This window comes from Amphiura filiformis, chromosome 2 (genome assembly GCF_039555335.1).
Source record: "Amphiura filiformis chromosome 2, Afil_fr2py, whole genome shotgun sequence".
Taxonomy (NCBI): domain Eukaryota; kingdom Metazoa; phylum Echinodermata; class Ophiuroidea; order Amphilepidida; family Amphiuridae; genus Amphiura; species Amphiura filiformis.
Window position 1 is genome coordinate 53,714,988 of NC_092629.1, and position 275,397 is coordinate 53,990,384.

The following is a 275,397-nucleotide window of genomic DNA, read 5'->3' on the forward strand; positions in this document are numbered from 1 at the left end:
GTCATAATATATAATGAGTAATATTTAGCAACGTAAATGTGCAGTTCATATGCACAAACGAATACTGATCTTTATGATATTCAGGTTTGTGTATATCACATATAACATGTCACATAGGAGGTCATACGTGTTGACCTTCATCTATTGTATTTGTTCATCTGTGTATGGAGAGGAGAAACGCCATTAAAACTCCATCAGTATTAGGGCGTAGTTCAGTGAACTCACCGGATTGCTATTCCAAGTACTTTGATAATACAGAATGAATAAAGGGGACGGCCCAAAACGACATGGGGACGCGATACGCACCAAACATCATGCTGACAAATTGCTAGGTAGTAGGCCTATTGGGTAATAGGCATGATTAAAATAGGAATCCTATACAATACTAGTATAGAAGTCATTTAAAATGATAGTTTTAAATAATAAATAGCTGTTATTTAAAACTATCATTTTAAATGACTTCTATACTAGTATTGTATAGGATTCCTATTTTAATCATGCCTATTACCCAATAGGCCTACTACCTAGCAATTTGTCAGCATGATGTTTGGTGCGTATCGCGTCCCCATGTCGTTTTGGGCCGTCCCCTTTATTCATTTATAATATGTATTAATGGGTCGAGGCGATTGCATTGAAAAACCTAATAACTTATTCATAACAGTTACGTAATCAATCGATAGTGCGGACACTTTTCATTTGCAAACCACCAAAATTCGTGATCTTTTAGCGTTGGAAAAGAAACCACGTGAATAGAGTGCCCTCTCAAGAATATCTACTCTCTGTTCCAGGCCTGGCAATTTCCACTGTTCTTTGCCTTGCAGTGTGCGTACGCATCGTAGTTTGCTCAGGGCACGTGCATTTTAAATCGCCCGCCACATTTCATATAGTACAAGAAAGCCATTGAACAGCGTAGCGGTTCGTTCGAGCATATTGATAGTGGAGTCCCTCGCTTTTGTTGATAAACAATGATGTCAAGTGGTCTATACTCCTATGTGGGTCAGTATGTAGACCCTCCCTCGGGTCCATGGAGAACGACTGGTAATGTAGATTACATAGCATTAACAAGAGCACCAATGGTACTGTGGCTCTGTGCTTTTTGGTGACAGTGAAAGTCGAATGTGCAACAGGTGAAATCATTTGAGTATGTGACATATTACATTCAATGGGTACATCTGGTCGGTTGGTAGCTATCTCATTTGCAGAGCATACAATGATACATCAATTAATTTTGGGAATTACTATTTAGCCACATGGATCTGACCCAAAAGAATCCTGAACTTGCTAAGCATAGCGAGCGGAGCTCTTTTCCAGCACGGCCGGGGGGTCCGAGGCCTGCTTAAGGGTCCCCGGTGGGGTCCAGAGGGTTCCTGCACATTTAGCACCACAGGAAAGGCCATTTCAGAGGGTAAAAAGAACATTTCAAAGCTCCTGGCTTGTTCTACACTTTTAATAAAAAGTGCTTCCTCCTTCCAAAAAACATGCTTTAAAGTTTCGAGTTTCCTATACTTTTATGCACAAGAGACACTCTTAAGAAATGTTTTTTGGCTTTATTACATAACCAATATGGCTGATGTTGATATATGTGAAGCAGATCAATAAGGCAATAATTAACCATTTTTTGTGCTTGGCATCCACTGCCTCCCCCACCCCCACCAACCCATCCTGGGCCTTGACGGTCAGTGTGCTTTTGGTTAAAATATCAGGACGACAAACATTTTAGCAGATTTAGCACCCCAAAAGAGACCATTTTTGACATAAAAACCTGTTTAAGACTTTTTTTTTTTTTTTAATGCTCCCTTCAGCCTTAAAAAGTGGTTTTAAATGTTCAGTTTCCCATACTTTTGTACACGAGAGACATTCTTCAAAGTTTTATTTTGGCCTAATAACATGGCCTACATGACTGAAATTGATATATATAATGCGCAATATAAAAGCAATGATTCATCACATTTTTGACCCCTCCCCCTTCGGGTATGTAAGAGGGGCCACATGGCGGGGGGGGGGGGTCAAAATGCCATTCCTTTTGATTTCTCTCAAAATTTAGCTCATGATTGAGCTGTGCAATAATTATGAGCCCCCCCCGGGGGGAACACTTCCGAACGGCTCGCCAAAAATCGCTTGTCCCCCGTCTCGGCGTACCAAAAAACGCTTGTCCCCCCTCCCGGCCCGCCAAAAATTCTTTGCCCCCCCCCCCTTGAACATGCCAAATTTTTGGGATCCCAAATTCCAAACTTTAAATGGTCTAGATGTATATTGCGAGCGCAGCGAGCAGGAAAATATGCATATTTAAGCGTTTCCGAACCGTTTTCCTAAGCCATTTTAGAGTGTTTTATTAAAAAGGCGCCCGTGAATGCCAATTCCTTTTGTCATCACTACATTTAATATTGTCCTGGTTAACCTCGATTCCTTACTATTTTTGTATAAAGGTTGTGCTTGAAATTATTGATTGCAGTGCAGTCCATTCAATCAAATGTTGTCATAAACCTATTTGATCGTAGTGCATTTGTTATGTGTGTGAGACGAACTGTCTCGGTAGATTGCAATCATGCTTTTGTTGAATGGATTTGAGTATACCGCCATATTTACGGTATGATACGTCATATGCGCAACCTCTATTAATTGGGATAGTTGGCCTATTCGTTTAACATGTTTAAGAAAAATATAGAATTGGAGGACACACGCTTCATAAAAACCTTGGGGTTCACTCATTTATTTACTTTAATTCCTTTTCTTGAAAAAAAAAGAAGTTCAGCAAGTTCTTTCTTTCTTTCCTTCTCTCTTCCTTTCTTTCATTATTTAATACGGGCCTATAATTACATTTATTTCATGTATCATCATTTATGTTTTATTATTAATGTGTGTTAATTAATTATTCATTTATTTATTTTATTTTCGTTGATTGATTTATATATTGCCATTGATCAGGCTTATATAGCTTATATCGAGAAATTATGATTTCTTTCATTTTTGCTTGCTTACTTTTTTGTTTAGAGATTTTTAGATCAAAGACTAATCATATCAGAACCAGAGTATTAATGATTATTGATGCTTAATCAGTCAATAATGAATGAATATCATGCATATGAATTATAAACGAATGCAATTTGTAATTGAATTATAGAATGAATGATTGGTAGATTGGTTGATTGAGAGACTGATTAATTTGAGATTGATGAAGTTATGAGCGGTCAATAACTATTTGGCTGACTGATTGAGATTGCCAGATCTGACACTATGGACCTCAATGGCCTCATCCTAATGACATAGTTCAATAACCTCAATTAAATACTCAATAGTGCAAATTTGACCTCAAGTTTCAGAGTATGAGTTTTGTATTCAAATTTTCAAAGGTCATTCAATGACTATACAAATGTATTGGGGTTAAAGAATTGTGCCCTTATTAATTATAGATGAGCATGTTGTGGATCCTAGTGTAAGACCATGAAGAGGCAATTGAGAGACTGATTATAAATTGAGTGGTTGCTTGACTCGATTACTTGATTGATTGATATTTTAACACCAAGGTACAATGTAATTTGCGAGACTACAATGTAATTTGTTAATAATTGATCGATTGATCGAACGAATGATTATTGATTGATACTTGATGAGTAGTTCAATGATTGACTGACTATTAATTCATCGATATATCAATCTAATAAGTTATTGTGATTCTATTATATTATATTATTATATTGATTGATTGGATGACCATGTCAATTAATTGATTAATCAATCAATTCAATAATGATTTTGATTGTTTTCTTGATTGTTTGTTGAATACTTATTGGACGGATCGTTGGTTGAATGAACCAACGATTGAGTGATTAATCAAAGAATCCCTTGAACTTGAAGAACAGTTTGCATCCATTTTTCGAAAATTGTAGCAACTTTTAATTTTTCACCCCTAGCGTGCAAATTGACCTTGGACCTGTCGAACCTCAAAACTCAATATGTCCTACGTGCGCAAATAATGTTACACTTTTGTGATCCTTAGACCCAGACAAATAATTTGACATGTTTTTAGTGAATTTGGAGCATTTTTGCCCCCCCTATATGACATGAGCATGTAGGGTGTTTGAGGGTCTTTTTTGAGGGTCACGGAGTTCCAATGTATATATAGCTTGGTAGACAAAAGTTTTGAATTCAGCATACCCGAATTAAACAAAACAATTTGGTTGCCAGCTTTTACGCGAACTTGCCGCTTGATGCTTAAATAAGCACATTTCCAAAATAGAGCCAGACTAATATAACAACACTGATTTTACAAAATAAATCAATATGATATCACGATTTAGGCCTACACTGGTCGAAACCCAGCTACTTCAAAAGTGTGAAGTGTTTTGATCCATGTAATCTCATAATCAATCGATTGAGATGACTAGCGTACTCGTCCCAGTTACATAACAGATGCGGTTAAATAATGGGCGGGGTTACCAACCATATTTGGAGTTATTACGTTGTCATTAACTGGGTTGGTTCAGGTCACTGCTTATAGTAATTCGAGTGCGCTGCTGGGGGTAGAGCACGAATCTATAAGGACCAACGCCTGACGGCGTTGACTATAGTGCTAAATATTGCGTTGGTCCTGTATGGACTAGAATCACCGGGCTTCGTTGAACGAATATTTGGAAGGGAGATCTGAAACAGATTGGACCAGTCGAGGATTCAGCGCTCAATGTACTTTCGCGTTCACTAATAATACGAGTATGTTTCTATATTGTTGCACTGACTGTGTGTGTAATCAGTGGCGTCGATTTGTGGATGAAGAGGAATGGGTTTTTGGCATTGAGAAAACTAAGGGGGGGGGGGGGGTACAGGAATAGGGCATTATGTAATTATTTATTGTTACATTATCCAGAGATGGAACTGAACCGAGACTGGGGCCAGTCTGGTCAGTATGGAGCCTACAATTTTTCGTGTAGGCCTATACATACACGGTCTGGATTTTCGCAATTGATAGGAGAAGTCCACGTAGGCCCCCAAAGTTTCTTTCAGATAATAAAAGATTAGATTCCCATAAAGACGAAACATTAATCTTTAGTTGGGACTTACGTAAAATTTACATAAAATTGTCACCATCAATCCAGTGTACATTTCCACTGATTAAAAAAAAAAATTTCATGCATTTATACACTGTGAGTTAGGTGGGGAAAGTTTTTTTTATATAGTTTTTTAGTGTTGGTGGGGAAAGTTTTTTTGTTTTTGCTCATGTAGTGAGTGAAATTAAAAAAAAACTTCCTACCCCCCGAGAATCTAATGGTTCGTCCCTTAGGATTCAAGAGTAACCTCAGCTAAGGCAAAGAAAAAATATAGTCCGGTGGCAGACCAAGGTAGGTTGGTTTTGCCAGTTACAGGTTTTTGATTTTTGATTATTGTTCTATGGGTGGTACAAAATCAGATTCCGAGTGGTGTAAAATTGTCACCCCTGGGCAATTCGAGATATCCAAGGTCAAAGTTTATACAGGGGTCAAAACTAAAAAACTTGGAAATCTTTAATTGCCCAGGGGTGACAATTCTACATCCCCATAATCTCATTTTGTACCACCTATAGAATAATAATCAGCGAAGAAAAACACTTTAACTGGAAAAAAACATCTAACCCGATAAAACAATAGTTTGCAGCCGGACTAATAAATAAATTGTTTGGTTGCCCTTCCAAGACAAAAATCGGTCGGTAGGTCGATCGATCCTTTTTTTTTTTTGCATGGGCTCCTTCTCGATTTTTAGGCCTACTCGATTTTGAAAAGGCTAGTATTGACAAATGTTTGATCAATTTACGGTAAATATTTGTGCGTTTTTGGACTGCATTAAAAGCTATTAAAAAGGAAATGCTTCTTGTTTTTAGTCAAGTATTCTTATAAAATGTTCTTGATACTGTCCAAATTTAAGGTTTCTTTTAAACAAGAGCACCAATGGTGCTGTAGCTCATTTTCCCTAATTAAATATGCAAATTAGTTAATTAATATGCTTAACAACATTTGAGTATTTTTTGTTTATATCAATTACTTTGTACCAAGTTTTAAATTTCTATGATCTTCACACAAAAACCGATTACACCTGTCTCACCTTAATATAAAGCAGGGCCAAATTTTTACGAGCTGCATAGTCAATAAGATAACAATAATGTTAATTGGACCACTAAGTACTTATCTTGGAGACAAACAACTGGGTGAGAAGAAAAACAAGAAACAATTATATTGAGGGTTTAGGACCATACACTGCAAATCCAAAGTGCCTATATTTCAGCAGATCCTCTAAAATTGGTTTGGCAGTAACAATGAGGGATTAATTACTAAATATCTATAATATCTATAATAAATTACTGAGTTTTTCAAATTTGTAAGGCTAAAAACTTCTACGTTTTACATTATTTCGGAAAACGGATTTTTGTGTTTCGTAGAGCAAAGTTGTCCGCACCCCAATAAAACGTCCAATTTTGTTTTGGTTTACGTTAAGGGTGTCAAATTATGTTAATTAGATTAAAAGGCAGGGCAAAGGCAGTGGCAGCGCACCTGCATGCTAATGCCAACACAATACACTAATGTTGACATAGCCTGAATTAGGCCTTCTATCCTGTCATCGGTGTGAGGATATTATGCCTGTAGTCTTAACTATTACATGACACAGTAGAAGCAACTATTACATGACACAGTAGAAACTCAATTAACATCTATTGTTTATTCAACTAATTGATCAACATTAGCATGTATTCTGTGCTTTTATGGAGAACATATAGTTAAAGTGAAACTTTTGAAGGACAAATTAATCAGGGTTGCCAAACCACACCATGAATAGGCCTACTCTGCTTTGTGGTAGTGCTATGTTTAATGTTATCAGCATAATGTATGATCAGGTATGATCATAACTTATATGAAATAGAGTGTAAGGAAATGTGAATAAAATTGTTTCAGCTGCACAGTGGTGTAGCCAGGACTTTTTCAGAGAGAGAGAGAGGGGGGAGGCAAATTTCATGGGGGGGATTGTCACAAATGGGCTAAAGAGTACAATGTACGACAAATTTATCCAAAATGGGCTAACAAATAATAAGTACAACAAATGCATAGAAATCTAAAATATCAGATCAGCCAGCAGGCCACAGGGGCCAAGAGGGATGTGAATAAAATTGTGTTCATCTGCTCAGTGATGTAGCCAGGACTTTTGCAGGAGGCGGGGGCAGCAAGGTACATTTCAAGGTGTGGGACAAACTTGGATGAAAATGATAAAAAATGAGCTAAAAGGTACAACAGATTTGTCCAAAATGGGCTAAAAAGTACTGTAGAAACAAATGCATAAAAATCTTAAATATCAGAGTGACCAGCATCCCACAGGGGCATGACATGATCTAATTGCAATTTCAAGCCATTGATTTATATGGAAAAGATACTAATTAATATTATACTTCTAAGTTCTAAATGATCATCTCCTCTCATACCATTAATCACATTAAATTAAACATTTACATGTACACAAAATGTACCAACCGCGAAACACCCTGACTGCGAAAGACGGGTGACCGCTAGTAGGCACAAATTTAGACCACTATTTGGGGAGTATACAATCCAGAAGATCAGACCTCAAATGTAGTCTGATAAATAGACTCAAAATTAGACACTATAAGCCCAAAACAGCATAGGGTGCATTTTACACATGGGTGGTTCTGGAATAAGAAGCAAACATGGGTAACATTATGGGCTCTTATAAATCATTGCAAAGGAGCAATTTCCAGTTCAGTGAATTGCTAGCAAACAATAAGCATGGATTTATGGTGATGTTATTAATAGTATTATTTGAGCAGTAATTTTACATATAGTTGTACAACAATCAACATTGAATAATAGTTAGTGATCTTAGTGTATATCAAACCAATTGGGAGGGAGCTAGCAGACCATGAATGTGTCTATAATAATTGGTTCCATTTAAGTAATTTTGTCCAGTATCAGTTTAACAAAGGCTAATACTCCAGATTCATATCTAATCTCCAATACTAGAAGTTTTGCTGAATTTAGACGTTCTGGGTTTGCAGTGATAGCTGCTCCATAGACATTTGGGTAATTTCTGCATTCTATATTGTGCACATTTTACACCTGGCAGCTATTGCAGATAGGGTTTTCTTGCCCTAAACCCCTAATGTGTACTTTATCTCTTATATATAAAATTGTAAAAACACATCTAGGTAGGGTTTATGCAATAGCTGTCAAGTGCTTTATTTTTAAGATTATGTATAGGGTAGCTATTGCAGATACGACCTTCTCGATATAATTACTTTCACAACATGTTTGCCTGATCTAATTAAGTGTATTTAATTAGCTCTCAGTTTATTTGCTCAGTATTTTATGACTGCTAAGCCTTTATAGTTGTTTACTGGTCCCCCCAAAACCTCCCAATTGGAAAAATTACACATTATTAGCACATAGCAGCACCATTGAGTTATTAGTTAGCCTTGGTGCAATATCTATGGACTTGCAAAATGTATGGCAAGCAACACTGAAAAGCAAACATTGAAGCCGCACTGAAGCAATTAAAATTCAACATCTCTTTTACAAAATCGCCAGATCAAGGAGTTAGAACAGTGTTTGTAATATGATCAGCACCACAAACAGTCTGTAAAGGAGACTATTCTATGAAATCTGGTAAAAAATTTCGTAAGAAAATGCTCCAAAAATCACACTTTCCGTACGAATTTTCCTAGCTAATTAAGTAACAATCATGAACGATCATGCAAAGATTGCTCCCTCAAATTAGCAGCTCCATTGGTCAAACGATGTAGCAAGAGAAAGTAAAAAACATACAGAAATATGGACTACACCTATAGCTACATTTGCGGCTAAAAAGTGATTGAAAAAAAAAAAACTAAACATATATTATACATATTTCGCAAAGGTCAAAAATTTATCGTGCATACCAAAATGTTCCTCTGATCATATAAGGATTCAGAAAATGTATTTGACCCACCTCCAACTCGTCGTTTCGGAGTTATAAGCCAAAAGGTCAATGGTTAAATGTGACAACGGGTAACATATAAACTCAACCAATAAAGTATCGAAACGATTATAGATGGTCAGATATATCGGGAAATGAAATATATAGCAAAAATTTATTTAATGTATATAAAGCGCAGCTTTCTCCTGCGCATTTTGATAACTCTTTTGTTGCTCTACGATATCATTTGGTCGAGTTATGGGCGCTTGAGTGGCTTCAAGTCGGAATTTGAAAGTTGCACTTAGCTCCTATTCAAGCCAAATGCGTTCGTCACACACACAAAATCAAGACAAAGATGTGCTCGGTTTACTTAACCATGAACTTTACTTTATTTTACTCCTTCGACTTCCAACTTCAATACTTGCTACCCTTTACTTATCTCTGACTTATCTCATGAACTCTTTCTGCTGACATCTCAATACTTGGTGTGCCCACCATCACACACACTCATTTGAATTTGGCGGACAAAAGCAATGGTCATTTATTGGTTACAGTACAACGCATTTGGCTTGAATAGGAGCTACGTGCAACTTTTAAAATCTGACTGAAGCCACTCAGGCGCCCATAACTCGACTAAATGATAGCGTAGAGCAACAAAGGAGGTATCAAAATGCGCAGGAGAAAGTTGCGCTTCATGTATATTAAATAGGTTTTTGCTATATATTTCAGTTCCCGATATATCTGACCATCTATAATTGTTTCGATACTTTATTGGTTGAGTTTATATGTTACCCGTTGTCACATTTAACCATTGACCTTTTGGCTTATAACTCCGAAACGACGAGTTGGAGGTGGGTCAAATACATTTTCTGAATCCTTATATGATCAGAGGAACATTTTGGTATGGGTTTTTAAAAAATGTGTGCAGTTTTGAATTTTGACCCCTGCATAAACTTTGACCTTGGAAATCATAATATTTTTACATGCAACAATTTGCACTTATACTATAAGTTACAGTTTTAAGACTGTTCGAAAGCAGTGCAATATGCAGTAGACTATGTATTATCAAAAACATTTGAAGGTTTGTTTTATTATATTGCGTGTTCATAAAGAGCAGTAGAGTAAAATCGACTGTTTGTCAACCTGCTGCATATAGGCCCTACATCTGTACATAAGGCGCAGAATCCCACATGACAATGAAGAATTTAACAAAGGCCCGGGTCAATATTCTTATTTTGGGTCCTTTTCATATCTCAAAATGCCAAGAAGGTATGACCCCCGGATTGGAGTCAAATGAAAGAGAAAAAAGTAAAGAATATAATAAAAATATTTCCCCACCCGGGGGTGACACTCATAAGACCCGGATCAATATTTATATTTTACGTCCTTTTCATATCTCGAAATGCCAATAACGTAACGGTACTATGACCTCCGGAGTGGTGTCAAATGAAAGAGAAAAAAAAATAGAGAATTAATAAAAATATTTTCTCCACCAGGGGTGGGACTCCTCATAAGACCTGAGTCAAGATTCCTTTTAAAGACCTGGGTCATTATTCATATTTTGGGTCTTTTAACATTAAATATCTCATAAACAAAACAAATTTGTGATCCCGGTGATGTCACATGAAAGAGAAAAAGTCCGACATGTGTGACAGTACATGGAAGCTACGGTGTGGTAACCGCTCTGCAGCACTTCGATCGATGTCTTATTAGGCAAAAAAAAATTGTTTACTTGCCCTCCAGTGGATTTTAGGGGCGAGTTGGAAAAATATGTATTTTTTCTAATAACTCACTACTGTATAAGCCTAGATTAGCATTGGTCATGTGGAAAGATAAATTAATACTTCAGACCGTCAATACCCAGGACATACGTGGTGGATTCTCAAAATGGTCTACCAAAAATCGCTTGCTTCGCCCCCTTTCGACATGCCAAAAAATCTCCCCGCCTTTTCGACATACCCAGGCCAAAAAAATCTTTGCTCCCCCTCCTTTTTGCCAAAAACTACCCAAATACTAAATGACATGACAGATTTTGGGTAACCACAATTAAAAACTTTTGTATTTGCATATTTGAACATATCCTGACATGTGTCTACGTCAAATTTTAGGGCATATCGAATGGTGTACAAATATATGTACCAATAATTGCTTCCCCCCTTATGTCCTGCCAAAAATTCCCAGTGCGGCACTGGAGGGGATTGTAAGCCGACTCTTGATTATTTGCGAACCTGGTTTATTTACTTTTTTTAGTTGTGTGGAGTCCTAACCAACAAAGACGACACAGGACACCAATCTTGAGGTTTTTTTCACAACACTGTAGAGAAAATGTTTAATTACTTTTCATATCACAGTTAAGTTTCATCATCATCATAATTATTTATCACCAAAATAAACAGTACATTATACAATCGTTCCATTACAGAATAATCTTAACACCAACTTATATTGTAATATCAGTTGGACTGATCTACATAATATATTTCCCAATATTTTGTTACACTCATAATATAACAAAATAGCGTTGAAACAACATAAAAGCATCACATTTTTTTTGCATGACAGGCATTTTCAACAATACCTGCTATGCTGATGTGGTCCATATTAATAAACTTTTCCCACCCACCCACCTATCACAGCAAGTTGCTTTTTGTACCCACTCATCAAGAGTCAGATTGGGCTGTTGTATTTGGAATACATACACCCCTTATGGAAGACCTGACTTTAATCGTCCACATACTTAGGGAGTGTGACTTTCAAATGGGGATACCTGAATGGGTGACCCGCATTTGAAATCGGCATCGCCTGGTGTGGACGATTACAATTATGTCTTCCACAGGGGAATAGCCCACTACACTTCTCAATGCAAACTTCACATCTGCTGATGAGGACCGCATCAACAAACTTGAACCCCAATTTTTCAACATACTGTATAGGCTAGTATATATTTTGTTTAGTTAATGGACTGTGTGTGTGTGTGTGTACACAGTGCAACTTTCAAAACTGCATCTTTTCTTAAATACATAATGAACCATTGTTGACCGAATGCAACAATGTGAGACATAAGAATACACCCAAATGTATTAGGAATACAACCAAATGTATTAGAAATACACCCAAATGTATTAGAAATACACCCAAATGTATTAGAAATACACCCAAATGTATTAGAAATACACCCAAATGTATTAGAAATACACCCAAATGTATTAGAAATACACCCAAATGTATTAGAAATACACCCAAATGTATTAGAAATACACCCAAATGTATTAGAAATACACCTAAATGTATTAGAAATACACCCAAATGTATAAGAAATACACCCAACCCAAATGTATTAGAAATGTTTAAGGAATACATCCAAAGCTATTTTCCAAGTCTTGTCTGGGAACTCTGAGCTTGTGAACGCTTTGGTTCAACCTTTAATGTGTATTTTGCCTTTACAGCAAATGAAGAGCTTTGTTTCAAAACCCCTTACATCCACTTAAGCAATTTTGAGAAAACATCAAAAAATCATCAAAAAAATATGGGGGTTTGCAACAAAAGCAGTTTTTGGCGGGATGCTTAGGTAGGATGAGGATCCCGCCAAAACCTGCTTTTGTTGAAAACCCTCTTATATCAGTGATTTTCAGATTATTTTTTGATGTGTTCTCAAAATTGCTCAAGTGGATGTAAGGGGTTTTGAAACAAAGCTCTTCAAATACAGAGGCAATTTTGCAGCAGCATTTTTCTTCAGCGGCAAACATTTGCTGTGGTACAGCGGAAAATATCAACAACAAAGTCTTGAGCGCACCTAATCATTTGAGCGAAAAATCCCTAGAGAACCAAAAATGGGCTATTCCTTTTGAAATCCATACACCCCTATGGAAGACATGACCTTAATCTTCCACACAGGGAGAGTGAATTTCAAATGGGGCTACCTGAATGTGTGACTTCATTTGAAATCTACACTTCCTGTATAGGACATTAAGGTCACATCTTCCATAGGGGTATATGGATTTTATCTAGAACAGCCCAATGCACAATGGAATGGAGGACGCACATTTTCACCAAAACTGACGTCCTGGATGCTTCTGATGGCGACTTCACCAGAATGTATAAAGGAATACACCCAAATGTATTAGGAATACACCCAAATGTATTAGGAATACACCCAATATATTAGAAATACACCCAAATGTATTAGAAATACACCCAAATGTATTATGAACACACCCAAATGTATTATGAACACACCTAAATGTATTAGGAATACACCCAAATGTATTAGGAATACACCCAAATGAATTAGGAATACACTAAAATGTATTAGGAATACACCCAAATGTATTAGAAATACACCCAAATGTATTATGAACACACCCCAATGTATTAGGAATACACCCAAATGTATTAGGAATACACCCAAATGAATTAGGAATACACCCAAAATACATTAGTTTGGATATCATCTGGGCACAAACTTGCAAAACACAAATTCACGCAGAAAACATCATAATACTGTGAACTTTTGTTAACTCAAGTTTTCAGACCTCCGATTTAGTTTTTGTTATAAAAATCATCACAATTTATATATCAAGGGCTTAAACCAGAACTGGCCATGTCCAACATTGGACTATTCCAGTTGAAATCCATACACCCCCTGTAGAAGACATGACCTTAATCTCCCACACAGACAGGGAGTGTATATAAATTTGAAATATTTCAAATGGAACCACCCATTCAGGTTACCCCATTTGAAATTCACACCCTGTGTAGGAGAATACAATCATGTCTATCATATGGGGTGTATGGATTTCAACTGGATATAACCCATTTAAACACAGGCCATAGCCAATGCTCTGGTTCCAAGCCCTCGGTACGCTCAGGACTTTGAAAGCAATTAGTGTTAGGCCATCTTAATTTAACAATTCATCTCAAAGCTCTTGAAAACCTAATACAGAATGCTTTTTTTTAGTTTCTTTTTTTTTTTCTTTTTAAAATTTTTTTTATCTAGTTTTTTAAACAAGAATTGACCACCTTCTCATTTGTCAAGGAAGTCATCACTGTGGACAAGATGAAGAATTTACTGAGATTAACAATTTAGGCTATTTCGATGTCTTACGATGTCAGACGTGATATTTTTGTGTGGTGGATTTGGAAAAAAAATATAACAGGAAAAAAAATCCTGAAATTTACTCAATCCGGTAGGGCTAACGCGCAAAAAGCAAGCGATTTTACTAATGCGCGCAGGGGCTTTGAGACAAACTATTAAATTAAGATGGCCTTATCAAGCACTCTTGTCTTAACAGAATTTGTTTTTACAACTGTCACATAAAATGTAAAAAAAAAAATCAAAAGGTACGCTCTTGATCCTCCTCCCATTGCGCTAATCGATTTTAAGTTCAAACTCCCCCTGTGGAAGATTTTTGGAAATATCTTCCACAGGGGGAGTATCAATTTAAAATGGAATTAGCACATTAACCAACTCTATTTAAAACACACCCTTGTAGAAGTTTCAGGTTAAATCTTTCTCGGAGGGTGTATGAAATTCAAATGGAGATGCCTAATGTGTTCATTCCATTTGAAATTCATACTCCCCTTGTGGAAAATATTTCCCCCTACCTCACCATCATGTGATATTCTTCATATCACAATGTAACAGAGAAGACAAGTTTTCCTTGTCACACAAGTTAATTTCTCTTCCCCATAATATCACACATGATCCACCAGCAGATCATTCATCGGCACTTAATATGATATCTCTTTTGGGCTATTCCATTTAAAATCCACACTACCCCCTGTGGAGGATTTAGCTGAAGTCTTCCACAGAGGGAGTAAGAGTTTCGAATAGAATAGACAATTGGGTAGCTTCCATTTGAAATACTCACTCCAGTTGTGGAAGATAGATAATACAGGGATAGTACGAGTTTCAAAATGATTAACCCTGACCAATTACATTTGAAAAATATACTCCCCCTGTGGAACATATTTCCAAAGTCTTCCACAGGGGTAGTGTGAATTTCAACTGGAACAGATCATTTAAATCGCTAGCAATTTACTTGCCATGGCTGTGGTTATCATTTCTATTTTACTCACACAGAAGGTAGAAACATCAAAACTCTGTAACTGTCTGTTGCCACAGGTTGGCCAACAGTACTGCATGGCATTCGAGAATATATCTTACCCTTCCCAGAATCCTTTGCAACATGATGCATCACCTTATTTCACCAGATGACACTCCTATTACTTTGTGCATTCACTGCTCATGTTGAGAATAGACTGGTGAAACGTGGGTCGATAGTCAAGAAATAAAACAGTTTGCAACATCTGGATGTGCATGCAATGTTCATTGAGGTATGTTTAGTCACTATCGACCCATGTTGCACTGGATAGCAAATCAGCAGATTATTGCAATGGAAGAAATGCATTGTGGGAAGTGTAAGCTATCCTCTCTGGTATGGCATATTACAACCCAAGTTAACCAAAGCTATGGCAAAAAGCTGTGACATGTTAGTATTAACTTAAATATATATCCTGTTATCATATAAGGGATGCCATACCGTCGGTACCTTGCTGTATTTAGACCACACAACACACACCACTATTTTCCAATGTGGGACCAGGTCCAGACTCTGCTGTACCATACAACACACACCACTATCCACTGTTTTCCAGTGTGGGACCAGGTCCCGACTCTGCGTACCATACAACACACACAACTATCCACTGTTTTCCAGAGTGCTCCATCACGTAGTCAGTCATCACTATCTGAGAGTGTTTCATACTGAGCTGACAAAATCTGCGTTGTCTCTTGCCCTCGCGTCCGGCAGCTCCCGGACCCGGCGCAGGAGATGGGCCACGACCCGGTGCACGTGGCGACGGAATGCTACGTTGCGGGTTAGCCAATGACGAGGAGGCGAAATGAAATGGCAGCGCCGAGTATGGAAACTGAGCAGATGGGAAGCCCTGCTGAGAAGAGGATGGGAGGAGCGATTGAGATGGTTGCGATCCGGGTTCCTCTGGTCGTCGAGATGTTGCCGACGATGTTGCCGGTCTTGATCTCTGGTCCTGTGGTTTGCTGTGTGACGGAGTTGCATCTGATGCGCTCACAGGAGGGGTCCGTGGCGGTGATTCCGTCTCTCGCGTTTCTGTACTGGATTGTCTGGGGCTGCCGTGTGAAGGGCGTTGGCTTGTCTGCAGCCCTTCAGATACTGGCTCTTGGCGGCCGTACAACTCTGAACCACCCGAAATTTTGTTCTCGTCTACTTGGAGACCAGGTCCCGATTCCGCTGTACTGGTGCTTTCCCGACTATCGCAGCTCTGTGGAGTGGACAAGGAACTGGACATGTCTGCTTCAAAAGCTGCGCCACGTAGTCGCCAACACGGACTTGCTTGGAGCGCCGCCAGAATCGCTCTACTCGACCTGCGATTCGATCATTCTGTCGATTGATCTGCGGAGATCTAAAGTTATTTCCTTCTGTGGGTTGCCTCTTTGAGGCATGCTGCTACTGCTAGACAGTGCATTGCTTTGACTCCGCCATGGGCGAGCGATTATTTGATGTAGCACCAATACGGTGCCTCATTTGCGATGACATACTGTCAGCGGCTTGCCCTTTGGACTGCTGATAATCGGAAGCACTACTACTCTGAGGAATTGGGCTGCTTCTAGAACTTTCCACTTCGGACATTCCCGCTCGAGATCGGTCAGGCAACATGCCACCATGCCTCCATTTGCTATCAGCCATGCCGCTGCTCACAGCGGTCGACTTTGCATAATTCTTTTTGCCCTCCACCGAGATCCCACTCGATGACGCATCGGGTTGTATGTTTGAACTTGAACCCAGTCCTGTACTTGTCTCGGGAGAGTCTCTTCGGCGGCCTAACGAAGCCGGCCGACTCGAGTCCAAACCCCATCCTTCAGAAGCCTGAGGTGAATTGGATTGTGAGCTATGTACATGAACTCGTGGAAGAGACCCCGCTGACGGGCTCTCGCTACTGTCCGCTTTATTCGAGTCGTGAGGGTATTTACGAGGCCACGGTGGCAGGTCCCCGTGGCTGATTGGTGAGGCCTCGCGACCGGCTTCTGTTGTTGGATTACGCGACGGATTACTGCCGCTGGCAGAGACCATATTACGCGTATCAAACTGTGGGGTCCACCTATTAATCCCGGCACCATTGGAGTGACTATCAGGCTTATCAATAACAGGGGACCTAGATTGCCCTGCTGTATCGGCCAGTCTCGCGTTAGTACTACCTGTCCCCCGATTTATTTTCTCATCGCCGTTACCTGTATCGGGACTGTCGCTAGATCCAGGTGTTCCGGCACGACTTCTGTTAAGCTGCTCTGCTGGACCCGCTTTAGACGAGTGCACGTTCGATCCAGGCATAGGCGAGTTCTCCCGTCTGCTTGTGGCGTCATTCGTGGAACCAACTTCGCTCTCTTGCGACTTTTTCTGATGGTAGCGCATGATCGCTGACACGGAGGACGAAGGTCCTTGCTCTCGCGGCGGACGTACCGTTGTATCTACTGCAGGACCCTCCCCGCTGGCAGCACTTTCATGCTCCCTGTTCCCACCACTCTTTGAAGTTGAGCTACCCACCGTGTGATTATAATCCAATGATATGATAGAATCAATATGTTCCGCTAGGGTTATTGGACGGTTGCTACCTCCAGATTGGGTAGGTTTGCTACCATTCGCAGGATTTCCTGAGTCCGCTTCAGATCTTGCCGCCATCGGGGCCACATTTGATTTGTTAGGCAATTCATTTCCAGTCGACGAAGAGGCCATACCAATAGGCTCTTTGTCTTTGGGAACAGGCTCAATTTCTTGACCACTCCGACCAATTTCTTGACCACTCCGACTTGGTCGTTCTTGTGGCCCGCTCGGTCGGCTAGGCTGAAAATCATTACTGTCCGAATCTGTGCCTTGATCCTGCGCTTCCAACAACGGCTGATTGATGGACCGGGTGATGATCACATCAATCAGACTAGCGGCCGTCAGCGTTGGTCTTTGCGAAGTCTCTGGTTCGTTCCCACTTCCTGGTTTTGGTTTTTGGGTATCCTTTTCAAACAGAGCTGCGAATATAGCCGAAGCATCCTGTTGCATCGCGGCCGATTCCTGACGAGTCTTGTCCGCAGGTCGCCCTTTACCATCCCCATGTTTCGGGGGTCTTTGAGGCACCCTCCCGTCAGACCCTGATGGGCCAGACTCATTTGGTCGTCCGTCTTTAATCATAGGTTGCCGCATGGCATCCCGGGCCTTATCATCTGAGGATGTTGATATCCTTTGCTCTTGGCCATGAGTGACTTGCCTCGCATAGGCAGCTGCAAAGAACATATAACACAAAAGCAAATTACATTAATATACCAACAAATGTGTAATAAAGAAATAGAGCTACCAAATATTTTCAAGTTGTTCTCATTTGTGACCACCAAATTTAAATGGGCTGCAATATTAATGTCGGCATTTCACTTTTTCACATATTAGTCAAAATAAGCTTAACTTTAAATTGATAATATTTCCTGTCCCTTCTTTGCAACGTAGTAAAAAATCAGTAACAGAGTTGGGAAATCTTATATTTTATCAACAAAGGCGAGGGACTGGTCAATCGATATGCTTGAACGAACCGCTACACTGTTCAATCTTATATAAGTTTTTTGAGACGTTCAATGGACCATATCGTGGGTTCAAAACCAGAAAGCTGTAACTCACTATGACCAGCTCTCACAAAATGAGTATGAAGTTGGCTCCTTGCTTGGTGTTCAAAAATTAATATTTCCTCAACAAGGTCTTTGTTTTCTAATTTGTCATGATTAATGGACTGTATCTTCTACTATGGTACACTGGCGACTTTATGCTCATTTTGTGGGAGCAGGTGATTATGAGGCTTTCTGACACTTGATTTCTCAAAACAAGCTCTGCCGACAATACTGCCCATTCTGCCTATGGTGGTCACATTGGGTTTCAAAATTGGCCCATCAGCAACATACATACTTAATGGACTTTATCTTCTACTAGAGTACACTGGCGACTCATTTTGTGGGAGCAGGTGATTATGAGGCTTTCTGACACTTGATTTCTCAAAACAAGCTCTGCCGACAATACTGCCCATTCTGCCTATGGTGGTCACATTGGGTTTAAAAATTGGCCCATCAGCAACATACTAAGAATCAGTTCTGCACACGATGTGGACAGAGCATTAATATTTAGACACTGAATTTCAAATCTAATTCAGCTCTCATCTGCAAGAAAATTCACCTGTACTATAATTATTCCTAATTTTTAGTGTAAGGGATCTGATAGCAACATTTGCACAGTATTTTTTGTGGGACAAATGGGAGACATCCATTCAGGTAACCCAATTTGAAATTCACACTCCCTGTGTGGAAGATTTATGTCATGTCTTCCACAGGGGTGTAGTGATACCTGGAATAGCCTATCCGAAATTCTGGTTTGTCGGATTATAACCTTTCCTTGCAGCCTCTAGACAAATTGCAGTACATTTGATTTTTTTCAACGTCATATCCATATTTCAACCAATGGAAGAGCAATTCCCACCATTTTTGTAGGTTTCCCCAGGTTGTTCTCAACATTCAACGATATTCTCAACTCTATTCCATTCCAAATTTTCTTTACTGACTCACCTTTATCTTTGATTCACCATTTCCTTATGACTCACCATTTTCTTTGTTGACTCACCATTTCCTTTGACTCACCATTTCTTTATTTACACATCATTTCCTTTTGACTAACTTTTCCTTTATTGACTCACCAATTTTTAGACTCGCCATGTCCTTTATTGACTCATTGTTATCTTTATTGACTCACATTTTCTTTGACTCATCATTTTCTTTATTGACTCACCATTTTCTTTACTGACTCACCATTTTCTTTACTGACTCACCATTTCCTTTGACACACCATTTTCTTTATTGACCCAGCATTTTCTTTGACTCACCCTTTTCTTTACTGACTCACCATTTTCTGACTCGCCTATTCCTTTGACTCACCTTCTTTATATTGACTCGCCATTTTCTTTATTGACTCATCTTTTTCTTTATTGACTCACCTTTTTCTTTGACATTGATGGCATTCGCGAAGTTGCCACATCAACCAAAGCAGCAAATGCTTCTGAACCACTTGACTCACCATTTCCTTTGACTCACCATTTTCTTTATTGGCTCACCATTTTCTTTATTGACTCACCATTTTCTTCACTGACTCACCATTTTCTTTATTGACTCACCATGTTCTTTATTGGCTCACCATTTTCTTTATTGACTCACCATTTTCTTTATTGACTCACCATTTTCTTTATTGACTCACCATTTTCTTTATTGACTCACCATTTTCTTTATTGACTCACCATTTTCTTTATTGACTCACCATTTTCTTTATTGACTCACCATCTTCTTTATTGACTCACCATTTTCTTTATTGACTCACCATTTTCTTTATTGACTCACCATTTTCTTTATTGACTCACCATTTTCTTTATTGACTCACCATTTTCTTTATTGACTCACCATTTTCTTTATTGACTCACCATTTTCTTTATTGACTCACCATTTTCTTTATTGACTCACCATTTTCTTTATTGACTCACCATTTTCTTTATTGACTCACCTTTTTCTTTGACATTGATGGCATCCGCTTTAGTCGCCACATCAACCAAAGCAGCAAATGCTTCTGAACCACTTGATGGGTTGCCAGGGGATTTACTATTGCTGCCTCCTCCTGCTGGATGATAAAAACAATTGACATGTTTACTGATTTGTTTACAAGTTTGTTTATTTACTTTTGCTGACAAGTATCACTACTATAATACACTCCATATTTATTAATCTTAAGTGCACGTTAGAATATGACCGTTGCTAGGTCAACTGGATCACACTTTCTTTGTTACAAACCACTGATCGAAATGATCACAACACAAAGCATATGGCATATCAAAATTCGGAACAGGTGTATGAGCCCAGGCATGGAGCAGTAATCAATCGTTACTAATGTGCACTACAACAGCAAATATTCAACAGTGGACCTGCGCTCCGTCAGCGTAAATATTAGTAACCTCCATGTGCGCTGTGTTGTGCGTTGAACAAACTGCACATGTCGCTGGCTCAGATTGTGATCTGCACTTCTGTTATTGATCGACCTGTTTTAGACTGTTTGATTTTTGGAAAGGCAAAGTGCTACAAAATTTTTGAGTTCTTTTGTAAAGTGAAGAGATGAAAGTGATGGTTGTGAATGAAGAGGAAAGTTGTATTTGTTTTTAAACAATATGATAATATTTTACCGATGGAATCAAACAAGTTGAAAATCGATGGTTATGAATGAGGATAATAACTTTTGTATCAGTTATTTTTCGGGTATTGTAAAAAAAAGCCCTCCCAGTAACCGAAGCTCAATTACTATAACCTCTAATTAAGCAGCAATTCCGCATGAAGTGAAAGACAATACTATTGTTTCCAAAAGTTTAAACTGACTTTCAGCACAAAAATTCACTAACCTTGAATTTTCGATGTGTGACACACATCTTCATCAGAAGAAGTCCTAAGATGTTGTGATGGACTTGCCCTTTTGTTGATCATTGGCAACTTTTGGTCTAATGAGGGCGTTGTATAAGGTTGGCAATTCCAGTCCTTGATCGCGATTTAGTTCTGGCGATTTCTTCTTGATCTGGGGGGCCTCCCGCACTAGGCGGGGGTACTCGCTATCATCCTTGGCTAACACCTTTGTGGATTCCCAGTCGATGTTGTGGTGAGACTCTGTTTTGTGCTCTGCAACAGCAGAGGGTTTGCGGCTGGGGCAGTTGACTTGTGCTCCTTCAGTCTATCTCCGAGTTGTCTACCTGTCTGGCCGATGTATGAACTTGTACATTCGCCGCAGGGTATCTCGTAGACCACACCTGATTTTTTCTCAGTTGGAGTGGGATCCTTAGGTGCGACTAATAGTTTTCTCAGCGTACGGTGCGGTCTGAAGCTTGTAGCAACACCGTGAGGATTTGAAAATACGGCTGGAGCTTCTGTGACAACCCCTCTATAAAGGGTAGGGTGATGTAGGTCGACGATTTCTTTCCCTCTACTTGGTTGGCATTAGTAGGAGGGTCAGGAGTGTTCTTACTTTTGTCCTTAGCTTTGGCTAAACCGAAAGTCCAATTGTGGTAACCACAACGTCCTCACGCGGACTTGCTATGTTCAACTTCCTTCACCCTTTCCTCGGGGTCTGTCACCGCTATTTCAGCTCTGTGAAATAATGTCCTGATGACACTTAATTTGTGACCGATGGGATGGTGTGAATCAAAATGGAGGTATTGATCCGTATGTGTAGGTTTTCTGTAGATGGAGATGCTCACGGATCCGTCGGCGTTTCGCAAGACTTTGGTGTCCAAAATGCAAGGAATCCGTCCACTTCCGGTTCGCTGGTGAATTTGATATGCTAATTCTGACTGTTGATATGTTCGGTGAAAATTTTCACATCAGTTTCAAGAATGATAACGTAAGTATCGCCCACATAACGAAGCCACACGGAAGGTTTGACAGGTGAATTGCGTAAAGCAGTGATCTCAAAATGTTCCATGTACAGGTTTGCGATAACCGGACTGACCGGGCTGCCCATAGCACAACCCCCACATTGTTGATAAAATTGTCCTCGGAAAACAAAGTAGGTAGTACTGAGGCAAAATTCCAAAAGTTGTATCACTTGGTCAGCCGTGAGATCTGTCTTTTCTTTCCAGCTGGTGTCCTTCTTTAATAAATCCTTCACTACATCTACCGCGCTCTCCACAGGGATACTCAGAACAAAGCTGATACGTCAGTAAGAAATCTGGATTTCACCCGGCTTGAGACACAAGGTTTTGATGCGCTCAACAAAAGATTCAGTGTTCTTAATGTGATGTTCACTTTTACCAATCAGCACGTTCAAAATCTCTGCAAGATACTTAGCGGATTCATATGCAACTGAATTGATGCTTGAGACAATTGGTCGAAGCGGAGCTCCCTCTTTATGAACTTTTGGTAGCCCATAAAACGATGGCACACAACATGATGAGGGGTATAACTTGGAGTACTTATAATCCGACAAATTACCCTCCGACTTAAAGTCTTTCAGTATTTTGATAAGCTTATTTTGGTAGGTCTTAGTAGGATCTTTCTTAAGCTTACCATACGTGTCACCACTGTCTAACAATGCATTGATCTTCTGATCATACTGTTCAGGGTCAAGAACAACCGTAGCCCTGCCTTTGTCTGCAGGCAAGATGGTAATGCTACGATCCTTTCTTAGCTTGTATAATGCATCACGCTCGCCTTTAGAGATGTTATTTTTTGGTGGTTTAGCAGATTTCAATGCTCCTGTTACACGAGCACGCAATTCCGCCGCCGAATCGTAATCAATACGAGTGGTCTTATTGTATTGAAGTCGCTTAATCGTGTATTCAGTCTCAGTGATAATATCCTCGACCGGTATATCCTTCGTGACGGGCAAAATTCAATCCTTTTGCAAAACAGAAACCTCCGCAGTGCTCAAATTCATGAGGATAAATTCACAACCCACTTATCCTTGTTAAAGTTGGTATCCTTGGTCGAATTTCGCATCCATTCCGGCGATAATTCCAAGTTTTCGTGGGTGATTTTAATCGCTCAAGCTTCCGAATTTGGCGCTGTTTGACCGCAGTGTGTTCGTTCAATTGCGCACGCTCCGTGAACTCACTCACACGATCAAAATCCGGGTCATTTAAATGTCCGCGTAATTCAGATTTTATTTCCTCCTTTCTTTCGCTCAACTGGACGATTTTCTGGTTGTTCTGGCGAATCCTTTCATTCAAAAGAGCTCTTTCTGCGTGTCTCAGAATACTATTAGCCTTATGTCCTTTCACACACGATGATAAACGAAGGCTTTTTGGCGTGATGTGAGAGTTAAAACAGCACAGATTAAATCGTAGATGGTTCCGATATCGCGCGACTTTCCTTGCCGTCCTCTCAAAAGTTCTGACAGAATTCAGGCAATCCTTGCCATAAATTTGTCCAATACTCGAATGTAAGTTCATACGTGCTGGTAATAAACAATTTCCAAAAGTTTAAACTGACTTTCAGCACAAAAATTCACTAACCTTGAATTTTCGATGTGTGACACACATCTTCATCAGAAGAAGTCCTAAGATGTTGTGATGGACTTGCCCTTTTGTTGATCATTGGCAACTTTTGGTCTAATGAGGGCGTTGTATAAGGTTGGCAATTCCAGTCCTTGATCGCGATTTGAATACTATTGTTCCTATTTTTGGAATTTATAATAACTATACTTTCTTTAACTCAAGTCTTCTAGTGACGTATGTGCGTAGTTTGTTGGTACCAAAATTTATTTTAACTTGTTTATCCCCCCTCCCCTATAGACTGACGTGTGACGCCATTGCCTGGCAGTATGCATGCAAATTATGGCAATTTCCATTGTTCATTGCCCTGCAGTGCGTACGCACATGCATTTTAAATTGCCCACCACAATTTATATAGTACAAGAAAGCCATTGAACAGTGTAGCAGTTCGTTCAAGCATATGTGACTGGACGAGGCAAATCAGCCGTAAAGTCAGCCCCGGTCAATTTTGTTTTATTTTGTGTTTAGAAAATATATACCATAAGCTTTAAAATGGTATACCATTTGACTTCAAACGATATCCAAAAGCGGGGTTATGATTTGTTGAACTCTGTTCCTTCGACAAAATTGTTTTTTTTTATCGGTTCTACATGTGTCTCTTTTTCTACATTTCTGGTAATAAATATCCAACAGTCATAATTGGCGGTCATTTCAAATCATCCCCAAGTCAACAAGGTTCAGAAATATCCTCTCATTGTTCATTGTTGATTATACATACCTAGACAAAATACAATGCTTTGTTATCTACCACTTGAACAGGATTTAGCCAAAGCAAACAACGACAAGAACTATTCTATAGAAATAGGTAGAAGCTTATTATCCTCTTCAGCAGTAGTATTATTGATTGATTTAAACAGCGTTTGATAAGATACTTGTCGCAACGAATTGATACACCTATGAATACGACCTTCACATACATTTTACACTTTAACTGAGAATACAATACTCACATATCGATAGACCAGTCCCTCGCCTTTGTTGATAAACAATGGTTTCAAGTGGTCTATTCCAAACTTACCTGAGCTACTATCAGCCCGAGATCTTCCCGCTTCCCCTCTTAGGTCTGGATTTGGCACCCCTGTCGTGATGCTAGGTGGAGGTCTCATCGGAATCCCTCTTGAGATGCTCCCCGCTGAGGAGGCGGCTGGGCCCATGCCCATGGGGAGTCCGCCTAAAGGGCTGGAACCGCGGGTAGGTTGCTTGAAGCGTAGGTGAGATGGCATGCCTGTGAACGAACAAAATTCATAACCTCACGAATATATATGTGATGCACAAGACCCAATCAAACTTATTTATGTTCCGGAACGTGATGTGCGGATACTACAGTGGACCAATATAACATTAGTAACCTCTGCGTAATGTACATATTCTACACAAACGAACAATTTACACACACACGTAACTAACGTATTTGTACATCGAATGATTAAACGCCGTCTGCTATTCGATTTTTTAAAAGGGAAAATAAAAGTTTTTTAAAAACAATATGGTAATATTATACCGATGGAATCAAACAAATTGAAAACTGATCGTCATAAATCGCGATTGACTTTGCATCAGTTATTTTTCGGGTATTGCTATAAATCCAAACATTTTGCTTGGACCTCGGAATATCCTTGGGGGCTGTGCCCCTCAAGATATTCATAGGTATTCAAAACAAAAATGTTCTGATTTTTCACAATTCCCTCAAAATAACTGTTGCGCTCTTATTAACCTGGTTTCAAGCTGTAGCCGTTATCTATTCATATTGTTTATTTCCAAAGGGGTGAACCACAAATTACTTTACAAGGTCCACTATGTAACTTGTGAAGTGCCTAGTAAGGCCTAAATAAATTGTTTGCTTGGTGTAACATAAAAAAAATACGGTAGGTCTGTCGGGATCTTTTTTTTTTTAATAACTGTAAATTGCATTTGATAAAGCCCTTGGAACTTTTTACAAGCCGACGACGGATGTCGGCTTGTTCTGTCTCTTCTCAATTCTTTCTTCTTCTTTCTTTCTTCTGGCAACCAATCAACTGCATCTAGCTTCGCAAAGGATTGACAGATTTCAACCAAAGTTGACCCAAATGACCACTGGTAGGTATGCCCACATTGCTTATTACAGAGGGCCTCATTCAACTCCTACTTGTGACCACAGAAATGGCTTAACTGTGTAATCCCCATAGGAAAATACAAAAATGTGAAATTTAGATGCCAGAAACCTTACGTAGAAAGATAAAAAGTGTCAACTGGTATACTTTGATACAGAAGTTATCATACAGTGATAGTAATTTTTTTTCAAATAAAATCGCTTTTCTGTAAAATGGATCGCCATACTGAAAAATGTTGCATGTACTTGCTTGTTTGTACAGTAATTCATTGTAAGGTACCGTCAATGATGGTCACAGAATTTGGAAAAATACATTTGCCCATAACTTCGCTAATTTTTGTCCTACAGACATGGTTGACCCCTCATTTTTTAAGTTAAATAATCACCTTTCTAAATAAATCAATTTCAATGTGAAATATCATACTTGAAAATTTGATGATCATACCTACCACTGGGCTAGGCCAAACCTTCCATTTGACTTTGACTTCGCTGTGACCTTTGACCTAGCTATAATGGTCAAAAAGGGGATTTCACAAAAAATGCTACTCCTTCCACAAATTTCATGCAATGATCATGTGACTCATGCATATGAATCAACATGTGGCAGTGCTTAAAACTTCCTAAAAAGAATTGAGGTCAAAGGTAATTAAGGGGGTCATTTCCGGTCTGAAAGCTAAAAATATTCAAAAAATCACTGTCTTTACAAAATATATAGCAGAGAGTCGCCATTAGCACACATGCATTGCTACTAGCCAGGGTCTTTAGGATGCCTACAGGTTTGGGGTCAAAGGTCATTAAGGGGTTACTTCCGGTCAAAAACCAAAAATGTTCAAAAATTTTTATCTCAAAATGTAAACAGACCAGAATAATATAACCAACATACATGAATCAGTGTTACCTGATGTATGCATGGTATTTTTATTTTGGGGGTCAAAGGTCATTAAGGGTCACTTCCTGTTTTAGCTGAATAACTTCAAGAATTTTTATCTCAAGAACTGAACATGTTAGAATTTTTTAATTAAAATTGAAACAATGCATTTTGTCGGTGTACATAAGGTTTTTTTTACATTGAGGTCAAAGGTCATTCAAGGGGTCAAAAGGTCAATCAAAATTTTCAAAAATCAAAATCCATGTATAAGTTCCGATTAAGCTGAAATTCACCAGGAATATTTCTTATGACATCCTAAGCACAGTGTAAGAGCAGTTGACCCCATCCGTAACCCAGGGACAAGTTATAGGGGTCAAATTGCGGCTTGTATTCAGCGCCTGTTGACTCTAGTTCTCTACTTTTTTTTTTTAATTTTAAGTTTTTTGTTTGTTTGTTTTTTTCGCCACATAGTCAAATACTCAACCGATGTTAATGCTTACCCTGCCATTGTCGCGACAGACCTGCTGCCGCTGCCTGTTGGGCCGCTTGCTGTACAGCAGCCTGCTGGGCCGCCTGCTGCACCGCAGCCTGTTGTGCTGCCTGTTGCACCGCAGCCTGCTGGGCTGCCTGTTGTACGGCAGCCTGTTGGGCTGCCGCAGCTGCAGCGTACTCAGCAGGGGATGTAGCCTCACGTTGGAAGGGCGACGGCTGCTGATGTGGTCTCTCCGGCGCAGAGTGTGGGGACGGATGAGCCTGGGAGATGTGTGGGCTGAGAGGGGGATGGGGCGAGCCTCGCGTCACAGGCGCTGTCGTGTATGGCGGGTGGATTAAATGTGGGGCTTGGAACTGATGGGCTGCAACGGCAGCGGCGGTTGCTGCGGCTGATCCAGCATGACCAGGTATGAAGACATGTCCATGAGATGGAAGGTACATGATACCACCCTGCAAAAAGTTAACAACATACATTTAAAAAAATAATTTGGAACATATTGATTTCACACCTCGGATGTATGGCAGTAGAAGACAAAAGAAGAGTGGAATAGTAAATAGATTAATCCGATTTGTTGGTAGACTTTATAAAAGATTTCTTTTGAACAAAGCTTTTATCACTTCATCTATCATGGGCGATAAGCATAATCAAGTATCAGGTAGGTCCATCCTTCAAAATATCTGAACTCTAACCCTGGAGAAATGATTGCAACCCATCCTATGTCCGTATCATATGTGCCCATCCACCACAAACTGGTCGTAAAGTCAGCATTTTCCATTTTGAGATACAATCAAAAACAGTATGTGGATTTCTATGTAAAATATAGTAGGAATTTGACCTTTGATGAACCATAACTTCACTTCCAGATGTCCGATGAAGCTGGTTGAGGTGTCATTTTAAAGCTGAAAGTGCATTCTGTCAAAATCTGCAATAAACAGAAAATGACCTAGAGCCGACATTACTACCACTTCGTGGTGGATGGTCACATATACGATATATTATGTGCTGGGACTGTAGCATGGCGACTCATGTCTTGGAGACATACGAGAGTCAGTCAGGTTAGAGGTAGATACTAGGCTTCTCTGAGGTGGTATAGGTGCTCCACAAGGTGTGGCAACCCTTCTAATAGATGGCCAGGTTTGTGAGGTGCGCTGGGACTGTAACGTTTGCTGAGTGGTGACTCGTGTCTTGGAGACATATGAGGGTTGGTCAGATTAGGGGTAGGGGCTTACCTGAGGTGGTATAGGTGCTCCATAAGGCAGTACTTGCATGTGTGGTAACCCCTCTAATAGATGGCCAGGTTTGTGAGGTGTGCTGGGACTGTAACGTTTGCTGAGTGGCGACTCGTGTCTTGGAGACATACGAGAGTCACTCAAGTTAGGAGTAGACACTTGGGGGTATGGTAGCCGTGGTTGTCCCATCTGTTGTCCCATCTGTTGCCCCATCTGTTTGGCCGTCACAAAATCACCTGGAGGGAAAGAAAATGGGGTTATTTAGTATATTGTCTTTACATGTATTTGAAATGGGCTATTCCATTTAAAATCCACACTACCCCTGTGGAGGATTTAGCTCAAGTCTTCCACAGAGGGAGTATGAGTTTTGAATAGAATAGACAATTGGGTAACTTCCATTTGAAATACTCACCCCAGTTGTGGAAGATCAAGGTAAATCCATAATACAGGTGGAGTGCGAGTTTCAAAATGATTAACCCTGCCCAATTACATTTGAAAAACATACTCCCTATATGGGACATATTTCCAAAAGGGGAGGTGTGGATTTCAACTGGAATAGCTCAATAGTACAATGGTGTGCTGATCTCAGCAATCATTATTCAAGATTTCATTTACAACACATATGTGTAACAGCCTAATGCTTTATGGTGAGGTCAAGCTATGGGCTTATGCACTTAGCTAGGGTCTTAGGGCCTTAGCTAAGATCTGTCAAGTGCCTGTTATTTTCACCAAAACTGCCCGTCCAAAATTTGGCCCTGATAACATAAACTAGACCTCTGCACCTGAGAATTCAGGCAGTTCAAATAGCTATTGCTATATAGCTATATAAATTGCAGTTCGCAACACACAGTGGTGTAAGTGAAGGAAAAAATTGGTTTCTGAGAAAAACATGCTTGAAGGATATGTTACTAATAACGGAGTCAATACTCTTCCACTGTTATCTTGCAGTGGCCCGATTCCATTTGAAATTGAAGTTTAAGTTCCAAACTATTAAACTGTATCTTTAAAAAGGAATAATTATTTTAGGATATAGCTAGCTCTAAACTTATACGCCACCACGTGAAATGGAAAATTTGGAAAAATCACTCTATGCCACTATGTGTGGCGACTGACGAATTATGCCATCAACTAGCAAGCACAGTTATACAAAATTATGCCACACTTCTGAAACCTTTCATAATTTAGATATGATTTGTTGATGTTTCATGCCTTTTCTCAAGAAATATTTTTGCTTTAAATGGCAACAACATTGTCATGACATTTGGAAAGAGTCAACAGTAGCTCGTATAATACTCCTCCAAGTGTCTCAACCTCAGCTCGCTTTGAATATAATTTGTTTGCACAGAAATTTGAATTTTCGTGTTTGTCACCAGAATTGAAAACACTACCCCTGTGGAAGATTTGGTTGAAGTCTTCAACAGAGGGAGTATGAGTTTCAAATAGAATAGACAATCGGGTAACTTCCATTTGAAATACTCACTCCAGTTGTGGAAGATACAGGTAAAACGATAATACAGGGGGAAGTTTGGGTTTCAAAATGATTAACCTTGACCAATTACATTTGAAAAACATACTCCCCCTGTGGAAGATATTTCCAAAATTTTCCACAGGGGTGGTGTGGATTTTAAATGGAATGGCCCAATGCTACATACTTGCAATGGTTGCTCCCCGACCTGACACTGAACTCATCTGCTTAGCAGTTGCAAAGTCCCCTGCAAAAAATTGAAAGAAAGGAACAACATATTAAGCAACAAAAACAATAAACTCTTGGTCTACGGACAGATGGACTTGCTAAGTGGGGATCGGTCGGTCAAGATGTTTAATTTTTTTGATCAAAGAGGCTAAATGAGCCTTAAAAATCTTTGAAAACTTAACAAATCTAAACAAAAATTAGAACAAATTATTTTTAAATTACGTTTTTTTATACAAAAGAATTCGTCAAAATAAATCCACTTTGGCCAAATAATAACTGGTTTTTATTGCATACTTCTAAAAAGAATGCAAAATCCGGGGTTTATTTCACTAAACTTTACGAAGATTCATAAGTCTCAAAATTGTTTGTAACTTACGAAAGTTTGATTTCACTAAACTTACTTACGAACGGTACCCTTCGTAATTAATAGGGATTTACTACAGGAATCCTTCGTAAATTTACTTCTAGTATTGGGTATTCGTAACTTTACGAACGATTATTTGAGTTACGTAGGGTTGAATTGGACCCCTGGTTTGGACCCCTTTTTGGAAAACATGACCTTAATCTTCCACACAGGGAGTGTGAATTTCAAATGGGGTTATCTGTAAAGTTGACTCTATTTGAAAACTGCACCCCCTGTGTGGGAGATTAAGGTCATGGCTTACATGAGGGGTGTGTTTTTCAACTGGAATAGCTAAGTCGATATTTACAGGCATGAAATCTTGTCTTGAAAAAAACCAAAAAAACAACTGAAAACCATGTTTTTTTACCATTTTCTGTGAATTTGATTCAAAAATACCCTAAAGGCCAATTCCACCGTTACGGACGTTACAGAAACATGCAACTTGCAACTTTTAAGTGAATAGCACACATGTTTGCTGTTAGGATAACACTTTATTTCTTAGTATGCTACTAGTACACACTCTAATGTTCAATATAATGAAGCAATTTTGTTTTGGCTTTCTTAGTTAATTAGCTATAGAAATTAGAAACGAGCGTTACGGACGTTACGTGAAAGTGCCTGCCTTTTTGAGAGATGGTACATATCCTTAAATCTCCATTCAGTTCTGTGTTTTATTTTTTTCTGTTAACTATATTGAGCAAGCCCTGACTCCATTCTATGTAAACATGAAAAGCAAGTTTGAAATTAATACTCCTGTATCGTCCTACACTGTTGATTTAGCGTTATGGACGTTACATTTTATCTCAAATGTAACGTCCGTAACATTTTTCATAATGAAAAAAAACTGTCAAGGTGCTTCCTCAGATTTTTTTCTTTACTATCTTGAAGTAGGTCTGACATCAATCTATGGAGGCATGATTACCAAATTTGAAATAAATGCTCCTGTTTTGAGCAATAATGTTTCAAAATTTTGTTACGGACGTTACAAAAGGCACTTTTGGCATGGAATTGGCCTAAAAAACAATAACAACAAAAAAAACACGGAAATCAGCTAAAACGATGAAAATTTTCATGCCTTTTATTTCATTAAATTATTTTTAGGTCAGTGTTTCCAAGTGTGAGAACCATTTGTTTTGTCCTTGTCTGTCGGCAATCAGGCATGCACACAAACATAAACACATACACGAGTCCACCCACTTGACAACAAACCTGCGATAGTTTCTTTAGATGTACTGAACGCACTAGTATCACACTGGCCACGAATCATCGGGTTGTTGTAATCACCGTACTGAGCCATATGACGTCCCATCAACAGAGCTGCCACGTTCATATCCATCGGTGAGCCGTGTCTTTCATAAGCAGCTGGAAATAGAAAGCAATTATAACATGTAATTGTGACCCGGATTCACTACGATTTCCAAACCATCATTTTCCAAAATTTTGAGGTCAATTGCACCAGCTGTTATATTAGAAGTGAAATGTTTCACAATGGCCCATAGAACGGTATGTGGTATACCACAATTGGGGATGAGGCTATCGCTTTTTCTTTCCTAACATCTATATGGAATATGTTTTTAGGCCTAAAATTTCACTGGGATTAGGAGAAAAATTTCTTCTCATGCCAAAATCTCCATGTTGATAGGAAAAAGTGGTGGTGGTGGGGTGAGGCTGTCGATCAGGTCACCCATCTTTAATTAAACCTTTAAACAAAATCTCAAAATGAAAATACCTTTTTGTTTTGTGGAATTTTGTTCTATTGTACAACTTACGAGGAATGGCAGTTTATAAAACTACGTAGTTATTCTTAGTGCCAATGTGGACCCTCAAACTAAACACATAACTCACTCAGTACCCTTACAGCAACTGAAGTAAATCATAAATACCTCTTAAAGCATGTGGATCATATACGGGAATCCCTCGTACATCATACGGATGCGGCGGTCGTACCATCTGGTCAGGCCTCATAGATGTACCGTGGATGATAGAACCGCCCTCGTACTGTCCTGGCGCACGAGAGACAGCAGACTCGTAAGTGATGGGGGTCACTCGTTGAGACTCGTGGTTGATGGGAGTGCCTATGTAGAAGGTGTACAATAAGTGTAATTAAACTGTGCATATTGCATTAACATAATATATAGCTATAAACATGCCCCAAAGATACTTTGTGCGCCATTTTACTTAAGGGATCTAGAATGAGCGTTTATTGCGTTTCTACAGTATTTTTTGAGGGACATGAGAGCACCTCAGACCTATCGAATTGCATTCTGAATACGAAGCATGTCTTTCTGATATCAAATAATTTTCATTTTTTTGAAAATCACAATATAATACAAATTTTATGACAAATTATGAAAATTTAATATTTTTCAAATTTTTGATATATAACAGTCCTCAAGTAAATTATATAAATCTAATGATATATTCTTAAAGTGTATGTAGCTGGGAGGAAAAGCCGACGGTCAATTGAAAATTTTGACCTTTCATATTGAAGATATGGATTTTTTCCTAAAAAGACCTAATTTTTTTTGGTGTTTTTGGGATAAAAATCCATATCTTCAATACGAAAGGCCACAATTTTCAATTGATCGTCGGCTTTTCATCCCACCTACATACACTTTAAGTATAAATCATCAGATTTGTAAAGTTTACTTCGAGTACTGTTAAATATCAAAAATATCAATTTTTAATGATTTGCCATAAAATGTGTATTACATTGCGAATTACAAAAAATCTAAATTATTTGATATCAGAAGGCCATTCTTCGTATTCAGAATGCAATTCGATATGTCCGATGTGCTCTAATGTCCCACAATAAATACTGTCCAAACGTTCATACCCCTTCCCTTAAGACTACAAATCCAAAAACTTGTTGCAAAATGGAAAGAAAAAGTCCAATAATGTTCTACACAATTTGATCCCAAATTGGTGTCAACAGCCAAAAATATATGAATGGGGCAAGTCTTGTTCTATTCTCATATCACATAGTGAGAGTTCTAGATTTGCAACCAATCACAAGCAAGATCCATTTAAAGATGCATTACATCATGGCCAATTTTAGTAGGCCAGAAATTGGCCTATCTTTACATAGACACCCGTGTTAAGAATGTTAACCGTAAACCCCATATTGTCAGCCTGCTGCAATAATTGCCTAAGTTATTTTTCTAATTTGGAGAACAAGTACAAAATACAGTTCAAGCATGCACTTATGAAACATATAAACTTATAAACATATTTATTCAATAATCTTTGCACAAAAACCAATGATACAAATTAAACGGAATAATCAGAAATATTATGCATGCTTGAACCATACTTTGCACTTCGTTCTCAAAATTACAACAACAAAAATGAACTGAGCAATTATCGCAGCAGGGTGATAATATTGCATTGTTCAATTACCTTAGAATCTGCATTTTTTTTAAATTCAAAGCAAAAATCTGCATTAATTTTTTAATAAAAAAAAAAAAAGTTTTCACAGCAACAAGATGTGACCAAAATAAGCCCTTTCGCAATTTCAGAAGTTCACTGTGGTTAATATCCATGAGAAAAGAGAGATAAAAAACTCAATCGCCTCCATTGACGAAGCGTGTGATGAACCGTGCCTGAAAGGGATTCCCCAATGATTTTGCTCTCCCTCTTTCACACTACTAGCAGTTTCTAGCTAGCGCATCAATACTTTGCTTGTCTTCTGCAGGTGTTCAGAAGACATCAAGACTCAAAAGTATGAAAAACACACATAGGAAGTGTTTTTTACAAAGTGCAAAGTTCACCCTCATTGAAATACTTTGGCGAGCTTGAGTCTTCAATGTTTATCTCCAATTAATTCCGAGCATATTACCCCCAATTCACTTTGATCCCAAATTGCAGAAAGGGCTCTTGAAGTGTTATAAATTCATTCAATTTTGTAATGCATAAAATAAAGATCTCCGTAAGCCTCACCTCTAGTGATGGATCCCTCTGACGTATGTGCCGATAGCGGCGTTCCCCTTCCCACAGGTGTGGGTTCTCTCCTTACCGGTGTCCCTTGGGTGATGGAGCCACCAGACCCCTCCTGTTGCCTTGGGGACCCCATTGGTGTGGCCTTCATTAGGCCTTCATATGGAGATGATGATGGAGGTCGGGTTGAGTGGCTATCGTACCTACTGTAAAGAGAAGCAATTGTGCACATGTTAACATTTTAGCCTAAGTACAACCTTAGTGGACTGGAATAAGCTAGGTTATGTTGAATGGACAAATATGTAGTTTTCTGGACTTCTCATAATATGTGTATTTGGGCTATTCCAATCGAAATCCATACCCCTACAGAAGACATGACCTTAATCTCCCACACAGGGTGTGTGGATTTCAAATGGAGTAACTCATTCAGGTAACCACATTTGAAATTCACACTCCCTATGTGGAAGATACAGGCAATGTCTTCATACAGGGGGTGTATGGAGTTCAACTGGAATAGCCCATTAAAGCAGTAAGCTTACCTTGTAGGTGATGTAGTGGCAGCAGTGTACACAGGTGTTCCCTGGGTAATAGACCCGGCATGGTGCTGTTGGCTACCCAATGGCACGGCTTCCTTGGCCTTCATCGGTTTGGGTGAGGTCTTGTTGATGAGCGGAGGAGGTGGTGGAACGTTGCTTGATTTTGATGTGCGTGGTAACGGCCTGCTCGGCTGCATCTGTGGCGGCATACCTATAGTACAGAGATTTGTAAATGAAGCCATCAGTTTAACCCTGGTCTTACCAGGGGACCGGGTTGTAGCTACACTCAGCTGCAATGTTAGCATTGGAGCCCACCACTCAAGAGTCCAAAATTGCACAATTATTGAATTGCATGAATTAGTCAAGAATTTGATCAATTTTGACAACAAATTGCCAAATATGCAAGATTTTCATCAAATGCCCAACCAGCACTAAAAATATCCTAGCTACAACCCTGCCGGGGGGAGGGTGTAGTTTTTTAGCAGGTTCGTCATTGGACAAGTTTGGAACTGTCAAGCTTTCGTCAGTAGTAGCCCCGACTTCTTCAGGGCAAAATACCTAAGAATGAGACATGTAGGCCACATCTTGCCTACTGATAGCTCTGAAAAGACCTGTTCACTGAAGACTGCCTGCCCCTTGTCAACAGAGAACTTACGTAGCAGATAAGAGAGGTCTGCTTGTTCTGTTTACAAAGAAGTCGTAGCTACTCTTTACGAAAGCTTGACGGCAAACCCGCTAAAAATTTACTAATTGTTATGAACTCCCATCATAAATGCTATCCACAAAATGCTCAAAGACCTTAAATAACTCTGGCTATATTATATTCTCAAATTCATCCCAGCCGCTCATTTTGGCAGGAAAAACTGACCTGCCAACTTATTGGGGGTAGGTGGGTTCATCAAACATGGAGAGGGGGAGGGGAGGTTGTTGAGGACCAGTGATATTTTACTTATGCTCAAGATTACATATAAGTACTTTATGTGATACTGCCTTCAAACTTGATTAAATTTCAATTCATTTTAGCCAAAAATCTGGTGAAAATTGCATGTTTTTACTATTTTTAGCCAAGATTTAAATAGTATAGATTGTTCTGCCATGATTTTCAAAATTAAGACCGATTCATGCCTACCTGCTGGGACAAGAGCAAACGGCGATGGCGATCCCGCCCGTCCTTGAAAACCCCTGCTGTCTCTCCCACCGCTACTGCTACTCATACCTGGCGGAGACGATACTCTTGGTCTCTCTCGCTCTGACGAGTACGGATCTGCCTCTCGATGCATGCCGTGAGGATGCTCCAAAGGGTGGCGCTGTCCGGGATACGTCGCCGCCTGCCTACCGGCTACGTACGGAGGGTATCGATCCGGATGCGTGCTCCCGATTTCATAAACATCCTGCTGTTGCTGGGCAAGCTGCTGCTGCTGTTGCACTTGGGAGGTATGGGCAATATGAGCCGATATGTAATTAGACGATCCCGTCCGTGGTTTTGTGGTGCTGTCAATGGAGTCGGCTCTAGGGGGCGTTTTGTTGCGGGCGTGCTCAACGTAGTGGCTATCGGGATGTCTACCCTCTTCAGCAGGTTCTTTGGTATCTTTAGTAGATGCAGCGGGGCTTTTGGTAGATTCCGGTAGTCCTGGGGTACTGCTGCCGCTCTCTCGCTTACCGCTGCTTGGACTGTGTGCTTTACCTACATGAAATAAAAGACAGTATTTGTTACTATCGACCCTCATTTGAATGAGGAATAAAAGTCTGAAAGTACAAGAAATCGGTATACTAAAAGTAAAAATTTCAATTTAATGGACACAGCTGCCAACAGCTGTACACGATGCGACCGATTTCATATGTCGCGTATTTCAAAGTACAACACGAACGCACGACCATGGATACAATAATGAAAATACTAACCAATCATGAGTGAGTTGGGAAGGTTGGATTCACTTCCACGTTACGCACACGCGGGCGTTCATCACGTGTACGCAGAGAATCATCAAGCTTTTGACAGCTGTATTCATTCAATTGAAATTTCTAGTATACTGGTTCTCAAGTACCTGGATGTTTCAGTTGTATCACGGCACTGCTTATAAATCTTCTCTGGGGCAGTAGGGCTGACAGGGGATTAAGCTTAAAATTGCCAAGAGATCTAAAAGCTCTCTTTTGATTGGTTACTGAGATGACTATAATGAACCAATCAGGGGCCCTGTAAGAAAGGCAATAGTGTCCATATGGATTTAACTTACCCAGATGCTTATCAATAGCAGAATCAATCAGGTCCCTGATATTGTTCACTCCTCTTGTGCCTCCTCTGCCCAAATACTCTGCAAATGTTATGTTCCTTCCGCTCGACTCGGGCGAGTTATCTCGTTTCCCACCAGCGCACGAATCCTTTGATTCTGGCTTCATCGCAAGTTGCTGCGACGACGACAACCCGCTGACCGACAAATCTTGTGCACGTGCACCAGGGTCCGCCGGGTTACCGGCAAAGAATCGTTTTTCATCACTGGACGACACTTTGTCTCCAGAGGGCGGGTTTCTTGGAGGCGGTGGCTGCGAAGACGAAGCAAACGAATCACCAGCCACTTCGTTAAGCACCATATCCTGATGGTGGTGATCTTCGTCGGCGCTATCGGTGGCGCTTGAATCGTCATCGTCACGCTTTTTATCAGTACTGGCGTCAGGGAGGTCGAGTTCCTCCTTTTTCACGACATCGGCTGCCGATGCTGCTGCTATGCTGCCAGGCAATGTCGGTTCAGTTTTTATTGTCACGTTGCTCCCCCCGATAGCACCTTCAACTTTGATTCCTAGTTTCGTATCAACGTCCCCGTCTTGAGTACTAGACAATCCTGGTTGCGGCAAACCGGAAACATCCGGTTTCTGATCAACTTCCATTTTGATTTCCTTCTTCACCTCTACATGACTACTCGCCAACGTCACTACCGGAGCAGCGGTCGCTGTGGTGACTGTCGTTGCAGCTGTAGTTGGTTCCGCCGTCGATGCCGCCGCCGGCGCCGACGACACCGCTGTCGTAGTCACCGTTGATGTTGACACTACAGTTGAAGTTGCAGACTGCACAGGCGTTTCTTTCCCTTCCGCCTTAACTTTGTCAGATTTCCGCATGGGGTCGTCGTCGTTATCGCTACTGGCCGTGTCCGTGCTGTCGTCATTGCCGTCGTTATCGGCATCGTTGTCATCGTCGCTTGACATCATGGATTCCTCATCGGACATGGCTGTCAGTGTGGATGCAGAGCTCTCTGTAGTGGACACTTTGTGTTCCCGTGCAGCTTGCTGTGATAAAGACAACAAACAACGAATAAATTACGTGCTTGTGATTTTTGTATAATGCCGAAATGGGCCATTCCATTTAAAATCCACACTCCCCCTGTGGAAGTTTCAGCTTAAGTCTTCCACAGAGGGAGTATGAGTTGTGAATAGAATAGACAATTGGGTAACTTCCCATTTGAAATACTACTCCATTTGTGGAATATAATAGGTAGAGACATAATACAGAGGGAGTATGGGTTTCAAAATGATTAACTCTGACCAATTACATATGAAAAATATACTCCTCCTGTGGAAGGTATTTCCAAAATCTTCCACAGGGGGAGTGTGGATTTCAACTGGAATAGCTCAACTGAGTAGCACCCAAGGCAAAGATGCTCCCCTCTGATAACACAGTAGTACATTGGAAATGGTTTCAACGTGGGAGTGTATTTGGCAATATGCTGTGATCTCAATAATAATAATGACGCCATTAGGTCACTGTAAATCCCCCACCCCAGAGATCAGTGCTACCAAGTTTACGTTCATTAGTATTGATACTTTTGGAATCAATTTTACAAAACTTTTATTACAATTTAGCACATACACATACAGAAAGAAAACATGACTGCATTCTGAGTAAGTTCAGGCTAGAGAAAAACTTAAGTCTTAATATCTTAAGTGCCACTAAAACGAATGCTTCCAACTTATATTTTTTTTGAGACTTTACCTTTTCTTTTCTATATTCCTCAAGTAGCTGCTCCAGATTGAATTTACGCTTGTAGTTGAAGTAGAAGTTCTTACACTGCGCCTCAGACTTGGTGCCAACCATCTTGGCTATGGTGGCAAAGTCCTTGCCATGTTGACGTAAACCTGAAAATGAGTGGAAAATATTTCAGAAAAATCTACTACAAGGCACAAAAATTGTAAGTCCCCCTCAATGAGGCTTTGGATTAGAACCAAAGAGAATCAACTCAAGTCGTTCAGCACGTCATCATCTACGTCGCACATTCCTGACTTCTGTGGTGAGCCAGGGGGCTGATGGTCGGCCCTTAACACTGCGAGTGGTCAACGGAGCATGCTGATCGAGTGTCTGTCGGAGGGTATCATTATAGGTATCAAGAAGACTATCGACAGTCAAGTTATTCATGCTAAGGGACAGCACACACAAGTCGCTTTCAGTTGTTACTGCGCGCCTCAATAAAGTCCCCACTTACGCTCGTGCAAACTCACATAAGCGAGTGCGGTCTCGAATTACGCAACGCGCAACTGGCATAGGTTGCTGCGCTAAATTAACTTCGTGCATGCCATTCTAAAAAAGTGCACCCAAATTTTTCATTTAATAAATTCAGGCCCTGATGAATAAGGCAACATAAAGGATTGTGGGTAATATAAAGATGCCGCAATTCTGGGCTTGGATCATTAAAAGTTATGAGAGATCTCTCATTCCGAATGGACCTTTAATGTTCACTTCACCATGACAACATACCATTTCTGGCTACGTCCATTTCTTCCTCAGTCCAGCGAGAAGTTTCTGATGTTCCTGAAGATGTGCAAAGAAAGAGAAAAAAATATTGATATAGAAAAGTATACTTCAAAATCTCTCCACCATGTTAACAACAACAAAGCAGTTTCATGGCTTTTTTCGGCTACATAACCATATTTAAGCTGAATTTATACTCTTTTGCAGAAAAGCGATTTTCACGCATGCTCAATGTTTACTTACATTTCCAGAGCGTCAAGCTGATCAATCGATTCAAATCGCGGAGGCAAAAACGACGTCGCTTTTGCAAGTTGAAGAAACCTCAACTTCCCAGCGATATCGCTTGACACGTGAATGCGTCAACCAATCATATACAACCAACTGGATCTATTATTTTGCTAATTAATTTACCTTTCTCAATTTTAACTTTTGGTGATGAATTAATTCAAAGCAATAATTATTGACAGCAACTCGTGTTTTAAAATATTTTGTGGCATTTAGAATATTTTAATTGTCGTCTGCAATCGCTATCGCCGTGATAAGTATAATGCAAAAGCGACAGGCGATGCATCGCAAAAAGCGATTAATCGCATTTTCAAAAGCGATTAATCGCATCGCTCGGCGATCGAGTATAAATTCAGCTTTACATGTTGGATTCAGTGTTTCTGGATAGCAACATTGTTTTTCAGCGTTTTTAAAAATTGGATTTCCCTAGATAGTGGTAAATTTTTATGGTTATTTGTCTTGTCTTTAGCGTGATATGCATGATCGCCCGGTAGCCTGAATTTGTTTTAAAAAACGTTCCAAGATGGGTTGAATCTGCTATAGAGATACATATGTCCCACAAAAGATAATACCGAGGACATGGTGGCTCAGTGGTTACGACCTTGGACTCATAATCCGAGAGCTTGCTGGATGTGCGTTGGTTCGAGTCCCCGTCCCACCACCGTGTTGCGCCCTTGGGGAAGGCGCTTTGCCTCACCCCACCCAGGTGTAATGGGAAGCTGTTAGGGGTAGTCACAGTCGTTGTACTGATGAATCCTGCACCAATTGTAGGCGCAAACATGGTTCCGACATATTCTAATAACGGCGGAATAAATGTAAAGCGCTTTGAGGCTGTTTACGGCAAAAACGCTATATAAATATCTACATTTATTTATAATACAACCTCAAACAAACAAAAAAACAACAAAACAAACAGCAACATACAAGACGTCATATTCAGAATAGGGAAATCCTGCTGGGTGCTTCGTTAGCGGTGCGATTCTGCCCTACCCACTGTTAGTGTATAAGTACAGCTACACCACCCTTAGCCATGCTTATTTACCTTGCTCATTGTTATCCTGTGGTGTAGACACCACTTCTTCTTCTCCTTCACCTTCTGTTCCAAGTTTCCGTGCAATACGATTGAAACACGCTGCGCAACATTTGGTTATCTCTTCTGTTATACCTGAAAATAAAGCAAAAATAAAATTTCAGCCATGAACTTCCACAAAAAATGTGAACATCCATATCAATAAGATACACATGTCATCTCAGTTACTATACCATTTGATTTAGCACCCTGATGTGGCAGTGACATAAAGTGTTGAGGCAGCCTTTTCGTGCAAATTACATGCAGAATCTATTAGGTCATGCATTTTGAACGAAAGCTAGCAATTTGAAGCTGCACCCAATGAAATACGCACTGAAGTCAATGCCCCATCACTCAGGGTGAAAATGACATAGAAGTGGGGCAAAGAAAGGCAGCTTGTTTCTGCATGAGAAACTACAAGAGGAGAGCCAGCGTCACACAAATGATAAATGAACTCGGATGGGACTTTTGAAAGGGGGTAAATTTCATAATTTCACGAAAAAAAAAAAAAAAATCAAACTGAAATGAAAAACTTGATCTCAGGATCAATGACTTCCAGTTCACTTCCAGGTTTGCCATGTCATTTTCGGCAATTACCAATGGTGTGTGGACCCTGGTAAGCCTACTTACACAAAATAGCATTGAAATTTCATTTTGGTTGGCAAAAATGGAAGGCGGTGTTTATCTGCAGGGGGCGACTATTTAGAGAATATACGGTACTCCTGTTTCCTAAGAAACTTTGTGTGAATTAAACAGGATTCCCACACTCTTATCTAGTCAGAATCAAATAAACAGCATATGGAATAGGCATGATTTCTAGACCATCAACTCTGATACTTGCAAACTAAGATCAGGAGAATCATTGCAAGCATTTGCAGCACTGCACCATACTGGAGTGACCCTGTGATCTGATATAGCAGGGATATCAGCAGGAAGCACAATCCAAATGCCGGTTATTAAAGATGGTTACAAGAAAGACCTCTGTGGCCGACAAAAGATTCATTTTGCACTTACCTAATTCTTCAGATATCGTCACTCGTTGGTCCTCAGGTATCTCGGACCACTTGGCTGGTAATGGTTTTAGTCTCTTTACCCGACGCCTAGGGGTCTTACATGAAGGCACTGGACACCTGTTGAAAGCACACCATGCACAAACAGATAGAGAGGTTATTACAAAGTTAAAAAGTGTGTATTATGTACAAAATAACATTAATATCTGTCCCTCTTTCTCTGTATTTGTATGCATTTTATAACATTTTAATGTATACATATTAAGGGCTCGGATAGTGACGTTTTCACATATTTTTTGTGAGACCTGAGAGCATATATCAGACATATCCAATTGCATTTTGAATATGAGGAATGTGCTTCTGATATTATTTTTTTTTTTTTTAATTTCATGATTTAATACACATTTTATGGCAAATGATTACAAATTGATAATTTTGAAATTTAAAAGTCCACAAAGTTAATTGTATAATCTAATGATATACTTCAAGTGCATGTAGCTAGGAGGAAAAGCTGTCGATACTATAACCAAATTAAGGAATTCTTGGCCAAACTGGAACACTGTGAACGCTAGTGGTTCTGCGATAAACACACACGAATATAGGGCAGGTACAGAAGAAAGTATACACGCGCCTTACACTGCGTACACGATTAGTACACTATACATGGACGCAACACACATGTTCCAGTTTGGCCAAGAATTACTTAATTTGATTATAGTACTAATTGTAGACTATGGGTTCATTGGCTTGTTCTATTTGAAATCTAGAAGATTTAAGGAGAGTTTTCCACAGTGGGAATATGTTTTTTTAATGGAATAATTATTTTGAAACCCATACCCACTTGTTGGCTTAATCTGTATCTTCCACAGCTGAAGTATTTCAAATGGCAGTCACCCAACTGTCTATTCTATTTGAAAGTTGAAACCCATACTCCCTGTGGAAAGCTTTTATTAAATTTTCCTGAGGGAGTGTCAAATTCAAATGGAATAGTCCAATATCTGTATCAAGTTCATCAATTTACATGTACAATCACTATGAAAAACAAAAACCACATCTATTCACCATAGAAGTGATGATGTAACAGGATTATCTACCATAGCAATAGGTTATAGCAATTTTTGAACATATTGCACTGCACTAGTATGTTCATATGGTACCTCTACATTGAATTCTAGATGTCAAAGAACAGGGATAAAGTCCTGGACCGTAATTCTACAGAATATTCATATCATGCTATTTACTCGCACCTGTGAATTAGTATCTTTGAAAAGAGCGGTATTGTATTCAATCTATGATTACAGAGACACACAGGTGATGAGCGCAACCTGCTTGTAGTGCAGGGCGACACATTCAAAAATGTAAATCTGTTACATCATCAATTCTACGGTGAATATCAAAGATATACATATCAATACTGTTACTACATAGTACAACAATTAAGCCATGCATTTTGTCTCCAAAATATACATTTTGCCATCACAATTTGAACTGTATTACGTCACATACAAGGATATTGTGGATATCGAAATGTGGTTTGAGGGGGAGATAAGGGGGGGGGGTTAAGAAAAAGAAAAAATATCCTTGCCACGCTGAAAAATGTTACATGTTATTCTGTCATATAACAAGACCTACAATAACTATACTAAAAAATGCTTCCTGGCTCTCTGCCACAAATAAGTGTGCCACAATCCCCCTCCCATCAAACCCCCCCCATACAGTCCTCCTACCCCCCCCTATCTTCAGCATAATAACCCTACCTGAATGCAACATCACATGACTCCATGTTGGGGTTCCCACAAGGGTCCCTTCACGAGAACTCCCTAAAAACAGGCAATATTCTTTGTCTGTCCCTCCGATTCAAACACTACAACAGTGTATTTTTAAGGCTTCTATATACAGTATTGTTCAAATGGCAAGATTATGACTTTGCATATTGCCTTGTAAAAACCAACACCTATAATAGGACTGGGAAACAGAAATAGAATAACCCTGTTTAGGTACACAGTTCAGTAATTCACATACATTCTGAGAACTTTGCTCTGATGCTGTGTGTTTTGGGTTCGAAGCCTCATACCCACATGTTGAAAGACAGTATTTACATATGTGACCATCCATCTTAAACCGCTTGTAAAGTCGGCAAATTGTATTTCGAGTTACAGTGCAAAATATGCATAGAGATTGTATTCATATGTCCCTAATATTTGTCCGACATGTTTCTCATTTTAGTCCAGTCAAACACCAATCTTTAATCCTATTGTTGAAGAGGATAATAAGCTTATACTTATGTATATCATTAGTAAAAAGCTTAAGTCTCTGTTTGCTTTGGCTAAATCCTGTTCCAAGTGGTGGGTTAACCAACAATTAACAATGAGAGGACATTCCTGAACCTCGTTCTGTTGGGGATGATTTGAAGTGACCGCCAATTATGACCATTTGATATTTAATACCAGCAATGTGGAAAAAGAAATAATGTAGTGCCAAAATAATGTACCCTTTTACTGAAGGAGCAAAGTTTAACAAGTTATAACTCCGCTTCTGGATATCGTCAAATGATATAACATTGTAAAGCTTATGATATATATTTTCTAAACACGGAAGAAAACAAATTTGACCAGGGGCCGACTTTACGAGCGTTTCGACCTGGACGGTCACATATGTGTGCACAATGAGCAAAGACTGCTGAGTGAAACTAGCACACATCCATGCATCACCACCACACCAGCCCTTATCACTTCTCACCATGTACAATCAAGTGCTCAATCAATATGCAACTTTAAAAATCCCGGGCATTCTACGGTACCATTTAAGCGATTTTAATCTCTTAAGCTTTTAGGAACAAGTTTCAGCTGATTTAAAAATCAACTGAAATTTTTTCCTTACAAAAAGAGCACTAACTGATCTAGCGAAAATGTTCCGGGTTAGGAGAAAATAGTGTAGTGTTGAGGCTTTTAATTAATGTATTTGTAATTTATTTTATCTGATTTTCAGTGCCAGTTTTGTAAGATCTTCCTGTAGGACATGGGGTTCGAGAGACCAGATCTTGTGTCCCTTGACTAATGATCAACCTAATTAGGGTTTAAACCTGGTCTGTCATTTTTTTAAGAAAACAAAATACTTGTTTATGGTGCTTGTTCACCGATGATACCCTTTGTCAATGACAAGTGCCCCACTCCCTGCATAAAATTCCTAAGAGATCTGAAACCTCTATTCTGATTGGTTACTCATGATGACTTTACCATGTAATTAACCAATCATGGACTCTGTACAGAAGGCAGTAGTCCCATGGGGCTAAGCGTTATAATTAGGTTGAATCAGTAAAGCCAAACAAAGACTTAAGACAAAATCTTGCTGTGTGAATGACTCAGACTGTGGCTACTTCCAAGAATAGCTGCACTTCCTTTACTCAGTAATACGCACACCCCGGGCACACTAGTAACTCTTGGCTTGTATCCATATAAATAGCATACATCTACATGTGATGAGATATAATTTACCTTATAGTCTACATCACATGCTTCAAACTTATAAGAAGTTACCTCGCTGCAAAAGACTGGGAAGGAGAATAATTTCCTTTGGTTCAATTCTATCTATTTATTTCCATTTTAAAACATCTAAAGATCTTCATGTGATGAAATTAACTTTCTTATATAATGCGTAAAGAAATAAAATCATGAAATATTTAATCTCATGTCCTAAAATTGCCCAAGAAGGTTGGGCCAATGAATCCTGTACTGTACGTACCTGAGTGTGCAACTACCCATGTGCATGCCAAGTTATTTTTGTGTACGACAATCAAGCATGAAATTTGCTTTATATATAGGAAACAGTAGTTACAGAGGAAATGTTTCACTTCTGTATTCAATGTAAACTTTCTTTCAGGACACACAAATTAGGTCATGTGGGCTACTGTGAAGCGGGATTTTTTTTTATAATAATGGGTCGTGAGGGTAATAGAATCTATAGTAAGCAGAGCTGCCAACATTGGAATATGTAAATGCAGAAGATTTCTGCGAAGTGTGAACAAAGTTTAGGATGTGGCGCTCTTGTGCCAAGGCCAGCATCAGCCCTTGTGTGGGATCAGCGCCCCGGAAAGCTCCTGATGTTAGCTTTTTGAGACCCTTAAAAATGCCTTTCCAAGGCTACTCAACCTTTTTGTTTTACAAAAGGACAGGACAGTGGGCGTATAATTTATTTTGTTTTTAGCCACATGGCTGTAAATGCAGAAGATTTAGCCAGATGGCTGCAAATGCAGAAGATTTAATATGTTTTGCAGAAGACAGAAGATTGTCAGCAAATGAGGAAGTCTCCTGCAGGATCAAGAAGGGTTGGCAGCTCTGATTTAATAGTAATCATATTCTCAGTACTTCCTCTACAGTCATGGATTTTCTTGCAATTGATGCACGTGATGTAGACTATGCAAGCGTCGCCAACATTCGGGCACTACCCTGATTGGAACCGACCGTAACAAGATCCTTAGGGCTCTTTTTGAAATTCCCTTACACAGGAAGGTGTGCGCCATCCTGCAGCTTTCCTGTGCTAGCCTTCTTTTGTTAAAATCCTCTGTGATTATAACACTGCAATTAGCCACTTCACTGACTTAAATTAGGAGCGCGCTTTCCTAAGGCGCGCGCTTAGCGAGGGGAATCCTGCCTTCTTTCTGTGTGAAAGCGTGGTAGGGTATTTCAATATGAGCCCTTATGGGTCACCTGCTCCGCCTTTTTTAGATTTTATTTGATTTTTTATCAAATTAAGAGTGCCCTATTTTATAATATTCTAAACAAGGAACACCAAAATGGGCTCTTACAGTCACAATACATACACCCCCATGGAATACATAACCATAATCTTCCACACCGCTGAAATTCAAATGAGGTTAACTAAATGGGAGATTCTATTTGAAATCCACACCCTCTGTGTGCTAGATTACTGTAACATCTTCCAATAGAGGGTGTATGTATTTTAACCAGAATAGCCCATTATGCATACATTATACCAATAACACCACAATGTCACCACCACTGACTACCAACACAACATCGATGCACCAGATGCGTAGAGCAAACAGAAGAACCACCGACAAAAAGCTACAGAGGGCGCTGTGCACATGACCGGAGGGGGGAAAATTGGCAAACTTTAAAACCCCACCTGTGATCGTACCTCCTACGTATGGACCGGCAACGACATCGGCTGCACACCCGCATGTTGGGGGTCACCTCGTGCTCGCTGACGCCAAACATGTCGCAGTTGGTCTTGTTGACGGGCCGCGTTAGGCTGTAGTTGTCCAACGGGTTCTTGCACAGGGAGCAGGTGGTCGGAGATTCTGGATGGGAAAAACGGAAAAATATTTGTCAGAAATGTATGGTTATAAAATTACTATTACTATATATTCGATCAAATTAGCGCCCCCACTGCTTAAATCAATCACTGTTGAGGGTGCTTATTTAAAATGATGAAATACAAGTTAAAATTGGGAATTTATAATCAATAAAATTACAGTGCATCTAAAAACACAATCATTAAAACATAAGCCAGACATTTGAGCTGGTAATTTTATTTCGACATTCTACAGAATTTGAATTGTAAAGGTGCATTGAAAAAGGGGGGGGGGACTTTACAGTTGTCACTTGATAAATCCCATAGGGGTGCTTAATACTTGCGGGAGGGGTGCTAATTAGGGCGAATAAGAAACCATTGCCCATACAGTAGATTTCATGCACAATGTACAGATATACTTTTTACAACAAAAAGAAAAAAGAACTAAAATTTTTAGGTGTTTTTGGGAAAAAATGTATATCTTCAATACAAAAGGTCAAAATTTTCAAATGGATGGCTTTTCATCCCAGCTACATACACTTTAAGTACATATCATTAGATTTATAAAGTTAACTTCGAGGATGGTTAAATATCAAAAATATAAAACATATCAATTTTTAATAATTCAAAATAAAATCAAAATCATTTGATATCAGAAGGGCATTTCTCGTATTCAGAATGCAATTTGGTCTTATGTGTACAAAAATACTGTGCAAAGATGGGTGACCGACCCCTTAAGAAATAAGGGGTATCTTATACATCCAAATAATATGTCCTTTGCAGGAAAAAAAAAAACATAAGTGAAGTTGTTTATATAAAGCTAGAGCAAGTACTTATACCCACAACACAAGTGACAGCAGGTTTCCTATAATAATTTTTTATTATCAAGTTGATTTGTGTTTAATTATTTTCCCCTTTTTTATGCATTTTCTACAACTTATGAAACCTTTCAAAAATCATATTAAATCTTTGGAATATATTTTGTTGAGCAGACCCCTTTGCTACAGTCTAGTAGTAAAGATTCTATACATACATCCCAGGGCCTACCATGGCTATTAATAGTGACTCTAAATCATATGGCTTCATACCTACAGTCTACAAAATGTAGTAGTGAGGTTTCTATACTAGCATAGCTATTAACGGCAAGACCGAATCTCACTGCTTCATACCTACAGTCTAGTAGGAAGGATTTTTTGCATACATCCCAGGGCCTATTAACCCTAACACTGACAGGGCTTTTTGGTGCCGGTAAAGGATAGAAGGAAGTTTTAAAGGAAGAAAATGAACAAAGAAGTTCTCTGTTCCCCTCAGGATTCGGACCTTGGACCCCTTGTGTGCCGGCGACCAGTAAAGGTGTTTCGCTGGCCCAGCTAGTGAAACTGGGCATATATGACTTTAATAGGGTGATGGCGTCAACGCATTACTTGGGATGCATGCATAGTACACACTGTGTGTATGCATTGCATACACACAGTGGCTTTGCTCCGTAAGAATTTTTAGTGTTAGGGTTAATAGCAAGACTAAATCACATAGATTCATACTTAGTTGTCAAGATTAACCTTCCTAATGCTAAAACCAGTGCCAAGATTAACCTTCCTATTGCTAAAACCAGTGCCAAGATTAACCTTCCTAATGCTAAAACTAGTGCCAAGATTAACCTTCATAATGCTAAAACAAGTGCAAAGATTAACCTTCGTAATGCTGAAACCAGTGCCAATACAACACAAATCTCCAAACATTGTTCATAAAGATGAGCATTGTTGTCAAGGGTTTACATGTGCGCAGAGAGTTTAGTTGACTAGTGGTCCAAACTTTCACCGAGACACCCTGTGCTACCGTGTCATCAAACGACTGGTCTATTTTGTAAGTTAGTTTTCAAGCCATATATATTTTTGTGCTTTTTTGCATTTTATGCAGCTACTGCAAATAACAACCCATAAATATATTCCTTCTGTGTCTAAATCAGTGTAAGAAAGCCTAACATCTTGAAGGGTAGGAGGCTTTTCCAGTTAAATCCACCCCCCCCCCACAGAATATGTGACCATCCTCCACAACTGAGCCCGGATGTCGCCAGTGCCACTATTGAGATATGCTCCATTGAACTTAACAATAAACAATAGGAAACAAAGGATTTATTGACTGCTTTATTGATTTTTCACTACTTAAATGTCAAGCACTATAGACATGATATACATCATTTTAAAGCTAATTTCAAGCAGAATATTTTGGTTGAATATCTCAAAAATTATGATTGGCAACTTCAGGGCTCAGTTGTGCTGGATGGTCACATATATGACCTTGTCCTTCCACACAGTGAGTGTTACTTTCAAACGGGTCACCTGAATAAGCAACTCCATTTGAAATATACACATGTCTCTGTATGGGAGATTAAGGTCATGTCTTCCAACAGGGGGTCTATGGATTTGAACTGGAATACCCAAATTTAAATACAAATCAAACAGTTAATTTCATTCAATTAATCTTTATTTAAAAACAAAGGAACATTGTGCAAAGCGTGAACAATTAATCTTGTAAAAATTTTCACTTTGACACTATGCAGGTAACAAATGATTACTGTAGAAGTGGATATTTTCGTGGTACTTTTATTTTCATGCTTTTCGCGTTCCAAGCTTCTACCGCGAAAATAACAGCACATGAATATATTCCTTTTGTGTATAGGTACATACGGAAACAGAGAATCGCAAATTTGAACAGCGGGAAAAAGTTCAAAATGGGCAAAGCACGAAAAATTAATCACATGAAAATTTCCACTTTTACAGTACACAGAAACAGCATCTTGTTTGACTCAAAAGATTGTGTCCCATGTGAATGACAAGGATGGGGTCACCAGCCTTGAGGTCACCGTTTATGGCTATAAATAGCAAGTTGGTTGTTTTGGTTTGTAGTATCAGGCGTACGGATCTTGTGTGGTTGCCACTGGCACGCAACTTTAGTATCAGCACACTTGTCTCAGATTATTTGTCGTGGATGAAATAATAAACATGTTCAAATATGTAGGGATAATGACCTTGCTCATCATATTAAATATGTGGGCTTTTCTTACAATTGAAATGCGAAACAGCAGTACACTTGCTTTCAGAGAGGTATGCTCTGATCGATGCACAGCCCTGTTAATGAGTGACTTAAACATGGCTTTGTGTCCCTTCATGAGCGTCGCTCTGCGCAAAGCAAAGCCGGCTCATAATAGGCCAGATTACGATTGCATAATGATTGAATCAGCCAATCGGAACCGCACTTCTGTGTTCACCAAGTCATTCAAAGCGAGGACAAGATATAGTTTCCCACATTCAAAGTGAGGACATTTTGGCATAGCGAGGACAAAATCCCAGTCCTCACTTTGTGAACAGGTGCACAGGATGACACTCTTTCTGTAGGGGGTATAGGGGGGGTATGGGTGAATTCCTCTCTTTGTATGTGCTATTCGGAGATGTCCTCGCTGTGAAAAATGTCCTCACTTTGAATGTGTGAAACTCACTCTTGTCCTCGCTTTGAATGCTGGGACAGACACACTTTTATACCTATACACACGCTTTTACACACACGTCCTCTCTTTGAATGCCCGCGTACGTAGGGGTGTGTTTATAATGTGTATGCTCTATGTAAACAAATGTTTTTCTCTGTAAGCAAGTACAGCAGCTCAAAAGAAGGAGTATATGTACATTAATATTTCTAGTACTCAATTGGTGGATGTTGGAACAAGCATAAAGAAGCAATAGAATTCTGCCCCCCCCCCAACTATGGGCTCAATTTGTGAACAGTTGAACATGACCTTAATCTCCCACACAGGGGTGTAGATTTCAAATGGAGCTACATTTGAAATTCACACTCCCTGTGTGGGTGATTATGGCTATGTCGTCCATAGGGGGTGTATGGATTTCAACAGTAACAGCCCATTGAAATACATTTTCTATAAACAAGTTTCTTTCATTACCGTGGAAGTGATGCTGTATTGAATGATGACAATACACACCATAGCATGCTCAATTTATGAAAATATTTGGCTGCATAAATTTCTTGTACTGCCAAGAAAAGGTCTTTGTCACTACTTATAACACATTAAAACGAAATAACTGACGAAATGCTCAATTTGTGAACATAATTAGCCGCATAAATTCCTGCTACTGCCAAGAAAGGACTTTGTCGCTACTTATAATATAGGCTACCACGTTAAAAACAAATGAGGAAAAGTTAGTAGTAGCTGCAAAAATTTGTGAAAATAATTGGCCACATAAATTCCTTCTACTGCCAAGAAAGGTCTTTGTCGCTACTTATAATTATATAGCATGTTAAAAACAAATATAAACTGACGAAAGTTCGTTGCTGCAAAAATTAATTTGCCATTCCTGAGGAAGTGTTAATCAGTGATTGGAGACTTGACATTATCCAGGGTATAGCTTGTCAGGTCAAGGTAGGGGTAGACCTGCCTGCCTGCTTGCTTGCCTACGAGAGAGGTAATGACTCATTACTATGTCATGGAGGGTCTAGTCTCCCACACATGCAATTATATTTATAGCAGGAGTGAAGGGGATGTTTATATTGCCTACATAACAGTATGGAAAACTATTTGGTGTAAAAGTAGAGTTAAAGACGGTATAAAGCTGTTGATGGATTGAACTTGATGCTTGTCATCAGGCCGTGTGTCCTGAACTCGCCACCCTTAGCGTTACATGACAAATATTATGAATTTTTACACCAACCGGGTTTCTAATTAAATTATCTCGACAGTCATCAACCCTAAATTAGCAAAAGTATACATTTTTGGAAAGCTGAAGGCATAAGCAATTCAAATATATACATTTCAACTCATTATACAGGGTGACCGGCAAGTTATACAGGGTGGAATAAAAAAGATTTTGATAAAAATGGGCCACTCAATGCATTGCTTATTACCAACTTACAGTAATAAACTGGAAGTAAACAACCTGCATTTGGTTAGAGGATATGGAGAGCCAACTGACTTTGGAAGAAACCAAAATCACAGCTGTTTGGTAATCTCGGGATATAGGGTGTCCCAAAGTATGTTAGATTTTTTTACAATTCAACATATTTGTAACCTAAACATTTTCCCCCTAACCCATACAGAAAAAATATGTCCATATTTATATTCCTCATCAAATTTCCTTCAGATGATAGGATAAGTAATTAAAACTTTACAGTAACTTTTAGATTTTGAAGACATCTGCATTACTTACTACAGTGTTTAATATGACAACAGGTAGTTTTGTATGGAAAAGTTTGTATTTTCTAGAAACCAATCATAAATGATTAAAAACAATTAGTAGAATTGTTTAGCTGTAAGGCCATGAGTCTTTTAGATGCTAAATAGAGTCCAAATCCAATTTAGAGCCTTTACAGAAGCAGATTATGCACTAAAAATACCAATCCCATAGAGTTTGTGTGTACCACATCCCCCACCACCGCCACCCTGTCCATTCTGAATTCTATGAAGTACAGTGTCAATATTAAAAAAGCGAAAGTATTTCTTTTTACAGGGTTGAAAGTGCATTTTATTTAGCAATAAAATGAGACCACAAGCATGACAATAACTTCTTGCTTGACAGAGATATCATCATTTGTTTTGAGTTGACTTTGGCAAAATGTAACGTCGCCACCTTTTTTTGGTGGCGAGCTCAAGACACACGACCATCATACTTTTACATAAAATGCTTCAAGTTTTTTAAGGGCTCAAATAGCAATGTTTGCACAGTATTTTTTTTCTGGGAAATAAGAGCACATCAGGCATATCAAATTGCATTCTGAATACGAGAGATGTCCTTCTAATATCAAATAATTTTTTGAAATTTGCGATATAAATACAAATTTTAATCATAATTTGGTAATTCTGGGTCAGTGATTATTTTCGCTCCTCACTGGTTTTTTTTTTCCAATTTCTTTAACCCCATGAGAACTACCTGCCGATTGGCCAAAAAAAGTTTTCATTATCAATTGGCCCAATCAGAAACATTGTTAGAATAATTTCACCACGCAAAAAAATTGGGCGAATTATTTGCAGAACTCCATTCTGATTGGTGATTTAAGTGAAGATATCATGAAATTGACCAATCAGAGGCAATGTTAGATCGGCAGGTAGTAATCAGAGGGTTAAAGTATCCAATCAACTAACTCACCTGCTCCATTCCCACCCATGTTGCCATCATTGCCACCTTCATCCTCCTTTCCCTTCTCCTCTCCTGCAGGCTTCATGTCTTTGTTACTACTTGATCCCCTGTCAAAAAAAAAAAAAAAAAAAAACATTTGCGTAACATTTTTGTCTACAAATGAAAACTTTGCGGGATTTAGCACACCATAATTCATCAAAAATTCCAAGATTTTTGCAACAAGCATAATGAAGTGTACAAATGACAAGTCAGTAATTCTATTACTTGTTCGTACAATTGGCTCGAGTGATGCTGTCAAATTTTGAAACCCTGGTCAGCATAGGCACGCTAGCAATCGATACTGGATAGCAATTTACACTTTGAACAAGGCCCGACATCAGGGTTAGCGGTGACCTGCTGAGTCCGAGGGTCAAAATTGGCAAATAAAGGTGTCCAGGTATCTAATTCTACACAGACCTACAAACTTCAAGGGCCCAAATCACGGGGACCTGCCAAATCATAGGCCTGTCCCTGCGGGTACGATATTTGTGTCAACTTCCAAATTAAGAATTGACATCCTTTACTAATTTCTGTCCAATACTCACTGGTTGCCAGAGTCGTCCTCTTTTCCCCCATCCTTATCGTCATCATCGTGATTACGATTGATGGTGGTTGTTTGCTTCGCTGGGTAACCCCTTCTTCGTTTCACCTGTGTCTTCCGCAGCACTTCCTTGTAATTGTTCTTCTTTTTGGCCATGTAGTAATACAACACACAGTCGGCTACACCCTGAGGCACACAAAAAATAAAAAATAAAAAATAATGAGCTCTAAATTAACATATTTTGCGACAAAAACATAATGGCCCCCAGTAAGGCCAAAAAAAATATTGTTGTGTTGCCCTCAAGTGGGAAAATGGGAAATTTGGGTCAGACGGTCGGATTTTTTTTTTTTTTTTTTCAAACCTTCAGTTTTTTTTTAAAATCCCCTCATATATTAAATAATGCTTCTTCAATTAGGAAACATTTGTCAATTTTGACTTCTGGATACCTGTTAGACACCAATTAAAGACTAGTCTTTCAATAAAATATTAATTTTAAGTGAAAAACATTGATTTTTTGAACAAATCTGTAAAAATCATCATTCAAAAAAAAAAAAAAAAAAAAAAAAAAATGCCGACCCTGATTTTTCAGGATTTAGGGTTGAGGGCAACACAACAATTTTTTTTTTTTGGCCTAATAGCGGAATGAATTCTGACCATCACTTGGCTCGTCGGATTAGTGTATGTGTGGATGGAGGAGACAAAAACTTCTGGAAGTCTAAGAGGGGAAAGACAACAACAAAACATGAAGAAAATTGTGTGTTCCATCATCATTGTAATGCTAAAAAAAAATCAAAAACTAGTTTTGGTCACACAATCTGAGGTAGCCTAGTAGTTAACATCAGTGGAAAACATATTGTGTTAAATGAATTTAGGTCTTTATATTATCATACTCTATTAATCAAATGTTTCATATGCATGTCTGTGGCTTTATTGGGGGCTGGAAATTTGTGCAAAATATTTTGGTAACACTAAAATAAAATAATGTTAGAATGTTTTAGAGTAAAATATTTTTGAATATTATTAAAACGTTTTATACTTTTATATGCCTTGCCATTTAAAGGGGGGTAACCCTATTGGTTTTGGATATGGATTGTCTTTAAAATTACATAATAATATCAAATATCGCCTCCTTTATGCTGCTTTGTGAAAAACGAGAGCATTTTCAGCGTAAATGTGAATAAATAGCCAAATTTGCAATCCAATACCTTGGTATCGTGAATTGCATTCTGGGCAGGCAATGACGAATGCTGACATGCTGTACAATGCCCGGCCCGTATTGAACGGAAAATGTTTTTTTTTTTTCGTACCGTTTCAGAAAAAAGGAAACAAAATATATTTCCCCTTGCAATATGTACATTTCAAATGAATATAAAAAAGTTTGGGTAAAATGGAGAGGAAAAAACCCTTCCAAGACCGGGTTTTGAACCGGGTACCTCTCGGGTAAAAAACAAACGCGCTAGTCAATTGAGCTATTTAGCACACCACGCTTACCGTTGCCGTTTTCATAACTATATACGGCGCACCGTCTTGCAGTGACTGATATTTCGTTCATAATTCAGTATCGAAGTTACGTAATGTTACTATGTCAACGGGATCACGCGCTAGAGTAATGAACCACGATCGAAATGATCACCACATAAAGTATATGGCACTTTCGAAGGCATACCAAAGTAGCGTGATCCGGTAACCAAGAGAATTACGTAACCACTTCGATGCTGAATTCCTCCCAGAATTCCAAAGTATTTACCATTGTTTACAAACTGGTATACCTGTAAAAACCGCTGTGATTCATGATTTCTCCGAAATACATCGACTTGGAGCGTCAAATTTCAGGATAGTAATGAGAAAAATAGTATCTATTATGTGATACCAAAACCTCATCAACAATGAAAAAAATCGGGGATGATGCTGTCGATCGGGTTACGGACCTTTAAACGTTTTCTGTCAAAAAAAAGTGTTTGCTGGGAAGGTCGTATCCGGAGTCTGTCCAAATTATTAACTATGGGCAATTGTTCACTCAAGTTTTATTCAATTCAATGGACGATAAACCAGAGGCTGTGTTAATAACACTGTTGAGATACGATTATATTAGACTTTTGGGCCACCCTGTATCTTTCTGCCATGCCGTGGCCTTATTAAGAGCCTGTCCTAATTCTCAAGTGCTGCTCTATCTTCAAGTAGAGGTTAGCAATTAGATTTCCTCTGGGCGGAAACCTCACTACCATCAACATCCTCACGTTCACACCTGACTTTAATTGCTAATTACAAGCAATGATTTGTAAGCAAGGGTGTAACCCCAATGGCTGCCTTCAGTCAGATTTTCCATTGATGTTAATGGGCTACTACACCCTGGCCAATTTTGTGCCTATTTTTGCATTTTTTTCAAAAATAATAGCGCATTGGTGACAAGTAATATTATGTATATTATAGGGGCAAGGACTACCACTACTGCACTGGAAATTTTATTTCAGAACAGAAACCAGTTGTGGAGTTACAGTCAAAAATGAGGGAAAACCAATATTTGATCAACAACTCAATAACTACTTGCCTTGAGTTGCTGAATTTTCATTGCAGTACTTGTATTCCTTGCCCCTATAATATACATATCTTACTTGTCACCAATGCACTATAATTTGTGAGAAAAATGCAAAAATAGGCACAAAATTGGCTAGGGGTGTAGTACCCCCTTAACTACTACCTCAGATTGTGTGACCAACCCCAGTTTTGTGCCTACATTGGTTCTTTAGTTTATTGTGTCTGCCACAGTGCACAGTGATTTTCATCACTTGTTCAACAGGTAAATTAAATAATTCTAGGGCGAGCTATGAATGCTAGTGGCTAGGCGATAAACACACGCGCATATAGCGCAGTACAGGAGAGAGAGCATACATGCACCTTTATTTACCTGAAGTGCACTTTTTATTCCCATTGATCCCTGTTGTTTTTGCAGCTTTAGCACTTCTGTGGGCCTTGAAACAGGGTAAGATTTGGCTATCTAACTTTACCTACTTCTAATGCCTACATTTGCTGTTTTTGCCTCCCCCTCTCCATACAGTCTAGTCTGTATTGTTTCCAACATCAAATCGGTGTACCTTGCTCTTTTTCTTTCCAGTTGTTTGTATATTCAGGGTATCCTCTTGTATCATTTACTAATCCTTGATGTGTTTGTGTCCTCATCCGTTGGATTCACCATTCCCCACTTTGACCAAAATCAGATCTTAAAATTTTATACCATACATTAGTTTACAAAGATGAGAGAGCACACAATTTTCTTCCCGTTTCATTTTTGCTTTTCTTTCCCTCTCAAGGTCTGTTCATGCTTCACTGTATCTGCACTGCGATGAGTTGTTACCCGCATTGCAGTCTCTTCCCAAAATACAGCAGTATCCCAATGAAGTTAAATCCATTTTATCACTTTGCATATTAAAAACACAAACAATATGTTTTGTAGGTCAACCATGAATGATCCTAGCATTTAGTTCTTGGTCCAGGGACGGGCCAGGGACACTCCAAAACAAAAACAAAAACAAAAACAAAAAAATTCTTTTTTTTTTCAATTTTTTTTTTTTTTGAAATCCGAGCACATAAAAAATCTGGAAATCCGGATAAATCCGGAAGTGTGACATCTCTGATTTTAACAGGATATGCAGTTGTGTTGAGTTGCTATAGATTGATATATCGGTTACGTAACGCAGATGCAGTGAAGCGGTAACAGACCTTTAGTCATAAGGCGAGTAAGATGGCAGGAGCCATATTTTTTTCCAGTTTAAGGCATTCAACTAAAAAACTGCAATGTTTGGTACTTTCTTAATATGATTATATTGATCTTAGAGCATTTCCAATTTTCCCTAGGTCTTGCTTGCACTTCTTGAGTTAAAGTCAATAATATATAAAAACAAAAGTTTGGCATACCAACCCCCTCCCCCAGAAAAATCTTACACATGGGGGTGAGAATAACACATATCCTTGTATCAATCAAGCCTTGTCATCAGCGTTCAAAATAAGGCGCATCCTTGCATCAAATACCTGTGAAAGTAGGCGCGGACCTGCAAATTTCCTACGCTACGGGCCCGTGTGACCCGTAAAAACTGAACCAAGCAAAGAACAAAAATAATAGGTCCAGCTCCCTGAGTGCACTTTCACTTTAGTTTCCCATCAAGTTTTCAACCCGGGTTTTCAATTTTCTGCAATCTCCATACCATGATCGCCGTAGCTAATTCTCTCTCTTGAAATTTCAAAGGCAATGGTCTGGGGTCAGACCCTTGAAAATTGGTGAGGACTTTTGAAATTTCAAAGGCAAGTGTCCAGAGGACCCTTGGATTTTTTTTTCTTATTTCGAGGCCTGCTTGTCATCTCCATGCATAAAAGCATAAAAGCAGCAGCTATTGCCTTCATAGCATACCTGCATTCCACAGCCACAATTTGAATCAATGACTGCTATATAGCTTGTTTATCTCTCCTCCCCCCTATTTTGACTTGTGACATTTAACACACATATTTGTAGGTGACAAATTGCTATGATTGGGACCAGATGCTTGTATTATTGGGTGGTTTCCCTCCCGTTTTTTCCCTTTTAAATCAATAACCCCAATTTGAACTTCCAAGTGACAGACAGCTGATACTGGGCAGTGGGCAATTCCAGTTGTAATCCATACACCCCCTATGGAAGACATGACCTTAATCTCTGGCACAGGGGGTGTAGAATGTCATTTGAAATTCACGCTCCCTGTGTGGAAGATTAAGGTCATGTCTTCCATGGAGGGTGTATGATTTCAACTGGAATAACCCGATATGACACTTGCTATACTTTGCCACACCTCTAGTTGTTGGTGGGAAATATCCTCGCTGGTAATTTTTTTTTCATTTCATCTGAAAGAATTACACCGACTCTCCTCACATTTCTGAAAACCCTTCAATTCCTCACAAGTGTTGATATCACTTACCTTGCGTTCTAAAAACGAAGCAATCAGCTGGAAGTTCTTCGGGTGTTGCAGATATTTGTCTCTGAAGATCTCTTTCTCTTCTTCAGTCCACAGATTCATTCTCAGACTGTCCTTGTGTTCTTTCATAGGGTCTTCAATTAGACCTATAGGCACAAAGAAAATACATTTAGTATGGTAAAATTATAAAGTTTCTTCAGAAGCCCTGTGATACATTTTGTTTTTGCTTCACATTCAGAAAACAATCAAGAACATTCCCACACAAAGAGTTTTACCTTCCCAGCACTACTTGCTGTTCCCCATTTACAGCGATGCGAACATTTACATCCGGGAAAAGGGACATTTCATACTGCAATCAGAGAGACTTTCAGAAATGATTTCAACTTAGTGGTTACAAAAATAGTCCTTATCAGAGAGACTGTTAAATTTGGTTGTACTGAAAGACAAGGCGGTTCTCGAACCACGAGTCTCGCCTGCTTTCGCAACCGCCTGCTTTTGTGATTACTTTTTGTAGAGGTAAATGAATTTGGCGGTTATTGGCTAGGCACGATTATCTGGCTGATGGTGACTGTGCCCACCAAGTCTCATGCCCATGCAACAGTTGTTACTAAGTTGACCCCTGGTGACCCTGAAATGACCTTCCAAAACTTTGGCTCTAAATGTTGACTGTATCCACTAAGTTTCATACCCACACGACAGTTTTACTAATTTGACCTCAGATGACCCCTGGTGGCCTCGAAATGATCTTCCAAAAATTTGGCTTTAAATGTTGACTGTACCCACCAAGTTTCATGCCCATCACAGGGCCTGTCAACAAACTTATAATAAGAATTTTTCTGACATGGGTTTTAATCAATGTCTTTGGTACAATAGAAATATTAGGTCCAAGACCAAGAAGTATTTTTGTTATGATGAGTGGTGTGACATGGGTATTGTGTATATTAACGACTTTTTAGATCCTCACTTACCAGGTAGTAAATTGTTTGAAGAATTGGTTTTGGACTTTGGTATTTCAAATCAAGACAGAAGGAAATATAATTTTCTCATGAAATGTATTCCCAGTTCGTGGCTTCGGGGTTCAAATGCTGATAATGTTAACATCTTTGATGATATTATTTCTGGTCTTCTTCAGGCTCAAAAGGTTCCAAGGTTTTCTTATTCTATTTTGACAGGCACTATAATGCCACAGAGTCGTATTGATTTTTGGGAAACTGTTGTTGAAAAAGATTCTGATGATAATGGCCATGAAGAAACGGACTGGGAAGAAATTCATTTACGTAACTTTAAATGTTCTATCGATACAAGGCTCCGTTCCTTTTATTTCAAAGTTTTCCATAAGGCAATTGCTTTTAATGATTTTTTATTCAAAATTAAGCGGAAAGATTCCCCACTTTGTGATTTTTGTGATAAATTTCCTGAATCAATCATTCACATCTTTTGTGAATGTGAGCATGTTAAACCTATTTGAGATAACTTTGTTCAAATTATTCAAGATAAACTCGATATTGATTTTTCCATTTCAAATTTTGATATGATCTTTGGGATTAGTAAATATAATTTCATTCCATACTTAATTTTATGTATAAAATACTATATTTATGTTTGCAAATTTCAAAAAAAAAAGCTTAATTTTTTGAGCTGTAAGGCTTTTATTAAAAACAACAGAGAAACCGAGTATTTTATTGCCAAAAAAGGAAAACTTTCTGCCCATTTCAAAAATGGAGGTTTGATTTTTAATTTTTCTTTTGGTACCACGCATGTAAGTACATGTACTGTATCTTATTTGATTTTTAAAGACTGGTTTTCAGATAACATGATTTTTTGAGTATGCTCTTGTATTTTGTTTAAGTTTAAAATGTAGTAACACTTTGTAATTAATGCTGCGTTTGTAATTCTTTGTGATTTTTCTTAATTGTTCTTTTGTATATAAAAACAAAAAATAAAAGCACTGGCACCGAAGTATGTGCTCAGTGGAAAAGAGAGAAAAAAAAAAAAAAAAGTTTCATGCCCATCGACAGTTTTTACTAATTTGACCTCAGATGACCCCTGGTGACCTCGAAATGACCTTCCAAAAATTTGGCTTTAAATGTTGACTGTACCAACCAAGTTTCATGCCCATCCGACAGTTTTTACTAATTTGACCTCAGATGACCCCTGGTGACCTCGAAATGACCTTCCAAAAATTTGGCTTTAAATGTTGACTGTACCCACCAAGTTTCATGCACATCCGATAGTTTTTACTAAGTTGACCTCAGATGACCCCTGGTGACCCCGAAATGACCTTCCAAAAATTTGGCTTTAAATGTTGACTGTACCCACCAAGTTTCATGCCCATCCGACAGTTTTTACTAATTTGACCTCAGATGACCCCTGGTGACCTTGAAATGACCTTCTAAAAATTTGGCTTGAAATGTTGACTGTACCTACCAAGTTTCATGCCCATACGACAGTTTTTACTAATGTGACCTCAGATGACCTCTAAGAGGACCTCAGTGACCTTGACCCACTAACCAATACAAACCGGTTTTGTCTCGGGTCAAGATGCACCCACCCACCAAGTTTGAGAAACGTGCGACTCCTAGTCTCCGAGAAAAACCAAAACTTTAATCAAATTTGTCACACACACACACACACGCACGCACGCACGCACACCCCTACATACGGAAAAGTGATTATATAGTCTCCTGCCTTATCAGGCGAGACAAAAAAAGTGTACTTTGCATGAATTCCCTTTGTAAGGCGACAAAAAATTTTTTGCCGGACCGACCGGCCCAAATTTTCCATTTGTGAATTTTCTTTTAATTTGCTGTATGGATGTAAAATCAGCCCTTTTTTGGCCTTAAGTGGATTACTGTATATGCATGTAACATCAGCTGACATTCTGTGTATCATTTGCTAAGCATCATGATCAAATGCGAGCAATAAAACTCCAGCTCTTGTCACATCCATCTTAGGGAGCACGGTGGCCGAGCGGAACGGGCTACGACTCATAATCGGAAGGTTGCGGGTTCGAGCCCCGGCGACGCCATCGTGTTGTGCCCTTGAGTAAGGCACTTTATCTCGATTACTCCTCTCCACCCAGGTGTGAAATGGGGAGCTGTTATGAATACTGTCCATTGGCGCCGCCCAAAGGTATGAGCATGCCTTGGGCATTGTATGGCAGCTGACATATTCTAACGACGGCGGAATAAATGTAAAGCGCTTTGGTACATGTGAAAGGCGCTGTATAAATACCAACATTTATTTTATCTCTGCACTTACCATTAGTATTGATAAACTTGATCTTCCTCTGTTCACTGTCAAATAACATGGGTGGTACCACGGCCAGGCTGCGTATATGCCTCTCGTTGGCTTCTTGTTCGTTTAGACCATCAACGATTTCGGCCAGTTCTGCGTCGCTCCGTGCTATGTTACCCCAACTACTGCGAGTACCAGCTCTGTGAAGCGATTGAAAGAAGAAATGTGTAAAAAGCAGTGCATGTTGTAGCTTATTCTAAAGTGTGAATTGTTAAGAACAATAATTATAGCTTATGTGCCTTCAGTGTTTTACTTTATGAGACAGTTTTTTGGATCTTGGAGGTAGCCCTTGAATTCTTGTTCACTGTTTTCAGAAAATGCAAATTTATAACCTTTGCCATGTTGTGGTATAGTTTTAAACACTATCAATGCATGCTCATGCATCATTAGAGGCAACTGAACATAGAGATAGACTGGGGTGACATTTGTTCAACTTTGATAATTAGTTTAGTTAGGTTACAGACACACACTCTTTATTGAAGTAATCCTACTATATATTTAGAGGTAACAGTATCTACTGAGGGGCTTATCTTGTTAAGTCTTGTAAAACAGGTGAAGTTATTGAAGCTCAGTATACATTTTACCTTGAGAATCTCTCCTGTTGTTCCCTCTGCTTGCGTATCTCACTGAACTGCTTCTCAAAGAACTCGCGCACTTTGGCATCTTTGGCTCTAGAACACAAATAAAAACAATGGTTGTCAGTCATGGCTTGAAAAGGAGCCCAACACATCGCTTCTGAATATACCTCTGGCGACGGACACGAGTGATAGCACTCCTGAAACCAGGAAAGGACCCATCAGAGGCAAAGAGCTTCAGACCAATATCTCTGCTATGCCATAGCTACAAGCTGTTTGAGCGGCTCATCCTGAACCGCCTTAAGCGTCACATGTAGATGGTCTACTGATCCCTGAACAAGCTGGCTTCCGCCCAGGAAAATCAACAACCAGCCAGCTGCTAAACCTCACCCAACACATTGAGGATGGATTTGAGAGAGGGCAGATCACAGGTGCTGTCTTCGTCGACCTTTCTGCAGCTTATGACACCGTCAACCATCGCCGGCTACTCGCCAAAGTGCTTGAGATGACTAAGGATGTTCACCTCACCAGGCTTCTACAAACCCTGCTCCAGAACAGAAGGTTCTTTGTTGAACTAGGAGGGAAGCGAAGCCGATGGCGCAGACAACGAAACGGACTCCCCCAAGGAAGTGTCCTAGCTCCTCTGCTTTACAACATCTATACTAACGACCAGCCAGTTGACAGCCAAACCAAGCGGTTTATATATGCAGATGACTTGTGCGTAACCAGCCAGAGTACCAGCTTTGAGGTGATCGAAGACACTCTGACAGATACACTGACTGGACTAGGAGAGTACTACTGACGAGAATCAACTCTGCGCAAAACCCAGGGAAGACCCAGGTCTGTGCCTTCCACCTTATCAACAAGGAAGCCAAGTGACAGTTGAACATCACCTGGTCTGGTACCAAGCTCCCTTTCTGCCCTAACCCAGTGTACCTGGGGGTCACACTAGATCGATGCCTATCCTACAAGGCCCATGTGGAGAAGACCAAGGCCAAGGTCAGCACACGCAACAACATCTTGCGCAAACTTGCCAACACCAGATGGGGTGCTAGCCCAGATACCATCAGATCAACAGCACTGGCTCTGAGTTTCTCCACCGCTGAATACGCATGCCCTGCTTGGGAGAGATCATCACATGCTAGGAAGCTAGACTCTGCACTCAACGCAAGCTGCCGCTCCATCACAGGATGTTTAAGGCCTACCAACATGGACAAGGTCTACCTCTTGGCAGGTATCGCACCACCTGACATCCGGAGAGCTGTGGCAAGCAAAGAGGAACGCCAGTAAACAGACCACGGACGTAAGACATCCCCTCTTCAACCACACACCACCAACCAGACGGTTGAAGTCAAGGAAAAGCTTCCTCACAAGCACCCTCCCTCTGCAAACAACATCATCAGAGGCTCGCACTGAGATGTGGAAAGAAAGGCCTTCATCTGAAGCAGCCACCACTGAGATGGGGATTCAACCCACAGAATCACTACCTCCAGGAGCAAACAAAGTCTGGGCAAACTGGAGATGCCTTAACTGCCTCCGAACCGGTGTTGGGCGTTGCAAGGATACCCTTCACAAATGGGGATACATCAGTGGCCCGACCGTGTGTGATTGTGGACAAGAGCCACAGACGATGCAGCATCTGCTGGAATGCCCGCTTTTGGAAGATCCTGTGACGACAGACGATCTGGCGCAATTTTCTCAACGGGCACAAAAGTGTGTTTCTCAGTGGATAAGTACAGTTTGATGTAAGGACACGAAAGAAGAAGATCGGACCAAAGTTATTTAAATAGCCCTAAAACTTTGTACCATTATGGACCTGAAGTTCATGGATTAAACAAAACACCAGTAATGGCATGAATGCGATTTTTGAAATTTCTGACTTTAGCCTGAGTGGATCATATTGGGTCACATATTCAGTAAGCGATGTATTCCAACTATCGGATTAAGAATGATTCCCAACCCTAACCCAAGTATTCATTCTGGATCCGATGGTTGGAAGACATTGCTTACCCACATATATATTCACCATAAACAGGCCCTTCCCTCTGTATATAAGTCTTTCTTTTGAGTCTCCATGTACTTACTTTCGTTTTGGATTATTTTCTAATCGCTCCATCCTCTTCTCCCAAGATTCCATCAGTTGATCATAACGCTGACACAAGAATCGCTCCTGGAGAGGAAAATTAAAAAAGATGCAAACAAAAGGTTCAAAGAACTGTTATTAAGTCACATTACATTACAATTTGCACCTCAATATTCAATGAAACTCTCAGAGTTGGGAAAAGTAAACATGAATACACATTTTGAAATTATAATGATTGCTCTACTACCTATTCCTCTTGCACACCGTACTGCTCCCAATCCTTCAGCTTCATTAATGAGTGCGATTTTGGGACACCAATTATTTTAAGGCATGACTTACTGCACTAAGGGATCAGGAAAACTACATGTTGATAACAGTACTGGGTACTTTCATCGAAATGCTCTATTGATGTCAACCTGGTATTGCAGTAAACCTTTATCGACAATAGCGTATTTTAAGCTTACATCGCGCATCTACTCATGATGTACTGCGTTGAAACGCACTTGTCTCTGATTGGCTGCTGAGGTGACCTGCTGTTGCCGAGTGGAAATTCATGAATGAACTTTGCGCCGTACGCGTTGTTAGCGCCGACTTTGCAACATCGCGGTAGTACACGCTCGTCAAAGGTTTACTGCAAAATATTCTAATATTGCCTGACATCAACAATAGAGATATGCAGTCAACATCACCAATGAGTCTCTTCAAGGTTTGAAGAACAAAAAGCGCAAAAAGGGCAATGACCTTTGCCTTTTCAATTAACATATGGATGCAGGATGTGGTAAGCTGGGATTAACTTTTACTCAATTTTTTTTAACTTCACACTTTTGGTGTTGTTGATATCCCTTTCATATTTCAACAATACCCATCACTATGAACCACAATATAATGGCCTCACCCCAATGGCATAGTTCAATAACCTCAATTACACAATCATATGTGCAAAATTTTACCTCAAGTTGCAGAGTATAAATTTTTGTACCCAAATTTTCAAAGGTCATTCAATGAATGTGCAAATGCACCAGGGTTTAAGAATTGTGCCCTGATAGATGAGCATGTTGTGGATCCTAGTGCATGACATACCATCTGTCAACATAAGCTGTCAACATAATCAGTATAGCTGTCAACATAACACATTTTATATGTGTAACAAGAAAGGTAGAACGTAAATATCCAAAGAAATAGAAGGACATTGACACATTTTAAAGGCCCATTCAGCAAACATTTGCTTATTCTGAAAATCAAAAATTCTGATTTTTGCACATTTGTTAGAAGCACAGATGTGCTATAACATTGCTTGCTAGTTAAGCCGAAAATCAAAGCCATGTATTGAAGACATGCATCTGTAATTGCCCTATACTACTTATGTAGATAAATTAGCTCTTATGTATTTCAACGGGGCTTCAACTTTGCCAATACTGTTGTTTTTCTTGTTGTTTGCCTGTTTGCCTGTTCTTCCATTTCAAAAGTACCTAATGATAATTTTAATAACTCATTCTTCAGTTTTAATAAGCAAATGCACAATTTAATTTTTTTAAACTGTCGCTGGGATCACTGATTGGACCTCTAAGTTATAAAGGAAGCCCCCTGTGTGCATTATATGTTTCCTCGGCCGTCTATCACACTTCAGACATGAAACATTCTATAGGCATATCCCACATCTGGTTTTCTTTGTAACTGTCACTAAAGGGAAGATATCGTACCCTTCCCAGAATCCTTTGCTACATGATGCATCACCTCATTTCATCAAGCGATACTCCCATTACATTTGTACAGGTTCCCTTTGTTTTCATTTTGAGAATATACTGGCTAAACATGGGTCGATAGTCAAGACATAAACAGATTTTGCAAGACCTGGATGTGCTCTGTAATAATTGAGGTACATTTCGTCACTAGCGACTCATGCACTAGATAGCAAATCAGTGCAGAAAATTTAAATGGGACAAATGCATTATGGGAAGTGTAAGATCTTCACTGTGAAATACTGTTAAGTGCAACATTTTTGAGGTACAAAATTTGCTTGATTTGATAAGAACCATTAACTTTGCTGTATGTAATTTTCACTAAATTGAAACATTTCCTTTAAGGCCATATAATAAAAAGAAATAATATTTGCGAGCATACCCATTTCATTAATCCATATCACTCGCAAAATTGGGCTACATTGGGCTATTCCATTAAAATCCACACTACCCCTGTGGAAGATTTAGCTAAAGCCATCCACAGAGGGAGTATCAATTTTGAATAGAATAGACAATTGGGTAACTTCCACTTGCAATACTCACTCCCGTTGTGGAAGAGAGGTAAAGCCATAACACAGGGGGAGTATGGGTTTCAAAATGATTACCTCTGACCAATTACATTTGAAAAAAAAACACCCACATACTCCCGCTGTAGAAGATATTTCCAAAATCTTCCACAAGGGTAGTGTGGATTTTAAGTGGAATACTTCACAGTATTTTGCAAGTCATGACAATCAAGTGCAATGCCACTAATATAAACTCCTAAAAGTTTATAGAACAGTAACTGTACATACACTACAGCCATTTTCAAATACAGTGTATCTACACATCCCCAAATATTTAGGCGTCCCAAATATTGAAATCACAAATTTAGGTAAATATTAATACAACTATAGGTAATAATTCCAATATTGCTCAAAATGACTAATTTTTTCACTGGGTGTGCCTTATTAAGTATATAATCAAATAACAAGCAAACACCTTTACTCATTTATTTGTTTACCTCGTTATTTGTCCGTTTCCTGTGTGTGCCCAAGTTCTATTAAAAGAAAATTTTCTTTTGTCTGCCAAGTTTGAAATCATGGTGTTAGCGACAAAGTAGAGCTGTTTTATTCTTTGCCTTTATATCCAGCATTTTACCCCAACCCCCCCAAAAAAAAAAACACACACACATAAGCAGCAGCTATTTTGCTTGTTATTCATGTACTGTAATCAGTTTGGCATAGCTAGTCACCTGCTGCCCTATATACTGATCAAAAGGACTATTCCACTTAAAATCCACACCCACTATGGAAGACACAACCACACAAGGGGTGTAGATTTCAAACGTGGGTCACACATTCAGCTGTCCCCATTTGAAATTCACACCCCCAGTGTGGAAGATTCAGGCCATGTCTTCCACAGGGGGTGTATGGAATTCAACTGGAATAGCCCATTTTGGAGCAGTCGACACTGAATGGGTGACTCCATATGAAATTCACACTCCCTGTGTGGAATATTGAGGTCATGTCTTCCACAGGTGTATGGAATTCAACTGGAATAGCCCATTTTGGAGCAGACAACACTGAATGGGTGACTCCACATGAAATTCACACTCCCTGTGTGGAATATTAAGGTCATGTCTTCCATAGGGGGTGTATGGAATTCAACTGGAATAGCCCATTTTGGAGCAGACAACACTGAATGGGTGACTCCATTTGAAATTCACACTCCCTGTGTGGAAGATTAAGGTCATGTCTTCCATAGGTGGAGTGGGTAATACAACTGGAATAACCCAATGCTCCATTTGTTGTTGATTAGCTTGAGGTGTTAGATTTTTCACTTTTTGTTTACATATGACTAATAGAATTAGGTTTTTCAGAAAAAATACATCTGAAGTGAGTTAGTCCAATCAGTGCACTTTTGAACTTGCAGTCAGCTTGACAGGCCCAGCTTGGATTTGTTGCTTGTATTAAATATCACTTGGGGGATAGTGTTGTAAAAAAAGCATTAATGGATACTTGTAATGGAAGTTTTTAAAGATTTTGATATCACCCATTTATGACCATCAACCACAAATCGGCTGTAATGTCCAAGTTTCACTTTTTGCATATTCATTAGGATAACATGCCACGTACAGCGTTAAGTGCATTTGTACGAAAGAACATTGTGTTCATGCGCAGAGGACGTGAAAAATACATGTTAACAGTTGCGCAAAGGGTGTAGCAGTTCATCCGTCACACTTCATGGAATGATTGGCACTTAACAGATGATGATGGACTTTGCCACTTTACTGAACTTTGCCAGTTGGTGAACCATCTCTAGTATATTATTACAATCTTGGGCAGAATTAAAGAGACTAGCTTGCGCCTGACGTCACATGTCAATCAAACTCCCTATGACCGTTGATTGGTTAGTAGCACGTAAAAGGAAGCTTTATTCATCTAGTGGAGATCATAGAAGAGGAATCACCGAAAATGGTGAAAAAGGCAACTTTTCAAGGCATTGTTGACAAGGTGCCTACAAGAAAAGTTTCCCATTACTAAGACCCAACTATTGAGACGGTTTGTATGTTTGAAGGCGCAGAATTATAGGTTAATGAACGCGTATTACTTATTGGGAGAGAAATTAGACAAAATAATGCACACGCTGATGTTGATGCGTCTAATGCACGAGCCCCGAAGGGGGAGTGCATTAGACGATCAACATCAGCGCAAGTGCATTATTTTGTCTAATTTCTCGGGCAATAAGTAATACAAGTTTATTAATCTATTTCATACACGAGAAGAAAAAACACGGGATTTTTACTTTTTTTATATAACAAATTATCACTAAAAAATGTTGGAAAACAGAACCAAATATAAATGCATCAACCCGCCCGAAAAATGAATCAATCCTACGCGACGCTGAACGCTTGAAACACTGCTGCGCGTAGTACGCTGGAGTGCACAATATACACAATCAATGCATGTTTCAGACTTTTCTAACAGCTTTGCTGATTGGCTGCTTTGATTTAGGAGTGTATGAATTAACCATAAGGCACACTGTTTTACCAGCCTAATCAGGAACTCAATTTCATCACAGTACTCATAAACAAACCATGCCCGAGTCTGATTGACAGATTACGTCAAACGCAAGTCTTTTTAATTTGGTCTTTGATCATAGTCTGTGGTCTACCTACCCGTTTCTTTCTTGACTCGTTCCTCTTTTTGAAGAACAGAATGAGTCTCTTCCGCATCTCCAGATTCCTGCAGCAGAGAGGGAAAATATATGCATTATAAATTACTTTTATCATTAAAAACTTATATATTGTTAGAAGCTTTTGATAAAGCTGCCCTCGCGAAGTAAACATTGTTGAACAGTGATGAACAAATGTGAAACATAACCAAATCCCTAATTATTCATTAACATATCTTGTAAATTTGGCTACTCCTGGTTGACTTACGTTTTGATGTTTTCTTGATACTGAGGCATGTCTGATGGCTGGTTGTACACAGGCTGAAATGAACACAAATACAAAATTGTGATTAGGTTTGTTTGTTTGTTTGTCTGTCATCCATTCAAAGATGACAAACTAAACCAGGGGTCCTCAAATGAATTCCTTGAAGTGCCACTTTAAAAATTTTGTGAATTCTGGGCACCACTCAAAGGGGGTAATTCTGATAGACAGCGTGAAATAGGGCTAAAATATCAATACAATTGCGTAACTTGTTACCACAAAAATCCCAAAATTAGGAAATATTTCACCCCTGACCAATATCCATGAGAGCAGAGGGAATTGTCAAATGGGTGGGGTTCATGAGCTCATGTTAGGGTCTCTGATGGAGTCCATGGGCAACTCCCCAGTGGGGATCCAGGGGTCTTGGAATCTCTTGATTTCAGCCTCTTTATATGGCCTAGGATTGCTCTACTTGGACATACTTCATGATTAATCAAGGTACTTTACTAGCCGCTGCGTTGAGCTCCATTGAGGATCCCTGAACTAAGCATATAAAGTGCTAAGCAAAGTAAGCCAAATGCACTTGGGAATGTTTCACACAATGTACCATATAATTAAGCACTACTTATTTTGTACCAGACTAAATTTTCACACATTTTACGTTCTGTATCTTTACAAGAGCTGGTGATAATTTAGGAGCGCAAAAATTGAATACAAAAATCAGGACTAGCAAGTCAGTTCTGCACAATTGAAAGTGCATAGTTGTTTACTATATGGGGCATTCATTTATCAAATAGCCTGGGGAAAGCTAGATTTTACTGTAATATCTCTGAAATGCAAAGTAAATATGCATGAATTTGATAACTACTGCCTTTTTGTACAATGTTTATGATTGGTAAATTATGCCATATAATCATCTGAACGACCAATTAAATACAGCGATATTAAATATCAGTATTTAAAGTCCAATCCTCTTCAGCCCTACAGTACCATCATTATTACCATGTTGCTGATAGTGTTGCTGATTGGCTAATAAATCATAATAGTCTTCTTGCATAGGCCTATCAGCAGGCAGTACTGATGGGGTTAAGCCTCTTTACCCCTACCACAATTCTTACCATGTTGCTGATTGGCTCAATAAATCATAGTCTTCTTGCATAGGCCTATCAGCAGGTAGTACTCATGGGGTTAAGCCTCTTCACCCCTACCACAATTCTTACCATGTTGCTGATTGGCTCAATAAATCATAATACTCTTCTTGCAACCAATCAGCAGATAGTATGAATGGGGCTAATACTCTAACAGGAATAAAATTCAAGCCACAAGCTAAATCCTGAAAATATACACGCCTGTGAAAATTACTACTTTTTATAAAACCATTCTCCAGGTACTTAATCCCCTACTGAAAGACAGGTTCCCCCTCAGCAACACCTTATTATTACCATTACAACACTACAGGCAAAGGTCTCTAACCTCTACAGAACACCACTGAGTCACTTGCATCCTGCATTATATGTGTATTATATCTCATCCCCCTCAAGACCAGGTCAATTTGACACCTGTAGGCCCAAGTGAAAGTTATCCTAAAGTGCCTGTGGGAGTGAGGTTGTTATTTGGAATAGATGACTACTCAGAAGAAGGCAATTTATATACCCATGATCCGACTATGATCAGGTCAAGCAACCTTTCTGCAGCGTTGCCAAACCTGAGATTTGGTAGCCCAAATGGGTGACTTTTTGAATTGTCCATGACTTTTGACAATTTCCTGTCCCATAGAAACCAATGGTTAAGAAAATAATTGGGCCACTTTTCAACATTGGCTCCAGCAACTTCGCGTAGTTTCCAGTCCCATAGAAACAATTTGGTTTTGATAAAAATTGGGCAACTTTTCAACATTGGCTCCAGCAACTCCGGTACTTTTCTGTCCGATAGAAACCAATGGATAAGAGAAAAATTGGGTGACTTTTCAGTCATTTGACTGCAGTTTGGGCTAATAATGTATGGCAATCCTGCCTTTCTTGGATATAACAGGATGCCTATGGTAGGGAAGATGAATCATTGTCACATTTGAAAACAATCTCTATATATGCACTAAGGACCACAATGGCCTCATCCCAATGGCATAGTTCAATAACTTCAATTAAGCAATCATAGGGCAAAAATTGACCTCAAGTTTCAGAGTATGAGTTTTTGTACCCAAATTATCAAATGTCATTCAATGAATGTACTAATGTATTGGGTTTAAAGAACGGTGCCCTGATAGATGAGCATGTTGTGGATCCTAGCGATTTAGATGCTAATATTCTGAAATGCAGCTCCAAGCAGTAAGTAAATCATTCCCAATAGTATGCCAATAATCCTTGGACAATGATCCACAGTTAATACATTGGGATATTCCATTTAAAATCCACACTACCCCTGAGGAAGATTTTGGGAATATCTTCCACAGGGGGAGTATGAATTTCAATTGGAATGAACACATTAAGCAGCTCCATTTGAAATTTCATACACCCTCGGAGAAAGATTTAAACCTGAATCTTGCACTGAGGGATGATGAGTTTCAAAGAGCTGATAATGTGTTCATTACATTTGAAATTCATACTCCCCCTGTGGAAGATATTGTGGATTTTAAATGGAATAGCCCATTTTGTAATATGCCGTCACAAGAAACTATTGGACTATTCCAGTTGAAATCCCTACACCCCCTAAGGAACACACAATTTATTTTGTTTTATTTATTTACCAGATCTGCCACCTTGACACTTCTACCAGCATCTTACAAATTGTGGACTATTCTATCTGAAATCCTCCCCCCCAATGACAGAATACCCTTCAGCAACAGACAGCATACATACATCTTCACCTAAACATAGCTATTCTCATTCTCTTTCCCCATAATACACTAAGCGTGTGTACTGTGCATGCATGAGTGAGACCCAACAAGCAGATGACTGGCTGCCAACTACGCTAACTTTAGTAGCCATCAACTCAACTCCAGGTTCCTCAATCCTTGATCCTATAACCACAGTTTCTTGTGAAATGTTTGTGCACAGTACAGTAGTCCAAAATGACTGCAAAATATTTTACCGATAAGGGTTTTGAACCATGTATGATTCAAGTAAAAGTGCATTGACCAGGCGATGCTAAAAACGAGTGTTTGGCATCTGGTATAAAAGCTTATAATTGACCAGTATCGACCTGTATTTTGACTTGTTTTCTTGAATTTTGCTTTTTTAGTGCTTTTAAAAGATTCATTTCTACCACGACAAACTATTTCTGTGCTGGATATATGCAGAATTTAACAACCATTACAACTGAATAAGCAAAGTTCGGCCTGATTTTCCAGCCTGTGTTTACAAGAACGGTCCATTTTCTGGCACATCCAAGCAACAACCCAAGTAATATTCTTTATTTACTACTCGCCAACCCACCTTGAGTGAAAAAGAAATATTGGCACTATGGACCACAATGGCCTCATCTCAATGGCATAGTTCAATAACCTCAATCAAACAATCACGGTACAAAATTTGACCTCAAGTTGCAGAGTATGACTTTTTGTACCCAAATTTTCAAAAGTCATTCAATAAATGTACAAATATATTGGAGTTGAAGAACTGTGCCCTGATGGATGAGCATGCTGTAGATCCTAGAGTGGTGGCTGCCGGCATGAGATTCTCTGTGCGTGTGTGCAATGCACGCATGAGTGACACTTGGGATCTTTCCCCCTGTCATCAATTTGCTTCATTCTGTTCAATCATTTAGTGATTTATGATGAAACAGAAAGGGAATCTTAGCAATAATTGCTGCCTGAAGGTAAATACACTGTGCAAGTGAACATATAAGTAGCTGTTAAACTTTGTGATTTTGAGCTTGTCATTACCCATTTGCTTGCATATTGTCACTAAAAGAAGAGTCAAATAGCTGCCTGATGCGTATTACTCTTGTGTATGGGATTGCACATGAAGGTGCTGTAACAGGTGATTTTGTCCCAGTCACTGGGCCATTCCAGATGAAATCTATACACCCCCTATGGAAGACATCACCTTAATCTTCCACACAGGGAGCGTGAATATCAAACAGGGTTACCTGGATGGGTGCCTCCATTTGAAATCTACACCCTGTGTGGAAGCTTAAGGCCATGTCTTCCAGAGGGGGTATGGATTTCGACTGGAATAGCTCATAGGTTCATTGTGTGTATCATAGTGTTCAAAGGATATTAGTAACAGCCTAAAAAGCTGCCCTATGTGAGATTCGCTGTGCGTGTATACAATGCACGCTTGAGTGCTACACTCAGTGACTGCTGATTTGTCATCACCTATTTGCATCATTGTTTCTCATCAAACCATGGTGGAAATGGAAATAGGTTACAGCACAAATAGCTGCCTTGTAAAAATGTACGCTCATTTTTGTCAATGCTGTATATATGTCTACCAGCTGGCAGAATAAAATTTGCAAAATTGCAATGCTGTTTTCAGTGTTACAAAACTATGACTTGTATGCTGCATGATGCACAAATTTGTGATCTGCTCTCAAAAAAATGAGCACGAAGTTGACCAAACACTATGGACCACAATAGCCTCATCTCAATGCCATAGTTCAATAACCTCAATTAAACAATCATTGAGCAAAATTTGACCTAAAGTTGCAGAGTATGAGTTTGTGTACCCAAATTTTCAAAGGTCATTCAAAGAATGTGCAACTGTATTGGGGTTAAAGAAATGTGCCCCGATAGATGAGCATGCTGTGGATCCTAGTGAAATAACTTTCCGCGATATCCTTATTTTATACCCTTTAAAATCATACCAAACATGTTAGGATGGCTCCTTGCTTTGGTCTTCAAAAATCAATATTTCCTCCACAATTTCTTGTTTTCTGTTGAATTTTGTCATAATTAATGGACTTTTTTCTTCTGCTCTGCCAACTCGAAAGACTCGAAAATGCTAATTTTGTGGGTGCAGATCACATTTTGTTAACATACAGACCTGTCACTAGGATCCACAACATGCTCATTTATCATACATTATATTATACATTCATTGAATGACCTTTGAAAATTTGGGAACAAAAGCTCATACTCTGCAACTTAAGGTCAAAATTTGTACTACCAGTGTTTAATTGAGATTATTAAACTATGCCATTGGGATGAGGCCATTGTGGTCCATAGTGTGTACAGGGCTTACCATGAGTTCACTGAAAAAAATGTCCCCCTACAATTGAAAACTTATCTACAATTGTTTCAGACTGGCAAAGCACTACCAATTTATATGGAGAACCTTAGAGTTTCCCAAAAAATGACATACAAAAGCAAAATTAGGATGCAAAAATAGCAACACAGGTTCTCACCATCAGTTTGGTTGCTTATTTTGATAAGCAGAAAGAAGCCAAGAATGAACTTCAATAACCGGGCTATGTCAACATCCAACACACAATAAATTCAATGTCTAAAATGTTCACATGAAGAGAGCCGTAGAATGAGATATTTATTACTGAAAGTCTGATGTAGTACAAATGGGTTCTAGGCAGATATATATTTGATGGCTTCTTGTATTTTTACAATTTTCGAAGTTTTGAAGTACCGGTATCCAGCATTGCTGGTATGCAATATGAACTTTTTTGTATTATTTATATAATGCGGTTGCCAAATTGCAATCCTAGCTCTTTAAGAATTGGGCAATAGCCAGGACTTGGCTGGAGATGCAACAGTTCAGTGTGCTCCCCCCCCCCCTCCCACACACTGCTGGTAAAATGAATACAGCCTGGACTTCCACTGGGATGTAATGCATCTCAAAAGGGCTGGCCTTTGGAGAGCTATGCCTAATTAAAAAATTACGTAAACATATGTGTGACCCATCCTGACAAAACCAGGAACAAGTTGCATTTTTGATATTTCATGATTTGTATAAAAATGTAAGCACGGGACAATAAGCTTCAAAATGATACCAAAATTATATACATAGCATCGATACTTTTCAAGATATGGATAATTTTGTAAATGATACCTACATATTTTTTGCCTAACTGCTAATCTGAGTAATGAGCTAATTAGTTTACTGCTTTACACAGGATTGAATAGGGATTATCATAGTTCAACTGTCAATTATTGATTAAATAAACATCTTTTAAAAAAAATACTTTCAAGGATTTGAAAGTCCATTCAGTCCCTGGCGACTTGTTCCGGGTTTTGTTGGAGCTGGTCACATATTTTATGTGAAAGTATTCGGACGTGAACATCTAGCCATTGGTTTGTGATCTGTGGTACATTGGGCTATTCCATTTAAAATCCACACTACCCCTGTGGAAGATTTTGGTAATATCTTCCACAGAGGGAGTAAGAATTTCAAATGGAATGAACATATTACGTCAGCCTGCTACGCTTTTTGCCTAAGATATTTTTTGAAATTTTGAGAACAAAGTACAAAATTTGGTTCAAGCATGCAATCTTTGCACAAGAACAAATGATAATGATACAAATGGAAGGGAATTTCCGAAATAATTTGGGCGATTACGTAACTGATGCATTCTTGAACCACATTTTGTTCTTTGTTCTCAAAAGTACAAAAAATGAGTTAGGCCATTAGCTTAGCATGCTGACGATTAGCAGCTCCATTTGAATTGCATACACGCTCTGAGAAAGACCCCCCCCCCCTCCCCCTGGAAGATATTTCCAAAATCTCAAATTTCTAAAATCGAAAATGGACCGTTCTTTTAAATGGAATAACCCATTCCATATGAATCAACCAATGCTAAGTGACTGTCCTTGTTTCAGTGCAACAAGGCATCTGGCATGCAAACTGTACTCTACAAAACTTCCCCTATGCAACAACAGAATATAAATATATCTTACCAGATCATATCTGGGCCCCAGACTGGACAGCATGTTGTGAGCTTCTTCAGCCTTTCTCTGCAATACAATCAAAGAACATAAATTAGTGCTGAAGCAATCAGATCGGGCATTTCTGATTGGGTTCGATTTTGGCCGTATCTGATCTGAAATGGAATAAATCCCTTCATTTGGTGGATTAACCTTCACTTACTGGAGGCTTTTTTTTTATTAAAGGGAAGGAAAGATGGAATGAAGGATGAAAGAAGATGAAGAGAAAAGACATGTTCTGCATTCCGGTTTTGAACCACGGACATGTCAGGTGTGGAATACACTGAGGATACCTAGCAACTGAGGTGGACTAAGCTAGTGTATAGTGATCGGATAATTATGCAATTGGATCATGTGATCTGAATGGTCACTGAACTGTAATACCCTTGGTTCTGGAAATGCCACCAGCACTCAAAAATTGCTAGCTACAATACTGATGCTCTTGTAGTAACTTGGGAGCAGCTGATGCAATACCAGTTGCACCAAAAAAGATTTGGGTTTTTTTTTACTGTACAAAAGAATATACAGGTCTGTATTTTTTCCCCTTTTCAACTTTTCTTTTTCTTTTTTTTTTTTTTTTCTTTTTTTTGTTTGCACTTTAACAGTCCACACTTCAAGTTTAAAACATGATTGAAGTAATATAAAACTGGAATAACCTTCATACAATTTAAAGTTCAATGCATTTTTGACTATGAAATCTTTAAAAAAAAGGAAGAAAAAAAAATATCTTGGCCTAATCAGGGTATTTCCAGTGCTACATTGCCAAATTTAACTTACTCTGTTTTCTGCATAGATAATCTGCACAGTGTTCTGTTGTTTTGGCTCTGGACCACCACTAGTTTCTGGGGACGGTGGTTTTTCGGGTTCTTGTGGCTTAGCAGCTCGCTCTTCCAGCTCTTGCTGTAAGGTTAAAATAAAATCATTCATATAACAAAAGCTCAGAAGACTTGATTATTGTAATCACTAGGCTTAGAGAGAAAACGCAATCTCGCATTTCTTGTGAGTCTTTAAGCTTTAGTCTCTCACCAAGTCTGTTTCATTTTCCATTTGTAGTCTGTGATTCAACCTAAGGATTGTAGGAGTCCAAGCTTAGTCTCTAACGAAATCTCTCACCTATTTCTAGTTCAGTTCTGTAATCTCTAAGCTTAGTCTCTCACCAAGGCTGTTAATGATTATGACCTAATCTGTGATTCAACCTATGGATTATAGGAGTCTAAGCTTAGCCTGTAACCAAGTCTCTCACCTGTTTCTTTTTCAGTTTAGTAATCTGGGATTCCACTTTTGCAATTTCCCTATCAACCCTTTCCATGGATTGTAAGAGTCCTTCTTTGGATAGCTTTGAGGGTGATTCTTGGTCATCGCACGGGGTGGGAGAGACGTTCTCTACTTTTGGTATGAATGGCTCCTGAAAAAAAAAAAAAAAAATAAAAAAGTACAGATTATAGCATGGATATTTAAAACTGGACAGAAACAAGGAATAAATCATAATCTTACATGGTTCCTCAAATTTGTTACCTGTGTTGAAACATGTCTGGCTGTAAGGCCACAATACAACAACTGCACTTCAACAATTCAACAACTGCAATTCAACAATTTAGACTCTTTTTATTTTCATACTTGTGGTGGCCCGGTTTAACTTCAAATTCATTTGTATGTTTGTTCTTATTAACAAGTGCTTTGTCTGTTTGCTGCTTTGTTATTTGGATTTCTGTTGGAAAATTGGCAACATTTACATCTCCAACACTGTTGAAAGATAGTATCAGGAACAGAAAGCCTTGTAACATACAACATTAGGAAGTCGACTTATAATTCTTTTCTTTTTAAAATCATTTATGATTCTTTTTTTGAATCATTTTAATATCATCTTTCATAACAAAAGTATGAAGGTATTATAACTCTATGGTATTACAGGGTGATTTAAAATGAACTGTACCCAACTTCACCCAATTTTTTTTAATATATTTGCGGATATTGTACATATCAAAAAACTATCGTAGAAAGCAGTGATAAGTGTTCTGTAGTAGAAATTTTGAATTTTGATAATAAGTGGTTTTAGTCAGAAGATATCGTATTTTCAAGTTATCATCCCATTTTTAGACCAACACACGTAACTAAGTTTATCTCTGTTCTCCACAGCAGGAACAAAATGCAACAACCATGACTACGTTACATGTACAGCGTAAACCAAGACAAATGTTATTTCAATTATTAATCAATAATATTGATATTGAATTACAATGTCAGGTTTGCAAAGATTACATGTTAAATAATACATGTAGAACAAAGGACCCGCTTTCTTGATATTGTTGAGGGAAATTTGAATTCAAATAGAAATGGTGCTGGTGCAATATCCATACACTCGTAATTGAGACCTGATTTTTTCACCAATATTAGGAAACATAGCTAGCCTACTACCCGATTACAGCTTGCAATATAAAATTACTTAAATGTCGGTAAGTATTTAATTTTAATTGCATTTATTTATCAATTCATCTTATTTTTATTTTGATATAAACAGGCGCAATTTATGTTTAACTAGGCGCAATTTATGTTTAACTGAAAGTGTCTGCGGGTATTTGAGTGAGCAAAATGCTGTAGAACAGATAGTTTGAATAAAATACTCATCCGTGTGCAACATTGTTTTTGGTGTGTTTTCTAAGAATGTACTTTTCTTTAAAACCATCAAAGGTAAAGACATGATTTTTTCACCAATAATAGGAAACATACTATGCTGTTACAGCGTACAAACACAAATTATTTAAATGTTGGCAAGTATTATATTTTAATTTTTGAAGTTGGGTACAGTTCATTTTAAATCACCCTGTACATTCCAGTGTGTCCTATCTATCCTATTAATGTTTATTTTCTCCCATTCTGATGCCTGAGTCATTAGTATGTGACTACACTAATTCCCAGGCATATTCATTTCAGTGTTGCCATGCAGCATCTAATGCACACAACTGGGCTAAAAATAAAAATGTCCTGTGGGGAAAAAAACAAACAAAAAACAACAAGCAACATTCATCAGACTACATCACATGTATTGTAAAACTTGGAAGAGCTTGACCAAATTGTCACAGCAGGTTCTATTCACTTTGCAAACTATGGCGGTTTACTGCAACACCGGTTTACTGAACTACATGTACATGTACGTTCCGAAATTCTCATGGTCACAAATAACACAAAATCATACCACATAAGTGGCGTGATCAAGCAAAATCAGTCTAAAGTCTGGCATATTCAATTTTCAGTTTTCTACATGATTGTACAAAGCATTTGCAGAGTTACATGTTGCAGAAAACCCCATAGAAATTGAACATTTAGTTTTGCAGTTGAAGTGTTTCCAAAACAAAAGACAGCAAAAGAAATTATTTCCTTTGTTGGGCTGCATCTGAAAATCAATATTTCCTACTGATTTTGCTTGATCACCCCACAAAATATTGGCAACCCAGGTACATTTCACTGGTTTTGCTATTAGTAAAGACAGGAAGCTAATTATGTTGGCATTGAGCCAATGCGCTGCTCATACAAAGTGCAAATCCTTACACTTGTAACATCACTTGTAATGTGACCTACATTACAAGTATACTGTTATTATTATAGGCAAAATATCAAATTCTCGATCATGAGAGCCAACGTGGGTACGCAGAGATATATGCGTTTAACGTACTACACAAAGACCACACTCTTACGGTGCAAACATAGCTTTTGAGAATTGACCAATCGCTGTTTTCGAAAAAGGTACATCCTCTCATGACCGAGAATTGGATATAGTCTAAAACACCCGGGGTGGGGGTTCATAGGGATGCGTGGCTCCGACAGGCACATGTAGCACTGTCAAGCTCAGACCTATTGTACATTGTACAGCTAAGGATCACAAATTTTGGTTGATTTAGAGCAGGTGTGCTAACTGTATTTCCAAATTGTCTCACAAAATCTGCTTAATGTGATAATTTTACTGATTTAGTGCTTACTGTGATTTTTCCCATTTTATTTAAATGCCATGTGATGTGTATTTGAAATGAAATGTCTTTTTCAAATTTGCTGTTTTTGGGGTGTATGGATTTCAACAGGAATAGCCCACTTGCTATCCCACACACACAGTCACTATCACGTTACATCCTGGATTGAGGGATTATAAATTTAGAATTACTGTTAAAACAATTCGTTAAATTGCATCCAAAAAGGAAACTTATACACAAATCTTTACTACTAATCATGAATATTTACAGGGCTGAAAGCCAGCCCTTGAAAAAATATCTAGGAATAATAAATACCTGGCCCATTTTGAATGAAAATATAGGACAAGGACACCGGAAGACAAATACAGTGGGTACGGTATCAGAAGTTACAATTGTTAAAAGAGGACAAATTCTTGAGTATACTTTAATTTTTGCATGATGGATACATGCATGATTTTGGAGTCTATAAATAATAAACTGGGCAAAAATAGAGGCCTATAAAATCTACAGGCTGCAAACCTACATGTAACTACGTGCACAGAAATGTCTAATTTTACATGCAAGTGAAACAAATTATTTTAGGAAAAAATATAGTGAGTTGTAGGAAATTTTAAAACAATATAGGAAAATAGGAACAAAAATATATGAAATATTATAGCAGTTTGAAGCCCTGTACATGTATGTGGTGACAAGCTTTTTATGTGATAATGATCGTCGTTGAACTTGAACCTTGGAACAAAAGAAAACAAATACACATGGACACTGCTGACAAAAGTGTACTATTTATGTCTGCATCAGTGTGCTCAGGTGTGTGTTTTTAAATAATAGTATGGGTGCGGGTGTGCTCACTATGTGTATGTTTGCATTAATTTGTGTGGCGTGTATGTGCTGCATCACTCTGTGCAGGCCTCGAAATAAAACAAAAATCAAAGCTTTATCAACAAAACGCTTTTTGTGCTTGCTAAAAATCTGGACCTATACGGTATTGAAATCTAACTTTGCAGATATATCACCTGAGGACCCGTCTATCTTGATTCTTGGTACAAGTATGTAACTTGCGTAATGTACAATGTATTGACAGTCCACCAGAAATGGGCTGTAATGTCGACACTTTCACTTTTTGAGGTCCTGAACAGATTCTCCTCAAAATTAGCTTTACACTGATTAGTGATATTACATGTCCCTGTTGCTTGTTTTCAACTTTTTTTGTTGGTAGTTAAAAAAAAGATTGGAAATACTTTGTTTCTTTTTTTAAAAAAGAGGTTTAACAGACCATCTCAGAACAAGCTCAGCCGACATTACAGCCTATTTGCGGTCGATGGTCACATTACATTCAAAATCACCTCGTCCTTCATTCGTGGGTGTATTTAGTATACAGGCATGCCCTTTTGCCTGCGTTTATTTTCCGATACCAATGCACACATCCCGAAGACAAAATGCTGACCCAGAATGCAACACCTCCTACCAATGCTATCCAAGGTATCGCAAAAACAAACAGGGTTGCCAAACAATTTCCGCCCAAATCGTGCATCAAATGATCAAAAAGTCACCCAATTTTACTCTTAACCATTGGTTTCTATGGAACAGAACACTACCAACAGTTGCGGGCACCAATGTTAAAAAATCACCCAATTTTTTTCTTAAAAACCATAACCATTGGTTTCTATAGCACAGGAAATTGTTAAAGAAGTCATGGGAAAAATCTTCATATAAGTCACCCAATTGGGCTACCAAATCGCAAGTTTGGCAACCCTGACAAGGAACATGACAATAAAACAATACATGGCAGAGGAAGCCACTTGTCATACTATGCTTTCCTGTCCCTAATCCACCTGTCATTGCCACGGCGATGAAGCCATGTGCAATTACCATAGCAACCAAGAAATAATGACCCGTCACTCAAACTACGGACAAACATTAGTAAAGTCACTTTTGTTTTGGATGGAGTCTCTGGACCACGGGTAGCGCTAGCCTCTTAAACTTGGTCCTGGTAGGTCCATAGATTCTTTTTGTAAAGCTACATAAGTAGTTTAGGGTCCCAAGTGCTAATCCTGTTCTGAATATGCTTTTAAACTTCTTCTGGCTCAGGTGTGCACATGTTCCCATGCTGTTCAGCTACTGCAAAAGTGAATTTGCAGTATACTATGGACCACAATGGCCTCATCTCAATGGCACAGTTCAATAACGTCAATCAAACAATCCTAGTACAAAATTTGACCTCAAGTTGCAGAGTATGAGTTTTTGTACCCAAATTTTCAAAGGTCATTCAATAAATGTACAAATGTATTGGAGTTGAAAAACTGTGCCCTGATAGATGAGTATGTTGTGGATCCTAGTGTTTGTCTGATAGCCTGGTCAAATGTAATCATAGCTTAGTCAAGGAAAAAATAATGCCCCAAAACTGTGAGCCAAACCAGATTTTCTGTTTTTGAGATTTTTATAAAAATTTGCTCTCTATGCTTGTAAAATCAGCCATTTTAAAGCCAAAATTGGATGAGTTTGGAGCAAGAGAGGAGATTTATTTTGACTAAAAAAACATGGGCAAAAGAGGAGATTTATTTTGACTGAAAAACCGTATGTGATAGAAAACAATTACCCCCCAAAAATGCAATTTATTTACAGATTTTGATGATTTTTATACTTATATAGATGTTTGTTTAAAATGTGTAGGCTAATTGAAATAAATGACATGAAATGAAAGTATAATGTCTCAAAATTGCAATATGAATAAAACCCTCCCTACCTTTTTAACTTCTTGCTGAGACACTGGCTGTGTCGCACGCTGTTCACTACCCATATGCATGGATCGACGCAGAGGTTTGGCATCAACTTCACTCTTCAAATCCATGGGTGCCAGGCGAGGGCGCTTTGGTGTCATTACATCGCTGTCTGCTTGGCTACTGACTGCCCCTCGAACTGGGTCAAAGGTCGGTTGACGGTAATATTCAGGCCCTCTACAATATAAAAAGCAAACAGTTTTTTATCAAATATTTTTAGCAAATTGTTGCTACAAACAGCACTTTATTTTTATCAATATTTTATACTTTATGAGCTTTTAAACTTTTAGTGAAATGCACAATTTCCATACAGGCATTGTCCAGAAATGATTAAGCATGCAGTTTCCAATAACAAGAAAATAATGAAATGCAAAATACCATACACCAACAGAACACACAAAAATGGTCACAGGATTATCATACAATTGAAATGGTGAACTTTTCCTGCAATTTAAATTTCACTTGATACACTCAGTAAGATTAGGAATTTTTTTAATTTTTAGTGACTATAATAAAGAGTGAATGGAATTACTACCCATGCACCTTTTTCACTCCTTTGTAAATAATGGTAAAATACAGAATAATACAGCATAGAATTACTTTGCAGCAAAGGTCAAAATTATTGAAACTCAAATCTCTTACAATTTTCCTGTATAAACATACAATTTACATACAGCCAATTTTATCCGTCACTGAACATAACTATTTCAGAGCAAAATCTACATTTAACAAATTTCTTCCAAAACCTCCTTTTTAGGTCTTTTTTTTCCATACCCACACCACACAGCAGAATGATACAGTGTAAGACCAAATTAATTTATGGTTATATGTATTCATTTTTGAAATTGAACCCTTACTTTGGTTTTAAGGTCATGATTCATGAACTACTACCATATTGTGCCAACTGTATGCTACATTAAGAGTTGCCAAAAAAATTTCAGCCCAAATCGTGGGTCAAATAATCATAAAGTCGCCCAATTTTTTCTCTTAACCATTGGTTCCTATGGGACAGGAAACGACTGGAAGTCACGGGGGCCAATGTTAAAAAGTCACCAATTTTCAAAAGTCGCGGGGAATCTTCAAAAACCACCCAATTAGGCTACCAAACCGCGGGTTTGGCAACACTATGCTACATTTGAGTATATAAAACATAACATGCATACTGTATAATTTATCACAGCTCTCTAAACACTGCCCAGAACATGCCATAATATTATTTTTAGATGGGAGTACATTGTATAACAGGTTATTAGGTCTATGTCCCCATTGACCCAGATACAGAGCCAGCATAGGAAGGATATGAACAAATCAAAACATGTCAGTGTGCCTACAATGCACACCACATTGAACATGTAGACAAGACACAGCTGGCCCTCTACCTCAATGCTTCCTACATTATTTTACCCTGTCAGCAAAATGCACTTTTTATTTACCATGTTTCCTCGCTAAATAGACACCCAGGGGCATTGCATTTTCAAAACAGGGGGCATTTATTAGAGGTCAATTTTGAACGGTAATTCCCGTTAAAATCATTAGGTAAGCTTAAAACTCACACTGAAATGACGAACTATAAACTTAGGAACACTTGACTTCTGGTTCACTTCCGGGTGTCCGACCAGATTTTCACCGATTATCAACGCTATTATCGACCATGTGTAAAACTTGGTAAGCTTACAACACAAGATAGCATAGAAATATCGGCATTTTTAAGACATCCTGGTTGAAAAAAGTGGTGGGAGGGCATTTATTTGAAGGGGCGACTTATCGAGGAAATACAGTATTTACCCCACAATTGTTAAGTGCTTATATAATCTGTTCCAACTTCAATGACACCCCTGTCACTTTATTAGAGTGATTTGATGAGACAGGTTCCATGTTCAATTCTTAGCAAATCAAGGTGGTTTTTTTTCTTATTTTTTTTGCATAGTGAACCTGAACCTGAATGACATCTTTCAGACATGTACAAACACATGCAGACTACTAGTACTACAGACCATGTATGAACAGTCAAAGTCCCCAGGTGCATTGTATGCTGTGAATTTTCCCATATTCATGAGGGACAATTGTTCCAATTGTACCTTGTGTAAACAATCACGTCAGTGATGTGTGCCTTCGTATGTACACGATAGAGCGTTGTGTACCTTCGCCACGATAAACTGTAAAAATACGCAGTGAGTACATAGCAGTTTTGCCTGTCGCATTTCATGAAACAATCGGCCCTCATTATCAGGTGATGCTGAGACTTTTGACTGCTTGTACGCGGTCTGTTATCTTTTTCCTCCATATGTACAAATGATCTATTGTGAAATGATTGGCATGAAGTGTTACCTATCTCGATCCGTGGGATGGAACTCAGAGAGAAGCGACGGTCTCCTACGTATATTTGCTTGAGCTGCTGGACCTCCATACTGATCTCTGTGATGATCTCTATAATCTACAGCCGGAATGCCCTGAAAACAACAAATCAAACGTGTGTGTAAGAGATGGGTTGTCATAGGGGAACTACTGAAACCTTCTTTAAAAATATTGTAAAAAAAAAAACAATTTCTCAATACATCTCATGCCACAGATCTAGATAAAACTAGGGGTACTAAACTTCTTCATTTTATAATATCGGATAGCTTTGAGTATGATATAATGTATTGCATGAGATAGAAAAATATTGCACGAGTCAAAGACAAGTAAAATATTTTTGCATTAAATGCCCTATTGTTGGTGTTGCGAGGGTAGCCAATCAGCAAAATATATTTGCGCCCACATGATCTGCGCATTCAATGTTTATAATAAACCCTGGCATAATAAATACTGACTTAAAGGAGTATTTTGTGATCCTAGCATCCTCCTTTTATCAGGCATGACACTGCACTTACCTAAAAAAAATTTGTGAATCTTATTTTCGCGATTGCCCAGTCCTTCCCTATGCTTGTAATACATTATTGCATATATTTGCGAGGTGTTATTTTCGCGGTTGGAGCGCTAATCACGAAATTCACGAAAATAAAACCCTCGTGAAAATTACCACTTATACAGTACTGTATTGAATTATGTTCTGCTATACCAGAATGTAATTCAAATTTAATGATATTTTTGCTAAACAAATTAATCTGAAAGAAATTTTGCATACACAATTACACATACATTTAAACATTATGCAGCCAGAGGTTTCCAGTGGTATAAAAATCTGTTTGAGAAAAAGTGGAGGATGAGGCTGTGTATCATGAAATGCCCCTTTAATAATTAGGGCTCAACCAATAATGATCCTAGTACAAATGTACTTCAGAATAGAAATTGAAACAAAAAAATTCAAAAAATTCAACTTTTTTTTTTGTTACTGATATCTGATCCAATACCGATATCGCAAATATCGGGCTGATACGATAACTGATCCGATATAATCGGTTGAGCCCTAATGATAATAATATTTTTTTGTTTCCGTTGTACATGAAGTAAATTTTACCTTTTCGCATTTCGCACGTAACTAATCAGATAACACATCATTTTTGGTTTTATCTCGTCTGGAGTTTTATGTTGACACACATGGCTGCAGCTCGCAGAAATTGAGTACCCAATGGCAATTTACAGAATTATGCTCGATTTAGCAAGATTTTAACAAAAGAGGACACTTTAAGGATTGATTTGGTAAAATACATTGTATTTTTAATACACCAGGCACAAAAAGAAACTTGTCAGTTATAGTCATCCTTGCTGTTCAACAACCTGATAATTTTTGATTATTCTGAAATATACATTTTGTTGATTGGACTATTTGTTGATTTCACCCTATTCGTGAAAATCGAGCAAGAATTGGCCAAGATATGCGCCTCCAAACCCTCAAACCCTAAAATCAAAAGGTGCAATTTTAACGATTCAACTGTGCCTGTTACACAGTGTGTGCTTTATTGATTGGCCCGTGGTGCTTGTGTGGAACACACCGGTGCGTTCCCATTGAAAATAGTTGAAATTGCAACTTTTGATTTTGGGGTTTGACGATTTGGAAACGCATATATCTCGGTCTATTCTTGTTAGATGTTCACAAAATGTATATTTCAGAATAATCCAAAATTATCAAGTTGTTGAAAAGCAAGGATGACTATAACTGACGAGTTTCTTTTTGTGCCTGGTGTAGTTTGGGTGGTGGGCTCTAGCATGAGTGGTGGGCTCTAGCACATGTGAGTGGTGGGCTGTAGCATGAGTGGTGGATTCCACCGCCCACTGCCCTACACTGTAGCTACAACCCTGTTGACACAGTATCACCGTTTTCTTATCAAATATTTCACTTCTGATCATTTCAAAAGCAAATACTCTACAATAAACACAGATAACGAGTGCTCAGACCTTCCAAGCTTATCAGCTTCGTGGCCCAACCTTGGCCTAGCTTCTAGACTAAACTGATGCAATGAGCTATTCCACTTGAATTCTGTACACCCCCATATGGAAGACATGGCCTTAATTTCCCACACAGGGAATGTAGATTTTAAATGGAGTCACCCATTCAGGAACCCCATTTGAAAGTCACACACCCTGTGTGGGAGATTAATGCCAGGTCTTCCATAGGGGGTGTATGGATTTCAACTGGAAAAGCCCGATGATATATTATCATTTTTTCCCGTCGTTGGGCAGGAACAACCTCCTATGTGTTTGTGGCCCCTGAACATGTTTAAAACAAACTTGCCAACCAGTTACACAAGGGGTTTTGCTTTAAACATGTTCAGGGGCAAATGACACACGAGGTTTTTCCTGCCCAAGGATGATATACCGGGTACTATTTATAAAATATTATAGAAGGAAAAAAATCATATTTTGTCTAAAACTGGAAAATTGCATTCCACATTGCAGATCTATAGGTGGTAGGCCTGTGTGTTAGTCATGTGATTGACATGTGACTTACCTGATTTCTTACATGGTCACCTGCAGCTGTCTGGTGCGCATAGATTCCAGCCGCATACTGTGACACAGTCAGAGAGTATTCTGGGGTGGCTCATGGGAGCCATGTCCCACATAGAGGTCCAGTAGGTACCCCTGTGTGTTAGTCATGTGATTCACACATGTGACTTACCTGATGTCTTACATGGTCACCTGCAGCTTGGTGCCTATAGAGTAACTAGATGGTGGCTCATGGGAGCCATGTCCCACATAGAGGTGGTGGGTACCCCTGTGCGTTAGTCATGTGATTCACACATGTGACTTACCTGATGTCTTACATGGTCACCCGCAGCAGCCTGGTGTGCATAGATCCCAGCCGCATACTGCGACCCAGTCATAGAGTAACTAGATGGTGGCTCGTGGGAGCCATGTCCCACATAGAGGTGGTAGCCGCGTGGTACCTCCCTATGCGGTGGACTATGTGGTCTGGATCTCTTGTACGGAGACTGTAGCGCCTCCATTGGCTGCCCACTTGCAGGCCTGGAATGATACACAAAAAGCAAAACAAAGAAGGTTACAATTTTTGTTTTAAAAATGTTACCAAGGAAAATTGTACATTTCAAATGATAGTTACCACCTGGGCTTACTATGCATTTAGCCTATAATATTCTACCAAGTACATTGCATAATTTACAATGTACATACATGTACTGCACTAGGCCCTGCAACATACATTTTTTTGTACATTGGAAAGACCCTTTTATTTCTTTTCAATTTTTCAATAAAAATTTCATGACACTTTGCTTGAACCTTTTTGTCTCATGCATACTTGTAACTAAAAGCATTATGTTTGCCTAGCTGATTTGCAAATGGGCCACATGGATAAATTTGCAATGCTGCCAATTTTCTGTTTTTTTATGATTGCATGACTGTTCACAAACATCATGATTTCACACCATTATCACCAAAAACGTGAAAATACAGTGTTACACACATAATCCCACATGCAGTGTCCATGTTAGCCATACTCCAAGCTAACTATATAGACGGCATAGAAAACAAGCCTGTACATGCATGCCACAGGCAGTATTGCTGATGACACTTTTTACATGTTTTACCGTCCTTTTGGGATGAATTTGGATTTCCAGACAGAAAAAGAGTCAAGGGTAGTAGGTACATGTACATGTACATTGTACTGTCAGATACACTTCTTATTCCTTAGCTTCAGTATGAACATTCTTGAGTAATTCATGTTAGGCTGATGAAAGTTGATGCCGAGTTTCCCGTAATGTGTTTTCGGCAACATAATGAGGCAACTTTTTCATTATAATTCATTATTTTTTCTACTTTCATTTTTCATTATTTGAAATTTGAAAAAGCGAGCATTTATACAGTACCATACTTAATGGCTATTCCCAATTTCCTATACAAATCTCAGTATCAACAATGTCACTGTGGCTGTTAGCTATTAGTACAGGATTTCCAGTATCTATATTGGTTTGTTCTTGGGCTTGATCCTAGAGGGGGAACTAAAATTTTTGGTTGCATCATTTTGAGCAGGTAATTAGTAATGGGATATATACTATAGCATTTGTTTAGAGAGACTGCACAATTTAAAGTAAAAAAGGGACTTAACTGGCATGTGTGCGCAAAAATTTGGTATTTAAAACACTATTTTGGCACATGATTAGGGGGGAAACTGGCTCCTTGAACTTTTTCTCTAGATCTTTGCCTTCCATATTTTTACTTTCATTTTTCTGTCAGAAGGGCACTTTTCTCTTGCATATTATTTGTATAAATTTCCTAACCTTATGTGTGTTTGTGTGTGTGTGGGGGGGGGCACCTTAATTATGAACCATGTAATTCTACCACACCTGCCCCCTCCACCCTGGCTACACTACTGCTAGAAAGTTGTTACTATGGTCACATATATTCATGTAGTTAGGAGATCTCTCTATTGTTGCCAAGTGGTAATTGCATTACTTTGCTGGTACATGGGGAAGTGGGCTATGGTAAGTTGGTACCGTAACTCGTGCTACATTGTACAATTGGTAACTCGTGCTACTGGTAACTCGTGCTACAGTTTTAAATGGGTCATTATTATGTGTTGTATATTTCAATTTCTTATTCTTACTCAAGGCAATACAGTAGAAGATAAATAATAAGTGGAATCAATTAAATTGCCAGCATTTTGTAAATAAAAAAAAATGCATCTCTCGGTAACTCGTGCTACATCATATGCTATGAAAACACAATGAAAGGACAAAATTTACGGGGGTTATTTAAAATGTGATGGATATTTCTTGAAGACCATATTTCATAAAATATACCCGGTATCAAGAAACTATTTTTTTTAAACAAACTGTTAGAAAAATACCGAAAAAAGTTTATAACTTGACCCTTACATCTGTTTGGAATTTATAAAAGTTAAACGACATAGACAATTTTATTTTTTTGAGTCATGTCCACAAATACAATGTGATTTCAACCTGATTTTGACATCCGGACATCGAAATTTCAACCTGATTTCAACGTCAGGTGCACCCACTGGGACCCATGTATGATGCAAACACAGGTCCATGCACTAAGTCTAAGGGGGATGTCATTTACTCATTTTCTTCGGAAGGGGGGTCGGTGATCGGAGTCAATTTTTTGATGACCCCCCAATCGCTGGCTAAATTTTGTATGACCCCCCTATATTGGGTCGAAAATTTTTATGACACCCCCCCCAACACACACACACAAACTCAAGACAAATTTTTCATTGCTGGTACAAAGGCACGGAGCGCACTAGAGCGAAGAAAGTGCGCAGAGTGCATTCAAATTTTAAGTGTAAAGAAGGAGCATGCAAAATTTTTGCATTACCGTACATAACAGCCAAAGAATGTGCGCAGAGCGCGTAAAAATTTGAGTCACCAGCCCTTAATAAGCCCTGAGTCACCAGCCCTTAATATTCTATAACCCCTGGCCCCGTATATGGGACCCTCCTTCCGAAGAAAATGATAGCCCCCTATTAGTCCCAGAGCTGATAAATGGTGCACAAAAAGTGTCTGGCAGATGTCGATTTTTATGTGTTTTGAAGCATTTTAAGTCAAATGAGACATATCTATTGTGAAGAGTTTGGTTATTGTTTTCTGGTGGAATAAGGCATTTCTTGAAACACATTGTTTTAGGCCTAAATTGGGCCACAGCATGTACTGTGCACCAATTATCACCTCTGGACTTAGCAAGCCTCAAAATAAACAGGCACCCAGGAGCAATTTAGCCAATGGTCATAACATTTTGGCTCCTGGTCCGCACCAAAATCATGTGAACCAGGCTCTACATATTATTTTCAAATAGAGTCTAGTAGTTGAATCTGTTTTTGTATTTAACATGTCCAATTAAAATTTAAATCACTCCTAGCTCTTTAAAAATGGCTCCTGGTTCATTAGATAATCACAGGACCAGGAGCCGCTTTTTCCAAATGTGTGGCTCCTGGTCCAGATCTGCTTATTTCGAGGCTTGGGACTTAGTGTATGAAGCCAGTGTTCGAAAAGTGGTTGTCCGATTGAAGAACCAAAATAATGATCGGACAAGTAGTAAAGTAGGCAGTTGTTCGATGGACAACCATAGAAAAAGTCCTCGGTGTAATTTCATAAGCATTACCACAGCCAATTCATCAACGAAAATCATGATAACAACTTTAGTTCCTTTTTTCTCAAAATTAATCCTGTAAATAACATTTTCGAGCACAGATCGTCGATATGCCTGCGGCTCGATCACTCGACAACAGGTCATTTCTAAACTATTTCGTAATCATCATTTGTACACAGTTCTTATGTCGTACGTATTATCAAAACCAATCTGAACTGTAGCACTCTCAGTCTCCGCTTTTGAAGGGATGTTTTTTATCTAATTTTCTTAGTAAATTAATAAATAAATCATATTATTATTCTATTATCCGAATAGTGATTATGGTTGTGCGCCATGAATTGGGGTATTGGAAAAGGTGGAGGTGTTACATTTTTTCATTTTATTTGGGAATTGGGATGTTTTGTCCCAGATCTCAAGAATGGAGAGGGGTACTGAACTAGTTTTGGTCTCATTTTGTTGCTTATTTATCTAGCTCAATGTGTGGAAAGAAAGAACTTCACACTTTATTTACTTCTTGAGATATTGCAATTCAAACGATGTGAAGTCAGGGGTGGAGGATCCTACGGTTGAGGATCCTACAGTTGAGGCATATGTGTTAAACTTAGGGAATGTTGATTTTTAACGCATCACAAATATATTTTTTACTGTAACTTCATAACCCAGCAAGGTATTGAGATGGATTATGTACCATTGTTTTGGTATTTATGTCTAGTTTGAAATGTGACCAGTTTTACTCCAAGTAAAGTTAATTTGTTGCAAGTGTGCTGCATTCTGTGTCATGGTTTCTAGACTTTTCCTATACGTTACTGTACTAGGTATTTATTTATGCTCCGAAATGTTCTGACTATCATATTTCTTGAAGGAGTTACCCCACTGCTGTGAAAGTTAGCATTTTCTTGATGGAAATTTGATGAGGAATTCAAATATGCCACTGGTTTTTGTGTAGGGCCTGGAGGAAAAAGTTTTGATTGATAATGTTATAAAAATCATAAAAATTATCTTAATTATGTGCGACTTTTGAACACCCTGTATCTCAGTAAGGCAACATAACTCATCATTACATGCTTGCTGTTTTTGAAAGCCTACAATGTTTATTAGCACATCTGAAAAGGTTTTAGCAGAATAAGTTTTTACGTTAGTAATTAAGAGACCACTATTATTAGGGGCCCAGATCAACCTCAAGGAGGGGATCGCGGCGCCCTCACCCGAGAGGGTGACGGACATGGCGAGGTGTGCCCGCCTCTTGGCCGAGTCAGAGGCGGCACCCGGTGTGGCATGGATGAAGGTTTTGGGCCTTATGGCCAGTATGGTAGACCTCGTACCGTACTGCCGTTTTCACATGAGGCCTATACAACTACACCTTCTAGCCTTTTACAGGCCCAGTCGGCACCCAATATCCCTCGCGGTTCCGATGTCGGAGATCGCTCGAGAGGAACTCTGGTGGTGGACCCATCAGCCCAATTTGACTCAAGGTGTCAAAAAATTAGAACTCAAAAAATATGCATTTTAGCACAAGTTTGGTACCGTACTATATCCCTGTAGTACTGTATCATGGGAATAACTGATTAGTTTTTTAAACATGGCGCCCTCATATTTTTTTTTTTGCAATTTTTCAAAATGCCAAATTTTACGTAATTTACAGATGTCACAAGTAGGAACTTATACTGTGCAATAACTGATTAGTTTTTCAAGCCTATTAGCTCTTGTCGTTTTCTTGTAATCCCGATTTTTATAAATGGCGGAATTTTTACACACATCAAAATTTTAAGGGGTAGAGAAACATTTTTACATTTTGCAAGTCTTTCCCTTAGTTAAAATGAACAAAGTTAGGTATCAAATGAAAGCCCATTCAATACTGCAGACTGGTAGGTCAACCATCACTGTAGCACCTTCCTATCAAGAGTTATGATTTTTCAAATCAATATTTTTGCCGAAAACGGCTTATTTTGGCATGTCAATTGTCACGAGGCATGTCATATTTGAATGATTCTGGCGCGCAAATGATTATGTCAATCACAAAACAAATACCTGAATCCATCAAATAGTAGGGGAGATTGGGGTTAGTTGAAACATTTTTCACAAAATCATCTTTTTAATGCAAACCGATTACTTTCAAGAAACACTAACCATATCAGTATAAACATATACATACATGCTATAAATACAGCCTTAAACTTTATTGGACCTGCTTATGATTATTCATATAATCCAATTTGAAAATTTGAAAAAAAGTGTTTCAACTAACCCCACCCCTGGGGTAAGTTGAATCATAGGTTGGGGTTAGTTGAAACATGGCTTGTAAAAATTTCAAAATAATTATTATAGTGTTGTTAGGGTTATACTTCCCTTGAAGGCACCCTTTAACATACAATCAGTGTGAAAAAATGAATAAATAAATATGTGGGAGTGCGGGTCAATACTTTGGACACAAGGTGACGAGTGTCACCATGGACCAAAATATGAGAAGCCTAAAATATTATAAAATGTACTTTCTGTGCGCACTTTTTGTTTGTACTATTGCTTTTTAACCATATTTTAAGCAATATTGAAGAAATGGTATGTTAAATTTTTTTTTAAAGTCAAATTTTTAACCATATTTTTCTATGCGATTTTCATGTGTCAACTAACCCCACCTCAAAAGTTTCAACTAACCCCGATGCCTATTTTTACATTTCAAAGTTCATTACACAAATAATAAGAAATACAATAAAACTTTTATTTAACATTATTCTGGGACTTACTACTAGTGCTTATGATACTCAAAAAATAATCCCCTGAATCTTCAAACAACATGGAGATAACGCATCTTTTCTGAGGGGTATAAAAATTAGTCAGTAAGTAAAAAAACAGATATTCCTTTCCCAAGCCAACACTGGTGGGGCATCAGTGCTGTTGCTAATTTGGTGGATGACCCTTACTAATACCTATTACTAGGTGCCAGTATTTTACCAAATTAATTTGTTTGTGTCAGAAAAAATACAATGTTTCAACTTACCCCGCGTTCCAACTAACCCCAATCTCCCCTACCCTCAGCTGATATGTTAACATTTTAAAGCGCCATATCTACAATGTATGTATATTGTAGACTCTATGAGTATACAAAGTTGGCATGTGAGAATTTTTGAAACCCAAAAAGTGTGTTTTTCGGGCAAAATCGGCCACAAATCAACATTTTGTAGCAAAACGATGTACGATGCACGCGTTTTGACAAAAAAATCATGTTCTACAAACAATTTTAGGCCCCTACCCTAGAAAAGACACCTTAGAAATTTAACATAGCTATTTTCACTCTGAGGTGAATTTTTACACACTTTGGCAGTGAAACCTGCTTCAAATCTGAGACCATGTCATATCAATATCATGTAACTGACCAATCAGAGGCAATGTTAGATCGGCAAGTACTGCAGGGGTAGCGTTAACCCCCGATCGTGGGGTGAATGACCCCCTAAATTTAAAAAATATTAATTTTTCACCCTCTATATTGGGAATATGTGCATGCTCGGGGGTGAACTCTGACCCTCCACTTTTGGACCTTACTCCTACCCCTGACTATACCTGATCTCATGTACCAATACACACATGTGTATTCAAGGTCTTAGCTAGCCATGCGTCCACCCGTCTTTAAGACGGCCTAATCTAATTTTAGACGGGTGGATTTAACGGATTTTACAGATGTGATACCTCTAAAACAGATGATTTTAAGGTTATATGAACTTGAGACTAATTCAGAGTGACATGTAAAGGCCAAATCAGGACATATTTGACCCTAGTGACCCTTCCATGGGTATAGACAAGTTGTTTTATATTTGAGGGTCAAATTTTGGTGTCTGCTTGGACGGGTGGTTTCTGATTTCTGGCTAAGACTCTGTGTGTATTGGTACATGATTCGGCGCGTATAAATGAGCAAGTCTGAATTTATGGTCGTTTTTTACTCTGTTCAAAACGTCACATGTACACCAAATACAGCCCCCAAAATGGTTTACTTTTTGTATTGACTTACCGGCGAACACGTAAGTAGTAGATGGAAATGCGATCCTCTAAACATAACTTACCATTTGCTCAAGATATTTTTCTCGCACACTGTGCTGAATGCTATTTGTGATTGACGCCATGTCAGAGCATGTTGACAAATGGCCGTGGTAACACTAGGTTCATGTGGTTGCCAGTTCAACAAACAGAAAAACTTATCAAAGGTGTTGCCACAAGCACAGTTTCACGCTAATGGCGCCCAAAAGTGTGTTCAGCTGCCCGGAAGTTGTATCAAAGTTCATGACATAGTTCACAAATGTCAAATTTTTACGTCATTCATTCGCCATGTTGACATGAAAACATTAGCTGCTGCGAGGTCAGTGTCGTTCAATTTGTTACCTAAATTCCTTTCAGGATATTCTGATTTCACTTATTTATGATGTGTGGCTGTGCGTTTTGAGCTGAGCCCACAAATAGGTGGTATTGTTTCATGTGTGCAACAAACATGGAAATTAACAAGGGTGTATAATTTTAAATTCATGTGCTACATTGTCAAATTTGGTACCAAATTGCCGGAATATATATGTCATCTACTTAAAAGTCACAAAAATGCCTGTTGTTATCTTGTTTTTGAGTAATTGCTAATTAATTAACCCCAAATAGCCATTTTTGCACGGTGGTAGATGAGGGGGAGCAGGATGAGGGGGAGCAGGAAATATGGGAACATTATAAGAGTAAGCTATATAGATCACAATACCCAAGAAATATTACTTTATTGAATCATTGAGTTATATAAACCAAGGTTGAAGACTTTTTTATTCTTAATTGGTACTTAATTTAATATTAAATTTAATAAAATCATGAAAGCAATGCCATTGAAATTCTAAAAGTTGCGCGCAAGATCGTGCTGGAAAATATGGAGTGAAATTTTTGTGTACACTACAAATTTAATATGCTCTGAGTAGAATTAAATAAAGTGCAGGCCAGTAAACATGTATAAAAAATGTAGGATTAATTACAAGATCAAACCTATAGTTTTAATGAGAAAATTGGGGGGTAGCAGAACGTCCAGCCAGACCGATGAAGGTCCAAATCGGTATTTTATCATATGGCATCAGATGAGGGTTTTTTATGGCTACAAATGAATCCTCACTAACTAGATTTGTATTTAATCTAGAGGTAGTGTATCTATAAGACTATAAATGCATCAGAATCAGCCAAAGAGTCCGTTCAACACTGTCATAGCCTCCACAGAAAAGTCCTTTAAAAAGAGAAACATGCGATTTGTTTTCACATTGAGAGAGTAATTTTCATATACACCAGTTGATTACACTCTTAACAATAGCATTGTCAGTTCTCTCACATTCACCTTTCCATCACACCCTGTTGATTCAAGAGAATGGATTCTTGTATACTTATCCATTTGTTGTATTTTAACATCTTTCTCAACATAAAAAAACCTGCGAACCCTGGACATTGGGGTATAATTTCATCCAATTTTTATGTTCTTCTTTTATTTAATTTATTTATTTATTTATAATCTATTAAGATGAGTCTAAACTGTATAATTTGTCAGTAAGTTGTTTTTGTGTTTTAGCTTTTAGGTTGTTATATTGTTTAAATTCATGAAACTGTCCCAAACTATGTTTGCAAAGTTAATTTAGATACATTGCAAAATTTTGTTGGTTGGCTGGTATTTAAACCATGATACGATACCCACCAGCACTTCAGTCAGAGTCGGTGCATTTCATTTTTTATAAGCAATGTAAGTGATTTTATTTATTTATTAGTGTCTCTTATATTTGCAAATAAGTAGTTTGAATGTTTATAAAGGTTATAAAGCAAATGTACTCTTCAACTTTTGAGATTATAGTATGTGTATCAAAAATCGCTGGAAATTTGCAACTCAAATTTTATCTGAAAAAATGATCGCACAAAATTATTTTACCAAACATAACACCTATCAAGTTATATATCATTGGAAAGGTCTAACTGAGGAGAATTGAAAAATGCAGGTTAAATTTCAATAGGGTGCATGGTTATTTATTTACTGTAAATTTTAAAATATAAAATTTTTTCTATTTTTTTCAACATATTTTGATCTCTAACTCTTTATGACTACACCCTATGCTTTTTTTAATTGTATTTTTGAACTCCTGAGACAATTTCCTGTTGAAAAATGTATACTTTTATGGGTGTAGGATGTCAAACATTAATAATATACTTCATTGAACCGAAAACGGCGCGATTTTTGGAAAAACAGTCGGTGAAACAGAAATGGGCCCACCTCAAAACGCATGGCCAAGTACGAAAATTCACCATATAAACTCAAAAGTATGAATGCAAGCTGTTATTGCTGACAATAGAAACATTGTTGCAAAGTCATTAAAAACAGGTATGTATTTCAGACGTTCTTTGGCCGAAACGAGATACAGGCTAGTAAGGCAGTCTAACCCCTGACTACAATGCAAAATATTTTTCACCCCCGAGATTTAATTTTCACCCCATGTGTATGTATTTGGATTTTCTGCAAGCTCGGGAGTGAAAAACACGGGAAAACAACCCCCGACTTTCGGGCCTTAATGCTACCCCTGGCAAGTAGTGACCTCGAGGTCATCAATAGACATTTCTGTGTGTGATTCTGCTTTGAAACAAAATACAAAAAATCCATCCACTGACATCGAATGACTTGATGCATTAAAACTTTTATTTCTTGTAAAAAGCAAACAAATAGTATAACCTCGGCTATGGCGCTCATCAGCCCTCGAATTAACCCACAGCACCGACGGCATATTGCCGTGGGTGCCCACCCCCATTGCCGCAATGCCCTCAAAATATGTCCTTTACCGACGGCAGTCACTTGCCGTGCCCCTAAATGAAGTTGCCGTGGGTGCCCTAGCCGGCCAGCCCTGTCCCTTCATTATAAAATCATTAACAAGTACTGGTTAAATCCCGCAATATTGTGGAAAATGAAATCGAAAATCTTGAACACGATCGCTATTTTGAGCATCGTAACCCAGCTATCAATCACAGTATACACAATAGTTTGTTGTGAATTAATATTCATAACCCCTACGTAAGCTTACATATTCAGCCAATCACATCGGCTTTTATACATTATCTGGTTGCTAGAAATCTGACATTCTTACTTCATTTTCTCGATTGGTCAGAGAAATACCTTCAACGTACTATCGACCAATCAGAAACGCTGTTAGTAACTAAGACTCCTCGACCTCATGTCGTGAACAAAATCTGAGCGCTGGGCAAATCAATTGTTCTCTCGATTATCAAACATTGACTTCCCATTGCAAACCGATGGCGATACCCTTCCGGTCTCGCCTCTTATCTTGTACATGTGAGCCCATCTCTAGATATGTTTTGAACGAAAGAGATTGTATCCCGGCGAATTTTATCAATATTATTACCAAAGTGACAGCTGTTTCATCGCTGTTTCGAGTCAGTTTTGCAGCTCAGAACTAGGGATCGCAAAATTTAACTAAATTAAACTGTTGATTTTTGATTGCTTTGTATTATAAAGCAGGTTTTTTAAGCAATCAGGTTAGTTTTAGTGTAAAGTTGAGAGTCGAATTTTACTTTGGTGTCGAATTCAGCTGACGGTATTAAATGCATTTATTCGCTTTTGAAAAATTGCCTTGGTGCCCTTCTCAAATTTTCAACAGTTGCCTTGAAGTTGATGCCCTTTTGAAATATTACAAATTGCCGTGCTGCCTTGCCTTTTCAGTGAAAATCCACGGCAATTATCAACTTGCCCTAAAAAAGTTGCCGTGCCCCTTCACTGGCCTTCAGATCCTTAATTCGAGGGCTGATGGCGCTGATATTTTTAAAAATGGGTAATTTTAATGGTTAATTTTGTGTGGATTTTAATCAAAGTTATTGCAGTAGGAATGCACCATCCCAGCACCATCTTCAATTAAGATCATGCGCGCATGCGTAAGCAGTTGACAGCACGTGGAATTTTAATAAATAAACAACTCCTGACCAGTTTAAGCACGAGCTCGCTCGTAAGTGGGTCGATAACAATGTCATAGTCATGGAACGGATTTCTCGCTGCTCTCAAAAATCACTCAAAAAATCATGTTTTTAAATATTTCTTTGGACAAAAGCTGATGCGTAGAATAAGTTAAGCAATCACAGATGACATACATACAGCAGTGACACAGGTTTCTAAACTGAGTTAGGTATGTCCACATTCCTTATTATAGAGGGCTGACGCTCAACTCAAAAATCTAAAAAGTTATGACCACAGTAAATGGCTTAACTGTGTAATCCCCATAGGAAAATACAAAATTTTGAAATTTGGACACCAGAAACTTGGAGAAGTAGTCTAAAAAGTGCTGGTACTAATACAGAAGTAGTCAGGCTCACATCACACACTATAGGTGGCGCTATTCGTCCATAGGGAAGTGGAATGTGCCTGTACGGTCCAAAAATGGCTTTACTGTGGGGCTCAATGGAAAAAATTACTAAAAATTAATTTTGACAACCAAAACCTAAGTGATGTTGACTTATGTTGGTACTGGCATAATAATGGATTCATAAGCTATCACATAGTGCAATCTATGTTCCACCAAGTGGACGCTTCGTTAAAGCGCAAAAAAGCAATTTGTGTGCAAATCAAGACCATCCAAAACAGCTTTCTTACAGTAAAGAATAGGAGGTCATCTGGGGTCACATACAGTAGTGTACATTGTACATGTGCCTGCTGTCACAATTTCACACACAAAATTTTGGACAATTTGGTGACACTATTTTTGTCTGTAACTTCAAAAGTATGTGTACTAGAAACATGATTGACCCCTTATTGTTTAGGTAATTTGATTCTCTTTCAAATGAAAGAACTTTCAGCTAAAAATATTGAACTTCAAAATTTTATGAACATACCTAACAGAAGTTATCATGCAGCATGTATAGTTAGATTTCATAAACGGATCGCCGTGGTGAAAAATGATGCATTACTTGTTTTTTTGTACAGTAAGTCATTGGAAGGCATTGTCAATGATGACTGCAGAAAAATGAAAAATGTTAAAAACAGACATTTGCCCATAACTTTGTTGATATTTGAGCTACAGATATGGTTGACCCCTCATTTTTCAAGTTAAATAATCACCTTTTTAAACAAAATAATTTCCATGTGAAAAAACCTACTTGAAAATTTTGTGATCATGCCTAACTGAGTATTTTACTAGATATAAATGCAAACTTGCCAAAATAGTTATAGTTGACGTGTTGTGCACCGTACAGCACCTGCTACAACTTGAGAACAAGTAAGTCCTCAAATGTTCGAAATTTGTAGTTACTATACATGCTATACGTACAAGTACAACTGCATTTTACCGTACATGTAACATGACTAAATACGGTGTGCAGAACAATACTAGTTGGCATGTCTGCAAGATGGGCGTGATACAACGCAAGTTGTCTACGAATAAATCCAGTAGAACTAGAGCTAACTTTGTATGGTCACAGGCTCAGCAATCATGTAGCAAGCAGGGTCATCAACGTTTTTACTGGCGTCACGGTCATGTCAAAAAGAATTGAACGACTGGAATTTGGACATAAATAACAGCTCTCATTTGACCATTATTGTACATATTTATAAACAAATTTCATATATTTTTTAAGCTCTGATATCTCAAGAACATAAATACACATTACATCATGGTCAAACACTCTAAATCCCACTATAATGCTCACCTTTCGGTAGGTGTTCTATTCGCCATCGAGTTTCCTACTGAACGCCATATTGGCAGTATATGACGTCATGTACAAACGCTGGCCGAGTTCGGAATGGAAGATATGGGTCAAACGCGGTCAAGCTATGCGTCTTTTCCCCTCTATATTTCAGCTGTTGTAATCCCTGAATTAGAATACCGAGATGAGGTTCCTATACAGAAAGATCTGTAGAATCGGTAGCAATCAAGCAAAATAACTCAACTGCATGATAAATAGTTATTTTCGATGAATTATTACAGCATTCGCTCCACGTACATTTCGAAGGACACGTAAATCGGGAGACGAATAGCGCCATTGACGTCTCATTGTGACCAATCAATTAAAATTTTTGATGATTCCATTTTGCTGGATACCTTTTTATCACTCGCAGAAATATTTATGATTATATTTAGATAGTTTTATTCTTGATTTCTGAAATTAAATATTTTTTGAGTACTAACTGTTATAAATTTGGATTCTCTTTCCATGTAAAAAGCTTTAACAAATGCAATGTTTTTGTTTAGTTTTTGTTTTGAACCCCACACAAATAATGGACGAGGCGAGCTAGGCGACCTTAAAAAAGGACATTTATTTATTTCTGTTCAATAAACACCATCACTGCGTTAGACAGTTATATACTATTTTAGTAATTTTACGTTGTTTTTATACAATATTTCAAAACGCATTATTCATTACTTTACTAATACGAATAAAATACGCTGCAAATTATTGTACAACAGATGGTTACAGTAAAAATTTAGAACTCTTTAGGGCACCTTGATTATACCGTGAATCTAGAAACACAATATAAATAACAACAATATTAAACATGCATGGTGTCGAATTCGGTGGTCTGCGGATAATCTTGAGTTCAAAAATGTCATCATTTGGCTGATGAGTGTCTTATTTAGCTTTCCATTTTACTGCTGGTGAGCAGCCTAGCTAGCCTAGCTAGCCGAGAACCAGTTCTTGTCAAAGATATCGCCATGGCGGATGAATCGGAGGCTGATTTTGGGACTGCATATTATCGTTCACGAGATCCTATCAAAAATTTTAGAATCAGGCAAGCATGCAACTGCATTTTGACATTTTTTTTTTCATTGAGAAGTGTTGAACTTAATCTTTTCTTTTTGCTTTTTTAGTTATTATGTAGATCGGTTGGGTATTCTGTGGGTAGGTATGCCTCAACCTCCCTCTGACAGACTGACACTGCAGTGAACTGAAAGATTTGTGAATTGACTGTTGTGGTGAATTTGTAGGCCGCAGTATGCCAGGTGAATTTAAATTTACCATCAAACTGCATCATTTTATATATCAAATTAAAGCCCTTGAGTAAAGAAATTTCTATGTAAATATGTATTATGTTTGGTCCCCGGTCTAGGCGAATTTCGCTGACTAGCAAATGTGTTAACTAAAGTTTGCCTGGCATACCTAGAATTTGACACTGACAGGCGCAGCAAAAATGAAGACCTGATTTGAAACAGCTAGCCTCATCATTCGTCAATACTTAGTGTCCGTTTTTATTTCTACCAGGGCCAGAGGCACTTACTACATGGTTCCTGAGGGCTGATGACACACATTCGATGGGTGTAGGCACTTACATTGTGTACATTGGAAAATTTGTTTAGCATGCTTGAACGATCCAGTACAATTATAGTTAAGAGCATTTCAATGCTTGATCGAACCATTAAATGTGTGTCAGGTCGCTACATGTACTATTAAATTATTATAACCCACTTTAGATCACACAATCACTGATCATTTCTAAAGTCAATCGCTTTTGCAGAAAACTGAATCGCACGCATGATCAGTGTACCAAATCGCCGTTGCATTTGGATGCTGAGCATGCGCATGATTTGCTGTTTTTGGCCTACATGTATCTCTGACACGCTCTTACTTCTTAGTCTCTTTTTCAGTCTTTATTTAAGAGGATCGTAAATGTGGCTTAGTCCTCTCTGTTCATGATCTTGCTCCCTCTTCTCCTTTCCATTGCTTCCCGCACTTCTCAAGACTTTTTGTTATGGTTAGCTCTATAATTAACAAAGTTACTGGCAAACTCAAATTTCTTTACAGACATGTTCAATATCTCAATCAGAATTTACAGAAAAATCTCTGCTCTGCTCTTTTACAATGCCATATAGACTATTGTTGCACATCATGGTATTCAGGCCTTAAGGGATCTAAAATGAGCGTTTATTATGTTTTACAGTATTTTTTGGGACATGAGAGCACCTCAGACCTATCGAATTGCATTCTGAATCTGAAGCATGTCTTTCTGATATCAAATAATTTTCATTTTTGAAAATCACAATATAATACAAATTTTATGACAAATTATAAAAATTTGATATTTTTCAAATTTTTGATATAATTATAACAGTCCTCGAGTAAATTATATAAATCTAATGACATATTCTTAAAGTGTGTGTAGGGGAGGAAAAGCCGACGGTCAATTGAAAATTTTGACCTTTCATATTGAAGATATGGATTTTTTCCCAAAAGACCTAATTTTTTTGGTGTTTTGGTGAAAAAATCCATATCTTCAATACGAAAGGTCAAAATTTCCAATTGATCGTCGGCTTTTCACCCCACCTACATACACTTTAAGTATAAATCATCAGATTTATAAAGTTTACTTCAAGTACTGTTAAATATCAAAAATATCAATTTTTAATGATTTGCCATAAAATGTGTATTAAATTGCGAATTTCAAAAATCAAAATTATTTGATATCAGAATGACATTCTTCGTATTCAGAATGCAATTCGATATGTCTGATGTGCTCTAATATCCCACAATAAATACTGTCCAAACGTTCATACCCCAGCCCTTAACAAGCACTATCAACGCAAATTACAGATTATCCAAAATAAAATGGCTCGTTTCATTCTCAACTTGTCTCCCAGAGAGCATATTGGTCAGGTACACTTGGATTCCATTAAGCTTTTGAAAATCCATGATAGAGTCAAACAACTCCGACTCAATCACATGTTCAATATTTTCTATGCAATGGGTCCCTCTTACTTTGATCAGTTTTTCACTAAAACCACTGTCACTCACACGCACCGTACCAGATCTAGCTCACATAATTTCCATATCCCCAGAGTCAGTGGCCTTGCTTCCAACTCCTTCTTTTATCAGGGTACCCTTGACTGGAATTCTTTACCTATTCACATCAGGTCTATCACCTACAAGAATTCCTTCAAATCCCATGTCAAAACCCATTTGGTCATGTTTTTTGAGGTGGGCACCCAAAAAAGGTGGAGCTGTCACATTTTCCAAAATATTTTCTCATTCTTATGAAGAAGAAATGGTTTTGGTCTTATTTTGAAGATAAATTATTAATTAAATGAAATAATAACAAATACAGTTGAACAAATCAATTAATTAATTTCAACAGCTTAATTAAGTTAATTAGTCAGGGGTGGAGCCGAAGCGGAGGAGCCGGAAGCGGAGGAGCTCTGTGTAATTCCAATGGGAAGTTGGTGTTCATTTTAAAATGTATGCACTTTGTTGCCTCAGTAGGAGTAAAAATGCATTTGCATGATGTTAATTTTATTATTTAACTTTCTATAACTATAATTAGCTAGTTAATCTTAATAAATTTAGTAATTAAGGATTTAACAAGCTTTTAATTAATGCGGTGGAATGTGTGTCATGCAATAATGGGCTTTAAATTTTGCATGCATTTCATCTGTCATAAATAGATCTTTTAAATTGTTTTATCTTTGAAATATCTATAAAATAAATCTTCTCAAAGGAGATTATTACAGTCAAGGATTTATTCTGATGACATATTGATCTCTGGCTATTGTTAAATCGTTTATTGATGTAGGCTAATTGTGCATGTATATGGGTAAAGTCAAAAATAATGGCACCATTTGGTTTTTGATGCCTGCTATGCAAATGAAAAAGACCAGCAAAGAAATTCATCTTTCAAAAAGTGTGTTATGATTTTCTCTTTAAGCACAGCAATTTGTAGTGTCATAGCTGTCATGTAAAAAATAATATGCCCAATTTTCTTCCCCATATGGTCAGGAGTGTTACACTTTAGCGTGACAAGAAAAGAGGTACTTGTTTTTTAATCATGCACTGTAAAAAATATACAAGTTGCAAAGTGTTGCATGGGGTTTCATGGCATTTTGTGAAGTGTCTGGTATTATTAAGTACCAAATTCTTTCATATTAGTTGCTTTAATAGTCTACTTAGGAACATGTGAAGACTACATGGTGCGAAAAATAAAATATGTTCCAAAAATCACTTCTCGCCAGATTGTGTAGCATTGTAAGGTTGTGATGACAGTAATAATCTATTTCAGTCTGTTTAAAGTAAAAGCAACATTTGGGCCAAACTTGGAAAAAATTAAACTTGCATGATATCAAAACCATTTTCTTTTTAGAGCGGGTTGAAAAGAGAAATTCTGTCTCGTCAGGAGTGTTACATCAGAATTCAACTTGATTTTTTTCATACACCAAGTTGGCAATATTCATACATTACTTTTTATTTTATTAGTGCATTGGGATAGGAACTCAAAAACAAGAAAAATATTTGCCATTGCTTGAACATGTTTGCTACAGCTATCTAAATAGTCAATGTCAGGAGTGTTACACAGAATTAATTAATTGGCAATAATTCAAATTTCTGAAGAAATTACCAGTCTGTTGGTGTTCTTTTAGCCCTGAAAATATATTCCTGAATCCAAACTGCTGCAATCATGATGTAAAGACCTTCATATTCAAGAAATATGTACATAAAATCATGGTTTTCATAGCTCGACCAAAATGTTACACTCCTGACAATCAATTGTAAGTAATATAGGCTCAACAATAAAATTGAACTCATGTAATTCAATTTTTTGCCCCTTTTTGAGATAGCCATAGATAGTGTCACCAAAAAATTACAAAAACTACTTTAGAAAATGTGATTTGCAAATTTATATATTTGAGGCCATACAGTTACTGTAGCAAAGTGTCAGGAGTGTTACAAAAACATGCAAGCTGGGCTCGAAAAACACAAATGAACGAAAATCACCTCAATTCTGGGCCTTTTTTGGGAGGCCCATAGATGTTGTCAACAAAAAATTACAAAGACTGTTTTAGAAAATGTAGTTCATAAAATATTTCAGGCCATACAAGTAGTGTACAGTGTCAGGAGTGTTACACAATAGCACTACTTAGATAGATCCTTACATCAATTTGAAGAACTATGTGATGCTAAAAACTTCAACACAGTTTTTGCACATCATATTGCATGATATAAACTTAAACAGAAAATAATTCAAGATGTTTCTTTTGACAATAAAAACTTTTGTTCCTGATTTCCATGAATTTTTAGGTGTTTAAATGAAAATTTTAATTTTTTTCCCAAAACTTTGTTTCCATGTGAAAAATTCTACATGACTATTTTAGTTTAGTGTCTAAGTAATTAATTAAAACTCAAAGAATTACACATTTGCATAATTTTGTCAAAATATAACAAGGAATGACATGGGTCTTTGGTGTTATATTTCTGAAGATTTTGGACTACTTTTGCCAATAAACCGGTTAAAAAAATATATTTAGTAATATTACTGAAGTAATTTTTTTATTTTTTCTTGAATTTAGATATGTTTTGCTTACAATAAGACAACAATTACATCTCTGAACACTGTTTGTAATTTTGACACTTTTGTCACACTTTGGTGCCATTATTTCTGATTATACCCATATGCCTATTGTACATGCACCATTGTTACAAACTATTCACTGTATATTGATTTTTGGAACACCCTATATGGGAATTGGATATTTTTGTGATATTATAGCAATTCTTTAAACTATTTTGAATATATTTTCCAAATTAATGGCACTTGGTGAAATTTTTCATTAAATTAAACAATTTAAAATTTAACTTTTTTCACACCCTGTATTACACAATGGGCTTAACAAATATAGTGCAAACTTTATATTTAATGAAAACACTAATTGTGTTCATTCCAAATATCAGGTTTATTTTCAAATTTAATATACCATGTAGAAATATTGGAGTGGTAAAGAAATGTAATTTTTTATGTATTTTTCAGTGGAATCACCCTGTATATTTTTGGCACACCCTGTATATCCACTCAAACTTTACAGATTTGCAATCCTGACAATATATGCTTTCTAAAAATGTATAATTTTACATAGTTTGGGTGAAAACTTTTTGAAATATAATCAGAAATACAAAAAAGGAGTTGATTTTTGGCAAATTGCAAGATGTGACGCAATTGGGTCCCACCTCAAAAAACATGACCATTTATCTTCAACCTCAATGAACCAGGAAATGGCTGAATATGTTTAACTTATTTCTCTTTTGTCCCTTCTTTTGTGGCTCTGTTTTCATCTCCCTTTTGCAGGCACCTTTTCATTTTGGACCCCATTGGAAATAAGTTGGCATATTTAGCCAACTTTATGGGTTATCCTGGCTCATTGACTTGGTTGTGTGTATGATGATTGATTGCATATTTGTTGTCAATTTTGCCGAATAATAAATAAATAAATAAATAAATAAATAAATAAATATGCTCCCACCCAAGGATATTGTTTAAAATCATGTTTATCACATGATTTTCTCTGGCGACATGATCTGAAATTGCTGATTTGGTCTGTTCTTATTCTGATGCTTTGCGTTATGAGTGTGTATACTTTTTTCATTTCCCTTTTTCACTTTATCTTGGTGTTCGACGAAGAAGTACGGGAATCCAGTTTCCCGGAAAAGTGGATCACATGACGATATTTTATCGAGCAAAATGGAAATGTGTTTATTTTCATCAACAAACCTAATGAATTTATTCAACGAAGTAAAACACAGTTTTTTTAACTTATTTCATATAATTTGCAGTTGAAGAAAAAAAATGTGTTTTTTGCTCATTTTTTCACCTGTATTTTGTATTTGAAAATTCTTTGGCTCTTTTGTGCTTGTACTTTCCAGAGTAACAATAAAGCGTGTGACTGGGCTGAGTCTAGTACCTACATTCAGTGGAGGAGGAGGGGTAGGGCTGGTGGGGGAAGATATCCCGCAAGCAGGACCAAGCCATGACAATGTGGAGATGAGACCAATCGGAAGTAAACAAACCAACAATAATGCATGTAAGTGTAACAGCTAACTGACAGAGAACTATGAGCAAGTACTGACACTCTGACAGTGATATTTATGCAATCATTATTAAAACATGTAGGCCTCTTTTTTTTTTCTCAATTAAGTGACACATTTTGTTCTTTCTTTCATCAAACTTTCCTTTGTTCGTCCTTTCCTTCCTTCCCCTTCATTCCTCTTGCTTCCTTTGCACTCTGTTCTTTTCCTTTCCTTTCATTCTCTTCTCTTTCTTCTCTCTTCTTCTTCTTCTCTTCTCTTCTCTTCTCTTCTCTTCTCTTCTCTTCTTCTCTTCTCTTCTCTTCCTTCCCTTCCCTTCCTTCCCTTCCCTTCCTTCCTTCCTTCCCTCCCTCCCCCCCCCTTCCCTCCCCTTCCCCTCCCCTCCACTCCCCTCCCCTCTGTTCGCTACCTTACCTTAGGGCCAGAGCCAAAATTCCCGTTTGTGGCGGGACGGAATTTTGATAGGCCTTTTAAATTGTAGCTCTGTGCCTGTTTATTTTATGGATTCTTTATGTTCTTATATAAACAAGTAAGTTACAGACTACATTCACACACAAGAAAAATAGTCCTAAGAATCAACATGTTGCCACGGTAACACAAATTCATTGATGTGGCGGGACGGAATGATAAACTTCATGTATTTGTCAACACAGTACATTTGTTGAATTTTTATCAAAAGTACTGGGATAAAACATTTGTTTCTAACATTGGTATTAACTTCAACTATCCATCTTTTGTTATGGGAGGAATTATAAAATTCACCCCTTCTTTTTATAGTAATCGTTCATTAATTTTTAAAAATCATGTCAATGTGGCGGGACGGAATGTGGCGGGACGGAATTTTGTCCACCATGTCAAAATCAAGAAAAAAAGCAGTTGATTCACTTTAAAACTGACAAAATTGTTTTTTCTTTCACTTCAAATGAAAAATTATTGCAAAATATTGACTGAGAAAGAAATTTTTCATAGATTCCTGAACTTTAAAAAATCATCTCAAAATGTGGCAGCGCCGTGTTTTACACCAAAGACCCTGAAAATAGCATTATTGCTGGCATCCTACCACAAAAGGCCTGAAATAGAAGAAGTAAAATGGTTTTGAGCCTAGCAAAGTTGATGAATTCAATTTTTATGTACTCAGGAATGTTACCATAATAGTTGATATTTTGGAAAGTTTTGACTAAAATTTTTTTTTTCGTCCCTTCCTGAACGTAAAAAAATCACCTCAAAATGTGGCGGGACGGAATTTTACACATATTTTAATTTATTTCTTTATTTTTGCAAAGTCCACTGCTATTTTTTTTAGTGCTGAAATTGTCCATACAGAAGACCTTTATAATACCATAAACAAAAAAATCCCATCTTTTTTAAATATGCAGTAACATCAAATTTAACAATTCCGTCCCGCCACACCAAGAGGGCGCTACGTGTGTATTTTATTGCTTGTATTCCAAAATTGACGGGCAAATTTTACTTTTTTTTTGCCGATTCATAATCTTTGGTAAGTGGTCTATTAAACCAGAGGAGAAATTCACTCCTGTAACAATTTCTAAATTTTAGGTTGAGTGATGACCATTTTTGGCTCTGGCCCCTTATAGTATTTACCTTTATTGTTTTCAATGTTTTTCAGCTTATTTTTAATCACATTTACAGAAAATGGAAAAAACATGGTTTTCAGTGATTAAAGAGTTTAACTCAACAACACTACACTATTTTTCACTCACCTGGAATGTTTTCACTAGTTCGACTAGCGTCTTCAGCAGATGGTGATGCTAGCATATGATATCTCTTTAATCATGGTCAGGGTTCGAATTCGGCTGTATCGCATAGCAGTTTGCTCCTTATTTTGAAGCAACTGCTACCCAATTTTGCATTTGTATAGCACTTTTTGTAGTGCTTTGTATGCAAGTATCCTGATTTTGAAGGATTAGCCAAAACCTGCTACGCAAATTTTTTTCGAATTCGAACCCTGATCATGGTTTACAGCACTTGTTTTTTATTCAAGACCAATTTTCAGTGTTTTTTATTCAAGACCAGTTTCCATGCCTGTTTATACCAAAAGGCCAAAAATGCTACCCATGTTCATTTGTACTGAGTACCACCCCCCTGCACATCTCACTTTCAGATATTTATTCATAATATTATGATAACCTTCCCAGCAACCAGCCCAGAGGTAGATGACTATACGTATAAATGGCAAGAGAAGGTCTTCAATCAACGTGAGATTGATTTGTACAGCGATGCCCAAAACTGTTTCAACCCTCTGGACCAGAAGTACCATGAAGAAGTAGTGGAACTCAATGAAAATGGCACACGCAAAACTAAACGACTCTTCTCTTATGTGGATCACGATAGATTCACCAACATGGATGAGGTATGCATTATAATGCAAATGGGCCAGGGTTTTACACTACTGGTCATCTAACAGCATTTCTGATTGGTTGATAACGTGAAATGCTCATTTCAATTGCCAATTAGGACTAGGCTTTAAACTTTTATGGTCAAACTTGCATTTACAGATGATCTTATTAATACCCTCCTTGATTGGTTCAAAATTGGACACAATATTCATTTTGGCTAATCAGCAGGTAGTTCTCATAGGGTTAATGACTAGAGAAATAAATGAATAAAAAAAAAACAAGATTCAAGCAGTTGGAGCTTTGTTGGAGCTAATTGGAGCTAGTCACATGTACATGTAGGCTCACTTTTTTATAACTCAACATGTCACTTGCTACCAAAATATGGGAGTTGGCTCCCCAAGTAATTGCTGGATTATGACCTTCTCCCAAAATATTCTGTAGGTACAATATTTGCATCCCCAAAACTGACAATACAATATGGTAAATTTCTTTTGTAGCAATCTGTTTTTCTCTGTCAAAAAAAGTTTCTATGCTTTCATTGCATCATTTACTTAATATAATTATATTCTAATGTTAAAAATGTATGTGTTTTGCAGCAATGCCTCATGACGACATCCCCTACAGAGCAACCATCATATTTGAGTGAAAGAATGACAAATGTGAGAAGAAGAAAGCAGAGAGAAAGGAGGAAAGAAAGGTTGGTAATCAAATTTACCCTCCCCCATCCACCAAATTACCTCCCTCCCCCCACCAAAAGCTCTGTAAGGCAACCTTTTTAAGAGAAATCTGTAAAGTGTGCTGAGGCTTGTGGATCAACGTCTAGGCGTTGTGCCTGTGCGTAGCGCACTATAAATCAAAAATCGATTAAAAGCTTGAACAGTTGGTCGACATTTGCACCAGGAATTGAAGGTTTAGTCTCATCAATCTAGTCGCCAATGTGACTAAAATGGTCGCACCTTACAGCACTGGGGTGATACCACTCTAGATTTTCCCGGACGAGCCCCCATAAATGTTCTATGTCGCACACATGCACTCAGCCACCTGGCCAAGGGCAGACCGATTTTCTGGAAATGGATATGTTACCCATTTACATCCCTGTTGTTATATTTCAGATACGCAGATGCTGGTGTTTTCTTACCCAAATCCAATTTGATGGTTGATGTACCAACTGATGAAGACAAACGTGCCACCCATGTGATAGACACCCCTGTACAGACCATGCATATCATGGCAGATCTGGCATCTGCAGAGGAGTAAGTGTGCAGGGTTAACAGCAGTGTATAGAGGGTGTAAAATCAAACCAGTGAGAGCATTGATAACTTGTTTTACTGCCTTGGGCAGGGTACCTCCATGTTGAATTGTATGGGGGTGTGCGATAAATGTTAGACATTATAGTTAAGTTATTTACAGAAAATCCATTTGAAAAAATGTAAAGAAAATGGGGAGGGGGTAATTTAATGTATCTTTTCTGATTTCATGTATATTTCTCTTTTACTTCCACATAGAAAATCAACAGTCACAGATGAATACGTCTTATGCACAATAAAATATGATGCCCACGGTGTGCTCTCTGTCACCCCAGACTTCAATCATCATCGTCCGGCGTACACCATCATAACAGAATCGGGACGGAGAGATACGTACGAGTACACGCTGTCGCTAGCATCTGAGAAAATGAGCAGACGGGAACAGGATAGGGAAAGTAAAATGTATAAGGAGTTATACCAGAGACACACAGAGTATATTGGCGCTATGGTAGGACATGAGTTTGAGCAGGTGAGTTAAGACCTGGGTCTTATGGGGTAAATAGGTTTTACTTTCATTTGACACCACTCAGGGGGTCTTACCTGCAGTTTGAGATATGCCCATTTTTAACACCAAGGGTTTGTCATTTAGTATAGTGCAATTTCTGTATAGAAAAGGACAGAAAATTCCACCCTAATAGCATCCTAAATGGAACAATCTCCCCCAAATCAGCTGTGTGTGCACCCTCCATCTGTGCTTTCAAGCCCATGGCACTTTGTTTAATCAGTGATCAGTGCTATGTTGCCACCAGCCAGCCTAAAGACACTATAAACCAGCCAGCCTACTTTTTACTCGCACCTTCCTGATGTACACCACCATGTTTTTAGCACCGCACCGACTGCGAGGTCACATCAACCCACTTCCAGTTTAGCTCAATGAGCTGCTATAGGAAGCTACCCACTGAAGACTGAAGGCTTCCCCTGGTATAGCTGTCAACAAATGTTTAACCATGTTGACCACACCCCCAATTAGTATGTTATAATTATGCCACTGATGACAGCGGAAGTAATATTTTTGTGGCCAAATTTAAGGGTATCATTTCTTCCACTACATGAACTGTCAAGTGCTTTCCTGGTGTGAGAAATAATTTAATTAGTGGTCCCAGAGCTCTGGTTACATTTCCTGTTCTTTTTTCATAGAGTGGCTGGAAAATAAGTTAAGTATGTAAGCAAGTAAAATGCACATAGGCTGCACTCCATAGCACAGCAACTATTAAGATAAAATAAAAAAATCACTATTAACAAATTTTATATTTGATTTGTTCTTTATACCCCTTTCGCTTTCTTTTGGTTTCTTAATTACGTTCTTGCTTTATTTTATTTTCTGTTCTTTTTCTGTTCTATTTCTGTTCTGTTTCAATATTATTGCTCGTTTTTTATGGTTCTTTTTTAATTTTATTCATTCTTTCTTTCCCTCGTTCATTTTTTTGCCAATAGGTACCAACTGGAATGTTACGAATGTGTGTGTTTGGCGAAATTGTGTCAGCTAAGAACTTTGAGTATGACAATCTCTATGTGCATTTCTTTGTGGAGTTACCTCAGTGTAAGTAAAAAATTCAATATATATTTACAAACTTGGGACTGAGAGATTAAGACCAGACTGAGTTTGAATGTTGCGGTGCAATTGTAACTTATGGTTGAACTAATAAAAATACAATAATAACTGCGCCATCTATTTTGAGGTCATTGTTTGAAATCGGAGGGTTTTGTTTTGCGCTGAGGTATTTTTCCGAAATACCAAGCCCAAAACAAAACCTGACAATTTCATACAATGAACTCTAAATAAAAGGTGCAAAGTTATATTGTCATTCATTACCACCAATTTACAAAAATTAATTTGCTTCATGAAAATAACATGATATTTTTGCTTGAAATACGATTGAAAATGTATCTCCCGTTCGCTGCTTTAATTCGCAGTTAATAGGCAATCAACAAGTATGCGGGCATACTCGCGGTGATTACGCATGTTGGTTTGCGCGTTAACAAACACTACGCAAATGACGTTCAATTGTGTGAGACATTGGAACAATGATGCATTTTGCAGTCAATTGTGAGATATTAATGACCTCGATTTGCGTTTTTACAAATAATAAAATATGATTGGACCTGAGTGGTGTTAAAATCATCCCAGATATCAAAATATTACAATATTTCACTTTGCTTTTTATATCTCGGGGGCATGGGGAAAATGCCCCACCCCCCAATTCTTGCCCTCCCCTCCCCAATCCCCTAGTAAAATTCCAATATTACGAAAATGTCCACTTGCAGCATCAATTTTGCGGTATATTATAGATTTTTGCCCTGCCACTAAAATCCAATGCCTCTCAAAAAAAAAAAATATGGTGGCACCACTGATGATAATTAACCTTTAACCTTTGAGATTGTTTACTTTTGCATCATACAGATTGGTCAGCAGATAGATCACAACAGTTGTCAGGAGTAACACAGACCTGTGCAACCAAGGAGATAGACAAGGTCAGTGCACTATACCAATGTGTATGGATAAGGGATCAAATGAGATTTTTTTAAAGCGCAATGATTTATAGTGCAGACACAACGCCTAGACATTGAGCCACAAGCCCTAGCACTTTTTTTTTAAAGCGCAATGATTTATAGTGCAGACACAACGCCTAGACATTGAGCCACAAGCCCTAGCACTTTTTTTTTTAAGCGCAATGATTTATAGTGCAGACACAACGCCTAGACATTGAGCCACAAGCCCTAGCACTTTTTTTTTAAACCGCAATGATTTATAGTGCAGACACAACGCCTAGACATTGAGCCACAAGCCCTAGCACTTTTTTTTTAAAGCGCAATGATTTATAGTGCAGACACAACGCCTAGACATTGAGCCACAAGCCCTAGCACTTTTTTTTTAAAGCGCCAATGATTTATAGTGCAGACACAATGCCTAGACATTGAGCCACAAGCCCAAGCACTTTTTTTTAAAGCGCAATGATTTATAGTGCAGACACAATGCCTAGACATTGAGCCACAAGCCCTAGCACTTTTTTTTTAAGCGCAAAGATTTATAGTGCAGACACAATGCCTAGACATTGAGCCACAAGCCCAAGCACTTTTTTTTGAAAGCGCAATGATTTATAGTGCAGACACAATGCCTAGACATTGAGCCACAAGCCCAAGCACTTTTTTTTTAAAGCGCAATGATTTATAGTGCAGACACAACACCTAGACATTGAGCCACAAGCCCTAGCACTTTTTTTTTTTTTTTAAGCGCAATGATTTATAGTGCAGACACAACGCCTAGACATTGAGCCACAAGCCCTAGCACTTTTTTTTTTAAGCGCAATGATTTATAGTGCAGACACAATGCCTAGACATTGAGCCACAAGCCCAAGCACTTTTTTTAAAGCGCAATGATTTATAGTGCAGACACAACGCCTAGACATTGAGCCACAAGCCCTAGCACCTTTTTTTTAAAGCGCAATGATTTATAGTGCAGACACAACGCCTAGACATTGAGCCACAAGCCCTAGCACTTTTTTTTTTTTAAAGCGCAATGATTTATAGTGCAGACACAACGCCTAGACATTGAGCCACAAGCCCTAGCACTTTTTTTAAAGCGCAATGATTTATAGTGCAGACACAACGCCTAGACATTGAGCCACAAGCACTTTTTTTTTTAAAGCGCAATGATTTATAGTGCAGACACAACGCCTAGACATTGAGCCACAAGCCCTAGCACTTTTTTTTTAAAGCGCAATGATTTATAGTGCAGACACAACGCCTAGACATTGAGCCACAAGCCCTAGCACTTTTTTTTTTAAAGCGCAATGATTTATAGTGCAGACACAACGCCTAGACATTGAGCCACAAGCCCTAGCACTTTTTTTTAAAGCGCAATGATTTATAGTGCAGACACAACGCCTAGACATTGAGCCACAAGCCCAAGCACTTTTTTTTTAAAGCGCAATGATTTATAGTGCAGACACAACGCCTAGACATTGAGCCACAAGCCCTAGCACTTTTTTTTTTAAAGCGCAATGATTTATAGTGCAGACACAACGCCTAGACATTGAGCCACAAGCCCTAGCACTTTTTTTTAAAGCGCAATGATTTATAGTGCAGACACAACGCCTAGACATTGAGCCACAAGCCCAAGCACTTTTTTTTTTTAAGCGCAATGATTTATAGTGCAGACACAATGCCTAGACATTGAGCCACAAGCCCTAGCACTTTTTTTTTTAAAGCGCAATGATTTATAGTGCAGACACAATGCCTAGACATTGAGCCACAAGCCCTAGCACTTTTTTTTAAGCGCAATGATTTATAGTGCAGACACAATGCCTAGACATTGAGCCACAAGCCCTAGCACTTTTTTTTTTTAAAGCGCAATGATTTATAGTGCAGACACAACGCCTAGACATTGAGCCACAAGCCCTAGCACTTTTTTTTTTTTTTAAAGCGCAATGATTTATAGTGCAGACACAACGCCTAGACATTGAGCCACAAGCCCTAGCACTTTTTTTTTAAAGCGCAATGATTTATAGTGCAGACACAACGCCTAGACATTGAGCCACAAGCCCTAGCACTTTTTTTTTTTTAAAGCGCAATGATTTATAGTGCAGACACAACGCCTAGACATTGAGCCACAAGCCCAAGCACTTTTTTTTTAAGCGCAATGATTTATAGTGCAGACACAACGCCTAGACATTGAGCCACAAGCCCTAGCACTTTTTTTTTTAAGCGCAATGATTTATAGTGCAGACACAACGCCTAGACATTGAGCCACAAGCCCTAGCACTTTTTTTTAAAGCGCAATGATTTATAGTGCAGACACAACGCCTAGACATTGAGCCACAAGCCCTAGCACTTTTTTTTTTAAAGCGCAATGATTTATAGTGCAGACACAACGCCTAGACATTGAGCCACAAGCCCTAGCACTTTTTTTTTAAAGCGCAATGATTTATAGTGCAGACACAACGCCTAGACATTGAGCCACAAGCCCTAGCACTTTTTTTTAAAGCGCAATGATTTATAGTGCAGACACAACGCCTAGACATTGAGCCACAAGCCCTAGCACTTTTTTTTTTTAAAGCGCAATGATTTATAGTGCAGACACAACGCCTAGACATTGAGCCACAAGCCCTAGCACTTTTTTTTAAAGCGCAATGATTTATAGTGCAGACACAACGCCTAGACATTGAGCCACAAGCCCTAGCACTTTTTTTTAAAGCGCAATGATTTATAGTGCAGACACAACGCCTAGACATTGAGCCACAAGCCCTAGCACTTTTTTTTTAAAGCGCAATGATTTATAGTGCAGACACAACGCCTAGACATTGAGCCACAAGCCCTAGCACTTTTTTTTTAAAGCGCAATGATTTATAGTGCAGACACAATGCCTAGACATTGAGCCACAAGCCCTAGCACTTTTTTTTTTTTAAGCGCAATGATTTATAGTGCAGACACAATGCCTAGACATTGAGCCACAAGCCCTAGCACTTTTTTTTTTTTAAAGCGCAATGATTTATAGTGCAGACACAACGCCTAGACATTGAGCCACAAGCCCTAGCACTTTTTTTTTTTAAAGCGCAATGATTTATAGTGCAGACACAACGCCTAGACATTGAGCCACAAGCCCTAGCACTTTTTTTTTTTTTAAGCGCAATGATTTATAGTGCAGACACAACGCCTAGACATTGAGCCACAAGCCCTAGCACTTTTTTTTTTTTTAAAGCGCAATGATTTATAGTGCAGACACAACGCCTAGACATTGAGCCACAAGCCCTAGCACTTTTTTTTAAAGCGCAATGATTTATAGTGCAGACACAACGCCTAGACATTGAGCCACAAGCCCTAGCACTTTTTTTTTAAAGCGCAATGATTTATAGTGCAGACACAACGCCTAGACATTGAGCCACAAGCCCTAGCACTTTTTTTTTAAGCGCAATGATTTATAGTGCAGACACAACGCCTAGACATTGAGCCACAAGCCCTAGCACTTTTTTTTTTAGTGCAGAAAGCGCAATGATTTATAGTGCAGACACAACGCCTAGACATTGAGCCACAAGCCCTAGCACTTTTTTTTTAAAGCGCAATGATTTATAGTGCAGACACAACGCCTAGACATTGAGCCACAAGCCCTAGCACTTTTTTTTTTTAAAGCGCAATGATTTATAGTGCAGACACAACGCCTAGACATTGAGCCACAAGCCCTAGCACTTTTTTTTAAAGCGCAATGATTTATAGTGCAGACACAACGCCTAGACATTGAGCCACAAGCCCTAGCACTTTTTTTAAAGCGCAATGATTTATAGTGCAGACACAACGCCTAGACATTGAGCCACAAGCCCTAGCACTTTTTTTTAAAGCGCAATGATTTATAGTGCAGACACAACGCCTAGACATTGAGCCACAAGCCCTAGCACTTTTTTTTAAAAGCGCAATGATTTATAGTGCAGACACAACGCCTAGACATTGAGCCACAAGCCCTAGCACTTTTTTTTTTAAAGCGCAATGATTTATAGTGCAGACACAATGCCTAGACATTGAGCCACAAGCCCTAGCACTTTTTTTTTAAGCGCAATGATTTATAGTGCAGACACAACGCCTAGACATTGAGCCACAAGCCCTAGCACTTTTTTTTTTAAAGCGCAATGATTTATAGTGCAGACACAACGCCTAGACATTGAGCCACAAGCCCTAGCACTTTTTTTTAAAGCGCAATGATTTATAGTGCAGACACAATGCCTAGACATTGAGCCACAAGCCCTAGCACTTTTTTTTTAAAGCGCAATGATTTATAGTGCAGACACAATGCCTAGACATTGCGCCACAAGCCCTAGCACTTTTTTTTAAAGCGCAATGATTTATAGTGCAGACACAACGCCTAGACATTGAGCCACAAGCCCTAGCACTTTTTTTTTAAAGCGCAATGATTTATAGTGCAGACACAACGCCTAGACATTGAGCCACAAGCCCTAGCACTTTTTTTTTAAAGCGCAATGATTTATAGTGCAGACACAACGCCTAGACATTGAGCCACAAGCCCTAGCACTTTTTTTTTTTTTTTTAAAGCGCAATGATTTATAGTGCAGACACAACGCCTAGACATTGAGCCACAAGCCCTAGCACTTTTTTTTAAAGCGCAATGATTTATAGTGCAGACACAACGCCTAGACATTGAGCCACAAGCCCTAGCACTTTTTTTTTTTTTTTTTTTTAAGCGCAATGATTTATAGTGCAGACACAACGCCTAGACATTGAGCCACAAGCCCTAGCACTTTTTTTTTTTTAAAGCGCAATGATTTATAGTGCAGACACAACGCCTAGACATTGAGCCACAAGCCCTAGCACTTTTTTTTTTTAAAGCGCAATGATTTATAGTGCAGACACAACGCCTAGACATTGAGCCACAAGCCCTAGCACTTTTTTTTTTTTTTTAAAGCGCAATGATTTATAGTGCAGACACAACGCCTAGACATTGAGCCACAAGCCCTAGCACTTTTTTTTAAAGCGCAATGATTTATAGTGCAGACACAACGCCTAGACATTGAGCCACAAGCCCTAGCACTTTTTTTTAAAGCGCAATGATTTATAGTGCAGACACAACGCCTAGACATTGAGCCACAAGCCCTAGCACTTTTTTTAAAGCGCAATGATTTATAGTGCAGACACAACGCCTAGACATTGAGCCACAAGCCCTAGCACTTTTTTTTTAAAGCGCAATGATTTATAGTGCAGACACAACGCCTAGACATTGAGCCACAAGCCCTAGCACTTTTTTTTTAAAGCGCAATGATTTATAGTGCAGACACAACGCCTAGACATTGAGCCACAAGCCCTAGCACTTTTTTTTTAAAGCGCAATGATTTATAGTGCAGACACAACGCCTAGACATTGAGCCACAAGCCCTAGCACTTTTTTTTAAAGCGCAATGATTTATAGTGCAGACACAACGCCTAGACATTGAGCCACAAGCCCTAGCACTTTTTTTTTAAAGCGCAATGATTTATAGTGCAGACACAACGCCTAGACATTGAGCCACAAGCCCTAGCACTTTTTTTTTTAAAGCGCAATGATTTATAGTGCAGACACAACGCCTAGACATTGAGCCACAAGCCCTAGCACTTTTTTTTTTAAAGCGCAATGATTTATAGTGCAGACACAACGCCTAGACATTGAGCCACAAGCCCTAGCACTTTTTTTTTTTTTAAAGCGCAATGATTTATAGTGCAGACACAACGCCTGACATTGAGCCACAAGCCCTAGCACTTTTTTTTTTTTAAAAGCGCAATGATTTATAGTGCAGACACAACGCCTAGACATTGAGCCACAAGCCCTAGCACTTTTTTTTTAAAGCGCAATGATTTATAGTGCAGACACAACGCCTAGACATTGAGCCACAAGCCCTAGCACTTTTTTTTTTAAAAGCGCAATGATTTATAGTGCAGACACAACGCCTAGACATTGAGCCACAAGCCCTAGCACTTTTTTTTTTAAAGCGCAATGATTTATAGTGCAGACACAACGCCTAGACATTGAGCCACAAGCCCCTAGCACTTTTTTTTAAAGCGCAATGATTTATAGTGCAGACACAACGCCTAGACATTGAGCCACAAGCCCTAGCACTTTTTTTAAAGCGCAATGATTTATAGTGCAGACACAACGCCTAGACATTGAGCCACAAGCCCTAGCACTTTTTTTTTAAAGCGCAATGATTTATAGTGCAGACACAACGCCTAGACATTGAGCCACAAGCCCTAGCACTTTTTTTTTTTTTGAAGCGCAATGATTTATAGTGCAGACACAACGCCTGACATTGAGCCACAAGCCCTAGCACTTTTTTTTTTTTTTAAAGCGCAATGATTTATAGTGCAGACACAACGCCTAGACATTGAGCCACAAGCCCTAGCACTTTTTTTTTAAAGCGCAATGATTTATAGTGCAGACACAACGCCTAGACATTGAGCCACAAGCCCTAGCACTTTTTTTTTTAAAGCGCAATGATTTATAGTGCAGACACAACGCCTAGACATTGAGCCACAAGCCCTAGCACTTTTTTTTAAAGCGCAATGATTTATAGTGCAGACACAACGCCTAGACATTGAGCCACAAGCCCTAGCACTTTTTTTTTTAAAGCGCAATGATTTATAGTGCAGACACAACGCCTAGACATTGAGCCACAAGCCCTAGCACTTTTTTTTTTTAAAGCGCAATGATTTATAGTGCAGACACAACGCCTAGACATTGAGCCACAAGCCCTAGCACTTTTTTTTAAAGCGCAATGATTTATAGTGCAGACACAACGCCTAGACATTGAGCCACAAGCCCTAGCACTTTTTTTTTTTAAAGCGCAATGATTTATAGTGCAGACACAACGCCTAGACATTGAGCCACAAGCCCTAGCACTTTTTTTTAAAGCGCAATGATTTATAGTGCAGACACAACGCCTAGACATTGAGCCACAAGCCCTAGCACTTTTTTTTTAAAGCGCAATGATTTATAGTGCAGACACAACGCCTAGACATTGAGCCACAAGCCCTAGCACTTTTTTTTTAAAGCGCAATGATTTATAGTGCAGACACAACGCCTAGACATTGAGCCACAAGCCCTAGCACTTTTTTTTTTTAAAGCGCAATGATTTATAGTGCAGACACAACGCCTAGACATTGAGCCACAAGCCCTAGCACTTTTTTTTTTAAAGCGCAATGATTTATAGTGCAGACACAACGCCTAGACATTGAGCCACAAGCCCTAGCACTTTTTTTTTAAAGCGCAATGATTTATAGTGCAGACACAACGCCTAGACATTGAGCCACAAGCCCTAGCACTTTTTTTTTAAAGCGCAATGATTTATAGTGCAGACACAACGCCTAGACATTGAGCCACAAGCCCTAGCACTTTTTTTTAAAGCGCAATGATTTATAGTGCAGACACAACGCCTAGACATTGAGCCACAAGCCCTAGCACTTTTTTTTTAAAGCGCAATGATTTATAGTGCAGACACAACGCCTAGACATTGAGCCACAAGCCCTAGCACTTTTTTTTTTAGCGCAATGATTTATAGTGCAGACACAACGCCTAGACATTGAGCCACAAGCCCTAGCACTTTTTTTTTTTAAAGCGCAATGATTTATAGTGCAGACACAACGCCTAGACATTGAGCCACAAGCCCTAGCACTTTTTTTTTTTTGAAAGCGCAATGATTTATAGTGCAGACACAACGCCTGACATTGAGCCACAAGCCCTAGCACTTTTTTTTAAAAGCGCAATGATTTATAGTGCAGACACAACGCCTAGACATTGAGCCACAAGCCCTAGCACTTTTTTTTTTAAAGCGCAATGATTTATAGTGCAGACACAACGCCTAGACATTGAGCCACAAGCCCTAGCACTTTTTTTAAAGCGCAATGATTTATAGTGCAGACACAACGCCTAGACATTGAGCCACAAGCCCTAGCACTTTTTTTTTTTTTTAAGCGCAATGATTTATAGTGCAGACACAACGCCTAGACATTGAGCCACAAGCCCTAGCACTTTTTTTTTTAAAGCGCAATGATTTATAGTGCAGACACAACGCCTAGACATTGAGCCACAAGCCCTAGCACTTTTTTTTTTTTTAAAGCGCAATGATTTATAGTGCAGACACAACGCCTAGACATTGAGCCACAAGCCCTAGCACTTTTTTTTTTTAAAGCGCAATGATTTATAGTGCAGACACAACGCCTAGACATTGAGCCACAAGCCCTAGCACTTTTTTTTTAAGCGCAATGATTTATAGTGCAGACACAACGCCTGACATTGAGCCACAAGCCCTAGCACTTTTTTTTTTAAAGCGCAATGATTTATAGTGCAGACACAACGCCTAGACATTGAGCCACAAGCCCTAGCACTTTTTTTTTAAAGCGCAATGATTTATAGTGCAGACACAACGCCTAGACATTGAGCCACAAGCCCTAGCACTTTTTTTTTAAAGCGCAATGATTTATAGTGCAGACACAACACCTAGACATTGAGCCACAAGCCCTAGCACTTTTTTTTTAAAGCGCAATGATTTATAGTGCAGACACAACGCCTAGACATTGAGCCACAAGCCCTAGCACTTTTTTTTAAAGCGCAATGATTTATAGTGCAGACACAACGCCTAGACATTGAGCCACAAGCCCTAGCACTTTTTTTTTTTTAAAGCGCAATGATTTATAGTGCAGACACAACGCCTAGACATTGAGCCACAAGCCCTAGCACTTTTTTTTTAAAGCGCAATGATTTATAGTGCAGACACAACGCCTAGACATTGAGCCACAAGCCCTAGCACTTTTTTTTTAAAGCGCAATGATTTATAGTGCAGACACAACGCCTAGACATTGAGCCACAAGCCCTAGCACTTTTTTTAAAGCGCAATGATTTATAGTGCAGACACAACGCCTAGACATTGAGCCACAAGCCCTAGCACTTTTTTTTTTTTAAAGCGCAATGATTTATAGTGCAGACACAACGCCTAGACATTGAGCCACAAGCCCTAGCACTTTTTTTTAAAGCGCAATGATTTATAGTGCAGACACAACGCCTAGACATTGAGCCACAAGCCCTAGCACTTTTTTTTTTAAAGCGCAATGATTTATAGTGCAGACACAACGCCTAGACATTGAGCCACAAGCCCTAGCACTTTTTTTTTATAAAGCGCAATGATTTATAGTGCAGACACAACGCCTAGACATTGAGCCACAAGCCCTAGCACTTTTTTTTTTTTTTAAAGCGCAATGATTTATAGTGCAGACACAACGCCTAGACATTGAGCCACAAGCCCTAGCACTTTTTTTTTTAAAGCGCAATGATTTATAGTGCAGACACAACGCCTAGACATTGAGCCACAAGCCCTAGCACTTTTTTTTTTTAAAGCGCAATGATTTATAGTGCAGACACAACGCCTAGACATTGAGCCACAAGCCCTAGCACTTTTTTTTTTTAAAGCGCAATGATTTATAGTGCAGACACAACGCCTAGACATTGAGCCACAAGCCCTAGCACTTTTTTTTTTAAGCGCAATGATTTATAGTGCAGACACAACGCCTAGACATTGAGCCACAAGCCCTAGCACTTTGTGTTTAAAGCGCAATGATTTATAGTGCAGACACAACGCCTGACATTGAGCCACAAGCCCTAGCACTTTTTTTTTTTTAAAGCGCAATGATTTATAGTGCAGACACAACGCCTAGACATTGAGCCACAAGCCCTAGCACTTTTTTTTTTTTTAAGCGCAATGATTTATAGTGCAGACACAACGCCTAGACATTGAGCCACAAGCCCTAGCACTTTTTTTTTAAAGCGCAATGATTTATAGTGCAGACACAACGCCTAGACATTGAGCCACAAGCCCTAGCACTTTTTTTTTTTTAAAGCGCAATGATTTATAGTGCAGACACAACGCCTAGACATTGAGCCACAAGCCCTAGCACTTTTTTTAAAGCGCAATGATTTATAGTGCAGACACAACGCCTAGACATTGAGCCACAAGCCCTAGCACTTTTTTTTTAAAGCGCAATGATTTATAGTGCAGACACAACGCCTAGACATTGAGCCACAAGCCCTAGCACTTTTTTTTTTTTCTTAAAGCGCAATGATTTATAGTGCAGACACAACGCCTGACATTGAGCCACAAGCCCTAGCACTTTTTTTTTTAAAGCGCAATGATTTATAGTGCAGACACAACGCCTAGACATTGAGCCACAAGCCCTAGCACTTTTTTTTTAAAGCGCAATGATTTATAGTGCAGACACAACGCCTAGACATTGAGCCACAAGCCCTAGCACTTTTTTTTTTAAAGCGCAATGATTTATAGTGCAGACACAACGCCTAGACATTGAGCCACAAGCCCTAGCACTTTTTTTTTAAAGCGCAATGATTTATAGTGCAGACACAACGCCTAGACATTGAGCCACAAGCCCTAGCACTTTTTTTTTTTTTAAAGCGCAATGATTTATAGTGCAGACACAACGCCTAGACATTGAGCCACAAGCCCTAGCACTTTTTTTTAAAGCGCAATGATTTATAGTGCAGAATGACATAGTGCGCCTAGACATTGAGCCACAAGCCCTAGCACTTTTTTTTTTTTAAAGCGCAATGATTTATAGTGCAGACACAACGCCTAGACATTGAGCCACAAGCCCTAGCACTTTTTTTTTAAAGCGCAATGATTTATAGTGCAGACACAACGCCTAGACATTGAGCCACAAGCCCTAGCACTTTTTTTTTTTAAAGCGCAATGATTTATAGTGCAGACACAACGCCTAGACATTGAGCCACAAGCCCTAGCACTTTTTTTTTAAAGCGCAATGATTTATAGTGCAGACACAACGCCTGACATTGAGCCACAAGCCCTAGCACTTTTTTTTTAAAGCGCAATGATTTATAGTGCAGACACAACGCCTAGACATTGAGCCACAAGCCCTAGCACTTTTTTTTTTAAAGCGCAATGATTTATAGTGCAGACACAACGCCTAGACATTGAGCCACAAGCCCTAGCACTTTTTTTTTAAAGCGCAATGATTTATAGTGCAGACACAACGCCTAGACATTGAGCCACAAGCCCTAGCACTTTTTTTATTTAAAGCGCAATGATTTATAGTGCAGACACAACGCCTAGACATTGAGCCACAAGCCCTAGCACTTTTTTTTTTAAGCGCAATGATTTATAGTGCAGACACAACGCCTAGACATTGAGCCACAAGCCCTAGCACTTTTTTTTTTTAAAGCGCAATGATTTATAGTGCAGACACAACGCCTAGACATTGAGTCACAAGCCCTAGCACTTTTTTTTTTTTAAAGCGCAATGATTTATAGTGCATTCACAACGTCTAGACATTGAGCCACAAGCCCTAGCACTTTTTTTTAAAAGCGCAATGATTTATAGTGCAGACACAACGCCTAGACATTGAGCCACAAGCCCTAGCACTTTTTTTTTAAAGCGCAATGATTTATAGTGCAGACACAACGCCTAGACATTGAGCCACAAGCCCTAGCACTTTTTTTTAAAGCGCAATGATTTATAGTGCAGACACAACGCCTAGACATTGAGCCACAAGCCCTAGCACTTTTTTTTTTTTTTTTTTTTTAAAGCGCAATGATTTATAGTGCAGACACAACGCCTGACATTGAGCCACAAGCCCTAGCACTTTTTTTTTTTTTAAAAGCGCAATGATTTATAGTGCAGACACAACGCCTAGACATTGAGCCACAAGCCCTAGCACTTTTTTTTTAAAGCGCAATGATTTATAGTGCAGACACAACGCCTAGACATTGAGCCACAAGCCCTAGCACTTTTTTTTAAAAGCGCAATGATTTATAGTGCAGACACAACGCCTAGACATTGAGCCACAAGCCCTAGCACTTTTTTTTAAAGCGCAATGATTTATAGTGCAGACACAACGCCTAGACATTGAGCCACAAGCCCTAGCACTTTTTTTTAAAAGCGCAATGATTTATAGTGCAGACACAACGCCTGACATTGAGCCACAAGCCCTAGCACTTTTTTTTTTTTAAAGCGCAATGATTTATAGTGCAGACACAACGCCTAGACATTGAGCCACAAGCCCTAGCACTTTTTTTTAAAGCGCAATGATTTATAGTGCAGACACAACGCCTAGACATTGAGCCACAAGCCCTAGCACTTTTTTTTTTTTAAAGCGCAATGATTTATAGTGCAGACACAACGCCTAGACATTGAGCCACAAGCCCTAGCACTTTTTTTTTAAAGCGCAATGATTTATAGTGCAGACACAACGCCTAGACATTGAGCCACAAGCCCTAGCACTTTTTTTTAAAAGCGCAATGATTTATAGTGCAGACACAACGCCTAGACATTGAGCCACAAGCCCTAGCACTTTTTTTTTTTAAAGCGCAATGATTTATAGTGCAGACACAACGCCTAGACATTGAGCCACAAGCCCTAGCACTTTTTTTTTAAAGCGCAATGATTTATAGTGCAGACACAACGCCTAGACATTGAGCCACAAGCCCTAGCACTTTTTTTTTAAAGCGCAATGATTTATAGTGCAGACACAACGCCTAGACATTGAGCCACAAGCCCTAGCACTTTTTTTTTAAAGCGCAATGATTTATAGTGCAGACACAACGCCTAGACATTGAGCCACAAGCCCTAGCACTTTTTTTTTAAAGCGCAATGATTTATAGTGCAGACACAACGCCTAGACATTGAGCCACAAGCCCTAGCACTTTTTTTTTTTTTTAAAGCGCAATGATTTATAGTGCAGACACAACGCCTAGACATTGAGCCACAAGCCCTAGCACTTTTTTTTTAAAGCGCAATGATTTATAGTGCAGACACAACGCCTAGACATTGAGCCACAAGCCCTAGCACTTTTTTTTTTAAAGCGCAATGATTTATAGTGCAGACACAACGCCTAGACATTGAGCCACAAGCCCTAGCACTTTTTTTTTTTAAAGCGCAATGATTTATAGTGCAGACACAACGCCTAGACATTGAGCCACAAGCCCTAGCACTTTTTTTAAAGCGCAATGATTTATAGTGCAGACACAACGCCTGACATTGAGCCACAAGCCCTAGCACTTTTTTTTTTAAAGCGCAATGATTTATAGTGCAGACACAACGCCTAGACATTGAGCCACAAGCCCTAGCACTTTTTTTTTTTTAAAGCGCAATGATTTATAGTGCAGACACAACGCCTGACATTGAGCCACAAGCCCTAGCACTTTTTTTTTTTAAAGCGCAATGATTTATAGTGCAGACACAACGCCTAGACATTGAGCCACAAGCCCTAGCACTTTTTTTTAAAGCGCAATGATTTATAGTGCAGACACAACGCCTAGACATTGAGCCACAAGCCCTAGCACTTTTTTTTTTTAAAGCGCAATGATTTATAGTGCAGACACAACGCCTAGACATTGAGCCACAAGCCCTAGCACTTTTTTTTTTTTTTTAAAGCGCAATGATTTATAGTGCAGACACAACGCCTAGACATTGAGCCACAAGCCCTAGCACTTTTTTTTTTTAAAGCGCAATGATTTATAGTGCAGACGCAACGCCTAGACATTGAGCCACAAGCCCTAGCACTTTTTTTTTAAAGCGCAATGATTTATAGTGCAGACACAACGCCTGACATTGAGCCACAAGCCCTAGCACTTTTTTTTTTTTAAAGCGCAATGATTTATAGTGCAGACACAACGCCTAGACATTGAGCCACAAGCCCTAGCACTTTTTTTTTAAAGCGCAATGATTTATAGTGCAGACACAACGCCTAGACATTGAGCCACAAGCCCTAGCACTTTTTTTTTTTAAAGCGCAATGATTTATAGTGCAGACACAACGCCTAGACATTGAGCCACAAGCCCTAGCACTTTTTTTTTTAAAGCGCAATGATTTATAGTGCAGACACAACGCCTAGACATTGAGCCACAAGCCCTAGCACTTTTTTTTTTTTAAAGCGCAATGATTTATAGTGCAGACACAACGCCTAGACATTGAGCCACAAGCCCTAGCACTTTTTTTTTTTTTTTAAAGCGCAATGATTTATAGTGCAGACACAACGCCTAGACATTGAGCCACAAGCCCTAGCACTTTTTTTTTTTTTAAAGCGCAATGATTTATAGTGCAGACACAACGCCTAGACATTGAGCCACAAGCCCTAGCACTTTTTTTTTTTTTTTTAAAGCGCAATGATTTATAGTGCAGACACAACGCCTAGACATTGAGCCACAAGCCCTAGCACTTTTTTTTTAAAGCGCAATGATTTATAGTGCAGACACAACGCCTAGACATTGAGCCACAAGCCCTAGCACTTTTTTTTAAAGCGCAATGATTTATAGTGCAGACACAACGCCTAGACATTGAGCCACAAGCCCTAGCACTTTTTTTGTAAAGCGCAATGATTTATAGTGCAGACACAACGCCTAGACATTGAGCCACAAGCCCTAGCACTTTTTTTTTTTAAAGCGCAATGATTTATAGTGCAGACACAACGCCTAGACATTGAGCCACAAGCCCTAGCACTTTTTTTTTTTTTGAAAGCGCAATGATTTATAGTGCAGACACAACGCCTAGACATTGAGCCACAAGCCCTAGCACTTTTTTTAAAGCGCAATGATTTATAGTGCAGACACAACGCCTGACATTGAGCCACAAGCCCTAGCACTTTTTTTTTTTTAAGCGCAATGATTTATAGTGCAGACACAACGCCTAGACATTGAGCCACAAGCCCTAGCACTTTTTTTTTAAAGCGCAATGATTTATAGTGCAGACACAACGCCTAGACATTGAGCCACAAGCCCTAGCACTTTTTTTTTTTTTAAGCGCAATGATTTATAGTGCAGACACAACGCCTAGACATTGAGCCACAAGCCCTAGCACTTTTTTTAAAGCGCAATGATTTATAGTGCAGACACAACGCCTAGACATTGAGCCACAAGCCCTAGCACTTTTTTTTTTTTTAAAGCGCAATGATTTATAGTGCAGACACAACGCCTAGACATTGAGCCACAAGCCCTAGCACTTTTTTTAAAGCGCAATGATTTATAGTGCAGACACAACGCCTAGACATTGAGCCACAAGCCCTAGCACTTTTTTTTAAGCGCAATGATTTATAGTGCAGACACAACGCCTAGACATTGAGCCACAAGCCCTAGCACTTTTTTTTTAAGCGCAATGATTTATAGTGCAGACACAACGCCTAGACATTGAGCCACAAGCCCTAGCACTTTTTTTTTTAAGCGCAATGATTTATAGTGCAGACACAACGCCTAGACATTGAGCCACAAGCCCTAGCACTTTTTTTTTAAGCGCAATGATTTATAGTGCAGACACAACGCCTAGACATTGAGCCACAAGCCCTAGCACTTTTTTTTAAAGCGCAATGATTTATAGTGCAGACACAACGCCTGACATTGAGCCACAAGCCCTAGCACTTTTTTTTTTAAAGCGCAATGATTTATAGTGCAGACACAACGCCTAGACATTGAGCCACAAGCCCTAGCACTTTTTTTTTTAAAGCGCAATGATTTATAGTGCAGACACAACGCCTAGACATTGAGCCACAAGCCCTAGCACTTTTTTTTTAAAGCGCAATGATTTATAGTGCAGACACAACGCCTAGACATTGAGCCACAAGCCCTAGCACTTTTTTTTTAAAGCGCAATGATTTATAGTGCAGACACAACGCCTGACATTGAGCCACAAGCCCTAGCACTTTTTTTTTTAAAGCGCAATGATTTATAGTGCAGACACAACGCCTAGACATTGAGCCACAAGCCCTAGCACTTTTTTTTTTTTAAAGCGCAATGATTTATAGTGCAGACACAACGCCTAGACATTGAGCCACAAGCCCTAGCACTTTTTTTTTAATACTCAAAAATTTAGAGCGCAGACACAACGCCTAGACATTGAGCCACAAGCCCTAGCACTTTTTTTTTTTTTTAAGCGCAATGATTTATAGTGCAGACACAACGCCTAGACATTGAGCCACAAGCCCTAGCACTTTTTTTTTTTGCGCAATGATTTATAGTGCAGACACAACGCCTAGACATTGAGCCACAAGCCCTAGCACTTTTTTTTAAAGCGCAATGATTTATAGTGCAGACACAACGCCTAGACATTGAGCCACAAGCCCTAGCACTTTTTTTTTTTTAAGCGCAATGATTTATAGTGCAGACACAACGCCTAGACATTGAGCCACAAGCCCTAGCACTTTTTTTTTTAAAGCGCAATGATTTATAGTGCAGACACAACGCCTAGACATTGAGCCACAAGCCCTAGCACTTTTTTTTTTAAGCGCAATGATTTATAGTGCAGACACAACGCCTAGACATTGAGCCACAAGCCCTAGCACTTTTTTTTTTAAAGCGCAATGATTTATAGTGCAGACACAACGCCTAGACATTGAGCCACAAGCCCTAGCACTTTTTTTTTTTTAAAGCGCAATGATTTATAGTGCAGACACAACGCCTAGACATTGAGCCACAAGCCCTAGCACTTTTTTTTTTAAAGCGCAATGATTTATAGTGCAGACACAACGCCTAGACATTGAGCCACAAGCCCTAGCACTTTTTTTTTTTTAAAGCGCAATGATTTATAGTGCAGACACAACGCCTAGACATTGAGCCACAAGCCCTAGCACACTTTTTTTTTTTTAAAGCGCAATGATTTATAGTGCAGACACAACGCCTAGACATTGAGCCACAAGCCCTAGCACTTTTTTTTTTTTAAAGCGCAATGATTTATAGTGCAGACACAACGCCTAGACATTGAGCCACAAGCCCTAGCACTTTTTTTTTTAAAGCGCAATGATTTATAGTGCAGACACAACGCCTAGACATTGAGCCACAAGCCCTAGCACTTTTTTTTTTAAAGCGCAATGATTTATAGTGCAGACACAACGCCTAGACATTGAGCCACAAGCCCTAGCACTTTTTTTTTTTTTAAAGCGCAATGATTTATAGTGCAGACACAACGCCTAGACATTGAGCCACAAGCCCTAGCACTTTTTTTTTAAAGCGCAATGATTTATAGTGCAGACACAACGCCTGACATTGAGCCACAAGCCCTAGCACTTTTTTTTTTAAAGCGCAATGATTTATAGTGCAGACACAACGCCTAGACATTGAGCCACAAGCCCTAGCACTTTTTTTTTTTTAAGCGCAATGATTTATAGTGCAGACACAACGCCTAGACATTGAGCCACAAGCCCTAGCACTTTTTTTTAAAGCGCAATGATTTATAGTGCAGACACAACGCCTAGACATTGAGCCACAAGCCCTAGCACTTTTTTTTAAAGCGCAATGATTTATAGTGCAGACACAACGCCTGACATTGAGCCACAAGCCCTAGCACTTTTTTTTTTAAAGCGCAATGATTTATAGTGCAGACACAACGCCTAGACATTGAGCCACAAGCCCTAGCACTTTTTTTTTAAAGCGCAATGATTTATAGTGCAGACACAACGCCTAGACATTGAGCCACAAGCCCTAGCACTTTTTTTTTAAAGCGCAATGATTTATAGTGCAGACACAACGCCTAGACATTGAGCCACAAGCCCTAGCACTTTTTTTTTTAAAGCGCAATGATTTATAGTGCAGACACAACGCCTAGACATTGAGCCACAAGCCCTAGCACTTTTTTTTTTAAAGCGCAATGATTTATAGTGCAGACACAACGCCTAGACATTGAGCCACAAGCCCTAGCACTTTTTTTAAAGCGCAATGATTTATAGTGCAGACACAACGCCTAGACATTGAGCCACAAGCCCTAGCACTTTTTTTTTAAAGCGCAATGATTTATAGTGCAGACACAACGCCTAGACATTGAGCCACAAGCCCTAGCACTTTTTTTTTTAAAGCGCAATGATTTATAGTGCAGACACAACGCCTAGACATTGAGCCACAAGCCCTAGCACTTTTTTTTTTAAAAGCGCAATGATTTATAGTGCAGACACAACGCCTGAGACATTGAGCCACAAGCCCTAGCACTTTTTTTTTTAAAGCGCAATGATTTATAGTGCAGACACAACGCCTAGACATTGAGCCACAAGCCCTAGCACTTTTTTTTTTTTTTAAAGCGCAATGATTTATAGTGCAGACACAACGCCTAGACATTGAGCCACAAGCCCTAGCACTTTTTTTTTTAAGCGCAATGATTTATAGTGCAGACACAACGCCTAGACATTGAGCCACAAGCCCTAGCACTTTTTTTTTAAAGCGCAATGATTTATAGTGCAGACACAACGCCTGACATTGAGCCACAAGCCCTAGCACTTTTTTTTAAAAGCGCAATGATTTATAGTGCAGACACAACGCCTAGACATTGAGCCACAAGCCCTAGCACTTTTTTTTTTTTAAAAGCGCAATGATTTATAGTGCAGACACAACGCCTAGACATTGAGCCACAAGCCCTAGCACTTTTTTTTTAAAAGCGCAATGATTTATAGTGCAGACACAACGCCTAGACATTGAGCCACAAGCCCTAGCACTTTTTTTTTAAAGCGCAATGATTTATAGTGCAGACACAACGCCTAGACATTGAGCCACAAGCCCTAGCACTTTTTTTTTTATAAAGCGCAATGATTTATAGTGCAGACACAACGCCTAGACATTGAGCCACAAGCCCTAGCACTTTTTTTTTTAAGCGCAATGATTTATAGTGCAGACACAATGCCTAGACATTGAGCCACAAGCCCTAGCACTTTTTTTTTTAAAGCGCAATGATTTATAGTGCAGACACAACGCCTAGACATTGAGCCACAAGCCCTAGCACTTTTTTTTTTTAAAGCGCAATGATTTATAGTGCAGACACAACGCCTAGACATTGAGCCACAAGCCCTAGCACTTTTTTTTTTTTAAGCGCAATGATTTATAGTGCAGACACAACGCCTAGACATTGAGCCACAAGCCCTAGCACTTTTTTTTTTAAAGCGCAATGATTTATAGTGCAGACACAACGCCTAGACATTGAGCCACAAGCCCTAGCACTTTTTTTTTTAAAGCGCAATGATTTATAGTGCAGACACAACGCCTAGACATTGAGCCACAAGCCCTAGCACTTTTTTTTTAAAGCGCAATGATTTATAGTGCAGACACAACGCCTAGACATTGAGCCACAAGCCCTAGCACTTTTTTTTTTTAAGCGCAATGATTTATAGTGCAGACACAACGCCTAGACATTGAGCCACAAGCCCTAGCACTTTTTTTTTTTAAAGCGCAATGATTTATAGTGCAGACACAATGCCTAGACATTGAGCCACAAGCCCTAGCACTTTTTTTTTTAAGCGCAATGATTTATAGTGCAGACACAATGCCTAGACATTGAGCCACAAGCCCTAGCACTTTTTTTTTTTTTAAAGCGCAATGATTTATAGTGCAGACACAACGCCTAGACATTGAGCCACAAGCCCTAGCACTTTTTTTTTTAAAGCGCAATGATTTATAGTGCAGACACAACGCCTAGACATTGAGCCACAAGCCCTAGCACTTTTTTTTTAAAGCGCAATGATTTATAGTGCAGACACAACGCCTAGACATTGAGCCACAAGCCCTAGCACTTTTTTTTTAAAGCGCAATGATTTATAGTGCAGACACAACGCCTAGACATTGAGCCACAAGCCCTAGCACTTTTTTTTTTTTTAAAGCGCAATGATTTATAGTGCAGACACAACGCCTAGACATTGAGCCACAAGCCCTAAGCACTTTTTTTTAAGCGCAATGATTTATAGTGCAGACACAATGCCTAGACATTGAGCCACAAGCCCTAGCACTTTTTTTTTTAAAGCGCAATGATTTATAGTGCAGACACAACGCCTAGACATTGAGCCACAAGCCCTAGCACTTTTTTTTAAAAGCGCAATGATTTATAGTGCAGACACAATGCCTAGACATTGAGCCACAAGCCCTAGCACTTTTTTTTTTAAAAGCGCAATGATTTATAGTGCAGACACAATGCCTAGACATTGAGCCACAAGCCCTAGCACTTTTTTTTTTTAAAGCGCAATGATTTATAGTGCAGACACAATGCCTAGACATTGAGCCACAAGCCCTAGCACTTTTTTTTAAAGCGCAATGATTTATAGTGCAGACACAACGCCTAGACATTGAGCCACAAGCCCTAGCACTTTTTTTTTTTAAAGCGCAATGATTTATAGTGCAGACACAACGCCTAGACATTGAGCCACAAGCCCTAGCACTTTTTTTTTTTAAAGCGCAATGATTTATAGTGCAGACACAACGCCTAGACATTGAGCCACAAGCCCTAGCACTTTTTTTTAAAGCGCAATGATTTATAGTGCAGACACAACGCCTAGACATTGAGCCACAAGCCCTAGCACTTTTTTTTAAAGCGCAATGATTTATAGTGCAGACACAACGCCTAGACATTGAGCCACAAGCCCTAGCACTTTTTTTTTTAAGCGCAATGATTTATAGTGCAGACACAACGCCTAGACATTGAGCCACAAGCCCTAGCACTTTTTTTTAAAGCGCAATGATTTATAGTGCAGACACAACGCCTAGACATTGAGCCACAAGCCCTAGCACTTTTTTTTAAAGCGCAATGATTTATAGTGCAGACACAACGCCTAGACATTGAGCCACAAGCCCTAGCACTTTTTTTTTTAAAGCGCAATGATTTATAGTGCAGACACAACGCCTAGACATTGAGCCACAAGCCCTAGCACTTTTTTTTAAAGCGCAATGATTTATAGTGCAGACACAACGCCTGACATTGAGCCACAAGCCCTAGCACTTTTTTTTTTAAAGCGCAATGATTTATAGTGCAGACACAACGCCTAGACATTGAGCCACAAGCCCTAGCACTTTTTTTTAAAGCGCAATGATTTATAGTGCAGACACAACGCCTAGACATTGAGCCACAAGCCCTAGCACTTTTTTTTTTTAAAGCGCAATGATTTATAGTGCAGACACAACGCCTAGACATTGAGCCACAAGCCCTAGCACTTTTTTTTTAAAGCGCAATGATTTATAGTGCAGACACAACGCCTAGACATTGAGCCACAAGCCCTAGCACTTTTTTTTTAAAGCGCAATGATTTATAGTGCAGACACAACGCCTAGACATTGAGCCACAAGCCCTAGCACTTTTTTTTTTTTTTAAAGCGCAATGATTTATAGTGCAGACACAACGCCTAGACATTGAGCCACAAGCCCTAGCACTTTTTTTTTAAGCGCAATGATTTATAGTGCAGACACAACGCCTAGACATTGAGCCACAAGCCCTAGCACTTTTTTTTTTAAGCGCAATGATTTATAGTGCAGACACAACGCCTAGACATTGAGCCACAAGCCCTAGCACTTTTTTTTTTTTTAAAGCGCAATGATTTATAGTGCAGACACAACGCCTAGACATTGAGCCACAAGCCCTAGCACTTTTTTTTTTTAAAGCGCAATGATTTATAGTGCAGACACAACGCCTAGACATTGAGCCACAAGCCCTAGCACTTTTTTTTTTTTTTAAAGCGCAATGATTTATAGTGCAGACACAACGCCTAGACATTGAGCCACAAGCCCTAGCACTTTTTTTTTTTTAAAGCGCAATGATTTATAGTGCAGACACAACGCCTAGACATTGAGCCACAAGCCCTAGCACTTTTTTTTTAAAGCGCAATGATTTATAGTGCAGACACAATGCGCATGATTTATGATTTATAGTGCAGACACAACGCCTAGACATTGAGCCACAAGCCCTAGCACTTTTTTTTTAAAGCGCAATGATTTATAGTGCAGACACAACGCCTAGACATTGAGCCACAAGCCCAAGCACTTTTTTTTTTAAGCGCAATGATTTATAGTGCAGACACAACGCCTAGACATTGAGCCACAAGCCCTAGCACTTTTTTTTAAAGCGCAATGATTTATAGTGCAGACACAACGCCTAGACATTGAGCCACAAGCCCAAACACTTTTTTTTAAAGCGCAATGATTTATAGTGCAGACACAACGCCTAGACATTGAGCCACAAGCCCTAGCACTTTTTTTTTTAAGCGCAATGATTTATAGTGCAGACACAATGCCTAGACATTGAGCCACAAGCCCTAAGCACTTTTTTTTTTTTAAAGCGCAATGATTTATAGTGCAGACACAACGCCTAGACATTGAGCCACAAGCCCTAGCACTTTTTTTTTAAAGCGCAATGATTTATAGTGCAGACACAACGCCTAGACATTGAGCCACAAGCCCTAGCACTTTTTTTTTTAAGCGCAATGATTTATAGTGCAGACACAACGCCTAGACATTGAGCCACAAGCCCTAGCACTTTTTTTTTTTTGAAGCGCACGATTTAAAGCGCAATGATTTATAGTGCAGACACAACGCCTAGACATTGAGCCACAAGCCCTAGCACTTTTTTTTTAAAGCGCAATGATTTATAGTGCAGACACAACGCCTAGACATTGAGCCACAAGCCCTAGCACTTTTTTTTTAAAGCGCAATGATTTATAGTGCAGACACAACGCCTAGACATTGAGCCACAAGCCCTAGCACTTTTTTTTTTAAAAGCGCAATGATTTATAGTGCAGACACAACGCCTAGACATTGAGCCACAAGCCCTAGCACTTTTTTTAAAAAGCGCAATGATTTATAGTGCAGACACAACGCCTAGACATTGAGCCACAAGCCCTAGCACTTTTTTTTTTTAAAGCGCAATGATTTATAGTGCAGACACAACGCCTAGACATTGAGCCACAAGCCCTAGCACTTTTTTTTTTTAAAGCGCAATGATTTATAGTGCAGACACAACGCCTAGACATTGAGCCACAAGCCCTAGCACTTTTTTTTTTTAAAGCGCAATGATTTATAGTGCAGACACAATGCCTAGACATTGAGCCACAAGCCCTAGCACTTTTTTTTTAAAAGCGCAATGATTTATAGTGCAGACACAACGCCTAGACATTGAGCCACAAGCCCTAGCACTTTTTTTTTTTTTTTTTAAAGCGCAATGATTTATAGTGCAGACACAACGCCTAGACATTGAGCCACAAGCCCAAGCACTTTTTTTTTAAGCGCAATGATTTATAGTGCAGACACAACGCCTAGACATTGAGCCACAAGCCCTAGCACTTTTTTTTTTTAAGCGCAATGATTTATAGTGCAGACACAACGCCTAGACATTGAGCCACAAGCCCAAACACTTTTTTTTTTGATTTATAATGATTTATAGTGCAGACACAACGCCTAGACATTGAGCCACAAGCCCTAGCACTTTTTTTTTAAAGCGCAATGATTTATAGTGCAGACACAATGCCTAGACATTGAGCCACAAGCCCAAGCACTTTTTTTTTAAAGCGCAATGATTTATAGTGCAGACACAACGCCTAGACATTGAGCCACAAGCCCTAGCACTTTTTTTTTTTTTTAAAGCGCAATGATTTATAGTGCAGACACAACGCCTAGACATTGAGCCACAAGCCCTAGCACTTTTTTTTTTAAAGCGCAATGATTTATAGTGCAGACACAACGCCTAGACATTGAGCCACAAGCCCTAGCACTTTTTTTTTTTTTTTAAAGCGCAATGATTTATAGTGCAGACACAACGCCTAGACATTGAGCCACAAGCCCTAGCACTTTTTTTTTAAAGCGCAATGATTTATAGTGCAGACACAACGCCTAGACATTGAGCCACAAGCCCTAGCACTTTTTTTTTTTTTTTTAAAGCGCAATGATTTATAGTGCAGACACAACGCCTAGACATTGAGCCACAAGCCCTAGCACTTTTTTTTTAAAGCGCAATGATTTATAGTGCAGACACAACGCCTAGACATTGAGCCACAAGCCCTAGCTTTTTTTTAAAGCGCAATGATGTATAGTGCAGACACAACGCCTAGACATTGAAGCGCAATGATTTATAGTGCAGACACAACGCCTAGATATTGAGCCACAAGCCCTAGCACTTTTTTTTTAAAGCGCAATGATTTATTGTGCAGACAACGCCTAGACATTGAGCCACAAGCCCTAGCACTTTTTTTTTAAAGCGCAATGATTTATAGTGCAGACACAACGCCTAGACATTGAGCCACAAGCCCTAGCACTTTTTTTTAAAAGCGCAATGATTTATAGTGCAGACACAACGCCAAAACATTGAGCCACAAGCCCTAGCACTTTTTTTTTTTTAAGCGCAATGATTTATAGTGCAGACACAACGCCTAGACATTGAGCCACAAGCCCTAGCACTTTTTTTTTTTTAAAGCGCAATGATTTATAGTGCAGACACAACGCCTAGACATTGAGCCACAAGCCCTAGCACTTTTTTTTTAAAGCGCAATGATTTATTGTGCAGACAACGCCTAGACATTGAGCCACAAGCCCTAGCACTTTTTTTTAAAGCGCAATGATTTATAGTGCAGACACAACGCCTGACATTGAGCCACAAGCCCTAGCACTTTTTTTTTAAAGCGCAATGATTTATAGTGCAGACACGCCTAGACATTGAGCCACAAGCCCTAGCACTTTTTTTTTTTTAAGCGCAATGATTTATAGTGCAGACACAACGCCTAGACATTGAGCCACAAGCCCTAGCACTTTTTTTTAAAGCGCAATGATTTATAGTGCAGACACAACGCCTAGACATTGAGCCACAAGCCCTAGCACTTTTTTTTTTTTAAAGCGCAATGATTTATAGTGCAGACACAACGCCTGACATTGAGCCACAAGCCCTAGCACTTTTTTTTTTAAAGCGCAATGATTTATAGTGCAGACACAATGCCTAGACATTGAGCCACAAGCCCTAGCACTTTTTTTTTAAAGCGCAATGATTTATAGTGCAGACACAACGCCTAGACATTGAGCCACAAGCCCTAGCACTTTTTTTTTTTTTAAAGCGCAATGATTTATAGTGCAGACACAACGCCTAGACATTGAGCCACAAGCCCAAGCACTTTTTTTTTAAGCGCAATGATTTATAGTGCAGACACAACGCCTAGACATTGAGCCACAAGCCCTAGCACTTTTTTTTTTTAAGCGCAATGATTTATAGTGCAGACACAACGCCTAGACATTGAGCCACAAGCCCAAACACTTTTTTTTAAGCGCAATGATTTATAGTGCAGACACAACGCCTAGACATTGAGCCACAAGCCCTAGCACTTTTTTTTTAAGCGCAATGATTTATAGTGCAGACACAATGCCTAGACATTGAGCCACAAGCCCAAGCACTTTTTTTTTTAAGCGCAATGATTTATAGTGCAGACACAACGCCTAGACATTGAGCCACAAGCCCTAGCACTTTTTTTTTAAAAGCGCAATGATTTATAGTGCAGACACAACGCCTAGACATTGAGCCACAAGCCCTAGCACTTTTTTTTTTGAAGCGCAATGATTTATAGTGCAGACACAACGCCTAGACATTGAGCCACAAGCCCTAGCACTTTTTTTTTTTTAAAGCGCAATGATTTATAGTGCAGACACAACGCCTAGACATTGAGCCACAAGCCCTAGCACTTTTTTTTTTTAAAGCGCAATGATTTATAGTGCAGACACAATGCCTAGACATTGAGCCACAAGCCCTAGCACTTTTTTTTTTTAAAGCGCAATGATTTATAGTGCAGACACAACGCCTAGACATTGAGCCACAAGCCCTAGCACTTTTTTTTTTAAAGCGCAATGATTTATAGTGCAGACACAACGCCTAGACATTGAGCCACAAGCCCTAGCACTTTTTTTTTTTAAGCGCAATGATTTATAGTGCAGACACAACGCCTGACATTGAGCCACAAGCCCTAGCACTTTTTTTTTTAAAGCGCAATGATTTATAGTGCAGACACAACGCCTAGACATTGGGCCACAAGCCCTAGCACTTTTTTTTTTTTTTTAAAAGCGCAATGATTTATAGTGCAGACACAACGCCTAGACACAACGCCAGACATTGAGCCACAAGCCCTAGCACTTTTTTTTTTTAAAGCGCAATGATTTATAGTGCAGACACAATGCCTAGACATTGAGCCACAAGCCCTAGCACTTTTTTTTAAAGCGCAATGATTTATAGTGCAGACACAACGCCTAGACATTGAGCCACAAGCCCTAGCACTTTTTTTTTAAAGCGCAATGATTTATAGTGCAGACACAACGCCTAGACATTGAGCCACAAGCCCAAGCACTTTTTTTAAGCGCAATGATTTATAGTGCAGACACAACGCCTAGACATTGAGCCACAAGCCCTAGCACTTTTTTTTTAAAGCGCAATGATTTATAGTGCAGACACAACGCCTAGACATTGAGCCACAAGCCCAAACACTTTTTTTTTAAGCGCAATGATTTATAGTGCAGACACAACGCCTAGACATTGAGCCACAAGCCCTAGCACTTTTTTTTTAAGCGCAATGATTTATAGTGCAGACACAATGCCTAGACATTGAGCCACAAGCCCAAGCACTTTTTTTTAAAAGCGCAATGATTTATAGTGCAGACACAACGCCTAGACATTGAGCCACAAGCCCTAGCACTTTTTTTTTTTTTAAAGCGCAATGATTTATAGTGCAGACACAACGCCTAGACATTGAGCCACAAGCCCTAGCACTTTTTTTTTGAAGCGCAATGATTTATAGTGCAGACACAACGCCTAGACATTGAGCCACAAGCCCTAGCACTTTTTTTTTTAAAGCGCAATGATTTATAGTGCAGACACAACGCCTAGACATTGAGCCACAAGCCCTAGCACTTTTTTTTAAAGCGCAATGATTTATAGTGCAGACACAATGCCTAGACATTGAGCCACAAGCCCTAGCACTTTTTTTTTAAAGCGCAATGATTTATAGTGCAGACACAACGCCTAGACATTGAGCCACAAGCCCTAGCACTTTTTTTTTTTTAAAGCGCAATGATTTATAGTGCAGACACAACGCCTAGACATTGAGCCACAAGCCCAAGCACTTTTTTTTAAGCGCAATGATTTATAGTGCAGACACAACGCCTAGACATTGAGCCACAAGCCCTAGCACTTTTTTTAAAGCGCAATGATTTATAGTGCAGACACAACGCCTAGACATTGAGCCACAAGCCCAAGCACTTTTTTTTTAAGCGCAATGATTTATAGTGCAGACACAACGCCTAGACATTGAGCCACAAGCCCTAGCACTTTTTTTTTTAAGCGCAATGATTTATAGTGCAGACACAATGCCTAGACATTGAGCCACAAGCCCAAGCACTTTTTTTTTTTTGAAGCGCAATGATTTATAGTGCAGACACAACGCCTAGATATTGAGCCACAAGCCCTAGCACTTTTTTTTTTTTTTTAAGCGCAATGATTTATAGTGCAGACACAATGCCTAGACATTGAGCCACAAGCCCTAGCACTTTTTTTTTTTTTTTTTAAAGCGCAATGATTTATAGTGCAGACACAATGCCTAGACATTGAGCCACAAGCCCTAGCACTTTTTTTAAGCGCAATGATTTATAGTGCAGACACAATGCCTAGACATTGAGCCACAAGCCCTAGCACTTTTTTTTTAAAGCGCAATGATTTATAGTGCAGACACAACGCCTAGACATTGAGCCACAAGCCCTAGCACTTTTTTTTTAAAGCGCAATGATTTATAGTGCAGACACAACGCCTAGACATTGAGCCACAAGCCCTAGCACTTTTTTTTTTAAAAGCGCAATGATTTATAGTGCAGACACAACGCCTAGACATTGAGCCACAAGCCCTAGCACTTTTTTTTTAAAGCGCAATGATTTATAGTGCAGACACAACGCCTAGACATTGAGCCACAAGCCCTAGCACTTTTTTTTTTAAAGCGCAATGATTTATAGTGCAGACACAACGCCTAGACATTGAGCCACAAGCCCAAGCACTTTTTTTTTAAGCGCAATGATTTATAGTGCAGACACAACGCCTAGACATTGAGCCACAAGCCCTAGCACTTTTTTAAAGCGCAATGATTTATAGTGCAGACACAACGCCTAGACATTGAGCCACAAGCCCTAGCACTTTTTTTTTAAAGCGCAATGATTTATAGTGCAGACACAACGCCTAGACATTGAGCCACAAGCCCTAGCACTTTTTTTTAAAGCGCAATGATTTATAGTGCAGACACAACGCCTAGACATTGAGCCACAAGCCCAAGCACTTTTTTTTTAAGCGCAATGATTTATAGTGCAGACACAACGCCTAGACATTGAGCCACAAGCCCTAGCACTTTTTTAAAGCGCAATGATTTATAGTGCAGACACAACGCCTAGACATTGAGCCACAAGCCCTAGCACTTTTTTTTTAAAGCGCAATGATTTATAAAGCAGACACAATGCCTAGACATTGAGCCACAAGCCCTAGCACTTTTTTTTTAAAGCGCAATGATTTATAGTGCAGACACAACGCCTAGACATTGAGCCACAAGCCCTAGCACTTTTTTTTTTAAGCTCAATGATTTATAGTGCAGACACAACGCCTAGACATTGAGCCACAAGCCCTAGCACAATGTACAAATTGTTGCTGACCACTACGGCCCCATATCATTCCATAAAACATTTAACAACAACTCGGGGACTTTGCAACTTAGGAGCACACTACATTCTAGCTAGACATTCCACAATTGACCTTCGCAGCAAGGATCGGCTCCGCAAGTCTCATACAGGTAGATAATTGCCAGTAAGTTCCTTGTCCAGGAGAATTTCAAGTGAACTAAATTTTGCCACGCACAATGACCTTATTGATTGAGCTAATTTGACTGCCAAACTTTAGAACACAGTATTTTTGTTCATCGCCGTACAAGGTAAAACTTCACTAAAGGAGTATTTCGTGATCCTAGCATTCTCTTTTTAGGACATTTATCAGTAGATATCCACGAAAAATGCTTATTCCCAAAATTTCAGTTGATTCCGATTTTGCATTTGCGAGTTATGGATGATTATGTGTATTCCACTACTCCATAGACAATGTGTGTCTGGTATACCAGAACGAAATTCAAATTTCACGATATCTTTGTTAAACGAATTAATCTGCAAGAAATTTTTTGAGGTTTCCAGTGATATAAAAATTTCAACTTTTTTTGAGAAAAATGGTTGGCTTATGTTGTGGTGCACGAAATGCCCTTTTAATAGATTCATCAGATTTGTACATATACAGTAAAATAATATTCTTACGCACAAAACCAAAATATTTTACTCACTTGACAGTTTCGCCTATGATGGTCGATAGGCATCATCAGAATGATGTTGGTAGAGCCTTACTTCCGGTAGGACGTATCCCGACTTTAGAGGGTGTATTTACAGTCATGAACAGAGACGAGGGGCCCACTACCTAAGTGTATGAACCTCTCCTGACTGTAAATACACCTTCAAAAGTCGGGATACATCCTACCGGAAGTAAGGATATACCAACATCATTTTGATGATGCCTATCGACCATGATAGGCGAAACTGTCAAGTGAGTAAACTATTTTGGTTTTGTGCATAAGGAAATTATCTTAAGGCAAAACTTGTTCATTTCTTGTCATACAGGAGGATGTAGCCTTCTTCAGTTATCCATTTGAATTTGAAGTCTTCTATAAGAATGAGGAGACATCAGACAATGATGTTTTACCAGGGTTACCACAGATCTTCCTTGAAGTCTTGTCTATCGACTCATGGTTAAGGTATAGGACAGAAGGATATGGATACATCACTTTACCATCAACTCCTGGTAAGTGTCTGTCTTACTGTCTGCATATTTGTCTGTCTTTATGTCTTGATTTTTGTATGTCTTCTACACTCACTGGAAAAGCAGTACACTAATTAGCGGGACCTTGCAGCTTGCTGTGGATATCTTTTACTGCATTTTTTATGTAAAGATTTTGAAATCCAATGTAAAAATTTTGATATATTTAATTTTGAGAATTACAATTCTACTTTATAGGTATAAAGGAACACGTTTAGCCCAGCAGCCCTCGAATTAACCCACGGCACCGACGGCATATTGCCGTGGGTGCCCACCCCCATTGCCGCAATGCCCTCAAAATATGTCCTTTACCGACGGCAGTCACTTGCCGTGCCCCTAAATGAAGTTGCCGTGGGTGCCCTAGCCGGCCAGCCCTGCCCCTTCATTATAAAATCATTAACAAGTACTGGTTAAATCCCAGCAAAATTGTGGAAAATTAAATCGAAAATCTTGAACACGATCGCTATTTTGAGCATCGTAACCCAGCTATCAATCACAGTATACACAATAGTTTGTTGTGAATTAATATTCATTACCCCTACGTAAGCTTACATATTCAGCCAATCACATCGGCTTATACATTATCTGGTTACTAGAAATCTGACTTCATTTTCTCGATTGGTCAGAGAAATACCTTCAACGTACTATCGACCAATCAGAAACGCTGTTAGTAACTATAGCTTCCTCGACCTCGTGTCGAGATCTGAGCGCTGGGCAAATCAATTGTTCTCTCGATTATCAAACATTGACTTCCCATTGCAAACCGATGGCGATACCCTTCCGGTATCGTCTTATCTTGTACATGTGAGCCCATCTCTAGATATGTTTTGCACTTTAAATAGTTTTTATCTCGGCCCGAATTTGATCAATATTATTACCAAAGTTACAGCTGTTTCATCGCTACATTTCGAAGTCAGTTTTGCAGCTCAGAACTAGGGATCGCAAAATTTAAGTAAATTAAACTGTATTATAAAGCAGGTTTTTTAAGCAATCAGGTTAGTTTTAGTGCAAAGTTGTGAGTCGAATTTTACTTTGGTGTCGAATTCAGTGACGGTAATGCATCTATTCACTTTTGAAAAATTGCCTTGGTGCCCTTCTCAAATTTTCAACAGTTGCCTTGATGCCCTTTTGAAATATTACAAATTGCCGTGCTGCCTTGCCTTTTCAGTGAAAATCCACGGCAATTATCAACTTGCCCTAAAAAAGTTGCCGTGCCCCTTCAGATCCTTAATTCGAGGGCTGTAGCCCAGTCAGTTAAGTTCCCGGTGCAAGCCCTATAACACAATGCATATGTAAACTTTCTTTATCTGTGTCAATAATAGAATATTGATTTCAACGGAGTATTGAGCTGTATGGAAAAAATATTTATAATACAGGGTGTTGACACTGTGTGGTGTGGCGGTGTGTGTCTGGTAGACTTGATTATATGCAGACTTGCCAACTGTCCCTCATTTTGAGGGATTGTCCCTCATTTGGGGTTTTCCAAAGTGAAAAAGAGGGACAGTCCTTTCTGAAAATTTCAGTGATGGCAAATTCAAATATAAAAACAGCAGAAAATTATGCAAATTTCACTTGAAAATTTTGCTATAGCATTCTCTTAAGTCAATTATGATAAATGTAAACCTGCAGAACCTTCTCTGAATACTGACAGTATCACGCACCTCATCTCTTTAAATTTGTCTGTTCCTGGTTTGTGTACATGCACAAGGTGTTGGTCTCAATGTCCCTCTTCCTGGCTTCGGTAGGTTGGCAGGTCTGGATATGTCTTTGTCTTTGTAAAGCGCAGCTACAGGAGTATCATCCCCTACAGGGTACTCAGTAGTAGAACAATATGTCCTGTCCATATGGGGATATGCCACAAACATTGTGTCACATTTTTGACCATGTAATGATAATGATATATCAATGACCCCATTTTCAACTTGTTCTCATTTTGTGGGCAATAAACCAAATGTTGCCTTATTTTATAGCCAACCTTTTCAAAATTTCCCAAATTTTTTTTGGGAATTTGGTAAAAACAATTAGCAATTAACAGAATATTTTGACTGGACTGCTTCATGAAGTTGTCTGTGACATCACTAACCAAGTGTTTAGCTGCCTTAGGAGTTAAGTAGGTAATGGGGTCCCAAAGAGGAAAAGAGAACCAATAGTAGACACTGCCTCCAAAACAGCTCTGAGAGCCAGCTACATCATCTGGCTATGCAGAAATACAAAGGCATTCCGACTGATAGATTTCATACCAACACCATCGATATGCACTGGGGGAATGGGGAAGGTTGTGCTCATAAACCGGTTAACCCGCCAAAGTGTGGTCCCAAGTCCAGAGACCCCATGCAGTGCACACTATACTATGAAAATGGGCTTCAATGGTGACAATGTTGATGTTTTACCAATGACTATTCCTCAACGACACTTTTCATAGCTATATACACTAGTCCTGCCTGCTGCCTTACATCACCCCGGGTGGACCGTTGCAACGGTGTGGCACTTGCTAGTGTAACAAGCTGATTTTGTTTGTTTGTTAGTTAGACTGCAACAAGGTGATTTTTCCAATTTTGTCTTCCAATAGAGAACTACACCAGGAGTGCTCATCTTAAGAAGGGTGAAATTAGACTCCGAAGAAGACCGCGCTGGTGATCTACCAATGAACTACCCCTACCAAAGTTTCTAGGAAAGTTGGTATTATCAATGTATCCTCTTTCATTGGCAAGCCAAACTTGATAATACTGACAATAATAATAATAGGTTCATGAAGCTATTCTGTATAGCAACACACATTTACATTAATTTGCATCATTATTTATTTCTAGGTATGCACGCATTAGAGGTAAATACCTGGAGGCCAGCTGGGCGTGGTGCCAATGATGACCTCAGGAGATTCTTCATCGGTGGGTCCCCAGAGTTAGAGGATCCTACTTATACATCAGTGCCTATTACATACGAAGGAGACAAGGTGATCAGCAAATTTGGATTCAAGACAGTGACTATGGGATCTGTGAGTCTGAAGTTGAACATACTGCACCAAAGCCAGTAAGTTGTATTATCATATTTGACCTAACTCTTATCTGTTCCAATAACAAACTATTTTCAAATTAGTAAGTTTTTAGCGGGTTCGCCATCGGACAAGTTTAGAACTGTTAAGCTTTCGTCAGGAGTAGCTCTGACTTCTTCGGGTCAGCAATTCTTCTTCTTTGACCAATTAGCAGATAGGCAAGGTCTGATTGTTCTCTGTTGGCATGGGCAATCTTCAAAGCTACCAAAAACTTTTGCATTAGCAGATAGGTGAGGTCTGCTATTCACTGTTCACAAGGGGCAGTCTTCAGTGATGGTTCTATTCAGAGCCACCATAAGCATTTACATTAGCAGATAGGCGAGGTCTGCTTGTTCACTGTTCACAGTGAACAGCTCTTTGCAGAGCCACCAGTAGGCAAGGGTCGGCCTACATATCTCATACTTTAGTTCTTTGGTCTGAAGAAGTCAGAGGTACAGTTCTAAACTTGTCCGACGGCGAACCCGCTAAAAACTTATTAATTGTTATGAACTCCTGTCGTAAAAGCCTATCCCACAATTCAATACCAAATTAAACTTGATCAAAGGGTAAAAAAGGACACTGCGTAGTCTCACAGCAGCTAAGGAGAGTATCCCATCATGCATTGCAGTCTATCTGTTTGCTCCATAGCAAATGTATACAAAATATAAACAAGAGCTGCTTAGATATTGAGAGCTATATGGATAATTTCACAATTTAGAGATCATATTTTTTCAAACAAAAGTCTAAACTCCCCTGATATAAGCGAGTAATTGAAAGTTGAAGTAAGGGATGTTGTGCACTTTCTATGGCATGTGCAGTTCTACTGTGGTACTGCAGAGCATGATGGGATACACCGATCAGCTGCTGTGGTAGTCTCAATGCAACAAGAATGATTGCAGCAGTCTAACAGAAAAGGTAGCACCAATTATCTGACCATTTCATTTGTAACTTGGCATTTCAGGACCTTCATGGACAGAGCAACATCCAGGAAACGAGTGGGGACTTTATTAGACAAATTAGGGTAGGTATAATTTATTTATTTTTATTGATTTTATTCATTGGGCAATCAACAACAAAATTAGGACAAAACAACAAAACTGGTGTCTGCTGAGCTGCCAGGGAGCACTGTAAGCACAAAAGATCTTGATTAATATTAAATCAAAACATTGTTATCCTTATCTTTACAGTGGGCTGAGTATGCAAGCGTCTGTCACATCAGTACTAGGTAAGTTGAATTTAAGAGAGAAAGTGTGGCACTGTGGTTTGAGTACTCCTTTATAGTATATGGTGAGGTCCCAGGTTCAATTCCATATCTTTACATTGGGCTGAGTATGCAAGCGTCTGTCACATCAGTACTAAGTAAGTTGAATCTGAGGGAGAATGTGACACAGTGGCTTGAGTACCCACTTATGGTACATAATGAGGTCCCAGGTTCAATTCCCTGCGCTGGTAACTTGCTGGGGTATTAACTTGGAAAAAAGTCTGAATTTAATTAGCAACATCTGTAGATTAAATAAAAAGTCAGACTTTGGCTAGCTCCCCAGAGTTCATTTAGAATTGGGTATTAAACTGAACCATGGGAGTAAGTTATTCAGAGTAAGTTTTTATGGGCAAAATGAGGGATTCTGATTTGGATGGTGGTTAATGATCCAACATATCCTTGTAATATAGAAATTGATTTAATTAATACGTAGAAGTAGTATGTAACATATAATTACCATAGCCAGTGTCCGAAACAAGGTAAAAATGGAGATCGTCCTCTGGATAACCTATTCTGCTTGGCCTCAAAATTTTTAAGTTGTCCCAAAAATGTTGGTGCCAAAAATCAAATTTGTCTTATGTTTTTACTCCGGAAAATACTTACCTAAGAATTTGGGAATTACTTGCGCTAGTTTCCAATTTGCCCTTCTGATCATGCAGATTTTGACAATCACTCCATTATCACTGGCACCATTGGTTAACTCGGGGAAATGGTTGACAAAACTATTCAGAACTGAATAAAGGGACATTGGGTAATAGTTGTCATACTACATTTGTACCGTGCGCTGGCTATGATCAGGAAAAGGTGATGAGATATTGCAGCCTGTAGAAAATATTGTTGCACGGTTGGAGATTGTGAAATGACATTGAAACATTTAAATTTATTATAAATCCTGATTTTGGAGGTAAAATATAAATTGATTAATCAATTGCTAATAGTGTTCATATCTCCGATATATTTTCAGAATTATTTCAGCGAGCAAGAAAGCGAATGCAAGCGGCAAGGGAAACATTGGCATCATGATGAGGACCAAACCTGGGTGTTGAGCTGAGAATTGCTGACAATGCATGCAACAGATGGGAATGATGAATTATGACCCTTATACCAAACCAATGCCCCCATTATCAAGGGAACATTGGCATCGTGATGAGGACCAAACCTAGGTGTTGAGCTGAGAATTGCTGACAAATGATGATTTATGACGGAATGATGATTTATGCCCCTTGGACGAACCAAGCCCCCACCCCCAGTTATCAAGGATTTTGGAAACCTTGATTGTTTAAACTGCATTGAGAAGTTTGACAGCGAAAGTTCCATTTTAATATCAGTGATAATGAGTTCTGACTAACTGTGCATGGAGTGGCTAAACACTGGGGATTGAATTGAAATTTGTGCAATATCGATGCGTCATGTAATCCCGAGTTGGACTCGTCTACAAAATTACTTGAAACTAATATGCATTCCGTCAGAATCAGATGGAACTTGCCAACTACTGTATTTGATCTTCTTGGTGCCCCTGGCCCTTCGAAATTGTGATGCAGCACATCATAAGGGGGGACTTTTCAGGTAAAGTCAATTTTGAGTTCAGTATTTGTGCTCTGAAAGCATTTTGCAAGCTTTAAAATTACACCTCATTTGCTAAAATTGATCAAGGCATTCATATTTTATAAGTGAAAAGGCATCCCAAATTCTATTTTTTCTGTCTATTTTAAAAAGCACTTTGTTGCAAAGTCCCCCCATTTGATGTGCTGCATCGCAAGGTCAACCGGGACATTTTTCATACAAAACAATGTTGTGATTTAAGAAAATAAAAATAATAATAATACTACAGAGGTTTCATTGAAGTTGGAACAGATAATAGAAGAAAGAAATAAAAACATTCCAAGACGATGATTAAATCATATCAAATAAAATAGTGTTTTATTATGTATAGTATAATGCAATGTCTCACACATTTTGTTTTTTATTGAAAGAGTGACTATTTCCCCATACATGGTTTCTTTATCAGCTTTTGCTACACAGGACTGTACATTTGTGCCTATATTAGATCTACATATCATCGTTGGGCAGGAAAAACCTATGTGTCATTGGCCCCTGAACATGTTTATAGCAAAATTTCCTACGTAACATTTTGGCAGTTTCGTTTTAAACATGTTCAGAGGCCAAAAGCACAAGTAGGTTTTTCCTGCCCAAGACGATATTGAAGGCTCAGTGCAACAAAGCCACATCTCCAACAGCGGATCATTCAGCGCTCCAGGATAATGTTGTGTATAAATGCAATTGTACTTATGAATAACATTATTACCCCAGAGCTAATGGAGATACAGCTTTGTAGCACTGAGCCCAGTCGATATAGGCATACCATCATCCCTGTGTGGTGAGTTGCTCCCAGTGATTGTTTTACTGGTCTGGTAATGCAACAAGTTTGCTTCCATTTTGTGTTGCGCAGATTTCAATGACATTAAATTAATGGGCTATTCCAGTTGAAATCCATACACCCCCCTATGGAAGACATGACACATGGAGTGTAGATTTCAAATGGAGTCACCTGTTCAAGTAACTCAATTTGAAATTCACACTCCATGTTTGGAATACCAGGGTCATGTCTTCCACAGGGAGTGTACGGATTTTAACTGGAATACCGCAATTTTGTTACTGCTTCATTCTGAAAAACACTAGATGTATTTCTACTGGGAAAAGTTTGGAGAGTTATTGATTAGCATGCTCTGTCAAAACAGATAGAAGTTACCCATGTTCTATAAGCTGCATATCCTATCAACGACTGCTATACCTTGTTTAGGACTTTCAAAGAAGTACCTGCATGTGCAACCATGGCTGTTTCAAAATAGCCCGCCAAAGTCATGCAGGAAACTCCGAGGTCATGCATTGAATTGGTTTGAATGAGGAATACTACGGGAACCAGTGCCTTTTGTTAGAAGTCACACATGAGTGAAGTGGATAACCTCTATTACTGAGGGTGGTCACCTGGCAACTGTTAACCACATCATTCAGGTGACACCTGGTATTTTTGCCAATAGAAACATAATGGTGTTGCATATATTTCTACATTTATGGATGGTGATCCTGACCAGTGGCAGCCTCAGAATTTTTTTCTGGAGGGGGAAGAAAGTAAATTGCAGGGGGGGGGTCAAAATCATAGTGCCATGAACATTCTTAATTTTAATTTAATTTTTTATTGGGGGGACTGGGGTGTCTCTGAGTGGGGATCGTTTCTTCCATGCCCCCTTGTGGTGCTATCTGGCTGTGACCTTAAAGCAGTTTGCGGTTCAGAAAAACAGTTTCAGTACTTCCAGTACACACTACAACTCACGATTGCTGCTATTATATTGATCCCCAAATGGGTCACTGTAGCTCGTGCAATTTTGGCATTATTTTAGGATTCGTGCTCACATTACTTAAATCCAGTGTTAAGCTACACATTGCATTAGCTGCCAGTGTCTAAATTTCTTAATATAACAGATTATAGATTTCAAATGGAGTCGCCCAATTATAGGTAACCCCATTTGAAATTCACACTATGTACTCCCTGTGTGGAAGTCACATCTTCCTAAGGGGTGTCATTGATTTAAACTGGAATACATGTAGCACAATTAAATTCAATTGAGTTCCAAAAACCTTTCCACTCTGTAATTACAATTAACCATCTGTCAAAGTCATTCATTTTGGTCATACCAGGAGCAGCATGCCAATCCAAAATAACTGAGACAGGTGGCTAGCTCAAACACTGCTTGACCCTCCCCCTTCCATCCTTTCCTCCCCGTCCCCACTCCCCCGTCCCCACCCTCAAATCTAGTGCATTATCATCAACGATTATCCTCTAGTATAATTGTCTTCTGTGGGTAGCCATCAAGCTCTGCAAATAGATATCTGTATTCAAATTTGCCACTCTCATTCTGTGAAAGGAAAAAGGATAAAAAACAAAAATTAGGATAATGTAAGACTTGTTCTCACAAAATGAGTGGAAAGTTGCCAGAAAAGAAATTGAGAAAAAAAATGCCAGAAAACAAAAGCATTTTACTCTGAAATATTAACTTTTGAAAGCCATTTTTTTAGCCAATTTTGGCTAAATATAAATATAAATATGTTTGCAAAAAATAATTTTTCCAGATTTTCAGACTTTGGTGATATTTTGAGGGTAATTTTAGCCTCCAGAAATTGTTTTTTTACACAGCCGTGACGTTAGTCACGGCTGTGTCTTTTTTCTTACAGGTTCTTTCTTCTTCTTCTTCTTACACAGCCGTGACGTTAGTCACGGCTGTGTCTTTTTTTTTTCTTTTTCTTTCTTCTTCTTCTTCTTCTTCTTCTTCTTTCTTCTGCCGACCACTACATTTGCTCTAGCACTTACATGCTTGCACCGATTTTGGCCTAACTTGGTCACAATGATCATTGACCATGCCCCTACATGTCACATGAAACCTGTGGGGTCAAAGGTCAAACAGGGGTCATAGGGGTCAAAAACGTGATTTCAACTCAAAATGCTTCTTCTCTCACAGATTACGTAGGAGAGTGACACCACTTGCACACATGCATTGTTATTATCTTGTGTCTATGGGGTCCTCACAGATTTGGGGTCAAAGGTCATTAAGGGGTCACTTCCGGTATAAAACGAAAAAACTTCAAATTTTTTTATTTGCTAAGAAAAAACATAGGACAGTAACGGTATGTTCACACATACATTGTAGTTACCCTGTGTATATGTGGTATTTTTTTATTTAGGGTCAAAGGTCATTAAGGGGCTACTTCCGGTATAAAACGAAATTCCTTTAAAATGCTTCTTCTTCCACAAATTACGTATGACAGTGACGCCACTTGCACACATGCATTGTTATTACCCAGTGTCTATGGGGTCCTCACAAATTTGGAATCAAAGGTCATTAAGGGGTATAAAACGAAAAACCTTCAACATTTTTTTGCTAAGAAAAACATTGGAGGGTGATGGTATATTCACACGTAAATTGTGTTTACCTATTGTACATGTGGTATTTTTTCATTTGGGGTCAAAGGTCATTAAGGGGTCACTTCCGGTCTGAGACGAAAAACCTTCAAAATGCCCCCTTTCTGCCACAAATAACATAGCAAAGTGGTGCCACTTGCACCCATACATTGACATTAGCCAATGTCTATGGGCGTTTATATATTTTTGAGGTCAAAGGTCATTAAAGGCGTCAAAACACGGCTGTGTTCGTGGTCTTAGACCACAGCTAAGTCTAGTTCTTCTTCTTTCTTCTGCCGACCACTACATTTGCTCTAGCACTTACATGCTTGCACCGATTTTGGCCTAACTTGGTCACAATGATCATTGACCATGCCCCTACATGTCACATGAAACTCGTGGGGTCAAAGGTCAAACAGGGGTCATAGGGGTCAAAAACGTGATTTCAACTCAAAATGCTTCTCTCACAGATTACGTAGGACAGTGACACCACTTGCACACATGCATTGTTATTACCAGTGTCTATGGGGTCCTCACAGATTTGGGGTCAAAGGTCATTAAGGGGTCACTTCCGGTATAAAACGAAAAACCTTCAAAAATTTTTATTTGCTAAGAAAAACATAGGACAGTAACGGTATGTTCACAAATATATTGTAGTTACTCTGTGCATTTGTGGTATTTTTTCATTTAGGGTCAAAGGTCATTAAGGGCTACTTCGGTATAAAACGAAATTCCTTTAAAATGCTTCTTCTTCCACAAATTACGTATGACAGTGACGCCACTTGCACACATGCATTGTTATTACCCAGTGTCTATGGGGTCCTCACAAATTTGGGGTCAAAGGTCATTAAGGGGTCACTTCCGGTATAAAACGAAAAACCTTCAAAAAATTTTATTTGCTAAGAAAAACATTGGAGGGTGATGGTATATTCACACGTAAATTGTGTTTACCTATTGTACATGTGGTATTTTTCATTTGGGGTCAAAGGTCATTAAGGGGTCACTTCCGGTCTGAGACGAAAAACCTTCAAAATGCCCTTTCTGCCACAAATAACATAGCAAAGTGGTGCCACTTGCACCCATACATTGACATTAGCCAATGTCTATGGGCGTTTATATATTTTGAGGTCAAAGGTCATTAAGGCGTCAAAACACGGCTGTGTTCGTGGTCTTAGACCACAGCTAAGTCTAGTTACAGTTCCCATCGACCAACCCCACTTGAAAATTATGTCTGCCCACAAAAATGAGGTTTTCCCAATCCAATTAAATTTATTTGGGAATCCACATGTTGAAAATGTGCTATTCCACTTGAAATCCATACACTCCCTATGGAAGACATGACCTTAATCTCTCACACAGGGAGTGTAGATTTCAAACTGAATCACCCATTCACGGTAACCCAATTAGATGATTGCATTAGTTGGGCTATTCCACTTGAAATCCATACACTCCCTATGGAAGACATGACCTTAATCTCTCACACAGGGGGAGTGTAGATTTCAAACTGAATCACCCATTCAGGTAACCCAATTAGATGATTGCATTAGTTGAGCTATTCCAGTTGAAATCCATACACCCAAAAACATGACTATAATCTCCCACTAGATTTCAAATGGAGTCACACATTCAGGTAGAAACCCCATTTGGAATTAACATTCCCTGTTTGGGATATTACGGACATGTCTTCCATAGGGGTGTATGGATTTCAACTGGAATAACCCAATTCTGCAACCCCTGCAACATATCCCAGACTACAGGCCTATTCTGGGTTGGGTACATATCATTTGTACAAGGGGCCAACCCAGGACCTTTGCTATACTTACAGCTTTTACTTCCAGATGGACAGTGGCTCTCCGTTTTGTCCCTTTCATGTAGAATTTCATTCGCATATGTCGGACGCCATCTTGGTCCGTATAATCTAAATGACTGAGAGTGAGAGAGAATGATGCAGGAAATAAACAAACACATTAATAATTATTTTTTCAAGCAACATACGTAAACTGAGCTCTAAAAGAACCTTATAATTTTTCACAAGGTCATAGCTTAAAATCCTGTCCATCAAAATGAACCAAAATAACACATAGCATGGAAGGAAATAAACCTGAAAAAAGGGTCAAAATTATGTAGTTTCAACAAAAGTCATATATATTTGGAAAGAAGAATAGACAGTCTTTCAAATAAGTCAAAATTACAATTGGACAATTAATTGTTTTATAACAGTTTGTTAAACCCAAAAATGTTTGTTCAGATGTTTAAGATATATGACCTTGTAAAAAAAAGTTTCTTTTTGAGCTCAGTTTACATTCAAGTATATTTCTATTGTGCATGTTGGCTGCCATCATACATGTACACAGCAATACTTATTTGGACATTTTTCACAGGGATGTAGATGATTTCATCCGGTGTCTATGGAAGCATTACAATTTAAGGGGGGGGGGGGGGGGGACAAGCATATTATGTGCTGGTTTGTCTGGAACATTTGTGCATAAAATATTGTCAATTTCAGACTCGATATTTTAGCCAAAAATGAAGATGAATATCGGTATTTGACAGGCAAGTGCACAATTTTACCCTATTTTTGCCCAAAACACAATGTTTTTCAGGCTAAAAAGGAAGATGCAGCGGGCAATTATTAACAAACAAACAAATAGCTTATATAGTATCACTGTATAGAGAATCACATTATCTGCACAGCTGCCAGACATCAAATTTTCGATGTGTACAACATATGCATACAGTTAGGGCAGCTATTGTAAAGTCAGCACAAAAAGTAACTAAGCTGTTATAAATACGCCTATAGATTCAGAACTAATAATTGTTTTCACAATATTTCAACATAAAAAGAAGGATGATTTATTTACGTGCATTTTGATACCCCATTTGTCAAATTTCGTTCAATATTGACAATACAGCAGTGTTTTGAGAGAAAAATACCCCAAATTAAAAGTTGCAGTTATTTGTATTGATTTGAAGTAAGCGCGAAGATAATGGCGGGCTTTACGTGTTTACAGTGCTTGCATTATAACCATTAATCGCTGTAAACTGCAACTTTTAAATGCGGGTATTTTTCTGTAACAACACTATACTGTGTTGTTAATATTGAACAACATTTGACGAATGGGGTATCAAAATGCGCGTAAATAAATCATGCTTCTCTCTACATGTATGTTGAAATATTGTGAAAACAATTATTAGTTCTGAATCTATAGGCGTATTTATAACAGCTTAGTTACTTTTTGTGCAGACTTAAGATATGATTAGCACAACCCACCCCACCCTGATATGCGAGATGTTTACCTGACATGTCTACGTCTCCGCCTCCTTGTTTCCTCGCCATAACCTTTGATCGGTTCACCAAGTTCTTCTATTATCTGAGGAGAAAAAGACCATTGTAAGTACATGTAGAGTAAAAAGTAATAATAATAATAAAACGGCATTTATCCACGCTTTCTGAATACTCAGATTCCTCAAAGCGCGCCATGGGTCGATATGCTGCCAAGCCCCAAAGGGCAGCACAAGTTGACCTCAATGCTGAGTGTGACAGACAACAGGCCTGGGCTGATCCCCTGCTCTTTACGAAAAGGCCTGCAACTTTTACATGTCCAGATATTGCTCTTTTGGTCCATGGGACCACCATTTTATGTGACTCTCCGAACCACGGCATGCTATGCACCCACTGTGGTGTCTGCACCTTTACGGCCACAATGAGTGGGATAGAGGATAAAAGTAATAGCTGCCATTTGCAATATTTCAATCAATGTATACTTGCTCTTGATCAATAACACATGAAAACCCCCAACTCAATGTAAATCTACCTTAAATATTTGTCATCTAATTTTTTTTCTACCTTCCTTTTCATCGTTGTTTTAAACTTGGTGTTTCTTCATACATACACTGTCACACAACTATGAATGCCCCTCCCCCCACCGCCACGCCCAAGGGGAGTTCCAACTGTTAAATTTCACACACATATTATTCTGACCATTGAGTTTTCCACACAAACATCCATATGTACACAACCAAATTTGGGTGTGTTCGGATCACAAAATGGGGTTATTTTATTACCCGGTGGCTGTTTTTGAAGCTACCGCCAACCATGGAGCACCACAATTGCAATAAGGCTCCACAGTTGGTATGTGTATAATATGAACAGTTTTTGAACACCCCGCCAGTTTGAATGAATACAAACGCTGTCACACAAACATACACCCCCACACACCCCCTCTCCTACATGTATTCACCAGCAAATGGAGACTGTACTGGACCGATGAATGCGGACATATGTTTTCTGATTTTCTGCACCTAACCAGGGACGTTGACCTGTTTTAACCCCCGAGCACTACCTGCCGATCTAACATTGCTTCTGATTGGTTAATTACATGATATCTTCATTTTAATCACTAATCAGGATGGAGCTTTGCAAGTAATTCACCCCAATTTTTTAGTTTGGTGAAAATTATTCTAACAATGTTGCTGATTAGTCCAATTGATATGAAAACTTCTTTTTGACCAATAGGCAGGTAGTTCTCATGGGGTTAAACAAATAATACAAAATGTTTTTGAATTTTAGACTGATTTTTATATCTACTTGCAATCAATTGCACATGGCGGCTAAATAGAGGACGGTCCCCGGCAGTAACATCAGCGGTTAGAATTAGTTTCATATTAATGCCTACATTTGCCGGCAAACACCTACCTCTCCATCTTGTAGACATATTTTGAGTGCTTTTGTGTAGACTCCATTGGGACTGTTTGATGAAAATAACTCCTTGAACACTGTGTAGAACATTAAGCCTATGGAAATACAAATAGAACCCGGGTTTCAAAATGGTTAACTCTGACCAATTACATTTGAAAAACATACTCCCCCTGTGAAAGATATCTTCCAAAGGGGTAGTGTAGATTTTAACTGGAATAGCCCATTAGGGTTCTAATAAAATGCCCAGCTTTATACTTACAGTTTATGCGACATCATAAATTGCAAGTTGTTTGTTAAAGTTAGATCTGATAATAGCTTTTGCATAATTATCCTTCTTACTTTTATTTCTGGTTTGACATGGTTTGTGGTGCATTAATGTCTTTATATTTTTGTTTTACTGTTTGTTTGAAACATTTCCCAATGGCATTTAATAATGAAGTGGGATACAAGGGGCTATTCCAGATGAATTTCATACACCCCTTATGGAAGACATGACCTTAGTAATCTCCCACACAGGGGGTGTATATTTCAAATGGAGTCACCCATTTCTGGTAACCCCATTTGAAATTTACACTCCAGATGTGGGACATTACTAAGGTTTTCCTCAGGGGCATTAGCGCCAATCCTGCTTGAATTGTGGGAAGGGACACCCGGCCAAAAGGGAGCATGTGTGGCCGAGTGGATAAGGCGCTCGACTCATAATCCATAGGTTGCGAGTTCGAGCCCCGCTCGTGCCAACGTGTTGTGTCCTTGGGCAAGGCACTTTATCCTCATTGCCTATAGGAGGATGGGGTTGGGTTGGATTGGATGTTTGTATAGTTGTTTGTTTCAATGTTGCAATATTGGCGCTGATTAAGCTGCTGCCTGGAAATTGCATTATGTCTGTTTAGTTGTGTTTAATGTACAATTCTAGCAATTTCACCTGCGGGTCACCATTAGAGTTTGCAATAAAAAAAAAAGACAAAAAAAAGAATTAAAAACTGTTAAAAAGTGGCTGAAAAGAACAAAAAATTTGTTATTTTGCCAAAAAGTGGGGAAAATAACCCTATCCAACATTCACATAGGCTGCTGGGTGAATGGAGTGGGGGGGGGCACTCATGTATAAATTTTATGTTGTAAGCATCTGCTTAACTTTCAAAAATGACCCTTAGCAATGATTCAAACAATTCGTCAAAATTGACCGTTCACAAAGATTTAAGACAGAATTAGGTTAGGTCCTAGACCTAGTGACAGGAAAAGCTGCTTTTTGCCTTGTAAAAGTAGCATAATTTTTCGCCATTTTCTGTGATTCCTTTTTTCCGATCGGCACCAAATGAATCAACCTTCATTTTACGAGCTACAAGCCAACCCAGGGTCGTGGGAAGTTTGATTGACAATGACGTAAGATGCAAACTGGTCTTTATAATTCTGTCTAAGATTAAATCTTTAACCCCCTGAGCACTACCTTTGGATCTAACACTGCCTCTGATTGGTCAATTACATGATATTTTCATTTTATTCACCAATCAGAATGGAGTTTTGCAGATAATTCACCCCAGTTTTTTGTGTGGTGAAATTATTCTAACTATGTTGCTGATTGGGCAATTGATAATGAAAACTTCTTTATGGCCAATCGGCAGGTAGTTCTCATAGGGTTAAAATAAGTAAGGAATGGCTTCAAAACCCAGCCACTGGTCGACCACAAGCATCCTGACAGAACCAGCAATTCTGGTTTCTATGAGGTCAACCTGCCAGTTCTGCCAAGGCACCTGCAGTCAACTGGCGCTAGGGTTTAGTTGTCATGCCCTTACCTGTTACTCCTACACCAACTATAATAATTCCTGTGTACATGGTGTCTTTCCCTGCTTGGGCAACTGAAATAAAAAGATATGTATAATGGGTCAATATACATGTACTACTTGTCTAATACAGAGTCTGTGAAAAAAACTGAAAAAATGGTGCAATTAGCATCTTGTATTTTTGACTTGTTAGACCGCCAAATAGTTGTCATCCCAGCAAACGCAAAACTGTTCTTAAAATGTGTTTTAGTTGTATTCAGCATGTTTTAATAGCATTTAAATATCGGGTTATATAACAGTCATAAAAAAGTAAGTTTTATATGAAAAAACACTATACCAACATTTTAAAAATGTTGTCAAAATGTTCTTGTAAAATATTTTTAGCAAACAGTTTTGCGCAATATTTTATCAATTTTTCAATAACATTATGTTAGAATGTTTTGCATCAACTTTTCAAAAATGTTTTTAGAATGTTATTACAATGTGTTATAGCCTTTATATATAACCTGTTTTCTGTAAAACATTTTCTAGCCGTTTGCTGGGTCATTGTAACTATTTGATGCTGACTCAAAGAAGATTTTCACAGAATCCCAGAATACAACATGCACTGTACATGCCATATGAAATTTAACCTTTTTCAGCCATACCAAACCATGACATCTTTTATAAAAATATTTTCTTTCATGTGCAAATAACCAATTCCACACTCTAATGGATTTGTACATCTGGTCAGGAACTTCCCTTTTGTTATGCTACAATAGCCTTCCGAAATACAGCGGTCGAAATAAGGAGCGTCCTTGCGTCAAATACCCGTGAAAGTAGGCGCAGACACGCAAATTTCCTACGGTACGGGTCCGTGTGACCCGTAAAATTTGAACCAAGTAAAAAGCAGAAAATTCTATTTTTGTTGTTCCACTGGAAAATCTTGTACATTTAAGACATCCAGCTCCATGAGTACAATTTCATTTTTGTTTCCCATCAAGTTTTCAACCTAGGTTTTCAATTTTCTACTGCTATAATGTTAGTGCACAAGTGGGAGCTATTGCTAGTTATTAGCTTCCATAATAGTCTACACCAAAATATAATACTTCATAATAGTCTGGCCCTTAGTTAGAAATTAGTAAGGACCCTTGAAATTTCAAAGGCAAGGGTCAGGGGTCGAACCCTTGCAAATTGGTGAGGACCCTTGAAATTTCAAAGGCAAGGGTCTGGAGGACTTTTGCATTTTTTTCTTATTTCGAGGCCTGCCGAAATATACATTCTGGAGGTCAAAAGAGAATTCGAAGCTAGGTTGATATCTGTGTCCAAAAATGACTGGTTCCCATTTTCAATTTCAAATTTTTAGGGCTCTTAATACATGTATTTGAACACTTGCAATGAGTACATGAGACCCCCAATTACCCATAAATACCATCCAAAACCTAAGAGTCCCCATTATATTGCTACTGTGTAAGCCCTCCTTTGTGTACATGTTCATGAAGGGCACGGTGGCTCAGTGGTTGCGGCCTTGGGCACGGTGGCTCAGTGGTTACGGCCTTGGACTCATTATCCGAGAGCTTGCTCGACGTGCGTGGGTTCGATTCCCCGTCCCACCACCGTGTTGCTCCCTTGAGCAAGGCGCTTTGCCTCGCTTGCCTCACCCCACCCAGGTGCAATGGGAAGCTGTTAGGGGTAGTCACAGTCGTTGTACTGATGGACTCTGCGCCACTTGTAGGCTGCAAACGTGGTTCCGACATATTCTAATGACAGCGGAATAAATGTAAAGCGCTTTGAGGCTGTTTACGGCATAAAGCGCTATATAAATATCTAAATTTTTTTAATGAACTTGCATGCATCAAGAACCATGCAGTTTTAGGGTGTTTTGCAAAAGCATGGTGCATTGTGGTGATGATCTTAAATTAGTCGCTATTAAAAATCTGAAGTCATGTAACCCTGGTACTATACCTTTTGCACCCACAGTAAGCTGTCCCTTCCCATCTTTCACAGTCTGCTTTGTTATTTGTTTGTCCCTTGCCTTCAAACTCGATGTTGTTGAAATATTTCTGGATCTACAGCATCTCGTCTCCCAAGCCCTAAAAGAAAACAATATGAAAGTCAGTGTGATGTTTTGAAATGTTTTGACAGGCAACTTGTTTTACTGGGCTGTGCAATAATTATCTACTCCCTGCAGGGGGGGTACACAAATGCTCAAATATGCTAAATTTCCTGCTTACACTCGCATCATATACATTGTATCTAGACCTTTAAGGTTTTGAAATTGGAACCAAAAAAGTGGCATGTGCAAGGGGAGGCAAAGATTTTTTGGCAGGCCGAGGGAGGAACAGGTTTTTTGGCAGGAGAGGGGGAGCAATATTTGGCACATTGTTTGGAAATTTTACCCCCCCCCTCCACTATTATTGTACAGAACTTAATACTTAATTAGGTTGAATCTGCTATTTAAAGGAGTATTTCGTGATCCTAGCATCCTCTTTTTATGACATTTTTCAGTACATATCCACGAAAAAGCATATTCCCAAAATTTCAGTTGATTCCGATTTTGCTTTGCGAGTTATGCATGATTATGTGTATTACACTGCTCCATAGACAATACGTTGTAATTTCGTTCTGGTGCACCAGAACGAAATTCAAATTTCACGATATCTTTGCTAAACGAATTAATCTGCAAGAAATATTTTGTACATAAACATTATGTAGCCAGAGTATTCCAGTGATATAAAAATCTCAACTTTTTTTGAGAAAAGTGGGGGATGAGGCTGTGGATCACGAAATGCCCTTTAAGAAATAAAGGGTAATGCATGATCCTTTACAAAAATAATGTGTCCGAGGCATTAAAAAGCGTAAATAATGGGTGAGGCGCAGCCGAACCCATTATTTAAACGCTTTTACTGCCAAGACACATTATTTATGCGTGTAAAGGATAATGCTGCACCCTTTATTTCTATTCTATTACCACAAAATAGTGTGACTTAAAGGGAAAATATCAAATTTTTTGCCCAAATATTTCAAGTTGTTTACCTCAAGGTGGAGCGCATACGCATAGCCAAAGCGTATGCACATTCCAATAACACAACCTAACATTCCATTCTCCCCTATAAGCAGGTATGCACATACAATAACACACCCCTGACATTCCATTCTCCCCTACATAAGCAGGTGTGCTGTGCGCTCTGCTGTGCACTGTGATGATAGAAGAACATAAAGTTTGTTGCCCTTGACACTTTATCGCTAATTAATGGTCTGTCACATGACGCGTTTCAACAAATCACAGTGCGCGATTTTGAATAATGGGTCGTGGGGGTAATAGAATCAGTATTAATGTCTACCTTTCATTTAGAGTTGATACTTGTCGACAAGATGTTCCTGTTTGTCTCATGCACAGTCTTAACCATGATGTCTTGGTGAGACTTGTATTGACAATGCAAGATGACTGCTGAGATGATAGGAGTCTGGGGAGGAGACTAGTAGGTAGCTGTAAACCTAGTGACATTGTTGTGAAGAAAAACCTTGAATGATAATGAAAGAGAAAGAAAAAAAAACATGATTATCATTTTATGCTTATAGACAAATCACAATATGTGAGTGGACACTACGAAAGAGCCGTAAACTTGGCAAATAGAGGTTATCCGTGTTCTATAAGCTGCATATCCTACCAGCGACTCCTATACCTTGTTTAGGACTTTCAAAAGAAGTACCTGCATGTGCAACCATGACTATTTCAAAATAGCCCGCCAAAGTCATGCAGGTAACTCCGAGGTCGTGCATTGAATTAGTTTGAATGAGGAATACTACGGGAACCAGTGCCTTTTGTTAGAAGTCACGCATGAGTAAAGTGGATAACCTCTATTGTTTTCTGAGATACAGTGCAAAATGTGCCGCAAGTCGTATTCATAGGTGTCTCAATTACATAGGCGCGACATGTTTCTCATTTGATAGCATTTAAACCAATCAATAATCCTATTGCTGAAGAGGATAATCTTCTATATATTATAAAATCATTAAATAGCTCTAGTCTTTGTTTGCTTTGGCTAAATCCTGTTCAAGTGGTGCGTTACAATTGCATTGTATTTTGGCTGGGTATGTATAACCAACAATTAACAATGAGAGGACATTCCTGTACCTCGTTGACTCGGGGATGATTTGAAATGACCGCCAATTATGACTTTATTACCAGCAAAGTGGAAAAAGAGACACATATAGAACCGAAAAGGGTACCATTTTGTTAAAGGAGCAGAGTTCAACAACAAACCATAACCCCGCTTCTGGATATCGTTTGAAGTCAAATGATATACTACTGCACTAAAATAGACCTCAAAAGAACTCTTCTATTTAAAAATATAAACCAAATGGCCCAAAATGCTGCACATGCAGTGGTGGCACCATGAATTTTTTTTCTTGATGTGGGACGTCAAGTTACCACCCGTTGATGGAAGCAGGATGACTGGTAAAGCTGCCGAATTGAAGCCCTGGTGTGTTGTTGCTGTAATTGCTTCCAATGGTAGGATGTTCCAGATTAGTATCACCCGGGGGTAAAGGGAGTACTTGTACGAGTTAAGATTTGTGATGACTTGGTGAAACCAGAGATGATGCAGACCTCTACAAATGTAGCTGGCCTCGGGTTTGGTTTAAAATGCTTTGGGTCTGGGGGATGGTGATGTTGACAGTTGACAACGCCATTATTGTAGACCGTATGGAACATAGTCGCTTGGGTAAGGAGTCTTCTGTCCTCCAGTGTGTCCCATTGGAGTGTGTTCAGCATTGCAGAGACATTGATGTTCTTCTGTAGTCTCAGACTGCAAATTCTAGCTGCTTGCCATTGCACACTTTCCACCTTGTTCTTCACTCTTGGTGTAACCTTGGGTTCCACACTGTGGGTGCGTATTCGAGTTGCGGTCTAACAACTGAGGCTCTGGTACGCTTGCTCCTTGACAGAGACATCACACGGTCCAAGGTTTCTTTGTATCAATCTCAGCGTCCTAGAGGCTTTAGCTCTGATGGCTTATGTGCTTGGTCAAAGACAGGTTTGATGTGATGGTGACCCCCATGTATGTGGTGGAATTTTCCTTGGGATAATGGTGTTGGTGGTAATACATGTAGTGAGATGCACACACTTTTTTCACATACGGCAGTGAAATAATGCTACTTGCCCCCACATCTCATATGAACAGTTTATCCCTTACATATCATGTGTCTTGAATAGCTGTTATAGCCCATCAACCCCATGGTTAAGAGGCTTGGAAATAATTCCTAACATCTCATACCCAAGTTTGTATGCCTTTATCTAATCCTACCCCACATGACAAGGACTATTTAGCCCTTACATCTGGCAGTGAGTCTGTTCAGTGTAGGAAATTTTTCAGCCTTTTTTTATAAACATGTTTGCAATTGGGTTATAGCCATCACATGCTGACAGTTACACATTTAACTGATTGGTTAATCAAAGCTAGAGGCATGTCATGGTCAGTATACTGAATGTTTACTTTGTGATTAGGCCTATCTGTATAGAAAACTATGCAGCAAGAGCTCTACAATGGGCGATTTACTTCAGAAAAAGTTCAATATATGTACATTGCAAAAACTTAGTCCATTATCTATACATTGTAGTTAATTGAATGTTTACTGACTCTTGTAATAACCCAGCAACGTGTGTATCCTTTTATGTAAGGATTGTAAATTGGGATCCCAAAAATTTGGCATGTGTAAGGGGGGGTACAAGGAACTTATACGATGTCCTCATTCACAAACTGATACTATCATAAGACTGTTACCGTACGGCAGCGTGGTGAAGGAATATTACACAGTCAAGATAGGCTCCATCATTTTTTTATTCAGATCCCTCCCAGGCTCCCAAAACATCAAAATATCAAAAGCGTTGTACGTATACCGGTACTTACTTAAGACTGTCCTTTTTCACATTACGCAGACAAAGTAGGGCCAACTTGCCTAGAAATGGTCAAATTTTGGCAAGAAATATCTCTGTGTAATTCTATGTAAGTCCCATATCACATCGTTATCGGCGATCATGGTTTTTTTTCTGAAGTTTGGCTGGTACCCACCAGCGTCATGCACGTGACGTGACACAGCTAAAATAATCGACCGGAAATCGGGGATCGTTTAAAACGTCAACAAATTTCAAAACACAGAAATCAGTCAACTGTATGGCAAGCGGTCCGAATTTTGAGCCATACATGTATACTAGGGTGCATCTATAGCCCCCCTATTTTTAAAATGTTAACCCTGATTTTTGTCCATAGCATAAATGTGTTCCACTATCAAAATAAATACCTCACACAAAATTTAAATCAAATCGGACCTCGTCCTATGGGGCCACCGCCATCAGAACATTTATGATAAGCTATACCACAATTTCATAAGGCAGCTATTTTGATTCATATACTTTGTGTGCTTTATTATAGCTGCTGTATTCTCAATACTGCTAAGTGCATCAATTTAAAGATATTTTAGACCATTTCCAAAGCATTTGCATATTTTTTTTGTAAATGGCAGTTATGTTTGCAGTCTTGATTGCTGTATCAAGTAATAGCTGCCTTACGTAAAAGAGTTTTACAATCCTAAAATGCTATTTTCAGCACTCGCTATTACATTCATTAAGAAGTTCAGTGCTTCTTGAGGAGTCTGGTTTTAATCATTAGTGTTAGATTTGCACTTTCCAAGATTTGGTTCATTCTTGTGGCTTAGTTCAAGAACTTGTAGTGTATTTTGGTAGTGCTTTTCCATTCTTGCTGCATCCAAAGAAGTCCGCGCTAAGCTGTGCACTGCGTTCTGCACAGTGCACAGTCGTTGATAACAACATATTGATGGCTCCAATGTTGGCAAAGGATTCTTGATATGCTGAAGAATTTGACCATGTATCAACATCTTCAGTGAGAAAGTCAGTGTTTATTTACAGGATGTGGATAGTAAACCATGAGTCTTCATTGACCAAGTCTCCAAGAGATGTTGCAGCGGTGATGTTGGTTGGAAACTCAGGCTTTCCAAAGGATAATCCAATCCGCTTCTTAGGTGCTAAGATGTCTACTGCAGGTTTAACTGCAAGGAGTTTATCAGCGAGTACACATCGCTCATCTGTGGGCACTATATCACTAAACAGTGCAAGGGCACCATCTCTCAAGTACCATACTGACATTCTGTCAAGTACCATAGGTGACGCTTCAAAGCTTTAATTGCACTTGAAGAAATGACTGGATTCACAGCCTCATACCCCGGGCCTCATACATGAGCAACTTGTGAAACAGATTGAGGTCATGCCATGGGCATCAGCAGCTGAAGTGCAGGTCAATCACCACGAACTGTAGATCAGCAGAGTGGCGAAGATAACAAATTCTCTCACTTTGGGCACTTGATGGGCGGTTGTTATGGTACCTTGTGGCAGCTGTGAAATCTGGGCTTCAAGCAAACAGGGCTGATATTCATAAAACCACGCTAGGCCTAGTTGACAGCTAAAATTGACTTTAGCAAGCTGCTAAGCCTAGCTGATTGCTAATTCTTATTCATAAAACCCAGTTAGAGTTAGCAACATTCTAAAATTTTGCCAAAACTTAGAGTTGATCTGGGGCAGCGCTAAGTCACTAGTTGACAACTAGTCTTAATGATTTTGAACTAAGTTTGACATGATTTATTGTTTTAATTTCATATTAACTGTTGTCAATTATGAAAAATAATGTTCTCAGAATATTCTGTTTCTGAGGTCTTCAGTGTGTTTTACACATAAGAAACTGTCTTAAAAACACACAACAAATTTAGGGTGAATGAATAAACATTGAACTAAGCCAGTATTGTTTAACCAAATTTGCACAAGAAAAATGATTATGATATAGCAAGTAATCTTTAGTTAAGCAGATATGTTCAATCGAAGCAATTCTGTTCAATTGTTTGATACGTAAAATATATATTTTGGAGACATGTTACCAATGTTCTCTTTGGTAAAGATGCATGACTTATTTTCAATAACAAATTATATGTCAATTTGATAAAGATAAATCATGCTTGGCTTTTGTCAGGACAACAAGCAAGATATATCATATGCTATTAAATTATCTAATATTATTTACACAGTGTTGCTCATGAAGCTAAATGAGCAGCGTTAAGTGGATGCATGTTGTTTTCTATTTGATGAAGCAATATAGTATGTATAGTATGTTTTTACAACAAACCAAGGACTTAACATGTATATGAACTTTACTTGTTCAGAGTATCTTTTTTAATTTAATTTGCCGTAACAACCTTGTAGGCCTATATAGCTTACAAAATACACATGTAATTTTATTAACTAAATCTCAATGAAGACCATCAGCAATGAGTCATTACATTTTGATCATTTTGACTGTGGTTCAGAGCTCAAGTATAATAGACATGTATTATATAAGCCTATTGTATTAGATGTTACACAACTGTTGAAGGCCATATCACCCAAAACACCCAAATAAGTTATCACCTAAATATTTCTAGTTGATAGCTAGTTAGCAAAGTGTTTAGCAAGGTTTTATGAATAAGAAATTAGTTGATTGCTACGTAGCTATCAACTAGTGGATTTAGCATCTTGCTAAGCACTATACTAGTTGGTTGCTAATTTAGCAAGGCTTTATGAATATCGGCCCAGGTTGCTTGAATTTAGCTGACAATTACTGCATCATCGCTTCCTAAGGTGTGGAATCCTTGATCAAGATCTTATTGGAAGGACTGATAAAAAGAAGTCCAATGATTTACACAACATGCAGTATTACTTTGCTCTGATTGTTATTTATATGTTTATTGTTGACCTTTGACCTTGTTTGGTTGACCTTTGACCTTTGTTGACATTGAACTCTGTTGACCTTTGACCCTCATCTGAATATCCAAGAAACAAATCCCACAGCAGAGTATTAAAGTTAAGTTTGATATGGCCCTCTTCTTTCCATTTACACATTACATGCATTTATAGGATATTAGTGTGTTTTTTAGAGTGCAAAGTTCACTTTACTACACGCTTTCAATGGACAAGCCCATTTTCGGACTTTAAGCCTGTGGTGGCCCCATAAGACAAACTCCAAATTCAATAAAATTTGGTAGGGATTAGTTTTGGGACAAGTGGAACATGTTAAGGCTATGGACAAAAATAATGCAAACTATGGGGGCTATAGATGCACCCTAATGTATACCCTGTGTGAACGTCCATGTTCGGAAGAGACGTATAAATTGCATGACAGCCTGCCAATTTAAGCTTCCTATACGGTAATATCAATTCAATTGCACATAACATACATGTACGAAGTCACAAACTTCAATATGCACTTCAAATACAGCAGACCAGCTGTTAATTATTACCGATCTGTAGAATAACTTACATTAATCGTCCATTTCATGGAATCCCGTTGCTCAGAATTGCCAATTTCATTTTTATCTGTCAAATGCGTTGTGGATGTGCTACATTAAATCACAGGTGTGAAACTGACTTTATATACCACTCGCTCGCTTTCGCAGAAAAGCCAGCCTCGTGGCACTGGGGCATGACGTCATCGTGGACGTATGCAAAATTTCCGACGGGCGTCATATAACCCGTTTTGTGATTGGTTGCAAAAGCCAATCAATGAACGCGACGGCCTTTTACGGTATTAATTAATGTGACTCGCCAGTAAAGTACCGTACATCTAACCTGATTGGTTTACAAAACTAGGTACTTCGATAATTGCTAAGCCAGTCAGCGTGCTCGATGCAACAACCTCGTAGAGGTTTTCGAGAGGCGAATTCATGTGGTGATCCAGCGATCGAGTATAAATTCAGCTTGACAACTGCTCTCGTGCGAGATCGCAGGTGCAATAACAATACATGGTCCATGGACACAATCACTGACATTTACACAATGGAATAATGAATTATTTATGACATGCATCGGCTGGATTTTACGATCGAGGTAAGGTTTTTGGCCTGTCCCTGCGTGAATATCCTTAGTTTTCAGCATCAAAGATAGGCCTACTTGCGATGACCAGTTTTTTGCGGACACTTTTTTGATAACAGGTAACTTTTATAGGTCAGACATAGACATAGTAGAAACTATAGTTGTACAATTTGTACGAAATATACATTTTGTTTTATAGGCCTAAAATGTTTACAAAAAGATATTGGTCCATACGTTGTGCTTGTATCCAGTTGTTCGACGACGACGTAGGCCTATAGTATACCATACATGTACTACAAGTTTACGTGGGGGGCAAAGATTTTTGGCGGGCCGAGGGGGGGGGGCAAGCGATTTTTGGCAGGCCGAGAGGGATGGGGCAGCGATTTCTGGCGAGCTGTTCAAAAAAATTGTAGTTTATACTCCCCGAGGGGCTCATAATTATTGCACCAGGCACAGCCCGGGCCGGCTATACTGAAATGCAGAAAACCTTAGACGAGCGCGTATTGTAAGGATACATCGCGTATATACTGCGTTGCACGCACTTGTCTCTGATTGGCTGCTAAGGCGATATATTGTTGCTGAGTGGAAATTTATGAATGAACTGTGCGCCGTACGCGTTGTTAGCGCCGAATTTGCAACATCACGGTAGTCGCGCTCGTAAAAGGTTTGCTGCATTTTAGTATAGCATGGCTAGTATTTTTATACAGTTTTTGTTCTCAGAAAAAAAACCCGGGTTTTCTACCTATGGCGCTCTAGCTGAAATTTAGCAAGTTAATATAAGATAGTAAAATGGATACCGTCTGTTTATACTTACAAGTTATTTTGTACATGTATATGATTATGATGTTATAAACTTGAAACTTCCCGACGAGACCATTTACTTAGACCAAACCTGTCGAATTTTGCACCTCCCACTAATTGGTAACGACAGCCCGTCACAGTTATCCCAATTTTCTACGGCATACTATTAGCGCCGCAATGAGTCACTTTAGGAGTCGCTTGGTTTTATTTAGGGGTCGGTATATTTGCATAATTAATTAGCATTTATGCAAATTAGCTCATTAATTATGCAAATTAGCTTATTAATTATGCAAATATGCAAATTATAGGGCGGCTTCACAATATAATACATTAGAACATAGGCCTAATTATTAGAAACACTTTGACATGTTGACCAAGTTTCAAGGCAAAATTATGCAAAATAAAAGTACCCTGAACATTTATGCAATGATATTTAATATTTAGCAAAATATTGGCAAAAACTACATATTAATGAGCCTTTACAGTCATTTTAGCTCATTAACTACATTGATTATTAATAAAAACAATAAGATACAAAGAAAATATCAATTGAAATATTATGAAAACCGTAGTCCGATTTGCTTCAAACAAAAGGCATATTGGTCAGTGCACTTTGCCCTACTCAATTAACCTGCTATAGATATAAATATGCTCAGACCATTTTCTAGTTTCCAGAAAATGCATCCAATACCACCTTAACGTTTTACATTTATTTCTCTAAATTTTTACTTCATCATGTAGCGGGCGAATTTTTTCTTTCTAATAGGCCTACATTAGGCCTACTCCCGATCAGAAAGTTTAAAGCGACATTACAGATTCATCACTTTCCGCATCTGCCTGTTTCTCTATTTTCACCTCTTTTTTTACCCTTTTTTCAGCGTGGCAATACGCCGAATGCCGATTTTTTTAAATCGTGCAGAGTAGCATGTACGCGTTTTAGGATTGTTTCGCTATAGGGCATATTTACTGAAGATAGCATTTAGAATCTCATCCCGAGTCATTGCATCTTTCTACTCTAGAAGTAACGTTTTACATTTATTTCTCTAAATTTTTACTTCATCATGTAGCGGCGAATTTTTTCTTTCTAATACATCACTCCTGATCAGAAAGTTTAAAGCGACATTACAGATTCATCACTTTCCGCATCTGCCTGTTTCTCTATTTTCACCTCTTTTTTACCCTTTTTTTTTTAGCGTGGCATTACGCCGAATGCCGATTTTTAGAATCATACAGAGTAGCATGTACGCCTTTTAGGATTGTTTCGCTATAGGGCATATCTATGAAGATAACATTCAGAATCTCATCCCTAGTCATTGCATCTTTCTACTCTAGAAGTAACGTTTTACATTTATTTCTCTAAATTTTTACTTCATTAGTAGTATACACAGCTATAGGGACGTTTTTGAATATTCATGAGTTCATGAATATTAATGAGGTAGGCGTGGCTAATTAACGTACATGAATATTCACGAGGGTGTGGCTAATTAGTATACATGAATATTCACGAATGGGCGGGGTTTATCATTATTATTAAAATTATTATTATGAAAAAAATTTTAAAAAAAAATTTTCAAAAAAAATTTCAACAAAAATTTTCCAAAAAAATTTTCAGAAAAAAATTTTCACAAAAAAATTTCAAAAAAAAATTTTCAAACAAAAATTTCAAAAAAAATTTTCAAAAAAAATTTCAAAAAAAATTTCAAAAAAATTTTCAAAAAAAAATTCAAAAAAAATTTCAAAAACAATTTTTCCAAAAAAAATTTCAAAAAAAAAATTTCAAAAACAAATTTTCAAAAAAAAAAATTTCAAAAACAAACAAATTCAAAACAATTTGGGAAAAAAAATCATGAAGACGTGGCTAATTGCCACAGATGAATATGAATGAGCGAATGTAAATAAGGGATGTTAATATTTAGGGACGTTAATATTTAGGGACGGTGAAATGAGTGAATGAGCAGTGAAATGAGTGAATGAGCAGTGAAATGAGCAAATGAGCAGCGAAATGAACGAATGAGCAATGAAATGAGCAAATGAGCATCGACATGAGCAAATGAGCAGGGTAATGAGCAAATGAGCATGGAAATGAGCAAATGAGCAGTGAAATGAGCATGGAAAGGAGTCAATGAGCATGAAAATGAAATAAACAAACGTAAGATTCTATCTTCTTTTTAAACTTTTATTAGCAACTTCCAGAAAAGAGCGGTCGATTAACGCGCTTTAATCATCGCTTTCCATCTCGTCATCCTCTTCGTCCTGTTGGAAAAGCCCGGCGAATTGAGATCGATGTTTAGCCAGCGTTATTTTCACCGCTTTGCCTACGTCCATGCCTTTATCTGTCTTCTCTTCTAGGTCGATCACGATATCCTGATGAGTTTCGTCATATTTCAAATGGACGTTATGTGCCAAAATGTCCCGTAGCTGTCAAAAAAAGCTCGTTTAACGGCCCATACAGTCTTCATATTAGCCTTTTCCCCGGCCAGGTCTTCAGCCATACCTTCGTTGACGTACTTTTCGTATTTTTGGGTCCTCATCTCGCGAGTAGCAACTCTGGCCCGTTTAAGCCATTCTCGATACGTGACATTATCCTCCAACTCCACGTCGCTATCTTCTCCGGATGTCGCGCTTTCCCGCTCGGAATCATCCGTCCCCGAATTTTCGGGTTCGGAATCGTCCGTCTCGGAGCGTTCCTCCTCTTCGCCGTGCATCATTTTCACGTGTCTCCTCAAGTTGAATGATCGATCGAAATGTTTGTCGCACGCGTGACAAGAGTGGGGTTTGAACGCTGAAATAGAAGCCATGCATGCGTTGACTCCTCGAGAGTTGATCTCCAAATGACAAGAACGAGGTGAAACCGACCTTTTTATAACCTGCTCTTTGACTCATTTCGCCGCTCATTTGCTCATTTCACTGCTCTTTGACTCATTTCGCTGCTCATTTCACTGCTCATTTGCTCTTTTCACTGCTCATTTGCTCATTTCACTGCTCATTTGCTCATTTCACTGCTCATTTGCTCATTTCACTGCTCATTTGCTCATTTCACTGCTCATTTGCTCATTTCACTGCTCATTTGCTCATTTTACGTGCTCATTGACTCATTTCCCTGCTCATTTGCTCATTTCCCTGCTCATTTGCTCATTTCGCTGCTCATTGACCCATTTCCTTGCTCATTCGCTCATTTTGCTGCTCATTCGCTCATTGCACTACTCACTTGTTCGTCAAAGGTCACGAGGTCCTGTCCGGGTCAAAGGTCAACCGGAAATACAGCCATTTTGAAAAAGGTCAACCGGAAATGCCCCTCATTAATATTCAGATATGCTAATTAGCCACGCCCCCTCATTAATATTTATATATGCATGAGCTCATGTATATTCGCGAGCTAGCTCATGCATATATATGCACATATATATGCACTCTTGTCACGCGTGCGACAAACATTTCGATCGATCATTCAACTTGAGGAGACACGTGAAAATGATGCACGGCGAAGAGGAGGAACGCTCCGAGACGGACGATTCCGAACCCGAAAATTCGGGGACGGATGATTCCGAGCGGGGAAGCGCGACATCCGGAGAAGATAGCGACGTGGAGTTGGAGGATAATGTCACGTATCGAGAATGGCTTAAACGGGCCAGAGTTGCTACTCGCGAGATGAGGACCCAAAAATACGAAAAGTACGTCAACGAAGGTATGGCTGAAGACCTGGCCGGGGAAAAGGCTAATATGAAGACTGTATGGGCCGTTAAACGAGATTTTTTTGACAGCTACGGGACATTTTTGGCACATAACGTCCATTTGAAATATGACGAAACTCATCAGGATATCGTGATCGACCTAGAAGAGAAGACAGATAAAGGCATGGACGTAGGCAAAGCGGTGAAAATAACGTTGGCTAAACATCGATCTCAATTCACCGGGCTTTTCCAACAGGACGAAGAGGATGACGAGATGGAAAGCGATGATTAAAGCGCGTTAATCGACCGCTCTTTTCTGGAAGTTGCTAATAAAAGTTTTAAAAGAAGATAGAATCTTACGTTTGTTTATTTCATTTTCATGCTCATTGACTCCTTTCCATGCTCATTTCACTGCTCATTTGCTCATTTCCATGCTCATTTGCTCATTACCCTGCTCATTTGCTCATGTCGATGCTCATTTGCTCATTTCATTGCTCATTCGTTCATTTCGCTGCTCATTTGCTCATTTCACTGCTCATTCACTCATTTCACTGCTCATTCACTCATTTCACCGTCCCTAAATATTAACGTCCCTAAATATTAACGTCCCTTATTTACATTCGCTCATTCATATTCATCTGTGGCAATTAGCCACGTCTTCATGATTTTTTTCCCAAATTGTTTTGAATTTGTTTGTTTTTGAAATTTTTTTTTTTTTGAAAATTTGTTTTTGAAATTTTTTTTGAAATTTTTTTTGAAAAATTGTTTTTGAAATTTTTTTGAATTTTTTTTTTGAAAATTTTTTTTTTGAAATTTTTTTTGAAATTTTTTTGAAAATTTTTTTTGAAATTTTTGTTTGAAAATTTTTTTTGAAATTTTTTTTGAAAATTTTTTCTGAAAATTTTTTTGAAAATTTTTTTTGAAATTTTTTTTTGAAATTTTTTTTGAAAATTTTTTGGAAAATTTTTGTTGAAATTTTTTTTGAAAATTTTTTTTGAAAATTTTTTTCATAATAATAATTTTAATAATAATGATAAACCCCGCCCATTCGTGAATATTCATGTATACTAATTAGCCACACCCCTCGTGAATATTCATGTACGTTAATTAGCCACGCCTACCTCATTAATATTCATGAACTCATGAATATTCAAAAACGTCCCTATAGCTGTGTATACCACTTTCATTATGTAGCGGCGAATTTTTTTCTTTCTAATATATCACTCCCGATCAGAAAGTTTAAAGCGACATTACAGATTCATCAATTTCCGCATCTGCCTGTTTCTGTATTTTAACCTCTTTTTTCAACTTTTTTTTAGCGTGGCATTAGACCGAATGCCGATTTTAACAAATCGTACAGAATAGCATGTGCGCCTTTTAGGATTGTTTCGCGACAGGGCATATCTACTGAAGATAGCATTTAGAATCTCATCCCTAGACATTGCATCTCTCTACTCTAGAAGTAACGTTTTACATATATTTCTCTAAATTTTTACTTCATCATGCAGCGGCGAATTTTTTCTTTCTAATACATCACTCCCAATCAGAAAGTTTAAAGCGACATTACAGATCCATCACTTTCCGCATCTGCCTGTTTCTCTATTTTAACCTCTTTTTTTACCCTTTTTTCAGCGTGGCAATACGCCGAATGCCGATTTTTTTTTAAATCGTGCAGAGTAGCATGTACGCGTTTTAGGATTGTTTCGCTACAGGGCATATTTACTGAAGATAGCATTTAGAATCTCATCCCGAGTCATTGCATCTTTCTACTCTAGAAGTAACGTTTTACATTTATTTCTCTAAATTTTTACTTCATCATGTAGCGGCGAATTTTGTCTTTCTAATACATCACTCCTGATCAGAAAGTTTAAAGCGACATTACAGATTCATCGCTTTCCGCATCTGCCTGTTTCTCTATTTTCACCTCTTTTTTACCCTTTTTTTAGCGTGGCATTACGCCGAATGCCGATTTTAGAATCATACAGAGTAGCATGTACGCCTTTTAGGATTGTTTCGCTATAGGGCATATCTATGAAGATAACATTCAGAATCTCATCCCTAGTCATTGCATCTTTCTACTCTAGAAGTAACGTTTTACATTTATTTCTCTAAATTTTTATTTCATTATGTAGCGGCGAATTTTTTTCTTTCTAATACATCACTCCCGATCAGAAAGTTTAAAGCGACATTACAGATTCATCAATTTCCGCATCTGCCTGTTTCTCTATTTTAACCTCTTTTTTCAACTTTTTTTTGGCGTGGCATTAGACCGAATGCCGATTTTAACAAATCGTACAGAATAGCATGTGCGCCTTTTAGGATTGTTTCGCGACAGGGCATATCTACTGAAGATAGCATTTAGAATCTCATCCCTAGACATTGCATCTCTCTACTCTAGAAGTAACGTTTTGCATTTATTTCACTAAATTTTTACTTCATCATGTAGCGGCGAAGTTTTTCTTTCTAATACATCACTCCCGATCAGAAAGTTTAAAGCGACATTACAGATTCATCACTTTCCGCATCAGCCTGTTTCTCTATTTTAACCTCTTTTTAACCCTTTTTTAGCGTGGCATTACGCCGAATGCCGATTTTTAAAATCGTACAGAGTAGCATGTGCGCCTTTTAGGATTGTTTCGCTATAGGGCATATCTACTGAAGATAGCATTTAGAATCTCATCCCTAGTCATTGCATCTTTCTACTCTAGAACATGTAGAAGTAAAGTTTTACATTTATTTTTCTAAATTTTTACTTCATCATGCAGCGGCGAATTTTTTCTTTTTAATACATCACTCCCAATCAGAAAGTTTAAAGCGACATTACAGATTCATCACTTTCCGCATCTGCCTGTTTCTCTATTTTAACCTCTTTTTTCAACTTTTTTTTTAGCGTGGCATTAGACCGAATGACGATTTTTTTTAATCGTGCGGAGTGGCATATACGCGTTTTAGGATTGTTTCGCTATAGGGTATATCTACTGAAGATAGCATTTAGAATCTCATCCCGAGTCATTGCATCTTTCTACTCTAGAAGCAACGTTTTACATTTATTTCTCTAAATTTTTTATGTAGCGCCGAATTTTTTCTTTCTAATACATCACTCCCGATCAGAAAGTTTAAAGCGACATTACAGATTCATCACTTTCCGCATCTGCCTGTTTCTCTATTTTAACCTCTTTTTTACCCTTTTTTAGCGTGGCATTAGGCCGAATGCCGATTTTTAAAATCGTACAGAGTAGCATGTACGCCTTTTTGGATTGTTTCGCTATAGGGCATATCTACTGAAGATACATGTCATCATGTAGCATTCTTTCTAAAAATCACTCCCGATCAGAAAGTTTAAAGCGACATTACAGATTCATCACTTTCCGAATCTGCCTGTTTCTCTATTCTAACCTCTTTTTTTACCCTTTTTTTTAGCGTGGCATTACGCCGAATGCCGATTTTTAAAATCGTACAGAGTAGCATGTAAGCCTTTTAGGATTGTTTCGCTATAGGGCGTATCTACTGAAGATAGCATTCAGAATCTCATCACTAGTCATTGCATCTTTCTACTCTAGAAGTAACGTTTTACATTTATTTCTCTAAATATTTACTTCATCATGTAGCGGCGAATTTTTTTTCTTTCTAATACATTACTCCCGATCAGAAAGTTTAAAGCGACATTACAGATTCATCACTTTCCGCATCTGCCTGTTTCTCTATTTTAACCTCTTTTTTCAACGTTTTTTAGCGTGGCATTAGACCGAATGCCGATTTTAACAAATCGTACAGAGTAGCATGTGCGCCTTTTAGGATTGTTTCGCTATATAGGGCATATCTACTGAAGATAGCATTCAGAATCTCATCCCTAGTCATTGCATCTTTCTACTCTAGAAGTAACGTTTTACATTTATTTCTCTAAATTTTTACTTCATCATGTAGCGGCGTATTTCTTCTTTCTAATACATCACTCCCGATCAGAAAGTTTAAAGCGACATTACAGATTCATCACTTTCCGAATCTGCCTGTTTCTCTATTTTCACCTCTTTTTTACCCTTTTTTTTAGCGTGGCATTAGGCCGAATGCCGATTTTTTTTTTAAATCGTGCAGAGTAGCATGCACGCGTTTTAGGATTGTTTCGCTATAGGGCATATCTACTGAAGATAGCATTTAGAATCTCATCCCTAGTCATTGCATCTATACTATAGAAGTAACGTTTTACATTTATTTCTCTAAATTTTAACTTCATCATGTAGCGGCGAATTTTTTCTTTCTAATACATTACTCCCGATCAGAAAGTTTAAAGCGACATTACAGATTCATCACTTTCCGCATCTGCCTGTTTCTCTATTTTAAATTCCTTTTTTACCCTTTTTTTAGCGTGGCATTACGCCAAATGCCGATTTTAACAAATCGTACAGAGTAGCATGTGCGCCTTTTAGGATTGTTTCGCTATAGGGCATATCTACTGAAGATAGCATTCAGAATCTCATCCCTAGTCATTGCATCTTTCTACTCTAGAAGTAAAGTTTTACATTTATTTCTCTAAATTTTTACTTCATCATGTAGCGGCGAATTTTTTGTTTCTATATACATCACTTCCGATTAGAAAGTTTAAAGCGACATTACAGATTCATGACTTTCTGCATCTGCCTGTTTCTCTATTTTCACCTCTTTTTTACCCTTTTTTAAAGCGTGGCATTAGGCCAACTGCCGATTTTTTTTTAATCGTGCAGAGTAGCATGTACACGTTTTAGGATTGTTTCGCTATAGGGCATATCTACTGAAGATAACATTCAGAATCTCATCCCGAGTCATTGCATCTTTCTACTCTAGAATTAACGTTTTACATTTATTTCTCCAAATTTTAACTTCATCATGCAGCGGCGAATTTTTTCTTTCTAATACATTAATCCTGATCAGAAAGTTTAAAGCTACATTACAGATTCATGACTTTCTGCATCTGCCTGTTTCTCTATTTTCACCTCTTTTTTTCACCCTTTTTTTAGCGTGACATTATGCCGAATGCCGATTTTTAAAATCGTGCAGAGTAGCATGTACGTGTTAGGATTGTTTCGCTATAGGGCATATCTACTGGAGATAGCATTCAGAATCTCATCCCTAGTCATTGCATCTTTCTACTCTAGAAGTAACGTTTTAACTTTGTTTCTCTAAATATTTACTTCATCATGTAGCGGCGAATTTTTTCTTTCTAATACATTACTCCCGATCAGAAAGTTTAAAGCGACATTACAGATTCATCACTTTCCGCATCTGCCTGTTTCTCTATTTTAAATTCCTTTTTTACCTTTTTTTAGCGTGGCATTACGCCAAATGCCGATTTTAACAAATCGTACAGAGTAGCATGTGCGCCTTTTAGGATTGTTTCGCTATAGGGCATATCTACTGAAGATAGCATTCAGAATCTCATCCCTAGTCATTGCATCTTTCTACTCTAGAAGTAAAGTTTTACATTTATTTCTCTAAATTTTTACTTCATCATGTAGCGGCGAATTTTTTGTTTCTATATACATCACTTCCGATTAGAAAGTTTAAAGCGACATTACAGATTCATGACTTTCTGCATCTGCCTGTTTCTCTATTTTCACCTCTTTTTTACCCTTTTTTAAAGCGTGGCATTAGGCCAACTGCCGATTTTTTTTAATCGTGCAGAGTAGCATGTACACGTTTTAGGATTGTTTCGCTATAGGGCATATCTACTGAAGATAACATTCAGAATCTCATCCCGAGTCATTGCATCTTTCTACTCTAGAATTAACGTTTTACATTTATTTCTCCAAATTTTTACTTCATCATGCAGCGGCGAATTTTTTCTTTCTAATACATTAATCCTGATCAGAAAGTTTAAAGCTACATTACAGATTCATGACTTTCTGCATCTGCCTGTTTCTCTATTTTCACCTCTTTTTTCACCCTTTTTTAGCGTGGCATTAGGCTGAATGCCGATTTTTTTTAAATCGTGCAGAGTAGCATGTACGTGTTAGGATTGTTTCGCTATAGGGCATATCTACTGGAGATAGCATTCAGAATCTCATCCCTAGTCATTGCATCTTTCTACTCTAGAAGTAACGTTTTACATTTATTTCTCTAAATATTTACTTCATCATGTAGCGGCGAATTTTTTTCTTTCTAATACATTACTCCCGATCAGAAAGTTTAAAGCGACATTACAGATTCATCACTTTCCGCATCTGCCTGTTTCTCTTTTCTAACCTCTTTTTTTACCCTTTTTTAGCGTGGCATTACGCCAAATGCCGATTTTTAAAATCGTACAGAGTAGCATGTACGCCTTTTAGGATTGTTTCGCTATAGGGCATATCTATACTGAAGATAGCATTCAGAATCTCATCCCGAGTCATTCATCTTTCTACTCTAGAAGTAACGTTTTACATTTATTTCTCTAAATTTTTTATGTAGCGCCGAATTTTTTCTTTCTAATACATCACTCCCGATCAGAAAGTTTAAAGCGACATTACAGATTCATCACTTTCCGCATCTGCCTGTTTCTCTATTTTAACCTCTTTTTTACCCTTTTTTTAGCGTGGCATTAGGCCGAATGCCGATTTTTAAAATCGTACAGAGTAGCATGTACGCCTTTTTGGATTGTTTCGCTATAGGGCATATCTACTGAAGATACATGTCATCATGTAGCATTCTTTCTAATACATTACTCCCGATCAGAAAGTTTAAAGCGACATTACAGATTCATCACTTTCCGCATCTGCCTGTTTCTCTATTTTAACCTCTTTTTTCAACGTTTTTTAGCGTGGCATTAGACCGAATGCCGATTTTAACAAATCGTACAGAGTAGCATGTGCGCCTTTTAGGATTGTTTCGCTATAGGGCATATCTACTGAAGATAGCATTCAGAATCTCATCCCTAGTCATTGCATCTTTCTACTCTAGAAGTAACGTTTTACATTTATTTCTCTAAATTTTTACTTCATCATGTAGCGGCGTATTTTTTCTTTCTAATACATCACTCCCGATCAGAAAGTTTAAAGCGACATTACAGATTCATCACTTTCCGAATCTGCCTGTTTCTCTATTTTCACCTCTTTTTTACCCTTTTTTTTTAGCGTGGCATTAGGCCGAATGCCGATTTTTTTTAAAATCGTGCGGAGTAGCATGCACGCGTTTTAGGATTGTTTCGCTATAGGGCATATCTACTGAAGATAGCATTTAGAATCTCATCCCTAGTCATTGCATCTATACTATAGAAGTAACGTTTTACATTTATTTCTCTAAATTTTAACTTCATCATGTAGCGGCGAATTTTTTCTTTCTAATACATTACTCCCGATCAGAAAGTTTAAAGCGACATTACAGATTCATCACTTTCCGCATCTGCCTGTTTCTCTATTTTAAATTCCTTTTTTACCTTTTTTTAGCGTGGCATTACGCCAAATGCCGATTTTAACAAATCGTACAGAGTAGCATGTGCGCCTTTTAGGATTGTTTCGCTATAGGGCATATCTACTGAAGATAGCATTCAGAATCTCATCCCTAGTCATTGCATCTTTCTACTCTAGAAGTAAAGTTTTACATTTATTTCTCTAAATTTTTACTTCATCATGTAGCGGCGAATTTTTTGTTTCTATATACATCACTTCCGATTAGAAAGTTTAAAGCGACATTACAGATTCATGACTTTCTGCATCTGCCTGTAGCTCTATTTTCACCTCTTTTTTACCCTTTTTTAAAGCGTGGCATTAGGCCAACTGCCGATTTTTTTTTAATCGTGCAGAGTAGCATGTACACGTTTTAGGATTGTTTCGCTATAGGGCATATCTACTGAAGATAACATTCAGAATCTCATCCTGAGTCATTGCATCTTTCTACTCTAGAATTAACGTTTTACATTTATTTCTCCAAATTTTTACTTCATCATGCAGCGGCGAATTTTTTCTTTCTAATACATTAATCCTGATCAGAAAGTTTAAAGCTACATTACAGATTCATGACTTTCTGCATCTGCCTGTTTCTCTATTTTCACCTCTTTTTTTCACCCTTTTTTAGCGTGGCATTAGGCTGAATGCTGATTTTTTTTAAATCGTGCAGACTAGCATGTACGTGTTAGGTTTGTTTCGCTATAGGGCATATCTACTGGAGATAGCATTCAGAATCTCATCCCTAGTCATTGCATCTTTCTACTCTAGAAGTAACGTTTTACATTTATTTCTCTAAATATTTACTTCATCATGTAGCGGCGAATTTTTTTCTTTCTACTCCCGATCAGAAAGTTTAAAGCGACATTACAGATTCATCACTTTCCGCATCTGCCTGTTGCTCAATTTTAACCTCTTTTTTTACCCTTTTTTAGCGTGGCATTACGCCAAATGCCGATTTTTAAAATCGTACAGAGTAGCATGTACGCCTTTTAGGATTGTTTCGCTATAGGGCATATCTATACTGAAGATAGCATTCAGAATCTCATCCCTAGTCATTGCATCTTTCTACTCTAGAAGTAACGTTTTACATTTATTTCTCTAAATATTTACTTCATCATGTAGCGGCGAATTTTTTCTTTCTAATACATTACTCCCGATCAGAAAGTTTAAAGCGACATTACAGATTCATCACTTTCCGCATCTGCCTGTTTCTCTATTTTAACCTCTTTTTTCAACGTTTTTAGCGTGGCATTAGACCGAATGCCGATTTTAACAAATCGTACAGAGTAGCATGTGCGCCTTTTAGGATTGTTTCGCTATAGGGCATATCTACTGAAGATATAATTCAGAATCTCATCCCGAGTCATTGCATCTTTCTACTATAGAAGTAACGTTTTACATTAATTTCTCTAAATTTTTACTTCATCATGTAGCGGCGAATTTTTTCTTTCTAATACATCACTCCCGATCAGAAAGTTTAAAGCGACAGTACAGATTCATCACTTTCCGCATCTGCCTGTTTCTCTATTTTAACCTTTTTTCACCCTTTTTTTTAGCGTGGCATTACCCCAAATGCCGATTTTTAAAATCGTACAGAGTAGCATGTACGCCTTTTAGGATTGTTTCGCTATAGGGCATATCTACTGAAGATAGCATTCAGAATCTCATCCCTAGTCATTGCATCTTTCTACTCTAGAATTAACGTTTTACATTTATTTCTCCAAATTTTTACTTCATCATGAAGCGGCGAATTTTTTCTTTCTAATACATTAATCCCGATCAGAAAGTTTAAAGCGACATTACAGATTCATGACTTTCTGCATCTGCCTGTTTCTCTATTTTCATCTCTTTTTTCACCTTTTTTTTAGCGTGGCATTAGGCCGAATGCAGAGTAGCATGTACGCGTTTTAGGATTGTTTCGCTATAGGGCATATCTACTGAAGATAACATTCAGAATCTCATCCCTAGTCATTGCATCTTTCTACTCTAGAATTAACGTTTTACATTTATTTCTCTAAATTTTTACTTCATCATGTAGCGGCGAATTTTTTCTTTCTAATACATCACTCCCGATCAGAAAGTTTAAAGCAATATTACATATTCATGACTTTCTGCATCTGCCTGTTTCTCTATTTTCACCTCTTTTTTCACCCTTTTTTTTAGCGTGACATTAGGCCGAATGCCGATTTTTTTAAAATCGTGCGGAGTAGCATGTACGCGTTTTAGGATTGTTTCGCTATAGGGCATATCTACTGAAGATAGCATTTAGAATCTCATCCCGAGTCATTGCATCTTTCTACTCTAGAAGTAACGTTTTACATTTATTTCTCTAAATTTTACTTCATCATGTAGCGGCGAATTTTTTCTTTCTAATACATCACTCCCGATCAGAAAGTTTAAAGCGACATTACAGATTCATCACTTTCCACATCTGCCTGTTGCTCAATTTTAACCTCTGTTTTTGAACTTTTTTTAGCGTGGCATTAGACCAAATGCCGATTTTCAAAAATCGTACAGAGTAGCATGTACGCCTTGTTTCGCTATAGGGCATATCTACTGAAGATAGCATTCAGAATCTCATCCCTAGTCATTGCATCTTTCTACTCTAGAAGTAACGTTTTACATTTATTTCTCTAAATATTTACTTCATCATGCAGCGGCGAATTTTTTCTTTCTAATACATCACTCTCGATCATCACACTCGGCCACTGCAGTGACACTGAAATTATCACTGACACTGCAGACTATTGCTTGAACTTTATGAAAGAAGTAGTCCTGACTTGGTATTATTGCCGTGAATAGACGTATTGCTTGATAAGAAGTAGATTTGTTTTTAATATCGATATTTAAATCCCCATAAAGATTTATATTATTTTGAAATAAATCCCAGATATGCTTAAAAGTAAATCTTAAAGGACTTGAATATTAAATCCAATGGACTTGCATTTTTAAATCCCTGTGGGACTGAAATTTATAAAACTTTGTAAAGACTTATTTTAATCCTATATTGATTGGTCCCTAACTACAGTCTCTGAAAGTTTTGAAAGTAAGTCTTTTGGATTTGAATTTAAATCCCTGTAATTTAGAGTGTAGCATTCAGAATCTCATCCCGAGTCATTCATCTTTCTACTCTAGAAGTAACGTTTTACATTTATTTCTCTAAATATTTACTTCATCATGTGGCGGCGAATTTTTTTTTCTAATACATCACTCCCGCAACTACCTGTTTCTCTATTTTCACCTCTTTTTTCAACCTTTTTTTAGCGTGGCAATAGGCCGAATGCCGATTTTTAAAAATCGTACAGAGTAGCATGTACGCCTTTTAGGATTGTTTCGCTCTAAGGCATATCTACTGAAGATAACATTCAGAATCCCATCCCGAGTCATTGCATCTTTCTACTCTAGAAGTAACGTTTTACATTTATTTCTCTAAATATTTATTTCATCATGTAGCGGCGAATTTTTTTCTTTCTAATACATCACTCCCGATCAGGAAGCTTAAAGCGACATTACAGATTCATCACTTTCCGCATCTGCCTGTTTCTCTATTTTCACCTCTTTTTTTACCAAATGCCGATTTTTTTTAATTGCGCAGAGTAGCATGTACGCGTTTTTATATAGGATTGTTTCGCTATAGGGCATATATGCTGAAGATATCATTTAGAATCTCATCCCGAGTCATTGCATCTTTCTACTCTAGAAGTAACGTTTTACATTTATATCTTATGATATTTACTTCATCATGTAGCGGAGAATTTTTTCTTTCTAGTACATCACTCCCGATCGGTAAGTTTAAAGCGAGATTACAGATTCATCACTCTCCGCATCTGCCTGTTTCTCGATTTTCACCCTTTTTTCACCCTTTTTTAGCGTGGCATTAGGCCGAATGCCGATTTTTTTTTTTTTTGCGCAGATTAGAATGTACGCGTTTTAGGATTGTTTCGCTATAGGGCATATCTACTGAAGATAGCATTTAGAATCTCATCCCGAGACATTACATCTTTCTACTCTAGAAGTAACGTTTTACATTTATTTCTTATGATTTTTACATCATCATGTAGCGGATAATTTTTTCTTTCTAATACATCACTCCCGATCAGAAAGTTTAAAGCGACATTACAGATTCATCACTTTCCGCACCTGCCTGTTTCTCGATTTTCACTTTTCACCCTTTTTTTTTAGCGTGGCATTAGGTTGAATGCCGATTTTTAAAAAAATCGTGCATAGTAGAATTTACGCGTTTTAGGATTGTTTCGCTATAAGGCATATAACGATGTCGTTGGTATTAATAATATAATAAAGTTCTGAGAAACAGGAATTGGTTTGGTAGTGAATTTATTTATCTGCATCCTCCATAACATCAAAATACATAAATGATATCTGAATACGGAGCTACCAATAATATGTGTTGGCCCGATGAGTTTGAGTGAGAGAATGATTCTGTTTTCTGTTTTTGTATAGAGTTTGGTGGCGCTTTCGACACAGAGGTCATATGCACCATACACTTGACTTCCGGTGGACTTACACTGGATCAAAAAAAAAACAAAAAAACATATAACACAAAAATTTATCACAACATTAAACAAGCAGAGAACGTGGAGTTACAGTATAGGGATTTACATAGACAATACCATTGCCATAAATACACTATAAATAGAGGGAAAATCTTATAAAAATGTTCCCTATATGTCCTGGGAATTCTTCTTGCCATATTTAACATATTTTGCCTTAGAGCTGAATGTCCTTCTGCCTGGAAACAGGCTATTCTGATTCCGCTCCTTCGTTACCATGGTTGCATTCGCTCATACTGTCGTGCGACTTTCTTTCTTTCTTTCTTTCTTTCTTTCTTTCTTTCTTTCTTTCTTTCTTTCTTTCTTTCTTTCTTTCTTTTCTTTCTTTCTTTCTTTCTTTCTTTCTTTCTTTCTTTCTTTCTTTCTTTCTTTCTTTCTTTCTTTCTAATGCGACGCACATAAGTCAATGTATTTAAATAAGGACAGAAACTAGAAATGTTGAAAATTACACATAAATAATTTGGTCTGTTTCAAAATATTCGCAATTTTGTGAGTTGTCATAATATCTGCAAAGTAGGCCTAGCATGCGCGTATTTTTTTTTTTTTTTTTGGGCTTTGGGGGCGTCAGCCCCCCGGGGTAAAAGCAAGGGGCGGCCAAAATGAAGGGCGCCGGAAGAAGAAGGGGCGGCAAAAACAGGGGCGGCAAAAACGAAGAAGGGGCGGCAAAAAGAATTAGGAAATAAAAAAGGGCGGAAAAATTTGATAAAGCATTTAAAAATTGTGAAAAAATGGTACTATACATCAAAATGTGCTGCTTTTAGGCCACTAGCGGATGAAAACCTTTTTTTTTTTTGCTCTTCACTCTTTTAAACGACCGAGAAAAAAATTGGGTCAACCTTTTCAGGCTGTTGAGGAAGGGGCGGCAAAATTGAATTTTTTTCAGCCCCCCGGGGTTGGGGCGGCCACGGTACACCACTGCCTAAAGATATTAGACTAGTACTCTACGTTGTGCAAATTTGATTCATGGGCCAGATAACTTGCGTGTTGACTTCCGTTGGTACCGGTACACACCGACATCGCCTGGTAAATAATTACATTGCACAACAGGTAAACTAAAATCAATACCCGGGATCGATACACGTTTATCTGCTATCTACGATTTGATATTCCCATGTGTATGTTCTGACCATGGAGCTATTAAGAATGGAGAGGCAATAGATTATGTAACGCATTGTACACTTGTGCCGATTTGAAATATGACAAGTTATTCATCGAAAGGTACCTTTTGTTTGGGACAAAGGGCTTCCACCATTAAATCGGTAAGCTGACCCGACAGTGTATTAACGCTTTACCTAGCAGACTACTGTCAATAAGTGATCAAACGAAAGTCGCGTGAAAGCGCTTACTATAACGAAAAGTACCTTTTGTTGTCATACCACTCAAGGGTGTAATTGAGTAGCCGTAAGCTCAAAAGGCACACATTAGCCGCTGATGCAGTTCGTTGTGACCCCACTGACTGTAGGTGCTTCATTTAAATAAATTGAATGCGCTTGCTGAATGATTACATCAAGGCTGCCATGTCTCTATGTCTATTACTGTATAATGGTAATAGCTACGTATACATGTAACATATAATAAGTATACCGGTGTAGGCCTATATAAAAGTTGTTTCACAAATTGACATTTTATTTTATTTTAAGAAGGAGAATGTCATAAACAGTGGCGTACTGAAGGGGGTGGGGCAGCTCTTTTGTGAGAGGTCTTGGGAGGGGATGAGGGAGGAAGAGGTGGAGGAGGGGACATGAAGAATGAGAGGGGGGCTGGAGGAAGAGAGAAAGAGGGACAAAAAGTATGAGGGGAAGGAGAAGGGAAGGGAGATAAGAAGAGGGAGTGATACTTTAGCAAGGAAAGAATAAGTACAGAGCTAAGGAAAACAAAGGAATGACAAATAAATGTAAGCCTTATAATAATTATTATAGAAACTAAACACAGCCCCCCCCCCCCACACATAGGCCTAACACTAACAGCACTATAGGCAGCCATTCGATGATGTCAATGCCTTTATGCGTTACGTATTTAAAACGCCCAGTCAGATGTATTTTACACCTGCCAAGCACAAGTCACCCAATTTCGAAAATTGGACGTTGAATGTACACTCTCATGAATATTGATTGGCAACATTTTCCAATATGTCAGCGCTCAAATCGGACACAATAGAACAATAGACCATTCAGTGCGCTGGTTCTGACCATGTAAAATCCCAGTAATACAATGAAGGCTGACGACAATTATTGAACACAAATAACCATTACGTCATTGCACTTAGACAATTTCGGCGCGGGAATTTTGAATATCGCGTGTTGAGAGCCGACTGTTTTTATTCGTTTTTCTGCCTCCGCAGGAGGTAGTTTGCTTTGAAATTGACACCCAAAATGCCGCACATTGCGCGGCATGTAGGCCGATTGTACAAATTTATATTCTGACAAGTACTCTAATTTCCGTCCAATATTGAGCGCCCAATATATATCCCCCACCTCTCTGCGCCATACATAAATTCGCCTATCGCCATTTCCGAATGTTCAAAAAGGTAATCACGCTTCCTCAGCATGTGCAATAAATTAGCATTAAAATTAATCTTATTCTATGGGGATTCTAGAAACACCTAGCACGTTGCGCCAATGGCGTGGGTCTATCAAGTTCATGAATTATGCATTAGAATATTTTAAAACTCGTATGTTGTATAATTGAAGACCGAATTAAAAAAGACTAGCTTACGTATGCCGTCCTGTCAACCAGACCAAAAATGCCATACTGCGCAGGTCAGCAACCAATCACGGCGCGCCTTTGTCATGACGTCAGACGCAAACTAGTCTTTTTTTAATTCGGTCTTTAATTATAAGTTGTAGCCTCAGCGCTCATCAGCGCAGCTTTATCGTAGAAGACAAGTTGGAAAACCGTTATGCTGTGGCAATGGGAATACACATCAAACAAGGTTTAATTTCATGATTACATGAAACCTGATTATCAATGCAAAAACGTTGGCTGGAGAAGTTGAAGCTGACGTTCATGGCGACACTTTGGATGTGATAATTTGACATCATGGATTGTTTTGTGCAAAATTGAGGTATTTTTGTGCCGCGGCGAGTCAGCAGACCGACTGGCATGCAGGGCTAGCTCGACTAGGCCACAATCATGATCATGATGCATTTGAACTGCAATGTATGGTATGATACGCCTAGCCGCGCCTATGGCCGGCTTCATTGCTGTTCAAATACATGTACATGTACTAAAGTATTGCAATTTTATTGCGTTGATATAATTCGTTTTAAAGTATTTGCTTCCCCAATTCCCATGCGTGGTTGGTCATGTTGGTGGTATGTATGTCAGTTTTTTACATTCTACTGAGTACTGTTGCAATATTTTTGCATGCATACCCATGACCGTTTCAAGACTATGGCTGAGAAATTTGCTTTTTGTTTGTTAAGATAAAAATAAAAATAAAATGCAAGAATCATCTTTTCCCATACAATACTTCTTACAAACAAGGTGTTGATATTGGCCCTTTCGATGCAAGACAAAGCACAAATGAAGGAAACAAAACAAAACAATAATGTTTTTGATTTTTTATTCAATTACACATACAAAAAAGTAATGGCCTATAAAAAGACCCCCCTAAATATAATAATATTAATATTATTTTAGTCCTGAATACAAAATATAATAAACAAGCATAAAATAATCTGATACGAAAATTTGTTACTCTGAAACGTTACAATCGTAATTTTCAGTCAAAAAATCCACGAGAAATGACTCTTGATACAACTTAGGCCTATATTTAAAAAACAGAAACGGCTGCCTGCATCTGGAACTCTTCATATCTGAAAGTTTGAAGGTCTTATTTCATACATCAGAATTATCTGCAAGATGGCTTTAGGTGACCGTGGCCCTATTGGCTAATGCACAAATTTAGATTTTCTTTCTATTTAAATAATATGTTAAAGCTTATGCCCTGTAGATTATATTCGGTTCTTGAGATATGGCCTGTCAAAATGGCGCGAAACCAAAACAAAAAATTGGCAACAACTTTCTTTTTATTTTCTATATTTTTGACAAGTCCAGTTGCCAGATGATTTTCTAATTACATGCATGAATTATGCAAAGTAAAGATTTCAGATACAATTAAAAGAGCTATGGTACTGAGGCATGGTACATGGGTAGAACACACACTATACTTAAGAAATAAAGGGTAATGCATGATCCTTTACACGAAAATAATGTGTCTGAGGCAGTAAAACGTAAATAATGGGTGAGGCGCAGCCGAACCCATTATTTAAACGATTTTACTGCCGAGGACACATTATTTGCGTGTAAAGGATAATGCTGCACCCTTTATTTCTATTCTATTACCACAAAATAGTGCGATTTAAAGAGAAAATATCACATTTTTGCCCAAATATTTCAAGTTGTTTACCTCAAGGTGTAGCGCCTACACGTAGCCAAAGCGTATGCACATTCCAATAACACAACCTAACATTCCATTCTCCCCTATATGCAGGTATGCACATACAATAACACACCCCTGGCATTCCATTCTCCCCTACATAAGCAAGTGTGCTGTGCGCTTTGCTGTGCGCTGTGATGATATTAGAACATAAAGTTCGTTGCCCTTGACACTTTATCGCTAATTAATGGTCTGTCACGTGACGCGTTTCAACAAATCACAGTGCGCGATTTTGAATAATGGGTCGTGGGGGTAATAGAATACAAAATTACGGTTGCGTTTTGGCAAATTTCAATTTGCATAATTAATTAGGGCCACTTATTAGAAAAGTTGATTAGGGCCCTAATTAATTATGCAAATGGAAATTTGCCAAAGGCATCCATGGGTTTTATATCTTATTTTGTAGCCGATCTGAACATTTTACTTTGTATAATTCGTGCATATATAATTAGAAAATAAGGCCTATACCTGACAACATTGCATAACAAAAATAAAAGAAATTTGTTGCCAACTTCTTGGTTTCGCGCCATTTTGACAGGCCATATTTTGGTAACCGAATATCCGATTAAAATAAAATTTTCAGTCTTGTAATCAGGAGAGAATGGACTCACATATTTCAATCAGACAAAATCTATATCCAATAGCGTTACCTTAAAGCTAGCATTATAAGTGTCTCCTTAATAACAAAAGGTGCCCACTGGTATCTTGGAGGCATTGTCTTTTTTAAAGACATTTCTTGTTATTGTCAATATGAGTTTGTTTTAAATAAAACAATGTGATTCGTGCTTGATAATTATTTTTCTAACATATAAGGCATAATGTTATGATTGCCGGAGTCCCCCTTTAAAAGTATTCATAAATTGTCATAATTATGTTCCTGTGTGGGAACGAGTTACATATTGTTTTTATTATTGTGCTATTCTAATTGAAATCCACACATCCTATGGAAGATATGACGTTAATCTTCCCCACAGGGAGTGTAGGCTTCAAACGGGGTTACCTTGATGGGTGACTTCATTTGAAATCTACACCCCCTGTGTCGGAGATTAACGTCATATCTCCCATGGTGTGTGGATTTCAACTGAAATATCCTAATACGATCGTCCGTCCACTAGGATCCACAACATGCTCATCTATCAAGGCACAGTTCTTTAACCCCAATACATTTGCATATCCATTGAATGACCTCTGAAAATTTGGGTATAAAAACTCATAATCTGCAACTTGAGGTCAAATTTTGCATTAACGATTGTTTAATTGAGGTTATTGGACTATGCCATTGGTTGAGGCCATTGTGGACCATAGTGGACGGACAGAAACAATGCCATGTTCTTTTGTTGGAACTAGTCACTTAGTTTATTGTTTATGCTTTAGATTTAAGATCTTCAATGTGACGAGTATAGACTAAAGCCAAGAATTCTCCGCGTTTCGGAAATTCCGCGAAAATCGCGGAATTCGGAGGTAAAGCGGAAAACGAAAAAAAATAAGCAAAAATTACCTAGAAAAAGAAAAAAAAAAATACAATTGAAAAGAAATAAATAAAATACTAAATGAAATGGGTCTTCAAAATTCATCAAAATAAAGTAAAATCCGTCATAGATTTACCGTACAACGCCTGTCCTACCTCCCATTGCAACCATGATACCCAATCACCCATGGGTTGAAGTTGTACACGTGTCAGCGGGGCGAAGCTAGTAAAGGTAAGATTCTTGTGAAATTTTATTATGTCAGAAATGTGCTAAAATTACAAAGCGGAAAAAAGCGGAATTTAGTATTTGTAAAGCAAAAAATTCTTGGCTTTAGTACAGACCTACTCGTACTACGTACCATACACTTGCTGTAGTTCGCTGTAGAAGTAGTGATGTAACAGGATTAATGGGAGCACAGTGGCAAACTAATAGTGCCAAAATGGCCCACCAAATCAATTCAATTCGGTCTTCATTTTGCAAAATTGTCCAACTTCTGAGGGGCGAACATCCCCACTCAGACCCCCCTGCGTAATCGATATACAAGTGCCCATTTGTGCTTCTACTTTTGACATCTGCCAATTAATGTTTTACACAATTTATAGGCCAACAATAATAGGGAAAACTTGCCCACCAAAGGCTTCATAGACCGCTCATTTTACAAATTTTCGGCTTTTTCTAACAATTGAATTCGTAGTACTTACACGCTAAATACCGTACAAATTGCAGTGGCGTAAATTTCTTTTTGACATTGGGGGGATGGGGTTGGAAAAATTTCTTTAAGTATGTGAATCCAGAACCTTTTTACGAAAAAATAAGGTTATGGTACAAGTGCGCGCGAAGCGCGCGAAATATTTTGCCATATTGAAGCAAAATGTGTGAATATGGTTCAAAATGGTTTGGCACTTTTGGGACTAAAATGGCCAAACATGAGGTTAATTTGGCACTTTTGGGGCTAACATGACCAAACATGAGGTTAATTTGGTCAGAAACCAACATACAGAGTCCATGTACGATATGTGTCTTTGAAAAGAGCGGCACTGTATTTAATCAGACTGATTGCACACATAGGCCTACACATAAACTCCTCAACAAAAGTTTGGAAAGTTTTTTCAAGCATCTACTGTAGAATACTTATCAAACTATCCGTCTTGTCACAAGGATTGAAAATATTCTGATATTGTGGTCGGATATGAGGATATTTAATGAATTTTTTTTGGCTAGCTCGGTTCAATAATTTTACAGTGCAGTGGGTGATTTATGAAAATAATAGGACGCAAATCTGTCATTGGATGCATCAAGTTTCTTAATAATTTCCATACTGTTTATAGCATTTGATGCTGATAAAGTCAGTGACCTTAAAGCCATAATATACGATTTCAGTTATATTAAAAAATATTATTTGCCAAATATTATGAAATAATTTTAGCAACAACTGTCAAAGACGCTTTCTGGTCATTTTAAGCCGAAATAATATATAGGTACAATGAAAGAAAACGTTAACCATAACCAATCCTGAAACTAATAACTTTGAACGACCTAAATGATTCTGTTTTTGTGGTAACACGCAAGATCGATACGGTGGGCTGGAGGACTCTTGATTTTGAAGTCGATACAGGTGTAAAAATGTAAACAGCCCTTTCAGGCGGTTAGTAGTTACAAATTGAAAAACAACATACTTACAGTGGGGTATTTTGTCGAACCCCAACGGTTCTAGAATAACATAATTTTGCTTCAGCAACACATGACACATTTAGAATTGTTTGTGAAGATTTCATGATTATGTGTTAATCCAATGGCGACGTCAAAACTTGTCATACCGCATCTGACCCCCTGGCCATATTTTAACATTAGCTTTGGAGGACTGTAATCATGGTAATGTAATTATGTAAACTAACATACCCTGAAAAAATCAAGTCTTTAGGTGCTGTAGTTGTGACAAAATTTGAGATTTTGAAAGCGACGGGGTATGTCGTTTAATTATCAACGCGTACGCGATGCCCACAAAACTGTAGGTATACAGCGTGCGGGAAGGTCATAACACATCAAAAGGACCGAACATATGCGCTAGTATTAAATTGCCTAATCTGTTTGGGTCAAAATTAAAAGGGGACATTCTGATAATGAAAACTAATATTTTGCGGAAAAGAAATACAAATCTAATTTTATGGAAATTTGTAACATGGCTTTAATCTGTTTTCACAACTTGGTGTACTCGAATTAATTTAGTGGTGACAGCGAATGTGAAATGATTCTTGAAAATAATATGACCTGCAATATGTTATATTGTTATCATATTCCTCATTAGCAGGAAGAAATGATATCCGTCTGGCTTTACCGCGAATTCACTGCACTTTCACCAGCATTTTAATCCTCTCGCCGTCATCGGGTCGTTTCTACTGCACTCGTAAATGCAGGGTGAGATGCACTACTCACGTATATAGTGGGAGAGGCGGAAATCCAGACTTTTTCGGAACTAGAGATAGATGCCGTTGAAGGGGGCTATACCCGGCTACCTGTACATGTATAGACCCGTGACGTCACGCAGACGTCACGGGTCTATTAGATCTGTCGATTAAATTGGCCCAGATCTATGCTGTTTCGTATATTTATCAGCGTTTCCAACCCTTTTGAAACCATTCTAAGACAGTCCATGCGCTACAATGTCAAAACTGTGGCTACATCATAGATATCTCGGGCATCTCAGAGCATTACCTGGTTTTTCCATATGAAAGTAATTAAGGTGTTCCATCAAAGCTTTCGTCGTGTGCTGCCACCTAGCGGTAGTACCGGGAACGTTGCACACCGTCATCATCCCTATATCTTCGTGTTAAAAATTGCCGTGGTAGTACGATAAATCCTCACGTTTTTCAACAACTACGCATGGTGATTTTGAGCTATTTTGTTCGAGATAGGCCGTGCGACTCAGGCTATGCATACAATTTGAGATTTTGAGAGCCGGCCACACTGTTTCTATTCTATGTTTTACGATTTTCGCATGATCAGTATATGGCTGGCCGTAACCGCCACAACGTGGAGCTGCTACGCGTAGCTTACTTTTCGCTTCGCGGAGCTAAATTGACCAATCATGTTAGATCTTTTCATTACGCGGAGCCAGTTGATGCATCATCGTTCCAGAGAGAGAAAACTCTTGCCAAAATTAATGTTTACTATGTGGATTTTAAATGAATCGAATGTAAATAAACCACAAACAGTTGTACAGGATCAATACCATTGTTTGATTAGTGTATAGTCAATGTTACCTTGCATGCATGTGCCATGTGTGTGGCGTGTTTGTTTGTTTGTCTACTGTGTCAGGCCAGGATCACTGACACCCACGGTACTGATACTGTCATACTATCACGGTGATCATATTGTTGAATGTTGTTGACTTTAAAATAATCATGATGCAGTCATGTCTACAGTATAATTCACCACGACCTTTGAAGGACTTAAACCCCATTAAAAGCTATTAAACCAAGATAACACTCAATGAAAACAGCTCAACTATGTTACATCAGATCTTCTCTGGTTAAATACACACTGCACTTGTGTCTGTTTTACCTGTGCAATGAACAATGAGCTGGTATTATAGTTTCAGTTGGGTGAATGATTATAAAGCGAACGCAAGGTAACAATACTGTCTGGGCTTTTGTTTACGAAATGAGACAATAGTCTGCTTATTGTTAACCAGCGTTCTTGAAAATGAGAAGCATAATGGTTTGCAGACTTAACACGGTTTAGAAATAATTTGTTCATATTTTTTGGTGTTATCTGTCGTTTCCATATCCTTCCTAAAACACAGAAGTACCAATATTTCCAAACACCTAAATTAGCTAAAAATTTAGGAAATGTTACAAAACTATATTTTCTAGAATTTCAGAGAATACTTTAAATACTGACTGGTTATTTTTTACACAGTGACGTCATATAGGCAATGGCATAATACTTCTAACATACACTAGGTCATGCGTCAATGGTGAGCGCACTGAGTATTGTGTATAGGAAAACGGGCAGTACCGTAACTACAGTATGTATGGCCTACTACTAGTATATAAAGTAAATCCGAACTGGTTTGCTGAAGGTCGAATTCCGCAGGCCACGCCGCGCAAGATGTACAAATCAGCTCCCGGCGATACACTGCAGATCGCAGAATTGTGTGCATGGTTTACCACCACTCTGCCTAGCTATATAGTTGTGTACAATACTGTATGAGTTTCTTGTGAGTGCATGTCCATCTTAATAATAAGTCGGTTCGTACTTTTCATAAATTACTTTTTGAATCATAACTACCGTGACCGAGGATATCTTGCAACTACGTGAAGCTCGTCTGGCAAATTCTTAATGACTAAATTCGCTTCACGTAATGAGTAAGTCGTACTTGATTGGTCAGTTTTACCTCCGAGTAATGAAAAACTCTAACATGATTGGTCAATTTGGCTCCACGGAACAAAAAGTCAGCTACGCGTAGCAGCTCCACGTTGTGGCGGTTGCGGCCTACCATATCAGTATCCCATATGATATTTCTATTGTAAGAAAATTTTATTTGTTGTCACGTAAATCACAGGTTTCGTTTAAATGTACTAACTGGAAATTAAATGTACTAATTAGTGAGGACCGGTATTTTGCTGTGGATATGTTTAACTGCAATTTTGATGTAAAACATTTGAAATCCTGGGTAAAAATTTTGATAATATTCAACTCTTTGAGAAAATTATTTTATAAAGGAATGCTGGTAAAACCAGGTGCAATACAATGTACATTATTGACACACTATCACGCTCTTTATCTTCGTCAATAATAGAATAATCGATTTCAATCGAATTGAATGCATGAGTTTGTAGTTGACTACTGAGCGACCTAAGCGATCGATTGCTAGCCAATCAGATAGAACTCCTTTTCTTGCGTTCAGTGAAATACCACTCGCCTGTCGCTCACTACCACTCGCCCGTCGCTCACCAACGGAGTATTAAATTTATATTTATCGTATAGGACGTCGACGGTGTGCGTTGCGTCCAGAAAACATTGTTTGCGGCGTTCAAGGTCAGATTTAATTGGCGTAATCAGTGGGGGGGGGCAAGCTTCCCCGGACACACAAAAAAACTGGGAAGAAGAACAAAAAATAGGGAAGGGGAAAAGAGGGGAAGGAGATAAAAAGAGGGAAGGGAGAAGATAAAAAGGGAAAGAAAGAGGGAAGAAGAGAAAAGGGAAGGGAGAAGAAAAAAGGAAAAGGAAAGAAGAGGAAAGGGGAAGGAAGAAGAGGAAAGGAAAGAAAAAGGGAAGAAGAGGAAGGGAAATTTGTATTCTGAAACAATGATTTTTTACCTTGTAATATGCCAAAAACCAGGAGCTTCCGGGGGCTCCGCCCCCTGGGCCCCCACCGGGGGGGCTTTGCCCTTGGACCCCACGAGGGGCTCTAAGGCGGGCCCCTTGACCCCACCCGTTTAACGATTGAAGACAATCCGCTCGCGGTGCGACCTAACGCACATAAATACTACAACTTTTTATCACAAATTGGGAAAATTTTAAATCTTGAATCTTTTAAAGTTTGAATTCCCAGAATGAACTCTATTTGTTAAACATTTTGATGGCTTGGGATCCATAAGTGTGCTTTTGGGTAGTCCCGATCCCAGAGGTTAAAGTCCGTGGCTATAGGAAGCAAAATATGTGCAAAAGGTTTCAAAAACTCATGTCAACTCTTTTTTGTATTCTAGTAAACATTTGAAACACTATTTTGTACGCATAAAAAACAAATTACTCGATCAGTCAGAGCTCAACGAGTACCAAAACTTCAAAAAGCTGTCCCAGAATGCATTGCAAATGTGATTGCCGATTTGGCGTATTGCGCGTCCATTCGATGCACATGAATGGATGTCTCCGTAGTCTAATGAATCATACCGAACCAGAAACCCTTATTTCCGCATACCGTACTCAAGTATGACATTTTTTATTTATTCGAAGGAACATGACTCCATGCAATCTGTTCTATTCGCTACTTGCACAGTTCCGCCATTATGCACTATGTGCGGGAGAGCCTCGAACTGGCAGCATACATGAATGGGAATTGAACTAGTCATAACGTTCTGTGTAAGGTTACATAATTCTTCCTTTCATGTATGCTGCCAGTTCGAGGCTCTCCCCGCACATAGTGCATAATGGCGGAACCGTGCAAGTAGCGAATAGCTGATTTTGGTTAATATAAAGACAGGCCTAAAACCTCATCCTAAAACAGATTTGAGAGGAACGAGAGAGAAGAACGGCGTGATTGAACCTGTGGTACTGCCATAGGTTTTGCTGTATCTGCAAAACAAAATCAGGCAAGTTATTATAAATCCAGCTCTAGTTGCTTCAACTTAAAAGCATGTATGGATAGGCCTACCTACCTTAAAAAATTGATAAAAATTGATAGCCGAATTTTTAGGTAGGGCCTACTTATCATCAACGCCCGGCATCGGCGTCTTTTTGTCGTCGGTGGTATGCACGTTCTCATGTCAAAATTTGTCATTGCATCCCTACATGCACACTAAATTATACAAAAATACTGCTTTTCCTTAAGTCAATCCTTTTTTATACCATGTTGTTACCTCACTTATTCATTATAAAAATAGTTTTCACTTTGAGACTTTTGGTGCCAAACAAAGACAGTTTTGCAATAACTTTTATGTGTCAACTACATATTGAATGTTCGACATTTTTATGATGAATATATAAGGGAAATGTCGTCATCTGTTTGATATCAACCCACTTCCATGGCATTTCATGGCATTTAGAAGAGCATCAGATAAGCTTCTTTAATAAGCAGCTCATGTTTTCGACCTTGGGCGGAACGGCTGTATAATGAGCAACTCGATTTTTTTAACGTTGCGACTGACGCAGCGGAAATTTTGTTGTTATAACGTCGAGAGCAAAGTCTAAACAAAGCTACAAGTAGAAAAGAAAATCAGAGCCGATAAACAAAAAAAAATAGCATGATGTCGAATATCGCTGCGTAGACCCAAAACGCAGCCTCTGTCGTAAAAAAAAAAACCAGCCATGTTTGAAATTTTATTTTGAAAAAATTGATCCATCAACAAAATATATTATGTAGTAATTCGTATGGACATTTATTATATTCTCTTGAAGAAAAATGGCATTATCAACAACGACAATTGTAGTACTGTTTGGACTAACATCCCAGATCTACGCAGCTCATTTTCGAGGTGGTACCTTTCATTGGCGACCACTAGCTGCTGACAATAAGGTAAGACATTGCTCAATAAGGTTGATTCCAAACATGTTTGACATCAATTTTAATATATTAGAAATAACAATAATCATAGATGTATGGACATAGACCTTTTCCCGTATATTCCATCATATGACATAGAACATAAGGCTGAGTTCACATAGAAGTATATGGTATACGGTATTCGCTATACGAAATACGCTCATTCGATCAGGCTGAGTTCATATAGGAGTATACTATGTGAACTCAGCCTGATCGAATGAGCGTATTTCGTATAGCGAATAGCGAGTATGTCAGTTTACCCATTTTCTTCGTCTTATCAAATGCTTGTAACTTTACTTCTTGAGGTCACATTGCATTCAATGAGGTGTCATAATGTGCAGAATTAGATAGTGCATCTATAGAGTGCACAACTTATAAGTTCCCCCCTGCATACTTTTTAGAATAAATCGAAAAATACTCTACGAAATGCAACCATGTAAAATGGTATCGGTAGCTTTATTTGTTTTACACATGTGGACCAAATTATAGCGTCACACATCATTGCGTTCAGTCACAATGGGTTATTATGTAAAAGAAAAGACCGTTTTTAACAGTGTTAAAAGTTGCATCTGAGTCCATAGGAGTCAACTCTCAAACAATACAGTAGGCCAGGAATATTCATGTGTTTGTTAAAGAAAAACTCAATCTTTAGTTTTCAAAAGCAAAGCAGTTGTTTAAATCTTTTCTTTTTAAATGATAAATGGCTGAATTAGGCAGGATATGTACTGCAGTGAAAAAAGACCATACATCACTTAAGAAAAGTCAGATTTTAATCATGCCACGTTTGTCCGATTTCCTTCGCTGTCGAGCAATATGTTTGCTGGATAAAAATGTAACAGTGAAAGAAATTGCTCGTCGTATGGGAGTTGTGCCTAATGCAATTCGAAAATTGCAAATAAAATTTCAGGTGACAGGAGAAGTAAAAAATCAGCCGAGAGTACCTCGTTGACGTGTCACGTCTGTTCGTCAGAAGATATCAATAGTAAATCTGGCTGAAACCAGCAACGGATCCGGACTTTCGTAGACAGCATGCGCTGACGTTGTAATGCACTTGTTAACAGCGTAGGAGGACACATTTCCTACTGCACATCTTAGACGTTAAGTTTTATTTCCATTACAAACTCATGAACAGGCCTGACATACTGTATTGTTTGGAATTTGACTCCTATGGACTCCGGTGCAACTTTTAAAACTGCCTATTATTTTACATAATGAACCATTGTGACCGAACGCAATCATGTGTGACACTACAAATTGGTCCAGATTTGTAAAACAAATAAGGTTACTCATATCTTTTTACAATTTTACATTTCGTTAAATAATTTTCGATTTATTTCAAAAAGTATTAGGGGGAACTTATAAGTTGTGCACTCTATATTAAAAAAATGAATTTACCCACATATGGTTTAGGTTTTTAAAATTAGGACGGTATACGCTGCACTAAAATCGAACATGCACGATTCCCACTATACTATACCATACGCAGGTATACGGCCTTTTCGAATAGCTCTTATGTGACCCGGTACTATTAACTTACCTTGCTCGATTTTAGCTATACGCGTGCATCTGCAAAACGTGCATCGTATACCCGAATAGTACACTTCTATGCGATCGTAGCCTTATGTGACCCGGTACTATGAAATTGCCTTGCTCGATTTGAGCTATACGCGTGCACCTGCAAAACGTGCACCGTATACCCGAATAGTATACTTCTATGTGAACGCAGCCTTATGCAGTCATGTCTACAGCAGAATTCATCACGACCTTTGCAGGACTTAAACCCCATTAAACCAAGATAAACCTCATTGAAAACAGCTCAACTATGTTAAATCAGGGATGAGTCTCATAGCCCTGGTTAAATTCATAACCATATGTTACTGATTTACCAGTGCGATATTCAATGTGCTGTGATGAAATAGGTATTATAATTTCAGTTGGATGCACTATTACAAAGCAAACGCAAAATAACACTACTGAGCGTGGCCTTTGTTTCCGAAACGAGAACAAAAGTCTGCGTATTGTTATCCAGCCGTGTGGATGGTACAACTCATGTCAAACTTGTCACAGTTATTGTGATCGTATCACACAAGTAAATGAGAAACATGTGATTTTAGACTTAACACGGTTTGGAAAAAGTTTTTCCATTTTTTAGCTCCCTATCAGGCAGTCAGAACTCCATATTTGGGAGGGCTCGACAACAATCTTTCCAAAATCGCATTTTAATCATTTTTAGATGACCATAGAGGGAAATAATTGAAGTTTATTTACAGCTTCTATGGCGAAAATTGATCAAACCGATCACACGATGGTGCTCGTTCAAAGTTGGAGCTATCGCGAGTCAGCCGTTGAGCCCAATTTGCCATTGAAATTACATGTCCGACTGTTATGAAATTTTGGAAGACTCTCTTCGGGAAAACAGCTCGACAACAGCTTTCCCGTGATATTTTTTACTTCAAATTGTAGTATGTTAAGGATGAACATTATAATTCACATGTGAGCTTCTATGGCTATTATTAGGTGAAGGGTTTTCCCGCCAGCCCACTAACTAGTCCATTACCTATGCCTACAGTACAGTGAGTAACCTAGCGGTCAATCATCAATTGGAGCGCTGTGTGTGCGCTGAATAGGAAAAACGGACAGTAACTGCATAATGACATCAACCTCATAGATCGTGTGCAACCAGTGGTCTTTGAGATTATTTACTGCTTCAATATAGTATGGATCGTCATAAAGTCCGTCGATGTTGATACAAATACACGAGTGATACGGTTATATAACGATTTAGAACATATGGTCGAATCCAACGAAAAATGTTCAGGGCCATAACTTAAAAGTATTAATTTAAAATACTTAATTGTATATAATAAGACCCCCTTCTGTGAAAAACTTAGACACAGAGACCCCAAAACATGATATTTTTACCCATTTTTTCAAAATATTTCTTAAAGTATTTTTAAAAACATCTAAATCAGTTATGAAAAGAAGTCATTGGATTGAATCTAAATTGATTTCCTGAAAGGTGTGTATTCAAAGATTGCCTGTTCAATTTTTCACATATTTGTACATAATTATGAATTTTTGTGATAATTTTTTGAGTGGTATTTTTTACATTACCTACGAATACAATTTTTCATAGCACTAGATATATCTTTAAAAATGGAAATCACTAATAAATGCGCAATTGATACAAGCTTTGATATGTCCAATACTGATGCATTGCATTCGGACATCTTTATTATTGTGTTTAGCTGCCAGAAATTCTAAATGGCACAAAGGTAGGTTTGGTAAAAAATATGCACCTCCGAATACATGTTAAAAGCTGTGTCATTTCCACAAACTGAGAGAATAGTAAGCAATAGTTAAGCAATAGGTGCAGGGTAATGCACTCTTTATTTCTACCAAGTTTCAATAGCCTGCGTTTAAATATTTCTGAGATGTCAACAATAAAAGCAAGTATTCGTAGGTAAATTTCGGTAACCGAATGTTACCTACGAATACAATTTGACATCATGACAGTATTGTGAAACACCGCCATTCATGCCAATGCCCATGTTGGTACATAACGAAGGCCTGTATGTTTTCTATCAAATCATATGTCAATGAAAGTTGCGAATTCACATACATGCCCACCATGCAAAACTGAATTGTTGAAAAATATGTACTGAAATAGACGACGGTCTGCTCATTTGAAAGAAAAATCAGATTCGAAGAAGATTAGAAGGGGATAAATACTTGGATTTGTCAGCTGTCCTGTGTGTTTCATTTTAAACGTTTACCGACCTTCTGGTTTCTGAGTAATTTGTGTCCAAATTGGTTTATTCGAAGGTAACTCTTGACGTTTTTGCTAAGTTTACCTACGAATACCATGGACAAAAACGACTTTTCTCATTGTCTCATGATCTAGACAACACAGTGGTTTAAAGCTAGTTTAAAGCTAATTATAGTTGCCCTCAAACGAAAGGCCACACGACGTAACTGACTCCAAGATGGACTTTACAAGTCTGCAATAACGGTTTAAAGCGATTTGTGTGCAATTAAGCAAATTAAAGTCACTTTAGTGCCTTTGTTTCTTACTTCAATCCTCTTTCAACCACTGTGAACCGACATTAAATATACATGATTTTCATTTCATTTCATTTCATTTTATTCGCCAGAAAAACATTATAAAATACATATATTGCACATTTATAAGTACTACATCAAAAACAATTAGATATTTAAAAACGATTAAATATAAGCCCCTTGAATAAGTTCATCAGGACTGTTATGTAACATACCAATGGTAAACCGCTTCACGAGTACAACAATTCACTCCCTCTCCAGACGTCCCACCCCCCGATCGGAGGACCCCATCAGCAATACGACGAACCAGCAACAGCCCCTCCCCCCATCTCCAGAGCGCACAACTCCCCACAGCAGCCAGCCACACACATGACTTAGTGGTCATGTCCCTTCATAAACAAGTCCGCCATCACAGATCACGCGTCACATCAAAACCAAAGCATCGAATGGAAGAGACCTGGGCTAACGCCAATAACGGTGATGAAGGGACACACTCACCAAATCATGCATATGACCAACCACCGCAAAGTCCGCACACTCCGGAACGAGAGTAGGACTGCCGCCAGCCCAGCATCACCAATGACGCCCCCGACCGGAAGATGAGACGTCCAAAACGCGAGCAAACTACCGAACCCCCAAAACAAAATTCACCAATAGTACTACATGTATATAAGCACTACATATGTGTACATCCACATCAAAACGATGCACCTGTCGGCCGCCACACGTGTTCCATTCCACATAAACAGCCAGGGACAAATACCAGACCCGTCCCAAGCATAAGCCGCCCCAAGCCATACCGAAGTCACCTGATTCAGGAATACAGAAACGATTCCCAAACCATGCGACCCGGGGACGACCCGAAGTGACCCCCACCCGAGACAAGCCCGGCACCCACCCCCAGCTATCATGCGAAACGAGACACATGCAGCAACCGACAAGCGCACCGCCCCGATACGGATGTACACATATGGGAATTGAGCAACATGGCCTGCTGGGCAGATAGCACCAACCCCCGGGAGGGTGGGTTGGAGCAACAAATTGACAAAACAGGACGGAAAACAAGAGAACCCTGGCAGGGAAAGCCAAACAGTGACAAGAAGTCAACTTTCAAAGTGGCTAACCGTATGGCTCTCTACAAACACAAAACAACAAAAGGGCTAAAGAGACCCCCCCACAGGATGAAGAGCAAAACTCCCACCAGGCCAGGCAGCTCATATGAACATATAAAAATGTAAATAAAATATTATAACAAGTATACTTTACAAGTGACTAACTTTGGAATTTAGAGTGCTCAAACCCATTACAGGTGAGCTATAGAAACAAATTCAAAGTATAGACCTCTGGCAAGGCAACCGTTACTTAAAGTTTCACGGAATACCCTCACTTACGATCATTGGGTAAACCGATCATCAGACGGATAATTTGTCATGATTTCAAATTTACAGGAATGTTTATACAAGTATATACATTCTGTGGTGTCGAAAAAAATGACAAACCGAGCCAACCAGAACAGTCTCTACTCCAAAAGTAGTCGAGAGTGCTCAACCACTAAAAATAGTGGGGGCGTATTATAACAAGTATACTTTACAAGTGACTAACTTTGGAATTTAGAGTGCTCAAACCCATTACAGGTGAGCTATAGAAACAAATTCAAAGTATAGACCTCTGGCAAGGCAACCGTTACTTAAAGTTTCACGGAATACACTCACTTACGATCATTGGGTAAACCGATCATCAGACGGATAATTTGTCATGATTTCAAATTTACAGGAATGTTTATACAAGTATATACATTCTAAATTCCAAAGTTAGTCACTTGTAAAGTATACTTGTTATAATACGCCCCCACTATTTTTAGTGGGGGCGTATTATTTCTCGACTACTTTTGGAGTAGAGACTGTTCTGGTTGGCTCGGTTTGTCATTTTTTCGACACCACAGAATGTATATACTTGTATAAACATTCCTGTAAATTTGAAATCATGACAAATTATCCGTCTGATGATCGGTTTACCCAATGATCGTAAGTGAGGGTATTCCGTGAAACTTTAAGTAACGGTTGCCTTGCCAGAGGTCTATACCAGAGAGTTGATATTCTTGAGAGGGCACTCTATTCACGTGGTTTCTTTTTCAACGCTAAAAGATCACGAATTTTGGTGGTTTGCAAATAAAAAGTGTCCGCACTATCGATTGATTACGTAACTGTTATGAATAATTTATTAGGTTTTTCAATGCAATCGCCTCGACCCATTAATACATATTATCTGTATTATCAAAGTACTTGGAATAGCAATCCGGTGAGTTCACTGAACTACGCCCTAATACTGATGGCGTTTTAATGGCGTTTAATGGCGCACAGTGTAACTAGTCCCTATACTGACTGTAATAAAGTCAAGAGGCTCGTACACTTGTATTTATAATAATTATTACAAAACAATTCTCAATTTTGCATGAGTTTTTAAATAATATTTTAAATAATATTTAAATAAACTCAAATTATTTTTAACATACTGTCAAAGCACTTAAATAAAATTGAATAAATATTTATTACATTATTATAAATGTTAAAATATAAATGTAGTGAACAGTAGGTCACGACCTTGCAGCGGTTCAGTCAAATCAATAGCTCTACACGTTTATGACCATGACTTAATCCACTTAGTCAATAAAGTTTATATTGTTGTGAATGAAAATTTGCATAAATCAATACTGTCAGAGATGCAGTTGATGGTCTCATGTGATATTTTTAACTTTTCAACATGCACAATTTTAACAAGAAAGTCGACGATTTGAGGTAACAGTCGACCTATATGATCGGTACTGTTAGAAAGATAAGATATAAAGCTTGAATCTAATTTGAAAAATTTGAAAAACTAATGGACAGAAGTTTCATACCAGTTGAATGAAAATTGGGGTCATTCGAGGTCAGAAGCAATCAGACAAAAGAACCAATGTAGGTGTGTCTACTCTCCTGTGTGCCAATTGGCTGAAAATTTTGTGTGTAAAGTTATTTTTTTATTGAGTAGTTACAGTGTGTGGCGCTAATCCTCTCCATACACAGATAAACAAATACAATAGATGAAGGTCAACACGTATGACCTCCTATGTGACATGTTATATGTGATGTACAAAAACCTGAATATCATAAAGATCAGTATTCGTTTGTGCATATGAACTGCACATTTACGTTGCTAGATATTACCAGAGAAGATGATAAAAGAGGAGGTCGCTCGCTGCCCACATCAAATAAATAATGTGTGCATCCGCCTATTGATGGAAACAATGATCTAATCCGATTGATCAACTAATACGATAAGTGGCTTTGCGAGTCACGACTGTCTAGCTCTAAACGACGCATGCCCGGATATCAATTTGTTACGTCAGTTGACCGCGAAATATAATTTCTGTATTGTTTGGCATGACTGGCTGCTAAGTTTGACCCGAGATCCCTGTGAAAAAGACCCGCATTTGGGATCCAAATAGCATTTTGGACACGTTTGGACACAAAACGGGAGTATATGGAGAAACTGACACGAGTTTGAATTACTGATTACACTGGTTTTAAGTTTCCGTAAACTGCCGCAAATATTCAAATAGTTATCATTTAAATTTCTTTTCCTTTGACCTTATATTAATTTGACTGGAAAATTAATTATGCTTGACTTTCCATAACTTAACAATTTTTTGATTTTTTTAATGGGAGTTGCGATATATATAATGCTTTTTCACTCGTTTAAAAATCATAGTCACCCTGGTTAGTATTATTTTTTTTTAAAGAAAAAAAGCATGATTTGACTGCAAAATTGGGACTTTAACGATGCACTTCCGTGTGTGCAATATTTTCTCCACTAGAGAGAACTACCAAATCAGACGAGCGTGTGGCGGATGAACAGATTACCACAAAGGAAGTTTCAAGTGGTGTTTTAAGTACCCCAAACAAAGAAAAGTGAATAGAGGTTAACTGTGGGTAATCGGATTATATGTTCGAGCGATCTCCTCTTTTCTCATCTTCTCTGATATTACTCATTATATATAATGACAAATATTGGTATTATGACAATACGGTATATACATTGTATATAAAACGACTAATAGATCCTACTATCATGGCGTCAGGTCAATGTTCATCATACCCCGTATGTTTCTTAACATTCATTCATATTTGAGACAAATTGCTGTGCCAATTTTATTGGTGCACAAGTAGATCCGTGTTTTTTTTTATTTTCATTTCCTTTTAATGAAAGAATTAAGGTTTTCCACTGCACGGTGGCCACAAGGGTGATACTAATTTTAATGCTATATTTTCAAAACGAATACGTGCTCCCGGTTGGCTCTATAGCGATTTCACAGAAAAGGTATTTCTAGTGCAATGCAGCGTCGGACTCTAGCTGAGAGCGTAGCCTAAGTCATTCCGGACTCCAAAAGGGCTCTCCATACACAAATGAACAAACACAAAGGAGGGTAGTCTCCTCCGTGACCGGCTTGATTTCGATGGAGCGGAACCAAATTGGCTGCGGAGGAGACGGGTCATTTTTCCATGCAAATTTTTCAGTGTCAGCCGCCTGGTCTATACTTTGAATTTGTTTCTATAGCTCACCTGTAATGGGTTTGAGCACTCTAAATTCCAAAGTTAGTCACTTGTAAAGTATACTTGTTATAATACGCCCCCACTATTTTTAGTGGTTGAGCACTCTCGACTACTTTTGGAGTAGAGACTGTTCTGGTTGGCTCGGTTTGTCATTTTATTCGACACCACAGAATGTATATACTTGTATAAACATTCCTGTAAATTTGAAATCATGACAAATTATCCGTCTGATGATCGGTTTACCCAATGATCGTAAGTGAGGGTATTCCGTGAAACTTTAAGTAACGGTTGCCTTGCCAGAGGTCTATACTTTGAATTTGTTTCTATAGCTCACCTGTAATGGGTTTGAGCACTCTAAATTCCAAAGTTAGTCACTTGTAAAGTATACTTGTTATAATACGCCCCCACTATTTTTAGTGGTTGAGCACTCTCGACTACTTTTGGAGTAGAGACTGTTCTGGTTGGCTCGGTTTGTCATTTTATTCGACACCACAGAATGTATATACTTGTATAAACATTCCTGTAAATTTGAAATCATGACAAATTATCCGTCTGATGATCGGTTTACCCATGATCGTAAGTGAGGGTATTCCGTGAAACTTTAAGTAACGGTTGCCTTGCCAGAGGTCTATACTTTGAATTTGTTTCTATAGCTCACCTGTAATGGGTTTGAGCACTCTAAATTCCAAAGTTAGTCACTTGTAAAGTATACTTGTTATAATACGCCCCCACTATTTTTAGTGGTTGAGCACTCTCGACTACTTTTGGAGTAGAGACTGTTCTGGTTGGCTCGGTTTGTCATTTTTTCGACACCACAGAATGTATATACTTGTATAAACATTCCTGTAAATTTGAAATCATGACAAATTATCCGTCTGATGATCGGTTTACCCAATGATCGTGAGTGAGGGTATTCCGTGAAACTTTAAGTAACGGTTGCCTTGCCAGAGGTCTATACTTTGAATTTGTAAATAAAATATTATGTAAAATTATAAAAAGAACAAAAATACAAAAGTACAGAAAGGAAATTACAGTTATTGCACCCAAAAAGGTAAAAAAGAAATCAGGATTAGTTCTGGACCTGCCATGATAGGGTCTCAAGTATCAATAAACGCACATAAAGAAAATAATACATTCAAAGTGCTTTATAAAATGAAGATTTGATTGCGATATCAACCAAAAGTCTAATTCTTACCTACAAATACTGAAATGTTACTTACGAATACAGCATAATACATGACATGTGTAATGAAGTGTCCCTACCAATGGAAATTAATTGTCAAAAACTTTGAGCGGTACCCCCGTACAATATTATTACCCATATACGGATTCATTCAACAATTATTTATTATGTAAATTTGCTGTTTAACTACTTGTATAGCAAAATGAAGTGTTCAAAATCTTGCTAAAAGCATCAAAAAATTTTGATCTCAGGTAAAAACACCATTTTTTTAATTCATTATCATAATAGCAAAATTTGAACCTCTAAACTCAATATAGAAATTGTTAAATCGCCTACATCGCCTAAATGTTACCTACGAATACCCGGGTTTCTTCACCTATCATTTTATAAAGCATTACGTGTATGCGTATAATTCCTAATATTTCTGAAAACAGATATCCCACTCGTTTTTATACAATATGTAAATTTATTCATACTCATTTGATAAATCAAATACAGAAACTGACCTAAACTTCATTTTCAAAATAAACTAGCATAAATTGACTAAGATCATATTGATCGCGTTATAAAAATAAAAACAAATATTTTCTGGTTGAGCTAGCATTTTCCTGACACCCCGTGGTCTACATTACACGAAAAAAGTGTTAATGGGGAATATTCCATTTGTTTTAGGTTGATTAGTATTGCGATAGTAAAAGCATCCTAGTGGTATTCGTAGGTAACATTGGGTTTTGATGTCACATTTACTATCACACGTCCTGGATTTATTTTTCAAGATTAGTGATGGCACTTTTGGTCAACATGCCATCAATCAATGGGCAAAAGGAAAAAATTGTGGAGACATTTTTATTTTGGACTTTTATTTTTGGCCCGTGGACACTTTTGGTTGGATTCAACCATTTGTGTAAGAAATTGATGTTTACGAAGTTTTTGACATTTCTAAAACAAATGCCGACAGTAAAAATATTGCGTGTCCAGCCGTTAGTTTTAAATCTTAATATCTATAAAACGTATTAAAAGTTAGATTTAAGTAACAGAACAGATTCAGAAAAAGTATAGTTTGACCTACCTGTGATGTATGATTCTTGAGTTATAGGCAAATAGTTTACATGTTAAATTTTCTGCTCAACATGTGTCGAACATTCAAGAATTCTGATCTCCAGATGAACTTGTTCAGAGACATTATGTTAAATTACTAACTGTAATATTCCTGTAACTACACAGGTAGAAGTAACATACGACATTGGTTTCAATGGATTTCGCCGACTGGGGCCTGGCGAATATCCAACAGATGGTCACTATGTATGTAGAAAAATAGGCACAAAGGATCTGAAAACGCCCGGCATTGTACACTGTAACGAGTAAGTTAAATATAAACTAAGTTCTTAAAAAATATGATTCGGGGTTGTTACCTCCGCAGCGCGCGTGAAACGATTCTAGGCATTTCTAGAAATTCAGGATCAACGTTTACACAGGGGTCAAAACTGAAAATTGTTCCGATTTGGATAAAACATAATTACAAAATATCCCTCAGGTCCTTTTCGCTAATAACTCCAGACTGATTGGTCGTATGTAGGCCAAATTATATATTTTCTGACTCTTTATGACATGAGGGATATTTGGGTAATGTTTTTTAACCAAATCGGAACAATTTTGAGTTTTGACACCGGTGTATTCTTTGACCTCATATTTCTTTTATTACTCAAGGGTACTCACTGGGCGCCGGTCATTTTTGACCGCTCAACATGTTAGGCATCAACAATAAAGAAGAAAATGTTAGTTATACGCTAATATGAAAAGAACAAAGGGCATTAAGACACAAGATAAAATATTATTTTATTTTAAGGGATCTGATATTAACGTTTATCGACGTTTTCACGTATTTTTTGTGGGAGCTGATAGTACACCAGACATATCGAATTGCATTCTGAATACGAGGATTTTTTGAAATTCACGATGTAATACAATAACACGCAGTTGAGTTTATGCCTCAATTTTCTGATGTCCTTTGTTTAACTAGCATTTACTGATAATTTGTTTGACTTGAACCAACTATTGATTGATTTCTTTCCATCCGTTTACTAGGAATAATTATTTGAGATTTACTTTCAAAACCTTCAAGCGAGTACAGCATAGTACTATCGTCTGCGCAGAATATAAAGTCTAATATATCAGATATGTTGATAATATCATTTACCTAGTGTATGAACAATAAGGGGCCCAGTATAGAACCTTGAGGTACACCGTGAATAATATAATTTGAGTTCTGAATCACACGACTATACAGAGTGATGTTTGAAAATCAGTTAGTCTGAGGAAATTCAACAGAAAATTAAAATTACAGCTCCTGCCAATCAATTATTACGAAACATGAACTCCGTAAAGGCGTGTTATGGTCTGGTCGACTTCTTGAATTTGTTTTGGCGAATTTGGTGGCGTAATGTTAGACAAAGGGAAAACTCTGCAACGGGATAAACCTGGGGGCAAACATGTTAGCAGTCTCAAGACACCAGCTTCATGATGTCACTGCAGAGATATGCCTTAACATAAAAATGAAGAAAGACAGTTATTTGATGAGATGTTGAATTATATAATCAATTAAATTGTTTTCATCTATAAATTGGATTGATTCTCTGCAGGTGTGTAAAGGGGACACCGTATGATAGTAGACTACTATGGGATTGTAAAGAATCAAATGAAGATGGTGACTGGGACACAGCGGCCCTAATTTGGTAAAACAACCTAACTCGAAGATAGAAGTTTTACCTAATTAAGGCTCTGCTGAAAAATATTTAGACCTGCTTTGGTGAAAACCTCGAACTTTAGGAACACATTAATAAGCTGAACACTTGGAAAAAAGAAATGGCATGAAGGCTTTTAAACTTTTTTCAGTACAGTCCTAATTAGGCATAAAAGTATATCTCGAGTTAGGTCGTTTTACCAAATTAGGGCCGCCAGGTGGTAAAACATTTACTGTGACAGTTCCTGAGGACAGTAAGACAGCGGTGATTTAGTACGTATTTATTTGATTTGCACATTTTTTTCTTTGAAAACATCATGAAACAAATAGAGTATGAAAACGATGTCTTCTTACCTAAACATGAAATATTTTCAACAGAAATAAACGAAAGTCACTTTGTCGGTCATTTTTAAAGGGCTGAATTATTTTACTCGAATACGATATATTTTCAATAACGGTTACTTGGCTTTGAAAATGTTGGTAGCTCATTAAATCCATCTTGGCGTTATTCATTTTGTAAGCTAATTTGCTTGGCTTGTGCCAAAACGACTGACATCCAGGGCCGGATTTACCTTTCCGGGGGCCCTGGGCCAGGCCAACATTTGGAGGCCCCCAACTGACCGTGAGGAAGGCATGTGCACTTAAGTGGCCAAGTTTTGGTTTAGGTATAGATCGACGGTGTCGGCGGGAGCATTACAATTTAAAGAGAGAGATGGACCGAGATTTAGCTAGGACATTTCCGCACAAAGCGCGCGAAAAAAACTTCAATTTCAGACTATTAAAGCCAGTGCGCGCAAAGCCCCTAAAATTTGCAATGTTACAATATTTTGACCAAAATCATGGTGTATTTGGGCTAAAAATTTAAAATGCACAAGGTAATTGTAGTATTATATAAGGTCGTGTTCGGTCTTATTATCACTTGCCGGGTAGGCATATGTACACCTATGCTCTATCTTTATAAAAAAATCCCGAATAAAGATTAGGCCCTATGTCGATAAAATATATTTTTACAAGTTTTGAGATTTTTTCCCAAAATTTAAAAAGCTCCCTCAAGAACCACTGATCCAAATACTAGGCTTGTTTATACTGATTTTAACGCATGTTTCATGCTGATTCCAAAAATGTACAATTTCTGAATTTTTAAAGAAAATTTGAAACTTGTCGTCTCCCAACAAACACAAAACGTTTTCGACATTATTCGCAAAAGGTTAGAAAAGGTTGACAGAAAACGTTTAAATGTCGGGTTACATAAAGGATATATAAAGGTATAAAACGTTTTCATAACATTCAAAAACATTTGTTAGTAACTTAATGCAAATATTCTAACATAATATTATTTAAGTGTTAAGAAAATATTTGGCAAAAATGTTTGCCACAATATTTTACAATAACATTTTGATAGTATTTAAAAAATATTGTTGTAGTGTGTTTTATACAAAACGGTTTAAAACGTTTCCATGACTTTTATATAACCAGAAATGTTAATATTATTAATTTTTAATGTTATTAAAACATTTTTATCTAAAAAACGTTTTAAAATTGTGTTTGCTAGGTTGTAACTTGTCCCTCTTATGTTCTGACCTAGCTTCGAAACATGTTGCTGGGTAAAACAAATTCAAAACTTCGAGCCACATGATGGGCTAGGATGGCGAATGATAACAGAAATTGACCTCAACCCGCGGCGCGATAACGGACTGCTGAATTCGTCACCCATTACTTCACCCATACCATTGCAACGTTTCCATAAGGGGTGTGAGTACTGGCTAGAGATTCCAGGTACGTATTTTTCATGTTCAAATTGTTGTATAAGGTCATTCGTCTTAAATTCGCCACACAAAAATGGTGGCGATGTTACGTTATTGTTATGCTTGTGGTCTCATTTTATAGCTCAATAAAATGCACCTTCAACCTTGTAAAAAGAAATTTGTTATCCTTTTTAATACTGACACTTTTAATACTTCATAGAATTCAGAATGGGTAGGGTGGCGGAGGTGGGGGATGTGGAGGTGGGTGATGTGGTACACACAAACTCTATCATGTCTATGGGATTGATATTTTTAGTGTATAATCTGCTTCTGTAAAGGCTGTAAATTGGATTTTGACTCCATAAAGCATCTAAAAGACTCATGACCTTACAGTTAAACAATTCTACTAATTGTTTTTAATCATTTATGATTGGTTTAGTCTAGAAAATACAAACTTTTCTATACAAAACTACCAGTTTTCATATTAAACACTGTAGTAAGTAATGCGGATATCTTCAAAATCTAAAATTCACTGTAAAATTTTTATTACTTATCCTATCATAGTCAAAGTATAGATTTTGTGAAGGGAAATTTGATGAGGAATCTAATTGACTTATTTTTTTCTGAATGGGGGCAAAATGTTTCAGTTCAAAATATGTTGAATTGTAAAATTTTTTAACATACTTTGGGACGCCCTGTATTTTGAGATTACTAAACGGCTGTGTTTCTTCCAAAGTCAGTAGGCTCCCCCTATCAACCAAATGAATGTTCTTTACTTCCAGTTTATTACTGCAAGTTGGTAATACGCAATGCATTAAGTAACCCATTTTTTTTATCCGAATTTTTATATTCCACCCTATATAACTTGAAGGTCACCCTGTACAATGAGTTGAAATGTGTATATTGGAATTGCGTATGCCTTCAGCTTTCCAAAAATGTATACTTTTGCTAGTTTAGGGTTGATAATTGTGGGGATAATCTAATTAGAAACTCGATTGGTGTAAAAATTCATAATATTTGTGATGTAACGCTAAGGGTGGCGAGTTCAGGACACACGAAAGGAAGTTCCGGCAATCACAACATTATTATGCCTTTTGCTAGAAAAATAATTATCAAGCACGAATCAGATGGTTTGATTTAAAATTGACCATAAAAACGAACAAAAAAACATCCGTCTCTCAATTTTTTTTTAATTCTCACTGTATTTTCTATCTATATCTTTATTTTCGGTTTTAAATAACGAAGACGTGTTACATCAAATATTGTACGTCTAATACTCGGAATCTGTAGCGGACCTAACTGTCATTTGGTTTCCTTGTATGGTTCACAGAGACGGCAAAGGACTTGAATATGGGCATTCACTAGTGAGAGAGTCTTACCACAGAACCGGTGGTATGGCATGTCTCAGAAACAGCCAATAAACGCCTCTTTTTTTTTTTTTTAAATCTCCATTACCAGTCCGGTCAAACTGCATAGCCAGGAAACACTTCCTGAACCGGCAGCATGTTGCCTTTGCAGGCAACATGATATCCCAAAATGCAATGCTCTATTTCAAATAGAGCATCCTTCAATATACCATAGTTTAGAGTAAAATATATAATTTTATCAATACATGTACAATCAGTGGTATTTTTTCATCAATCTTAATTAAAATAAATGTAATTTGCATATTTAAATCAAAAAACCTTAGAAATTATTTTCTTTTTAAAAATATTTTCCTCCCGGTGAAATTATAGGTAGCTCATGTGTGTAAAAGTAAAAATTCTCCCGAGATCATTTATAGAATGACCATGGACAATTTCCTTAAAAGGCTTAGTCAAATTCGAAAGAGTTACCAAGGTCTATGCTGCCTAAGCAGGTAACATGCTGCCTGGCCCGGTAATGTTTCCTGGGCAGGCTATCGGACCGAACTGATAACCTCGGAAAAGTGCACGTTTCTATTGACAAAACAATCAACATTCCCTTGGTGACCACGTGTTGTAGTAACCCGACGAATGCTATGATTTAAAAATGTGTATTAGTGTATATTTAAAAATATGTTTGATTATTGTATATTAAGTTACCTTAATACACAGTTACTGACCCTGACGATGACGAGTATCGTTGCCGGTACACGGAGGTAGCTCGAGGTGAATGTTATGAGCGCAATCCCGCGAAGACCATGTGTGGGAAACCTAAGTATATAACAATTCATGTAAGTGAAACAAAATTTGTGACTTCCGTCATGTTTCAAATAAATATTGTTTATAGCTATCCACCCGTAGACATTGAATATAAACACTTAAAAAAGCGAGTATCCATTTCTCTATGGCAAAGCTAATACTGCCTTTAAAATGTGTCTCGGCATACATCATTACGCAGATCATACCAACACTGACTGAGAATTTGAACCCAGAAAATGAAATAAAGATTTTATTGAGCTTAAGGGCTCGGATAGCGACGTTTGCACAGTATTTTTGTGGGAGAGCACATGAAGCACATTTGCTGTGCACATGAAGATATTGAAGATATATATGAATTTTTATTAAAGACCGAACATTGTGAGGTCTTTTGGGACACTTTTGATCCCGCAGATCTGGGGTGTTCGTCGGCCAAAGTGTAAGCTCAATAGACTTCAATACCTTGATCCGCCAAGAACTCATGATGAGGATAACATTATTTCATGCACGTATTTGGCAGACAGTCCCTCGTTTCAAGTTATGAGTTTTCGTTTCTCTTTTGTTTAGAATCCAAAAATCAGGGAATTCAAATGAGGGGCAGAATCTGTCTGCAATTATAACATCTAAATCCTTATTTATACTACATCGCTGGGTGACAGCGATCGTTTTTTACCCAATGAGGTAGAACGCTTTTTGTTGCACAAATACCAACCGCTTTTCGCTCAGCGATAGGGTAATGAATAGTGCTGGAAAGTCACACACTAGTGCATAGTACCATAAGTATATAACAGCCTATTGTCATGATTGTGCTAGGCATAATATCGGACATTAGAGAATGAATTTGGAGAAAACCTTCTATATAATTACAAACACTCGATGAACAGCAAGACCTTCCCTCTAAGCTTTAATCCGATAAGCTGATTATCTATTTGTTTTCATGAATTGGAAGACATTCTTTGATATATTACTGAGCTCAATCATCTGAAACTACTGGAGCGTGAGCCACTCAGGCTGGTGGCTCAGCATAGTATTTCATTAACAGAAGGTTTTCTCCAATTACTGAACATGTTCATCAGGACTGTTATGAAACATAAAATCGGATTATTTCTTACTTCTAGTCCAATAAACAGTACTCACTGTGGACGTTTCGATGTCTACCAGACATCTTTTTCTACACTATTGATGTCGTGACGAACCTCCGTGTACCACCGATGCCGACGGCCGCTTAGCAACGTGGTTGCCAGCCCTCTGGCAACCACATCCTTTCTACAACATATTTTCAGAGGGAAAATCTACAGACAGTTGTTTGGAGCTGCAATGGGTAGTCCCGTTTCTCCACTAGCCGCGAATATATTCATGGAACATCTGGAAGAGGCAGCCATTGCTACAGCGCCCATGAATTGTAAACCCAAACTCTGGAAACGATATGTTGATGACATATTGGAAGTAGTCAACAAAGATGCCGTTTTACCGCTCACAAACCACCTCAACGAAATCGACGATACCAACTCAATCAAGTTCACCTTCGAGGAAGAAAAAGATGGGAAAATCCCTTTTCTTAATACGTTGATTGTTAAGCGCGAGGACGGCACTGTCAAGTTATTAGTGTATCGCAAGGCCACTCACACTGACCAGTATCTGAATTTCGCTTCGCACCATCCTCTGCATCAGAAACTGGGAGTGATAAGAACACTTATGGACAGAAAAGACAAGATCATTACAGAAGACAAAGATAAGGAAGAAGAAGAAGAAAACATCAAAAAAGCGCTTCACACATGTGGATATCCGCCATGGACTATTGACAGAGTCAAAACGCAAATGGGAACCCCCAAAGAGAAGAAAAAAACAACAAGAAAGATGATAACAGCAAGTCGAGGGTCTTGTCGTAATTCCCTATGTAGAGGGTGTCTCCGAACGCATCGCTAGAACTTTCAAAAGTTACAACATCGCCACTTCTATGAAACCCCATTGTTCCCTAAGGAATATGTTAGTTCACCCGAAGGATAAGCGTGACCCTGAGAACACCACGGATTTTTTTTATATTTTTTTTATTCATTTTGCTTTTAGATTAAACAGGACAAAAGACAAATAACTTGAGAAAAATAAATAAAAGATAGAAAGAATAAAAACAACACACACAAATACAAAAGCATCTCTTATATCACTAGTACAATACAATATTATGCATATTTTTAAATTCGTTTAAATACTTTGTTTGTCCGTGGGCACATGATAAAGACAATAATAATTAATATGTTATATTTATATATAATTACTTTGTTGTTACATTATTTTCTTACACAAAACCTTCCCATTTCATACGAAAGATATTCAATTTATTTATTCTCTGAAAACAAGCTTTTTCTTCTTCAATTTTTTTACTTAACCACGGATGTCATCTACGCGATTCCTTGTAAGAACTGTGACTCAACATATGTAGGTGAAACTGGAAGAAAGTTCGGTAAGCGAATGGAGGAACACCGGGCAGAAGCGGAAAAGGCAGGGGCTAATGTGCGGACTCGCGCGGTTAGAAAGGCATCCCAGACCGTTGTCAATGGGTCGGCCATCGCAGACCGTGTGCGGGGGCGACCATGTTGTAGAATGGGGGAGGCTGGGGTGGTAGGTGGGGAGGCAGATGGATACGGGCGGTGGATTGGGGAGGCGATGCAAGTCAGAAGGCGGGGGACCATCGTGGGCGGGGACGGGGGGCGGTGCATTCTCAGTCACGTGTTTGACGATCTTCTTGGAGAGAGGGCTGGCAACCACGTTGCTAAGCGGCCGTCGGCATCGGTGGTACACGGAGGTTCGTCACGACATCAATAGTGTAGAAAAAGATGTCTGGTAGACATCGAAACGTCCACAGTGAGTACTGTTTATTGGACTAGAAGTAAGAAATAATCCGATTTTAGATTTTCTCCAAATTCATTTCTACTCGGAGTACATCCACCTTTGTGTTCATATTGAATATAGACAATTATATGGATTTTCTTTCAATTTTCAGCCTAATTGCACGTTACATCTCGACTTTACCGGTGATGCACCTGAAGGGTATTACGCCGTGTGATTAATGATTGAGGATTTTGACCAAAATGATGACCCTTTGAGTAGGGTATCCTTATCATTTCTTCTGGATGTGAGCACCGAAGTCCCCATATGCGAGAAGCCGAGAATCTTATCGCCAGAAGGGATGGGCTGCACTGCTATTCCAGTTGGTCAGCCTTATCAGTTAAATGTTGTGGTAGAGGCGGTTTCTGACACATTACCGTAAGTCAGTTACCAAAGAAGAAAAAAATCTAATCCTGTCAAAGTGCACATTGAAATTCCAGGGGCGGGTACGGAGGGGCTGGATATCACGTGTTGAAGTTGGACGGCCCCCAAATCTGCAAAAGTATGCAAGAGAACGTCAGTATATTTTGGTCTCTCAGGTCCCCCGTCCCCGTATAAGTGAACACATGTTGAGATCATGGGCTGGAGTATTATGTAAGATTTAACCTGAACTAATTGAACTAAAGGAACGGCTTCTTTTATGTCAAGACATATCAAGGTAATAACAGCTGTTATCATTACGGTAAAGCTGACGGGCTGGTGCCTAGACAGCTGGTTATAATTAAAATAAATAATATAATTGCGAGTGGACACTACGAATGAGCCGTAAACTCGGCAAATTGTATTCTGAATTACAGTGTAAAATTTGTGTGAAGGTCGTATTCATAGGTATCTCAATTCGGTGCGACAAGTATCTCATCAAACACTGTTTAAACCAATCAATAATCCTATTGCTGAAGAGGATAATAAGCTTCTACCTATTTCTATAGAATCCTTAAATAGTTCTTGTCTTTGTTTGCTTTGGCTAAATCCTGTTCAAGTGGTGGATAACAAAGCATTGTATTTTGTCCAGGTATGTATAACCAACAATTAACAATGAACCTCGCTGACTTGGGGATGATTTGAAATGACCGCCAATTATGACTGTTTGATATTTATTACCAGAAATGTGGAAAAAGAGACACATGTAGAACCCAAAAAAGTACAATTTTGTTGAAGGAACAGAGTTCAACATGTCATAACCCTGCTTCTGGATATCGTTTGAAGTCAAATGATGTACCATTTTAAAGGTTGTGATATATATTTTCTAAACACGCAATAAAACAAAATTGACCTGGCCGACTTTACGGCTGATTCGTGGTGTCCAGTCTCAATTATGATAATAATTTTTTGGCATCACTTAATTTCTGTAGTTTATATTTGTTTTATACTCAGTGTTGCTCGTATAGAATCTAAAAAACCAACAGGTATGACCCAGTCGGCGTTACGTGATGTAGACGAATACCCATTACGCAAGACGGTGCAACTTACTTGGACGCCCAAAACAAATCAAGTTGGTAGACACAATGTGGGCTTCAATGCTGTTGATATAGACGGGTAAGGTTCCAGTGATGCAGTTAAGATGGAATGTATATCACCATCCTCTTTTCTTCTTCTTCTTCTTCTTCTTCTTCTTCTTCTTCTTCTTCTTCTTCTTCTTCTTCTTCTTCTTCTTCTTCTTCTTCTTCTTCTTCTTCTTCTTCTTCTTCTTCTTCTTCTTCTTCTTCTTCTTCTTCTTCTTCTTCTTCTTCTTCTTCTTCTTCTTCTTCTTCTTCTTCTTCTTCTTCTTCTTCTTCTTCTTCTTCTTCTTCTTCTTCTTCTTCTTCTTCTTCTTCTTCTTCTTCTTCTTCTTCTTCTTCTTCTTCTTCTTCTTCTTCTTCTTCTTCTTCTTCTTCTTCTTCTTCTCCTCTTTCTTCTTCTTATTAGTGTTATTATTATTATTGTTGTTATTGTTATTGTTATTGTTGTTATTATTATTATTATTATTATTATTGTTGTTGTTGTTGTTGTTGTTGTTGTTGTTGTTATTATTATTATTATTAGTGTTATTACTATTATTATTGTTATTATTATTATTATTATTATTATTATTGTTGTTTTTGTTGTTGTTGTTGTTGTTGTTGTTGTTGTTGTTGTTGTTGTTATTATTATTATTATTAGTATTATTATTATTATTATTATTATTATTATTATTATTATTATTATTATTATTATTATAGATACGCAAGTGGTTGGTCGTTTATAACTATAAACGTTGTTACCGGGGACGCATTGTACCCTCTGCCGGACTCCAGCAATCCGTCTAGAGACCAGACTATGACGTCTCCAAAGAAATGGACTATATCGTTTAACAGGCCGGTAAGAAAAGGCAACCGGCTATTCCAGTTGGTATCTATACACCCCTATTGAAGACATGACCTTAATCTCCGACACAGGGAATGTGAATTTCAAACGTAGTCACCCATTCAATTAGTCCCATTCAGTAAATTCACACTCCCTATACGGGATATTTTAATAATACTGTTGGTATAGCGCCGGGTCCCATTGAACACGTGTTAGTTGTGGCACTCCTGGTGCTCATGGTCATTGAGGTCTGAAACCATATCTATAAATCATTTTAAATATTATAATTGCATATTCCACTTGTTTGAAGTGTGCCCGCGGTCAATTAGCTTAAAACAATGAATGTCTTCGCCCCGTTATTTCGTAAAACAACCTATATATTCAGTCATCAATCAATCTAGCAACGTATATCCGCAAACAATGCACATTTCATTTCACATTCATATCCTTGATTATCTCGTCTTATCTTATCCGATCTGATCTGATCTAAAACGTACGTTGTGGTAATTATCTCAGACAGTAATAGTAATAGTAATAGTAATAAAATATCATATCATATTATTTTAATAAGATTAAACCCTTAATGTACGATGTAACATGTGAAATGAACATAAAACATTTAAAAGCCCTAATGTACGATCTTATAATATGAAATTGGTTAATTTTTTTTCAAATCTGATTTTTTGGCATATTTGTAATGTTTACCAACTTGCACCTAATAGGAATCAGCTAAATGTGTTGTGTTTGTAGGTATATAGAGCAAAGTTCGATAAAGTCATGGATTATGACTTTATGTCCTCCTATAGAACTACATCTTAAAACGGCCAAAATAACCAGCAAGGTTTATTTCACTTTACTTTTTTTCAGCTCAAAATGGACAGAAACCCTTCCCAATGATTATTAATAGTATTATTTCAGCATTTTGAGTATAAAATAAAAAAATCTAAAATTTGAAGGAAAATCGTACATTAATATGCATGTTTTTCCTGCACTTAGGCCTCCTTAACCCTAACCAAACTAGGTCTCACTAAAGCTCACTATTAAAACCGCTCTTCGTGCATGCATTCCACGTGACTTGATGACGCAATCAGCCCAAGTCATATATACCCAGGGAATCGTTGGCCGGGCCAACGTCACCTGTGTGGCTACATGCTGGGGATCTTCTGGGTGGCATGCGAGGGGTCCCAGGCTCGAATCCCGGGGGTGCCAAGTGACTTTTCTCCTCATATTCTCTCCTTTTTCGTTTCTTCTTTCCCTTCAGATAGGAAAAAAAAAAAAAAAAAAAAAAAACACGGGTAGGGTTAGGGTTAATCTTATTAATTGTAATTTGCATTCTTATCCTCTTTGTTTATAAATAACACAGATTCGACGCCCAACTGAGTCAGCATATATAACTCTTACTGTTCAATCTGGGCATGGAGGTAGTAGAGATGTCGTCAGCCCGATCGATTCATCTGATGCCAGACAAGTCAAGTTTTACGATGAACACATAGAGTTTGATGTATTTTTTAATGACATAATTGAAGACAGGCAGTCTCTCCAGCTGAACATCGCTGAGGGCGTTGCGATTGGCAAAGAATCCGGAAGTTGTGCCTTGTCGTCAGAAGTAAATGCATGGACTGTGTACTGTAATTGTGAGTCTTATTATAATTTTGAGGTTACATTATGAATTTTGTCATGATTAAATAAAATGTCAAAACAACAACCTTTCATTTACTACTAAAAGCTATAATATGTGAAAGAAAACACTTCTGTATTTGCGTAATATCTGGTTGTGCGTATTGTATACCTCGAGTGCTTAAATAAGTACCCAGTTTTAACCACCGTATATCAGTGGGAGCTGGTGACCCAATAGTACATGGTGTTATGTAATCCAGTGCAAAATATGCTACACTAGTGGAACCAATGTTTTTAGCTTCTGAATACCCCTACGAACAGAGCTAACTAAGAAACGTAACAATTTTTAATTATTTGGTTTTCTCAAATGTATGAATTTTATTCTTACAAATTGCAAGTCATTCATCGGCCATGAATGCATCAAGTGCAGGGTGAATATAAAACTCGAGTTCTCAGAAAGGTCGACTTGTCCGTAGTAGAGTTGTCACGGAGGTCGAGTTGTCAGAAGTCGAGTAGTCCGGAGGTCGAGTCGTCTGACATTCGAACAGTTGGTGGCGCTATAGCTGTAAGAATTTTGGTAAGATCGGAACTCTTACAAAATGAAGTTTGTCCTAAATCGTGCCACACATGTGATTCTAAACATCTTAAAGTAGTGCAACAACATTGTTTAAGGAGAATAACTCAGGTCTTGTTACCTATGGTATAAGGATGCAAAAAAACCTTAGTTCCACTAGTGTAGCAAATTTTGCACTGACTTATGATAATTCTACGTAACACCATGTACTATAATGGATACGGCGTCCATCTAGTGATCGGAAAGTCGTGGGTTCGAATCCCATGCCGGCACATTCCCTTTTTTTTCAAGTTGGGTTGACTGCCGGGCAGGATTTGTGTTCGGACTTTCAAACTGTGTAATTGACATTCTTTGATAGTCTCTGGAGATAAATATGTAAACTGTACACAATAATAGTGAAGTATAACCATTAAAAATGATTTCCTTATTGCTATTAGGTAATGAGCCTCAGTACACCAAGGAACCGGTTACCATGCCTAATCCCAACCTAGAGCGCTACAAATGCACAGGCGGTTATACGGATATTGCCCTAGCACAGGATGTAAAGGCCGGTCAGGAATGCTTCGTGCGTCCTTTGGTACGTAGTTTCACAATTACGTCACGGGGAGACACCACGAGCAGCGTCAATGTACCGTATGAGGTGTGCTGTAAAACTACTTGCACACAATATTGGTAGCTTGGGGTAAGTATATATAATTATATTTTGGTCATTTTGGTGGGCTTAAAGGAAATCTGTACCATAAACTAATCAATGGCTAATATAGTTATATACCCCTAAATTAAACATACCAAACGGTCTATATGAATTTCGGAATATTCCTAACAAAGAAAAAGCACTTTTAATCCTTCGTTTCTGCGATTCATGGAAGCCGCCATGATAGCTGCTTGCGAATCACGGTTGTTTGATGTGATCATTTATTAGTTTTTTAAACAAAACATCATGTACATCCCAATTTTTAGGCTTAAACAGCTTAAAGCGGCCAATATTAATGTATATGTATTCAACATAATTCACTTTTACAGCATTTTAAAAACTTTTTCGGATATAAAATGTATCCATTTATTACAAGATTGGTGGCGCTATTTAGATACTGGAAATTACTCTTTCAGGTTTTTAATAATAATAAATCTATTTATTTTTTGAGGAAATATGTTTACAAAATTTCTTTCTTGCTTGTTTCACCTATTCCACCTGTTTAAATGGCAGTATTGATTACATACCCCTTGCAAATTAAGAAATATGATTTATGATAAATAGCGCCAATCTATAGTTTGCATTTTCTTAATAATGAAGCCAATTCTATATACACCAAACAACCGTGGAATCCTTTCTGCCACAAGCGGCAGTGTAACATTTCACACAGACCCTCGGCTACCTTCGGCGAGCGTGTGTTGCTGTGTGGCATTCGCGACCCCACAGCGAATTTTGGTTTTTAGTGCTGTTTTTACACTTTTCGTTCTCAAAAGACATTGTTGATACATAAATATTACTTAAAATACATTTTTATGTTCCTCTGTAGTTTTATGGGTAAAAATTGTCGTGTTTTCTTTCGAACGAATGTTGAATCTGAACTTTGGTAGTATTCGCTTCGTGTCACCAAAGTTCACGAGGGACGAAGCTTGTGGCACGGATTTCGCTGGTTTCAAAATCGGGGTACCGTTACAGCGTAATAAAAATACATCGGGTATCAATATGGCAGCCACCATGGATTGCAAACTGACGGCTAATCGTCGTAAGGAATTAAGAATTTCTCCTTTATTTGGACGTATATAAGCTTGGGACTTTTACTGTTTGTCGTTTTTATTATTGCTGCAACTATATAGCCATTGATTAGTTTATGGTACAGATTTCCTTTAACTTTATCTGGTGTTGGAGACTATTAGTATTCTTTTAAAGAGAGATTTAACAGGGACGGATTTAGGGCACCCCCTACTTTTTGTAGAGCGGCGCACAGTGTCGACGTCCTATACGATAAATATAAATTTAATACTCCGTTGGTGAGCGACGGGCGAGTGGTATTTCACCGAACGCAAGAAAAGGAGTTCTATCTGATTGGCTAGCAATCGATCGCTTAGGTCGCTCAGTAGTCAACTACAAACTCAAAATGGAGCAATGTATTCAATTCGATTGAAATCGATTATTCTATTATTGATGTAGATAAAGAGAGTGATAGTGTGTCAATAATGTACATTGTATTGCACGTGGGTTTTACATGCATTCCTTTATATACTTATTTTCTCAAAGAGTTGAATATTATCACAATTTTTACAGTGGATTTCAAATTTTTTACATCAAAATTGCAGTTAAACATATCCACAGCAAAATACCGGTCCTCACTAATTAGTTAATTTAATTTCCAGTTAGTACATTTAAACGAAACCTGTGATTTACCTGACAACAAATAAAATTTTCTTGCAATAGAAATATCATATGGGATACTGATATGGTAGGCCGCAACAGCCACAACGTGGAGCTGCTACGCGTAGCGAAAAGTAAGCTACGCGTAGCAGCTCCACGTTGTGGCGGTTACGGCCAGCCATATACTGATCATGCGAAAATCGTAAAAACATATAATTGTATGCTTAGCCTGAGTCGCTCGGCCTATCTCGAACAAAATCACCATGCGTAGCTGTTGAAAAACGTGAGGATTCATCGTACTATCACGGCAATTTTGACACGAAGATATAGGGACGATGACGGTGTGCGGCGCTGCGCCCTCTACTCTATACAGAGCGGCGCCTGACTTTGTGTGTGCGGCTGCTCGGCGCCCATGGCACCCCTATTGACAATTCCTGGATCCGCCCCTGTTTAACATTAACAAACTAGACAAGAAATGTCTTTAAAAAAGACAATGCCTCCAAGATACCAGTGGGCAAGGTAACGCTATTGGATATATATTTTTGTCTGATTGAAATATGTGAGTCCATTCTCTCCTGATTACGAGACTGAACATTTTATTTTAATCGGATATTCGGTTACCAAAATATGGCCTTTCAAAATGGCGCGAAACCAAGAAGTTGGCAACAAATTGTTTTTATTTTTGTTATGCAATGTTGTCAGGTAGGCCTTATTTTCTAATTATAGGCCTATATGCAAGAATTATACAAAGTAAAATGTTCAGATCGGCTACAAAATAAGATATAGGCCTAAAACCCATGGATGCCTTTGGCAAATTTCCATTTGCATAATTAATTAGGGCCCTAATCAACTTTTCTAATAAGTGGCCCTAATTAATTATGCAAATTGAAATTTGCAAAACGCAACCGTAATTTTGTAGTATAGTGTGTGTTCTACCCATGTACCATGCCTCAGTACCATAGCTCTTTTAATTGTATCTGAAATCTTTACTTTGCATAATTCATGCATGTAATTAGAAAATCATCTGGCAACTGGACTTGTCAAAAATACAGTAAAATAAAAAGAAAGTTGTTGCCAATTTTTTGTTTTGGTTTCGCGCCATTTTGACAGGCCATATCCCAAGAACCGAATGTAATCTACAGGGCATAAGCTTTAACATATTATTTAAATAGAAAGAAAATCTAAATTTGTGCATAAACCAATAGGGCCACGGTCACCAAAAGCCATCTTGCAATCTTGCAGATAATTCTGATGTATGAAATAAGACCTTCAAACTTTCAGATATGAAGAGTTCCAGATGCAGGCAGCCGTTTCTGTTTTTTAAATATAGGCCTAAGTTGTATCAAGAGTCATTTCTCGTGGATTTTTTTGACTGAAAATTACGATTGTAACGTTTCAGAGTAACAAATTTTCGTATCAGATTCTTTTATGCTTGTTTATTATATTTTGTATTCAGGACTAAAATAATATTAATATTAGTATATTTAGGGGGGTCTTTTCATAGAACATTACTTTTTTTGTATGTGTAATTGAATAAAAAATCAAAAACATTATTGTTTTGTTTTGTTTCCTTCATTTGTGCTTTGTCTTGCATCGAAAGGGCCAATATCAACACCTTGTTTGTAAGAATAGAAGTATTGTGTGGGGAAAGATGATTCTTGCATTTTATTTTTATTTTTATCTTAACAAACAAAAAGCAAATTTCTCAGTCAGTCTTGAAACGGTCATGGGTATGTATGCAAAAATATTGCAACAGTAGGCCTACTCAGTAGAATGTAAAAAACTGACATACATACCACCAACATGACCAACCACGCATGGGAATTGGGGAAGCAAATACTTTAAAACGAATTATTCCGAATTATATCAACGCAATAAAATTGCAATACTTTAGTACATGTATTTGAACAGCAATGAAGCCGGCCATAGGCGCGGCTAGGCGTATCATACCATACATTGCAGTTCAAATGCATCATGATCATGATTGTGGCCTAGTCGAGCTAGGCCTGCATGCCAGTCGGTCTGCTGACTCGCCGCGGCACAAAAATACCTCAATTTTGCACAAAACAATCCATGATGTCAAATTATCACATCCAAAGTGTCGCCATGAACGTCAGCTTCAACTTCTCCAGCCAAAGTTTTTGCATTGATAATCAGGTTTCATGTGATCATGAAATTAAACCTTGTTTGATGTGTATTCCCATTGCCACAGCATAACGGTTTTCCAACTTGTCTTCTACGATAAAGCTGCTGATGAGCGCTGAGGCTACAATCTATAATTAAAGACCGAATTAAAAAGACTAGTTTGCGTCTGACGTCATGACAAAGGCGCGCCGTGATTGGTTGCTGACCTGCGCAGTATGGCGTTTTTGGTCTGGTTGACAGGACGGCATACGCAAGCTAGTCTTTTTAATTCGGTCTTCAATTATACAACATATGAGTTTGAAAATATTCTAATGCATAATTCATGAACTTGATAGACCCACGCCATTGGCGCCACGTGCTAGGTGTTTCTAGAATCCCAATAGAATAAGATTAATTTTAATGCTAATTTATTGCACGTGCTGAGGAAGCGTGATTACCTTTTTGAACATTCGGAAATGGCGATAGGCGAATTTATGTATGGCGTAGAGAGGTGGGGGATATAAATTGGGCTCTCAATATTGGGCGGAAATTAGAGTACTTGTCAGAATATAAATTTGTATAATCGGCCTACATGCCGCGCAATGTGCGGCATTTTAGGTGTCAATTTCAAAGCAAACTACCTCCTGCGGAGGCAGAAAAAAGGGGGCAATGAGGTGATATGACTGAACGAAGGAAAATGATAGAGAAATAGTACTTGTTCTTAGTACTGTTCAAATATGCACACATTGGGTAAACACATTAATATGAAATATAATGAACTTTTTTACAGCAGAAATAACTGGGGGGAGGGCACATTTCTCAGTCACGTATGTGGTCCACTTCTGTACGCCAATGCGCCATCTACTGGTGATAAATCAACCAGAAGAAACAATCAACCACAATCACCCCGATGATGGGTAAAGAAACCATATAAGTAGTCATATGCATGCAAATAATATGGCCGAAACTGCCAGGTCAGTAAATATATGTGGGTTCAACAAGAAGAACATTCCTATAATAACTGATCTCCTAGCGTGTGACAATAAACGAGTTTCTTTTAATTTTTCATTCAAACAGTCGTTACCTCCGCAGACTACAGTGAATCCATGACAGGAAGTGCAGGAAGAATCGACAGGCAATCTCGACAGCATAAATGTTTGTGTTAATTAAAGATATTTGATCTATGTAATATTTTGCTTATTATATTTATTGCGTGACTTTGTAAAAAATATATTTTAGAGTTAGTTGAATGTACCGTTGGGATGCGTGATAAAAGGTGATGTTTAACGTAGCCAGTGGATGATTTAAGGAAGCTCCATCATGCACTGCAAAAGTGTAATCACTGGAGTTTCAACTGCCACTTTACTTTTCAAATCCCATTGAATTCTGTGCAAAAGGTGTTGTTTTAGAATTGTGTGTGTGTGTGTCATTATTACTTGGTCGATTTCAGAACTAAAGTGATGTGTGTTTAAAGGATATTTCACACCTTCTGTAGATAACATAAAATGTGAAATCGACCAGCGTTTTTAATGCAAATATAACTGTACAAATTCAAATTTAACCATGCACTTCTATGCAGCATAGCAGAGCAGTGGTGTCATGTTACTCACACTGCTAGCCTGCTGCACAGTTAACCAGTGGGGTGTTGGGTAGTACTTAAATCATCCTCTGACAAATAGCTGAGATTATGTAATAATTCAAAATGGCCGTGATATAATTTACCTGTGCTTTTTAAACTCTAAGCGGCATGACTCTAAAATCTAGGTCTATAATTATCTGACAGCTCACATGTTCATAAGTTGCTCCCCTGCTAATTTCCATCTGTCAGAGTTGACATGCTATACCCGGACCCTGTTGTATTTGGCGTGCGGTCCGATTAGACTGATGAGCACAGTTATAGCCAAGTCGGTCTGTTTTAGAATTAGGTAAATATCGCAAATTAACCATTAGAGTTACTCCATCTTTCGGATTCGGAATCACGTCGAGCCGTCTGTCTCGTTAATTTGGTTTTTATAATATAGCCTATACTTTCATTGAATGTGCTTTGCGGCTTATGTAAGACCTGATCAACCCTTAAGTGTCACCTATTCAGTTTTGCTAATTATTTAGACGACACTTCCGTAAATTGTGCCAACCGTCATCCTTCTTGATGTCAATGTGCTATAACTGAAGACATAATTTAAAAGACTTCGTAAGAACTCAATTATTTTTTTAATCCATGATGGAGTATTTCAAATCAGCTTTAAGTTAATTTTAAAGTCAAGTTTATTTATATTGAGTTCAACTAGTCCAACGAGTAGGGCCTGTTTGTTTCTTAGTTACTGTAAGTTACCAACTATGCTCAGACTGTTACCGCTCAAGAAAGATTGGATGCGAAAGTCCACTTTAACGCCTCCCCGACGAGCGGCGCGGTCACTGAACTTTCACGATTCGTCTTTCTTGCACCATGTGAGATAGTGATCATAATCTACGCTGAGTATAGTCTGGTTACTAAAAGAAGGTCCTACTTGTCAGACAAAATTCAGCAACAAAGATATTATAAGGATTCTGAGTAACACTTTTCGAATATATATAATATGGACAGCTTTTTTGTGTTCCTCTTGTATACGTGTTAATCACCGAATAAACTACACGACCGGATTCTCACTGCTGTCAACCCAAAGGTACAGTGATACCCAGCTTCTGTGTGGCTATTCTAGAGTATCAGTGCAGTACCAATTCAGTACCAGTATGTAAAATGTACGCGATTTCGATATGTGTACTCTTGACTCTCGAGTGCCCACACAGGTACTCTAAAAGTACCAATGAAGCAGCTGGGCAGCAGTGCACCATTGGGGACTGCAGCAATATAGGATTCTGGTTGTGCACTTTATAAAGCACAAAGTATATATTTGTATTTTATTCGTGTTTTGTGTAGTCTCTTAACTACGTACAGGTAAACGTACGTGAAACAATTCCACCAACGTGGAATTTTTGATAAATTCGTTCCTAAAAAGAAGAAAAAACCTGTACATTCTTTATCATCGTATCAACACAAAACATTCGTTTCTACGCATTTATACGTTTGTTAACAATACCATGATAACTTGTTTTAGGTCGACATGTTTTCATTGCATATTTCCCTTTTATTCAACATTTCAAACCCAAATAATACGTACCGGCCGAGCTCAGGCTCGCCGGGTCCGAAAAAGGATCTTCTTCGGGCAGGGGCTATTCCCGGGCTATTTTAGAAGGAAAAAGTCACTGCACGTAAAATGTAAACGATCAGCTAGCGGAGACAAGCTTGAGGGGAAGGGGTTGCTGGCAGATGGGGTTGTCTCCCATCGAGGTCTGTAAACTTTTACAAATCACGCGTTAAAATCACGCATTTTACTGACTCAATTTTATTTTTTGCATTCTGAATACGAGGAATGGCCTTAACTGATATCAAATAATTTTGAATTTTTGAAATTTGCGATATAATACAAATTTTATGAAAAATTATTAAAATATGATATTTTTGACATTTAACAGTCCTCGAAGTAAAGTTTATGAATATAATGATATGCACTTAAAGTTTAAAATTGATACATGGATTGTCTGGTTAACTAATGTATTTCACCAATTGCCTTGTCGTTATTTTTAATGACCTACAGCTCCATGAAAGTACAAACTAGGATCATTAAGGGGGTACTACACCCCTCGATAAATGTGTGCCTATTTTTGCATTTTTCTCAAAAACTAATAACACACTGGTAACAAAAGTTATGTATATTATAGGGGCAAGGAATCCAATTATCACACTGGAATTTCAATGACCCAAGACAAGCGGTTCGTTATTTATGATAAGAAATAAGGTACCGCTAGGATGTACCTCATTTCCTTCCATATATACTGACCCGCTTGTCTTGAGTCACCGAAATTTCAGTGTAGTAATTTGATTCCTTGCCTCAATAATATACATAAACTTTTGTTACCAGTGTGTTATTATTTTTTGTTTTTTAATGCAAAAATAGTCACAAATTAACCACAGGGGTGTAGTACCCCCTTAATGTCATTAAGTTTATGGTATTGATGGTATTGATATGCAAAAACGAATACAAAATCTGCAAAAATGCATAAAATGCACACAGGTGCACTTAAAGTTGAAAATTTATACATGGATTGTCTGGTTAACTAATGTAGTTCACTAATTGACTTGTCGTTATTTTTAATTACCTACAGCTCCATGAAAGTACACACTAAGATCATTATTGTCATTAAGTTCATGGTATTGATGGTATTGATATGCAAAACCGAATATAAATGAATAAAATGCACACAGGTGCCTACAATTGCACGAAATTAATATCTGTAAAATGTAATAATAATAGAAAATTCCTTTCGATTTCATTATTTGAATTGTCATTCCATTTAATTGAATTATCATTTTTGATAACTCCATAAAAGTACACAGAACCTCTTTATTAAATGTTGAATGAAATGCACACGTGTCCCTACCATCTCTTAACCCGTCGCGTAAGTTCTCAAAATGTGCTAAGATTTCTGCAACTAAAGTGATGCAAAGGTGCATAAGTTGTCGGCAAATTGCATACCAAAAGATTAAGCACACTCTTCTTGAACTAAATGTCTATAGTGCTCAACTTAAGACACTAAGATGTTCAGGGTGTTTATTTTCTACAAGCAATATACAGGGTGATTCATAAAAGTGCAATAGTGCAAAGAATCCATCTTTATTTTATAACCGGATTGAACTTTTAAGGTTTAAAACACATGATATATTCATTAGTGGCCTTGTGTGAAAAAAAACGAAGTTATCAGCACTTACCGTTCTGTTGATGACACATTTCTAATATTAGAAAGTTATTTTGAACCGAACAAAGGCATTGAAAGAACGCAAAAATCAACCTTGATTTAAATTAAAGCCAGTTTCAGATCTAGTGTCTTTATTTTCGCATTGTGTGTTCTCATTCAAATTACATGGTGCCTCGTAGACAAAGTGTTAAAATGGGTATCGCCGTAAAATGACTAGAGGGTTCACTTTCTTTTTTCACAAAAGGTGAATATTGAGTGTGGCATTTAAAAAAAGTTTCAAAAATGGGAAGGATCAATTTGGTTCTTACGTGAATATTGATTCGTTGACCTATTGCACTTTTTTTACGTAACGCATTGTTCCTTTGTGTCGATTTGATTTCCGACAAGCTATTCATCGAAAGGTACCTTTTGTTCGGGACAAAGGGTTTCACCATTGAATCGGTAACTGATCTGACACGAGCGAAATGTACCTTTTGATGTCATACAACCCACGGGTGTGATTGAGGAGCCGAAATCACAAAAGGCACACTTTAACCGTCAATGTATATAGTTCGATATCACCCACCTGACTTATCGCCCACATGACTTTAGGCGCTTCATTTAAATAAATTGAATACTCTTGCTGATCGATTACACATCATAATGTATTAAGGTTATTAATTATTTTAAACTGTTGTGATTTGGTAGTTCACAGCATCTTACGAATGGTAGTGAGCTTTGGCAAAAACTGCATTGCTCAATTCATAGCGAGTGTGTAAAAGAATTAAAATATCACAGATATACTTTTATAGGTGCTGCGGTTCTTGAGTTACGTTGTAAAGAGGGCTGAAACAACAACACTTTTGTAAAACGTACATAAATCATTAACAACAATAAATTAAGCAAGTTTGCAAATTATGCGATTTGTAGAATGAACTTTTGCAAAACATCAATATGTTATTTTTCAATAATATATTGATCTAGATAATGAAAATCGATTTTAGGTTGCTTCGACCAAAAATACCTTGTCTACCCTTAAGGCTGCCAGGTCCATATGTCTATAGTACTGTATAATGGTAACGTATATGTAACATAAACCTATATAAATGTTTTTCACAAATTCTATCTAATTCAAATTCTATTTTAAGAAGAAGATTGGATTAGAAACAGTTGCGTACCCAACGGCGGCAGCTTCCCCTGTGAGAAATCTTGGGATTGGATGAGGGAAGAAGGGAGAGGAGGGGATATGGGGAATGAGAGGAGCCTGGAGGAAGAGAGAAAGGAAGAAAGGAAGAGAAAGCAATAAATAGAAGTAAATAAATGAAAAGAAAATGAAAATTGATGGGAATGAAGAGGAGAGTGACATGGGACAAAAAGTAAAAAAGAGGGAAGGGAGGGAGAGAGAGAGAGAGAGGGGGGGGAGGGAGAGAAAGAGAAAGTGGAGGCCTAGGAAAGAATAAGGATATACAAGGAAAAGAAAGGAATGATAACTAAAAGTAATAATAGAATTAAACACTTTTGCCTTCACTTTGTAAACACGTTTAGCAGCTAAACATCATGTGTCAAATTTCTGAACATTGGTCAGTGATGGTGTTCAGTGTCTAAACATCTGACATCCATATTCTAAACGTAACATTTTACACACATTCTTGCCTTCACTAATGCAATAATTAGCATTAAAACCAAGTTGTTTTTACGCATTTTAAAAACGCTTTGGCCCGATGGCGAATGCCTCTGTGAGTTTAAACCGGCAGATTTCACATGCATTTAGCAAATGAAAAAAACAAACAATTAATTTTTTTTTTTTTTTTATTTGGGTAAGCAGTGATTTTTTTTCTGATCTGGACTCCTCTACTATACTAATATATCGTAAATAAATAAATAAATAAATTATATGGTCTTTAAAGGTGTCCTTGAGTATGTTTAGGAAAGCCGCGCTTTTAGCCCTTTTCACACTAATTTGGCCATAAGTATTCTAAATTTTGATTACTGTATAAGAAAGTCTCGATATTGAGCCAAAGGGATTATTAAAGGGCATATATATTGCAAATCACAATTTACTAATATATAATAAAGAAGCGGCCTGATTTCATCCATATGTGTAAAAACCATTAAATTTGTAATACTTGATTTTTTCGGATAACAAAAACAGTATACGTTCTGTGCATTAAGAGCATTGACAATCCATTCTCTCAAAAGCTGGTACATTTCATTTCATGACATCACAGTTGTTTCTGGTCAAATCTGTCTCACCGCTTAAAGTTGGTTTTAAACGACTTATTTTCTCAAAAAAGGAGTCATATCATTGTCCTCATAATATTAGCTTGCCAATGATATGATGTTGTCCGAGCAAGATGTATGCCATTTAAGCTGCCCCCGTTTCCAGTCTGCATGCCATACAAGCTGCGCACTTGCTTTTTTTTTTGGTGTCCCTTTGGCATATCAGCGGTGAGCGGCGATGAAAATGTCCCTGATGGTCATAATTTTGTACCTGTTTTACTGGGACAATTGCGCACGAATCGCGCAAAACCTTTCCATTTTACACTATTTTAACACAAACAAAGGTGATATGCTGTGGTAATTTGCAACATTACGCTATTTTGGCCCAAATTAAGGTGTTTAACGGTCTTAAAAAGAAGATGCACAGGGCAATTCTGGACAATTTCTGTCCGGTAGATGGAGCTGCCCCCCCCCCCTCCACGCCTGTTGTGAATTTTCTCGTCCAGAGGCATTCCCCTACGGGTGACCGAAAAATTGGGAGGGAAGGACATTGCCAGAGGCGTTGTGAAATAATATTTGCTTGATTTTCCCGGCCAATTGAATGTTTGACTGATCACCACAAACTATACAATATATAGGGTATAGGATTTCCCGACTAGATCAGTCTTACTTTGTGGAGGAACTTCTTTAATTTCTTAGTCATTTTTCGGGCTGAAACTAATAGAAATAATTTAAGCACGGATATTTAATTCTCACTGCACAGGTTTCTATTCTCACTGCACGAACGTGCCAGGAGGCACGTTAAAATAGCCCCTGTCTTCGGGACACAGTACAAAATATATACAAAAATTAACTACGAGGCATGAAACAACTTTCATAGGCATATATGTTTAAGCTAACTTTTACCCGGCACGCAGTTTATCACTGCCGGCATTTGCATCAGGGAAAAAAAATCATAAACAGATGTTTATAATCGCTCAACAGCAGTATATCGCTGATGCTTTCATGAATAATAAAATAGTTGTAACATCGCAAAGACAATATGGTGATGATCAGTTGACAACGATCTACGAGGTTACGTTTTATGTCATCCCCTGGAAAAGTGCAAGATGATTAACATTCAAAATACTTTAAGGGGGTACTACACCCCTCCTCGTTAAATTTGTGTCTATTTTTGCATTTTTCTCAAAAACTAATAACACAGTGATAACAAAAGTTAGGTATATTATAGGGGCAAGGACTCCAATTACTACACTGGAATTTCAGTGACCCAAGACAAGCAGTTCGTTATTTATGATAAGAAATGAGGTACCGTTAGGATGTACCTCATTTCCTATCATATATACTGAACCGCTTGTCTTGAGTCGCTGAAATTTCAGTGTAGTAATTGCTTTCCTTGCCCCAATAATATACATAACTTTTGTTACCAGTGCACACCGACACCGCCTGGCTAATAATTATTTGGTGCAGAAGGGACACTAAAATGAATACACGGGATCGATACACGTGAATTGCTATGCACGATTTTGATATCAGACGAAAATCTTCTGATACCGGGTTAGAAAATGATGAATATCTCCCGTCATGATTTTTTTCTCAAGAAACCAGATTTGGTCTCATAAACTTGGAAATACGTGTTGAACAGATATGATAGTCGCTAGAATGCGCTTTGAAAATTGGCCGTGCGCTTTGAACTCAAAATTTGACCATTTTATATTGCGTTGGTCCTGTTATGGACTACAGCGTGCAGCGTGTAGTACAGCTGCACTCACTGTAGGCAGTATAAAGTCGATGACCATTGACCTCAATGGGGTATACAAGCTTAATCACGCACAACCAAGATCGATTACCCGGCTATTGTGAGTAGCCTTAGTTATGTCCCTCGACTAATTATTAGTTTAAAAGAGCTTTAAAGGTTTGAACCAAATGGCTAATCGTGGCTGTGGATTTAACCTACCATGGCGATTCCTGCCATGAAGATATAGGGTCGAAGACACTGTGCAGTGTGTTATTATTTTTTGAGAAAAATGCAAAAATAGTCACAAATTTACCACCGGGGTGTAGTACCCCCTTAAGGGTATACGAGGTATTGTTGGTATTGTTGGTCAAAGCAGCCATTATCTGAATCAATACATTATTGAAAAATAACACTTTGGTGTTTTGCAAAAGTTCAATCTACAAATCATATACTTTGAAAACTTGCTTAATTTATTGTTGTTAATGACTTAAGTACGTTTTACAAAAGTGTTGTTGTTTCAGCCCTCTTTACAACATAACTCAAGTTCCACAGGACCTATCTGTGAGATTTGAATTCTTCTACACGCTCGCTATGAATTGAGCAATGCATTTTTTGCTACAGCTCACTACCATTCGCAAGATGCTGTGAACTACTTTTTTTTTCTGCTGCTTCAACCAACAACACATCGTATAACCTTAACGAAACATATGTCATGATTTCTGCATTCTTTTGGAGATAGTACTGAGTGTTTAATATAAATAATTCAACAATTTTTGCTTCATATTTTATCATAGCTTATGCCAATTAACGAGACTCGTTTGTCTTTCAATGGATAATGATCATTCCATGCGTATCTTGCTCTATGTTTTCATTTATGACAAAACACGTGGTGACATTTTGAAACCAAACGCATTTGAATCTCTCAAGTCATATCAACCTCTAATCGTCAGTTACCATAGGGTATTAAAAAAGGCACTAAATTCAATGCCCACATGACCCATGGGCGCCGCCATACCAAGACCACCAAGTGATCAGTAGATGTGCTACAATGCTAAGAGATAGGAATTTTTCAGACAACATCATCAAAATATTATTCTCATCATGCAGTTATTGTTAACTACATGTATGCACACAACGCAGGGGCACACACAATAGGCAATTGATCCCTACTGGTCAGTGGAGCTCCGAACGTACATGTCAATAGCGTCATTATCAATTGGATTAGTCGACCATAGCGGACAATTCAATAGCTCATTGGATTAATATTATCACGTGGTAATAAATTTGCGTTGGACAATCGATTACTATAATGGTTTAGTACTGCATATTTCGGTTTAATCTTCACTAAGCTGGTTTATGGCTGGAAAGGTCACGGTGAATTTGCCGTGGACATAAGTGCACTATGTTCTCAAATCTGGATGTTTGCACTTCACACAAAAACTCCCCGCCACCCCAGAAGTTTATTTTTATAAATTAAAAATCAGATTAACATCAAAACAAAATTACCGTCTAAACCTTCAAGGTATAGTTACACCAAACTATTCTAGAATAAGTTTTGTTACAATATAGGTTGTCTGTAAAACTATAAATGGAAAGATCAGATTACCATCAAAACAAAAGAGCAAAGTTGCCTGAAGTTTTGTAAACTTTTCATAAAATTGCGGCAAGTTTTATAAAACTGTGTTCAAAGTTGCGCAAATTTGCGCAAAGTTGCTTAAACTTATTACAAAGTTGCACACAATTTTGTTAAGTTGCTCAAACCTTTCACAGAGTTAAGTAGCTAAATGCAATGCGTTAGCTTTCAATTCCTCTCATCATCAGGATTAAAACACCTACTTGAGCCTAAATCACTCACTTGTCCTAGATCCTCTCAAGTTATTCGGGGCTGTGCAATAATAATGAGCCCTGAGGGAGGGTAAAAGGGTGGTGGTGGTGGGGGCGGGGGTGGATACTTTTTGGCCAGCCGGGGGAGGGGGGGTTTCAGAAATTTTTGGCAGGCCGTGGGAGCAAGCAATTTTGGCACACTTTGATTGTTGGTCTAAAGTATAAAAAGATATACATATTTAGAATGGCAAAGGTTCAACTTTGAGGGCAAATTTGGAGAAAATCACCCCCCCCCCCCAAATAGATACAAATCGTCGGCTGTATTCCATAGTGGCGTATAGTGATTTTTGGTCATTTTTTTGAAAATTAGCACAAATGTTTTTAATGATGTCCTCTTTCATTTTTTCTAAGTCTCATCAGTCATAATTAGCTAATTAATTAGTAATTAATTAATTAAATGCAGCGTATAATTACAAAGTGACATTTTTTTGTATTCCATAGTGGCGTATCGACCATACGCCACTTTGTATACACATTTTATAATTAAGAAATATCGGCAAAAATGAAAAACATTGTATGTCATAGTGGCGTACACGTATCGGACCTATACGCCACTATGGAATACAAACGACGAAAAGTAACGCCATAGGGATTACACGGCGACCGAGGTGGCGTAAGGTTAACGTTAGGTTAGGGTATTGCGTTTTGTTTGTTTTCCATAGTGACGTATAGTTTTGTGCTTTTTATTTGCCAGGAATAGTATGTATTTATTTCTTTTGAAAAATATATAACAATAAAATCTATTTAGTTTACTATAGAAATTTCACATCATTTACAAAATATAATGAATGTCTGATTTACACAACTCGATTTTAAATTGGCATTTCTTCAAACCCGATTTTCTCGAAAAGTTGTTTATTCGCGGCGCCCCACTATACGCCACTATGGAATACAGACGACGAAATATCTAAGAACCGTTTTTGGAATTTTGGCCAAATTTCTCAAAGTAGGTCAAAATTAAACCCCTCCCCCAAAAAAAAAACAGGCCTTAGATATTTTTATCTAGTTTTTAAATATTAATAAAAATATTTTTGGCTCAACAACTTTTTTTGTTACGTTGACCGAAAAAAAAAAAATCGTTTGGGGGATTTTCTCCATAAATGAGCATTTTGGCCCAAATTTGACCTCGCAGATGAATGTACAAACTCTTTGTCATTCTAAATATTTATACCTTTTATACTTAGACCAATAATTAAGCAGTTATGAGGCTCGAAAGTTTCCATATTTCAATAATGCGAAAGGTTGAGAAAATTTGTGACAAAATCAGCTGGCCAACTAAATATCATAGTGTTTAAAACTAAGTACTATATAGACATTTAGTTCATAAACAGTGTATTTAATGTAATTTGGGAGCACAGTGGCCGAGTGGCCGAGCGGAACGGGCCCCGACTCATAATCGAAAGGTTGCACGCCAGCGTATATTGTGCCCTTGAGTAAAGCACTTTATCTCGATTACTCCTCCCCACCCAGGGGTATAAATGGTACCGACATTCTTAAATGCTGGGAAGGTAACAGACTCCCTGTAGAGGAGTTGTAGCGATAGCAACATTACATGGAGGAGTCTGGCCCAATCGCCAATGAAAGAGATATGGGCACTCCGATCACTATTTATACAGGATCGTCTCCCGGGGATCGTCTCCTTTCCTTTATCTTTTAATATAATTTGTATGTAATTTAATTGCCGAATTTCATACACTTTGCCAACATTTTATGCACCTTGCGTCATTTAACTTGCGGAATTTACAAAAATCTTATCACATTTTGAGATTGGGTAGACACATTTTAAGCAACATTTAATACGATGTTTGTATGCGCTTCCATTTTCATGATTATCATTTAAAAAATAATTCGGTTTAACTTGATGTCAGTAAACCAGCTATGTACTTTCATGGACTTGTAAAAAATGATAATTCAATTAAAGGGGCATTTCGTGATCCACAGCCTCATCCCCCACTTTTCTCAAAAAAAGTTGAGATTTTTATGTCACTGGAAACCTCTGGCTACATAATGTTTATGTACAAAATATTTCTTGCAGATTAATTCGTTTAGCAAAGATATCGCGAAATTTGAATTTCGTTCTGGTGCACCAGAACGAAATTACAACGCATTGTCTATGGAGCAGTGTAATACACATAATCATGCATAACTCGCAAACGCAAAATCGGAATCAACTGAAATTTTGGGAATATGCTTTTTCGTGGATATGTACTGAAAAATGTCATAAATAGAGGATGCTAGGATCACGAAATACTCCTTTAAATGGATGATTTGTATTTTAAATGAAAACCCAGCCTTCAAATGGTGTTTTTTCTGATTATTACATTTTACAGAGACTGTAATTTCATGAAATTGTGGGCAGCTGTGTGCATTTTATTCAATTTGGCAAAGTTTTTATTCGTTTTTGCATTCTCATTTACATTGTTTAAACATAATACCATGAACTTAGTGAACCTGGTAGTGTACTTTCATGGTAATAAAAAATAATGACAAGTCAATTAAAGGACGTTTCACTTGCCTTTCTAAATAAATCAAAACAATTTCTTTTCTGAATAACATTTTATAAAATGAAAATGAATAAACCAGGCGTGTACTTTCAACAAGTGGATTGATATTTCTATATAACAAACTACCAAGGAACTACAATAAGATGTAGTTATGATGATATTACGCCAACATTGTAAATGAATCATGTTATTAAATCTTCAAAGTACGGTTTTTAAAATATAAATTGAGGTGTAACACAAGGGTAAATTCTTGGACCCCTATTATTTATCATCTCACTATAAAAAGGAAAATGTTGTTAGGCCCTGGACTAGGAACAGAACCCGCTGGGGAGGGGTGGAGACACCTTTATTTTGGAAACCCTACCCATATATGAATTGAAATCAGATTGTCTGTAAAATTTTGACTCTGGCTTAAACAGTGAGGGCGCTTTTTCAAAATGGTCGTCAGAATCCCAAATAACTCCACTTAAATAACAATTTTAAGTCATTGTAAGATTTTTTTAGTTTATTTCTTTTGCAAATAAGGTGTAATATTGGCTAAAGCAAACTCTTGCAAATAAAATGCATTGATAGAGGGCGTTTTTTTCAAAATGACCGCCAAAATACCTTAAAATCCCATATACTAACATTTAAATAGCAATTTCAAGTAATGGTTAGATAATTCGGCTGGCATTCTGAAAGCTGGTTTAAACCTAAACCAAGGTTGCGTTTCCGTAGGTGGGTTTAGTTAAACCTGGGTCTAAAACTGAGTATTAAGTTGCAAAAAGCCGGGTTTAACTTTACCCTGCCTGGCACCTTTGTTTCACCACTAAGGTATAGGACATTTTTTGTTTTAGCTATAGCCCCCTCTCCAGAAGTATTTAATTATATTTGTACTTGCTCAAGTGACATTTTGTGCCAATTGTATTACACAATTTGTTGCCGTTCTTTTTATGAGCATTTAAGTGCCTAAAACGGCCTAAAATGAGACTATAGCGCACTTTCCAGCCTTCTCCAATATTAATCTCCATAGACTTTAGATGTAAAATGAAAATGTCTATAAAAAAACAGCATTAGAAAACATAGGTGCTGGGGGTAAGTTTAAGTGCAGGTTTAAGTGCATATGTCTGCATGCCAACCACCTGCTTGTTATGGAAGATGAACACTGAACTTCGTTGCATTTGTGTGCCCCAGAACTAATCTTTTGCAAATCATTTATAAGGATTATGTTCCATGATGAATCGTGAAAGGTTGTGAAATTTGTAAACAGACATGACAGAGTTTGAAAATGAAAAGCAACGATAAATCTGAAAATCTCTCAATCTGTCAATATTGGAGAGGGTTTCTGGGAGTATGCAGCAGTTGCCCAATGCTCATATCAGAGCTCAAAACTAACATACTTTAGGCCCTACCCTTCCTATGCAGCTGACCTGACATTCTAACCCTTCCAGAAGGGAGATATTTCTTTCTGCATTGATGATTTGTCTTCAGCGATTCGCTGCAACTTTTAATGACTCTGCAGGTTTGCAAATATCTTATCGCCTAAATGTTCCATAGGCCCATAGAAAGTGTTTCTGGTGTTGCATGCACCAGGGGACTCAAGCAGTGTAGCAAATTGTGACAATCAACCTGAAATGGATGATGAAATATTATATTATATACTTTTCTTTCGGGCCATATTTTGGCATAAAGAAAATCGGTTTTTCACATTGAATTATGTTTTTCTCTGGACACTGACAAGATATTTTAGTCTAGGAGCAAGGGGTTTTGAAAAATGGTCGAGTGTCTACCAATATACCATGCCATGTTAGTAAGCCTATAGAGCCTCTAGATCACTGCTAGGGGGTAGTGGACTCAAAGGGTTCGTTTTTCGCTAGAGGTCACACATGGGTAAAATACTGAAAATGCTTCGATCTTGTTGCAAGATATATCAAATTACTCGTCTGATGACAAGAATTTAAAAAAACGTGTATAGTTTGTGCTGATCGAAGTCTCGGCCTCGCACACACTTAAACTAAGTGTTATACCCGACAAAATGATATACTTTATAATAAAATTTCCTACCTTCAAACGTCTTCAATTGTAGTTCATTGTGTACTCATTTAACCTGAGTCTGAACTAACCAACATATTGGTTAAAATGTGAACAATGAAATGAACTTCCCAGTGTTTAACCAACTATTGGTTGTATTTTGCCAAACATGTTTTGCCCAACTGGTTGGTTACCGTAATGTTAACCAGTAGTTGGTTAATATTTTTAACCAACCTGTGGTTATATTGTTAACCAACCCAGGTTGGTTAACGATATAACCAACTGTTGGGTTGTTCACCTGTAAATACATAGTTGATTAAAATTTTAACCAAGTTGGTTAAAATTTTTAACCAATGTTCTGAGAGTGTGGATGGCGAATACCTTCTAAATAGGCGTAAGATAATACGCGATAATGCGATTGATTTTCTTACACGTAAAAATACAGCCAATTCAGATCTTGTTTATCGTTACTATAGGGCCTACTATACAAAATTACTTTTTGTTGACCGCTGAACTTTTTTTTTACTGACGTAGGCCTATGCATTTTTAAATTAAAGATACTTCATAACGTGTTCCCATGTTGAAAGTTGACAAACTACTTATACTAGCTTTAAAAAGAACACAAGTATTATAAACACAGTATAGACGATTGAATGAAGACGATTTATTTGTACTATGATTTCATTTAATATAACTATTATATACCTCATACCTAATCAAGAACATTAATAAATATTGTAAAGGCCATAAATATACGCACTTGTACATAGGGAGACAAACATGATAAAGTTAATATGTTCTTTTCATTCTCGATCATTAACCTTTGGAACATTTCGCATGTATGCTGTTTGTCTCAATGCCTTCTCTGGTCATATATTAATTTAAATCGTGAAACCGTAGAACGATTTGCCGGTCATCATATATACAGCCTGTCTCAAAAAAATTGTGCAAGTAAAAAGCGCCCTCTTTGGCAATTAGAAAATACCGTTGTGACATAATGCTTCTGTTCAATTTGCTTGTTCCAATTTTGAGATATGTTTATTTAACAACGAAAGGGTAAAATCACAATTGTGCCACTTTTACTAGGGAAGAGAGTTGTACATGTAAATCAATGATAGCTGATGTTGATGCGTATAATGCACTACCCCTTTCGGGGCGCATGCATTAGATGCATCAACATCAGCACACGTGCATTTTTTTTGTCTAATAATATCTTCCAACGCGTTCATTAACCTATAACATGTATAAGTGCGCAATATTTGTTGGTCTTTTAACATGTCTTAAGTGACTAAGAGAACAGTATTTACCATGATAAAATCATTGACATGCACATGCAGAACAGCAGAATGTGAAATCCATTTTACAGCAGAATGTGAAATATTTATTTATCTTTTAATCTCTTTTAAGTGGAAAAAGAGAATCATCATTCCTGCATCATGATAAAACAGTAAAAACAGTAAAAAAAATTGTATTGTGTAATTGATGCATTCTTTTGATTTCACGAATGAACTCTTGATACTATCACTGTAACATGTAAAGCCCTCTTCCCTAGTAAAAGTGGCACAATTGTGATTTTACCCTTTCATCTTTAACTAAACATATCTCGAGATTAACAAAAGCAAAATGAACAGAACAAACAACATTTGAGAGCTAAGACTACACCCTTGACGTTGATATAAGCATTATTTCACAACGGTATTTTTTAATTGCCGGAGAGGGCGCTTTTCACGTGCACAATTTTTTTTTGAGACAGGCTGTAGAGATTGAATAAAATTAAATCCCATCACATCAATATCAAAGCTACAACCCTTTTTGAAATACTGGTTACCAGCGACTTAAAATGTCTGTACTTTACATAGGAAAGAAAGAAAGAAAGAAAGAAAGAAACTAGAGTCAACAGACGCTGAATACAAGCCGCAATTTGACCCCTATAACTTGACACCTGGGTTACGGATGGGGTCAACTGCTCTTGCACTGTGCTTAGGATGTCATAAGAAATATTCCTGGTGAATTTCAGCTTAATCGGAACTTATACATGGATTTTGATTTTTGAAAATTTTGATTGACCTTTTGACCCCTTTATTGACCTTTGACCTCAATGTAAAAAAAACCTTATGTACACCGACAAAATGCATTGTTTCAATTTTAATTAAAAAATTCTAACATGTTCAGTTCTTGAGATAAAAATTCTTGAAGTTATTCAGCTAAAAACAGGAAGGGACCCCTTAATGACCTTTGACCCCCAAAATAAAAATACCATGCATACATCAGGTAACACTGATTCATGTATGTTGGTTATATTATTCTGGTCTGTTTACATTTTGAGATAAAAATGTTTTGAACATTTTTGGTTTTTGACCGGAAGTAACCCCTTAATGACCTTTGACCCCAAACCTGTAGGCATCCTAAAGACCCTGGCTAGTAGCAATGCATGTGTGCTAATGGCGACTCTCTGCTATATATTTTGTAAAGACAGTGATTTTTTGAATATTTTTAGCTTTCAGACCGGAAATGACCCCTTAATGACCTTTGACCTCAATTCTTTTTAGGAAGTTTTAAGCACTGCCACATGTTGATTCATATGCATGAGTCACATGATCATTGCATGAAATTTGTGGAAGGAGTAGCATTTTTGTGAAATCACATTTTGACCATTATAGCTAGGTCAAAAGTCACAGCGAGGTCAAAGTCAAATGGAAGGTTTGGCCTAGCCCAGTGGTCATTTGGGTCAACTTTGGTTGAAATCTGTCAATCCTTTGCGAAGCTAGATGCAGTTGATTGGTTGCCAGAAGAAGAAAGAAGAAAGAAGAAGAATTGAGAAGAGACAGAACAAGCCGACATCCGTCGTCGGCTTGTAAGAAAGAAAGAAAGAAAGAAAAGAAAGAAAGAAAGAAAGAAAGAAAGAAAGAAAGAAAGAAAGAAAGAAAAACCCATAGTGTTAAAATTAAATAAGACAATAAATAATTGGGATCAATTATTTGCATGAGAACTACCTGCCGATTGGCCAAATGAAATTTACATTATCGATTGGAACAATCAGCAACATTTTAAGAAACATTTCACCACACAAAAAATTGTGGTGAATTATTTGCAAAGCTCAATAATTGACCAATCAGAGGCAATGTTAGATCGGCTGCGTGCGATCCACATGTATGAATGAAGTCAAATTTTCACACCTCACTATTGCCTTATTATATTGATTTCTTACCAACAAAATGGATCATATTACAGTTAGACTTTCCTTCGTATGTTCAACATCCGACTGTTTTATATATATTGTAAAACGGACAAGCTGTGTGCATGATTGTCTACGTTGTTCGCACGTTCATTTCGTACGCACAGAATCGTCAAAAATTGCTTATACATCAGCTAACTCCGTTAATGGAGAGTGAATTTGGAAATCGCAAACTCTCTAATGATTTCTGACGCCATACTTTCACGATTCCTAGCCACTTGGAGAGAAGTTGTTCTATTTAGGACCTGTCACCGGGCTCTACTTGACAGAAAGAGTGCACCTCTTTCTTCTAAACTAATGAGCTTCAACCCATAAGCTTCAACCAATGAAGTTGTTTGCATGAGGCCCATTAATTAGAAAGTTTGTCTCAAAGGTCCTCTGATGTTCAAAAATGCGTAATGCGAGTATTTAAAAAAATAGATATTATTGTTAATTTTCATTTTATTATATGCTGTTGGGACATACAAGTCACCGATTTTGGGCAAACTAAATATTATAATATTTGGAAATGGTAAAAAGTAAAAAAGTAATGAAAACAAATGTTTTTTCTTACGAAGCTATCAGCTGTTGAACAAAGGTTGTTCAGCGATTGCATAACAATATCGCATTGATTGATTGGTTATTCAGGCCTTTCATATAAGGATGAAAAAGATCACTTGATTCACTTCACGCTTGTATTGCGTTTTAGCCTGGACAGACCTGTAAATTTTCAAGATCTCACAGAAAGAGGTTAGGTTTTGTTTTTTAAGAATGCTTTTTCCCAATTTGGAGTTTGTTGGGTAAGTTGATTTAATTTTTCTCTTGGTCTGGTAAGTAGGCTTAAGGGTAGGTTTTTATCCTGTAATTAGTACAGCCAGGACAGACCGGTACATTTTCTAGATCTCAACAGAAAGAGGTTAGGTTTCGATTTTTAAGAACGCTTTTTCTCAATTTGGAGTTTGTTGGGTAAGCTAACCTAAACTTTTCCTTGGTCCGGTGCGTAGGCCTAAGGATAGGCTTAGCATGTATCACGTAATTCAGCACAACACTAAAGTCCGGAGCTGCTGCGGCAAAGCGTCATATCCCATGTATATGTTGTTTTTGTGTGTATTTATTATGTTTAGGAAAACAGCGGCAGCGCGTATGAAAATATTTTATTCGCGTTTAAGCGCAGCGCATTTAGCGAATAAAATTGTTTTCTGACACTCAGCCATGGCTAGCTTGCATGATTTTGCTAATACACGCGCGGGAGTTTTGAGACAACTTTTAATTAAATGAACCTTACCGTGCGAAGGAAACTGATACGTCATATCTGTAAAATTGTCCCAAGAGTTTGCTGTGCCGATCCGCCGAAAAAGTGGAAAAACATGCGCGATCCTCATGTAAAAAGTACCCCCTCTTTATGAGTAAGAAGCATTATCAAATATAGTATTATATATTTTGAAAAATCAATACAAAGGACACGCTATGTAAAATCGAGCATTACAACGCCACTGCGCGGTTCGCTCAATGTCATTCTCCAGGTACTGTTCTTCAACGGGTTGGTTGTCGATGCAAGTTGCAAAAGGGTTCAAGAAATTATGGTCCGCAGCCGCCAGGGCACAGTCGTCATATAAATGTACTACGACGCAAAGGTTTATACCAGGGTATTCGCAAACGTCATTACGGTTTTCGTAACATGCACATTCATGGTCACATACCACCTCCCATAATTCAAGAGAATTGCACCTTTTGACAATTCCGGGGATGTTATCGTGTATTATTTTGACGGTGGTAAAATTTTGACTGGAATCGTGTAAAGGTTCCATGTTCTGGCCGTAGTTGTTGTTTATTTGAACGGTGTACAACTTGGGTTTGATATTTTCCCGGCCGTAGACGTTAGCTTTAAAAACTACATGTTTAGTATCTGGATCCAAAGCCATGTAAATGCTTCGAGTGACGTCTCTTTTAATGGGGATGTCGGCTAACGCAAAAGGAAACGGCGTGCCGTCATTCCAGAAGGTTTCGCCGTTGCGTGTATAAGCTCCGATCGTCAATCCATCAGCGTTATCATGGAGGCACAGCATCGCCTTGGCAAAGTTCCAGGTTTCTGGCGTGGTTTGCATGATGGTGGTAGCTGGTTGATTCGGTAGATACATGGTAAAGCATACCGTGGTGCTGGGTGTGAGGGCATATTTCAGTCCACGGCACGTAACAATTTGTGTGCGTATCTCCTGTGCGCGTGGCACGCTAGAGAAACCCGCTAAAACGAGTCCTAGGAACGCGAGTGTTATCAGCATTTTCCCGGCCTTTTTTCTGCCAAAAGTTTACGTTGCAGCCGCGCCGGTCAAATTTCCTTCCGATGCTTGTACTACCACGATCGTTATGATATCACCACCACTTGTACCAAACCTGCTGTTTGTTCAAATCACAGCTGTGCGGCCTTATCAACCAAAAAGCTATATACGGGTCACCGCTGTATTCGTCATAATAAAAAGTTTCTAAAAGTGTTTTTAGAATACCATAAAACAACTCTAATTTAATGCATAGGTTCGAAAGGCCTGATTAAATTTAAGATATAACCAAGTATGAGGTTTTTCGATTATTTCTTTGTAACAACTGAAGCATCCTATGTATAACGGAATATATGAATTTAAAGGTAAAGCTTGCAAGGTGAAATCAGGAAATAGGGGTAAAAATTGCATTTTGAGGTTTTTTGATAATTTAAAAATGTACAATCTTAGCTATTTCATTTGAATCCGACTTCTGGTTAGGAAATGCTGCTTGATTAAAATGAAATACACGCAGATGAAATTGTCATTTTCCTATCCTTTTACAATTACATGCGTTGAATTTCTCATGTGTTTAATTGTTTTCAGGAGTTTATTTTGAACACTTTTCTAGAATTAAGCTAATATAAGGTACAATTGACCTGAATTTCTTCACAGTTTTTAGTGATTAACAATTATTTAATTTTTTTGACAATTTTAAATTGATAAGTTAAATAATTTGACCCAATTTTCAAAATTCAGTGTTTCTAGACTTTAAACGTCATTTTCGGCCATTTTGTCGTTTCGCGTTATTTTAACCTTCTGTATATCACAGCTCAATGAAACGTGGCATGTATGTAGAGGTTAAACTCAAATGGAGAGCTTTTTAAAATGTTGGCTCAATTTTTGAAAAAAAAAGTGATTTTTCCGAAGTTTGGGCGCGAAAATGCGTAATTCGTTACCCTAATTAATTTTGATTTGTCAAAAAAAGCTTATCCTGTAATTATACCAAATTTCATGAATTTCTGATAATTGGAAGTAAAGAAAAAATTGCGCGCAATCTGATATCCTTAAAATCCAAGATGGCCGCCGTTTCCATGACAACCGTATGTGCAGAATATTTCTTTCATCCATTTTTCAAATTGGTTTCACTTGCGTATCATTGTGACCAAATATGAACTTAATAGGACTAATATTTCAAAAAATCACTTTCACCTCGCAAGCTTTACCTTGTACATTATATATAAAGATTCGTGGTACTGTGGTCTGCTTTAGATCAATTTCATAAACGCGTTTTGTTTTTAATTTAGTAAAAATTAAGTCCCTGCCTTACTAGGACAGTCTGCAGGTGGGGTAGCATTAAGTGGGTTAGCTTCTTCACTTCTTCAATGTGTTCCTCAGCAAGCTCAGAGACAGCGTAGAAGACTTCCTCAGTATAGGTCTTCTTCACACCGGAGAATAGATCATCAGCACCCCGGGATATTCAGGCTTAATGAATCTTGTAAAGTTTTCACTGATAGGCTGACCCAAACCTGTATGCAGTACTTTGTAGAAATCTTGGAGTTGAGTATGGGTAACATCTTTTTCTATTGTTCTAGCATAGAATGGCTCCACCAAGTGCACGGGCAGGCAAACACCACAAGAGCTACTTTAAGATAATGAAGCTAGATAACTTCTCTGACAAGGCAGGCTAAGCGGTTGTTGATGTGAGGATTCTGACTAAGGAACTCTGTCAGTGGTCATAGTTATAGATTAGGACTGCTGCTGCCCTGTAGAGGCATCCAAATCTGCTATCCTTGTAGGCAAACAGTACACTGGATACATGCCTTTCTTCCAGGAAGAGAAAGAATTCCTTGTAGCGGTTCCAAAGGTTTGTGAGAGTATTCAGGAGCTACCAGCTTGAGGCACATGTCCAGTGCTTGTCCTGCTAGACTGGCATTCTTAATTTCTAACTCTAGATCTACCATGAAACCCTTCAACACCTGTTCCATCTTCATCTGCCTATACCAACCTCATGACCTTATTCATTGCACTGCTGAAGCCCAGTGTAGTGTGAGTGCTATAAAAGAGCTGACCTGCTGGTGTTTCCAGGCAAGGCATTAGCCAGAGGGGTGTCCAGGTGTCATTTGGAAGCTGTGTTTTCAATTTGGGCACCCTAAAATTCTGATTTTTATAATGGAGTGAATAGGAAGTGGACACCCTGATTTTGTAGAATAAGGTATTTTTGATCATTTTGGACACCCTAGAGACACCAATATGGCGAATGCCTTGTTTCCAGGGAGTAGATCTATATAGTACAGTGTAATTAACCCCTTATCTTTAGTGGGATGCTACATAGGGGGGGGGGGGGGTATTTATTACATAATATATATTATAATGATGTTTCCAACCTGGTTCAGGGCACGAACAAATCACTAACATCAAATATTTTAGAACACACATGTTGCTAGCATTTTGCAACCAGATTAAATAGCAGTACATTGTGTAATATAGATTCGTGCAATGGGAATTTTGTGTGTAATTTATAGGGTAAATTGCACATTTGTTTTTTGGCAGGGGGCAAGGGTTTTCTTCATGCAATATGCCCAAAGTTGGTATGTAGGTTTCTCAAATTACCCAATGCCCCACCCCTGAAGTGGGTGTAATTAAATTCCAAAAAATGTGTTTTTACCCCTATTATCCCCCTACCCTATTTACATGCGTTGAATTTCTCATGTGTTTAATTGTTTTCAGGAGTTTATTTTGAACACTTTTCTAGAATTAAGCTAATTTAATGTACAATTGACCTGAATTTCTTCAGTTTTTAGTGATTAACAATTTTTTTTTTTTTGACAATTTTAAATTGATAAGTTAAATAATTTGACCGAATTTTCAAAATTCAGTGTTTCTAGACTTTAAATGTCATTTTCGGCCATTTTGTCGTTTCGCGTTATTTTAACCTTCTGTATATCACAGCTCAATGAAACGTGGCATGTATGTAGAGGTTAAACTCAAATGGAGAGCTTTTTAAGAATGTTGGCTCAATTTTTGGAAAAAAAAAGTGATTTTTCCGAAGTTTGGGCGCGAAAATGCGTAATTCGTTACCCTAATTAATTTTGATTTTTCAAAAAAAGCTTATCCTGTAATTATACCAAATTTCATGAATTTCTGATAATTGGAAGTAAAGAAAAAATTGCGCGCAATCTGATATCCTTAAAATCCAAGATGGCCGGCATTTCCATGACAACCATATGTGCAGAATATTTCTTTCATCCATTTTTCAAATTGGTTTCACTTGCGTATCATTGTGACCAAATATGAACTTAATAGGACTAATATTTCAAAAAATCACTTTCACCTCGCAAGCTTTACCTTGTACATTATATATAAAGATTCGTGGTACTGTGGTCTGCTTTAGATCAATTTCATAAACGCATTTTGTTTTTAATTTAGTAAAAATGAAGACTAAGAAGATGGTTAAATATATACAGTAAGCCAAAAAATTAAGGTACCAGTTATGTTTACCCCCTGTATATCCTAAACAAAGACAGATATGTCATAATTGGAACCAGCAGCCAATAGCTGCATCTTTTAGCTCGAATTTGAGGCCGTATTCGTTGATTTTTTTAAAGAAATAAAGGCACGACGATCCAAAACCCCAAGGAAGGTGCCAAGTTTAAAGTTGCAGTTTCCTCCATTGCATGCGATATTGATTTGTACACAAAGTGTTCGCGAACAAGGGAACTAGCGTCGTGCTTCCATTGATTAGCACGTTCAAACTAGCGTCATGCTTTCATTGATTAGAACACAAAAGTGCAACTTTTGATTTTGTCTCTTCAGTAAGTTTTAGATCACCGTTTCCTTAATTCTCAACCAATTTCAACAAATAAGGTCTTGAATCAGAGCTAATGAATTCAGGTATTAGCTGCTTCTTTTAATTTTGACATATTTGCCTTTGTTTAGGACATGCAGGGGTGAACACAACTGGTACCTTAATTTTTTGGCTTACTGTATATTATAATCCACCAAAAAACGTTGACAACGTAAAGAAAGCAGCAAGTTTAAAAAGCCCCACCTCGGCTCACTTTTTGAAACTTGGTCCCATTTGTAAATTATCAACTTAAAACATTTCCAGAAGCGGTATGTATATATCTTTAATGTGCCGATGCGAAAAGTTGTTAGCATTCTGGAACGATCAGAAAGTTTATATTATAATTATGTTGTTCTTGGCCAATATCCTATATATATATATATATATATATATATATATATATATGATTTGTTTCATAATAATTATTAAGTTCATGATCAATGATTGAATTAAACGAATAACAAGTAGGCGTGTTAATGGCAATGATGCTTTTGTTTAAACGTTAAAAACACCGATTTGCTGTTGATATTCAAAATGGGACCAAGTTTCAAAAAGTGAGCCGAGATGGGGGCTTTTTAAAACTTGCTGCTTTCTTTACGTTGTCAACGTTTTTTTGGTGGATTTTCTTTCTTTTTATGAATGTAGCCAAGCAGCTCTAAGCTTGGAAAGTCATCGATTTACCTCAAATTGAAACTGAGAAATGCGCGTATATGTAGCAAGGCTTATACTTAGTTGAATCATTTTCTTACGATCCGTGACCATTCATAGCATACCTTTGTTTCTCTGTGGATTTGACTAGATGGACATATTCTAAGAAAAAATAGCTCCTATGTCCATCCCCAAAATGGCGGGAAAATCTATTTATAGCTCATTTTTCAAAATGGCCGCCGGTGACATTTTGAAAAACATGAATATCTATATACCATGTTCTGGATAGGCTATAATGACAAATAAAATACCGTTTTCCACTATCTTTGGCATGCCCAACCTTTTAAGATAAAATTCAAAGTGTTGAGATGTCATCTTGACCCCTAAATCCAAGATGGCCGCCAGTTTCATATTGAAAAACATGAAAATTTATATATCATGAAGTGGATAGCCTATAATAACAAACAATGTGTCGTTTTCAACTATATTTGGCATGCAAAACCGTTTAAGAGCATATTCAAAGAGTTTGGGGTTCCATTGACCCCTAAATCCAAGATGGCCGCCAGCGCCATATTGACAAAAACATGAAAATCTATATACCATGAAGTGGACAGGCTATACTGACAAACAATGTGTCGTTTTCCACTATTTTTGGCATGCCAAATCTTTTTTGTCATATTCAAAGTGTTTGGGGGTCATCTTGAACCCTAAATCCAAGATGGCCATCAGCGCCATATTGAAAAACATGAAAATCGATATATCATGAAGTGGATTGACTATAATAACCAACAATGTGTCGTTTTCAACTATTTGTGGCATGCAAACCATTTAAGATCATATTCAAATAGTTTGGGGTCACCTTGACCACTAAATCCAAGATGGCCGCCAGCACCATATTGACAAAAACATGAAGTGGATAGGTTATACTGACAAATATTCCACTATATTTGGCATGCCAAACCTTTTCATGTCGTATTCAAAGTGTTTGGGGGCATCTTGACCCCTAAATCCAAGATGCACTGTCTAAGCCATGTCGAAAAACATGAACATCGATATTTAATAATATCTATACTATAGATTTTGAAAGTGTTACCTTTGTTTTTTCAGAAAAGTTGCACGTTAAGAGCATGTAATGGAGAACAGAACAGACACCGAAGAGCTACAGAGCAACCAAGAGACTGATAAACTAGAATGTATGCTGAAAGACCATTGGCCTGTAAAAGACAGTTTAGAAAAAGTAGAGAAATGGGAGAACATTAAGGATGAATTTTTTACAATGGAAGGGCCTTGATAAATTTCAACATGTCAATACAACAGTGAAATGGGATAAAGGGTTTTCATATGCATGCTACTTGTTGTACCACGGTGTCTAACACACACGCTCACTGCCAAGCCACAAAACGCAAGCATAAATCTGAGAAATCAAAAAAAAAGGCTGGGATGTCCGGTCAGCAATCATCTTTCTCAGGACCTCCTCCCAAGAAACTTCGTTCAAGTATAGGTGTTCTGCATGATAAGGCAATGTGCGTCCACAAAAGTCTGGTAACCGGGACAAAAACACTTTTGTTACTTTTGACACAAGATGCATGGAGAAGATTCAAGGCACACACTATCAACATTGGAGATGAGGATACAAGAGAGCGGTTAGATACGTTTATAACGTCAATCCCAGACAGGCAAATAGCTTTTGGCTTGGAAATCAGATACCACCGTCATTGCTTGCTTCAAAATATCAGCAATCAAGGGAGAGATAATCTCAGTGAAAATGCAGAGCATCTACAGCATGTTAACCTTCGGGAGGCTCAAGCTTTGTTCTTTCAACATATCCAACAAGTCATAATCGTGAAATACGCACCCTTGAAGGACTGCTCCAAGATTCGTATTACTTCAAACCACGGGCACTTTTCCCATGTAAGGTCCAGCTACCTCAAGGAACTTCTGATCAAAGAATTTGGAGAAGACATAGGATTTAACGTACGTATTCAGAAGAAAGTTAGTTAGCTTGTGTATGATACAAGCACTTCCGATACATACATCGAGGCCGCGCTGTTAATATCACTGGGAGTAACGGATGACCATGATGACCAGTTGGTCAAGAACAGGTCATCAAAACAACCACTGTTCCTTGGCCCCCGTATATAGATGAGGTGGAGCAAGCTGAAAACTTGAGTGAGCTCATACTAAACTTCATTACCTGGTTGAAAAAACCTAACACAGGTCTAACTGATGACAACCCAAAGGTCCGATCAATTGCGTCAATCGTAGGGAGAGATCGTTATTTACGACAGGGGGAATGGGCATTTTGAGGGGGAACCCGAACTTTTTATTTGATCTTATGGTGGAAACGCAAAATTGTTTGTTCAACCATGAGGGGCGATTGTTAAGTTTAAAAAGGGTGAATCTGACAATTTTGAGTGGATGCGAGGGGGAAAGCAAATTTTCAAATTCCGCCCTTGTTTAAACTAATTACTCAATTTAAAACTTAACAATCCCCCTCATCCTGGTTCAACAAAAATTTTCGAACCTCCCCCTGAAGATAAAACAAATCGGGTTCCCCTTCAAAATGCCAACCCCTGTCGTAAATAACGATTGCTCTCTAAGATTGACGAAATTGATCAGACCTTTGGGTTGTCATCAGCTGAACCTGTGTTAGATTTTTTCAACCAGGTAATGAGCTTTAGTAGGAGCTCACTAAAGTTTTCATCTTGCTCCAACTTATGTATGTACGGGGCCCAAGGAAAAGCGGTTCTTTTGATGACCTGTTCTCTAAGTCCGAAGTCGTGTTGCGACATTGTTGACCAACTGGTCATCCGTTACTCCCAGTGATAACAGCGCGGCCTCGATGTATGTACCGGCAGCTCTTGTATCATACACAAGCTCACTAACATTCTTCTGAATAGGTTCGTGAAATCCTATGACTTTTCCAAATTCTTTGATCAGAAGTTCCTTGAGGTAGCTGGACCTTACTTGGGAAAAGTGCCCGTAGTAATGCGAATGTAATCTTGGAGCAGTCCTTCAAGGTCGCGTATTTCACGATCTTTAAATATGACTTGGATATGTTGAAAGAACAAAGCTTGAGCCTCCCGAAGGTTAACATGCTGTAGATGCTCTGCATTTTCACTGACATTATCTCTCGCTTAATTGCTGATATTTTGACGCCAGCAATGACGGTGGTATCTGATTTCCAAGCCAAAGGCTATTTGCCTGTCTGGGATTGACGTTATAAACGTATCTAACCGCTCTCTTGTATCCTCATAATACAATGTAGATAGTATGTGCCTTGAATCTTCTCCATGCATCTTGTGTCAAAAGTAACAAAAGTGTTTTTGTCCCGGTACCAGACTTTTGTGGACGCACAATGCCTTATCATGCAGAACACCTATACTTGAACGAAGTTTCTTGGGAGGAGGTCCTGAGAAAGATAATTGCTGACCGGACATCCCAGCCTTTTTTTTTTTTTTTTTTTCTCAGATTTGTGCTTGCGTTTTGTGGCTTGGCAGTGAGCGTGTGTTTTAGACATCGTGGTACAACAAGTAGCATGCTTATGAAAACCCTTAGGTCCTTTATCCCATTCCACTGTTGTATTGACATGTTGAAATTCATCAAGGCCCTTCCATTGTAAAAATGTGTGTTCTCCCATTTCTCTACTTTTTCTAACCTGTCTTTTACAGGGCAATGATCTTTCAGCATGCATTCTAGTTTATCAGTCTCTTGGTTGCCCTGTAGCTCTTCAGTGTCTGTTCTGTTCTCCATCACATACTCTTAACGTGCAACTTTCCTGAAAGAACAAAGGTAACACTTTCAAAATCTATAGTATAAGTAATTGAGTAAAAATAAGTATTGGCCTTATGTGTGTCACATCTTAAATATCGATGTTCGTGTTTTTCGACATGGCTTAGACAGTCATCTTAGACTTAGGGGTCAAGATACCCCCAAATACTTTGAATACGACATGAAAAGGTTTGGCATGCCAAAAATAGTGGAATATTTGTCAGTATAGCCTATCCACTTCATGTTTTTGTCAATATGGTGCTGGCGGCCATCTTGGATTTAGGAATCAAGGTGACCCCAAACTCTTAGAATATGATCTTAAATGGTTTTGCATGCCAAAAATAGTTGAAAACGACACATTGTTGGTTATTATAGTCAATCCACTTCATGATATATCGATTTTCATGTTTTTCAATATGGCGCTGGCGACCATCTTGGATTTAGGGTTCAAGATGACCCCCAAACACTTTGAATATGACAAAAAAAGATTTGGCATGGCAAAAATAGTGGAAAACGACACATTGTTTGTCAGTATAGCCTATCCACTTTATGGTATATAGATTTTCATGCTTTTGTCAATATGGCGCTGGCGGCCATCTTGGATTTAGGGGTCAATGTGACCCCAAACTCTTTGAATGTGATCTTAAACGGTTTTGCATGCCAAATATAGTTGAAAACGACACATTGTTTGTTATTATAGCCTATCCACTTCATGATCTATAGATTTTCATGTTTTTCAATATGAAACTGGCGGCCATCTTGGATTTAGGGGTCAAGATGACCTCTCAACACTTTGAATTTTATCTTAAAAGGTTTGGCATGCCAAAGATAATGGAAAACGGCATATCATTTGTCATTATAGCCTATCCAGAACATGGTATATAGATATTCATGTTTTTCAAAATGTCACCGGCGGCCATTTTGAAAAATGAGCTATAAATAGATTTTCCCGCCATTTTTGTGAGGGACATAGGAGCTATTTTTTCTTAGAATATGTCCATCTAGTCAAATCCACAGAGAAACAAAGGTATGCTATGAATGGTCACGGATCGTAAGAAAATGATTCAACTACTACGGAAGCGTCTAAGTGCCACGATTTAGCAAGATAATTATGTTTTAATGATTGTGGTTTTTGTAGCCCTGCGGGCCAAACTAGTTGGATATCCATAGTGAGCGGCGGTTTTTGGCGTTCTTTCGCGGTTTTTGGTTTTAATTTCTCTAATTTTTCTAGGCCCTGGCCTCTATCGGTGGCTAATATGTCTTTTAAACTGGTTGGATATCCTTATTTCGCGGTTTGTGGTTCTTTGAAGCCCTGCGTGGCAATCTAGTTTGACATCCATATTGAGCGGCGGTTGTTGGCGGTCTTTCGCGATTTGTGGTTTTTAATTTACTCATTCTTCAAACCCTGATCTCTAGGGGGAATTTATAGCTTAATCTTGTTGGATAACCATACTTCTTTGTAGCTGCGGGCCAAACTAGTTGGATATCCATAGTGAGCGGCGGTTTTTGGCGTTCTTTCGCGGTTTGTGGTTTTAATTTCTCTAATTTTTCAGGCCCTGGCCTCTATCGGTGGCTAATCTGTCTTTTATACTGGTTGGATATCCATATTCCGTGGTTTATGGTTCTTTGTAGCCCTGCGGGGCAATCTAGTTTGACATCCCTATTGAGCGGCGGTTGTTGGCGGTCTTTCGCTTTGTGGTTTTTAATTTCCCTCATTCTTCAAACCCTGATCTCTAGGGGGAATTTATAGCTTAAGCTTGTTGGATAACCATACTTCTTTGTAGCCTCGCGGGGCAATTTAGGTGGATATCCAAAATTCGCGGTTTTTGGTTCTTTGTAACCATGTGGGGCAATCTAGTTTGACAGCCCTATTGAGCGGCGGTTGTTGGCGGTCTTTCGTGGTTTGTGGTTTTAATTTCCCTCATTCTTCAAGCCCTGCTCTCTATCGGGGGTTCCGTGTGCCTGTGGTGGGGACAGTACCTCCTTTCAATAGACATTTGGGTATTTTTGCCGCTTTGCTAATTTGTCTTTACGTATGACTTTAATGGCCTTCCAGCATTATTAGTTGTCTCTTTTTGGATACGTTTTTGTCCCTGCTGGCCTTCCATACTAGTGGAACAATAATTTTTCACACCTATTAGAGTGTATGCAATAAACCAACCGGAACGGTATAACAATTGAAATGACAGTCATGTTGGAATACAGTTCTACGATAGCTGAAGATGACAGAGGGAGATGTCTCTAGATCGATTCAACAACCATTCATACATATCACATGTTTATTGTCCTATTATCATGCGAATCGCCCCGTGGTATGACAGAACTTTATTTAAATGAGAAAAATATTGGTAACCTGATCTAGTTCCTTGTGTTATTCAGATTTAAATAAATAAATAAATAAATAAATAAAACGATTTCTTTTATTATTTTTTTTTCTGCTAGCGGCTGCAGTATACATAGTTTTTTTTTAAATATGCCCAATAAATAATATCCCTGAGAATCAAACATCTTGCTTTGATAAAAAAATAATATCATAATAGCACTGAATGATTAAAATTGTGTTATCCTTGATTAATGACAATAAAATTATTGTTTCATAAAATATTTAACAAATCAGTTGGTCATCGGATTGCGAACTCGAGTCCCCGGTATAGGAGTCCAATGTCTTTATCATTACACCACGGGACTCGGCTGTGAAATAGCGTGTCGATGTACAATATTTATTATATGAATTGATGTGTCGTCCGAAAAGAACAAAAGAATTGTGAAAAACTTGATTTTTTGGCGAATGGGGTTCGGAATTTGTATGTACGGCATTTCAGAAATTGCTAGAGTATAATTGGAAGTGAATCTGAAAAAGTAGTGTGAAGGTGATAACCAGGTAGATCTGTAGCAGTGTCTAAAAATTCTGGATCAGTATGATTTGCAACTAATTTTCGCTATGAAATGCCGCGTGAAATGGAAGCAAAAATATTTGTTTATTACGAACAATGATTGACTGTAGGATTGGTGGCCCTTTTTGAATTAATGAGTAGTCAAGATATTACACCTGGCACTGTAAATAACATTTAGCATGGTTTTAGACACATTTTGTACACAGCGAAAAATAACATCGAACAATAGTTAGGTGTAAATTTTGTCTCGCGGGAGCATCTGTTATTAGTCTTCTTTATCAGTCTTTTTTTTTTAACTTGCTGGTCACGGCTACCGCGTGACTCTAATTCCAGAGTATCCCCTACAGATTACTGTGTCGCTTTTTTATGGTAATCTTATCTTCTATTTTCTGAAATAAACTTTGGGGTAGGCACAATTGCATTAGGGTTTTTTTCTGCCCACCGACGAAAGACGTTATTATATTTCGTGTTGGGATACTCGTTTTTAGATCCACATTAATTAATTATCATATAATCTGAAGATGATATATCATATTGCATACAATCTGGTGTGGCATCATACTACTCATTATATCGTTGGCCAGGAGTATTGGTTACTGTAATTCATCTGAGTTAATGATATAATATGCCAGGTGAAACAGACATTTGTGACACGTTCTCACCCGGAACATCTGGACTTTTTTTTGTAATAGATGCACTATCTAATTCTGCACATTATGACACCTCATTCAATGCAATGTGACCTCAAGAAGTAAAGTTACAAGCATTTGATTAGGCGAAGAAAATTGGTAAACTGACCTACAAATGTATACTCGCTATTAGCTATACGAAATACGCTCATTTGATTCAGGCTGAGTTCACATAGTATACTCCTATATGAACTCAGCCTGATCGAATGAGCGTATTTCGTATAGCGAATACCGTATACCGTATACTTCTATGTGAACTCAGCCTTACTGCCGCCTCTGGGAACATGTCAACAGTAATACTTTTGAGATTAAGACCACAAGTTGGATTGTGATTTGAAAATGAGTTTTAGTGCAAACTTGTGTATATGTTGCTAGTACTCATTATTACGTGTCAAAATACGTATTTAAAGAAAAAATTATTATTAAAATAACATTTGCTTGTTGGTTTTTATTATGAATCTTGAGATACCTTCAAGATGAAGTACTCCTGTAGTATAGAGCTTGTTTACTAAACTGTAAAGATGCATTTATACTTCATCCACACACCCCAAAAGACATAACCATAATCTCCCACACAGGGAGTCAGGTCTTGCTGTCTAGATTTTGAAGGCGAGTGGTCAATCACTCGCTAGCATAATGCTAGGCGAGCGGTCGAATCTTGCTCTAGTATGTTGTGGTCAAATCACTCTCTGAGGTATGCAGTGGCGTAGATTTCTTTTTAACATGGGGGATGGTGTTGAACTTTAAGTATAGTTATTCATGCAGCACCTTTTGAAGTATAGTGAATCATCCAGCACCTTTTGGTGATAAAAATTGACATTTTAAAGGCTAAAATGGCCAAATACCGGTATGATGCTAAATGATTCAAAAACCCACATAGAGGAATCAACATGTGGGATGATCGATTGTATATAACATCCCCGTATCAAAATATAGGGGTGGGGGGTTATGCCGACGCAGGTCCGACAGATCGACATATGGCAAATATTTAGGCTGTTTGACAACAACCTCTGTTGACGTTAACCTCTTTTTCGATTTCAGGGACTAATAAGACTCATTTATTAACGAATACATTCACTGCTGAAACTTGCATGTAGACCTAATTTGGATTCAATGTTGAGTGATTCGCAGCGAGCGATATTTTATAGTGTCTATGGCGAGTAGACAATCGCTCACTAGAAATTTAGTTTGGGCGAGCGGCGACGAGCGAGAGCGATCGCCCGTCTCAAAAGGCCTGGGGAGTATATAGATTCCAAATGCAGTTACTCATTTAGGTAGCCCCATTTGAGACACACACTCCCTATGATGAAGATTAAACGTCATATCTGACCAGAGAAGATGAGAAAAGAGGAGATCGCTCGAACATATAATCCGATTACCCACAGTTAACCTCTATTCACTTTTCTTTGTTTGGGGTACTTAAAACACCACTTGAAACTTCCTTTGTGGTAATCTGTTCATCCGCCACACGCTCGTCTGATTTGGTAGTTCTCTCTAGTGGAGAAAATATTCCACACACGGAAGTACATCGTTGAAGTCCCAATTTTGCAGTCAAATCATGCTTTTTTTGTTAACAAAAAATAATACTAACCAGGGTGACCATGATTTTTAAACGAGTGAAAAAGCATTATATATATCGCACCTCCCATTAAAAAATCAAAAATTGTTAAGTTATGGAAAGTCAAGCATAATTAATTTTCCAGTCAAATTAATATAAGGTCAAAGGAAAACAAATTTAAATGATAACTATTTGAATATTTGCGGCAGTTTACGGAAACATAAAACCAGTGTAATCAGTAATTCAAACTCGTGTCAGTTTCTCCATATACTCCCGTTTTGTGTCCAAACGTGTCCAAAAATGTTATTTGGATCCAAAATGAGGGTCTTTTTCACAGGGATCTCGGGTCAAACTTAGCAGCCAGTCATGCCAAACAATACAGAAATTATATTTCGCGGTCAACTGACGTAACAAATTGATATCCGGGCATGCGTCGTTTAGAGCTAGACAGTCGTGACTCGCAAAGCCACTTATCGTATTAGTTGATCAATCGGATTAGATCATTGTTTCCATCAATAGGCGGATGCACACATTATTTATTTGATGTGGGCAGCGAGCGACCTCCTCTTTTATCATCTTCTCTGATCTGACCCGTTACAGCAAAAGGTACTTTAAGTCGGGTGGTACATATATCTCATTTGCTAGTGCCAAACACATCTTAAACCAATCAATAATCCTATTGTTGAAGAGAATAATAAGCTGGTACCTATGTCTATAGAACTGTTTGTTATACAGCTCCAGTCTTTGTTCACTAAGTTGGCTAAACCCTATTCATGTGGTGGGTAACAAAAGCATTGTATTTGATCTAGGTATGTATTAGCCACCCATTCACAATGAGAGGGCATTCCTGAACCTCGTTGACTTGGGGATGATTTGAATTGGCCGCCACTTTAGATTGTTTGATATTTACTGCCAACATTGTGGAAAATAAGACACATGTAGCAGCTGACATAAGGTACCTTTCGCTGTTACGGGTCACAATCACAGAGCATACCTTGAGAGGACACTTGGCTCATTTGCATGGCAGTCGGACTCTCCATTGTATTTGTTCATTTGTGTATGGAGAGCAATGGCTACCCTTCATTGTATTGTGCATTTGTGTATGGAGAGCCATTCTTGGAGCCCATGAGACTCAGGCTAGGTCCTCAGGTAGAGTCAGACGCTGTATATACTAGAAACGCGTATTCTTAATTCCGCGTTTATTCAATGTTAGCATTAAATTTGCATTGCCCGGCGGCCCCACGCAATGGAAAAACCTGAATTTGTTACATAAAAAGAAATGAAAATTAAAGAAAGTCGGGTTCCACCCGAGTACATATTAAATGGGTGTAGAAATTGTTCTGAAAATATTAATTAATTTAGACAAAAATACGGGATATAACCTTTGACATGACGCTATGATGACATGCTTTTATTAGTCGTTTTATATCACATACACCGTGTGTCATAATACCAATATTTTGTAATTTTATATAAGAACTAATATTTTGCATCATAAATGCGCAGTCCATAATGTACAAACGAATACTAATCTTCAAGATATTAAGCTTTAGAAGACTTCAAAATAACATGTCACTAAGCAGGAAATAGCTGCTGGCCTTGTCCTATTGTACTTGTTCATTTGTGTATGGAGAGCTCACTGACCTGTATAGAGGTCAATGGGAGAGCTTCTTTACCCGTAAAGAAGTAAACACAAGTCATGTGTAAAGTGGTGCCATTGTACTCATGTATCCCTAATGTGTGCTTGTGTGGGTCTGAAGACTATAAGGAGGCTTTAGCTGTCGATGCAATCATCTTTACCACCCACCTGACGATAGGCGTTTCATTTAAATAAATTGAATGCTCTTGGTGATCGATAACACATTAGAATGTATGAAGGCTGCCATGTCCAGTCCATATATCTATATTACACTATAATGGTAATCGCTATACGTATACATGTAAGTATAAGTATAGGCCTATAAAGGTTGTTTTAAGAAATTTCCATTTAATTTTATTTTAAGAAGGAGATTGGTATAGAAATAGTGGCGTACCCAAAGAGGGAGGGGGTTGGGGAGGGCAGATTCACCTCTGTGAGAAGTCTTGGGAGGGAGGAGGGAGGAAGAAGGGAGGAGAGGATATGGAGAATGAGAGAGGGCTGGAGGATGGGAGAAATAAAAAGATATAATAAAGACAAGTAGATAAATAGAAATATAAGGAAAATGATGGGATTGAGAGAGGGAGGGTGAGAAGGGACAATGAGAGCGAGGGAGTGATAAAGTGTAGGCCTAGGAAAGAATAAGTACAGAGAAGGGAAAAGAAAGGAATGATGAATACATTTAATAATAATTATTAGGCCTATATAATAACTAAACACATAACAGCACTGGGCAGCCATTCGACGATGTCAATGCCTTTATTCGTTACGTAATTAAAACGCCCAGTCAGATGTATTTCACACCTACCAAACACAACTCACCCAATTTCGCAAACTGGACGTTGAATGTACACTCTCATGAATATTGATTGGCAACATTTTCCAATATGTCAGCGCTCTAATCGGAAACAATAGAACAATAGACCCTGCAGAGCGTTGGTAGTCTAGTTGCCGGCGTCAGGTATATATAAAGTCTGCACAAAAAGTAACTCAGCTGTTATAAATACGCCTATAGATTCAGAACTAATAATTGTTTTCACAATATTTCAACATAGAGAGAAGGATGATTTATTTACACGCATTTTGATACCCAATTCGTCAAATGTCGTTCAATATTAACAACACAGTAGTGCTTTTACAGAAAAATACCTGAATTTAAAAGTTGCAGTTTACAGCGATCAATGGTTATAATGCCAGCACTGTAAACACGAAAAGCCCGCCATAAATACAAATACAAATAACTACAACTTTTAAATTGGGGTATTTTTCTTTCAAAACACTGCTGTATTGTCAATATTGAACAAAATTGGACAAATGGGGTATCAAAATGCGCGTAAATAAATCATCCTTCTTTTATGTTGAAATAGTGTGAAAACAATTATTAGTTCTGAATCTATAGGCGTATTTATAACAGCTGAGTTACTTTTTGTGCAGACTTTAGAATGTTTTTTTTTTATGATGATGACATGGACGTACTGATCATTATGTATGATGCAAAGGTGTTGTGCGAGTATTGCACCGAGCTCTCGAATTGGTATATTCTAGTTGAAATCCCTACCCCCTATAGAAGACATGACCTTAAACTTCCACACAGGCAGTGAAAATTTCAAATAGGGTTTCCAATATGGGTGACTCCGTTTGAAATCCACACCCCTGTGGGAGATTAAGATCATGACTTCCATAAGGGCGTGCATGGATTTCAACTGGAATAGCCAAATAATGTTCTCAGTAAAATCATAAATGGTTTTTAATTTTGAAACATGAAAGGCTCTGAAAAACTCTGAAAAACTCTGGCCCGTAAAATGCTTACAACAACACTGTTGTTAACTGTAGAACCATTTTGGGACCTTCTTCATGATTATGTAGTGGATGCAGGTACTTTGTCGTTGAAAAATGACTATGCTTGTTTCTATGCTGCGTATGACCGTAGGGGTAGTCCTGGGTTTTATTGGAACTGGAAGGAAAGCCTAAGTGTAAGGAAATAAGGAAATAAGGAAATAAAGAAATAAGGAAGGAAGGAAGGAAGGAAGAAGACGAAGAGGAAATTTGTTTTCCCCGCCCGGGAATTGACCAACCGACTCCCACCCACCGGTGCCAACCAGTAGAACGGGTATAGCAAGCCACGCGTATGGCTGTCGGCTGGCCCACGGCAAGGGGGTGACACTAACTTCACGGTTGTTCTATTATCAACGCAAACCTATGACAAATCCCGCTGGTTTGCTAGTTAGAAAATGAGGCCAGTTATCGATCGGTTATGAATAATTAATTTCGATCCCTTTTAGGGTTAGCAAATAACGACGCCGTTAGTTTTGCGAACTCTGCCTGTTCAATGCGAGTAGAAGCGAGTAGCAAGCTTGAAAGTGCGCCAGCTAGCAGAGCAGGGAGCAATCCGGTGATGGCGCACTAGTATTTCCCATCAGGCACCAGTGATTTGTTTTTACAGAAAGTCTACTAATTTGATAATGGAATAACCTTTCGCAATAGTAATGTCGAAATTAGGAATTGGTGTCAATAATACGACGGTAGTGTATCACTTGAATTTGATACGATATTCAGCCAGCGATTTAGCGATAAAAAACCTTTGACCACTGACCTGACCTGAAGCACGTGAGGCGCCATATTCGTTTGTTTTTATTTCCTCGTGTGATAATAAATATCATTCAAACTATAGTTGTCGGCCGTGAACGTAGTTTATTACTGGCCTAAGAAGTTTGTTTTTAAAAACAAGTAAATAATCATCACTCACCGTTCTATTTGATCTTGTGGATTTCCCAACACGTGATAAATTGAAACGCCACTACCGGATTGCTCTCAGGTAGTAAAGCGGGCGCACTTTCAACCTTCGAAGCTCGCTATTCACTACCGGTAGTAATATTAATTAAGTGATGTCACTGATGTGCAGCGTTTCTGGAATAGCACTTGCATCGTGCATGTATAATTTGAATGTAGCTTGCTGTATTTAATATGTGCATGCATATTACAGGAGTTTAGTGGTCTTGTACGGTTTCGCCTACCATGGTCAATGATGAGTAAAATATCGGTTTAGTTTAAAAAAGAAAAGTTTTTTTACTGTAGGCCTACATCTACAAATCTGATGTATTTAACCATTATTTGGGATCCCAATAATTTGAATGTCCAACAGGGGGGTGGTCACAATATTTTTGGCAGGCTGAGAGGGGGAAAGCGATTTATTTATTTATTTATTTATTTATTTATTTATTTATTTATTTATTTATTTATTTATTTATTTATTTATTTATTTATGTATTTATTTATTTATTTATTATAATTATTAAGGCTTGTTCAAGTAACTCACCTCTAACATTTAACGCACTTACTTGCACCGGCTCAACAAATCAATCAATCAGTTAATTAATCAATCAATTCACAAACAATGAATATGAATAAATTATATGATATTCAATTTCGATCAATAGACATATCATATCAAACCATCAAACAATGAATAAATGAACTGATCGACCAAGAGCCCTTTTTTCTAAAGAGTGTGAGTGAGTGATTAAACAAAATAAATACATGCTTTTATATTTAAATAAACAAATAAACAAATAAATAAATTAATTAATTAATTAAAAAATAAATAAATAAGAAAAATTTGAACAAATGGTATCGTAGCATTGCATTCACAAAAACAAACATTGCTGACAGGAGGACTCGAACCAACAATCTTTGCATCACCAGTCTGATGCTCTACCACTGTGCTACGACGTCGTCTAGTGGTGAGGATCTAGTTTTTAGCCTATACAGTGTTCGTCTGTGACAATGCCGCCTCGTGAGATGAATTTAAAGTTATTTTATTATCAATCTTTTTTTTTCAATAGAGCCGTAATATTTTGTTTAAAGATCTCAATTTTTATTTTCTTTAGAGCAGAGACAAATATTCCCCCTTTTCTACAATTTGAGCCCAAAATAAGAATCTACTTCTTTTATTTCTGATTTAATGTTACACGTCTCACAACAGATATTTAGCTGGCTTTGTGGTCTTGTACTGTGCTTTTTAACCGGGAGGTACCGAGATCGATTCCCACCTCTGCCTGCAATTTTTTTTCAAGCCTGGGAAATAATAAGTTTATTTGGCTTCACAACGCTAAATTATTCATGACTTGCCCAACCTGGTGGTGTAAAGCAACGCACTGAAGAGTCTATTGTTCTATTATGTCCGATTTGAGCGCTGACATATTGGAAAATGTTGCCAATCAATATTAATGAAGTCGTACGATCGACACCTACAACTGTTCAATTGGGCGACTTTATTGTTAGGTGCTTTTATTCATACATTGGGCGTATCGAGCTGTATCGGTTGGTCCGCAATTATATTTAATATAGTATTATAGGCCTACAAGTATGATTTGCTTTGCTTTATTGATTGATTCAGAAATAGTATGGCTATATGCTTCTCGAGTTATCAGCAAATATATCACATTTGAGGTCCAGGGTAGACTCCTATATACGCGATGCTCATGTAAAATACTATGGTAGGCCTATACATAATAAAACACGATGTGGACCGCGGCTAATGTCCTTAAAAATACTACAGTAGGAGTGATATCATAATTACTTCAAATCCTTATATGTAGACCTATTGGCAAACAATGTAGACAACTTACTTGTGTAGATTCTTATATCCGACACACAGAGCGCACACTTTACCTATGCTGCTGAACTGTCCGTAGCGAAATGGTAGAGCAAAGCGTGTTCACTGAGTATAATCAAATGAGCGCCCAAACCAATTTGGGCGCTGCAATAGGTTTGTATTGTAGGTGAACCTCTGTTTTGTGTGCATGCGACAACTCACGCACACCCTTGGGACGGACTAGTACAAAAGGTACCTCTCGTTCGTATAGGCGCTTTTACGTGACTTTCGTTTCATCACTTATTGACAGTAGCCTGCCTATTATAGCGTTAATACGCTGGTCAGGTCAGTTACCGATTTAATGGCGGAAGCCCTTTGTCTCGAACAAAAGGTACCTCTCGATGAATAGCGTGTCGGGAACTCCAATTGGCACAAAGGAACAATAAGCGTTACATAATCTATTTCCTCTCCTTCCTATATAAACTCCTTGGGTCAGACAGTTTAATTTTATGAAGCATATAATACATGAACAATCACCGTCATTTGATCGATTTACCACAGAATATATTGTATATTCAAAATATAATTTTAATATTGTAAACCTGTTAACTTATATATTTGTGTACTAAAGTATAAGGACACGTGAATAAAATCATGTCGAAGACAAAATGGCCGCTAATCCGCCTATTGTCTAGACCTAGGATACATATTTCAAAAGAGGGCAGCAGACTAGGATGCTTATCCCTTCCTCTTTATCCCCGGGACAGTTCAGCTGCATAGGCAAAGTATGCGCTCCGTGTGGCGGATATAAGAATCTACACAAGTAAGTTGTCTACATTGTTTGCCAATAGGTCTACATTATAGGATTTGAAGTAATTATGATATCACTCCTACTGTAGTATTTTTAAGGACATTAGCCGCGGTCCACATCGTGTTTTATTATGTATAGGCCTACCATAATATTTTACATGAGCATCGCGTATATAGGAGTCTACCCTGGACCTCAAATGTGATATATTTGCTAATAACTCGAGAAGCATATAGCCATACTATTTCTGAATCAATCAATAAAGCAAAGCAAATCATACTTGTAGGCCTATAATACTATATTAAATATAATTGCGGATCAACCGATACAGCTCGATACGCCCAATGTATAAATAAAAGCACCTAACAATAAAGTCGCCCAATTGAACAGCTGTAGGTGTCGATCGCACGACTTCATGAATATTGATTGGCAACATTTTCCAATATGTCAGCGCTCAAATCGGACACAATAGAACAATAGACTCTTCAGTGCGTTGGTCTGACCAGCTAGTATTCTCCTCCGCCGTCAGTATGATTCCAGACACTCCACGTACCGTGTTGCGAAGGTGGTGGAGACTAAAGCTGTATTGACGAACACGTATGCGTTAAAAATATGTAGCCAGGTCGAACAATAGCGTGACGTAGTTTCCGGCATTGTTCCTATGCACTTTCACCCTCCTGACTGTCCGTAGCGAAATGGTAGAGCAAAGCGTATTCACCGAGCTGTATAATCAAATGAGCGCCCAAACCAATTTGGGCGCTGCAATAGGTTTGTATTGTAGGTGAACCTCTGTTTTGTGTGCATGGGACAACTCACGCACACCCTTGGGATGGACTAGTACAAAAGGTACCTCTCGTTTGTATAGGCGCTTTTACGTGACTTTCATTTCATCACTTATTGACAGTAGCCTGCCTATTATAGCGTTAATACGCTGGTCAGGTCAGTTACCGATTTCATGGCGGAAGCCCTTTGTCTCGAACAAAAGGTACCTCTCGATGAATAGCGTGTCGGGAACTCCAATTGTCACAAAGGAACAATAAGCGTTACATAATCTATTTCCCCTCCTTCCTATATAAGCTCCTTGTTTATGAGGTTTTGGCACAATAGTAGAGTACAATATAGAGTAAAACCACAACCTTGATGGGCCAGCCCCGATCCTTACTCCATCTTTACAGGCATGGGATATATAGAATATCATCCTAATAGTAAAAAGATGGAGTGAAACATCGGCTACTGACACATACCCCATCTTTTGCATGGGATTGGGATGGAATCATCCCATGCAAAGATGGGATGGATTTCCTTCACACGCCTTTTTGTCTCGAGCTGCTTAAAGAGGAAGCCCCGCCAGAGCAGTTCTTCTGGGTGAACCAAACCTACCTGGTTATCCAATTTATCAGTGACAAAGTTATCTCTGAATTTGACAGGTGTTAATTGATGTTTTAATTGTATTGCATCAATTAGCACCTGTCAAATTCAGAAAATAATCTTGTCACTGATTAATTTGATAACCAGGCAAGTTTGGTTCACCCCAGAAGAACTGCTCTGGCGGGGCTTCCTCTTTAACCCCATGAGAACTACCTGCCGCAGCCGATTGGCCAAAATGAATATTGTGTCCAATTTTGGACCAATCAAGGAGTGTATTAATAAGATCAACTGCAAATGCAAGTTAGACCATAAATAGTTTAAAGCCTACTCATAATTGGCAATTGAAATGAACAGATGCTGTTAGATGACCAGTAGTGTCCAGGGGATTAATATAATTTTTGGTGCAAAATTGCACCTCACTTTTTCAATTCATTCTCAGGAGGCGAAATATTAAGTGCTGGTTTAGAAATGGCGGGGTCGGTGAAATCAAAATACTTGTATCGGTGTTTTTGTCGCATTTTTTAGGCATAAAAATAAAGTTTCTGATATATTATTGGTCTTGACACAAGAATGGCTAGACCTTTAGAAATATTATTACATTTGTGGAAACCCTTGAATCATTTGCAATAAGATTAATGTATTTTAATATTAAAAAGCACACTGTATCTTTTTAGTTGCATTGTTAAAACTGAAAAAAAAAAAATATGGCTCTGTAATCCTCCTCGCCTTAATAAGGGGATGCCTGTGTGCTTTAATTTCATGTCTAACTTATGCTTTAATTTCATTAGTTACGCTTGTTTGGTCATCAGATGATTTGTAGTGAACCAAAAACCCACGTTTGTATATCAAGTTCAACATCACACCTTAAACAGATTTGACAGAGAGCAACGAGGTGCTTGAACCAGGTAAGTCTGTAGGAAACTCTCTTGTAGCTTTTCCCTCACGTAGTACTGCATGTCATTAGCGTCGGATTTGGATATTTTATTATTTTATTTATTTTTCACCCGACTTACTTAAATGGCCAAAGCTAACGTTAAATACGGCGCTTCCGCATAATGTTTTTCACCTCTTCTATTGAAGCATTACGCTTTTTTTGAGAAAATTGCGACATGGTATTTATATAAAGAAGATACTTGGGTGTTTCATTTTGGCAAAAACAGCATGCAATAGACCCAAATTAAAGTTTTATATCTCATTAATTAAGGTATGTAAGTTGGTGGATTTGAAGAGCTTCAAAACATTTTTTTGAATTTTTGAATTACGCACATTTGAAGTTCAATACGCAGTCGACTTCATAAATCTCGGCCGGCTCGATCGTTGAAATCGTTTTAATTATTATTTGCTCCAATTTTCCAGTTACGTTTCTTACCGTTAAATAATTTATTATATTTTGGAGGAAACAATGACATTACCAGTAGCGATTATTGTTTTCCTGTTGGGAGTAACAACACCAGGCTACGGCAAACATTTTCGAGGTGAGACTTTCAATTGGAGACCAATAGATGCACATACGGTAAGAGACATGCATTTAGTGTGTATATTGCACAATGAAAGATACCAACTTGCTTTTTGTCGCCGAAAAACTTGAGAAACCAAAATTATGATAAGGGATCAAGTAGTAGAATTAGAATTAAATCTTCATTAAGATTCAAAAGTACAAATCTATAAGATTGGTCCCTAATTGAAGACCTGAGCGCAAGAAGACCGTAAGTCCACTTGGCCCCTCAACATGTATACACTTAAGTTGCGTATAGTTTCGAATAGTTTGGTAATGTTTTACACATGTTCAGGGGCCAAAACAAATCTTTCACAACCGTTCATGATGTTTTCACCCTGAAACATGTATTAAATATTATGAAACCCTAAGAAACAAACTATACGTAACTTTAGTGTATACATGTTGAGGGCCAAGTGGACTTACGGTCTTCTTGCACTTAGGTCTTCAATAAGGATCTGTTTGAAAAATATCCTTGTAATTTAAAATGTAGTCTTATCGTATCGAGTCTATCGAAGGGCATAGCAATACATTTTATATTTGATTTGATTTGATTTTTGGGATTTTGGCAACCATGGATAACCCAAGAAAGTCTCATGTTATGCTCATTTCCATTGAGGTAAATTCTGAACAAAGGGACAGCTTGGAAAAGTGGAAAAGGGTTAATGCTAATTGTCATACTTTTCTTTAAACGGACTGCTGGCTACTTGTACAGGTATAAGCGTTATATACACAGGACCGACGACTTAACGTTTTTCCGAAGAACAGAGTTCTCGTAAGTTTCATATACCCAACTCTAAATGCACCATTGGGAGAGCGGGAGACTGCATTTATTCTACAAAAGCCAAGTCATTATCCACCATAAGTAATCGGACCCGAGACCTCGTGCACAAGAAGCAAGAACTCTAACAACTGAGTATTTATGATTCAGATGGACATTTTATTTTGAAGAGACCATACATACCAGTGGCATACAATACATAAAACATTTCGAATAGCCCTTCTCGAAAACTCGTGCATAAAATTAGCATTTTGTGCGAATTTTTATTACGAATTTGAATGCTGTTCTTTTTTATGGACCGTTTCATTTTACATGTTTAAAAGTCAATGGAGATTAATATTAGAGGAGGCTGCTGGGAAAGGCGCTATAGCCTCATTAATATAATATCATATAATATCAAATATGACCTTCTACCACAAAATGAGCGTGAAGTCGCAAGGTGGTAGTTTCGAGACATTCTGGCCGCTGAGTTGATGTTCTTTGTTTGCCGCGCACCTGTACAAACCAGTAGTATGTCGTTCGTGGATGGCCCATTGTGCCTCCTTTCATAAATACGTTTTACGCTGTTTCGTGGTCGCAAGTCACAAATGGTCAGTAAGAACTGAACAAGAGGCACATTGTTATGATGTTCAATATAATTTATTTTTTATATCCGCGAAATAGATTCAAAATGACGCGTGATTTGCAAATATATAATTCAAGAACGGTGTATTGAATATAATAGTAAAAATTTAAACAAAAAATAGAAAAAATTAAATAAATAATATTCAACTGTATATTTCTGTTTGGTTTGGGCATACCTAAAAATGAAAGCTTACGACAATACAGTTATAACCCAGGAATAATATTATAATAATACTCCGTCACACATTTTGCAGGCGGAAGTGACATTCGAGTTTGGTTTTAATGGATTTCGAAATCTAAAGCCCGATGAAACGGCAACAACTCAACATGATGTGTGCCACGCAATAGGAGCAAATCTGAAAACCTATGGCACCTTGGAATGTGACGGGTGAGTTAGTTCCATACTGCAAAATAATGCAATACCATAAAGATGACGCTATGGGCTCCCTTGACATAAGTGGAAATTTAGATACAACCTAAAAGTGCACTCCCGTAAAATTCCCACCAGTAAATAAGGCGGGAAATAAGGTCACTGAACCTTAATTCTTACTGGGATTTCAGAGAATTGAGCTCTCTATTTTTGCACAGGCAATGTACCCCGAGGCAAAGGGCGCCATTTGGCAAATCTTTACAGTATGTTTAACTCTCTCCACACAGGTCCCGACTCTGCCACTCGCAAATATAAAACATGGCTCGTTCAGCACAGTGCAACGGCCGTGCGTAGTATTCAAGACTGAAGGATTCAGACTACGGGTATTCATGCTTGTCGGTGAACTTAAAAAACACCCCCTTTTGCATCTCATTTCGCGAAGTTTTTAGGGGAAAAACACCCCTATTTTCGCTAAAATGCGAACGATATTTCTAATATACCCTTTTCTGGCAGAAACGCGTAGGCTGCTCGATGAAAGTACCCTTTTCTCTGTGTTTCGCGAATCGCGTTTCTTCATCTGAAAACACCCCTTATTTCGCGAAATTTTCGACGAGCACGAATACCCGCGAATGCACAGAGTCCGGGGGCCGGGACTGCAGATGACAAGTTCATATTTTCTTTTTAAAGTTTCAAAATTGAACATTTCCATGACCATATTTGGAATAAGCATGAAAAATGCATTAAAATGAGCACAAACCAGCCCAGTATTGGTTCAGTGGTTTTTTGAGATTGCTCTTGATATTTTGTAAAAATAATAATAATAATAATAATGTTGAAGTATATGCATGCCAGCTTGGTCAGCATTTAGCTATTTGCTAAAAATTCAACCATAAGGGGAAAAGTATCTCAAGTGTAAGATTCAGGGTCCCCGCATTATAAGGATAT

The 275,397-nt window shown here is 38.2% G+C and overlaps 4 protein-coding genes across 7 annotated transcripts; 2 read left to right on the forward strand and 2 right to left on the reverse strand.

The window, feature by feature from the left end:
* Window positions 1-11,216: 11,216 nt before the first annotated feature.
* On the reverse strand, window positions 11,217-102,591 carry LOC140146379 (uncharacterized). The gene is given in 35 exon segments (XM_072168212.1): window positions 11,217-16,262; window positions 16,265-16,327; window positions 16,330-16,441; window positions 16,443-18,229; window positions 20,532-20,645; window positions 25,073-25,279; window positions 27,512-27,953; window positions 28,734-28,969; window positions 30,386-30,445; window positions 32,039-32,191; window positions 32,713-32,904; window positions 34,769-34,971; window positions 35,305-35,512; window positions 36,431-36,985; window positions 37,536-38,580; window positions 39,284-39,426; window positions 40,043-40,096; window positions 41,364-41,486; window positions 42,405-42,520; window positions 47,558-47,720; window positions 53,863-53,960; window positions 54,438-54,619; window positions 59,377-59,519; window positions 62,635-62,810; window positions 63,255-63,341; window positions 65,330-65,415; window positions 70,228-70,294; window positions 70,492-70,544; window positions 77,330-77,386; window positions 78,134-78,256; window positions 78,600-78,761; window positions 84,062-84,272; window positions 86,424-86,545; window positions 89,285-89,498; window positions 102,279-102,591. Coding segments are annotated over 35 exon segments (8,484 nt in total). The 5' UTR covers window positions 102,305-102,591; the 3' UTR covers window positions 11,217-15,561.
* Window positions 102,592-103,107: 516 nt separating this feature from the next.
* On the forward strand, window positions 103,108-151,298 carry LOC140146380 (tectonic-like complex member MKS1). Its single transcript, XM_072168213.1, has 13 exons — window positions 103,108-103,359; window positions 109,248-109,405; window positions 111,566-111,780; window positions 112,363-112,463; window positions 112,879-113,019; window positions 113,272-113,542; window positions 114,508-114,613; window positions 115,475-115,545; window positions 144,993-145,173; window positions 147,999-148,218; window positions 149,181-149,240; window positions 149,407-149,444; window positions 150,445-151,298. The coding sequence occupies exons 1-13, from the start codon at window positions 103,283-103,285 to the stop codon at window positions 150,501-150,503; spliced, it is 1,698 nt and encodes a 565-aa protein (XP_072024314.1). The 5' UTR covers window positions 103,108-103,282; the 3' UTR covers window positions 150,504-151,298.
* Window positions 151,299-151,373: 75 nt separating this feature from the next.
* On the reverse strand, window positions 151,374-201,969 carry LOC140146382 (mitochondrial import inner membrane translocase subunit Tim21-like). 2 transcript variants are annotated; one of them, XM_072168217.1, is made up of 8 exons: window positions 201,952-201,969; window positions 164,235-164,414; window positions 162,856-162,983; window positions 160,924-160,986; window positions 159,131-159,228; window positions 157,732-157,805; window positions 156,258-156,360; window positions 151,374-153,394 (listed from the first exon to the last, which is right to left on the reverse strand). In XM_072168217.1, exons 2-8 carry the CDS (start codon window positions 164,396-164,398, stop codon window positions 153,305-153,307), a joined length of 720 nt encoding a protein of 239 aa, XP_072024318.1. In that variant the 5' UTR covers window positions 164,399-164,414; window positions 201,952-201,969; the 3' UTR covers window positions 151,374-153,304. The 2 variants fall into 2 exon arrangements, with proteins under 2 accessions (XP_072024318.1, XP_072024317.1); XM_072168216.1 differs by lacking the exon at window positions 201,952-201,969 and adding an exon at window positions 171,618-171,709.
* On the forward strand, window positions 199,333-231,650 carry LOC140146381 (uncharacterized). 3 transcript variants are annotated; one of them, XM_072168215.1, is made up of 8 exons: window positions 199,333-199,464; window positions 200,270-200,387; window positions 211,473-211,609; window positions 212,888-212,964; window positions 213,204-213,261; window positions 214,574-214,764; window positions 216,809-216,927; window positions 219,894-220,080. In XM_072168215.1, exons 2-8 carry the CDS (start codon window positions 200,274-200,276, stop codon window positions 219,954-219,956), a joined length of 759 nt encoding a protein of 252 aa, XP_072024316.1. In that variant the 5' UTR covers window positions 199,333-199,464; window positions 200,270-200,273; the 3' UTR covers window positions 219,957-220,080. The 3 variants fall into 3 exon arrangements, 2 of the variants coding, with proteins under 2 accessions (XP_072024316.1, XP_072024315.1); XR_011858230.1 differs by lacking the exons at window positions 199,333-199,464; window positions 200,270-200,387; window positions 211,473-211,609; ... (1 more) ...; window positions 213,204-213,261; window positions 214,574-214,764 and adding exons at window positions 221,153-221,314; window positions 221,977-222,115; window positions 223,464-223,734; ... (1 more) ...; window positions 229,852-230,416; window positions 230,459-231,650 and having other exon boundaries at window positions 216,813-216,927; window positions 219,894-220,156; XM_072168214.1 differs by lacking the exons at window positions 199,333-199,464; window positions 200,270-200,387; window positions 211,473-211,609; ... (1 more) ...; window positions 213,204-213,261; window positions 214,574-214,764 and adding exons at window positions 221,153-221,314; window positions 221,977-222,115; window positions 223,464-223,734; window positions 224,729-224,973; window positions 229,852-231,650 and having other exon boundaries at window positions 216,813-216,927; window positions 219,894-220,156.
* The last annotated feature ends 43,747 nt before the right edge of the window (window positions 231,651-275,397 follow it).

Bases quoted from the DNA above. Each gene is read 5' to 3' on its own strand.
- LOC140146380 (XM_072168213.1), top strand. From the start codon at position 103,283: ATGGCGGATGAATCGGAGGCTGATTTTGGGACTGCATATTATCGTTCA. The intron at 113,020-113,271 runs GTAAGTGTGCAG...ACTTCCACATAG, and splicing joins GATCTGGCATCTGCAGAGGA to AAAATCAACAGTCACAGATG. The intron at 114,614-115,474 runs GTAAGTAAAAAA...TGCATCATACAG, and splicing joins CTTTGTGGAGTTACCTCAGT to ATTGGTCAGCAGATAGATCA.
- LOC140146382 (XM_072168217.1), bottom strand. From the start codon at position 164,398: ATGTCACTAGGTTTACAGCTACCTACTAGTCTCCTCCCCAGACTCCTA. The intron at 159,229-160,923 runs GTAAGGGCATGA...GTATTTCCATAG, and splicing joins AGTTGGTGTAGGAGTAACAG to GCTTAATGTTCTACACAGTG. The intron at 157,806-159,130 runs GTAGGTGTTTGC...TTTTCTCCTCAG, and splicing joins TATGTCTACAAGATGGAGAG to ATAATAGAAGAACTTGGTGA.
- LOC140146381 (XM_072168214.1), top strand. From the start codon at position 219,960: ATGATTGAGGATTTTGACCAAAATGATGACCCTTTGAGTAGGGTATCC. The intron at 220,157-221,152 runs GTAAGTCAGTTA...TTTTATACTCAG, and splicing joins GCGGTTTCTGACACATTACC to TGTTGCTCGTATAGAATCTA. The intron at 221,315-221,976 runs GTAAGGTTCCAG...TTATTATTATAG, and splicing joins AATGCTGTTGATATAGACGG to ATACGCAAGTGGTTGGTCGT.